The following is a 255577-nucleotide window of genomic DNA, read 5'->3' on the forward strand; positions in this document are numbered from 1 at the left end:
AAACTGAAGAAATGACACTCTTGCTTTGGTATACAAGGTTTCAGGAATATACATTGATTTTAAATCTTGTTTATATTTGTATTATTGCATGTATGCTTATTTGGCTTAGAATTTTCTAGAAATCTAGAAGTGGTAAGGACTTGAAGATAACACAGACTAGAGAAGAAGGAAAGTAGTAAAAAGTTCAAGCAAGCCCTGAGAGCAAATGAGATTCATCCAACAGTTTTGCAAAAGCAAATGGAGCTCTATTAAAAAATAAGTTACAGAGGCAGATGCTTAAAGTCTACACATATTTCTTATTATTATTCATTTTGGAATAAATGCTATATTCTTTGTAGATTCAAACTATTCTTAGTATCCCAAGGATGTTATGAGCCCTACAAGGACATAATTAAGCCTTTGTTGGTAGTAGAGAGATCTTTTTATTAACTAATTATAATAATCCATTGAGTTTTCAGCATTTTATATTTATAAATTATCATCACCCCCCAAAGTTAGTTATAATTGTCTATGGGTGATATTGTTTTAACCAATCAGAATAGAGTATAGAACTACCTGGATTTTTTTTTTTTTTTAAGTTTCCTATAAGGCCAAATTAGCAAAACAGGAAATTCAGCCTTTTTTTTTTTCCCTGTGGAAATGTTCAACACATTGTCCACAAGTGAAATGCTTAGGATCAATGAAACTTTTATGATTTTTGACACAAAAAAATTATATGATTTTAAAAGGAAAGTTTTTAAAATATTTATTGAGTACCTATATGAATAAGGCATAGCATTTAGAACAATAAAATTTTTAAATTTGAAAAGAGAATTTGCTTCCAAGGGACAGAAATTATTTTGGGGAGATAGGCACATAGACCTGAAAAATAACCAAGTTTAAGAGGCAATAGGAGCATTATAAATGCCAAATAAGTATGAAAGAACGAGTATCATACCAGTTCAGGTGAGAGAACAATAACAGATTGGAAGAAGACTGGCTGTGAATTTCATTTCTTGAAGGAAGTTAAAATTAATATGGACCTTAAAGTTAGAACAATATCTGGGAAAACAATCCAGCATGTCAGCCAGGTGAAATAGCTCAGAAGAAGACTCAGAGATAAAGTTCCACAGTTTGAAGTGTGAGAGTTGGGGAATCTGGTTGGGGACACTGCTTGGATGGATCTCAGTCACTACATGCCCTTTCTCCCCAAGCCACATTGAAATAACAGATTTTAAAATTCTACAAGATATAAACCACAAAGGAAAGGGGGTCAGCAATAGACCAAAATTTTTTGAGGGATTTCTGTAAATTGAAAGTAGATGGGATAAAACTGACAGAGAAAGCAAAAGAGAGAAACACAGTTTACAAGATCTTCTATTCCTCAACTGGCTTGTAAAAAGTTGGGTCCTGCTTTCATCTTTCACTCTGCTTTCTCTTTATAGCCAAGGATATTTTTCCATTGATGTTTAGAGAGAGTAGAAGGAAGGGAGGGAGGGAGAGAGAGAGAGAGAGAGAGAGAGAGAGAGAGAGAGAGAGAGAAGTGAGAAACACATTGATTGGTTGCCTCCTGCTCTCACCCAACCAGGCCTGGGGATGAACCTGCAACTGAGGTATATGCCCTTGACCAGGAATCAATGCCTCCCCCCACCCACTTTGGTCCTTGGGCTAATAACCACTGAGCAAAACTGGCTAGGGCTGCCTCCTCTTTCTAAGTTACCTAATTCAAATTTATGGCTTCAATTATCATTTATTCAATGATTCCAAAATACTATATATCTAACTCAGAACTCACCATTTTTTAGTATACAGTTTAGTATTATTAAGTACATGAATATTTTTGTGCAACCATCACTTCCATTCAACTTCACAACTATTTTCATCTTATAAAACTGAATCTCTATGCCCATTAAACAATAACTCCACATTCCCCCCTTACTCTTGCCCTGCCCCCACTTTTCTCTATGTTTTTGACTTCTTTAAATAACTCATATAAAATGGAGTCATACAGTATTTGTCTTTTTGTGATTGGGTTATTTCACTCAGCATAGTGTCCTCAAGTTACATGCATTTGGAGCATATGCCAGAATTTTCTTCCTTTTAGAAGTTTAATAATATTCCATTGTATGTATACACCACATTTTGCTTATCTACTCATCCACCAATGGACTCTTGGTTTGCTTCCATGTGTTAGCTATTCTGAATAACGTTGCAATAAACATGGGTATACAAATATCTCTTTGAGACCCTGCTTTCAATTATTTTGGATATATACCCAGATTGGTATTAGTAAATTATATAGTAATTCTAAGTTTCACTTTTTTAAAGAACTACCATTTTGTTTTCCACAGTGGCAACACCATTCTACATTCCCACCAAAAGTGCACAAGAGTTCCAATTTCTTCAAATCCTGGTTATCCATTATTATTTTTCGGGGGGGGGGGGAGTGTTGGTATGTGTTGTTTTTTTGTTTGCTTTTAATAATATCAAACCTAATGTGTGTGTGATGTGGTACTCATTGTAATTTATATTTGCATTTCCCTAATAATTAGTGATATTGAACATCTTTCCAAATGTTCATTGACCAATCTATGTATTCATGTTCTCTAGAGAAAAGTCTATTCAAGTCCTTTGCCCATTTTTTTAGTCAGGCTGTATTTTTTTTATTGCTGTTGAGTTTTAGAAGTTCTCTATATTCTGGATATTAACTTCTTATGAGACATAGATTTACAAATATTTCCTCCCATTTTGTAGGTTGCCTTTTTATTCTGTTGGAAGTGTTTTTGATGAACAAATATTTTTACTTTTTCATTAAATATTATTTGTATATATTTCTTTTGTTGACTGTGTCTTTGATGTCATATCCAAAAACCATTGCCAAATTCAATGCCATGAGTCATTTGTTCTATGTTTTCTTCTAAGAATTTTATAGTTTTGGGTCTTACATTTAGGTCTTTGATACATTTTGAGTTCATTTTTCTAGATGGTGTTAGGTAAAGGTTCTACCTCTCTAATATTTATTATTTCATTTCCTTTCTCTAGCTTTGGGTTTAATTTTTCTAGTTCCTTAAATTGTAAACATAGGTTACAATAAGCCAATTACAAGATTGAGATGTATCTTCTTTCCTAAGCATAGATAGCTATAATTTCCCCCTTAGTACTGTTTTCACAGTGTCCCAAGTGTTGATTTTTGGCAAGTTGGTGTTTTTGCTATGTTGTGTTGTTATTTTCATTCAACTCTAAGTATTTTCTAATTTCACTTGTGATAATTTTCTTTAGCATTGGGTGTTGAAGTATGTGCTGTTTAACTTATTTTTCAGTGTTCTGTGTTAATTTCTAACTTCATCCCATTTTGGTTGGAAAATATATTTTTTATGATAGCTTCTTAAATCAACTGAAACTTAATTTATGACCTATCCTGGAAAATGTCCCATGTGTACTTGAAAAGAATATGTTTTGTGTTGTTGTTAAGGAGTATGTTCTTTATATATCTGTTAGATCTAGTAGGTCTATTGTGTTGTCTGTTACCTTACTTAACATTGATCTGGTTGTTCTATTCATTATTGAGAGTGGAGTATTGAAGTCTACAACTACTATTTTGGAACTGTTTGTCAATTTTTACTTTATATATTTTGATGGCCTGTTATTAGGTACATAAATATTTGCAATTGTTATATCTTTTGCTGTATTAAATCTTCTATTATAAAAAAATCTTCTATTACATATAATGTCCTTCCTTGTCTCTTGTAAAATTCTTTTACATAAAGTATATTTTGTCTGATATTAATATAGCTACCCCAGCTCTTTTTTGGTTACTATTTACATGGAATATCTTTTTCTATATTTTCATGTTAACCTATTTGTATCTTTAGATCTAAGTAAATCTCTTATAGATAGCATATAGCTATATCATGTTTTTATTTTTTTAGTTCATTCTGCCAGTCATTTCATTAGACATTTAATCCATTTATATTTAAAGTAATTACTGATTAGGAGAGACTTCTGTCATTTTGTTTTCTATATGATTTACACCTTTTTTATCTCTCCGGTTCTGTATTAGTATCTTCTTTAGTATTATTTTTTGTAGTGAAATGCTTTAATCCCCTTCTCATTTTCTTTTCTGTTTGTACCTCTATGATCAGAAGCATCAACTAGCAATCAGAACATCGATTCCTGATATTTGGAGGACAGGGTCCTTATTGTCACTCTGGCTCCGGCAAACTGTGTGTAAACTGCTTCAGGAACATGTTCACAGTGGCCTGACATTTGGCTTGGGAGTGGGAATAAGTAGCTGAAAAGTGATGAAATTAACTTGAAGTTAATCACAATTTAATGCCCAAAGCTTACCCTGGTAGTATCAAGTCTTCAGTAAACTTCAGAGTTCCAAAATAGTTATATCACACAAATCCTGCCAGTGTAACTGTATCTGGGTGGAAAGCTGGATTTCTGGTGCTTCCTACTACACCATCTTCCCAGAATCCTTTCCTACCCAAATAAGCCCTTTTAAGGGTCATCAATAGTTTGCTGTACTTGCAATGAATATAATGGATCACTGGAGTGAGAATAAAATTTAAAAATTTTTCTAAATTGAAGATGAAATATGATGCTAGTACCATTTCCAACTGCTTTCTCAATACATTTGCACAATTTTGAGTCTTTTTTCCAGTGATTCCAAAATATACTCTAGTAGATATGTTGAAGACTTGGCATTGAAGATTTTTAATACTTTTCAGCATTCTTTCTTGTGTATTATTCTGCTTAGTGACTCTCTAACTCAAATATACAAGTGTGTTTCCCCTGTGGTTCCATGGAATACTTATTTACAGAAATGATTTTCCGCCTGGCAATATTGCCTGTAGTATCAAAAGTATTTGCTTTCAAAGTCCCAACTTAGACATTGGGGAAGAGCAATAAGTACAAAGCAAAAAGTAAATATCATTTGAGTTATCTTTTTTAAAAAAGGATATTTCCACATAACTTTTTTAAAGAACCATAATCTGTTAGATAAGAATAAAATCAGTGCAGAAAACTGCAATCCTATCTATTAAAGAGGGAATATACCAATTGACCCTCACGCCATCGCAAAGATGGCAGCACCCACAGCCAATAAGGAGGGAATATGCTAATTGACTGCCCCAGCCTCAAAGATGACAGCGCCCACAGCCAATAAGGAGGGAATATGCTAATTGACTGCCACGACCTCAAAGATCGTGGTGCCCACAGCCACAAGATGGTGGCGCCCAGTCCCCTAAGCTCGGCTGGGGCGGCAGGCTCATGGCAAGGCTGGGCCCACCCCCAGGCAGGCCTGGCCACTCCATGGGCCTGCCTCTGAGTCCCCCAGTCCCTTCAGACCCAGCCTCCCAAGGCCAGCCCGAGGGACAGGCAAGCCTCAGATGGCGGCTGCTCAGCCGCCCAGGGCCACCCAATGCTCAGGTAACCAGGGCTGGCTGAGGCTTGCACTGCCGGCAGTGGCAGCAGCAGGGGTGTGATGGGCGTTGCCTTCCCCTGATCGCCGGGTTGCCTCCCACCCCTGAGGGCTCCTGGACTGTGAGAGGGGGCAGGCCTGGCTGAGGGACCCTCCCCTCCAGTGCATGGATTTTCATGCACCAGGTCTCTAGTAAGATATAAATACAAATAAAAAGTTTCTGAAGTGACAGAATATAAAGTACAAAAATATAGAGAGAGACCTGATGAATTTTGTTCATTTATGATTATGAACAATGATGGGACTGAGATAGGGGATTCTCCTTTCCCCTGGAAAATCCCAATTTCTTCCCTCTTAGAACTGAAAGGGGCTAACTCCATGTTATGAGGCTACAGGGGAATTTCAGCTAACTCCTATGGGGAAAGAGATGGAAACAAGCATTCCTCAACAATCCTACTGATCAACCACGGGTTTCTCATAAGCATCTTTTGAATTCCCATAGGTCCCACTGAGGGAAAAGTGGGCAACATGAAATTGCCGTATTTAGTCATCCTTACTATACTGACTGCCACTAACTGTAATTCATAAAGGTTGGACCCACCATGGCATATATTAGAGGGTATAAAGCAATAAGAGGCCTTACTAGTCACCCTTACTTCCTAACAAGCTGGATTAGCTTAGCACCACTAGGGAGCAGGATACCTATGAAATCAGATAGCCATGAGAGTAAAAGTCAACCATTTCTTTGTTTGCCTTCTAAAATTACTCTCTATCATATTTTTTTTCCTATTTGACAGTTTTGCTGGTCATTTGAGTATATTTGTCTTTATAGGTACACTAGAGGCCTAAGCTGGCAGTCGGATATCCTTAGTGCTGCTGCGGAGGCAGGAGAGGCTCCCTCCACTATCGCTGCACTCACCAGCCATGAACCCGGCTTCTGGCTGAGTGCACTGACCACCACGGGCAGCTCCTGCATTGAGCGCATCTGCCCCCCTGGCAACCAGTGCACATCATAGTGACCAGTCATTCTGTCATTTGGCTATTTGCATATTAGCCTTTTATTATATAGGATATTTGAAAAATATTTTGTATTTTCTTAAATTTTTGTTTATTGATTTTAAAGAGAGGGAGAGGAAGGAAGAGGGGAGAGAGAGAGAGAGAGAGAGAGGAGAGAGAGAGAGAGAGAGAGAGAGAGAGAGAGAGAGAAGAGAGAGAGAGAGAGAGAGAGAGAGAGAGAGAGAGAGAGAGAGAAAAGCAAGAAGCATCGGTTTGTTGCTCCACTTATTTATTCACTCCTTAGTTTATTCTTTTATGTGCCCTAACTAGGGATCAAAACCACAACCTTAACATATTGGGATTACACTGTAACCGAGATACCCATCCAGGGCCAAAATTTTTAGACTTGAAAAATGTTTTGTCAGTGTATAAAATGGACTTTTCATGAATACAGCAAAAAAAAAAAAATTATATATATATATATATATATATATATATTGTTAAACTGTTAGTAACTAGAAATAAGAGTGGAATCTCCATTACTAGGTCTTCTGTTGTCATGATAGGAGAATATAATTTGACCTATAGCATAACTCAGAGTTAGAATTGTATTAAAGGATTTTGATTTATATATGTAAAACATATTGACTACAAAAATTTAAGAACTTAACATTTCTATTTCAAAATAATTCTAGGGAACTATACATGCAGATATACCAGCAGTAACGTAAACCATAACATTACATATAGAAGGCTGAAGTGATATGTGGCCATGTATAAAGCAAATGTCATCCAAAACCCTCACACATAGAGTCCCAAATAAGACTCATTCAAACCACAGTTTGAGTTTGATGCTCTAAATCCTAACCTACAAATTTCTTAGGGTTCACTTTTTTAGGTCTGTTGCTTCTACTCTAAATCCATGCAGCCTATTGGCCCAACATGAATCTAGACATGTCACTTTTCTCAGATCTTCGAACCTCACTCCCCATAAGCATTCCATGAGTCTAGGATCTTCAGTGGTCATGAGAAAAGCAACATTATCCATAGAGCAGCTGTATTGCATCTCCTGTTGCCTCTGCTTTGTTCCCATTTTAATCCCTCTCGTCTCTTAATTCTATCCTTTGCTCCCTTGTAAATCAACAACATTATCTCTACATCGCACAGGATTCCTGAACTCCAAGTGAGTCCAACACCATACCTGCAAAATCTTACCGCATCTAAGAACTTCTCATGGGCTTTCCAAATAAATTATGTTATCCATCTACTAAATAAATAAAAACTGCTCTATTTTATCATGCGTGTAATACATATGAGTGCAGAAGTCAATCTTGCATAATGGGGTCTGATATTTTACTCAGATCATGATATATTTGCTATATGCCATTATCTGTCATTACCTATCACTACCTATCACTCATCTTCATAGACTTTAACAAATCATCTTCAATCAAGAAATGAACGACATTGAGAAGGAAAACTTTTTCTTTCTCTTTCAAAGAAGAAAAGGGGAATGAGATGGGGAATCTGGAAAATAAACAAACTATATACTAGGTGACTATATGCTATTTGAGGCATATTTCAAATATTACTACATTCAATATCTTTTTATTTGAGACTTCACAGCAAATTAATAAAGGAAGTATTATAAACCCTCTTTGTTCAGATGAGAATCCTGAGGCTAAAGAGACTGTGTAACTTTCTCAAGGTCACAACTGCCATTAAGTAGGGCAGGTGAAGTCCATATTAAATGTTGAATTAAATATTAGAATAAATGGTTTTCTTTAACATCCCTTTGTTATAACTTTGACATCGCTATTCAATATAAATTCTTGCTCCTGTGTGCGCTAACTGACCACAAATTAAGCCAGGAACCTATGCCTTAGTAAGAATTTAGACTCATTACAGATCTATGGAAGAGAATTTCAGAAACCCAAGGCTTGGGACATCACCTGTTTCTACTAGAGATAGTAATAGAAAAAAGTTAAATTTTTACCTACCAAATCAGTCATAACTTCATTGGTTTATCTAAATAACTCCATCACTTTATTATAAAGTCAAGATAAAATTCAAAACTGAACTAGATCTGTACTCTAACAATGTCTGTGACCTTACCATATTTACCCAGACTTTTACCACTCATAGTCATCCCTCAGACAGAGGAAATGACTCATCTTTCTAAAAACTGGAAGTGTTAAATTTAAAATAAAAGGACTTCTTTAAATAAATTATAGGAAGTAATGTAATTGTGGTATTACATATTAATCTAATCCATTTGCAGGCCTTTAATTCTTGGCTAAGTCAAAGTTTCAGTAAAAGGAAGCCTATAATTGAAAAATAACAGGTAATCAGCAGAAAGAAGCATCTACTCTTGGATTTAATTATACTAGTAAGTTTCACATGAAAATTTAAAATTTTTTTATTTTAAAAAGTGCATTACTTTTTTAACAAATGTAAAAAAAATTCCCAAAATGAGACCATGAAGTACTTCCTTTAATTATAAATAATTTATGATGAATTGAAGATATGGATGTGCTAATTTTTCACATAAAGATTCGGCTATTCTAAAACTCAATTTTAAGAAGTCTATTGAAATTAAAAGGAAGACTGACCTCACTATGGAAATTCAGCAGGGAAAAGCCTATCTTCAGGGAAATGGTTGGTACCCAGTACAGAGCATATACATTTTTTACATGATAGAGCACAGGGTCTCAGAAGACAGAGAATAGCTTCAGATGAATGCCTCAAAGAGAAATTAAAAAGAAAAAGTTATCTATTTCAAAAGGAAGAAACAAGTTTGAGGTCTTGCTCAAAAAGAAGGTTTTTGCTTTAAACTACTCTAAAAAAGAAAAATGGCTGGCTGATATCCAATACTGAAGAAAACTTCGGGATTTCTAACCTTGGATACACGATACACACAAAAAAACCATATACTGCAAAATTCTATTACTAAGCCCCCATGAAAGAGCAAGGAATCACCCTATGAAAGAAAGAAAAAATACCTACACAAGACAACCTTCTACTAGATTTGCACTGGTGCCAGGATCTCAGACTCAAAGGCCAAAAGCTTAGCTGGACCTGGTATTCCAAAAATGCCCAGTGAAAGCAGTAAAATGAAGGCCAAAGAAATTCCTGAAGTTTAAGGTCAAGACCAAGGTTACAACCTAAGGTTAATGCCTGGCAGAAAAAAACAGTAACCTGAGCATGTTGTAGGTGAAGCAAAGCACTCATGCTTTCCAAATAAGGTTGTTTTTATGGCTCGTTTTTTTTTTTTTTGGCTATATAATAGAGAATGTTGGGTATGATCTTAAAGTAATGGGATCTTGGAAGATTATAGGTCTAAATAAACTTGGTTGGACATCCAGTAATATTAGATAAGACATTTTTATTTTTAGTTTTTATTTTCTTTTCCTCTGTTCTGGTTACTTTCCTGTAACTCCTACCATAATTAATGGCACCACCTCTCCCCTCTTTTGAGCAACTGGAAAGCAAGGGACTCATCCTGATTCTTCCTTCTGCTACTGCACTTAATATTTGTCTTTAAATAGACTCAGCATTTAAAAAACTTAAATAAGTTGTGTTTAAAAGAAAATTTTCATATTATTAATTAAACTGAAAAACCATTATCAGTTACTATAAAAGAAATATATTTTTTAAAAGTCAATGAAGCCGAAACCGGTTTGGCTCAGTGGATAGAGCGTCGGCTTGCGGACTGAAAGGTCCCAGGTTCGATTCCGGTCAAGGGCATGTACCTGGGTTGCGGGCACATCCCCAGTGGGAGGTGTGCAGGAGGCAGCTGATCGATGTTTCTCTCTCATCGGTGTTTCTGGCTCTCTATCTCTCTCCCTTCCTCTCTGAAAAATATCAATAAAATATATTTTTAAAAAAGTCAATGAAAATAAAGCAAAATCATTGAATTTTAGTAGAAACCCACTCATTCTTTGTTTGAAAGTCTGATTAACAAATACAATTTAAGACATAGATTAGTATCAATCTAAGACTTTCTCCTTAGAGAGATTAAAAGATAATTGGAAAGAAATTTATTTTTGCTTTGTGGGACTTGTGATTTAAAACTGTGTCCTCAAGGAAAATGTCATGTGTAGTTGAGTCCCATACTTTGGGAAGCACTAGACTCTCATCTAAGAAAGAAAATACAGACTCAATAGCCTGCTATGATCTTACTCCTCAACTTCATTTTCTGCCATAAAATTAAAGGAACCATAACCCCAAAGTGCAGTGAGACACACACAGCATGACCACATTATTTCAGAAAGCTGAAGAGTAGCCAGCCTGTTGAACTCAGACCTCATGGACCACAGTGCAGCTCCAACGATTTCATGCAGGAACTGTGAGCTGCTGTCAAACAGCCCCTGCAGGACTCTGCAAAACACAAGGTAGGGAGCAGCACATTTTTTTATATTGTTATCTCTTTTACTGAAGTTTATTTTGTTACTGTTATTAAAAGGGTTGGTGTCAGATATATTTTTCATACTTAAAGTTAATACACAATAATGGTTAGGATTAGCACACTACTAAAACTGTAAAACTAAAGGTGGGGCCTGTGTGAGTGTCCTTATTTTGTCAGTAACTTGTAAATGCTTCTTCCTACATGCAATTGCACTGACAGTAAACGATAAATGTAGAATCTTCACTGTGGGTAGATCTTTTGGCATATCAAGTCTTTGATTTTAATCACTACTTGCATCAATATCACTCCATTGCCTAAAACTTGGTTGTTTCATTCTCTGACCCACCCCCTCTCTGAGTAGATCTTATTGCAACCAGGCAATATCCACAGCCATTAAATGGAGCCTAGAATTAACCACGTGTCCTGGGCCCAGAATCCAAAGTGCCTGTGGAGTGTCCCACACATTCATGTACCCAGCAAACTGCAGCTACTGTCCCATCCAGCAATTCTGTCGCCCAGTGCTCATTGCTGGATGCCTGTCCGAGAAACATACACCACTCCCCAGGCTGCAAGTGGTGTCCTAAGCTAACCAACCACTGGTTTAACAGGTGTCCTGCCCCCTGACTAAAAGCTAGCCTAATACCTCATGCCCTGCCCCTTAGACACTGGTTGGAGCTCTACTTCCAACTGAATGAGCTCTTTCCTTTCCTAGCCTGGAGCTGAAACTATAGTACTGCCATGAATTCCTGTTGCTATGTCCTTCCGCACCAGATTCCAACCCCTTATAATAAATCATTCAAGGCCCAGAATGCTAGTCCCCCTTCCCTCAGATATTGTGATTGGAAATGCTGGTCACTCACCTACTTTACACACTTAGACCCCTTTTTCCTGCTTTCTCCTCTTTCCTTGACCCGAGGCTCAGCACATCTTACAGTAGGTGAGATGTGGAATAAGACTGTCAGTGTGCAAAAAGCACTCATCACATAAAGTAATCTTAAAAGCATCTTTTTCATTCAATGCAAACAATCACCACAATTAATCCGTTTGCTGGTTTCTTTTTTAGTGAAAAATAAACCTTTACATTTTCTCTAATGAAAAAACAGCATAGTTTCCTTTTGTTTTATTGTTCCAGAATTTGATACTCCATAGTAGGATCAAATTATTTTTTTTGAGATACCATAATATGTTAGCAATTAGAGAGCCCAGCTAGTTAAGTGGATTAAGTGGTTAACTTTGTGTTATGGGCCTAATTCTTTCTATAAAGCTCTCTGTACTATCTATATTTTGTGCAACTCAGTTTCCATGGCAACATGTTTGTTTCCATGGAGAAACAAAAAATGAACACCTAAACAGAGTTGAACTTGAAGATATAAAACTTCACTCAATGAATAATTTGCTCAGAGGCTCTTAAAGAACAAAATGACAAGACAAAAAAGCGGAAGTTATATATAGGTTTCAACTTTCAGTTCAGAGATAAGAAACTACTTCTGATCTCTTTTGATTTGGTGAGTAACAAAATCATTTTTGCTGTCCTTAATAACAACCTTAAACTGTTCTTTTCCCTAAGGCAGTTTTTCTTTTCACTACCTTGGCAACAGGCCTTTTTAATGGTGTTTTGATGGTTTGTTTAATTTTAGCAATTTGGTTCTCATAGTGGCAATTTACATATTTCAAGAATTATTGGAATTTTCATAAAGCTGTCTAAATTTAAGTCAACTTGGTTTGAAAAAAATAACTTATCCATTAAAATAATGAAACTGTCAGTAAATGAAAGTAAGATTATTTTTAAATAAAAATAGATTCTTTTTCTTTCTTTCTTTCTTCTTATAATGTCCAGACTTTTCCTAGCCTACCTATTGCCAGTTTGTGCCATTTGAATAGAGCTTGCAAACTGCAAATGGATGGAATTTCAGGTGCTTTGGCTGAATATGAAAGGAAGTCAGTAGCCTTAGTTAAGGCTCACACTACAATGACAAATTCCTAATACTTACTATAGCAGGACTTTGAATGTTACCAGTAAAATAATTCACACTCATTTGCAAGCTGTATTCAAGTGATATAACTCCACCTGTAAAAGACAGCCAGGCTCCCCTGTCTCTTTGCTCTGCAACCTCCCTCCCTTCTGCCTGCCTACTTCCCCTCACTTTATAATCTAGACACCTCCATTTCTATCCCACTTCTTTGTGTGGTGTTCTCCAGCCTTTGTGTTTTGTTTGCCCTTAAGTCTTGACTTCCTTTTCCCCATTTTGTTCTGATGTTCTTACTCTACATTTTCCTCACCGTTTCTCTGGCTTCACTCTTGTTTTTTATTCTTTCCTCTTCATTCTTTAGCTTGTTGTGCATTATCCTTATTTTCAGTGTCCCCCCTGCCTTTAGCTTATTTTTATTCTTGCCATCGTTTCTTCCTCTATTTGCACCCTCTCTTCTCCTGGATGTTTGTGCATTTTGCTCTTCTTATTATTATTATGTATTGCTTCTGGATGCATTCTTTTTCTCTGTCCTGCCATGCATTATTTTTCCTTGATTGTTTGAATCCTAGTCCATCTGACTGTGTGCAAAAGATTATGATTGGGCCAACTTAAAATATTTATTTAATATAATAAAAGTGAGAAGAAAAATTAGCATCAGAAAATAACATCTTAAACAGTAGACAGCCTTTTGACAAATCAGTCTCTTTGTTCCCCATGTTCACAGTGAATAGAATCAATGAGATTTGTCATTTTCTATATTTGTGTGGATCAGGCATTATTCACCCTGATCAAATAGTGAGGAGCAGGACTCTGAAATCAGTAAGTCCAGCATGCTGAGTTGTTGCCACTCAAGATAAAATAATTTTTGTACAACTGACAAGCAGCAGAAAAGAGATGTGTCCCAGGATTAATTGTAGTTTTTGAAGCAATAGTGACAAGGAAACAGGACACAAAGGTTTTTGTCCTCCTCATTTTTGTATGGTGTTGGGGTGGAAGTACTTTCATCATTTTATATTGTTTATTATATATTAGAGGCCTGATGCATAAAGATTCGTGCAAGAATGAGCCTTCCTTCCCCTGGCTGCTGGCACCATCTCTGCTCAGGCCGGAGCCGCCTTTCTGCCTTCCCATGCTGCCCAGAGGCCCGGAGCAGCTGGGGTGGTGCAGAACGCCTGTGTTGTCACCATGGCGATGATGCAAGCATCCCGCCTGGTCCCTGGTCGCTTGGCGCATGTATATGCAAATCAACCTGCCACCTTTGTTGGGTTAATTTGCATACTTGCTCCTGATTGGCTGATGGGTGTAGCAAAGGTACAGTCGATTTGCATCTTTCTCTTTTATTCGTGTAGATGGCAGCTACAACAGTAAAAATTTCTTGAATACAGATTTTTTTTCTGGCCCCATATCATCAAATGACATACATTTTGAGTTGCTCTTCTTCTCTCTTCTTTCTTCTTTTTCTTCTCCTTCTTCTTCTTCCTTCTTCCTCTTCTCCTTCTCCTCCTCCTCCTCCTTTTCCTCCTTCTCCTTCTTTTTCTTCTCTTTCTTCTTCCTCTTCTTCTCCTTCTTCACCTTCTTCTCCTTCTCCTTCTCCTTCTCCTTTCCTTCTCCTTCTCCTTCTTCTCCTTCTTCTCTTTCTTCTTCTTCTTTTTAGTTTTGGGAATTGGATGTTCATCTTTCTTTTCTATATTTTCACCTAATCTCCAAAAGTATACAATAGTGTAAAGATAAATAGTTCACTCAGGTTTAAATAAATTCTATTTAGATATATATCCTAATATCTGATTTATTCATGACCACATAGTTTTATAAATTATATGAGAAAGCTATATATAACTAAATCCGCTGGCATAGTGGCAGATTCTTTACTTATGTGTGGGTATACCTGAAATTAATCTTTAATGTAGATTATATTTATTAAGTAACTAAAAGTCAAGTTCATCCACTGACAAATTTCCAGTCTTTTAAGTCCATGAGAGAATATTGATACCACACAACATCTACTGGCTTTATAGCACTCAAAGACTTGGTTGCTCATTTTCACACACTTTTTTGTTTTCCTCAGTTTACTGCTTTTGCATATAACAGTTTTTATCTTGCTTAAAGACCCCAGGTTCTCAAAAAGACCATAATTTGGAAATTAAACCACTACTATATACAATTTTTTATTACAGAGGAATTTTCCATATCTTCTTTTCTTTACTTCTGATCTAACTGTAGAACCAACACATGTGGTCATGCAAGTTGAGCACTGCAAGGTTGTGGGGCCATTCTTGACCCATGTGTGGGGCCCTATATGGAGCTGGATTCATTTTGCAATGCTCACTGATTCTATGCCATGCACTTGCTCACCAGATGGAAAAAATTTTTACTATGATAAATGTTTGATTTATTATCAAAATATCCTGAAACATAACATTTTAGACTTGGGGAAAAAACTTGGAAATCATCTGGTTTCCCTCTCTCATGTTACAGCGAAGAAGTATGCTTCCACAGAAACAAAGTACAGGAATATCTCCTTATTACACTTTGCTTTATAGTGCTTCACAGGTACTGAATTTTATAAATTAAAGTCTAGTGGCAAGTCTATTGGCACAATTTTTCAACACTGTTTGCTCACTTCATTGCCTCTGTATCACATGTTGGTAATTCTCACAATATTTCAAACTTTTTCATTATATTTTTATAGTGATCTGTGACTAGTGGCCTTTGATATTATTATTGTAATTGTTTTGGGGTCCACAAACTAAACCCATACAAGATGGAGAACTTAATTGATAAATGTGGTATGTGTTCTGTCTGTTTCATCTACCGGCCATTCCTCCATTTCTCTCCCTCTTCTAATGCTTCCCAATACCCAGAGATACAATCATATTAAAATTAGACCAATAACCCTATAATGACTTCTAAGTCTGCAAGTGAAAGAAAGAAGTCACATGTCTCTCATTTTAAAATAAAAGTGCTACTCCGGTGAACAGAGTAATGATAAGAAAGCAAATAGCCTCATGGCTGATATGGACAACTGTTTAATGGTCTGTACAGATCAGGCACAACATTCCCTTAAGTCAACGCCTAACTCAGAGCAAGGCTCTAACTCTCTTCAATTCTATGAAGGCTGAGAGAAGTGAAGAAGCTACAGAAGAAAAGTTTGAAGCTAGCAGAAGTTGGCTGATGAAGGTTTAAAAAAAGGCAGACAGCTCCATAACTTAAAAGTACATGGTGAAGTGGCAAGTCCTAATGTAGAAGCTGCAGCAAGTTATCCAGCAGATCTAGCTAAGATAATTAATGACAGTAGCTATACTAAACAATAAATTTTCAATCTTCTATTGGAAAAAGATGTCACCTAGGACTTTCACAGCTAGTGAGAAGTCAATGCCTGGTTTCAAGGCTTCAAAGGACAAGATGACTCTCTTATTAAGGGCTAATGGAGCTGGTGACTAAGTTGAAGCCAATGCTCATTTACCACTCCCAAAACCTTAGGACCCATATGAATTATGCAAAATCTAATGTGCTTGTGCTCTATAAATGGAACAATGCCTGGATGACAGCATATCAGTTTACAATATTTTAAGCCCACTGCTGAAATCTGCTGCTCAGAAAAGAAAGAAAAAGAAAAGATTCCTTTCAACATATTACTGCTCATTGACAATGTGCCTGACCACCCAAGACATCTGATGGAGATGTTCAATGAGATTAGTGTATTTTCATTCCTGCTAATACAATATTATGCAGTCCATGGATCAAGGCATAATTTCAACTTTCAAGTTTTATTATTTAAGAAATAAATTACACAGGGCTATAATTGCCATAGATAGTGATTCCTTGATGGATCTAAGCAAAGAAAATGAAAAGCTTTTGGAAAGTGGTCACCATTCTAGATGCCAATAAGAACATTTGTGATTCATGAGATAAGGTCAAAATATCAACATTAACATGAGTTTGGAAGAAGTTGATTCCAACCCTCATAGGTGCCTTTGAGAGGTTCAAGACTTCAGTGGAGGAACTAACTGTAGATGTAGTGGAAATAGAAAGAGAACTATAATTTGAAGTGGAGCCTGTAAATGAGGCTGAATTGCTGCAATCTCATGACAAAATTTTAACAGATGAGGAGTTGCTTGTATGGATGAGCAAAGAAAGTGGTTTCTTGAGATGGAATCTGTTCCTGGTAAAGATGCTGTGAAGACTTGAAATGACGAAGAATTTAGAATATTATATAAACTTAGTTAATAAAACAGGGGCAGAGCTTGAGAGAACTGACTCAAATTTTGAAAGAAGTTCTAATGTGGGCAATGCTATCAAAGAGCATCTCATGCCACAAAGAATTCATTCATAAAGGGAAGAGCCGACTTAGCAACCACTACCAATCAGTCAGCAGTCATCAAAATCAAGACAAGACCCTCCACCAGCAAAAATATTGCAACTCTTTGAAGGTTCAGATGATGATTAGCATTTTTTAGCAATAAAGTATATTTTAATTAAGGCAAGTGCATTTTTTAGACATAATACTTTGCATACTCAATAGACTACAGTACATTGTAGACATAACTTTTATATGCACTAGGAAAACAAAAAAATTGTGTGACTTGCTTTATTGTAATATTCATTTTATTGCAGTAGTGTGACACTAAACTCACAATATCTCTAATATCCTGACCACAATTTTATCACCATGTATATATGAACAGAGCCAGGGTTAGAGCCAACTCTCCTGATTTCTAGCCACAGGAATATCATTTTTTAAGACATCCATGGTGACACAGGAAAATATTACATTTCTACCACATAAATCCCATAGGTATAATTTTCTAGACTTTTAGCCCATCTTTATTCCTAGACAACTTTATATTGTTAGAAAACGGACATAATTTCTGGCTAATTCTCCTTGTGCAGTTTGCTATGCAATCCAGAAGCATACTAAGGGGTTTTCTGAGAGAGGGCTAATGTAGTTGAGAATATTTAGATAAGGAATGTTCACTGCCACTCTTTCATCTATATGACTTCAGTATTGTTTTAGAATATTAAATATGTGATTGAAATAGAGTTTCTTAGGAATTAAAATGTTTACTTTTCAATAATGCATTGGGAAACTATCAGTCTATTTATTTTCTCTATGGAACTTTTCTTTATTAATATCAACCCACACTTTTCCTTGTCTTCTTTTTTATTATTCAACTAGAGGCCCAGCGCACGGTTAAATCATGTGCATGTAGGGTCCCCTAGGCCTCGCCTGCCATCAGGGCCATGTCCCACAACGCCTTGCACACTCTGCGGATGCTGCCAGCACCCCGCCCTGCCCACTGCGAGAGCCACTGCTTGTTTGGTCATGATGCCATTACGGCGTCACGACCACAGGCCTTTTATGATATAGATAATAATGTGTGGTTTTTGCTATAGTATTTTGCTTCTGTTTTCTTGTTGCATTTAAAAAGTTTGTTAACTCCATGCGTACTGAATTTATCTTGTAATTGTTTTCTCTCCTCCACAATCCTGGATATTCATTCAGTTGAGGTTACACATGGGCTTTTAAGTAGACAAGAATTGACCTAGAGAAACTTCATCACAGATTTAGTGATATCCAAACTTCATCCAAATTTAGTCTGTGCTGCCAAAAGTGTTGTCAAAAGGGTACATCACGAATCTAAATGCTAACAGAGGTAATCATTAAAGAAAAAAAATTAAAATTAAAATTACTATAAAGCAATAGCTAATAGTAATGTTTAAAATGTTTCTTCTTTTGGTAGACATTTATATTAATGAAGAGAACAAGCAGGGAGGGAAAACTAGTGCACAAAATCATGATGCTTTAAAAATTTTAAATAAATCTTTCCTCTCTTTTTTGTTTTTTAGAACTGCAAGAGATATATGATGGGTTTGATAACAAACTTTCATTTCAAGGAGCAATGAAAGAAGAAAAGAAAAAACATTAGTACTCCAAGAAGCCATAGCTTCTGGCAGATGTTGCAAGAATGAGTTAGATCTCTGACCTTCTTTTTTTCTGTGGCCTTGTGTCAACTTTGAGTGGAGTTTCCAATTGCACAATGAGCATCTGGACAGTTTTGACATTTTTATTACACTCTCAGTTCTTAAACTGCTACCATTTTGTTTAAAGATAATTTCTTTCAAGATTAAAACAATTATTTAACTGCCAAGGATAATTAATCCCAATCTCATGTCTCAATACCAAACAATTATCTTTCCAGATCGAGTTTTTGAACTTATAATCAGAATACCTGTTATTTAATCAAAGATTTGATTGTTTGATATTAACATTCAAATCCATTTCTTTCTAGGCCTAATTCTGTTTCTTGTATTTACTTTGTACTGAATTACTCTGATTTAAATAGCCCGTTTAACATTACTACTTTCAAACAAGATCATAAATTCTCACAAAAGCAAGCTAAGGAATTCATAATCATAGCTCTTGGCCGCCACCTAAAGGTTTCTTTCTTGTTGTATTTTACATAAGACCTACTGTGCATGCCTTTTATAATAAAATTGTTGGTTGTATGATCACATGTATCTACATAAGTATAGGGTAAAGAGATTTCTTTCAGTATGTCTTTTTCACTTTGTGTATTTACATTAACAACCTATATAATTAAATCCACTTCCCAATATATTCTGTATACAAAAGCAATTTAAAGTAGATCCTCTAAATGATCTGAAAATTTTCCATTCATTCAAGAAAAAGTGTGTCCTTATGATGTACCACCTACAATCCTAGGCCCATCTTGGAAATAGGAAAATATTTACGTGACAGTCTCTGACTCAAGAAGCATGCACCAGTTGCCAATGATGTAAGAAACTGACTTCTCTTTTGTCATAATCTGGATTAGAATTATCATTAATCAGATACCATGACATGAATCTAGATGTCTAAACAAAGAGAAATGTTTTTCATTTATAACTTTCCAAGGTAATTCAATCAAACTGATGTTTATAAAACCATTGCTGAATACAATGTATATGCTAAACTCTTCAAATTTTATAGATAACATTAATAACAGGTGTAACCTCATGATTATGCTTGAGGGTAAATGAGATAACAGAATGAATAATTCCACACTCCATATCCTAGTCTCTCACTCACTTTTCTCCTCCGCAGAAACACGTGATTTAATCAAGCACATTATCTCCAACCCCTACTTGGATTCTGACAAAGTCATGCTTCAAGAATTAAACTATTGCAAGCTATTATATCATAGTGAAAAGTTAGATATGATCTCTACAAACTTCTCATTTCAAAATCCATATCCATAGAGCATTTATGAATCACCAAAATAATTTTTGGATGTGTAGACATGTTTTATTAGCATGAGTACTTGCCATTATGAATTCCATTTATTTAGCCTTTATTTTACTTATAGATCACTATTCATTATTTATTAATTCAAAATATATGTTTTTAGGCAATTACTATGTGCCAGGTATCCATCATTGTCAGTGTTCTCTAAAACAGACTGGTCTTTGCCCTCATGGGGCTTGTAAAGGAATCAATCAATCAATCAATAAGAAAACTACAAGGAAACTTAACATATGTACTGTGATAAAAGGTAATGTTGAGGAGAAACAAACCTACACTATAGGTAGGGTAATCAGGAAAGGGTTCTTGATTATTATATCCTATATAATAAAAGGGTAATATGCAAATCTACCAAATGGTGGAACGACCTGTCGCTATGATGCGCACTGACCACCAGGGAGCAGACGCTCAATGCAGGAGTTGCCCCCTGGTGGTCAGTGCACTCTCACAGGAGGAAAGCCGCTCAGCCACAAACTGAGCTGATGGCTGGCGAGCATAGCAGCCAGCCTCCACAGCAGCGCTAAGGATGTCTGACTGTGGGGAGCGGGCCTAAGCCATCAGTCGGACATCCCCCAAGGACTTCTGTACTGTGAAAGGGCGCAGGCCAGGCTGAGGGACCATCTCCCCCACCCTCCACCGCCAAGTGCGTGAATGTGGTGCACCAGGCCTCTAGTAAAGAATAAGGAGTCAGCTCTGACAAGAATAGAAAGAGGCAGAGGGAATTGTCTGTGCAAAGGCCAAAATACTGAGGGAGGGATAAGAGCAGTTTCATGCCACAGTATTGGAGAAGTAAGAAGGAACCCAATTGTGTAGGTTCAGGACTTTGGGTTTTATTTGAAATAAAATGAAAAATAACCATAGCAAGAAGGTATTGGAGACAGTCAAGAGAAGATGGAGACAGAAGTCTAGAACATAAATGTGATGTGAGACCTGTGGTGACATGGACAAGGGTAGTGACAGCAGAGGCACAGAGAAGTGAATATATTTGAGATGAATTTTGGAACTATACTCAATAGGACTTGGTGGTAGGCCAGATGACCACTTAGTTCTGCCATTCTTTCTCAGATTGTTATCATTTGCTGATATAAATATAACTTTGAAATGCTGATATAGATTTCCATATTAGATTTAAATATATAAATTAGATTTTATATCACACCTAAGCTTTAAATTTAGCAAAAACAATAGTTTTATGTAATTAGAATGATCTATTTGTACACCAGTTAAAAAACACATTATCTAGCATCTTACGCAAATGAAGCAATCTACAAAAAATAATAATAATAATTTTAGTTTGTATTAAAAGCATCAAAGCTTATTTAATTTTAACCAGTTAAAGGGATTTTTTTTTCTAAAACTGTCAAATATTTCTCTCATCTCTTAAACAGAATATATTTAAAATAAACTTTTCAAAACTCAGGCTTACAATATTGAGAAATAGTTGTGTCTCTGTAAGATAGTGGTACCTTTAAATGTAATGAGAGAAAAAAGGGGGTTTCTTTACTCTGAAACACTTAAAGCTTATCTGCTTTGAAATAAATTTTTGTTGATGTTGCTGCTAGTTCTCATTGTGCCAGACTGTAGACTCCTGTGCCGAACTATAGCTCCCCATTCTAACTCGATGTTTTCCCTCTGCTCTAAAACTGGGAACCCTGCTATCAGATTTTCAGGCAAGTTAATAGTAGTAGACTCTAAGTAAAGTATGAGCTTTTGCATTCTATTTTGACTGGACAAAGGTTTTGGGTCTTTTTTTTTTTTTTACATGCTGTTTTCACAAGAATATTTTAGGTCATTGCTTGATCAGCAAAATTCAGATCAGGGAGATGCCCTATGCTAGCATTTTATTTCCCACATTTTTTAAGATGCTCCTTGAAAACAGAATTCATATTACCATATACATTACCCTTTTAAGTTTCTAAAAAGGATCTGTCCTAATGACTCAACTTCAGCTACATCATTATAAATGTTGGTTTTTCTTTTGATGCTTAAAATATAGTTTTCAAATGTAACATAAAATTTGACCATAAAACTAAACTAAAAAAAATCCCAAATTTCTTGACTTGTACTATAATGTTATCTCTTTCCCTTTTTCATTTTGACATGCATGGAATTGAAAACAAATCAAATGTCCACAAAACCCCAATCAGCAACACTACTTTCAAAGTGTCTTTTGACAAGTAACATGTGCATATTACAAATGCGAAGGCATGCTTGCAGCAGCTCTCTGAAAGCTACATTCCTCAAAGCTCTCTCTGTATTACCACCTTGTTTCACAGAAGAAAATGAATAAATATGTAATAGAAATGTGAAAATGTTAAAGCATCTGTATAAACAAAAAACAGTCTTAATGCGCGTAAGAATTATGTTCAGGACTTCGTGAAAAACCAGATACCAGATGCCTAAAGCTGATTTTCCAAGTGAGAATCTTTAAGAGATAGCTCCAGAAATTGTCATTTGAAACAAGTATTCCCCAGCTTATTGCTATAGGTGGTCCTTAGAAGAATCTTTAGATAGCACTGTCATAAGACTCCAGGTAAGCAATCCTAAATAATCTGCCTTTTCAACTTTGTGGCAGATTGCATTTTCCAAAGATGACTGTACAATACATACCTTAATGCTTTTCCTTTAAGGTGATATTGACATCTCTCCACCAAAAGAAGGGGTGCATGTTTCCTCTCCTTGAATCTGGACAGACTTTGACTACAGTGAAGTGATGTTATGTGACTTCCAAGACCAATGAATAAAATGCAACATAACTTCCGCCTGGTTCTCTTGGGAGACTTGCCGTTGGAATCCAGCCACCATGCTGTGAGAAAGCTAAGCAGACACAAGGAAAGGCCACGTGCAGGTCTTTCAGCTATAACTCCCAATGAAACCCCTATCGACAGCCAGCCATCAACCACCAGACATGTGAGTGAAGTCTTAGATGATTCAAGCCATCAACATTTGAGCAATCCAAGTAAAGAAAAACAAGTTATCTTACCTTGCTAAGGGCAAATTTCTGATTTGTGAATAAAACTAATGTTGTCACTGTTCTAAGCTACTAAGTTTGAAGTGTGGTGGTTTGTTTGTTGTTGTTTTTTCCACAGAGGAATAGATAATTAGAACAAATTCCAAATATTTCTATGGCTTCTTTGGATAAAACATAAAGCCCTAGATAAACCTTCATGCATTCCAGTGTGCATCTAAGGATATCTGATCTATCCAGCCAGATCCACCCTAGACTCCCTTGCTAGGTCTCATTTTAGTTTATTTCCTAGATCTATGGTTCTCAATCAGGAATGGTTTTGCTTCCCAGGGACATTTGGCAATTTCTGGAGACATTTAATGACTGTCACAACTGGGGAGAAAATGCAATTGACATCTAGTAAGTAGAAGCTAGGGATGCTGGGTAAACACCCTACAATGTACAGCATAGCTCCTCCCCCCAACAACAAAGAATTATGAAGCCTAAATAGTGCAGAGGTTGAGAAACTTGGACCCAGATCTGGTCCAGCAGGGAGGTACTCCATTCTCACCATCATGATTTTCTTCACCATCATAGGTCTAGAGTTCTCAACCAGGAATTGAGAAAATTGTGTATTTGGGGGAGTGGGCACAGAATTAGAATATCAGAATTATCTGTGAGGATTTTAAACCTATATAGGTGAACTTGTGGTGCTCAATCCTAGCTAAAAATTAGAAAAATTTGTCAAATTTTAATTTTTTTCTGAAATTCTTATTTTTACTGTAATATTTTGGTATTTTAAAGTACTAAGTCTATACCAGCTCAATCCCCAACTCTAGATTCTGATTCAAAAAATATTTGATGCCAGTAGTTTTTAAAAGCACCTAGGTGATTCTAATGTGTAACTAAACATGAGAACCAGAGATACTGGCCCCTTTTCCTGGAGCGTCTGACTCCTAACTTGGTGAGAAGTGTTGGTGGAATCTAGAGAGTGAAGTTGAAAAATCCTGGCAGGGAATTCTGTGGGCACCCCTCTCTTCCTTGCACCACTGAGAACCTTTGGTCTACATGCTCTCATGCACTTAGCCTATCATGTTCTGGCAAGAAAAGAATCTGGTGCCAGACTCTTACTTCATTCTTCTGCACTTATTTGGGATGGAAGCAAACCCTAAGGCTTATTAGTTCATTCTTGTTAAGTCAGGAAGCAGCACCATTTAGTAAATGCTAAACAGCCAATTCTTATATGATGGGCTCAGTCTTCTATGCACATTTCCACCAAATATCAGCTCTATTTACTAGATTTTCCATTCATTGCTTAAGGTGGATATAAAAACATCAGTGAATATTTATAGAATTTTACCACTGGAGTGTCAAGCTAAATTAGATCATTCATATCATTTATATAGTTCAAGATGTTGACTAAAGTTGTCGATAGGATGATCTCCTGTTGAGGTTAATCTTCTTCTAAATAATTTAGGACTTGCCTTGTCCCCTGCACTCCGAAAGACACGAGTGAGGCATATGCATTGCCATCTGCCTCCGATACTAAGCAGATAAATGTCTGCTTATTTCTTTCAAATGACTTGGATGGAGAAGGAAAAAATGTGAAATAGCCTATTATTTAAATAATTACCTTGGCAAAAATGTATTACATCATGACAGTAAGCTTCTCTGAACATGTTGTTATTACATTACATTTGTAGTTGAAAACAAAACAACTATACTTTTCAAAATGTATTTGTCAAAGGAAAACGCCAATTTAATAAATTAAATTTTTCAATAATTATCGAGTTGTAGCTTTTCTGTTTTTAACTCTTTCCCACTAAAGCCAAAACCAGAAAAACTCTTTAATGTTAAAATTATGCTTCCTCTCTATAAAAGGGAAACATGAATGTCTCTAATAATTTCAATGTTAATTGTTCAGTGTATGTGCTACATCTGCTAGAAAATGGTCATGATTAAGACCATTAGCCCTTTACTCAGATTGCCTAAGTTTAAATCCTAAGTCCACCATTTACAATGTGATCTTAGGCATACTATTTTATCTTGTTTGACTCAGTTTTATCTTTTCCAAAATGTTAATAATAGTACTGATGTAATAATTAGTTTTAAAGATTAAAAAATAACATAAGTAGAAAGTGTTTAGCATACTGCATGGCACATAGATGTACTTAATGAATGAAAATCAAATCTGTCAAAACCAAGTGATATTGCCTCTGTCACTAATTAGTTGAGCAACTTTAAGTCACTTTACCTCTCTAGTTTCAATTTTTCATGTGTATTATAAAAGCCTTGATTACTAGTATTTAATTTAAATTTTTTATATAATATTTCCTCTTAAACTGAAATCTAAAATATCAATTGCTTCTCCCAGGTAAGCTGCTGACAGGCTAGCCGTCTTATCAATATGACTTATATTGTGATCCCAAACAAAAGTTTCCATACTTATCTTCTAAAATATGAAATATGACAGTGTACATAAAGATTTTTTGAGAAATGTAGAACTCTCACCCTCTCAGGTGACTCTCTGACTTCTTTTCAGCATCTCAAAAGATGTCTCCAACTTGTTCATGTACTGTTCTCGGGCTTCTAACATGTCCTTCATGGAGGATGCTCTCCCCAGCAATAACAGTGACCTCCTGGATTCCAATCCAGTAGAGAACTGGAAGCCTTGTGGCAGTTGATTTTTCTGTAGCATTTGACCTTCTGAATAACTCCTTCCTTTTAGAAATGTTTCAGCACTTTTGGTTTCTATTAGTGAGCCTCTAGTATCATTGTTCTCTTGCTCCACTGACCGTCCTGTCTCAGCCTTCAATTGTTATGTTTCCCAGATTCCTCTTCTTGGCCCTATTCTATAATCCTCCTATATATTCCCCTATGGAATGCCCATGAGTTTATGTACCATCTTGCATATCTTTACTCCCAAGTCTATAGTAAGGTTTCTACTTCTCTTTTAGGCTTCAAACCTATACTTCCAACTACCTTCTGGATAGCTCTGGCTTAGGGATGGGCTTGGCCAATAGTATGTGTTGATAGGAAATCAGAAAAGTGGAAAAGAATGAAGTAGGGGTAGTTATTATTTTGTCCCTGCCCTGCAGTGTAGTGTTATCAACTATAGTCACCATTTTATACTTTAGATTCTCAGGTTTATTCATCTTATTAAAACTCTTAATTTTAGTCTTTAAACTTCACTCATACCTGCACTTTGCCCCCACATCTGCCACTCCTCCATTCTGGTACCAGCCTTAATCTTTCTGGCCCTGTTTACTCAGCTGCTCCGGGTTCTTTTAGGTCTCAGGATGAACAAGCCTTGAGGAAACTTCTTGTGTTCTACTTCAAAAGCTTTAATCACTCACTTAACCTAGCATGTCCTACCAAGAACTGTATCTCTATGAATGCTGCTTAGTCTTAAGGATTGGGTTCCTGGTTAGCAAAAATGATTTTCACCTTCCTCAAAACATAAATGTATGTGTCTTCTAATAGTTCCTTGACTCTTCTGTCTTAGGGCCTAAATATATAAGGAAAGAACAAGAAAGAGTAAGGTTTGGGGATGATTTTTCAAGCTCTGGTATCTTTCTAAAGGAAGGTCATGAGGCAATTGCCTCAAGTCAGTACTTCTCTCAATATATTTCTCTAGAAATATATTGTTGGATATCTGGGTAAAGTATTTAAGATGAACCTTTAAGTTCTTCAAACTTGTATTATATTTTATCCGTTAATACTTTAAAGAGTATTTATAAGTAGTTCCTTAAAGATGCTAGGCCTTATGTTATACTGAAAATTGCATGTAAATGATAAAATCTGATGTTGCTTAGTATCTTATACTGTCTTTGGTGTCCACAATAGACAGTTATATTATTATGTAGTTCCAGGACCACAAAACAACTGGTCAGGGTCTAGTTTCATAAAAATAAATTGTTTTAATGAGAGAGAAGCTATTATAATTCTAAATGACTTTCTGCAGGCAAAATAAAACACAGAGAGAAGAGGCACGATGGAAACTGGCGAGGGACAGGATACAGAGCAGGTAACAGGTAATTACTATTTGGTGAAGGAATTGTGAAAAGATTGTGTAATTTTACTTATGTCACATCCCATTAGCCATCATGTAGTTCCTACTGCTTTGATACTGAATGTTCAGTTGATCCCAAGGAAACAAAAAGAATCAGAGGCTGGGCACTGCCTGCTTTGTCCATGAGACAGACACTAGGAAGGGATCGCAAACTTAAATGTCTACAGGACTCAGGCACTTAACATATATGAACAAACCCAGCCTAGGTATATGAAAAGCAGTATCATACTCGCAGTGAGAAATGGAAACTAACTCAAATATACAGCTGAGTGTAGTGAGGATTATGGCAACTAGAGAGCCTGGGTTCCTTCTTATGTGGCAGCAGTCATGCAGTTCAGCTCACTGCCTTGCAGAAATGTAGGCCCAGCTGTGCCCAATATTGTGATTGTTCAAGAGAAGCTGAAAGTAGGCTTTTATGAAATCTTCTGATTTTAATAAAATTGGCAAAAATTTATCAATTTTTTGTTGTTAATCCTCACCCGAGGATATTTTTCCATTGATTTTTAGAGAAGGTAGAAGGGAAGGGGAGAGAAATAGAGAGAAACATCTAGGTGAGAGAGACACAGCAATTGGTTGCCTCCTGCACACACCCAGAACAGGACCAGGATTGAGCCTGTAACCAAGGTACATGCCCTTGACCAGAATAGAATCCTTCAGTCCACAGGCTGATGCTCTATACAATGAGCCAAACCAGCTAGGTCAGTGGTTCTCAACCTGTGAGTGGTGACCCCTCTGGCGGTCGAACGACCCTTTCATAGGGGTCACCTAAGACCATCCTGCATATCAGATATTTACATTACGATTCATAACAGTAGCAACATTACAGTTATGGGAAAGCAACAAAAATAATTTTATGGTTGGGTCACAACATGAGGAACTATATTTAAAGGGTCAGAAGGTTGAGAACTACTGAGCTAGGGCAAAGCCAACAATTTTTAAACGACTCTACAGGCAGATAGCAAGAGGGCCTAACAAAACTTATATGTTCATATTTCATTCTGAAACTTGGGTTTAACAGTTAGTCAAGAAGGTCCAGGAAATCCAAGCAAACGAGGGTATATTTGAGAGGCAAGGGACCTTGGCTAGCCACAATACAAACACTTATTAGGCAAAGGTGTGAAATTTAGAATAAGGAGCAATTATTATGTTTCTTTTGCTAATCTTGCCAAGATAGATTATGGCTATGTTAATAAAGCCAATCTCCTTTCTGTTGGCCATCTGATCGCTCTTAAAGTGAAATGTGTTAGATATTTTCCATTTGACCATCCATTTCCCTTCTCTACCCTTTGTGTCCCAAGATGCTGGCCAGTATAGATTGCATTAAGAGGTTACTTATCTCTGGCTTCCATTGGGATTGGCCCATCTGGGGCATTGGCAGGAGATAGGAGGATAGAAAGAAATTGACATCGGGACTTTTATTTGCCCTTCTCTTTCCCTGCTGGTTCACTGATTGGCTCCCTTCTTCCTATCTGGAGACTGTCTTTATACAGCTCCCCTGTGCCCTCTGTGCGTGTATTCCTTGCAATACTACCTCTTCTTGACCCTTCAAGCCAGGGGTGCTAACGACTTCCCACTGTTATATGCCCTATCACTTGTTCCCTTCCATAAAACCTTCCCTGTAGGTTTTAATTACCCAGCTTAACTACTTTCCATTTCCTGCTTGGAGCCTGCCTTAAGATGCCATTTCCAAGGACACAATCATTCCCCAGGGTTGGGATATTAACTAGGCAAAGTTTCTCATCAAGTCATGTAATCCTTATTTTTCTGGGTCCCTTAGAAAAGCAGATGTTTGGCAAGAAGTATCAGAAACTTTGAGAATGTATCAAATTTTAGATCCAGTAACTTCACCTTGGAAATAATTTTCCTAAGAAAAGAATCGTATTTGAGAATTTAAATACAGATTCATGCAAATATGTTTATTAATAAAATAGTCAAAACTATAAACAACCCACCTCCCATTCTAGGAACATGCCAGGTATATTTCATTTGTGCATCAGCTTCCCACTACTTTTTGCTTTCTTTATGCCTGACGGTCCAGCCTTTCTGGACTCCATCTATGGCTCTAAACCTTTGGCTTAGGGATGGGTTTGACCAATAGTGTGTCTTGATAGGAAATCAGAAAAGTGGAAAAGAATGAAGTAGGGGTAGTTTATTTCAGACTTGCTATGACTCTTGAACAAAGGTGACATAGCTTGTCAGGTGGTATTCACACACTCAATATCTCTGGGGTTCAGTAATGCACCCTTCTTTTGCCCTCTGAAGCTTAAGAATAGTGATATGTGTCCCCACAGTTTCTAACTCAAGGACACAGCACTATCACTAACACCCTGTCCTCATGTTTATAAACAGTCCCTTCATTAATTCTCCTCAAATTACCCAGTTTGAGTATGCCAAAAATCTGGGGGAATCAAGGAGAGTATTTAAGTAAACTGAACAACAAACTCACTAGGGGATGCTATATAATAAAATCCTAATATGCAAATTGCCTGAACAGCAGAATAACTGGTGGCTATGATGCGCACTGACCACCAGGAGGCAGATGCTCAATGCAGGATCTTCCCCCTGGTGGTGGGTGCACTCCCACAGGGGGAGCACCACTCAGCCAGAAGCTGGGCTCACGGCTGGCAAGCACAGCGGCGGTGGCAGGAGCCTCTCCTGCCTCGGCTGCAGGTGGACAGTAAGGAGCAAGGGGTCCTGGACTGCAAGAGACCCAGACTGCGAGAAGGTGCAGGCCAGGCTAAGGAACACCCCCCCCCCCAACCCCCCCGCCCAGTGCACGAATTTCTATGTTATGTGTTACTATATACATATATATGTATATGTGTTACTATATACATATATATACGTATATATATATATGTATATAGTAACACATAACATAGATACTCATGAAGAATTTATAGGGTGGGGCAAAGTAGATTTACAGTTGCTCATATGGCAAATAATATAAAAATTAATAAAGAATAACACAAGAATAAACTCTGTGTTTAGCATCCTCACAACTATAAACTTATGTTTGCCCCAATCTGCATATTAACAACAAAAATGGTGAATCCAGTATGAGCAAAACTCCATTTTTTAAAAAAACAAATAAAATTCACCATGAAAATGCAATATATGCTTCAAATTTACTATACTAAAAACACATTACTTTTTTAATAAAAACCTTTTTATTTCAGATTACTTAAAAGTGAAAGACACTGTAGTTATGCCTAGGCCCTAGAGGAATTCAGAAAGCTTTTATAGGCATGTCATTATAAATGATTCTTGACAATCAAACAGGACAAATGAGAAGGAAAGGGGGGAAAATCATGTCAGCTGAGATGAGGTTAAAGCCGATGAAAAGGCAAGGGAAAGTGCTTGTAGAAAATCATTTTCTGTTCTGTAGCACAGGGTAGATGGAGTTGGCCAGAGGAAAGGAAGATGTCGTGGAAAATAGTACTGGAAATAGGATGTGGGGCCAGAATATTTATGGTTTCATAGCTGATGCGAAGGGCCTGCAGAAAAATTGGGGAAAAGCATAAGATAAGCCATAGAAGGTTGTTGCTGTTTTCTTAAGGATATGGTTAGATTTGTGTCTCAGAAGAAAACTCTCCTGGCAATGTGGGGATGAGATGGCTGGGAGTTCAAAAGAAGGAAAAGTCTGAACTAAGGGAGCAGTAAAATATTTAAATAGAAAGGAAAAGACTAGAGACCTTTCACTGAGGTGGGTTTAATGTAATTTGTTAACTAATAAAAGACAGGGGTTAGGCAGCATACATCCCTAAGACAGAACAATAATACCCAGGACACACTGAAAAACTTAATAATCTCTGCTACTTTAACTTGAAAAGGTTTCGATTGATGGAAAATATCAATCACATTTTTATTGTGATTGCATATCATACTGAAATGTGCATCTTTATAAAAATTTTCTTATATTTATGAATTTTAGAGGACAAACTTCACAGACATAAGATTAGTGTTTCAAATACTTTAAAGATTTTATTACATGTTGCCAACTGATTGCAAGAAAGCCAATTTACCATTCCACTATAAATGAGTTCCTATTTCAATTCTCTATTGTTAGCATTAAGTATTGTCATTTTGAAGTTTGTTTAATGGGTACGTCTTTCATCTCAGTTTTAAAATTAATTATTTTTAAAAACTGGTGAAGCTGAACTTTTCCCAGGTTTTAAGTATTTGTAGTCCCTATCCTTGAATCATATGCTCATGCTCTTTGCCCATTTATCTACTGGAGATATCTTCTGATTTAGTTGTAGGAACATATTCTATAGTACATACTTTTATCTGCTTCTGAAATGTTTATAAACATCTAAGTTTTAAAGAAATCATCAAATTTGTTCATCTGTTCTTTAAAATTGGATAAATCATTTTCACATTTAGAAAAAGTTTTATTCGTAATAAAATATATATATATATAGTTTTATACTAAGTTTATACTTAGTTTTATACTAAGCCCTTTAATCCATCATGAATGTATTTTGGTATAAAGTAACTTTCTAAATTAATGTGTTTTATAAGTAGCTAATAATTGTCCCAACACCATTTATTAAATTATTTATTCCTTCTGCATTGATTTCAAAGCATATTTTGTGTAATGTTAAATTATTACTAATATTAGAATATATTTCTGAGCTATTCTATTTACCAACTTAGTCATCTATTTTTATTATTACATATTACTTCTAACTAAAATAATATCTTTGAGAAAAGACTGAGTTTTACTGATGCTTGTATTTTCCATAGGACCTATCACTTTACACATACTAAATGTTCAATAAATATTTACATATTTATTAAATGGATGTTTAAATTGAATATCCTATGCCTAATTTACAAAGAATTTCCTAACTATGTTAAAAGGTCACATTCTTCAAGGTGAAACATGAAGTAATTTTGAAATTGGAGAAGGGGGCTGAAAATGGAAGCATTCCAAGAATAAAAATACCATGTGAATTTGATTAGAATAATTTAAAATTTGTAGTGACTTCATTCTCCAGAGGCAATGTGATCATGAGAAAATGCTGAAAGGGGGAATGTTAGTAGTGGACTCACTGTGAGTTATTGAAGTTTGCAAAGACCTTTAACAGTATAATGATGTGCAAATCAGTCCACATACCACCATGGCTCAACAGATGAACTATGTCAATAGTGAAATGTTGTATTTATAATGTCTGCTGATACCTTTAGTTGAGAGAACTAGTCGTGGATCCTTAAAATTGCTACACATTCAGAGTACTGAGCAATAAAGTAATAATTTTTAAAACATATATATTTACTTAACCTCCTGACTACATATAAGTTTAAACATGTTAAATTGTAAATAAAAGGCAGTATTAAGTATGTCATCTCCATCATGTACAAATTAGTAAAGCTTTTATGTCAAACTGTACAAGGATGACTTCAGGCCAAAACGATTGTGGAACAATTTGCTTTGATTAAGGAGACATAAAACTAGACTGTCATAAAGAATACTAGGATTACAGGCTTCTATATAAAGACATGCTCATTACATCTATCAATGTGGGTAAAGAATTGTATAGTTACCAGAAAAGGAAAGTTATGTATAAAGCAAAGCAAAGATATTTGATGTTATTTTTATGACAATATGGAAGTCTTGAAATAAGCATTTATGCATTTTCAATGTTGTTTATATATGAAATTTAAATAATCTAAATTAGCATTGCAAAAACCCTTGAGAAAATATATGGTGAATTCTATAACGTTGCATTAATGACCTCCACTTTGATTCTCACAGTAATCTTATTTGGTAGTGTGTGTGTTTGTGTGTGTGTGCATGTGTGTGTATGTGTGTTTCATAGACTATTTTTTTAGAGTAGTTTTAGGTTCACAGCAAAATTGAATACAGAGTTCCCATATGCCTCCTACTCCTCCACACATATAGCCTCCTCCACTGTCAACATCCCATAAAAGCAGTATTGTAACAATGAATGAACCTACAATGACACATCATTATCACTCAAAGGCCATAGTTTACAGTAGAATTCAGTCTTGATGTTGTACATTCTATGGGTTTTGACAAATGCACAATGACATGTATCCACCACTGTAGTATTATAGAGTAGTTTCACTGCCCTAAAAATCCCGTACTCCATTGATTTATCCCTATCCCCCTTACTCTGGCAAACATCTTCACTATCTCTGTATTTTTGCCTTTTCCAGAATGTCATGTAATTAGAATCATATAGTATGTAGCCTTTTTCACATTGGGTTATATTCTTTAGCAATATGCATTTAAGTTCCTCCACGTTTTTTATGGCTTGATAACTCATTTCTTTCTGGTGCTCAATAACATTCCATTGTCTGGATGTACCACAGTTCATTATCCATTCGCCTATGAAAGGACATCTTGGTTGCTTCCAAGTTTGGGCCATTATGAATAAAGATTCTGTTTTCGTGTGGATATAAGTTTTCAACTCCTTTGGATAAACACCAAGGAGAGCAATTGATAGATTATATGGTAGGTGTTTAGTGTTATAACCACAAAAGTCTTCCTAAGTGGCTATACAATTTTGCATTCCCACTAGCAATGAATGAGAGTTTCTGTTTTTCCACATCCTCACCAGCATTTGGTGCTATTAATGTTTTGGATTTTGGCCATTCTAATAGAAGTGTAGTGCTATTTTGGTATTTTACTTTATTTTTTGTTAATCCTCACCTGAGGATATTTTTCCATTGATTTTTAGAGAGAATGGAAGGGAGAGGGAGGGAGATACAGAGAGAAATACCAATGTGAGAGAGACACATCAATTGGTTGCCTCTTGCCCACACCCCGACCAGGGCTGAGGAAACTGCAACACGGTACGTGTCCTTGACCGGAATCGAACTCAGGACCCTTCATTCCACTGGCTGATGCTCTAGCCTCTGAGCCAAACCAGCTAGGGAAGTATCTTGGTATTTAATTTTCGATTCTGGTAGTTATTTTAATTTCATCATTGTATAAATAAATAAACCGAGGCACAAGGAGTTAAATAATTTTCTCGTGGTTCTACAGCTAGTAAGTAGCAGGTTCAAAATTAATATTTTTCAGACTCCAAAGCCGTAGTGCTTTTTATTCTCTGGGTTGCCTTCTAGCTAGACAAGAATAAAATTCAAACTCACACATGGAGGACACCAGAGAGTAGTTTCCAGGCTCCTTAATTACTTGTCTTCATTAGGTTCCTCTAGATTCTAGAAGAAGACCCTGAAACAAGGAAATACCAGGAAGCAGTGGGGAAATGAGGGAGGGAAAGGCATCCAATAGAGGATGTGCTTGAATACAGTTATCACTGTGAGCGACTGCACTTACTCCTATAAGGAACCTGGGACAAAGGGGCTCAACTTTCCTCAAAATGTATTGTGTGATGGTACCAGTCCTTGAACTGTTTGAGACTGGTTCAGTATAAAGAATGTATAAAAAGTAAAAGTAAATATTTAGAAACTTTTATAACAATTTGATACTTTTATGACACTCATTTTTTTTAATAAAAACAATTCAACATGATTTATTGTCATCTGGTAGTAACATAAGGGTATTGTAAGCCAATATGAATAAATAGGTAAGAACTATTCTCCCAACAAAGGACACCTATAAAACTATATTGCTTTTCAATAATTTCTCGCTTCATTACATCACTTGTAGGAGGAGACACTTTGGAGCAGAGTAATATCTCCTTTTAGCATGATTCGACCTATTGTTTTCTTGACTTTGTTTTAGAATGAATCTCTTCTGCATCATCTAATACAAGGTTCATATACTCATCAAAAGCAATGATACAGCCTTCTATCCACAAATTCACTTGCTCATAAAGCCACACCTGAATCCGATATCTATTTTGCAAGTATCTGAAGATGACGTTTATGGGCTGCACTATCACCTTCTGCACCTTTTGGCCTTGGCCACGGTACGCCATGGTGAAAGCTAACAAAGACCACACTAAGCCGTGTGCCCCCTCAGAGCCACTTCTGGAATAAAGATGACAGCCATTTTTTTATAATTCATTTTTTAAAGTAACAATCCATGATGGACTGAAAATAAAACACTGGTCCGACAATAGTGTGAGATACACTGGTGTAGAACACAAGACCCAAGGTAGTTCCAAAGAAGGAGCCAGGGAGCTAGGGTACTTATACCCCACTTCCTGTCAGGCCGGTCCTTAGTTGAGAAGTGTTCATTCCCCTGCACTTCTAGCTGTGTGGAATGAAGCAGTGTGCGTGAAGGGACACGGGGAGGAGGGGGAGTGACGGGAGGTGGGAGGGGTCAACAAAGCATCTGTTGCAGACTTGGTCAATAAATAACGTAAATTAAAAAATTAGTTCAGATACCACATCTCTATAATCATTCTGATAATGAGTTAAAGGCTAAATAAGCATTAGTTTGCTGCATGCTATGGAAGGATAACACAAAGCTAGGATGAAACTATGCATAGATAAAATGTTTTATTCAAAAGTACCCATGAAGATAACTAGAACTGCTAACCAAAGCATGGGTTAGTGGGCAGGGTAGCTAAATTAAAGCTGCATCATTACCCAAAATCCAACCGTAATGAAAAGCTGTAGCATGTGGAAATTGGGATATGTGAGTAATGAGTGTTTGTCACTTTGCAAGGCTCCCTTCGTTAACCTAAGACAATTTTATGTCATGTTATTGGGAAACAGAATTAGATTGAGAAAGCCAAAGAGAAGAGCTCCTCTTCTTCACACTCCACCCCTAGTAAGCCAAGGGACTGATAAGTGACTAAGGTTCTGAAAATTAGACATTCCCAACCAGGATTGTGAAACTTGGAACCAGCTGTCCAAAAATGAAGGGATGATTAGAAAGCATTATCGCTACCTGGCCAATACTGTTATGGCTTATATCTCCTCCTTTGGTTTCTGGCCTTTTCAATCCTAGTCACTCAGCCTCCTGCTGATTCTAGAAATTCCCAATTTTCTTCCAATAATTTCCTTTTTTACTTAGGGCAGACGCAGTCTGACTCTGTTACTTGAAACCAAAAGTCATCATTGATATGAGATGGTAGAGAAGAAATCAGAGCTCTGATTCCTGCTGCTCAGTAATTCTCCTGAAGTGAGGTCAGTCTCCTCACCAATCTGGTTTTTAGTTTCCACATTTGTAAAGTAGGATTAAGTCCCACCACTGTACTTTATAGAAAACTAGCCTGTGAAATGTTCCCCGAATAAAGGGTTCTTCCTTTGAAGAATCCAATTGCATTCTGGCCTGTTTAAGTTTCTGGAAAATCCTCCAGTAAATGATTTCACTTACCTTTAACCCCGCATTTCCCGAACTTAATTATGTAAATTTTATAGCCTAAAACACTAACATCTCAGAGTTGATCATCCACAGAATAACCTGGGAAGAGAACTGGCTCTAGCAATTCATTTTTCTTTGACTTTGCACCTGATACTGAAGTTTGTCCATAATCACACAGGGGGCCTTTCAGGAATCTCTGTATTAATCCATTATGGGAGAGGTTCTTAAACCTCAGCGCATAAAGAACCATTTTAGAAACTCTTGATAATGCACACCAGATCTACAAAGCCAGAAACTCCTGAAATAGAACTAAGGAATCACTCTACAGATAGTTATGTTGGAGGCAGTGTTCAGTCCACAGTATGAAGAACAGTAACTTACGTAATATTTCAGTGAAAAGTAACTTTTACTGGCTTATATTCCTTATCATTGGAAGAAGCTTGAAGTCATAGTCACAATAACACATCTCAAAGGTTGGGCTGTTTCATCATCTCCTAAGAGCTATGGATGAAACAAGCTTATAGACAACTTGTGAATATCTGTTAAACCTATTAAATATCTCTGATACAAATTTCTGATACAGATGGTCCCAACTTACGATGAAGCAACTTACAATTTTTTTTTTATTTTACAACTTTGTGAGAGCAACATGAATTCAATAGAAACCATACTCCAAATTTTGAATTTTAATCTTTCCTTGGCTAGTGATATGCACAGTATGATACTCTCTTATGATGCTGGACAGTGGCAGCCAGCCATAGCTTGAACTCAGCCACACCATCACAAGGGTAAACAAATGATACTCCACAGTGTATTCATTGTGTTAGGTGATTTTGCCCAACTGGCTAATGTTAGTGTTCTGAGCATGCTTAAAATAGACTAGGCTGACCTATGATATTCAGTAGGTTAGGTGTATGAAATGCATTTTTGACATGGTATTTTCAACTTACGATGTTTTTATCAGGACATGCCCTTATCATAAATTGAGGCGCATCTGTAATATTAAAATGTGGATATGGTTTTAGCTGTAACTATGAGGTCAATAATTTGTACAAAATCTACTTAAAAGGCTGAATACACAGGAAAAGGGCAGTCTCCCAGCTGTTTCTCTCATTCCTGTGATTCCTCTATAGCTTATTCATTCTCACCATAAACTGAGTTAGTGAGAAATCAAGGTTAAAGTAGTAGGAAAGAAACTTAATTCATCTAATTTTATGACTTATTAACAACTAAAAGAATCTGATGATAGGAAGGCTGGAATGAATAGCTAAAATGTTACTACTTTTACACTATCTGTGAATTTCATTTGCTCTCATTATCACAAATGATGAAAAATTAGCTGTCAGAAATTTCAAAGCAAGACAGCAGAACATGATAAAGACAGGAATTAATCTGGAACATTTTTCTCTCTGTTAGAATTTTTCAGGTAATATGAGGAAGATAATATCACATTTCTTCACAATATTCTGTACATTTTCTTACAGGAAAAAGAATGAATTGTGGTGACCGATGGCATTTATTAAAAACAAGGAAACTTTTTGTTCTAGGCCACTAGTTATATTTACTGTAAGAAAACTCTACAGATTATTTGCAGGACTCGAGAGAATTCACTTTTAACGTTATAGCCCAAAATTTACAGATAACTTGTTTGTAAATAACTTACAAGGATCACAGCCTCACAACTGGGATATTCTGTTTTATTTTATTTTGATAGCCGGATTATAACCTCTTTGAAACTGGGAAGTGGTAATAAATGATGCTGTGCTTTTTCTCCAACAACTCCATAAAAGTGGCATCCTGACATATATTTGCCTGGGCTTCATAAAACAAAATGTGGAAGTCTTTCTTTATAATATAGAATGCACATCACATACACCCTTATAGGGATTATGGCTTTTTTTTTCTTTATTATAGCACTGCACTGTCTCAAGGGTGGCTGCATTCCTTTGGACTGTGAAATAATCTCTGGAAAATATACATGCTACCCCACTGAAGAGTACTAATTAGAGTTTGAATATGTTCATTTTGTGTTCAAATTTCAAGTCCTCTTCCCCATCCAGCCACTTCTCAGGCCTTTCCTTTAAGACCACGAAAAGCAAAACTAGAGTTGTTCAAAGTTGGAACTAAGGAAAGAGAATAATTAATGAAGCTGAGCTGGATGTCACTGTACGTGTTTAGAGTACATTGCCTATAGTGGAACTGTGCTTACAAGTACCAGTTTTTCAGGTTTGAATTATTCATTTGGGCTCTCAAAAAAAAAAAAAAAAAAAAACACAAAAAACCTGCTTTGTAGATCCAGGGCACTTGTAATTTTCCAACTGGGTTCCTGGTCTGCTTAGCTAATTCTGTGGGCTTCAATGTGCAGTCCACACCTGAAAAGGGGGAGTTTCAATGTTGTGGTTTATTAATCAGGTACTTTCCATTCACTCAGTTAACAAATAGAAAACAGAAAGAAAAAAGAGAGAACGCCTCCTACTTATTTTTTACTCCAAATATGGAGACAGAAACTATTAAGCAAGTGAAGAGGGAAACTCCGGCATATTTCACCTTGACCTGGCTGGACGGGTCTGATGCCGGTAAGGGGAGGCTGCTCTTTGAAAGAGGTTGGCAGGCAGCTAGTGGGAAACAAGAGGTCAGACTTTACCAGGGCGAACCACTCCTGCCCCTAGAGGTAAAAGGGAAGCATCACTCTGGGTCTGATTGGAAACAGTGCCTTGTTTTCAATCCGGAGGACTGTGTTTTCTCCCTCGGCCTAGCCTGTGACAGGACCCAGGGAGGCGCATGGCTTCCCCCACAGTTGCCCAGCAAAACACCCCTCCCTGCAGGCCCTAAATTTCTGATCTGCAAGGAGCAGAAATGCCATCCCACCTCCCTCCCTCGCTGCTTCTCTCCCCTGTTTCGCCGGCCTTTGTAACTTCTTTGTTCTGTTTATTGGGAAGTTGACTTTTAGGTCAAAAGACCCAAGGTAAACTAGCAAATGCCCAGAGCCACCACCAGACCCTGTAAAGAGCAGGGCTGCCCAGCCCAGGGTTGATGCTCCGAGTGGAGGAGCCACGAGAAAATTTCAGCCAGCAGCTGCTAGTGCAGCTCCTGCAGACTGGAAACTCCGGCATATTTCACCTTAACCTGGTTGGCCGGATCAACTCTCCAAGTGTTGGGGAGACGCGGGACAGTCTTGGGGTGGGGCAAAGGATGAGCTCCTGACTGTGCAAGCAAAGTAGGCAGCGCGCGCTCCCAGAACAGAGGGTGTTGGAGGTGGGGTGAGGCTCCGGGACTCCGCTCTGCAGGCGGCAGCTGCCGAACATTGAGTGTCTCCAAACAAAGGAGTGCGCAGAGCCCGGGGCGAGAGGCTGGGTTTTGCGCGCAGCTGCCGCTTGCGCTGAGCCAGCCTCTGCACCCGGTAGGCGAGCGTTACGGAGCAGGAACTCGGGGAGGAGAAGGAAAAGAACAGGGCGTGCGATTCCTGTTGTGCGGCTACACTTCAGGAGTTCTTGTGAACTATGGGAATGGCAACCATTAGAGTCAAGGGGGAGAGAAAGAGCTGGAGTGAGCAAAACAAAGAGCGAGTGTGGGCCGCGGTGACTTCATGCCTCACTAATGTCCCGCCCACGCTACTCCGAGCTTTTGCTGTTGCAGCGAGCTGCCTTCGAGCCTCTCGGCTGCCGGGGCCGGGCGCTCCATAGCGTGGGGCGGTTTCCTAGCAACTCAGGGCCCTGAGCGCGCCCAACTATCAGCACATAGGGAGTCACCCCTCTACCCCCCGGCACCCGCGGGCCCGGGTAGGGCCACACCTCTCCGCCCCCCACCAACTGGTCTCCCTCTCATCCTCACGGGGTGCACCCCTGAGCGCGCCAACAGCCTGGGCTCTGGACGGCCGGACATCTGAGCTGTACACTGAGGCCAAGAGAACGAGGGCACGAAGCTCCCGCCCCCCGAGGCCGGGCTTTAGCACCCCCGCAGCGGTGCGCTCCACTCCTACCCAAGCCGGGAGCTGCGATGCCTTGCTCTGAGTCCGCCAGCGCCGAGGGGGACTATTAGGGCGCTCCCGGAGCCGCTTCCCCTGGCTGCCGGCGCCCCAAGCTTCCTCCCGGCCAGCAAGGACGCTGCCACTTCGACTTTGTCCTCTGGTCAACTACCGAGGCTGCAAAGCTGCAACTAAGTGGAGTTGGCCTCCCTGCCCACCTGTGGAAGAAGCTCTCGCTGATTGATGCGACATTGACTTTTTTCCCCTCTGGCGTCCCCTCCCACAGATGCAGCATCACCCAGTGAATGTACATTAGGCTGGTTTTTCCCCCCAGCTTCGGGCTTTGTTTGGGTTTGATTGTGTTTGGCTCTTCGCTAAGCTGATTTATGCAGCAGAATTCCCGTCGGCTGGAGAGAAACAAAAGCTCTTTTCTTTGTCCCAGAGCTGGCTGCGGAGCCCCGCTCGCGTTGCCGCCCCGAGCCTTTGGCAGTCGGAGGAGGTGCTTCTCGCGGAGATTTCAGGGACCCACCGCGCCGAGCTGGGAGGGCCGCAGGGGCCCTGAGATGCCGAGCAGTGCCTGGGCCAGCGTACCTGCACCGCTTCTTCCGAGCCGCGGGGTCCGCCTGCCGGGCCTGCTGGAAACATCCTAGCAACACTTGGTCCGCGGGCCCCAAGGTGCGCCTGGGAGGCGCGAGCGCGCATCCAGAGAGCAGCCAAGCGGCGGGCGCTGTGTGGGCTGCTTTGCATTATGTGCTGCTCGGCCCTGGCTTTTCTTACTGCCGCATTTGTCTGCCTTCAAAACTGCCGGCCAGGTCCTACCCCATTCCTCCGGGCGGCCTGGGTGTTTTCAGTTGTTCTTGGACTGGGCCAAAGTGGTAAGTTGTGTGTGTGTGTGTGTGTGTGTGTGTGTGTGTGTGTGTGTGTGTTTTGTTTTCTTCTCTTCCTCAAAGGTCTTGCAAGGGTTGAGGAGCATCCCGGCCAGTTAAGTGGCCGGGTGTCAGTCTCCTTCCATCTGCCTGTAGAACTTCAGAAGGGTGGTGTGTGGCACTATCCCCCATCACATATGGCCTGAGGGAGGCCAGGTGTCAAGCATGAACGCCCTGGAGTGACATCAATCACTAATTATAAGTGGGGATACTGTGTGTTGCTCCTGGATGTTGGGAAAGCAGTAATAGAATGGACGTTTGGAAGTGTGGGCAGTGGTATTTACAGAAGCCAGTTTAGGGGTTCTGCCCCATCCTTGAAGGCATCCTTAAAGATGCTCCACATCTTTCTAGCATGTGGGTCTAATAACTAGCTTGTATCTGATTCAAGGCTGAGGATAAATGGGTGTAACAGGAGTGAGTCTTCTGTTTCTTGGGGACATGAAGGAAAAGGATGGCGGCATACAAGTTTCTTCTGTCACAGTGCTCAGCCCGAATGAATTAAAAGTGCAAAAGCGTTTTGGCACTTTTGAATTATATGCAAATGTTAGGTGACACTACTAGGTTACTAGTAAACACAGTATAAGTAATAGTAATAATCATCAATTTAGGATGCATTCTTACTGGTTTTATACATAAGCCAAACACTTATTTTTGCCAAGGCAATGATTATTGCTGCAGTTTATTTTTTAATTTACTTTATCTGTGTGTGGCCATCCAGTCCTTAAATTCTATTAGAGCCTTTCTCTGACCTCTCCTGTTGAAGGAGAATTATAATTGTTTTGTAGACCAAAATTTTCTCCAATGCTTTGAACCGGTGTGCCAAGTTTCTGCCTGAAGCTAATTAAAATGGTCAAGTCATAACCTTATAAATAAGGGTTTATAATGGAAACATCCAGCTAGCTTCACTTATTGGTTGCTTATATAGTTGTCTCATATGTGTTTCAAAAGGAATTTACCCACTTATGTGAAATGACAGCAATTAGAGTAAATTTTTATCTTGTGGTTATTTTTTGCCTTATATGTTGATTTAAAAATAAGTGAAACTTAAGGCAAAGGAAAGCATAACATTCACTATCAATTATCTCTTAAGTGGAACATGCATTTGTTACAGAAAATTTTCCACTGAGCATAATTCCATCCTGTATTAATAAGTGACAAAGTGTTTTTCTAGATTTAGTAAACAGATACACAATAGTAAAATGACCAAAATTGTGTCAACAGCATATATTATGTTCCCAATTTGTAGGCAAAGGAAAAAGTCCTACTTGCCTCTAGAATTTGTTAATAATAGTAATAATTTTTATTCATTGGGCTTGTGATGATTAGTCAAGTTCTCCTGTAATAGCATTGCATTTCCAGTCAGTAACTATAACTGACTTGAAGCAAAAATTATGAATGGGCTCCCTTGCACCTGCTGTTGTGAAAAGGGAATGCTTATCTGAAATCAGAACAAGGCATCTTTTTCCCAGCCTCTGTCAATATACAAAGGTTTCTCATGTATACTGGTTTGCATTGCAGTTAAAAACATGCAAAAAATTTAAATTATAGCCAGCACAACTCAGAAAATTAAAGATCAGCATAAACTGTTGTACTTTTGTGATATAGCTACAAGGCTCAAATTATATGTCTTCACAGTGCAAATTAGACGCTTAAAGCAGAATAGAAATTTAGGTATCAGTTACAAAGGAAATCTTGTTCCCTTGCTCAGTAGTTTACACCAAGGAATCGTTGAGGGCTTAAAGCCATACAAAAGAAACCATAAGCTGCACAACAACATACCTTTGGGTTTAGTTTTTGAAGTAGAATGTATAGGTCCCAAATTACATAGTGAACTTTTGTTAATGAATATATCACGAGTAAGAAGAATGCTACTAATAAAATCTGAATATTCTTCTGATCTAGGAAATTTATTGGACTTTGTTATTCAGTTTTCCCTGGTGGAAATTACTGACAATTCTTGTAACAATAACACTAAAGAGTGATTAATGAGTAACTGGAATATACTAAGGCAGGGGTCCTCAAACTTTTTAAACAGGGGGCCAGTTCACTGTCCCTCAGACCATTGGAGGGCCGGACTATAGTTTAAAAAAAAAACTATGAACAAATTCCTATGCACACTGCACATATCTTATTTTGAAGTAAAAAATACAAAACGGGAACAAATACAACATTTGTATTTGCATGTGGCCCGCTGGCCGTAGTTTGAGGACCCCCTGCACTAAAGAATACCTAGTGGTTACTATTTGAAGACTTAAGGTAGCAACACTGTTGTTTCTACATTTGCTACTTTTGAAAGGTTAGAAACTTTTTAAAAATATGTTTTTATTGATTTGAGGGAGAGGGAGAGAGAGAGAGATATGAGAGAAACATCAATCTGTTGCCTCCCATACAGAACCCGCAACCTGGGCATGTGCACTGACCAGGAATCGAACCTTATGTGATTTCACCTTCTGTGTATAATCAACTATTTATTCTTTTAAGTAATAACCAACTAGATTATCATTGTTTTTTAACTGTAGTATTACTTTACCTCAGAACATATTTTGTAACATAAGTGTTCTTAAGTTTTTTTATGGTTACCTAAAGTGAGAAAATGTTTAAGAGAACCAAGCCTTTGTTTAAGAGAACCAAGTATCAAATTATTTGTGCAACAGAAATCCAAATTAATTCTATCTTAAAGCAACTGAGACACCTTCTGAGTAAAAAATAAGTTTGTATTGTATATAAAAGCAAAATAACTGATAAGATTAGAAAAAGCCAAAAAAATTCCTGTGCCCCCAAATATTTACCTGTTACCAAATTATCTGAAATTTCACCATTTAATGGATTTATTTGGATTAAGCATGGTATTGACACTATGTTTCTTCTAATGTTTAGCTTTATATTATGGGAATTTTGAAACACATGCAGAAGAAGAGATAATGGTATAAGGAATTGCCATATACCCATCACCCAGCTTTAAAATGAACTATCAACTCAGAGCCAACTTTTTTTTTATCTCTCTCCCTACCCAGTTTATCTCTTTTCCCCAACTAGATTATTTTGAAGTAATTGCTTATATAATTTTATCCTAAATATTTCTGTAAATTAAAATACTACTGGAGAAGTAACACACTCATTAATCCCAGGGCATGAACTTTTTAGCTGAATTTTAGGGCCACAAGATTTTTCATTATCTTTCATGGGAGGAATGCAGAAGTGAGGGCCTGGAGCAAAGACAATTTTAACCACTTACTTTTCAATGGTTCTGTTATGGCTCCATTAAAAATATTTTTCTTAAAATATGCATATGTAACAGGCTTTTTGATATGCATGTATATGAAGAAGGAAAAAACATCAATACATCTACTTCCCCAACTAAATGCTAATTTCTTTAACCCAATGGAATCACAGAAAGTATACCTTGTTAGGGTTTGTTGGAAGGGTTGTTATCTTGAATCATCATTTTTTCTCCTCTCTACTGGATCACTTATAGCATATGCGTATCCATACACGCTGTAGTATCCCTCTGCTATTTCTCACTCTCTGCTATAGCCAAAATTCTTGAAAGAGTTGTCATACTTGCTGTCTCCAATTCTCCTCACCTGCCTGTTGAAACCTTTGCAATCAGGCTTTATTTATCACCTCTCCCAGTATCTATTCTGTTAAAATCACAGTGAGCTCCCTATTGCCAAATCCCAGGGCCAAGCCACAGTCTTCATCCTATTATCTGTCAGTAAGTTAACACTGTTGACCACTCCCTCCTTCAAAGCACTTCTTTCATGGACCCACATGCTCTTGGTTTACGCTCCTTCTCCATCTCTGGTGTCAGTTCTTCATGTCCCAACCTCCAAATGTAGGAGTGGCTCAGGACTCAGTCCTTGGACTGGACTTTTTCTTATAGCTATTTATTAAGTCCTCAGGTGGACTAACCCAGTTTTGGGTCTTAAGTACCATTTCTATGATGACAACTTTGGTCCTGACATCTTATCTGATCTTCAGATGGTATAGCAAACTTATTCAACATCTCCACTGTATGTCTAAAGGCAGAATTACCCTAACATATTCAAAAACATACCTCCAAATTTCTCCTTCAAGCTTGTACCTTTCATACTCTTCCTCATGTGAGTAGGTGGTAAATCAGTCTTCCTGTAGTTCAGGGTAACACTTTGGTGGCATCCTTGATCTATTTCTCTAATTCACACTAGAATTTGCACTTTAAGAACTATCCTTTCTAATAAAGAGTGAATATGCTAATTGACCCTCATACATCACAAAGATGGCGGCGCCCACAGCCAATAAGGAGGGAATATGCTAATCTACTGCCCCACCCTCAAAGATGGCAGCACCCACAGCCAATAAGGAGGGAATATGCTAATTGTCACACCCTCAAAGATGGCAGTGCCCACAGCCACAAGATGGCCGGCATGGAAGGGCAGTTAGGGGTGACCAAGCCTGCAGGGGAGGGCAGTTGGGGGTACCAGGCCTGCAGGGGAGGGAAGTTAGGGGTGACCGGGCTGGCAGGGGAGGGCAGTTAGGGGTGACTGGGCCAGCAGGGGAGGGCAGTTGGGGGTGACCGGGCCGGCAGGGGGCAGTTGGTGGCGATTGGGCTGGCAGGGGTGCAGTTAGGCGTCGATCAGGCTGGCAGGGGAGTGGTTAGGGGGTGATCAGGCTTGCAGGCAGAAGCGGTTAGGGGCAATCAGGCAGGCAGGCAGGCAAGCAGTTGGGAGCCAGTAGTCCCGGATTGTGAGGGGGATGTCTGACTGCTGGTTTAGGCCCGATCCCACAGGCAGTCGGACATCCCCCAAGGGGTCCCAGATTGGAGAGGGTGCAGGCTGGGCTGTGAGACACTCCCCCCCCCTCAGTGCACGAATTTCATGCACCAGGCCTCTAGTAGTTTCCTATAAAAGCAGGTTCTATTATAAATGGTTTAACACAATAATAAACTTGTTTTCTGCCTTCTCAGTCCACCCTAGAAAGCAGACTCTTGACCTTGTAGGCAAATCTTTAGCTAAGATCAAAATAAACACTTACTAATTTTTAATCTACTTTTTACAAATTTGTTTTCTTTCAAAATTTCTGATAATTATTTTAATTGAAAATTAATTATAAAAAGTAATCCTGACCTTTTACCTCAATACGTATTTTAAAACTGATTTATATTTGGGCTATATAAACTGGAATTTGTAGTCTTTTTAAAAATATTTTTTATTGATTTCAGAGAGGAAGGGGGAGAGAGAATCATTGATTGGCTGCCTCTCCTGCACACCCACCACCGGGGATCGAGCCTGCAACCTGGGCATGTGCCCTTGACTGGAATTGAACCCAAGACCCTTCAGTCCACAAGCTGACACTCTATCCATGGAGCCAAACTGGCTAGGTCTGTAGTCATTTTTAACCAAACACTAAGAAAGGTAACAAAAAGACAAACTATTCTAATCCATTTAAATAATTATTCATTCAAATTTTCTTAAACCACTTACATTCTTGTGCCAGGCACTGTTCTGGGTTCGACTATAGTTAATATTTGTGAAGTATTTGCTCTATGCCAGACACCTTCCTGGACATGCTGTATGAAAATAAATACTTTCATGCCCACAACCCTCTGAGGTATATACTCTGATTATTCCCCATTTTGTAGGCAAGTAAATTAATTAAAGAGACAATGAATAACTTCTTCAAGATCTCTTAACTATCAAGTAATGGAACCAGAATTCAGACCTCTGTGGGTTTGACTCTGCACTCTGAATCACTATTACAAACTATCTTTCAGGGGTAAAGGGATCCCTATCCTTTTCTGCCTCTCCCCACAGGCAAGGAATCCATGAGGCATACCTCTCCAGAGACTTCAAACCTCTTCTAGATCATTTCCAGAATTCTCTGCCCAAACAGTCCAAGACAACTTTCAGGGCCATACTGTGGTATCACTCTGCCACCCATAGGCCAAAACCCTAGGAAAGGGGAAGTATACAGAACTTGGCCATGCTGGCAGGAATGTCCATGCAGGTAAGTGATAGGCAACTTTTAATATAGGATAAAGCTAGAAGTGAGAAGAAGAGGGGCAGATCAAGGAATAGAGAGTAATCCTTTACACACTGCCCAGTTCTCAACCAGAAATCTGGAGTGTGAAATTCTAAATTCAGACCTAGCCTTCTAGGGCTTTATAAATGTATATTAGGAAAACAGAACTTATTTTACTTACTGGTTTCTTAGCCTGGATTGTAAATATTTAGTCTTGTTATGCCCACAACAATATGCATTCTTGTTTTGGCCTTAAAAAAGTTAGGCGCAGACTTCCTATTAATTTAAATATTATTGGGAGGTTGACAAGCAATGAAAGCACCAGAGATCATTGCATAAGGAGAACTACCTCATGTCAAGATAGTTCTAACTAAATGCCTTTTATTAAGCTCTAAGATGTATACTGATTACACTGAATTACAGTTTCTTGTAAATGGTGTTATAGTGAGTCTAGTATATGCATATTTTAGATTTAGTTTTATTTTTATAAACTCTTATTAACTTAAAACATGACACAGAAAAGAACATTTTATGGACACAAAGTAGCCAAATTTGGCTGAATCATTCAGCTGTCATATATTGACTATCTATAAGTACATGAATATGTAGGGGGGGAAAAACTACCATACTGCCTTCAGGGACTAAAAGAACTATTTTTCAATTTAAAAAAACCAATGTTAATGTGACCTCCTTTCTGTTTTCACAGTAAATTGCTGTGTGTAAAGGCAGCAATTTGTAAAGGCAGCAGTGTGTAAAGGATTTCTTTAATTTGCATACCAAAGAAAAATGTAATTAAAGTCAAAGTGGATTCTATTGGCATTTTATAATTTAATTAAAATAGTCTTATCTATCAACAAAACTAATAGGGTCAATTTTTGCTCAGAAACTACTAATATTAAACATAAGTTAAAATTATCTTTCCTGAAGTGAGCGAGCCATATAGATATTAGCAAGAAGAGTCCAGATAGAGGAAACAGCAGGCTCAAAGGTCCTGGGGCAGAAATGTGCCTAGAGTATTGGAAAAAGAGCAACAGGGCCAGTGTGACTAGAGCGGAGCAAGAGGGGTGAGTAGGTGAGGGAGGAGATCTGAGGGATTAAGAGCAGAGGGTTAGATCATATTGTGCTGGGTCCACGGAGAGTTCAGTGTGTCCATGAACTAGTTTTGGAAAGGGATTACAGTTGTATTTTCATATCTAACAAAAGATGCATTTGTCTTGCCAAAGACCACCCGATAGTTGAATGCAATTATTCAAGCTAAGCCACCCTAATGTTTTCCAAAAATAAACTTAAATGTGTTGCTTTTTAAAAGGTATTTTTATTATATACTGCATTAGTAAAGAAGTGCATATATTACTTTAAAAAATTATCTTTACTGAGTTACTTTAAAAGTTTCCCAACTAAAATTAATTTAAGAAGTCAGAGTAAGATAATTGAATTAAAATTGAAATGTTAAATTATGGTGGTCTTAATGGATATATACTCTTAAGATGCTTTTAAAAGATGCTTTTCTTTTGAGCGCTATTAGTCAAAGTACTAAAAGTTCACGTGTAAGATAGCATATAAGGTCTCAAAGACTGGCCTTTCATGCTGGCCTTTCTTTCCCAGGTATTTTTGTTGTTTTGTTTTCTTCAACAAATACTGTTATATTTGTCAAAGACAGTCTGTTGCCACTCCAGATCAGTATTGATGCAGTTTGATTAGTCTAGAGAATAGTCTCCAAAATTCACAGTCCCCAGGTAGTTCAGTGGCTGCCAAAGGCTAGTTCAAGCCAAGGTCCAAGGAAGAGACCTAATTTGCAAGTAGTGGAGGAAAAGACTAGTAATGAAAACAGGAGGATGAAGACTAGAAATATGTCTTATTAAGTATGTGAGGTGTGCAGTGGCTTTTTGCCAGGAATGTTTTAGTCTTTTGCATGGTTTTTGGATCCAAGTTCTTTTTACAACAAAAATACTTGAGATTTCAAGATATGCTGAAGGAAAAATGCAGCCAGAGTTGAGACATGCATACATATCAGGGTCCTTTCCTTGAAATTGAACCACATTTTCCCAGGTACAGAATTTTTTCTGATTTCAGTGAGGGCCAGATATTTAGTATAATTCCCTGGAAACTGTTACCAATACTGGGTAGGGAAAGGAGCCTAAGGGAAAGCTTCATCCTTAGGGAGTGAGGTATTACTACTATGCTTCAAAGGGACTTCAGAATATTATGAGGTCAAAACGGAGAAAATAATTACAAGTTCAAAATTCTACAAAATTAGGTTGTCAGGAAGTACCTTAAGGGGTGCCAAACTAGGGAATGTCGTTCCTAATTGGCTGCTTGAGTGGAGCTAGGAGGCCAGGCTGGCTACAACTAGTGTTGTAAAGGTATTCATTAACTGCAGGAGAACAAAGAATGCAGGAAAGTTTCGGGTGTGCTGGAATTGCTGTAGGACTGGCTGTTCTAGTTAGAAACAAAGAACTCATTGTGCAGAACTGTATTATTAGCAGAAAAATGATCTAGCCAGTTTCTTAGTAAAAGGAATACCTCCCAAGGTATTGCTCTATTGCAATGGTTCTCAACCTTCCTAATGCCTCGACTCTTTAATACAGTTCCTCATGTTGTGGTGACCCCCAACCATAAAATTATTTTCGTTGCTACTTCATAACTGCAATTTTGCTACTGTTTTGAATCGTCATGTAAATATCTGATATGCAGGATGTATTTTCATTGTTACAAATTGAACATAATTAAAGCATAGTGATTAATCACAAAAACAATATGTAATTATATATATGTTTTCCGATGGTCTTAGGCGACTCCTGTGAAAGGGTTGTTTGACCCCCAAAGGGGTCACAACTCACAGGTTGAGAACAGCTGCTCTATTGTCTTTTTGTGCATTTAGTTTGGATTTTTATGGAACTGAAGTCAAGTAGACCATAATTTGCAAAAGAAAACTTTCTGGAAATGATATCTGGGGCTCAAGTTCCAAGAAAATGTATCTGGAAGACACTAACACTATAAAACACACCCAAGAAGGGAGTCAGTTTCAGGCATCCTGAATTTTAGTTTAAAAGAAGACACAGAGCATGGAACAGACTGTTGCTCTCAGAGGGAAGGTGATGGGTGAGTGTGTGGGTGGGAAGAGATTGAAGAACTTCTATGGGTCTATGCATAATAGACAATAGTGTGGTAAGGCCTGGGGCAAGGGGAAGGTTCAGGCTAGAGGGGATCAATGGGGAGGTGATAAATGTTATACTTTAAACAATGAAGATTTTAAAAAAATAAAAGGTCTCTTTGGATAAATGTTTCAACCACAATCACATAGAACCAGAGCACTTAGGTGAGAGCCAATGTACAGAATCACAGTGCCTGACCTCTGAGATTGGTAATGGAAATATGAGGACTAAATCTTATTAGCAGGAGTCCTTAATTCAGAGGAGGTAGAATGCTTGATGCCTCTTAAAGGATCCCAGGCCACAGGATGCTGGTGACATCTGATGGAACTAAGATGAGGTGGGAACAGGGGAGGGAGTTCCTGAGCATGTACCTGTGTCCTACTGAGGGCAGCATAGAACAGCTGGAGAATAAAGCCCAGTGCTCCCTGTCAGGGTGCATACAGTGTTGATATACGTATCTAGGGCTGACCTTCAGCTACTTAGAGATCAGCACTGCTTTGATGCCAGAGGTCACTGCTCTCTGAGAATATGGTTGCAGACTAGATTACCGGGTGATAGACTTGTTAGAGTAGAAATTGATTTATAGGCATTATGAAAATTCAGATATCGGGGCTTTTTGGACAAATTACTGAATTACTTGGTAGTACAGAAATGTCTAATCAGAACTATCACTGGGTGTTATATGCCTCTTCCCTACAGTATCAACTTCTAAAATACTCCCCGATAGTATAGCTTTTTTTTTCCTGCTACACTGGGTACTTAATTTCTTTGAGCTTATTTTTTAAAACCAGAAACCCCACATATGGAACCAGGGTTGTCTTGACCCTTTGACTAAATTAGATGCTTCTAGCTCTGCGATAAAGAATTCGAGCTCCAACCAGAATTGGGCCTTCAAATTCTGTAGAGCTGCCATAGTGGCAATCTGTTAGGGGTCCAGAAAATGCCAAGAAATATGGAATTATACATACTTTGGAAGTCTACCTCTCCAGAATAGTGGCACTCCTATTTATATATGAAAGAATTTCGGTTCTCAAGAACTTTACCCATAATAGCACAAACTCACTTTTCCAGGGCTTTGAGGATGCTGTACAGTAAATGGCCTACAATGGTCCAAATGAGTTGGTTAAACAAGGCAGGCTGCTGGATGTGACCCCCTCCATCCAGAAGATCATAGGAGATATCCCATGAATACTGGGAGACTGGCAGGAAATTCCAGAATCTGATAGCATATTACCAATAACATATATATATATACACATACACACACATACCCATGGCATATTTGGGAAAAGTTCTTTCATTTATTCCCTTTCTAAACTTTTGGCATGCAAAGGTGAAGCGTGCTGGAAATCTGGGTGTTTTGGGGGTTGTTCAGGAGGTGAGGCCACAGGTGAGAGCACAGAAGGCTAGGAACAGTTTGGAGTCTGGTTGTCATTTGGGAAGAGAGCAGAGCCTTCCAGGCTAAAAGAAGTATATAAACTGGCCTATCTCAGCATGCTCAGTGGATCTATAACATAGGTCTGACAAGACAGAGTTTCTTTATAGCCTCAGTCACAGCGAGGGCATAGCTCCTTTTAACTCATTCAAATATAATCATACTTGATTGTACATATATATTTAAAGACAGCTTAGGAGTCTGCAGCAGAAGTGAAAAGGGAAGACAAAAGAGATCTGAGGTACAAAAGAAAGCTAAGTAGAAAACAGGGGTTCAGATAACAAAATTTAGACCTGGGGTACTGGATGCTGGGAGATGACTTCATTTCTCTGAGTGGATTGCTGATGTTTTGCCAGATTCACTGATCCAGCTAATCGGGCTAACTCTCAATAGCAACCTAACAATACTGCGTGATTTCTAACAGACAGCATTTGGGAGCCAGACAGAATAGAGAGGCAATCATGTAATAAAAAGACCTGGCAAATTCCTCAAGTTTTCACTGCCCCTCCCTGTCTCCCTTTGAGGTGACATCCTCTGTCATCTGTTGTCACGGCACCCTGCCTGGTCCTTTCTGTAGCATATTTGTTAAGGTTCTGTCATATGTCAATTATGCTGTTATTCCATAAGCTTCACAAGATAAGTACCCTATTTTTAATATACTGCATAATGGCCTGGTTATAGCAGGTATTAAATAACTACCAGATAATTCATGGATGGATGAATGCTATCCAAATCAATACAACTTCCAAATTCCTTAAGACATGGAATTTTCTGCTTTCTATTCCTAGATGATAATGTCTTTTCCTCTTTTGGCCAAATATTTGCCTATTCTCTTCATTGTAATCAAGAAATCTTGTAATAATACTAACAGAGCTGCCCATGAGAATGTGAAAAAGAGTTAAAGTAAAACCCTGGTTATTTAGAGTGCATGTAAAACGTAATATTTTAGTTAACTATATCCATGATCATTCATATTTTGACTCTTTTGAAAATCTCTTAAAGATGTATTTGTAAAATTTCCTGTCATGGTAAGAATTCAGCCTTTGAGATTTGAAGAAAGTCCACAGTTATCATTCAATCAATAACTCAAAAGGTATTTCTTAAGCACCTACTCAGTACATTTGGCTTGAACTAGAGGCAGTGGGAACAGAGGGGAAGTAAGATTTCACAGACTGGAAAGTTGAGCTTGGGGAACTGTGTGAATAAACAACACAAGAGAGTGATGTGAGGCTGATGTGGGTGGTCTGGACCATTAATGCCGCAGGGCTTTAGACTTCTTCTAATTCAGACAGGATATAGGTCAAATGTGTCCTGATGCCAAGAGAGAAACTTTAATTCTCTTTTAAATATTAATACTTAGTTATAATATCTCCTATCTTTAGCAGAGAATTATAGTGTAGAGCTTGACTTGCCCACTAGCACTTCTTACTCCCCATCAGAGTGTGTTTTTCTCTACAGAAGGTGCTAAACATACAGCAACTTCTAGCTTGCTATACATTCTATTTAGTCTATGGTCTGCCTTCTCCCATTAGAATGTGGTACCTGAGCCCAGTCCCTAAACCTGGAGGGAAATATGAACAGAACATCTACCTCAATGATATACCACTTTAAAGGCAGAGATTGGCACTTATATTATAATCTAATAGGTTATATAACATAACTAAAATCCAATAATTGCTAGTTATTTAACAAATAATTTTTCACCAATAACTGTGTGGAAAGCTCTGGTCTTTGTGTAAAAGACCTTAGGAAACAAAGGATAAAGAACCTCATCCTCATAAGTCTTATATCTTGGATGCAGAAGAAATAAAATAAAAAGTAAACATAATTACTTATAATTATGTAGTAGGTTAGAAAATGATATGTACTGTGGGAAATAGTAGAGCAGGATTAGGGGGATAGGCAGGAGTTGCCATTTTAAATGGATTAGACAGGATTGATCTGATTAAGAAAGGGGATGTTTGTGCAAAGTTTTGAAGGCAGTGACCAAGTTAGCCTTATGGATAACTGGAGAAGGGGTCAAGAAAAGAGGATATCACAGGATGTAAGTTGTGAAACAGGTGGGAGGATGGAAGGACTGGAAGTGGCAGATTGTTGGTGTCTAGATCCTAGAAGAAGTGAGTTAGATTAAAAGACAGGAGGTGATGGTCAGAGAGGGTAATATGGGAAATTGAGACTGTAGAGGGGTTGCAGTTACTGGTAATTACAAGGTCTAAATCTATGATCATGGAAGCAAGTGGGTAAATCAGAGTAGAAGATAATATAATTGGTGAAGAGAACAAGGAAGTGAGGCATCTAGATATTGCAAAGATGATCTGCATATGTACTTAAGTTGCCAAGAACTAACTAGGAGTACTGTTGGAGAGTGTGGTAACAGGCAAAGAGTAAAAGTTCTCTAGAAATGAGAAGGCATCATCCGGGGGCAGTAAATGCCTGCAATAATTCAGAGTTCTGGGCAATATGACCTGAGTACAAAGTGTGAAAGCTGGGAGGGTTTAGAGATGAGAGAGGCAGAAAACCCTGGAAGTGGCAGTGAGAGCTAAGGAGGGCAGCTACCTGCCTCCAGGCCCAGTGTCCTGAAGGCTTGGGGAGACACATCAGCCATTATTCATGAAGTCAGCAAGGGAAGCCCCGACCTCAGGGGAGAGCCAGGGTTCATCAGAGCAAGAAAGAATGGGAAAATTAATAGCAAATTAATACAGGAAATTCTTCTGGAAATGGACTATGAATTTTGGAGAGGACAAGGAGGAGATTCTAGGTTGTAAAGGAGTGCAGATGGGGGAAGAAGAGCCATCTAGGGATAGAGTATGTGGGGGAAATTAGGGCATCTGCAAGTCTCAGACTCCTTGAAGGGACTGGTGTAAACGTGTGGAAGAGAGATTAGTCTTTGTGGACTCACAGTAGACAGTGGTAGTGAGGCTCTGAGTGGTGAGGGGGAGGGGCAGGTTCTGGGGCTTGATCTGGATTCCTGTGGAAGGTAGGAGGTCTGAGGAAGCCTACTTTAGTTCTGGTTTGACAGGGTTCACTTTACCTGATCTGCTGATCTGCTGAGTGGGAGATGGGTTTCTTTGAATGCCTTGGGATCCCCGACTCCAGATGATGAAGCTGACTGCCTGCAGAAGTGCACAATGCCTGAGGATTATACCTGAAGGTGGCACAAACCAGCAATATTTTAGAAGTGAAAGGGTTTACCGAAGACTACCTAAAAACTACCTACCTCTTCCTGGGGGAATTTGCTTCTTGCTAAATATAGTTCCATATGTGTAATATGTAAATTATATACACATGTGCAAACACACAACTAAATAAACAAAACAAAATAATTAAGGAACATAATAAAAAATAACTATATTTCAATGTAGAATGTAAAGATCACAACACAAATTTTTAAAAAGTGGAGAGATCACCTACATCTGAAGGGAGCAGAAAGGAATTCATGGCCAAGATATGGAAGTGAGATAAGTATCTAAATTGCATGCTGGAGAACTGCAAGGACTGTAATACAGGGAAATGCCCCGAAAGCAGAGAGGAGGCACACATATTGTTCAGGACACAGGGCATCAGGGGAGAAGTGAAAGAGAACACAGAGTTAGATATAGGTAGATTTGTTTGAACTTTACTATTCAGGTGGCAGGAAATAAATCACCAAAGGCTTTTTATTGTTTAGTAGGGTAGTTATGTGATATATTAAGGACAGTGTATCAGCGAGCAAATCTGGCACTAATGCATATATTGAATCTTAGTGGTAGATGACCAAGGTAAAACACTGTGAGAAGTTGTTACAATAAACTAAGGGAGAGATGAATGTAAAGAGATCTAGATAAGAGTAAAGAAGTCTTGGTGATTCACAGGTTGTTGGGATTATGGTATAGGGAGGAGTCAAGGTTCACCACAAAGATTTAAAGCAGAATAACCAGAAAAATAACATAATTAGCAGAAATGTCAGTCAAGTCAGGAAGAGCTACAGATGTATAGGAAGATGGTTTTTACCTGAGACTTACAGATTTGGAAGTTCTAGTGAATCTAAGTGGAAATTCCAGCAGATTGAGAATTCAAGACAGCAACTTGCATGAGACTTTGGAACTACAGATATTAATTGGTGATCATGTGCAAGAAGGTGAGACATACTAGTAGTCATGTTAATTCATGAAGCCATCAAGATATAAGAAGATGATTAGTTATGAGGATGGAAGAAGTGATAGAATGTCTACTCACTGTTAAAAGATGGAGAATATTTAAACATTGCTAAATGCTAGCTGCTAAATAAAATTAGGAAATCATTGGTGGCCTTTGAGTGAGTGATTCACTAAACAGATAGAGGGAATGATATTGGCAAAAAGGAAAACTCTTTTCCCTCTGAAAAGAGAACAAAGACAATTTTAGTTTGTTGACAATTTTTAAAGTTATTTAGATACTAGAGGCCTGGTGCACAAAAATTTGTGCACTGGGGGGGGGGGCGGGGGGGAGGGGGTCCCTCAGCCTGGCCTGTGCCCTCTCGCAGTCTGGGACCCCTCGGGAGATAATGATCTGCTGGCTTAGGCCTGCTCCCGGGTGGCAGAGGGCAGGCCCAATCCCTAGGTGCAGCCCCTGGTCGGGCTCAGAGCAGGGCCGATTGGGGAGTTGAGGCACCACCCCCTGTCATGCACAGAGCAGGGCGGATTGGGACGCTCAGTCACGCTCAGGGTAGGGCCGATTAGGGGGTTGGGGCACCGCCCCCTGTCACACTCAAGGCAGGGTCGATGGGGAGGTTGCGGTGCCACCCCTGTCATGCACAGAGCAGGGACCATCAGGGGGGTTGGGGCTCCGTACCCTGTCACCCACAGAGCAGGGCTGATCAGGGGGTTGGGGAACTCCCCCCTGTCACTCACAGAGTAGGGCCGATAGGGGAGTTGGGGCACCACCCCCTGTCACACACAGAGCAGGGCGGATCAGGGGGTTGGGGCGCCACCCTCTATCACCCACAGAGCAGGGCCGATCAGGGGGTTGGGGCGCCACCACTGTCACACTCAGGGCAGGGCCGATGGGGAGGTTATGGCTCTACCCCATCACACACAGAGCAGGGCCCGTGGGTGGGGGTTGGGGCACCACACGCTGTCACACACAGAGCCGCAGGGTGATCAGGGGTTTGGGGAGCTCCACCCTATCAGGCACAGAGCAGGGCTGATCAGGGGGTTGGGGCACCTTCCTCTGTCACGAACAGAGTAGAGCAGATAGGGAGGTTGTGGTCCCGCCCCCTGTCACACACAGAGCCACAGGGCGATCAGGGGGTTGGGGAGCTCCCCCCTATCAGGCACAGAGCAGGGCCGATCAGGGGGCTGGGGTGCCGCCCCCTGTCACACACAGAGCAGGGCCGATAAGGGGTTGGGGCACTACACCCTGTCACACACAGAGCCGTAGGGCGATCAGGGGGTTGGGGAGCTCCCCCTTATCAGCACAGAGCAGGGCTGATCAGGGGGTTGGGGCGCCTTCCCCTGTCATGAACACAGCAGGGCCGATAGGGAGGTTGTGGCCCCGCCCCTTGTCACACACAGAGCCGCAGGGCGATCAGGGGGTTTGGGCGCTGCCCCCTGTTATGCTGATCCTGGTGCCAGGAGGCCTCGTGGCTCCGCTGATCCCGGTGCTGGGAGGCATATTACCCTTTTACTATGTAGGATAGAGGCCTGGTGCATTGGTGGGGGCCGGCTGGTTTGCCCTGAAGGGTGTCCTGGATCAGGGTGGGGGTCCCCACTGGGATGCCTGGCCAGCCTGGATGAGGGGATGATGGCTATTTGCAGCTGGTCACACACCCTTCAGGGTGGGGGTCCCCACTGGGGTGCCTGGCCAGTCTGGGTGAGGGTTGAGGGCTGTTTTCAGGCTGGCGGGTGACTGAAGCTCCCAACTGCTCCTTTTTTTCTTTTCTTTTTTTATTCTGGGCCAGCTTTAGCTCTGACTCCAGCTCTGAGGCTTCTGCTGCTGAAAGTAGGTATCTGGTTTGTTTAGGTTCTATAATCAAAACACTGTATCAACTCCAGCTCTGAGATCCCGGCTTGCTGAAAGCAGGTTTCTGGGGTTTTGTTTAGCTTCTATATTTTTAACTATGTTTCAAACTGCAAGCTCAGAGGCCGGCAAGGCAGGTGGGGAACGTTGGTTTCCTCCGTCACTGAAGCAAGCAAGCCTCATGTTAGTTTCAAGCTGCCTGGCTGCCGGCCGCCATCTTGGCTGGCAGTTAATTTGCATATCACCCTGATTAGCCAATGGGAAGGGTAGCGGTCGTACGCTAATTACCATGTTTCTCTTTTATTAGATAGGATTCTGGGTAATACAAAGGTATAATTAGGGCCATATCTTAAGTATTCAGACTTGGTAGAAGTGTTTGGGGATTTGAGGAGAAAGAATTAGAATAACTGAATGTGAGAAATGATGATGGGAAAGTCAATGAGATGAAGAAAAGGAAGGCCTCGGGTCTAAGTGAGGTAAGAAAGGAATTTGGAAGAGACACAATCCTTAATATGCCCATGACAGTACCCCATAAAGGCAGCTTCAGATGCTAAGATGTATGCTGTTGCATCACCCCATTTGTGTCTGATCTATTTCTGTTTATTCAACTTCATGTTTAGAATTATTGGGTCAGGAGCCATCCTTCTGTCCCATGCTGTGGCTCCTCTTGAATTTGTCGCTCATTCTGCTTTTCTTTGGCCTTTGGACCTAAGAACTCTTTCATGGTTTCATGATCCAGTGGCCCCTTTACCTCATGAGAATTCCCCACCACAGTCCTTCACCCCAAGAATTCCTAAGGTGAAGGTAGTATGAAGAGGGCATAATCTGGATGATCACATGGCATCTCGTGAGGCAGAAAACCCATCAGCAAAGTGATGAATACATTGTAAATTTTAGCAAAGTCTCTGGTGATAACAAAGATGGAAGAGCATGTTAAATATGAGCTTTGAACTTTAAAGAATAGAGGTTGATACTTTTGGGAGGTAGGGCATGAGGAATAACTCTACAAGCAGCCAGTGAGAACAAGGAGACTAAAGCATTGGTTGAAGATTTACCCAAACAATAATGAACTCTGACAAAGCTGAGTTTTGATGAAGGAGAAATAGGAGTTGGACTGTTTTGGGAAATATGAATAATATGGAACAAGAATTCTATAGTATAATATGGACTAAAGATTAGTTCATGATATAGTGTCAATAATAAATGTCCTGAATTAACCACTTCTATGGTGGTTTTGTAAGAGAATATCCTTGGTCTTAAGAAGTATACACTGAGGATGATGAAGTAAAGCATTGGAAATTTATATATTTGTATAAGCAAGTACCTAGTAAAATTCCAGCCAATGAAATTAAATGGGGCAATTATTATTAATAATTTAAAGTATTATAGAAGATTAAATTTCTATCTTATAAAATATTTAGGTGATAATCTTTTTATTATAATTCAGAATTTCCTTTGTCTGAGCACAAAAGTAAAATTTAAAATATTAATTTAAAACAAATTTGATATAATTTAAATCAATAAACTGCATCTACTTAAGGTATCAATCAATGAATTTTGATAGATGTGTGGATGGACCTAGAAACTACCACCGCAGTAGGCATACAGAACAATTTCATCCCCAAAAAAGTTTGCTTGTGTCTCTTTGCTGACAGTGTTAAAACATGAAACAGTAAATGAGTCTGCATTACTGGGCAGCTGTTATACCTAGCAGAGAGGGTTTTGATGGCCTTTTAAAACTATTTTTTAAAAATATGTTTTTATTGATTTCGGAGAGGAAGGGAGAAGGAGAGAAAGAGAGAAACATCAATGATGAAAGAGAATCATTGATTGGCTGTCTCCTGCATGCCCCCTGGGGATTAAGCCCACAACCTGGCCATGTGCCCTGACCAGGAATTGAACTGTGATCTCCTGGTTCATAGGTCGATGCTCAACCACTGAGCCATGCCGGCGGGTCTCACATTCTACTTTTTAAAATGTTTTTACAACTCAGTGGATGCATACAGTACATGAACAGGGGGAGCATTTTCCCTACCTCATCAGCAAGGAAACAGAACCTCAGCAAAGTTAAATTATGAAGCCAAGGTCAGAGGACAGGCAGAGAATAGAACAAGCTGCCTGCTGCCCTTTCCAGATTTGGCTTCCAGTGCAGAACTGGAAATTCACAAATGGAAACAGCAACTACAGACATCATTTCAAGTGCTTCTGCCTAATTAACATGCAGCCCAGAGCCATCCCCTGGCAAGAGGATGGGGAAACACAGTTGTAAATGGAGAAGTGCTCCCCCATACTGAGCAAGTGCCAACCAATCTAATTCAGGCAGTGGGTGAGATGTTCAGGTTGGGGCTTTGGTGTTAAAACTCAAAGTTTCCTTGTGCATGGAAACAAAATGAATTCGAAAAGGGCACTGAAGCATTTAGGGAGGTCTTTGGCACTGAAGATAGAAAATAATCCTACGGGGAGAATCTAACATCTTCATCTATAAAGTGGGACTGATGAGAGAAAAAATAACGACATGCTACTTGTGTGAAAGAATTATCTTGACCTAAATGAGAATTATTATTGAGTCATCACTTAAGAACTTATAATAGTACAATTAGCAAGGGTTTTAAATCACACTTTGGTATAATTATCTTTCTTTATGGTATTTCCTATTGCATATAGTTTTAAAGGGAAGAAAAAAAGGCTCTAGTCAGAAGTGGATTCAAACTTGGTCTCTGTACTTACCAGCTTTATGACTTTGGGATGATACTTCGCCTAAGCTTTAGTTCCCCATCTGTTAAATGAGCATAGTAATGCTTTCTTCATAGGATTTTCACAAAGTTTCAATGAGATAATACATATAAAGTGCTTAGAACAGGCCCCCAGAGTAATTACTTAGTAAATTATTCTTTTTTATTCTCTCTAATTTTAACCTATTGTATATATATATATTATTTTCAAATGGCAGAGAAAAATATTAATACCTTTCTGGTCTTTCAAATGTAATTACAGGAAAACCAAATGCTAAATGAACTAAAATTCACTTTAGGTTTTAATTTATTTATTTTACTTAGAACAAGTCTTTATGATATAGGGCATTCCTTTGCTGCTCTAATCAGTGCACACCTGTGATGCAACTTCAGCTTTAAAAAATATAATGTAGAAAATGCATTTTTACTATCCTGAGGCATTTCTTTTACCTCCTTAGCTATGGCATTTGTGGTTTTGACATGAATTGCGGTGTGATTTTTTTGGGGGGTGGGGTGGAGAAAGGACATTCATACCTGCCAAGAGTCGGAGAGGAAAATAGGAAGAGCCCCTGGAACTCTAGTATGTGAGATTAAAAACATGATTCAGAGCAACAGAGTGGGAAACCGGTGAACATTTTGGCTTTTATAAAAAGGGAGTGTGCCTCATAAACAGGACAGATGGAATGTATGGAAAAGTTCCAGTTAAAACAAGACACAGAGCACATGACTAATATTGCTTTTCCAAGTTAGACAAATGCAGTTTTAACCAGACCTTGCCTCAGGGGGGACTCCAGAGCCCTCCCTGAATCTTGAGATTTTGATCCCTTTTGAAGTTCCAAGTCCGAAGTTATACTGAGAGGTGCTGTGTTTTGACCCCCTTCTTTCTTCCTGAGTTTCTCCCACTTTCTCCCAAATTCCCACTAGGTGAGTGAGGGTCAGAAGACAAGCTGATGTGCTCAGGTAAAGGAGCAACTGCAAAACTAAACGTGACCCTCTTCAGGAATGGTTATTGTTGTATGTTGGATACCTGGTTGGCCCACCAAGAGAAACTACATTGTCTAGGAAATAATATAAACTGTAAAGTTATTTTCGTATGTAAATGACAAATATTCTTAATACTCTTTTATCTCTTCCTCACATCAATGAATATATATTAAGGTGTAGATAGCATGTAATCTAAAAACAAACAAATTTTAACCAGGTTTCAGCATGATACCTAGCCTTCAAAACCTGTCAGGCCCTCCTTAATATGAAGAGACTTCTTCATCACTAACTGGCATTCTCTTTCTCCTGTCACATTTCCTGTCACCTCAGTATGGAGGTGTACACCTGCTGTACAGTATAATTAATAGTTCCCCCTTTCAACTGTTCTCATGCAGAGCATGAGCTATATAGTCATCCAGTGTATGCTGCAGTTTATTAGATAGTATGTAAATGAATAACAATGAGCACCCTTCTTGGGATGGCCTGTTTGAACACAAACAAGTGTCATTAGTGGTTTCTCAGTGATTCTTATTGTAAATTCTGTCATGAACAGCGTTTTGATTTATGCCATCCCAGCCCACTTTAAGTTCTGATTCAAGTCAGGATTGCCCCAAACAGGGCAGGGCAGACGGATGGAATGTGCAGCAGTGCCCCAACATTTCTTAACCTGCCCAATATTAAAAGTGGCTTTTCCCCTCTTTACTTCCCAAAAACCTTTATGCCAAGCATAAAATCCTCCTGGACTCTCATGAATTTTTTGTTATGTAACAAGGGAGGTTGAAACTTGTCTCTGAAACATAAAGATCTATAATAATAAAAGCATAAAATGCTAATTAGACTGGACGACCTTCTGGATGAAGCCGGGACTGCGAGGGAAGCCCAGGTCCTAGGTGCCTGCTGGTGGCCAGAAGGAAGCCTGGGTCCTGGGTGCCAGAGAGAAGCCGGTGCTGGCAGCCAGGGGAAGGAAGGCCTACTCTTGCACGAATTTCGTGCATCAGGTCTCTAATTACATATAATAAAAGCCTAATAAACCTGGTAGTGAGAGGAAAGATGAAGTGCTATTTCTTAACATTGGTATCATATGGAAGTTCTCAGAAAGAAATTACTCAACCTTATGTGGGGGAGGGAGGGGTCAATTGAAATTTGATTTAGATCTGAGAAATAAGGGGAAAAAAGCAAATGCAATTATATTGCTTTGTTCAATAAATGGGTTTTGGAAATGAAGATTATTTTAAAATGTAAATAATCAAGAGTTATAAACCTAAGAAATTAAACTGCCAACTTGATCTCAACTTAGGATATCATTTATTCATCAGACATTTCTTGAGTGTGTTTCAGGCACTAGGCTCAGATTCTGGGCCTAAAGAATACACATAAGCACCTTTCCTCCAAGAACTGCCAGCCTAGTAGCCTTACGTTTCCAAGGAAAGAGAAAAAATGAAAAACAACAACAAAAAAACCCACCTCTTCAAAGTGTATGGTCTATTTCGTGTAAAGTAATGTTCTGCTTTAAATTTGTAAAAAAGCATTACGTTAATCCTGCTCAAGTCTTCCCCTCATTATCAAAACTTGGGTGAATTTTCCTTACATCAGAAACAGTTCTGAGACACAACCCAGAAAGGCGGCAGCAACTCCATGATGATGTGAGTGGCTCAGACTCCTTTACCTTTTGCCACCCTTGGCATTAGCTTCCAGGAGAAAGGACCTCTTGGGTCTGAAGATGGCTGTTGCTGGTCTAGACATCCTTCCAGACAGCTGGTGCACTATCCCCAGTTGCTCTGAGTTCTGGCCATTAATAGCCCAGAGCTGCCACCTTCTCTAAAGAATTGGCCTTCATCAAAGCAAGCCACATGGCTCAGGGATGTCTGGAGTTTAAGCCATCTTCACCTTCTAGCTCTCCTCCACCCCCTGATTGCTCCAACGTAGCACAACATTGTCATACCATTTGTGCTCCAAGTTCTGGGTGGAATCAGGCTGAGGCCCACTTCAACTGCAATTACATCTTTGCTTGGCACCTTGCCTAGTTCTGACTTTCTTACCTCACTTCCCTTTTCAATAAGTCACTTGTCAATAATCTCTATCTCAAGTTCTTCCTCTGGGGAGGTAAGACAATGAATGTTTCTTATGATATCCTCATTCCCTCATCTTTTCTTCTAAGTCCCTATATAAGAACTGAACATTATTATACCACCATCTATTCCTCCAAATACAGCTTTAGACTATCAAACCTAATCTCTAGAATAGCTAACAGAAAAGACAAGAAACAAATCCAAGCTGCTTTCCACTAAACATAAATATGGGTGTATGTTTTTCAAGAGCAAGTAGAGGCTAAATTATTTAGATAAACTGGTTTTCCCCATAAAGATACCATTTTCATTTTCATGAGCCGAATGCTTATTTGCTACAAGTTTGAAACAAACGATATGGTAGAAAAGAGGAATACTCCGCTGGGTGTTGCTAAGGAGTAGTACTTTTTGAATGTATAATTTTATAGCAAACTACAATAGTTAAAATGAATTTTTCAATTAATTGTATATGAGCATAGATGAAATATGCATTTGTTGCAAAAAATATTTTAGTAAGCTGAAGTTCTGCCACAAATACATTAATTTAGTTATATCTGCTTCTTTGTCTATTTCAATAGTAAAATTATATTTCATATATTCTGAATACTAGGTAAAATAGCAAATGAAAAATGCTAATAACTGAAGAATGCGGTTTTGTATTATGTTTATATGAAGTTCAAGGGAAAATAAGTAGGAGGAAGAGAGAAATACCAGAGTTATCCTATTTCCTTGTTCCCTGTGTTTTGAGATACTGCCTCGGGCTCTATCTTCCTCTTAATCCATCTGGAGATTTTCAGAGCTTTCCACCTTTCCTCCCAGGCCCCTTTCCTTAATCCTTATTAAAATTGAATGCCTTTGATTTTATTTCCTGTGCCTGCTTTTCCAAGAAGTATCCCTAACCACCCCTCCCCTCCCTATGTTTTTGTAGGGGCTTTTAGGAAACAGTTCCTCAATCAAAATGTGGAATAACTAGATAATGGCAAATTATCTATTTATTCGTTGTGATTTTTTAAATTAAATGATAGCATATATTAAATTTCTGTATACAAGAGAGCTTTTAATACTCAGGCAATATGTTTTAAAGGTTTCTGTAAAATGTACATGACCATGATACACATCAAGAGCCAGGAATACCCAAAGTTATACTTCAAACTTTATTCTATTTGTGGTCGATTTGCCTAGTTTTGAATGCTATCAAAGTATATTATGGACCCATTATAATAGTGCTTACTTTGTTGTTGTTTTCTCAAGGAAGTAGCTTTTATAATTACCCAAGTTTAATTTAATTTGTAGAGTAAATGTAATTAGGAAGAGAATACTTCCTGGGGAAAAGTGCATTTCTGCTTTTTTCACAAATCATTCTGTCTAGGGGTAACAAGAGAATTTTGAATGATTTATTCTTAATATCAAGGACTACAATATTTATCATTTTTAGTTGTTCCTTCTTCCAGTTAACTGTGGAGATCCTTTAAATTTTGCTGAAATTTTATGGCATCAATTTTAGAACCGAAAACCATTAAAAATGTTTCCTAAAACTTTCACTGATCTGATCACTTGATTTACAGAAAGATCCCAATCTAAACATTGAACCTTCTATTGTCTTTAAATTTTTTTGTCCATTTTCTTCCACCTTTCCCTTCTATGGATTAAACACTCTCAAAATAATATGAATAAGCCCATCATCTAAATTAAAGAGCATCCAAGAGAGTGTCATGAGTACACAGTTTCTCAATTTTTGTTTATTCTATCCTGTTAACAATGGGTATTTATTATACCTCATGAAATAAGTTAAAGAAGTCATCTCACATATGCCCTAAACATTTAATTCTGGGGAAAAACTCAAAAATTATTCAGATTAAGTCAATGTTCACTTTGCAAATTGTGAACAAAATGAAGGTGTTCTAAGACATTTTCAGAAATCAAATTATAGTCAATAGTCGTGCCAAAATTTTACCTGTGATAGACTGGACTGATGTGTGTATACCTGACTAAGTTAGATCTTAAGAATCATTTTTAAATAACTAAAATACAGTAACTTTTACCTTAATAACAATTTTTATATATTAGTTATATTTTTAAACCTTTGCCTTTATGACCCAAGTGACTTTATTTTAAAGATAGCCAATTACATTTACAACAAACTTAAAGACACATAATGCCTTCTTTTTTTCAAAAGCTAGAACTAAATACACATTTATATATGAATATATGTATATATCCAATTAACTCATATATTAATTATAATAACACTACAATAGTTCCATTACTGAGTGTCTACCATACCATAAGTGCTATTCTTGGCATGCCTATACTTACTTGCTCATTTCATTTCCTATTGGTATTTTTTATAAGTGGTTAGCCCAGTGATACTGTGGAGGAAATGGAGCCCCAGCGAATTTAGGTAACCAGCCTAGGGGCACATAGCTACTATGGAGCAGTGCTATGAAAATCTGGAACTTTGTTCCCAGTATTCATTTAGCAATACTATCTCATCACATTTGTTACCTCCAGTTGTAACAAAATGAGAGAAAAGCAAGACTCACAGCCCATGCTTATGAAGGAATAAAATTATTCAGAAAGTACAAACATACTGATGATATGATGTTAAATCCTCCACTGATTTCTGTCAAGGCAGCACATTTTTTAATGACATGTGATTTGTGAGGCACTTAGGACTTTAAAAAAAAGTATAAAAGAGGGTTCTGAGGCTATGTGGTTTAAAATATTATCCTTCTGCTTCCATTGGCTTAAGAATTTCCAGTACAATCCATTTTAAAACAACTATCCTTAATGAAAACACGGTGCTAGAACGTAAAGAACACGGTCTTTAATGCACAACACTGGACAAATACTGGACAAGAAGCTCCCACTGTCCTAGAGGGAAGAAGAACCACTCAGGCACACCCTCTAATGAAGTGTCAGCAATGACAGCTGCTAGAAACCAACTCTGGAAAGTTGCCTTCCTGTGATGTTGAATCAGGGATGGGGATGAACTGAGTAGACCCAGAGGCTGATGACAAACTGCCAGTGTCAGTAAACAGAAGTCATGTCATACATTGATGTGTGGGCAGTGTAAAGCTTTCTATTTGCACAGAAGTGTGTGTGAGAGAGACAGATACACACACACACAGATTCCTAACACGTAGTAACAAATAGCCCCATAATAGCATACCCATTTAGTGTAAAGAATTGCTATAATTAGTGTAACATTTTTGTGTTAGGTTTTTACTTAATTGCATGTTTTAAAGTTAAAAAAAAATTCCTTCAAATGCTATTTACCAAAGTATATCTGGCTTGTCTTCTGTAAATTCTAACCATGACACTCTACAGCAATAACATTCGACACGATTCCCCTGGAGTTCAATTTATGGCCTTCCTCTAGTTCTGCAGAACCGTAAGGCCTACCCACCTCCTCCATATCCATTTATGGGATCAATTTCTAGTAGTTCTGTAGACTCTGAGAAATGTCAGCTTTTAAACCTGGAAAGTATTTACAGAACCAAAGTCTCTATCCCTCGTAGTCATCATCCTCAGGTCTCTAAAGTTTCAGAACAGAGGTTGGCCTAGAGCTTTTTAAAGGACGAAGCCAGAAAGCAGAATACAAAGAAAACACATTTTTGTTCATATATTCATTATTTACCTCATGTGCTATGGAAGTGGGAGCCTAACTTGAACTTGAATTTGGGTTGACCTAGGACAGAGTGAGAAAACCATTACAAACATGAGGAGCAGAGCTGTAGGATCTGCTGCTTCCTTCCAGGAGATTGCAATCTTAACTGCCAGAGCAAAAGTCCTACTGAGTCAGTAAAAGGCTTGGTCAAGTATGATCTGCAATAACCTTAATTCCATGTTCCAATTGGGTTAAGTTTAAGAGTTGTAAAGAGTTGGTAAAGGTCAAGTTGGGTCTGCAAATGTGCTTGATTTCTGGACATAAATTGGTTTTCTTTCTGGAAACAAGTAAGAAGGTCACTCCCTCTTCTGACTACTTAAAAAATAAGCATCTTTTACAGTTTTGCGTTAAGCCAGTTGGGAGGATTTTAGGCTATTAGAGTCTTCCTAGTTACTAGTAGATGGCCACACTGGTAGTAAAGGGAGCCCAAAACAGTATTTATTTTTTGTCCTTGGAATTCCAGGCCAGTGCATCTATATTAGTGAAGAAGTTTTAGATAATGTATTTTAAAAGTTGATATAAAGCCAAGGACAAAGGGTGTAAGGGGATACAGAGAGGAGATAATAGAACAGCAGGGATATTAGGGAAGGATACTTGCAGCTTAACTCATTGCTATCTTGGGAGTTACAGAGCAGAGTACTCACTACCACCCCAGTTAGCACCTCTCTGCTACGATTACTCTCCTACAGTTCCTCTCTCTTCTCACTGCAAACACCTACACCATACCATCTCCAGGTCTGAACTGTTTTAGCCCTGTTTTCTAGAATGTTTGGGGCAAACTGAAAAAGGAGAAAAAGAGAAACCAACTGGATGGGGACGGCTAGAGACTTTGTGGGCTCTATTCTCTTTCAAACCATCATGTCCATGTGTGACTGTGCATGCACACAGAGTCTTCTTTCATGCCTATTACATTTTTAAAAGAAACAGGCACAGATTAGAAGAAACAAAGAGGGATGGCAAAGAGACATACTAGATATCACTGCCTCAGGGGAACCGTCCCTCTAAAGCAGTGATGGGGAAATAGGAGATATCTGTATACTATTAACAATAAAAAATATTTTTTAAAATAAAAATAAAGCAGAGTGAGCATCTCCTCACTATGTTCATAGTGCCCTGATGGTCTCTCCCTTGTGCTTATCACATTGTGTTTCACTGTCTGCTTAAAGAGTTCTCTTCTCACCTGGACTGTGAGGTACTTAACAGCCAGCATGTCAATGCTATTTACTGTGTGCCTGTGAGTGAGTTGGACAGTATGCTGTGGTTTCCAGTGTCCTTGGGATATTTCAGAGTAAACAGTAAAGGATAGAATGTAGGAAGCATGTAGGGATAATATAGAAAGGATGTGGCTCTGGCTGGTTTGGCTCAATGGATAGAGCATTGCCCTGTGGATTGAAAGGCCGCAGGTTCAATTCTGGTTAAGGGCACATGCACTGGTTGCAGGCTTGATCCCCAGTAGGTGGTGTGCAGGAGGCAGCCAATCAGTGATTCTCTCTCATCATTGATGTTTCTCTCTCTCTCTACCTTTCCCTTACTCTCCAACATCAATAAAAAATATATTTTTTAAAAAAGGATGTGATTATGCCAATAAAAACTCATAATAAAGTAATTTATTATTCATTATTATATTTTATGTGTTTAAGTCTATAATGTTGAGCCTCTTTCTAATGGTGTAAGTAGTTTGTGGCTAGAGGAACAAAGGTAAATATTTTCAAAGCACAATTATGTTATTAAAATGTCACAGCCAAGTGTGGGTATCTACGGAAAAGTGAATTGGTCATGAATTAAAGTGGTCCAGTCAGAGTAATTAAATGAACTAAAACAACTCATTCATTTTAACCATTTTACCTTTAAAATACTGAATCATATCTGATTCTGTTATCCTTCAAGTCAAAATAATCAATATTAACACAAATTAATTACAATATATGTCCTTCAAGATTATTTCTCAGGAACGTCATTCACTATGACTCATGTGGATTTTCCTGTTGAGATTGAGGTCTGTATTTGATTATTCTTACAGGAAAAATTCTAGATCCAAAAACACCTCATTGGTTCAGATAATATAAATACCGTGAAACTTCAACACATTAAACACTTTGGAGGGTCCTCCACTATTGGAGGAGAATTCAAGCCAAACCCCAAAACCTAGCTAAAATCGTATTTCTACCACTCTTATTTCCCCCAAATAATAAAACCAAATAACTATCCAGGAAATTAATAGCAATGAGCAGGTTAACTCCTCCCAAAAGAAGTTGTGCATTTTTTGATGTCGTGTACTTAAAACTATTGTCATCTTATTTCAGTTTTCAAAAAACATTTTGGTCTAGAACTGTATATACTTCCCAGTAGGAAAATAAGCCATAACCCCTCATTTTGTCTTCCATTTCAGAAAACAGCAGATGTGCATCTTCGAATGCAGCATCCTGCACCAAGTGCCTTGCGCTAGATCCAGAATGTGGATGGTGTGCTCAAGAGGTGTGCCTAATTTTTTTTCTTTCTTTGTTCTTATTTCTCTTTTCTGTTTTTCTCACAATTGCCCTTCTCTCTAGCATAATTTCATTGCCCTGAAACTACGTAACCTTGAAGGTGTATCAGGAAAACGATACTGATGAGCATCAGGAAAATTTTATTTGGTTTTATGCCTGGAAACAGCATATCTGGCTGAATATAAAGTATAACCTTTTTATTAGGAAAATTATGGTAATTTTGAAATGAAGTGCAAACCATTTTATGTTTTCCATCTGTTCTATAGAGAAAATTGGCAAACACAGCTAGTAACTTTTGCTTAGGTCAGAAGGCTTTGTGTGAAATTCTTGTTGCAGCTTGGGGCATTCGGTTATATATCCAAGTTGGATGGTTGTCTTGTACTTGCTTATTACAGAAAAGCAAGCTAATTTATTGGTCGGTTTCATTTGTTTTATTTGCAATACTTGGAGATAAGTGATTTACCCTATCATAACATTGTATATCAATTCTTTAGTATCTTATGGAAAATGGGGTGCTTTTCTTTTCACATGTGATAGTGTGTACATTTAAATTCTGTGGTATAGAAAATAATTAAGAAATGTTTATTGTTAAAAATTTGTTTTACATCCTAACAAGAGAAACATATCCCAATAACTTCTTAGTAAAATAATTATAACGTATTCCTTCTCTAAAGTAGTTTTGTGGGTGTTGTTGTTGGTAATCTCTAATTAGAACCACCTATTATATAAGTTGTAATGAAGAAGCCATCTGCTAATTTAGGGTGAGACTACGTAGGTAATTTTGTATTTATTTATGTAGCCCCTGAAAATTGGAACAGATAGATCTTTAATGGCCTTTTGCATGGGATGAAGAGAAACCTCTAGCTTTACTTCCTCTCATTTAGCTCAAAAACTGCACCTACCATCATCTTTCCACCCTCTCCTATTACTGCTTGCTCTTATGCATCCCCAAGGAGGAAAAAAGAAAGGTGAAAAGTAGCAAAAGATAGTGGATGTTATTTTCTTTCATGAAGCAAGGCAAGAAAGTGGTAGGGGAGGGGTTCATGGAACAGTAGCCATGTCTGAAAGTAAGTGCCCCTCCTACTGACACCCTCAAGGCTTCTGAATGTGGCCTGGGTTTTACCAGTGACAAAATCAGATGTCACTCCAAACTAGAGTTTCTCTGTCAAGAATGCGTCATAGCTTAATGTTTCCTGACCCTAACCCAATACTAAATTTTACATTTTTACTGTATCAATAAGGAAGATCCTTAGAGTCATGGAGTTTGGGCCAACTTGACATCAGTTGCTGAGAACTTTAGTGTATGTAGTTTAGAAGAACTTTCAAAAGATGGTTTGGAAACCCAGTTGTCAGCTAAATGCACCATGCCAGCCATATAGAAGGTCTAGTTCCAAAGGGTTCCTCTCCATCTCACACCTTTGCTGGCACAAAAAATCTGGAGAGTCACAGTTATGTGAGTTGCAATGTCAGTCCTGCCAGGGCAGGAGGGATTTTGTGTATTCAGAGGAATGACAGGTCAAATGGAAGGAGGTAAGCCAAGGGAAGAGGTGGGTGGCTGCCAGGGCAGAGAAGACAAAACCTGTTTATGCTCTTGATCAAATCCCCATAAAGGGATCTCAGAAAATATTTAGAAATGAATTGGCTGTTCATGTCCCAAAATATTCTATGTACTGAAGGGTAGTCTACGGTAATTTAGAGGTTGAAAAAGCAGGCTCTGAAATGAGATCACCTTGGATACCAATCCCAGTTCCATCAATTTCTAACCATAGTACCATATTAACATGTCCTCTGAACCTCAGTTTTCCCTAGCTTTAAAATGGAAATAATAACTGCACTTATGACACACTGTTGTGAAGATTAAGTGAAACTGTGTGGGAAGCATTTGGCAAACAGACATTGCTTAAGAAATGGGAGTTGTTATTATAGGAACTTCGGTGAAACTCTGGAGCAATTCATTCAGGCTTGGGAAAATCAGAATTGCCTGTGTTAAGAACACAACTCTAGGAGAAGCAACCAGTGTTAGGACTTGGCCACTAGCCACATCATTAACAGAAGGAGCTGTCCACTCCTACAGGCTGACCTGACATCACCAAGAGAAAGAATGCCGTGGTTGGTTTTGAAAGATCGCCCACCACTTAGGTATGCATGCAACTGATGTCTATTATTCCTCAATCAGCAGGGTAGAGGGACAGAGAAGGAAGATGTGGTTTTATCTGTTCTTAAGCCTGGCTTATATGATTTTCAAAGCTGGTCAAAGTAAAAGAAAAGCTGGAGGAATGCATTACCATCAAACCAAGAAATGTATTACAAGAAATGTTAAAGGGACTTCTTCAAAATGAAGAACAAAAAAATTTAAAAATATTTGAATAAGAAAATATTGCAAAGAAAACTCTCACTGACAAAGGCAAACACATAATAAAAGCAGTAGTTCAACCAACACTAAGCCAGTACAAAGGTTAAAAGGCAAAAGTAGGAAGATCGTATGTAATTACAATAGTAAATTAAGGGATACACACAAACACACAAAAGAAGGTAGAATAGATTGAAAGAAAAAACATAAACATGGAGGGAGTGAGTAAAAATGGTAGTGATTTTAGAATGTGTTTGAACTTAAGCTACTGTTAACTTAAAATAGACTGCTATAATCATAGCTTGGTATATATGAAGCACATTGAAACCACAAACCAGAAATTTACAAGAGATATACAAGAAATAAAGAGAAAGCAATCCAAACACAACACTGCAAAAAGTTATCAACATACAAGGGAAGAGAGCAAGAAACTAAGAAAATAAGAGAACTACAAAAACAATCAGAAAACTATTAATAAAATGGTAACAAGTACATACCTATCAATAATTACCTTAAATGTAAATGGATTAAATGGGCCAGTCAAAAGACAAATGGATAAAAAAGAAATGGTACCTACAGGGTGTCCCAAAAAATGTATATATACTTTAATAGCTGACTCAATTACATTTTGAAAATGAAATGTATTTTAAGAAACACTGCCTTTATAATTATTCAAAGTGTGTATACATTTTTGGGACACCCTGAATATACAATAGAATATTACTCAGTCATAAAAAGGATGAAATTGTACCACTTGGGACAACATGGATGGACCTAGAGGGTGTTGTCTTGGGTGAAATGAGTCATAGTGAAGGACAATTACCATATGAATTCACTTATATTTGGAACCTAAAAAGCAGAATAAACGAACAAAGCAGACACAAACTCATAGATACAGAAACAAACTGATGGAGTGGGTTTGAGGGGCTGGGTGAAGAAGGTGAAGGGATTAAGAAGTACAAATTGGCAGTTACAAAACAGTTATGGATGTAAAGTACAGCTTAGAACAGTGATGGCGAACCTTTTGAGCTCGGCGTGTCAGCATTATGAAAAACCCTAACTTAACTCTGGTGCTGTGTCACATATAGAAATTTTTTGATATTTGCAACCATAGTAAAACAAAGACTTTTATTTTTGATATTTATTTTATATATTTAAATGCCATTTAACAAAGAAAAATCAACCACAAAAATGAGTTCGCGTGTCACCTCTGACACGTGTGTCATAGGTTCGCCATCACTGGCTTAGAATATAGTCACTAATCAACACTAATAAAAGAGAAAAATGGTAATTGGCGTACGACGATACCCTTTTCATTGGCTAATCAGGGCTATATGCAAATTAACTGCCAACTATGATTGGCAGTTAACTGTCAACTAAGATTGGCAGTTAACTGCCAACAAGATGGCGGTTAATTTGCATATGTAGGCACAATGCAGGGAGGCGAAAGGGAAAGCAGGAAGAAGCCCCCTGCCACTGACAGTGATCAGAAACCCAGGGGGGAGCTAAGAGCTGGGGGGCAGGGCAAAGGCGGCCCTGGGGCCGCCTTTGCCCTGCCCCCCAGCCATGATCGGAGAATCAGGCGCCTTTGCCGCCCTGGCCAGTGATAGCAGGAAGTAGGGGTGGAGCCAGCGATGGGAGCTGGGCACGGTTGAAGCTGGCAGTCCCGGGAGCTAGGGGTCCCTTGCCTGGGCCTAAAGCGGAGCCCACGATCGCGGGGCCGCTGCAGCTGCGGGTCCCCGCTGCCCGAGCCGGACGCCTCAGCCAGAGGCGTTAGACCTGGGCAGGGGCGGAGCCTGCAACCGCGGGGAGCTGGGGGTCCCCTGCCCAGGCCTGACACCTCTGCCGGAGGCCTCAGGCCTGGTCAAGGGGCCGATCCAGTGATTGGTGATCGGAGGGTGATGAGGGTCAACTCCTCTGGCCGAGGCATCAGGCCTGGGCGGGGGGCTGAGCCGGGGATTGGGGGGATATGATGGTCCCCTTGCCCAGGCCTGAAGCCTGGGTCAGAGGTATCAGGCTTGGGCGGGGGGTGGAGCAAGCAATCAGAGGGAGATGGGGGTCCCCTGCCCAGGCATGGTTCCTGGGCCAGAGGCCTCAGGCCTGGGCGGGGGCCAGAGCCAGTGATCGGGGGGAGATGGGGGTCCCCTGTCCAAGCCTGACACCTCTGTCAGAAGAGTCAGGCCTGGGCAAGGGGCCGATCCTGCGATTGGAGGGTGATGGGGGTCAACGCCCGAGGGCTCCCAATATGTGAGAGGGGGCAGGCTGGGCTGAGGGACACTCCCCCCCACACACACCCAGTGCACGAATTTCGTGCACCGGGCCCCTATTATTATAATAACTATGTATGGTATCAGACTTATTAGGATGATCACTTCACAAGTTTTATAAATGTCTAATCAGTATGTTATACACCTGAAACTAATATAACACTGAATGTGAACTGTGATTGAAAAATAAAATTTAAAAAGTTTAAAGAAATTTAATTGGTATCTATTTTTCTTCAGTATTCATGCCCTGAAGCTAAATTAATTATCAGTTTGTTGTAAACACTTTAGCTAAGAGACTCTTAAGACCTGAATAAAATTAAACCTATGACCATATAGTAGATATACATATGTATATATGTATATATATGCCTAGTTATTTCACTAGTTATATATAGTGAAATAACTAGAACTAAGAATGACAACTGTACTATAAACAAAGCAATTAATAAAGAAAAACAAACAAAAAAAAACCCCTCTCTGTATATTCTCTCTCTCCCTGTTCTCTTTTTTCTTCCCCTCCCCCACCCATCTCTTTCTTTTTAATAACAAAAAATAAAAGATTTCTAGAAAATTTACACAGGATATATACTCAATTTGCTTACATTCTTGTGTAGCATGTAAATCTGCCATTATATATATACTAGGGGCCCGGTGCACGAAATTCGTGCACTGGGTGTGTGTGTGGGGGGGGGGGGAGTGTCCCTCAGCCCAGCCTGCCCCCTCTCACATACTGGGAAGCCCTCAGGCGTTGACCCCATCACCCTCCAATCGCAGGATCGGCCCCTTGCCCAGGCCTGAAGCCTCTGGCTGAGGCGTCCGGCCCGGGCAGCGGGGACCCACAGCTGCATCGGCCCCGTGATCGTGGGCTTCTCTTTAGGCCCAGGCAAGGGACCCCTAGCTCCCGGGACTGCCAGCTTCAACCGTGCCCAGCTCCCATCGCTGGCTCCACCCCTACTTCCTGCTATCACTGGCCAGGGTGGCAAAGGTGCCTGATTCTCCAATCATGGCTGGGGGGCAGGGCAAAGGCGGCCCCAGGGCCACCTTTGCCCTGCCCCCCAGCTCTTAGCTCCCCCCTGGGTTTCTGATCACTGTCAGTGGCAGGGGGCTTCTTCCTGCTTTCCCTTTCGCCTCCCTGCATTGTGCCTACATATGCAAATTAACCGCCATCTTGTTGGCAGTTAACTGCCAATCTTAGTTGGCAGTTAATTTGCATATAGCCCTGATTAGCCAATGAAAAGGGTATCGTTGTACGCCAATTACCATTTTTCTCTTTTATTAGTGTAGATTTTACCTTCTCTTTCCCTCCATGCTATAGAAAAGCAACTGAAAAATATTGAAGATAAACAGAACCTTATCAATATTACCTAGTTTGCCGCATGTTCATTTTTAACATATGTGAAGGACTTGACCAGTCTCTCTTCCTCTCCTGCCTGATATGTCACATACAGGTTGTGATTGCATAACCAGAAGTTTAGAGGGCAGCCGTGGAGCATAATTATATTAAAATATGATATAAACGGCATTCACTATCAAAAAGAAGATAGAATTCTTTCATTTTTGTGCAGATTGCCAAATCTGAAACTCAGGACTCAGAAATGAGGAGGATAAAACACTTTTCTTATGTATCTCCCCAGATTATTCCATTAAATGGGTGAAAGTAATAACTGAAGAAAAGCCAGCCAGGGTAACTTCAACATGGCCTTCTCATTCCAAATAGGTTTTATTATTTATTTATTTATTGAAAATATAAAGTAATATCTTTTAGAAAGAAAAAGAATACTGAAACACTTTAGAGAAGATTTTTATATGACATAATTTTTCCAGGACTGAAAAAAAAAATTTCCAGTACTGTAATATCAATTCAATTAATAACCCCAAAATAACTAAATTTATACTATAGAATTTGATGCCAAATTTAAAAACTCAACATTTGATTCTAGTTTTGCTGTTGTTGAGTTAATTGGAGTAACATCGGTTAACAAAACCATGCAGGGTTCAAGTGTATAACTAAACAAAACATCATCACCAAATAGGTTTTAGATGCAGACAGCTGAAGTCTGAGTTTGCTTGAGTGCTTCTTGTAGAAAAAGTAAAACATAAGAATTAGAAGAAATTAAAATGCCACAAAACACAAAAAATTAAACGGGTGTGGCTTCAAATTCTTTTCTTTTATACAAAGTGGAAAGTAGGCCACAGTGGATAGGGGCAGCATTCCATTCTTCATTTTGATGCCATGGTCTGTTCTTCCCTTTTCAACCCTAATTGTCAAATTGGCAATGTTTTTATGACTTAGTTGTGTGTGTGTGTGTTTTTCAATAGAAGTTAGCTACTTTATTCCTATTATTATTATTTCTGGCCTCTGAATTGGCCTTGCCTAAGCCAGACATAGTTCTTTCTGCATGGGCATTTACACACTATGCTTCCTCTTCGTGTATTTTCCTCCAGAAATTCCTGTAGTTCACTCTCTGATCCTTCACAGTTTTGTTCAAATGTCATCTGACCATGCTATTTAAAAATGCAAACAAGAGCCCATCTCCTTTTCACATCTTTTAAAAATTTTTTAAATGATAGCTGACATATATTATATTCATTTCAAGTGTACAACATTATTTTTACATTGGAGTAAAAACAACCAGGCTAATTTAGACATTGCAGAATAATTGAGACTATTTGGTCTATATCAGCAAACTTATTTGGCATTTAAAGGTCAAATGGCATAGCATGATCTATACTTGCAGTGAATCAACCACACTCACTTCTTTTCCATTTTGTATATACAAATAGCAAAACCCCTGGCTGAAAAAAAATCAGTTATTTGTACTTTATCCCTTTCCTGATTTGAAGGCTTGGGATTTTTACATCTGTAAAACACATGTGGCTCTTGGTCTGTGTCCTTTCATGTGAGGCATGAATGAGCACATATTCCCTAAGCTCTGGTACAGGTGGAATTCCCCACCCCCACCTAGCCAGAGGCTTTCTGACAAAAAGTTACACATACAATAGAAGTATATGCCACTTTCTCTGAGGAACTCCAAGTTGTTTATAAACCAAATCTCACATTCTTAGTACCTCTAAGTTTTATCAGTAGATAGGGTAAATTTGAATACACAAAATTAAGGCTTTGAACATTTTTAATTTCCGTCTAAAATCTAGGTGTATTGTCAATAGAAAAGCAAATTACATTTTTTCTATTTCCATGAAGTGATTTACCAAATGACATCTGAAAAAATTGACTAGAAATATTCTCTATTGTCTTTTCATTATATTTATATTACAGAGTGTGCTCTACCCTCTAATGATTAGTACTGTAAAGGGTCACATAGTAAAATTTTTTACATTTTGTGAGCTACATACTTTTTCTGTTGCATATTCTCCTTTTTATTGTACTATAGCATTTTAAAATCATTATAAAAAACATTTTTAGCATTAAAGCCATAGAAAAAAAGCCATGGGTTTTATTTGTCCCATTGTTCCTTACTAGTTTTCCAACCCTTGTTCTAAATTGAGATGGGAATTAAATTAAAATCCTTGTATGAATGTTTTTATATTGCCTACCACCATCCCATCTAATTACTCTCCACTGCCAGGGATGGCCCTGTCCATAATTAGTGAGTGATCTCATAAACAACTAATATTAAACTTAATAATCTCCATAACCCTAGGACAATCTGTGCTTCCCCTAAGTTTAATGGCCATGATTATTACATTTCCTTGCTTCATGGCTGAATTCACCGATGTTTTATTGACTCTTTGATGACAGGAACTATGTCTACCTTGTTCTATTCTCTATCCTCAGCATCTAAAATACTTCTGTCTCTGAGTAAGTATTCTTTGATTGAATGATTAATTGATAATAATCCAGTTCTCTGAATCAGCTGAACTAAAGGAGGAATAACTGAATGCCAGATGGAAATAGCCAGGAAGGCCCTAGCCAGTTTGGCTCACTGGATAGCATGTTGGCCTGAGGACTGAAGGGTCCCTGATTCAATTAAGGTCAAGGGCACATGCCTAGGTTGAGGCTTGAACCCCAGTGTGATGCAAGCAGGAGGCAGCCTATCAATGATTCTCTCTCATCATTGATGTTTCTCTCTCTCCCTCTCCCTTCCTCTCTGAAATCAATAAAAAGATATTTTTTTTAAAAAAAAACACACAAAATTGCCAGGAAGATCATTGAGCAAATAATGTGTAAGCAAATATCACATATAATTCAGGACAACATTATATATAATGTTTATATATAAACATATTTCTGTACTTTTCAATACATATCTTGTTCTTAGGAAAAAAAACCTGAATGATTACATGAAGAATAAAAATACCATTTTCTTCACAGTTAAGATAAATTTCAAGGTTGCTCCATTAATTCCAAGTTTATTGGATGGCTCTTGGATAAACATCAACTAGCCCATGCTGAATGATAATGAACATTTTAGATTCAGTTGCAAAATAAGGAGAATCTGAGCTGTCATTTTATCTCCCTGCCTCATTATGAGCATCAATCGTACTTGATTATTGAATTACTGTTGAGTGTATAAGAAGTTGGCAGATTTCACAGGCTAATAAATGAAGATTTCCAATTCATTCTCTTATGAATTTTCTGTACTTAATTAAGCATGTGACTTCTGAGGACTCGCTCTCGTATTCCAAACATAACAATATGTAATAAACATACCAGCTGAGTTCTTTGAGAACTAAGGCTTAAATTTGGAACCGCTGAATGGTCTATTTTGGATAAATTTTCTTCTGGAGCAGTCTCTCCAAAGTAAAATATTAAGTTGGTATAATTTTACAGTGATCAGTTAACAAAAGTACTTGGTTTAAATCTCCTCTTTAATATTCATTTTCTTCTTTTTAAATAAGATTTAGGAATTAAAGCTTACTTAAAACAAATTTGCCAGTACTCTTATTGGAAACAAGTGGCTCTTTAGGATAGTTGCATAAGTGGTGCAATATTAGAAGATGGCTTCTTTGCAAAATTTGTTATGTGGTTTTCTTTGGTTTTAATTGAGATGATATGCACTAAAAATGTCAGTGATTTTCCTTCTTTTAAACAGGATTTCATTTCAGGTGGATCAAGGAGTGAACGTTGTGATACTGTTTCCAATTTAATAAGCAAAGGATGTTTGATTGATTCAATAGAATACCCGTCTGTGAATGTAATACCAACTGAAAATGAAATTAATACCCAGGTGACACCAGGAGAAGTATTGGTCCAGCTGCGACCAGGTTTGATGATTTTCAAATAAATTGATGATGATTATTAATTTGAAATTTTTACTTGCTCATATTTAATAATTTGTGGCAGGCAGTATTGTTGTAGTGAAAATAACAGTGGGCTCAGAATCAGGAAATCACAATTCTAGCCTTTATTGTGCCTATAGCTAGCTAGCTGTGTGGCCTCAGACACTCCAGCAAACTTGACGGCACTATTTTATAATTATGTGTTTCCAGACTTGATCATGCTGTAGCGTAATTGTATTCTTGCTCTACTGCCAGCCCTGGAAGAAAGAGAACATATTTTATTCCACTCTGTTTCTCCAATGCTGGCATATAGTAAGCATTCTATAAGTATTTGTTGAATTTATTGGTTGAATAATTTATTAGTAAGAGATGTGAATTAAGCTGTCCTTAGAGCCTTTGTGACTTTTAGACATAAACTTTTAGACACAAACTACAATTCATAATTGTCATAATTAACTTGAACAGCTTTGTGATGGCCCCTGACACTAGTACATACTCTACCTCCTATATTTCCTCTGTACTTGCCCTTCCATCGCATTGTTCCACAGTTTGGCATAAGTAATAGGCCACTAGAAATTATTCCTTTTCTGCCAGTGCTAGAGAATCCCATTGTACAACCTCATATGGCGAGATAAATTCAGGTACACAGGTGTGCATCACTCAATTAAATGTTTAGTTTTAACTAATATGCAAGCCTTCATTATTTTATTCTGGGTGATCTTGTCCTGTCATTCAATTTTTAAATAACCATTATTGACACACAAGCTCCCTATTCCAAAACTGAACTATTTCTTCCACACTCTTGGATTACCAGAGAAACAAAGTCCATTGCTTTTTTGGCCATAAGCATATTCCAAGCTTCCAATGAAAACTGTGCTTGTCACCATATAAAACAATTATACAGCACAAAGTATGAGCAACAGTTGGAAAAGGATACACACAAAAATGAAAGTAAGATTGTGATGCTTGCCACCTTCTGTTGCTGCCATATACAAAGTGGCTTAGACAACAGGAATTTATTTTCTCATAGTTTGGAAGGCTAGGAAGTCCAAGATTAATGTGCTAGCTGGTTCAGTACCTGGAGAGGATGAGAGAGTCACAGAGAGAGAAAGATAGAGTGAAAGAGCTCCCTTGTGTCACTTCTTATAAGAACACTAACCCCCTCATAAGAGCCCCACCCTCACGACCTGATCTAAACCTAATTATCTCCCAAAGAGCCCATCTCCAAACACCATCTCATTGTGAGTTAGGACTTCAACATATAAATGGGAAGGGGCACAATTTAGTCCATAGCACTTGATAAATAAAATAATATTTTTAAAGGTCATGACATAATTTCAGAAGTAAATCAAATTTTAGACAAGAAAACTGATTTCCAAAAAGTGAAACTTTTTATAGGCCAATATCTCTGAGTACTGTACAATAAAATTTGAAATCACTATGAGAGGATGAACAAATATTAAATAACAGAGAAACTCATAAAAACTTCTAATTAAATTCTATCACCAAGTATAAATAACAACTGTAGTCATAGACTATTTAATAATAATAATAACAGCAAAAACCATCAAGATATATGGTGTGTGATTGAAACTGTTCTCAGGAAAATTCAAAATTTTAAATGCTTTTTTTATTAAAGAAGAATGAAAAAAATAACTAAGTATCCAAGTAAAGGTATAGGAACAACAAAAACAAAATCACCATAAGGAAAACAAGATAAAGGAATTCATAATTTAAGAATAAAACAAAATTAATGAAATGTAAAATAGAAATAAAAATGGAAAATGAACGTATAAATCCAAGAGCAAATTCTTTATAAAACCTAATCAAATAGATAAATTGTTGGCAAATCTAATTAAGAAAAAGAACAAAAAAGTAAATAACCTTACTATATAGACTATAACTAGAGAATCAAATAATGGGAAAAAAGACTTTAAGAAAATGTTAAACACAAAAATCCATGGTAAAATGTATAAATCTTGATAATATAATTTTGTAGAAAATGTGTGATTAAGAATTGACTCAAGAAACAAGGAAACCTTAAAAAACCTAATGAAGATATAAAAGTACACATGAAGTGTATATATAATTTACCTCTAATTAATATGACTATGTCCTTTAAAACTGTCTTTTTAAAAAATATTTGAAGATTTGAAATTACAAGGTGCATTTTTTTCTACTGGTTTGTTACATTTAAATTTATACACATCAATGACTTTAGCTTGGTCCCTTTTTTATATAAAATGGTGATTGAATCCTCCCAAGACTTTAAATTAATTAACAGTTCAAAAGTTGAAAAATAGTTTCACTGCTATTTCCACAATGGTAGTAATAATAATGATAATAATGGCATAATGGTATTGAGGCAGGAGAAAGATTGACAGACTTGGGAGATAATGGAGAGGTAGCATCCTCAGAGGTTTGTGATTGATGATGAGTGTGGTCACACGTGGGCTCAGGTTCAAGCATCTAGGTGAGAAGGAGAGGGTTGCCCTCTGTAGAGGGGGTGGTAATGAGTTCAAATTGGGACTACTTGGGTTGAGGTAGTGACTTATCTATATGAGGCTGAAGTTCAGGGGAAAGATACAGACTGAAGATAGAGACATGGGAGATGTCAGCATGAGATGATAAGTGAAGGCAGTATGCATGTGATCATTGGTAGTAGAAGAGTGAAAAGAGAAATGTTTTGATGTCTATGTCAGTTATTATGGGCTTGATTTTATTCACATTCCCTCTACTATTTGAATTTATGTTTGAAAATTAATAAAACCGTCTCGTGTGTAAGTCATCTTTCCAACATAGCTATGACATAACTACTTATAATAATAAAAGCATAATATGCTAATTAGACCAGACGTCCTTCTGGACAACCTTTTGGATGAAGCCAAGGCTGCGAGGGAAGCCCATGTCCCCGGTGCCAGAGGGAAGCCGGCGCCAGCAGCCGGGGGAAGGGGGAAGGAAGGCCTACTCTTACATGAATTTCATGCATCGGGCCTCTAGTATTTTATAATCTGCAAATATAGCAAAGAGTCATTAAATTAGGTTTATTAAGTTCATCTAAACCAGTGGTTCTCAACCTTCCTAATGCTGCGACCCTTTAATGCAGTTCCTCATGTTGTGGTGACCCCCAACCATAAAATTATTTTCATTGCTACTTCATAACTGTAATTTTGCTACTGTTATGAATTGTAATGTAAATATCTGATATATAGGATGTATTTTCATTGTTACAAATTGAACATAATTAAAGCATAGTGATTAATCATAAAAACAATATGTAATTATGTGTTTTCCGATGGTCTTAGGCGACCCCTGTGAAAGGGTCGTTCGACCCCCAAAGGGGTCGCGACCCACAGGTTGAGAACCGCTGATCTAAACAATGCATTGTGACATCAAAGACATCCCAGCTTTGGGGCAGAATATATAGAGCTACATTGTACCAACTCCAGACATATAGAAACATCACTTCTCATAATGTCGAAGTCCATTCCACCATTATACATATAAGAGTTGAGTGTTTGCCCTAATTGGTTTGGCTCAGTGGATAGAGCATCAGCCCAGGAAGGGTCACAGGTTCAAATCTGGTCAAGGGCATGCACCTTGGTTGCAGGATCAAACCCCAGCTCTGGTTTGGGTGTGTGTGGGAAGCAACCAATTGATATGTCTCTCTCAACATCAATGCTTCTCTCTCTGTCTCTCCCACTCCCTTCCACTCTCTCTAAAAATCAATGGGGAATATCCTTGGGTGAGAATTAATTTTTTAAAAAAAGAGTTGAGGGTTTGATACAATGCATACATAAGTGTAAACTGTATCTATTCCCTAATATTGTTGTGATTTATTTGGCTTGGTAATCATTTTATTGATAATCATTTTATTGCTTACTGTTAAAAAATTCATGACATTCAATATAACATCTATTAAGAATTTTAAAAATAAATTTATAAATATTTCTATAACACCACATACTTACTAAGTGTTTAAAAGAATGTTAGGACTATATAAAAATATGTATAATATATAATGAATATTTAAAATGAGCTTTTAAAATGACATTTTATTTTATTTTTCACTTCTTAAACTATACTCTTTTTTTCTTATTTTTACCTATCAATCCTATGGAAAAGTAATAACAGAAATAGGTCACTGATCCTAGTTGATGTTTCCTAAGAACACTGAAATGAAATCTTTAGGAAAATAGGAAAGAGAAGAAAATTCTCTAATTTTGGTTTAGAGTAATACAATCCTATATAAAAAAGGCTAATATGCAAATCGACCAAATGGCATAACAACCAGTTGCTATGATGTGCACTGACCACCAGGGGGCAGACGCTCAATGCAGAAGCTGCTCCCTGGTGGTCAGTGCACTCCCATAGGGGGAACACCGCTCAACCAGAAGCCAGGCTCATGGCTGGCAAGCGCAGTGGTGGTGGCAGGAGCCTCTCTTGCCTCCGTGGTAGCATTAAGGATGTTCGACTGACAGCTTAAGCCCGCTCCCTGTGGGGACATCCCCAAAGGGCTCGCGGGCAGCGAGAGGGTGCAGGCCAGGCTGAGGGACACCCTCCCCACCCCACCCCTGCCCTGAGTGCATGAATTTCGTGCACTGGGCCTCTAGAATATATGATAAGAATTAGTATAATCTATACTTCACCTATTTAAAAAATATTTCAAACTTGATTCATTTTAATATTATAAACAAAAAAGTTCTCTATTAGTGCAGCTTAATTTAAAATGTAAGATTTCTCAGGTATTCTTCCTAAATTCAATAATTTAAAAAAACACACATAAAAATGCAGAAATTATGCATTCCCCCCCACACACACACACCTGCATATATACCCCATTTTACCCGCCACAAAAATTCAGAATTGTGCTGGAGTCTGTGCTTTCTTATTTTAAACCAGTCTCATTCTTGGGCCTTCTCCTTCCCCTGCCCAAGTATAATTAATAGTAATTGGCTGCTCTTTCTTACTGCTACACTTTTGTATATTCTGTTATGGTTTTCAATTTCACCTTATGAAGATCATTTTAAAATTATCTTTTCTTAATGCCCAGTCATATTTGTTGTAGCCAGTACTTCAGAGATGCTCACTCCATTATTTGAGTAATTCAAAATCATGCTAAGAACTTTTAATTCTTTGGGCTATTCAAACCAATACTGGCAGTAACTCTAAGTAGGTCTCAACTTTCCTCCAAGTCCTCTTTCTCATTCTATTAAAGGATCTGAGCCTTTAGAATCTCAAAAGATATGAGAATGAAGCTTTCCTGGAGATAATAATAGACATGGTAGTAGCATAAACATATTGGGGCTATCCGTTTTCCTCTTAAAGAGAGAAACGATGGCACCCCTAAACTGTGGGAAAGAAATCATAGATATTAGCCTCTTACTGTGATAAATATGTGGGCTTTTTAAAAGGCTATATATAAACGTGCTTCAAATATTGTCCAGTTAAAGAACATTTATAAGTGGCTATGCATGTACAAAACCTAGAGGCTTCAGAGATGGATAGACAGTTCTTACCCTAAAGCTGCTCTAGTAATAGTAATGATAATAATTACTAACATCTAGTGAGACCATGATTTTTGTTTGCTGGGCTATGAGCAACTGGCATATGCTGAGGGCCCTTATGTGACTAGCATTTGCTTCGAGCTCCCTGAATAGGCCTCCAAGGACTGTGTTTTGCTGATGCTTCACAGACTCTGCCTGTTGGCTGAGATAACCAACAATATAACAACCTGCACAATACACTTAACTGGTTTATTTTGCAATGACTATAAAAAACAGACAGCCATTCATCTTTAGACAGAGCCACCATAAACTGCAATGATCCACCAAGATGAAAATAACATGTGGCCAGTGCCTAAGGCCTTCAGCCATATCTCCAAGTCAATGATTAAAAAGCAACTACTCAATTTGTAAAAATATAAAAATGAAAATGTTTCAATACTGACCCACACATTAAAGTTCAAAGTCCTCCTCATGAACCACACTCCCCAATTCTACTCCATTTCTGTTTTTCACCGATCCAGCCCTATCTGGCAAATTCTATCATTCTCCCGAATTAAAATGCTCTACCCAAATTGCAGATACTTCTACATGGTCAGGCTTTTACACCAGGTACCTGAAAGCTGAGCCCAGCTCTTAAATGTAAGGCAGCCCAGCTCCTAAATGTTAGGACAGAGAGTTGGCTGGGCTGGATGACACATGCCAAATTTCTCCCCCAAACTCTTGGGCCAAAAAATTAGGAGTGTTACAGTAAAGGGGTTTCATCCATATGTTGGCAAATTGGGAATGAGTGAATAGTCCTTTTCTCCCATAATTATTAGGTATCAGAAAAAAAAAACATTACTTTGAATGCATTCCTTAATCTGGCTGGAAAACTTCTGATTTGTGAAATAATTTAAGAGAAAATACTGCTACTGTTAAGCACATTAAGACTACAAATACCGGTATGACTGGCTAGATTAGGGGATACCTTTAATGGATAGATCAGACTACCAATTATGCATACAAATTGGTGTTTTTTAAAAATATTTCCATTCAAAATATTCTCCATGGACAAATAATTAATGACTTACAAAGCATTTGCTTTATTATTTAAAAAAGTAAAATTCACAAAGTATTTAAATTGATGTTTTCACCATTTACTTAAAAAAGAATACAGAGCTACCAACTCTGCAGGGCTGTCCCTGGGAGACTCCCACAGCTCTCCTTGTGGTCACCCTCTTCTCACCCAGTTCCCTTGCCTCCATGACCCCTCCGCACATGTTTATTGAGAAAGAACCCAGCATGGTCCTCACTGTGGCACTGCTGGCTACTGTTCTTTAGACTACTTTCTCATTCCTTCTCAAAACTAACTGCTGAGAAGAATCATATCAAGTAATTCTGATGATGTACTAATTGTTTTGAATTGCTTAATATACTGCTCAGTAACGGAGTTTCACATCTCACATATAAATATGCCTTAATCCGAAAGAATGAATTTATACCTGAAAGCAATCTTTACATGAACATAGCCACCTACTCTCTCTTGAGATGGAATGCTGCTTGTTGTCTTGTGCTGTGCTTTTCTAGATACTAGAACTATAGGTTCAGATGGTAATAAGTACATTCCCTACTGCATTTATATTGAGCTGGTCCATTTGATGGTATTATCTCTATCTGCCCTATAAAATTGTGAGAAATGCATTGTAAAAGTTGGAAACTCACACATTTGTGTGGTTTTCAAACTGCCTTAAAATTATTCCAGAATATTCCTGATTTCATAAATTACACACAAATTGGTTATTATTGTTCTATATCTAAAATGTGACTTATTGACAGTTTATCCTGAGATATTTAAAATAAATACATGATATTTGTCTTTCTTTGAACTAGGAGCTGAAGCTAATTTTATGCTGAAAATTCATCCTCTGAAGAAATATCCTGTGGATCTTTATTATCTGGTTGATGTCTCGGCATCAATGCACAATAATATTGAAAAACTAAATTCCATTGGAAATGATTTATCTAGAAAAATGGCATTTTTCTCCCATGACTTTCGTCTTGGATTTGGTTCATATGTTGATAAAACAGTTTCACCATACATTAGCATCCACCCAGAAAGGATTCACAATCAATGCAGGTATCTAGTGTTTGAGGTGGCTATCATAATGCTGAATGAAATTTTCTTCATATTAAATCTCACTGTTTTTATATAAAGAAATTACTAAATTTTATATTTTTGTTTTATTAGAGAAGTGAAAATATTTGGAGGGGAAGTATATTCCTATCTGAAAACTTCTGAGATTATCTGTTGCTTGGACTTTTTATTTTTTATTTTTTTCAAATATCATTCACTTTTTGTCACACATAAAACACAAATAATATGAGTAATTTTGGACAAACGTCCAATAATCAGGCTTCCATGTATGTAAATACCTCTTTAAATATTCTGTATTTCTCCTTTTTGATTGCTTCAAATTTGTTGAATTAAGGTTTGTTGAATTTATACTACTTATGTTATCAGTACTGCATCTATTTCCCCTTACTGTATTGTGACTATGGATTACGCTGTTACTTATGATGTGACTACTAAGCAAATTCAGCTAACACATGGAGGGTAGGTCATAAAATGAGAATTTGCATTCTAGAAAGAGCCCTTTTTCTTTTGAAAGTCCAATTCTAAATAGCATATGCCCCACTATAAAACAAAACCGACCTTAAGAATACAAGTTACTCACAGTAGTCTAATTAGCCTGTTGAGTTTTCAGAGAGAAATATAAATGTTTAGTGCCTCCTTAATAAAACATTTCATTTTAACATCTTATTTCCTACTTCCATAAATAGCCCAGGCCACTTTATAGTAAGTACACACATTTATTACCAAAACAGCACTGCCATAGTGCAGCCAGGACTGAAACACTGCAGGGGGGTTCCTGAGATTTCTCCCTGCAGGGATGCACCTGAGAAATGACGCCCACTTTTTGGAACACCATGAAATTCTCAAAACAATTTTTAAAAAATATTTTTATTGATTTTAGAGAGGAAAGGAGAGAGAGAGAGAGAGAGAGAGAGAGAGAGAGAGAGAGAGAGAGAGAGAAGCATCAATGATGAGAAGGAATCATTGATTGGCTGGCCTCCTGCACAACCCCTACTGGGGATCAAGGCCACAACTCAGGCATTGCCCTTGACCAAAATCGAACCCGGGACCCTTCAGTCTGCAGGCCAATGCTCTATCCACTGAACCAAACCAGCTAGGGCTCAAAACAATTTTAATGAACTTTGAATGTTAGTCAATAATTGCACGCCAAGCATCAATTTAACAAATAGGACAATATTTTTAAATAATCTAATAATAGTATAGTATTTTCACTAAAATCCTAAAAAACATTTCCTAAAAAGTGTTTTTCAGTTGTTCCATGGTCCAATGTGATAGGAAATCACTACAAATTTTTATCTCCTCTTCAAAATTAACACTGCATATTAGCATAATAAAGTCCCTTAAATGTCCTATCATCCTATCTAATAATAGACAAACATGGTAATTGACCGTACCTTCGTTACACCTCCCATTGGCTAATCAGCAAGATATGCAAATTAACCACCAACAAAGATGGTAGTTAATTTGCATACATAGGCGCGAAGCAGCAGAGCAAAGACTGAAGGTGGCTCCGGCCGGAGCAGTGAAGGCTTGAAGGCAGCTCCGGCCGGAGCAAAGACCTGGGTCCCGGGTGCCGGAGGATACCGGTGCCGGCAGCCAGGGGAAGGGAAGGCCTATTGCATGAATCTTTTCGTGCAACAGGCCTCTAGTATATAATAAAACCCTAATATGCAGAACAACCAGTTGCTATGAAGTGCACTGACCACCAGGGGACCAGCAGTTGGACATCCCCCAAGGTCGCAGGCTGGGCTGAGGGATTCCCCCCCCCCCCGTGCACGAATTTCATGCACTGGGCCTCTAGTCTATATATATATAAAAGGCTAATATACTAAGTGTCCAACCGTCCGACCGGTTGCTATGATGTTCACTGACCACCAGGGGGCAGACACTCAAAACAGGAGCTGCTGTGACGTGCACTGGCCATTTACAGAGAAACGGCAGAACTGGTGGACCTTGAAAATGATTCCAGGCTTTCTCACTGTGCACAAATAGTCAAACAATACTGCAGTTAAATACTGTACCCTTTGCTCTCCCTGCATGATCTACAATAATAATCTGCTTTGTGTTGATATTTACTGCTGTGTTGCTGATAATTACCTGAAAATGGAGTCGATGAAGTTGGAGTACTTCAATAGGCTGGAAAAAGTTTAGCTACATCAGAAAGCAGATCTAATTAAGCAAGTTTATTATACATATACTAGAAGCCCGGTGCACAAAAATTTGTGCACTCGAGGGCGGGAGGGGGTGTCCCTCAGCCCAGCCTGTGCCCTTTTGCAGTCTGGGACCCCTCGGGAGATAACAACCTGCTGGCCTCGGCCTGCTCCCTGGTGGCAGAGGGCAGGCCTAATCCCTAGGTGCAGTCCCTGGTCGGGCTCAGAGCAGAGCCGATTGGGGAGTTGGGGCGCCACACCCTGTCATGCACAGAGCAGGGCGGATCGGGAGGTTGCAATGTCACCCCTAGTCACGCTCAGGGTAGGGCCGATTGGAGGGTTGGGGCACCGCCCCCTGTCACACTCAAGGCAGGGTCGATGGGGAGGTTGCGGTGCCACCCCCTCTCACGCACAGAGCAGGGCCAATCATGGGGTTGGGGCGCTACCCCCTGTCACTCACAGAGCAGGGCCCATCAGGGGGGTTGGGGCTCCGTACCCTGTCACGCATAGAGCAGGGCCGATCAGGGGGTTGGGGAGCTCCCCCTGCTCACACACAGAGCTGCAGGGCAATCAGGGGGTTGGGGAGCTCCCCCCTGTCACACACAGAGCAGGGGCCATGGGGGGGTTGGGGCGCCGCACCCTGTCACACACAAAGCAGGGCCGATCAGGGGGTTGGGGAGCTCCCCCCTATCAGGAACAGAGCAGGGCCGATCAGGGGGTTGGGATGCCTTCCCCTGTCATGAACAGAGCAGGGCGGATAGGGAGGTTGTGGCCCCGCCCCCTGTTACACACAGAGCCGCAGGGCGATCAGGGGGTTTGGACGCTGCCCCCTGTCATGCTGCTCCAAGGGGCAGGAGGTCTATCGGCTCCGCTGATCCCAGTGCTGGGAGGCCTCACGGCTCCGCTTGACACCGGGGCAGTGAGGCCTGGCTGCTCCACTGATTCTGGTGCTAGGAGACCTGGCTGCTCTGCTGATCCCGGTGCTGGGAGGCCTCGTGGCTCTGCTGATCCCGGTGCTGGGAGGCATATTACCATTTTACTATATAGGATAGAGGCCTGGTGCACAGGTGGGGGCAGGCTGGTTTGCCCTGAAGGGTGTCCCGGTTCAGGGTGGGGGTCCCGCTTGGGTGCCTGGCCAGCCTGGATGAGGGGATGATGGCTGTTTGCAGCTGGTCACACCCCCTTCAAGTTGGGGGTCTCCACTGGGGTGCCTGGCCAGTCTGGATGAGGGGTGATGGCTGTTTGCAGCTGGTCACACACCCTTCAAGTTGGGGGTCCCCACTGGGGTGCCTGGCCAGACTGGATGAGGGGGTGATGGCTGTTTGCAGCTGGTCACACCCCCTTCAGGGTGGGGGTCCCCACTGGGGTGCCTGGCCAGTCTGGGTGAGGGGCTGAGGGCCGTTTTCAGGTTGGCGGGTGACTGAAGCTCCCAACCTCTCCTTTTTTTTTTTCTTTTTTTTTTATTCTGGGATTTAGTTACCTTCTATGGCTGTCACTGGAACTGAGAGCTGGCTTTAGCTCTGAAGCTCAGCTTCAGCTCTGAGACCTCAGCTGCTGATCTGGGTTTGTTTGGGTTCTATAATTGTAACACTGTTGTGGTCCTGCTCGCTCAGGCTCTGACGACTGAAAGCAGGTTTCTGGGGATGGTTTAGCTTCTATAATTGCAACATTGTTTCTTAGAGTTGCAGCTCAGAGGCTGGCAGCAGCAGGCGTGGAACCTTGGCTTCCTCCGTCACTGGAGCAAGCAAGCCTCCTGTTCGATTCAGCTGCCTGGCTGCCAGCCGCCATCTTGGTTGGCAGTTAATTTGCATGTCTCGCTGATTAGCCGATGGGAAGGGTAGCAAAGTTACGGTTAATTACCATGTTTCTCTATTATTAGATAGGATATATATATATATATGGCTAAGTTGACTCACGCATGCACAATACATATAAAGCTCTTGCTGGCGCCAATTGCACGTGTGTGTTTCAATCTGACAGTGTCAATAGTGAATTTGGTTGAACTTCTATTACAGAGAAAGGGCAAATCATGATATTAAAATACTTCTTCTAATTAATTTCCTTTCAATGTGCATGAATTTGTGCACTGGCCCACTAGTATTATATAAGAAACATGTTTAATATTCTTTATTTTTTTAACACCAAGTTATTATATTCCTATTTCCTACTTGCAAAGAAATACTGACCAATATTGAACTGTCCTTTGACTTTATAAAGTACAGATTTTATCTAATAAAATTTTCTTGGCAAAACAAATAAAAAAACAACTATTACCTTCTCACACCAACCACATAATTTTACTGTGAGTAATATTTTGGATCTTTGAAGGAAGCATAGCAAAATAGAATTTTCATTTCTTCTTTGCCCACACAGCGACTACAATTTAGACTGTATGCCTCCCCATGGATACATCCATGTACTATCTTTGACAGAGAACATCACTGAGTTTGAAAAAGCGGTACATAGACAGAAGATCTCTGGAAATATCGATACACCTGAAGGAGGTTTTGATGCTATGCTTCAGGCAGCTGTCTGTGAGGTAAGAAGTTTCACATCATTGAGTGTTTGTGCAAATGCAAAACTCCCCAAGAATTTAGGATTTTCATTTTCTTTTTGATTTATGGACTGAAAACATAGCATAGAAGAATACCTATATCTCTTATTCATCAGCAATGTTACTCATTTTGGTCTATGTTTAGGACTGAGGAGCTAAATTTGGAGTGGGTTATAAATAGGAAAAGATAAAAGGGAAAGACTAACTATGTACTTGGAAAATCCTTTCCAAAAGGGTTGCACTTTCCACTCACCCCCAGGAAGCGCCAGCTGTCCTACTCACATCACGTTGGGTGATCTGCACTTCTTATACCTGGCTTGTCTTCACTGGGGATCACAGAAATCTCTAGCCAAGAGCTATTATGGTCAAGTGGCTGAAATAAAATAGAGAATATGGAAATAAAAGTTAATTCTATTTATGAGACAGCATTGTATTTATGAACATCCTTCTAGCCTGACTTGATGTCTGTGCATGTGAACTTATTGTTTACTTAAGAGAAAGACCACAGTACAAATCTATATTATTGTACAAGGTCTAATTACATGTTTCTTTTAAGAGTCATATTGGATGGCGAAAAGAAGCTAAAAGATTGCTGCTGGTGATGACTGATCAGACATCTCATCTTGCTCTTGATAGCAAATTGGCAGGCATAGTGGTGCCAAACGATGGAAACTGCCATCTGAAAAACAACGTCTATGTCAGATCAACAAGCATGGTAATGTAGCTGTAGCCTCTTAGTAGTTATGACTATTGGTTGAAGCATAAGTTTAAGTGGGCAATTCAGCTATTTCTGTACCAAGAAATTACCTCAAGGAGCATCACACATAGTCAGGATAAGCCATGAGAGAGAAGTTCTGGAACAATGAAATCTATAAATGCTGGTCAATGAAATATGAAGCTAAAATACTTTGACAACATCTAGCAGCTGACTTTCTGATGTGCTACAAAGCACTATATTTATGAAAACAAAAGTGATAGAAGAGCTTACTTTTCATGCAATTGAAGGACCCTAAAATATATATATGTTACATGTATACCTTTGCTTTATATAAATAAACTAGTTCTTCGGGGTTAGTATCTAAAAACATATGAAGGATTGGTAAGAAAAGTATCTTTGGCCTGAAGAAGCCTCACAATATAACAGGTAGAGCTGGGGGCCAGGGAGGGAAGGGGAAGTAAAATAAGGCCAACTTTCAATATTCTGTATCTCACTCCTTCCCTATGAAGTTTATCTATATTTAGGGACTTATCTTTTTAATCAGCAAATATCTGGATTGCTTCCTGAGGGTGTTTTAGCTCTGAGTCACATATTTACATATACTCTCCTATTATCATATCTTTCCCAGCATTATTTATGCTACATGTAGAAAATTAACTGCATAAAGCATCATTTATTTCTGACATTGACACATATTTATACATTCATACAAATATTAGAACAGAAACTTCCAAACTTTCTCACATCTTTGTACTCTAGTGTCTCAGTAATTTTTACCCTGGTGCCATTAAGCCAAAACCAAACCAAACAAAAACCTGACCATTCTGTTTTTTAAGTAGTCAAGTCCAAAAATCTTAACTATTTATGTCCTAAAAACTTAGCAGTCAGTTAAAATATAATACACATTAGGAAACTCATATACATATATTTGTGTCATTCATAGTAAATCAGTTACTAATGGGAACTTCCAAGCCTTGGAATCAGATTGGACATGGCTGCCCTCATTTCCTGTTTCACACTGATTTTCATTCTGCCCAGCTTTGCAAAGACACAGTGTCTTCTAAAGGAACCAAGCCAAAGATAGTCTCAAAACTGTGAACTACATCCAGGTACCTGAGAGATGCCAAGTATCACTGTGTTTCCCTTAAAAATGTAAGACATTTCGAGGCACCCTGGTGAGTGTACTGCAGTACTCCAAGACACCTCCTGCTCAGTTTGGAAACTGCAATATTTAAAGCATATAAATTATGCTGGAAAGTGTGTGGTTCCCATGAGTAAAATTTAAATTGTTTAAATTTAGTTAATGTGGAACACCCTACCAGACTTATTGAAAGTCTAGAGGAGCAATTGTACTACGGCATAAAACAAGTTCAACTTTTGGTTGGTTTAGTCTCTTGAAGGCAGCCTCAAATTTTATTTTTTTTTAAATATATATTTTATTGATTTTTTATAGACAAGAAGGGAGAGGGATAGAGAGTTAGAAACATGGCTGAGAGAGAAACATCCATCAGCTGCTTCCTGCACACTCCCTACTGGGGATGTGCCCCCAACCAAGGTACATGCCCTTGACCGGAATCGAACCTGGGACCTTTGAGTCCGCAGGCCAACGGTCTATCCACTGAGCCAAACCAGTTAGGGCAGCAGCCTCAAATTTTAAAGATTTTAAAAGTTAACTAGAATTTGACTTTTAAAATGTAGGGTTTGGAGTTATTTCAGCTGTCTTTCCCTTTGGTAATTCTCTTCTACTCAGCCACATTTCACTTTGGTTGACCCATCCATTTCAATTTAGTCATTTCTTATCTTTCCTTTCTTCTAGTTAACCTCTTTTAATCTGAGATGGAATTTCAATTTATTTTCTTGGGAGTGGAAAAGACAAGAGGAATTATTCTATTGTGAAACAAGGAGAAGCTTTTCTTAAAAATAAAAACAATGATCACATTATTCTCAAATTGCCATGCATTATTCTTTTGAAGTCTTGCCAAGTCACTGAAGTCATCTCTCCATAATTGCATTTTAGAGGGTGCTGTTGCTCATCTAGGAAGGATTCCTTAAGGCAAAGAAATGCTCTCATAATTTTAGACATATGCCATGCCATATAACCTTGTGGAAATAAATTATAACTCTGGTGGAATTTTTCAAAGTATTAGGGCTTTTATGACAACAGGAATTTGTATAATCTATTTAGTCTCAGAATAATAAGAAGAACAGTATTTCTAATATGGCCAAACTAAAGTATATAATAAAAATGTTCACCTTACTTCATGATTCCTATTTTATTTATCTCTACTTAACATTGCATAAAAATGTAACTTCTTAAATTAATTAGATAAGATCAGTTTACAGTGTTAGCATTTTTGGGCATTATGAACATGAACAATCAGGAAAGTAAAGGAACTGTCCCCCGGGTAGAATGCCCCAAAAGAGTTTTACTAGTAAGTCCATGTGCAGTAGGCTTTTTTAAATATTGTTACAACTTTTAAAACTAACAACATGCCTGTTATCAGCTGATTGCTCTCTGAACTATCTGCTTTAAATTGTAAATGTCGTGAGAACAATAATGACTTCAGTAACTTCAGAACAGACCTAATTTTGAATGCTTCTCATACTTAGCAGTAAGTAACCAGGAAATGATCTCTGCAAACAATATCTAGTTTACTTTTTCTTTTAAATTGAAAGCAAAAGTTGCACACCGAATCAAATGGGCCAGGCTTACACTAGCACTGCTTTTATAATGGCTCTGGTAATGAGAAAAAAAATAATGGTTTGCCTGTGACACAATGAAAACAAAATTTGACGAAAATATTTATGAATTGCAGTGTTCCAATTAAATTATGTTTCAGTTCACATTTAAGCACAAACCATTTTATTACCCCTCTCATTGATTGACAAGCATACAAAAATTATTAGTCCATGTCCCTCACTTCAGTAACTAGGACATCATGATTACAATTGATACTGGGTCAGGCAGGAGCCACAAACTCAAACGCTTCAGGGGCCAGTTATCACGGGTACATAAATCAGACAAGTCAAACAAAGCATACCTAAGAGCCCAATATCTAGCCTTTAGTAATGGCATCAAAATGTGTTTCATTAAGTTTTTGAGTGAAGGCTGTTTTTTATTAGGCAGTCGTTGTGTGGTGTTTGTCCCTTACATTTACACACCACCACCCAACAACTCAGTGAGGTTCAGATATTGCTATCACCTCCATTTTATAAATAGGAAAATGGAAACAGTAAAAGGATCAGGAACTTGCGTGTGGTCAGACAGCCCAGCCCTAATCAGTATTGCCTATGGTAAATGCCAAGCAATGTGACATCAGGACATGAGCAGCTACTGACCGCTAATGCAAGCTTAATAATTAGAGAATGGTAAGTAAAAGCCTTTACACATGGTAACACGTTTAATTTCCATCATAACTCTGAGAAGTAGATATGAGTATTTATACCTCTTTTATACATAAGGAAACTGAATCACAGAGAGGTTAAGGCAGCTAGCCAGTGTTACATAGCTAGTAATTGCAGAAGCAGGAGTTGAGGTTCCAAATAGTCTGTTTTCAGAGATCCTGCTCATGGTATGGTTCTCAACTGGAGCAATTTTGTCCACCAGAGGACATCTCAATGTCCAGAGACATTTTGCCTGTTACAACTGGGAGAGGTGGTCGGAATTAGCATCTAGTAAATAGAGGCCACAGGTGTTGCTAAATCTCCTCCACCACACAGGACAGACCTCCAACCAAACACATCACCTGGCTCATGAATGTCAATAGTGTCACTGATGAGAAACCCTGGTCTATGAATTTTACTGTGTAGACATGTACATAGAAAATAGGCTGAAGACACATAATGTAAAGTCTTCATCTCCAAATAAATCTTTGTTGTAAGATTGCTTTCATGTTATTTGTCTTTCCTCCAAAAAGGTAAACTGTAAAAAATAGTCCAGATGATTGAGAACTTTAATGAAGGCATTGGGGTTTCGGGAGGGGAGGCTATCATGATATTCAATACTACAAATCCTATATTATTTTACAAAATTTTTTTATGATTCTCACTTTTATGAAGAGAATCTTAAACAGTTCTTTTTTTTTCTTTTTTTTTTTAATACTTTATTGATTTTTTACAGAGAGGAAGGGAGAAAGATAGAGAGCTAGAAACATCGATGGGAGAGAAACATCGATCAGCCGCCTCCTGCACACCTCCCACTGGGGATGTGCCCGCAACCCAGGTACATGCCCTTGACCGGAATCGAACCTGGGACCCCTCAGTCCGCAGGCGGACGCTCTATCCACTGAGCCAAACCGGTTTCGGCTCTTTTTCTTTTTTTGCCACTACACATGCACATATTAAAATCCTCCCATAGCCTGGCCAGCATGGCTCTGTGGCTGAGCATCAATCTATGAATCAGGAGGTCATGGTTCAATTTCCTGTCGGGGCACATGCCTGGGTTGTGGGCTCGATCCCTAGTAGGGGCTGGGCAGGAGGAGGCCTCTCATCATTGATGTTTCTGTCTCTCTCTCTCCCTCTTCTTTCCTCTCTGAAATCAATAAAAATATATTTAAGAAATTCTCCCATACATCACGACACAGTTATCTCTTTAACCAAAATTGCTTTCAACACATCTTTCTTACCCCCTCTTCCCTCTGACATTTTAAAGTCATTTCCCACAAGTCACAGTGAAGGTGTTGGTGAAGAAGAAAAATGTGAAAGAATCCTTTGGCCCTTAATTACATTGCAGCTGTCTTGGCACACTGCTTTCCCTTCTTCCAGGAATGCCTGTTATCACTATTAATTATTTTCAGAGTTTAGAGAAACAATGTGTGATGGGTTAGACAAAGGGGGAGTAGAAGAGGAGCAGTGACGTCACCACAACAGCTGGCTGAGAGGGAGTGTTCCTGCTAGTGAAATACTAGACATAAAAGATAAAATACTTAAAAGATAATGTGCTTCATGGAGGAAAGGGGAAGGGGTTTCAACGATGGCCATTAATCCACAACTCTCCTGTCAACAGTGGTTTATTTAAACATCTGTTAAACATTTGTAATTTTAACAAACCTGCATCAAGGTACTTGGAATTTTCTTTTAAGATAGATTTATTTTTAGGGTTCAAAATAAATGTGTTCTTTTAAGCTTAAAAGTCCAGCTGACTTTATTTTTAATGAGCTTTTGACCAAACTAGAACTTTCTAGATTTAAATTTTGTGTACTTTTGGTCAACGTAACTTCCTGTTTTTGGAAGGGGAAAGAGATTAAGAAGGCTTCAAAAGCTGCTTATATCTTGGACTGTGAGTTTAGTATAAGCTAGTTTAAAAACATATGGATTTAATTTTCCTTAAAATATGAATGGTTTTAAGAATTAAGAAGGGGGAATGCTTGGCAAATTGTTATTATTTTTTTTGTCAAAGCAAAAATATTTGAAAAGTAGTTGCTGCCATTTAGAAATACTCCCAATACAGCTAGACTTGCCTTTCCTTTACTTGTTCTCTTTAATTTACTAGCATTATGCAAACTGTCATGCATTTATTTTAAGAGTGTATATATTATTAGGAACAAGGAATAAGAATTTATCTGGTAGAATTTATATTTTTGGAAATTCTTATATTTATTATTATTATATTTATTATTATTATATTTTTTGGAAATCATTTTTCCATTACTTTCAATTTATATTTTACGAATTGCTCTGGGCAAAATTTTTCTTATGGAAATCCATGTGCTAATACTTTTTCAACTTCTTCATGAATTGGCTTCATATCACATTTAAATGCAGTTCATAAAAATTTGATTTGCTTCTACCACAGCAATTATAAATTATATACCCAAAAAAGCATATTTTTTCTGGTTATTATCTTAGTCCATTTGGACTGCTGTAACAAAAACCCATAAACTGTGGGGCTTACTAACAACATAAATGTTACAGTTCTGGGGAGTGGGTAGTCCAGAAACAAGGCACTGGCAGATTCAGAGTCTCAGTGAGAGCCTACTATCTGTTTCATAGGCGACACTTCCAGCTGTAACCTCACAAGGTGAAAAGGGCAAGGGAGCTTTTCCTACTGGCCCTCTTTTGTAAGGGAACTAATCCATTCCTGAGGGCTCCACCTTCATGACATAATCATATCCCAAAGGCCCTCCTCCTAATACCATCGCCTTGAGGTTTAGGATTTCAAGACATGAATTTGGGGAGGGAGACACAAATATTCAGATCATAGCAGTTACTCATGTTAGTGATAGTATTTTAAGCACAAGGCTATCTTCTATGTCTTTGTATATACATTTAATATATGGGTCAAAGAACTTAGTCTATAAGCAAAATTAATAAAATTAGTTTTTACTAAGTTCACTTATTTGCCAAAATACAGAAATGTTAACCAAGATGGTTTAACAAAAGTTTCTCTTAAACAAACACAATTAGAATTGGAGGCTAAAAGGGGGAATAAAAACTACATAGTAATTTGAACTTGAGCCACATGATACTAATTAGGCTCAGTCACATGATCTGTGGCTAATGTAACTAGGCACTGGGGACCACTGCAGGTAAAGTTTGACATCACCTCTCTGAGAGGTGTGTGGTATGAAGCTGTTATTTGAGATTATGAGTTTAATTTCTAGAAGAGCATTTACAGAAAGAAAAAATATCAACTACAATATCTAACAATATCACTAGATGTACCAATTTCCAAATTGTCAGATTTCTCATATATACTAAAATAAATTTTATTCCCCTTCTACTCATCCCAAGCTTTCTCACTACTACAAAGAATGTCACAGTTGGCTCTATGTAAGTTTTATTTATCAAAGTAAAACAGATTTATAATATATATATGACAAAAAGGTTAAGTAGAATAATACGTTGAGAGATCTGTAAACTACAGAGGGAAGTAAAATAATGATAATTGCTATTAGTTTGAGTACCTACTCTATGAAAGAAGCTGCACTAAATAGTTCACATACTATTGCTATCTTTTTCATCTCACCAGCAATAATGGAATCAGATACCATTCACATGTTAGAGAGGATGGACCTGAGATAGAACTTTTATCATAAAGTGACAACTTGGAATTTTACTCATACAGGGTTTTCTGCTTTTAAGCAGAGTTTGTACTATATCATATATATTAAATATATATATATATATACTAATATGTATGTGTATATAAATGTGTATGCATATGCACATACTTGCATTTAAACACTTTTTATTGAATTTTGCTTCAGAATGTGATTGTCACTAATATATCTGTCTGAATATTAAATTATCTTTCAGTTACATCACTTTGATCACAATGTTAATCTAAAGAGGCACTTAATACTTTGTGTACTATGTTAAATACATCCCCTTTCATTAGACAAATGCTATAAGCTTTCATGGAGCTTTTGTCTATAAAATATTCTTTAATACATTGATGTTGATTTTATTTCTTTAAACAATTTAAATGTCCCCAGTAAAACCATAACCCTTCCCAACAAAACACGTTTTTATGTCAGCCATGTGGTTTCCCTCCTAAGAAATGTTTGGATATGTGTGGGATCAAGCTACTAAAGTTCACTCCCTTCTTTATTTCATTGTCCATTAACAGGAACATCCCTCGCTAGGCCAACTCTCAGAAAAGTTAATAGACAACAACATTAATGTCATCTTTGCAGTTCAAGGAAAACAGTTCCATTGGTATAAGGTATGTTCATTCCCAAATACAAAAATTAAAATGTTTGCTTTGGTAATTGAAACTAGAATACTTCTTCAAACCCCAGATAAAAATTCTAGAGTTATTGTACTTTGTATAATCTAAATTGAATACTGTATTAACTAATGTATACGACACAGTGTCTTAAGTTAGCATGAAGTATAAATTTTCTCGATAGCAACTAGCATCAAGTGTGGGCACAGATACTTAATGTGGTACTGTGACAATAATGTAAAAATAGTTCACACTCCAACTACACCTTTTACATCTAGAGTCCTGCTTATGTGCTAGTTCTTTATAATAGACTAGAGGCCCAGTGCACGAATTCATGCACCAATGGGGTCCGTTGGCCTGGCCTGCGGGATCTGGCCAAAACCGGCTCTCCGACATCCCCTGAGGGGTCCCAGATTGCAAGAGGGCACAGGCTAGGCCAGCCGTGGGCAAACTACGGCCCACGCGCCAGATCTGGCCCGTTTGAAATGAATAAAACTAAAAAAAAAAAAAGACCGTACCCTTTTATATAATGATGTTTACTTTGAATTTATATTAGTTCACACAAACACTCCATCCATGCTTTTGTTCCAGCCCTCCGGTCCAGTTTAAGAACCCATTGTGGCCCTCAAGTCAAAAAGTTTGCCCACCCCTGGGCTAGGCCAACGGACCCACTGGTGCACGATCAGGGCCAGGGAGAGATGTGGGAGGTTGGCCAGCAAGGGAGGGACTGTGGGAGGGCTCCAGGGCATGTCTGGCCCATCTCACTCAGTCCCGATCTACTGGACCCCAGCAGCAAGCTAACCTACCAATCAGAGCATCTGCCCCCTGGTGGTCAGTGCACGTCATAGTGACTGGTCGACTGTCTGACCCCTGGTGGTCAGTGCACATCATAGTGAGCAGTTGAGCAGCCTTAGGATATCATTAGCATATTATACTTTGATTGGTTGAACAGACAACCGGACACTTAGCATACTGGGCTTTTATTATATAGGATTATGTTGGGGAATATCAGCTTGTCAATAGCAGCAGCTTACCTAGATTTGGTCAAGGTCATCCAAAAGAAAAAAAAAGAACAAGAGGAGCCATGGAAGTGGCTGACCAGCCAGAGCCTTCCCACATAAGAATAATCTTATGTCCAGAATCCTTCTGGCTAGGAGAGACCCACAAGCAGAATAGACATTTGGCAGATATGTCATTCTGGCAGCATCACGGGACCATCATCCCCCTCCACCAACACTATTCTTCTGTACCCTATTATAGCTTGCTTTTTGCAGTCTTAGTTTCTTTCTTCCAAGAAACCCTTTTTTTCTTCATTTCCATGATGCTGTTACACCCTAATTTTCATTGCACATGTCTGTTCTTGGATTTCCTTCATCTCCTTTGTCATCCTTGTGCTTCCTTACTCTTGATGCCTTTTACTTATTTTTTTAATACTTCAGATAAACTACATTTTAATTTGTCTTCAATATATACTTGAACCCATTTCCATTTGCATGAAGCTGGTGTTCCCTCCGTTAGCTTCCATAATACCTGGCTACTTATCATATTGACCATCTGAAAGCACTACTTTAATCATACTTTCTTTCCTTAGAAATCTATAGTGAAACTTCATTTAATTCACTATTTTCCCGAGTGTATATACCTAACCCACCTTTTAATGTAACAACCATTAACATCCACAGAAGTAGGACTCTTGCCCAAATCCAATGCCCAAACCACTTTATTAATGACAGTAACAGCTTCCACTTATTGAATACAGTGAGGCCTTGACTTACCAGTGTCCCGACTAACGAGTTTTTTGAGATACCAGCTGTCTCTCGGCTGATTTTCTGCATTGAGTTGACAGAGTAATTTGAGTTAATGAGCTCCTTAACGAGCTCGGTCTCTGAAGGAATTAAACTCGTAAGTCAAGGCCCCACTGTACTTATTATTGTCAGGCACCAAGTGTATTAATTCATTTAATATTCTTAACAACTCTTAATAATGAGGGTAATATAAATAATATGCCCAATTGTAAAGATGAGGGAACACATTTAGATTTATTTAAATCACAAGTGTGACCAAAGTGCTCCCCAAGGTAAAATATTCTCAGGATTCCCTCTGATATAAAGGAACAATTCTTTAATGTAGCATAACAGACCATCTGGTCCCTGCTTGCCTCTCTGGACTCATCCCCTACTATTTTTGTCTTACATCTGTCCCTCCAGCCATGCTTCTAATTTTCCTGTGCACACCATTCATCAAGCTCTATCATTTGTGCCAATGTTCTTACCTGGAAGCCCTTCTCCCTTGTTACTTGACTAAATCTTACTCATCCTTTAAGACACAGCTCATGTGTCACCTCCTCCAGGAAGCAGTCCCTGACAACCTTCAGCAACCCTCAAATGCTTCCTGTATATCCCTCCCATTAGGGTCTGTGCATTCCTTCTTTTGCTTCATGTGGACATGGTTTTGTGAAGTTGTTATTTATGTACCAGTGGGATCCTTAAGAATGGAAAGTAAGTGGCCTAGCAATTTAGCGTTTCCAAAGTGGTACACAATAGGTGCTCAACAAAGGTTTTACAAATGGATTTTAAAAATGTACAGGTAATACATTTTCCCTATTACCTACAATTCCAAGTTGTTAGTGTCTACGTAGTGGCTGGCATACAGCAGGAACTTAATACTTATGAATGACAAAAATGAGTGTATAAATGGATTTCAAGACTTTCCATAATCTGATTCCTTGTAGGTTAGTTATGCATCCTTCACTCTGATCAGACTGGTTTCTTCTCTGTTCTTATTTTATCTATAATTCAGATAAACCCTTAAGGCTTTGCTTTCTCACCAGGAATACGTAGAGTCTTCTCCATAATTATTCAGTAATTAAAAAGATCCATCAAGAACACCTACCACATGAAGCTTCCACTTGTAACTATTATTTTTTTCTCCAGTCTGGGCCAACACGTGATAAAGTTCATTCCATGAAACAGTCATTCTACAAAATGTTTATATATGTTACATAACAAAAGAATTTTGTAATTAAAGAAATGGTGGGAGCCCAGCTGGTGTGGCTCAGAGGTTGAATGTCAACCTATGAATCATGAGGTCACAGTTCGATTCCTGGTCAGGGCACATGCCCGGGTTGAGGGCTTGATCCCCTGAAGGGGGCATGTAAAGGCAGCTGATCAGTGATTTTTTTCTCATCATTGATATTTCTGTTTCTTTCTCTCCCTCTCAATTACTCTCTTAAATAAAAATATATATATATTTTAAAAGAAATGGTAGGAAATGCTGCACTAAATAATGCTAAATCATTTCTGAATTGCAGGACTTCTCTGAACCTTTAATTTGCAAATGTACATTTTGAGTCTCTAAGTGAAAGAAACCATGTGTAGAATTTGGCAAACTTACTTTCTCTTATGACCCTTTCATGTCTAAAATCTCTTGATACTATATTCCATGGAATATACTTTGAGAAATGCTGGCCTGTACTTTGATTGGATTTTAGGTCAGCATGTAATTTGCACATGCATACACACTCCTGCATATAAACATATACACACCATTTTCTTTTCTCATATTTTTTGACTCATGTAATGTCACTGCTCACTGGTAACTACAAGAATTTTTATACTTGTTGACTGCTAAACCATTGCTAAACCATTTATTAATTGCCATTAATAAATTTTATTGGTATATGTTCTAGGACCTTCTACCCCTCTTGCCTGGTACCATTGCTGGTGAAATAGAATCCAAGGCTGCAAACCTTAATAATTTGGTAGTAGAAGCCTATCAGGTATGTACATATATATTCCAAATAATTTTTAACCCCAGTTTCTATGACAAGGTACAAACTAGTGCCATATCATCTTGAAAGGCGTGGTAGGAAGAACATTACATTTAGAATTGAGAAGCTAATTCAGTCCTGGCTCTCCCACTGACAAGCCATGGAACCTTGGGGGAAAGTCACTTCAGCCTTATGTGCCTCAGTGTGTCTCACTGACAATAAATCCAGGTTGGGCTGCAGGAAATCTAAATTTCCTTCCAAATCAAACATTCAGTGAGTCAGCAAATCAGGACTATAGAATTCACTTTATTACCAAGATATTTCACAACTTCCTATATCATAAAGATAAAGTAAGAAATCCATACTGGTATTTAAAGTGGCAACCTGTCAGATAAAATGAAAACCTGGGATATAGAGATTACTAAGAGGGTTTCCTGGATCAATCACTTGATTGTCCAATCAGTTATTTTAGCAGTTTTATAAAACTAGTTTGAGCAAAAGAATCACCTTAGAAGATACTCTATTTTATTGACAGTTGTATGCTGTCCCCAGGCTGTGAAGAGTGGATGCCAAATGCCAAGATGTAAAGAAACATCTGCTCTTTCAACCTTTGTCATTCCTGAAAAGAATTTTCTGTTAGGATGTTGTTATAATAGTGACTGTTATTTTAATTCCACTAAGAACCAGTTACTTTTCACATGTGACCTCATTTAATCTGCACACCTGACATATAAGGCAGGGATGAGTATTCCCATGACGCATTTGTAGACCCCCAAAGAAGCTAAGCAAAGGTCAGACAACTAACAAGCAGAAGAAGCAGGAATAGAATCCAGGTCTTCCTTAACCCCAGACCCCAAGTGATGCCACCCATTTTGTTTTGTGTTCTTTTGTTTTAATTTTACATAGCATCCAAATACATGCTTTACTATACCTTAAATTCATGGACAATTAATAATGTCTCACTTCCCAAATTTCTCTGATTCCCTTTCTGACACAGTAGAGTTGAATAGCAGAAATAGTAGCCCAAGCATTGTGAGAAATCCCAGGCTTCTCTACTCATTTTCTCCATGCAACATCTGCCTTCAACTTGGGTACTGATGGGAAAGACAGAAAGTAGACACAGGATAGAAAATGAAGGACTTGTTTAAACTTCCTTTTTTTAAAAAAGAAAATTAATCTTTTGAAAAAAGTTTTTAAAGGAAAATAAATCCTGTGAGATTTTTTTTTTTACCAAAAAGCTGTTTGTATATCTGAAAATACACTGAATGAAGTAAGGAAGTATATTTTTAATTCTATTTCTTTCTCACTGTTACAAACGAACATTAGGACTGGCGGAGCTTCTTATCAAAAAAAATCAACTGTGTGTACAATTCATTCCCATCCATAGTTTGTTCTCAAGAATAATCAAAATAAGGAAGGAGTTCACAGTATTAGAAGCCACCCTAGTTTTTATAATATGAACCCACTTATTACCTCAAACAACTAATATAAATTGACAGACTTGCCTTGGTATCAGGCTGCACCAATGAAAAGGAAACAGCAGCATTTAGTTTTAGGTTTCTTATTTGCCTAGGGCAGGTATGTGAAGCCTTAAGCTAATTGCAGTTCTGATTAACCTTAAACAATGAAAAATACTAGTAAATCTAACAAAAACTTACTCTGGCTAAGTAATCTCCTTAAGTTGAAATTCTGTTATTATTTTATATATCTATATTTTCAAAATTCTTCTGAAATTTCATTTTGTTTTCACAGTCCAACAGAAACAACTCACAATTCATTGATGGAGAAAAGAATAAAAATATTTTCATTCTAACCTTTCACTTTTTGCACTTCATTTTTAAGAATTTTATAAAAGTACATACACATTTAGTACATGGTGAATGTACTAATTACATTTTATTTTTTTATCTTTTACATCAACACCATCAGTAGAATTAAAATGACATAAAAATCATAACTCTAAAAACAATAGTAATTTAGCTGAAATTAAGGGAAAATATATTGAATAAAACAATTATACATTACAAAAAACAGATTCTACCTCTGTACCTTTTAGTCATTAAAAGTGAAGCTTAAGCCTGTGTCTGGAGCTTAACTTCTAAATTCCAAAAGTGATCAACACTTTAGATATTTGTCTTCAACACCCTGCTTGAAACATTGGTATAACTAGTTCAAGGTTATAAGATACGCAGAATTTCAGCATATGAGGAATTTCCTTCTGACCTGTCAAATCATCACCATATCAACCCTATTTGTATACCATTAAAAGTTTTGGTTTGCCGAAATTGTTCAATTAAGTGATTATAATGAATGAGCTCTTTGGGAGATAAAAAATGTGGCTAATATAGTCTTACCTAACCCAAAATAAAATTTACTAATTTGAGGAAGTATCTTGTTTTAAAGAGTTACTACCATAATTCCATGATTAATTGTAATTAGCATACATGTTTTTATTGATTATACAATTGAAGAAAAATTACTCAAGTAAAAGAATTAGAAGACAGTAGAAATTATTTTATTTTCTTCATATCCATCCACTAACTCTTTCCTTAGGTCTATACATCATCTTTTTCCTTCCTTTTGTTTACAAGTATATGTTAAGGATTTTAGCATGTGTAGACTCTTAGTTTTATAAAGTGAAAATACATACAGATCTACAGTATATATTTAATGTAGTTAGAATTTTTGGAACTCAGAGATTGTAATGGAAGAAATTAGTGTGTGCTTGATACATTTACATAAATGGCATTACATAAATGATTTTTCAAAGTTTGCACAAATAAGTGGATGGTTTTCTGCTCAGTAAGGGGATCTAGTTCAGTATTAGGAATTGGAACAGATTTGATTGACACAAGCAAGCCTCAGGAACTTGGCAAAAATCCTAGGCCATTCATGGAGAACTTACTAATATAGGACCATATTGGGCAGGTAATTCTTTTGCCTATTGTATAGAAATTGCCTCCCAAAAATTTCTTTTCAATTTTGTATTAATAAGGCATTTTAGCCTTCATGATAATCTCAAGTATTTGAAACTGAAATGTTTCTTGAACAGTTGTAAAGGTCAGAAGCATGTTTCAGATTTTAAGCTGTCAAGATTTACCCTCTTTGATGGTATGTGTTCTCAATGTTTTATTTAAATTTTATTACATAATATAAATATTATTGGATTAAATGATTATTTTTGTAACAGACTGAGTAAGATTTATCTTTGAAGTTATCAAAATGAAAGAAATGCATGGAAACATACTTAAAATAGAGCAATTAAATGCAGATAGTTTAATCTTCAGTATTTCTTACATATTTCAAATATAGTTGGGTTGTTATGTGGAAATGATGTTTTTATTCATCCTTTAATAGAGACAGAATCTTAAGTTAAATCTAGAATGACAATAAAACTGTTAGTTGCTTACATTTGATAATGCTATAGTATAAAATTTAAAAATGATGTCTCTGCAGAAACTTATTTCAGAAGTGAAAGTTCAGGTGGAAAACCAGGTAAAAGGCATCTATTTAAACATTACCGCGATCTGTCCAGACGGGACCAGAAGGCGAGGCACAGAAGGATGCAGAAATGTAACGAGCAATGACGAAGTATGTGGGTGCGCGTTTTCCCTATTTCAAGTAAACTAAGCTGTTTGGTATGCTTCCTCACAGAAAATCAAAACATCCTGAAAACTTACTTGCCTCTGACACCAAGGATCTTATTTAGACTTCAAAGTAACTTTTATTGTCTCTTTGCAAAGTTCCTACTGGTTTTAACTTTATTGACTGTTCCCTCAAACTCTCAAGTTAAGTATATATTATATTAAATACTTATTCAATGACAATATCTTTACATCTAGGTGTCACAGCCATTAAATATTGGGAAATCACAGCTCCACACATAAGTAGTGTCTGCACTTATGATGATGACAATAATTTTTTTGGTTTCAAATCTGAAAATTCTCAGAGCAAATGTGAAACTGAAGGTGAATAAGCCACAGAAAAGAATGGGAGTTATGGAGCAGTTGATAAAGACTAAGAATTCCAAAATCTTTCACTTTGTTATTGTGATTATTTCATTTTGTGATATAATAATAAAAGGGAAATATGCTAATTAGACCAGACATTATTCTGATGTCCTTCCTGACAAAGCCAGGGCCAGGGGGAAGCCAGCCCGGGTCCCAGGTGCTGGAGGAAAGCCGGTGCCGGCAGCCAGGGGAAGGAAGGCCTACTCTTACACGAATTTTCATGCATCGGGCCTCTAGTACACTCATATGATCTAGGAGGAGGTAGGGAAATTTGTTAGAACAATAAAAAAGAAGTGTCATCATTTAACTAAGAAAGGATGAAATGTAGAAAAGAGAGGCCCAGATTAAGGTAGCATCAGGAAACAGGACCAGAGGAGATAGAGATTCTCTAGTGACCAGCACAATAGAGAGTAAACACACCAAACCATGCTTTTAAAGGGAATTATTCTTGGATGAAGTGATTTCCAGTGAGTCATTTACCTCTTGAGCCATCAGTTGCCTCATATTTAAATGAATAGCTTGGACTAGGAGATTTATAATTCCCTTTGCTTCCATTTCTAATGCTGTTTGATGTTATTAATTATTTTAATTCGTTCTCCTCACTTTCAGTAAACAATACAAACAGTTTGACACTTAGGAAGAGTTATATGACCTTTTTATTATATAAACCCTACATTTTGCTCTAATATTAATACCAGCAGTAACTATATTATTGTACATATCTATTAATCCTTAACATTCTTAAAGACAAAAAATTTGTCAAGTACAACACCAACTGCATTGACTTTAATGTTATGAGACTGATTCTGATTTCAATTCATCTATACTAATAAAAGAGAAAAATGGTAATTGGCGTACGACGATACCCTTTTCATTGGCTAATCAGGGCTATATGCAAATTAACTGCCAACTAAGATTGGCAGTTAACTACCAACAAGATGGCGGTTAATTTGCATATGTAGGCACAATGCAGGGAGGTGAAAGGGAAAGCAGGAAGAAGCCCCCTGCCACTGACAGTGATCAGAAACCCAGGGGGGAGCTAAGAGCTGGGGGGCAGGGCAAAGGCGGCCCTGGGGCCGCCTTTGCCCTGCCCCCCAGCCATGATTGGAGAATCAGGCGCCTTTTCCGCCCTGGCCAGTGATAGCAGGAAGTAGGGGTGGAGCCAGCGATGGGAGCTGGGCACGGTCGAAGCTGACAGTCCCAGGAGCTAGGGGTCCCTTGCCTGGGCCTAAAGTGAAGCCCACGATCGCAGGGCCGCTGCAGCTGCAGGTCCCCGCTGTCTGGGCCGGACACTTCAGCCAGAGGCTTCCTGCAGGGGCAGGGGCGGAGCCCGCGCGATCGCGGCACCCCCCGCTGCCACTGCAGGTCCCCGCTGCCTGGGCCGGATGCCTAGGCCAGAGGCGTCAGGCCTGGGCAAGGGGCCGATCCTGCGATTGGAGGGTGATGGGGGTCAACGCCTGAGGGCTTCCCAGTATGAGAGGGGGGGCAGGCTAGGCTGAGGGTCACTCCCCCCCGCCACACACCCAGTGCACGAATTTCGTGCACCGGGCCCCTAGTATATATATAATATATAAGCCTAAATTTAGATATTTCATAGTATCATATATATTTGTGCTAGGCTTTTTGTTTGGGATATATAGAAATATCGATAGATAGCTAGATACCCATCTACCTATATTTATATCTTTATACTAGGGGCCCAGTGCACGAAATTCATGCACTGGGTGGCGGGGGGGGGAGTGTCCCTCAGCCCAGCCTGCCCCCTCTCACATACTGGGAGCCCTCAGGCGTTGACCCCCATCACCCTCCAATTGCAGGATCGGCCCCTTGCCCAGGCCTGATGCCTCGGACAGAGGCGTAGACCGCCATCACACTCCGATCGCCTGATCAGCCCCTTGCCCAGGCCTGACGCCTCTGCCAGAGGTGTCAGGCTTGGACAGGGGACCCCCATCTCCCCCCGATCACTGGCTCTGGCCCCCGCCCAGGCCTGAGGCCTCTGGCCCAGGAATCATGCCTGGGCAGGGGACCCCCATCTCCCTCTGATCGCTTGCTCCACCCCCCGCCCAAGCCTGACTCCTCTGACCCAGGCTTCAGTCCTGAGCAAGGGGGCCATCATATCCCCCCAATCCCCGGCTCCGCCCCCCACCCAGGCCTGATGCCTCGGCCAGAGGAGTTGACCCTCATCACCCACCGATCACCAATCACCGGATCAGCCCCTTGACCAGGCCTGAGGCCTCCGGCAGAGGTGTCAGGTCTGGGCAGGGGATCCCCAGCTCCCCGCGGTTGCAGGCTCCGCCCCTGCCCAGGCCTAATGCCTCTGGCCTAGGCGTCCGGCCTGGGCAGCGGGGACCCGCAGCTGCAGCGGCCCCGCGATCGTGGGCTCCGCTTTAGGCCCAGGCAAGGGACCCCTAGCTCCTGGGACAGCCAGCTTCGACCGTGCCTAGCTCCCATCACTGACTCCACCCCTACTTCGTGCTATCACTGGCCAGGGTGGCAAAGGCGCCTGATTCTCCGATCATGGCTGGGGGGCAGGGCAAAGGCGGCCCCAGGGCCGCCTTTGCCCTTCCCCCCGGCTCTTAGCTCCCCCCTAGGTTTCCGATCACTGTCAGTGGCAGGGGGCTTCTTCCTGCTTTCCCTTTTGCCTCCCTGCATTGTGCCTACATATGCAAATTAACCGCCATCTTGTTGGCAGTTAATTTGCATATAGCCCTGATTAGCCAATGAAAAGGGTAGTGTCGTACGCCAATTACCATTTTTCTCTTTTATTAGTGTAGATATATTTATCTCTATTCCAAACAAAAAGTCTAGTACAGATTATTTTTAAATTATAACAGATTTCAGTCTAACATGGAAAAAACCATATAATCTTATTTGTCAAAATACCTTAGATCATAAGGTGGGTTAACAAATATAAATAGACACATAAAACCAATTGTGTTCAAAAAATAAAAATAGATAAAAAGGAAAAATTTGACAAGAGAAAGAAATTCTGTAGTTTCATAAGGGAACCAATATCTCCCAGCCCAGATTCTTCTTTATGGACTAAACCTCTCCACTAAGCATAGATAAACACCGGGAAATTGCTGCTTCCCACAACAATTGATAAATGCATCAAAAACACAAGCTGGACTCATCCAGAACTACAGGAGAGCTGGCTGAGTGTAAATTCTACAACTAGAAGGAAAGAAAAGCACACTGAGAGCCAGAGGAGCTGCAGAGGTGGAGTGCAGAGGTACGGGGGCTCGCGCGTGCGGAAAGGGTCTGGCACCTGAGGACTCGGCTGTCTTTTTGAATCCGGAGGGAGACACAAGCTCCCCACGGCTCTGAAATCCGGTTCTGGGAAGTCTCTGGGGACCCAGGACTCATACCGGGAGAAACTGGTCTCTCTGGCAGCGGGCGAGCTTGAGGGCAGCTTTCCCTCAGAGGTGCTTGCAGCCATTGCCGGGACAACTGGGACTCGCGACTCCTTAGGGCGGGGCTGAGGCTCCACCATAGCTGCTTCCTCCGCCCCACCCAGGCTGCAGCAGAGGCTTTTGCATATGAATGCCCCGGCCATTTGCAACCTGTAACTACCTAACCGCAGCTGGGCCAGATAGACCCAGAGCTTCCAAGAGAAGGCCCAAGGCCCCACAGCGGCTTGCATTGCTACACAGCTGAGCCTCATCAGGGCGCTTCCAAACTCCGAAAAAAGGAAGGGGAATCTGCAGTTCTCTTCATAGCCTGCTGTGTAACATCAGGCAGAGGCTAAATTAGCACATCCTTAGATCCAAGAGCCACTGTACCCAGTGGTCAGAGGGGGACCATCCAGATCACAACTCCTCAGATCCATAAGGGACACACTCAGGGTGCAGTCTCAGTGAGCACCAAAGCCCCACTGAAGCAAGTCTTGCCCCAGAAGGGTGCCTTCAGCACAGAAGTTCTCCCACCATAGACACAGCTGATTCTCACTGCCAATTGCCCTGGAGGTCAATTCCTCCCAGTGAGCCTACAACAACCAAGGCATAGCTACAACAAGACTGTGCACAAAGCCCACAAGGGGGTGCACCAAGAGTGTCCACCTCAGGTAACTGGGGAGGCTGAGCCACTGGGCCCTACAAGACACCTAGCACACAAAGCCATTCTATCAACACAGGGAAGCAGCCAAAATGCGGAGACAAAGAAACAGGTCACAAATGGCAGAAACGGAGGAAAGCAAACGACTGGATATAGAGTTCAAGGCCACATTTATAAGGTTTTTCAAGAATTTTATGGAAACCGCGGATAAATTTAATGAGTCCCTCAATAAGTATAGTGAGACCATGGAGGACATGAAAAAGGACCAACTAGAAATTAAGCATACACTGACTGAAATAAAGAATAATTTACAGAGATCCAACAGCAGACAAGAGGATCCCAAGAATCAAGTCAAAGATTTGAAATACAAAGAAACAAAAAATACCCAACTGAAAAAGAAAAAAGAAAAGAGATTCCAAAAATATGAAGATAGTGTAAGGAGCCTCTGGGACAACTTCAAGCGTACCAACATCAGAATTATAGGGGTACCAGAAGAAGAGAGAGGGCAAGATATTGAAAACCTATTTGAAGAAATAATGACAGAAAACTTCCCCCACCTGGTGAAAGAAATAGACTTACAAGTCCAGGAAGCACAGAGAACCCCAAACAAAAGGAATCCAAAGAGGACCACACCAAGACACATCATAATTAAAATGCCAAGAGCAAAAGACAAAGAGAGAATCTTAAAAGCAGCAAGAGAAAGACAGTCAGTTACCTACAAGGGAGTACCCATACGACTGTCAGCTGATTTCTCAACAGAAACCATGCAGGCCAGAAGAGAGTGGCAAGAAATATTCAAAGTGATGAATAGCAAGAACCTGCAACCAAGATTACTTTATCCAGCAAAGCTATCATTCAGAATAGAAGGTCAGATAAAGAGCTTCACGGATAAGAAAAAGCTAAAGGAGTTCATCACCACCAAACCAGCATTATATGAAATGCTGAAAGGTATTCTTTAAGAAGAGGAAGAAGAAAAAGGAACTCTTACCATTTGCCACAGCATGGATGGAACTGGAGAGCGGATAAATACCACATGATCTCACTCATTTGTGGAATATAATGAACAACATAAACTGATGAACAAGGACTGATCCAGAGACGGAGAGGCATTGATTGGACTGTTGGGCTTTGGAGGGAGGGTAGGGGAGGGTGGTGGAAAGGGGGAAAGATCAACCAAAGGACTTACATGCAGGCATATAGGCCTAACCAATGGACATGGACAACGGGGGGGGGGGTGAGGGCACGAGCGGGGGGGGGGGGTAGAGGGTAACGTGGGGACAAGGACACATATGTAATATCTTAATCAATAAAAATATATTTAAAAAAAAAAAAAAAACCTCTCCACTAAGACAAATGTATCACCTTGCATTGATATCTGAAGTACTGAGAGTAAGAGTCCTGGATATTTTTTCCTTGACTAAATCAGAGAAAGTAGCAATTAATGCATCCTTTAACTCTCTAGTTCATTAATTAGGAAACAAGTAAAATTAAAGAGGGATATTACATCTATGTATGAAAGAGTGCATGTGCAATTTATAAATATTAATTTCTGTAAGATGGAATGTTGATTCAAAATATCATTAACAGATATAATATTGGTAATAAAAATAATCAAAACATATATTTTTCTCTTGCCCTACCCCAAATTTAGGTTCTTTTCAATGTAACAGTTACAATGAAAAAATGTGATGTCACAGGAGGAAAAAGCTATGCAATAATCAAACCTATTGGTTTCAATGAAACCACTAAAATTCATATACACAGAAACTGTAGCTGTCAGTGTGATGAAATCAGAGGACCTAAAAGAAAGTGTGTAGATGAAACTTTACTAGACTCCAAGTGTTTCCAGTGTGATGAGAATAAATGTCATTTTGATGAAGATCAAGTCCCTTCTGAGAGCTGCAAGTCACACAAGGATCAACCTTTTTGCAGCGGTCGAGGAGTTTGTATTTGTGGGAAATGTTTGTGTCATAAAACTAAGCTTGGAAAAGTATATGGAAAATACTGTGAAAAGGATGATTTCTCTTGTCCATATCACCAAGGAAATCTGTGTGCTGGTGAGTATAAATATATAAATATACATGCAGTTTTCACTAGTCACTATTAAATTAGCATATAAGTTAAAGTATCTTTAAATCACAGCTTTATAATTACTAACCCTGAATCTGAATTTAATTTTTTAAAGTTTCAGAGTCTGTGAAATTAAGGCATGGCAACAAATTTATATCACATGATTCTGATATTTATATCTTAAATAATTGTATGCAGTAAGTAGTTAAAAATAAAAAAACAAAAATGAGTTGTTATTCTCAAGTATGACTTGCCCTTGTGAAGATATATGCCAGAAAAGGAAATTACAGATGATGTCTGAGAGGCTTTCTATAATCAGGGTATTCTTCTAGGAGGATCTGATTCATTCTTATAAGTGGTCACTCCCTCTAGATTGCTCAGAGTATAGTGAGCTATAAAAATACACTTTTCATTCATTGGAAAATGCTTAATGCATTATTATAGGTGATATTGAAAAGTTGTAGTTATTTAAAACTCTCCAGTTTATTTTTGGAACAATACCAGACACAAAATTGTCAAAAGACAGCATTCTTCAAGAAAATAGTGCTTTCATTTCATTAGTAATCTAGAAGAGTAGTCCCAGAGGCCCCTACAGACCAAATTTTAAAACAGAAACCTAAGTACTTTCTGGCTAATTCAGTTTACTGCCATCTAGAGGTTAGAGTCCAGAAAATCTGCAGCACTTAAAAATTAATACAAATCACTTGTTTTTCAATGAATTAATTTTTCTGTGACAGTGCACTAAATCCACTTATTGTTAAAATGCCTTTTTAGTATTTGCATTTTGGTAAACAAACATTAATTAAATTATTGATAAATATTTCATTGTCATAAGCATATGGAAAGTAAAAAAGCTATACAAATAAATTTTTTGGGTGTAAGTAAAATTTTGCCCTATATCACATAAATATGCAATGGCATATTGCCTTTTTATTCTATTACATACACAAAATATTTTATATTTTAAACATGTGTTCAGCTTAACCTGCTATCATAGGTAAAATGGATTATAGATGACTTTAGAACAAAGCAGTAATTATCTGCTAATTTCTTAGAGCTAATCCTGTTTGGGAGAGGGAAGAGAAAGAATCTGAGATCCTTTCCCACAGCTGTCGATATCTCAAAGTAGTTTGAAATGCATTGAAAATCCCAGCCTCTGTTTACAATAAAACTAGTGGCCTGGTGCACGAATTCATGCACATTGAAAGGAAATTAGAAGAAATATTTTAATATCACTATTCACCTTTTCTCTATAATAGAAGTGTCAACCAAATTTATGATTGACACTGGCAGACTGAAACACACGCAGGCTATCGGTGCCAGCAAGAGGTTTATATTTATCGCACATCATATCGCGAGTCAACTTAGCCATATATATATTTCTTAATTAGACCTGCTTTCTGATGTAACTAAACTTTTTCCAGCCCAGTGAAGCACCCCAACTTCTCTTTCAAGTAATTATCAGCAACACAGCAGTAAGTATCAACACCAAGCAGATTATTATTGTAGATCACACAGGGAGAACAAAGGGTAAAATATTTAACTGCAGTAGTGTTTGACTATATTCTGTACAGTGAGAAAACCTGAAGTCATTTTCAAGGTCCAGCAGTTCTTACTTCTTTTCAGTCAGGTCGAGTTTCTAAGCTTTCTAAACCTCTTATCTACTCCAGGACTTCTGTGAGGATCAAATGAGATGAGTCACTGGAAAACGCTTCACATACATTTGGTTAAAGTGTGAAATGTTTCAAACTGGCTATAAAATCTGGGCTGAAGGAACTTCAAGGAGGCTAGTTGTCACTAGGGAGAGGAAGCCAGGCATTGCTAAGTGACGTCATTACCTGGGCAGACACTTAGCATATTAGCCTTTTATATATATAGATACCAAAAATTAATTTACTGGCGCTCTTCTATATGACTATGATACTACTGACACACAGGCAGCTGAGAGTCTGCTTTGAATTATTTGTATATAAACTGTAAGTGCAAACTGTAGGCTGACAAGCATTTTCTTCACTAGTTTCCTTTGAGAATAAAAACACATGTTCATAGGTCGGCTGCCTAGGATCAGTGGTGCAGCCTGCTTACAGGGAACAGGGTCTGGCAGGCATTTGTTTGGTCTGAACCTCATTAGTTTTATGCCTAGCAAATTTAGCCAATCCAACAGTAAACTCTATGTAACAGTTACCTTGTTAAGTGCTCTGCAATAGAGGGAGGGAGGCAGGGAGGGAGGCAGAGAGGGGGGCAGGTAGGGAGGGAGAGATGAAGGGTGAAAGAGAGAGGTAGGGAGGAGCCTGTGGCTAAATAAGACCGAGAAACACTATGTAATTCTATAAAATGTATCCCCTCTTGAAGACTTCTAGTTCACATTAGCATATTAAATCTTGGATACTTCTGCAGTCTAAAATGCATTAACTACATATAACTAGTGTTTTTCCTTATTTGTTGGCATAAATGCCCCAACCCCAACAAACATACACATCTACCACCTTGCTTTCTTTCAATACCCCATAATAATAGTGCACAGCATACTTTTGATGGTCCCTGCCAACTGAACTCCTGAAGACGTGAAATGATTAGTTTGGCTTCTCTAGAAATCTTATCTTTAAACTTCCAGAACTGAAGCACTAGAAGGTTTGCCTCAGGCCCTTGGCAATAAGGAGAGACAAAGAGAATAAATTATGGAAGCTATTAATCAAATACCCCTGTTTTCAAGTCAGGCAATTAACATTACTTAAGTCTTGGTAGCTTAGTTATATTTGTGTTTTTAATTTAAAACTGAATATACAGTGACTTTCAAGTAGTTGGGCAGACTTCACAATTGTCAGCACAATAAAATAGCATCAGGAGATTACACTATAACAGCTTTGGAAGTAGACACTACATCCTGGCATTGTTTATGTCAGACAAGTAGAAAATGATGTTGTTTGCACTCACTTCACTGTCAGTGTGTTTCCATGGAAAAGGGAGGGGAATTCACATTTGGAAAAGCTTCACAAAGTCGGTGGCCCCAATAACTTAGGTCCTGTGGTGTCTGTTGCAGGGCACGGAGAATGTGAAGCAGGCAGATGCCAGTGCTTCAGCGGCTGGGAAGGAGATCGGTGCCAGTGCCCATCAACATCAGCCCAGCACTGCGTCAATCCAAAGGGCCAAGTGTGCAGTGGAAGAGGCACGTGTGTATGTGGCAGGTGCGAGTGCACTGATCCTAGAAGCTTCGGCCGCTTCTGTGAACACTGCCCCACGTGTCACACAGGCTGCAATGAAAACTGGTATGTGTTCTCTGACTCCAAACATGCATAAAGCAGTACTCCATTACAGCTATGCTTGTCCTTTTTAATTCTGCCTTTCATAACCCTAGAAGTGCTGCATCTTCTCCTCCAAATTAATTACCATCATGCTAAAAGAGAACTGAGTGGGGGATTTGGGAATTTTAAGACTTAGATTCCAATTTTTGGCCACTAGATAGCTGTGGAGTATAAGAATTTAACAAGGCATTCACTGCCTTCAACTTTGATAATAAGGTGGAGTTTTTTAAGAATAATATTCAGTATTTATAGCAGTTCATTGGTTTCCCTCCAACTTTTTAGATATATAATTGGCAAATAACCTTATGCAAGTTTAAGGTTTATAATGTGATGACTTAGGGGTTGCTTGCTTCCCAGCTTGCTATTAATTAGCTGTTTGATCTAGGGCAAGTTGTTGAAATTCTCTGTGAATTTTCTGAGGATAGTCTCTGTCAATATTCCTGATATCAGAAATGAGAATAATAATAATACCTTGCTATAGTTCTATGAAAGAATTAAATTAGATGATTCATATAAAAAATCTTTGTACTTATACACAGTTATCATAGAAAAATGTTAGATAGTATTATTGAATGATGGTGGTTATGAAGCACTAAATAAATAAATGATGGATAAATGAAAGGTGATATATTAAATAAAGATAGCATTATTATTTTGTGCCAATAATTAATTTCCCAATAACAGTTTGAGCCCTGTTCAAACAAAAGCCACTACTCTAAACATCACAGTGCCTTCCAATTTGTTTTATTCAAATTTTTATAACCTCCACTTTCTTGAATAGTACAAGTAAAATTTTTTAAAGAATGCATAGCAAATTATGTCTCTCTCTTAGAAATGCATTTCCTACACATAATGATGGAATTAATTCTAAAGAACTAAACAAAAATTTGAACTGTGTATTTATTGCTAAACTTTTCTATTAGTGTCTAATATTCATCTTCTAAAACATCTATGCTAGTTTGTGTGTGTGTGTGTGTGTGTGTGTGTGTGTTAAGAGTATTCATTTCCTATAGATTTTCTTCTCAAGATGGAAAAGTCATTTTATAAATATTTTTCAATTACAGTTTACATTTAATATTGTTTTGTATTGGTTTCAGGTCTACAACATAGTGGTTAGACAATCATATACTTTACAAAATGTTCCTCCCTGATATTTCCAGCACCTACCTGGCACCATACAGTTATTATAATATTATTAACTACAACCCTAGGCTGTATTTTATATCCCCATAACTGTTTTGTCATGACCAATTTGTACTTCTTAACCCCTTCATTTTTTTTTACCTAGTCCTGCAACTCCTCTCTGGCAACTATCAGTCTGTTCTCTGTATCCATGGGTCTGCTTCTACTTTGTTCATTTGTTTTGTTCTTTAGATCCCACATATAAGTAAAATCATATGGTATTTGTCTTTCTCTGACCAATTTATTTCACTTAGCATAATACCCTCTAGGTCAGAAATCTGTTGTATTTTTATACCAATAATGAACTGTCAGAAAGGGAAACTTAAAAAAGCTCCATTTACAATTGCATCAAAAAATAAAATAAAATACCTAGGGATAAATTTAACCAAGAAGATAAAAGACCTGTACTAAGAAAATTGTAAGGCACTCCAGAAAGAAACTGAAGAAGATACAAATAAATGGAAGCATATACCCTGCTCATGGATAGGAAGAATTAACATCATTAAAATGTCTGTATTACCCAAAGCAATCTACAGATGCAATGTGATTCCTATCAAAATACCAAAGTTCGTTTTTCACAGAACAAGAACAAATAATCTAAAAGTTTATATGAAACCACAAAAGATCCCAAGTTGCCACAGCAATCTTGAGAAAGAAGAACAAGTTTTGAGGTATCATGCTACCTGATATCAAACTATTATATAAGGCTATAGTAATCAAAACATCATGGTATTGACATAAAAACAGACACACAGAACAATGGAACAGAATAAAGAGCCCAAAAATAAACCCACACTTATATGGCCAATTAATATATGACAAAGGAGGCAAGAGCATACAATGAAGTAAATACAGTCTACTCAATAAATGGTGCTGGGAAAATTGGACAGATACATGCAAAAAAATGAAACTAGGCCACCTTCTCACACCATATACAAGAATAAGCACAAAATGGATTAAAGGCTTAAATGTAGGATTTGAAACCCTAAATATCCTAGAAGTAAAAATAGGCAGAAAAATCATTATTTTGATTTTATACATTAAACTATTTTAAGTGGTTAGAAAGTAACTTTGCCATGGTATTAAATTCAGCCAAAATTACAAATAAGTGTCATAGCTTTTTTTCCCAGTTTTACAAGACTGCTGTCCTAAAGCAGTATCTTAATTTATTTCTTGTAGAAAATACTACAGTCTACCACCTTTTAAAGATTATATGTTTCCATTTCTGTTTCCCCTTACAGGAATTGTGTGCAATGCCTTCACCCCCACAATCTGTCTCAAGCTATACTTGATCGGTGTAAATCCTCATGTGCTCTCATGCAACAGCATTATGTGGACCAAACATCAGGTAAGCCAAAGCTTAGTAAGCAAAGCACCAAGAAAGCATCGAATCATGTTCCCCAAAAGGGTCCATAGCAACCATCCTAAAGAATGGACTAACTGCTTCAATGTTTTCAATATCTCAGAGATGGTACTCAATAAAATTAGCTTAGTGTGTCTGCCACGGCTGGCTGAACTGTTAGATCCCCCTTCTTAACTACCCAGGTAAGTTCCCATGCTGTGCATCTTCATGGAAGTACACCGAACATATTTTCTAGAGAGGCCTCAGTGAACCAAGGAGTTTCCTATGTGGAGTCAATGTCACCCTTAGAGACAGTATCTATGGAGCCATAATTATTTTTCATAAGCCAAACTTGCTTCCAGTTATAACCTTCCTCGTGTCAAACTAACATTTGCATGTTTCTGGTGAAGCCAAAAAATTCAAAGTAAAAAAAAAAAAAAATTCAAAGTAGCAATGACCTGCTTTTGTAAAGTGCATAAGTTCAAAAGGGCTATTCCTTCCTGATACTTTTCATTATGATATAAATAAAAGTTAGCGTGAATGATTATAAAGGTGACACAATGGAAAGGGTATGGAACTTTTAGTCTGAAGACCTTGGCTTAAGCCATGTCCCTTGACATAGTAGTTAAGAAATATCAGTGTCTTACAATATTTCCCTATGCCTTAGTTTTTTTCATCTGTAAAATGGAGATAGTAATACCAATCTCAGAGTAGTGTAAGATTAAATGAGCTAGTGAACATGAAAGAATTATGTAAATTAAAAGATTACACATAATAAAATTATGACTTCACTGAAAACATTCTTAACTGCTACTATAATCTCTCTTAATCTGTAAGAATAATCGCAGCTCTTACAGAGAGCGTACAACATAATAAACTTTCTCGAGTTTTGCTTCTCTCCCATCCATACTGATTTTAGCCCATACTGAATTTGGCTCTGAAAAGAGTCCATGTGCTGCCAGCTGGGGCTGTAGCAATCACTCCCAAAAGCCAAGTGCCTTTTCTAATAAATGGAGCCCTTACTGTCAACATGTCATTTATTATGTTAAGTAAACAGACCTACTGTGACCTAAGTGTGGTTACAAAAAGTATTCCATTAAAGCTCCTTAGAAAAAGCCCTTACTTGACCTAAACTAAGATGATAGTCATGGCCATGGCTTAATGTTTGCTGATCCAAAATGACATTTAAAAAATGCACGCAGATTTGGGCCCTGAAAATGTCATGTATCCTAACCCATTATAAACATTTGTAAAATGTATGGGTAGCTAGGGGAATCCCCTCCCCTTCACAACTCTTGTGCAAGGAGAGAGAAAGGGCATGTGTTAGCCACCTCTATTATCTATTCATTCAATCACACTTAAAGAGTGTTCTTTGGTCTTTCTAGTTAAGCTTCTACTAGGCGAGAAGCCAGTAAGTGGGATCAAGCCACATGTCCCCTATAAGGATATTAGCTGATTGAGTAGCTCTGAGTCAGCTAGGGGAAATGACAGTCTGCCAGGATGGAAGGCATGCATGTCACAAACAGGTCACGGTGAAAAACTCCAAGGGCATCACTGTTGAATAGAGCATCCTGGATTCGCAGTGTGTGAAACAAAGGAAAATTTGCATTTTGTGTTTGGTGCTTCTATTCCAATTAGTAGTCCTCCAGCCTCTCTTTAACCTTTCTTTCAAGGAAATCTTATCATTGACCAAAAGAAAACTGCGCTCTGTCTTCCCATTTGGAGAGGAGCCCTTGCTCTTGTTACTGAGCTCTTGGCTTATTCAAGAGCACGCTTGGTCATCCTTGAGAATTCAGTCATAGATCACCCAATAGTGGGTGATCTCTTTTCTAAGTCTTGACAGGTCCCCTCCTGAAAGGCCCTCTCAGGGAGACCTTCAGACGTTTAGGTGAAGTCCCCAAAGTCTAAAGAAGAGGCAAAAACACATGGCTCTTTAGTCCAGGAGGTAATTTTTTGAGTCTGTGACAGCTGGTAAGTTCTGTGGAATACTGACATATTGTGCAACCATGTTCCTCTTAGATTTGGATAATACCTCTGGCAGCCACAGAGTCTTAGACTTTCCAACTAGAGTTTGCCAAAAGTCTAGTGCTAAAACAGAGACCTAGCATGCTCCTCCTCTGAATGAGGAATATCCTTTTCTAGCTAGTAATTACTTACTCTTAAAACACTACAAGTGGAATATTTAGATGCAAAACTTGATTAACAGACAAGTAAAAAAAGAAAGAAAAAGAAAAATTGAGGAAAGAGATTTTGTGTATTGTCCTGAACTGGACACTCTTATTTCCTGGAGAATCTATGTGTAATAATCATGAAAAGTGACACTGCAATTTCAAAGGAAATATTTATTCATCTGTTAGAGTAGTACTGATTTTAGCTTCTGCAGATGTTTACTTTATTTTCCATTACTGGTGTGCAACAAATGAAGAGGAGCAAAACAAAGGGAACATAAGCTAATGAGGGGTGCTGTTAAATAATTTTTTAAATCCCAGTTTCCACTTGTGATCAAGGGAACACATCACAAAACTGTCCCTCTCTCTATCATGGATACAATTACATTTGGTTATGGATTTGGGTATATTCTAGTTAATACTCCTAAGAATCAAACAAGCTGCAAATAAATACTTTTATTAACACTAGATTGCCCAAGGAAGTCATTTTGACTGCTTTTTAATTTCAATTAGAAAAACAATTATGTATATAAGGACACAATGTCTTAGAATTTTGTGACTTTTTGTACAACATATAAATGCGTTTATTAATAATTGTAGTTACCTCCCTCTCCTTCATTTCCGGTATATATATATATATATGTATATATATATATATATGTGTGTGTGTTATACCTATATTGCCCAAAAGCAGTCATTTTGACTGCTTGGGAAATTTTAAATAATCAAATGACTCTTATTATTGAATTGAGTAAATTTCTTATATGACCAGTTCGGCTCTGTATTGAAATAACAGTTTTCATTTTTTTTCGATTACCGTCACATGATAACATACAAGTACATGATAAATTGTCGATACTTGATAAGTTGCAGTTGCTCAATAGGCTAAACTAGTACTTGTTATTCGAATCTTTATGCAGTGATACTTGTTCTAATAAGTTGTTTATTTTATTTCTTTTGCGCCCTAAATTCATGAAAGAAATGTCAAATAGAAGTGAGTAATTGGAAAAGCTAAGGAACATAAGTGACGAGTGCTCCGATATTATTCTTTCACAATGCAGTCATTTTGACTGCTTTTGGGCAATATAGGTATATACTAAGTTTCAGTCTTTCTAGTGTTAAATACTTAATTGTGGCTATTCTACAAAGTAGTGTTTTATGTTGAAAATATTTTAATAAGTGTGTAATAAAAATTTGAGAGTCTTCTTTGAATCTACAGTAATGGCAGTCCTCTGTTTTCAAAATGTAAATTTGCAAATATCCCTGCTCCTATTCATTGAGATGCTAAACTCTGTTTACTTGTTGGAATCCTTTGACTTACTCATTCCCATTTTTAATCAATTTATTTGTTTGCTTCATTACAGAATGCTTCTCTAGTCCAAGCTATGTGAGGATATTTTTCATCATTTTCATAGTTACATTCTTGATTGGGTTGCTTAAAGTCCTTATCATTAGACAGGTGATATTACAATGGAATAGTAATAAAATGAAGTCCTCAGCAGATTACAGGGTGTCGGCCTCAAAAAAGGTCAGTGAATTCTAAAAAAAAGAATTACTATCAGTATGTCATTGTCTACTTCCAATATTTCGGTCCTTAATTAATGCTAATATTTCTTCTCCATTAAGGACAAGTCAATTCTGCAAAGTGTTTGCACAAGAGCAGTAACCTACCGACGTGAGAAGCCTGAAGAAATAAAAATGGATATCAGCAGATTAAATGCTCATGAAACTTTCAGGTGCAACTACTAAAAAGATTTTTTTAAAAGTACTTTATGGGAAACTGGATTTTTAATAATTGCTCCTAAAATTATAGTTTTAGAAGTCACAGGAGGAGACAAATTGTTCTAGATCATGCTAGTTTCTGGTTTTCACTGGAATGGAGACTGACAAGCTTCCTCATCATCATGTGACTCACATCGCTGCTGACTTTTTCAGAGAAAAAAAATGTGTCTTACTACTGTTTGAGACTAGTGTCATTGTAGCACTTTACTGTAATATATAACTTATTTAGATCAGCACAGAATGTGGATCATCTGAAGAGCACTGATTACACTTTACAGGTACCTGGCCGTTCCTAAGCTTCCCAGAGAAGCAATGGCATTGTGTCACTGCGAGGGTACAGTCATCCCTGCATGGAACATGCAAATGAAAAATAATAAGGCATTTATTCTAATGTTGCCAAACACTTCAACATTTGGCAGTGAATCTACAAGAATAGCTAGATGAGTAAATGATTAGTGTTTCACTCAAGAGGTGAACAGATAAAACATTAATCTTGGGGGTTATTGCTTTTGAAACTAGTTTTATGCATATGTGTGTTTGTTTTCTTCTTTTTACAAGATGGATGCTAATTCCAACATTCTCTCCTCTTTGCCTTTATGGTTTGGTTTTCTTTCTTACAGGATAAGTTTATATAAGTCACAGATGACTGGATTAAATAAGTGCTAAGTTACTACTGCCATAAAAACTTAATAATATAATGTCACTTTATTAGAATACTGGTTTTAAAAGCTGAATGTTTAATAAGGGACACTGTAAAGTAACATCAAAATTTGAACAGCTTAGTTGTTTGAAGATGTGGAGTCTTATATCTTCTTACCTGGTTAACTGGACAGACTATTTCACCATTTCATTTGTCTAATCATCAGGTTAAAATTCAGAAGATATTTAGAAACTCTGCCTTGTCAAGCAAAGTGCCATAATTTTGACTGAGCTTTCTCAGATATTTACTTTAAGTAGATATTAGCATTTTTAAATTAAAAGTTATATTAGGCTATATAAAATAGTATCTCCTCAACTCCACTGACTAGAATTTTAAAAGTATGCAATTGGCAGAAGATAAACAGTATCTAAGAAATAAGCTAATTCATCATTTTAGTTAGTCAGGGAATCAAGTTTAAGTGATATCTCAAAAACCATCCCAGTGATTAAGTGGCAGCATTTGAAGACAATTTCTATCTTACTGCCAGGCTAGTGTTCATTGCACAATATCATGCTACCTCTTGAGTCTTTAGAGTATCCAATTGGCAAGTGTTTTTAAATGTGATTTACTGAAGTCTTAAGTATATGAGCATGAGAAAATTGCAAAGCAAAGCTGAAAGAGTCATTCAGACTGAATTGGCCATGACTAGCTGCAATCTTTCCTGCCAATCAACTTCCAAGAGTTAACTACAGGTGTGAAATCCATTCATGCCTTAGCCTGTGTGAACAGCACCCCCTAAAATTGTGCGGTGCTCACCCCGAGATTGATACAGAGGCTATGAGCTTTTATCTTCCCCAATGGAAACTTCTTCACAATTACCACAGCCCTACAGATTTATTCTCATTTTACTGGCGAGAAGTCCAGTAGTCAGAGTTTTGCCTGTGAAAACAATGTCTTTTTATAATTAACATCCCAGATTTGCTGTCTTTCAGCACTTGAGTTAATCGAAGTGCTAGATATTTGCATTTCAATGAAGACTAAAGTCTGCACTCCACATTCTACCCAAAAGAGTATTTTAATACATAAGTTGCTCTGGGGTTAACAAATAGGGCAACTCCATTAGCTGTCCCCATAGCCAAGCAATTATGACTCTAAGTTGAACTGTATTTCCTTCCCCAAATGAGAGTTGGGGGCACTGACATAATTCAGTACTGTGACTCACTTGTTTAAGATACCCTTGACCACCAAGGATAACGTAAAAATCACATTTTTCAGTTTGTCTGTCACATGTAGCATCCTTTTTAAAAGGAAAATAAATTGATACCTGACAGTCCCAAAAGGAAAAAGTGGAAAAATTCCATTTATTAAAATGCTGACAATTTAAAAATGAACATTACGATGTTCATAAACTAATTTCCATGTGGAATGAATTATCCAAAAGAGCAAAATAAATTGAAACCCTGAAAGTCCACAGTTTATATTTTTACACTCTCACTAGTTTGCACTAATTTATAACGAACTGAACAGAAGCTGTTACCCTAGTGAGAGACAAACTTCCTGATAGGCTGTTCAAAGCTAGATGATGACTGTTATGTGCTTTCTCTTTTTTTTTCCACTTAATGATCTAATTCTTAAAGGTTTTAGAGCTTATATTTTACTTGAATAATTGGTATGTTCCTGTATAATTGTTTGTGAGAAGAGAATTAATATTTGACTAATTAGAATTAATTAAAAGGTAAGGGAAAACAGGGTATTCTTAGATTAAATAATATTTGTAAATAGAGCCTATTTTCAATATGACCACAGGAGCCTTTTAAGATTTACTGATATCAAACACAAGTAATGACATTTTTAATGGTTAACAAAGTTAGGAACTTGAACACTTTTGGTACGACAGCTTTTATGTGCCCTAAATGACTTACATTTAAATTACATGTGCCATGTAATGACTTAGCAATGTGCCAGACATAACACTACAATATAACTGTATGCATTTGATTTCTCTGGGGACATGTTTACACTGCAGTGTACATGGGTTTTTAAACATTTGATATCTTCTTCAAAATTTGTTAACTTTTAAGAAGTCATACATATTCTCTGCAAGACTGAGAAATTCACCAGAAATCTGATTATGTCCTAAATGTTCAAAGCAGCTTTAGTTAATAAAGATTTTAAAAATTAAAATAAACAAAATACATTTTTTGTCTTCAGGAAAATTTTAAAAAATCATTATTAAAATTACTACATGCATCAGATGTAATCCTTCACTAAAGAATAAATTCCAATATAATACATTAAACAATAAAGAACAATTTAAGTTAAAGAACAAGTAAAGAAAAAGAATAAATTCCAAATATGTCTTAATATTTCCTAATCTCCACTGAAGATATTCTTATGACATCCATAAGACATTGAAATATTCTTATGAGGGACTATGAAAATTTTTTTTCTATAGAATTATTTAGTCTGGGTACCTGATATAGCAAATTAGATTCAGTGGCTTTTACTTCCTTTCCTTACTCCTATTTTTTTTTCTACTCAGTTTTCTAAGGGATTGCCCTCAAACTCAGTAAGTCCAATTATTAAAAATAATCAAATGTAATGGAATAATGTTTATTTCCAAACACCTCTTAATAATTTTAAAACTCATTTGAATCTATGTACCTGAACAAAGACAGATCCATTGAAAATTAAGAATTTTAAGTTCTCACAACTGTTAAAGATTCGGTTTTAAAGGATTTGAGACCTTTATTTTAATAAAAGTTTCAAGAGAAATATAACTACTTGGGAGTTCAAGCATGTGCATAATGTATTCTGTTTTATTTGCTCTAAACATTTAATTTATGACTGTCCTTATCAATATATATTGACCTTAAAAACTCCATTTCATGCAATGCAAATTGAAATATATCACCTTTCAAAGAAATATAGAATTACCTTTCAGATCATTTCCCTTCTCTTTTATAATTCCCCTATGGAAAATTTACTATGGGTAACTGATTATACACATTCGTATTTCATTGATTCTGACACATCCGCTTTTTCAGTATAACATCTCTGAAATTGTGATGTATCTTGCAATTTTTGGCATGTTAAATGCAGTGTTGAAAGTTGTGCTTGAATAAATAGTACACTAATTAATTTTTAACTACATGTTCATGGGTATAGGGACATTGCTTTCTTACAAACATTTGAAAATTCACTTATGATGGCATACGAGCCAGTTTTCAGTACAACTGAATCACATACAACTAAGCATGGATCCTAACTGTCTGATTATAAGCTCACATCCTACAGACCTTTAGGTTATTAAAGCTTTTAACCTCCTCTTTATGCCAGTGGCTATGATTTCTGCAAACCCTGGTTTAACTGATAAGAATGAGTGGGTTTCTCCTAGTCTTGTTAATAATTTTTTATTCTTTCTGTCCTTTGTAATGAATACTTCTATATTATCATCTCTCTGTTAAACAAAATTAAGTGGGAGAATATTACATGTAAACATCATGATTACATTTTACAGCATCTTGCATATGTTACAGCAGTGACAGGAGAAAAATATGATACAACCAATCAGTGCTGTTGGGGGAAAAAAATAACTTTCTCTTTGAGTCCTTCTACATTTTTATTCTTAACATTTCCCTTCTTTTGAGTGACTTTTTTTCCTTTGGCTCTGATAAATTTACTTTCAAGCCCATGTAATGACTGTCATAAAAATGTTATTAAATTATTTTAATTATATGAAACAGTTGTTCAGCTATCTGGGCAGATGTTAATAAAATACCTGAGAGTAACAACACTACTCTTTTATCTACCTGAAATACTTTCCTACATAAAATGTATCTTTTAAGCTAACTCTTTTAATCAGGTTTGAACATCTACAATCTAATTTCAGTTTAAAATTATTTAACCCAACAATTACACACACACACACACACACTGCAGTTACCAAGGATGGAAACTGTGATTTGTCTAAAGAACTTTTATTAACTTTATATTATACCATAGATAAATATGATTTTGATAAGAATTCCACACAATGATAAATAGGGTAAATTTTATTAAGGATATTGAATATCAAATACTTTCATTCTAAATTATAGGAAAATACAAATTTGCACATATTAATATAAAAATTCATTTTTGGATATTTAACATAACTAGAACTATTTTACATTTAATAGCTACTTCATTTTTAAACCTCTGCAAAGAAAATTTAGAAATGTTTTTAAATTATCAATGATATAACCTTATTTGTTTCATTTAATTAATGTTGCCTTTGTAAAAAGTTTTTAACATAGAGTATATTTTTAAATTAAAATATTTAAATATAAAATAGGTGTAAGAAACATTCTCATTAAGCAAGTTTCTTATTATTTCTGGCTTTGAATGATACATAAAATTCAATCTCCTTAAAGGACACAGAAGATTGGGGAATATGACAATTTCATATAATATACTATGAAGCTGTTCATATAATTCTGATTGACTACTAACTGCTGTTTTATGTATTTATTAAAGAGCTGACACTGTAGTTGTAAAATGTCTATTTTTCTAACAGAGCTTATAATAGTTATGACAAGGCATTTAATTAATGCATCATTCTGTTTAAACGTAGATGTTAATTACTATAAAATTTTATGTTTTAAAATAAAAATCTAAAAATCTAAGAATTTTCTTTTATTTACCATTGTGTCATACATAACCCTCACAAATACCAGACCACATTGTCACAAAAGGAAATGTAATAACATTCATATGTTGTCATTGGTAGAGAACATTACATAATTCCAAAAACTACTACTTCTAGAAAAATGTAGGGCCAACGACATAGGGTGGAGACCATCCTAATTGCTCTACTTACCTTTTGATTGCTGCCCAATGATGGAAGCAGAATGACTATCCTAATTATAAAGAACTGAAAAAGTAGCACCTTAATATAAATATGCATGTTCACAAACTTCAATCGCACATTCTCTAGAGTCGTGTTTAAACTACTGAAATTTATAAAATGCCCCTACCAGACATCCCTGATAGGCAAACAATTTCTTTTTAGCTAAACCACTGCACTCAATGCTATATTTTAATTTCATGTAGAGAATGTAGTAAAGCAGATGAGGGGACACATTAAAAGCTAAAGAAGACATGTAGACAGAGTCCCTGTCCTTTATAAGTTTTAACACTTTGCAGGAAAAGGTATGTGTAGCAAATATATACATATATATATATATGACTGGGCTAGAGAGATCAAAGGGAAATTATCAGGAGGTCTCACAACTCAGAAGTGTGAGTTACAGTCTTTTGGGATCAGAATCCTGATTTCATTATGAATATTGTTTGGCCCCAACCTTCCCTTCCTTGTTTAGTAATGAGACCCACCTGCCTGAGTTTCAGTAGAGCACATAGCTGACTTAACTATTCAGACTCCTTCACAGCTAAATGTGATTACAGGACTAAATGTTAGTCAATAGGATGGGAGAGGAAATGATATGTGCAACCCCAGATCACAACAACTTTTTTTGTTGTCTGGATCAATTAAAGCAGCTACCTTAGCAAAGGAAGCCATGTGCTGAAATTATCAGAGCTTCCCCTTCAGTCATCAAATGTTCACCTCAAGACATCCCTGGTAGAAAACAATTTCTTTTTAGCTAAACCACTGCACTCAATGCTATATCAGATAATCTGTGTTATTCAAAAAATTGTCTCACTGAATCCTTAGCAATACTAAATTCTATTTTCCACAAATTTTCAAATAAGAAAAATAAGGCACAGAGAAGTTAGTGACCTTGTATAAATGCATGCAGCCGGCAAGTGACCAAGGGAAGATTCATACCCAGATCTGTTTTACTCTCCATAAATGAGTGATCCTATGTTATGAAATAATAGATTTTACTAGTTTAACTAGTTTTAGTAGTTTAACTATGTCCCTATTCCACGCCCCCAAAAATGTGTAATAAAGTTGAGCTAATATATGTGTACAAATACTACATAGGAAAAAGTAAACAGACCTTTAGAATATGAAAAACAAAAAGCTAAGCATACTCAGATGCTTGAGTTAGACTGCAGCAGGATCCATGAAGACAAATTTGACTTACAGGCTTTGGAAGAAAGGTGAGTGTGGACATGCTAAAATTCCATGTCAAGAATTTAAACAATCATTTTGCTAGGTGGATATATCCCAAACATGAATGTGCCATAACCATAGCTCTTAAATTCATTGAGAAAAAGAATGAGTAGGATATGATACCAAGTATAAAATATTGGTTAAGAACTTCAGCATTTAACAAGAGATGGTTAAATAAACTTTTCTGAATGGGAGAGAGTCACATATTTATAATGGAAAATGAACAAATGTAGACAGAAATGTTTATGTTAGGAAAGTTTGGATTGGTCTAAAGTATAATAGGGGAACATTTCAAATTGTGACAAAGAGGAGTCAATCAAACGAGCTTGGAGAATTTTCATGAAGTAAATATCTAGACAAAAGAACAAATAGAGGGAATATGAGCTACAGCTGCAAGAAGATGTGAGAGAATTTAGGGACTGGCTAGATATAGGTGATGAAGAAAGAAGTTAGTCAAAGGAAATTCTAATGCCAACTCTGAAAGTCACTATAGACATCTATCCAAATTGGATAAAATTCCCAATCTGGTCTCGCACACCACATTGTTCTTGCCAATCCATGACTATTAGACTAAATTCTAACTTCATCAAAACATTTGGCCAGACAAAACTAAAGCTGTAAATTTTTAAACTATGTCAATTACTATGCTTTCAATATTATGAAAATAAACCCATCTAAAAAGATATACAGTAACTTCTTTTTATCTATGAATATGCTATCTAATAAAGATTGGACATGCTAATTGACCCTCATACCATTGCAAAGATGGCAGTGCCCACAGCCAATAAGGAGGGAATATGCTAATTGATTGCCACGCCCTCAAAGATGGCGACATCCACAGCCACAAGATGACAGCGCCCAGTCCCCTCAGCCCCACTGAGGCAGCAGGCACACTCCTGCTTCCGGAGTTCCCCAGTCTCCTCAGCCTCCCAGCCGCCCAGGGCCAGCGTGAGGCACAAGCAAGCCTCAAATGGCAGCTGCCCAGACGCCCAGGGCCACCGGAGGCTCAGGTAACCAGGGCTGGCTGAGGCTTTTGCTGCAGAGGTGTGATGGGGGCGTCGCCTTCCCCTGATCGCAGGGTTGCCTCCCGCCCCTGAGGGCTCCTGGACTGCGAGAGGTTAGGCCAGGCTGAGGGAACCCCCCCTCCAGTGCATGAATTTTCATGCACCAGACATCTAGTTTTTATCATAATTAGCAGCAGTGGTGGGCTGATTGCAAAAAATAAGTGTAACCTTGGCTTTCAACTTGGTAATATTTTAGTATTCTTTTGGACTGGTATATTATTTAGTCCTTAGATCCTAATACTGTTTAGACTTCTTCCAATGAATTACCTTTAGGTCTAAAAGTATTTTCAGACTATAGTAATGAAAGGGGAATTCTTTCTTTATTGGGCTTTGTCATTCTTCATACTGTTTTAACATTGTTATGACTATAAAATATATTCTAACCATCACTAAAGTCATGAGAGATAATTAACCACTTAAGAAAATCTTAATTTACCATTACCAACAATTTTTATACATTTTCCCCTATTATATTTGAGATGTTATGGTTTTCAAAGAGTAGTTCCCAGAACAGAGGCATCAGTGTCACATGAAAATTTGGTAGAAATGTAGACTTTTGGTTTCTGCTCCAAATCTTCTGAATCAGAAACTCTGAGAATGGGGTCCAGTGACCTGTGTTTTAACAAACTCTCTAAGTAATTATAATATAGTTTGAGAGCCATTTCCATGAAGAGTGAAAATTAGCATCAGGAGACCATAGTTATAGATTATATTTACCAGTGCGCCTAGGCCAGTGATGGCAAACCTTTTAAGCTCGGCGTGTTAGCATTTTGAAAAACCCTAACTTAACTCTGGTGCCATGTCACATATAGAAATTGCTTTATATTTGCAACCATAGTAAAACAAAGACTTATATTTTTGATATTTATTTTATATATTTAAATGCCATTTAACAAGGAAAAATCAACCAAAAAAATGAGTTCGCGTGTCATAAGTTCGCCATCACTGACCTGGGCCAATACATGATACTCAATACCCAGTACTCAAATAAGTGTTGAGTCAGTCAAAGATGTTTTCTTTTCTATGAGCCCCTCAGACATGTCCCTGAGAAAATATTATGCTCAAAATGTTTATATTTTTATAGTTAAAATCAAAGTAATAAAATCATTCTCTGCATGTCATTTTAAAAAATAAGGTGGACTTCAATTACTTTTTATAACAAGACACATCTTACATTAAATATGCAGAGTCTTACATTAAATACCCTTATCATCCACAGCCAGGTCTCATTTTTCTGTCACAGAAACTCTCTCTAGTCTTAGCAAAGGCTAAATGCATACAGACTGTATGTGTATGAAACAGCTGGAGGATGTCCATTACTGCCCTAAATAATAGAGAAATTCCTAACATGGTTTGTGGAGTTCCATCTTAGAGGACTAAATCTTTCAATTTCTCATCTCCACCAAAGTATACAACTTCTCTTCTTCCTCCCTCAAAGACACTGAAAATTGTATAGGTCTGGCCCTGGTTAGGTGGCTCAGTTGGTTGGAGTGCAATCCCATACACCAAAAGTGTGGGTTTGATTCCCAATCAGGTTATATACCTAAGTTGCGGGTTCCATCCCCATGTACAGTTTGGTTTTTATGACGTTTCTCTCTCTCACTCTCTCTCCCTTCCTCTCTAAAATTAATAACAAAAACTGTCTGGGTCTGTTGGTTGTCTTCAGGGAACACAAATGAACAGTCACACCCAGAACAGCTGGACACAGCATCGCTTCCTTCCACTTCTTGGTCACTGTAGCAGAAAATCCTTCTGCTCTGTCACATTCTGAGGAATCACATTTGCTTACTCTTTTCCTCTCATATCTAAAACACTCCTTTCTCCCTTGCCCTAGATCCAGTTTTATCTCCTCTTGAAAAAAAAAATGTAGCTCTACGGGCATGCATCCAAATCTATCTCTAGTCCACTAAATTTTGCAAGTATTTCTGGGCTTGGAAAAAGGGGGAAAACCTTATGATACCAATAAATAGTAAAAGAGAAAGATAATATGTATGTATGCAAGGGTAAGGTAGACCCAAAGAATAAGAAATGGTACTGAGAACCTATTCTGGGACTCTGGATATAAAGAGACAGCAGGGATGGGAAGGAAAGAAGGTTAAATATTTTTTTCTTTGAGATATCTCTGCTTGAAGTCTCTACCACACCTTTCTTTAAGGATTGGGTAAGGAATATTCTCTAACCTCTAGCCTAATGGAGTTTCATGGGAACCACTAGGAGCTTTGAAATGTATTCCTGACCTCTGGGATAGAGAGAGAAGTCTGATGTCTGGCTCATGCCAGAAAAAGCTTTGTCACAGATTAGTGCTGATAACACATACGGCTATGGCCTGGATCCTAGCTCCTAGAAAAAACTAACGGGGATAAGTGGCCAGGACTAGGTGTGTCTATACTAATTTTAATTGTGTATTATTATTCTGTAGGTTAGAGTATAATTTGAAATAAAATTAAAAAATGCGATTTTTTCCTTTCAAATATCAAAATAATATCAGATTATATATCAGGTTATATCAAAATAATCATTCTCAAGAATGATTTTGATCTAACAACTCCCTCTCACCTGACCAGAGAATCTGAAAATAAAATGTATATATTGAAGAAATTTTCAATAATACTGTTTATTATATTCTTTAATTAATTGTTATACTATAGTGCATTTAAAGTTTATGAGATTACTTTGCATAAAAATATTCACCTTAATCTACAGATTGATTTTGCAAATATAGGTTACTTTTCACTTGGCAATTTCCTAGCTACCGTTTGTTTGATTAAGAGCTTTTATTTTAAAAAGGAAGGAAGGAAGGAAGGAAGGAAGGAAGGAAGGAAGGAAGGAAGGAAGGAAGGAAGGAAGGAAGGAAGGAAGACAAGATATTTTTCAACATTTATTTTTTAATACATTTTTTTATTGATTTTATTTATTTCAAAGAGGGAGCGGGAGGGAGAAATCGAAACATCAATATTGAGCCCTAGCTGGTTTGGCTCAGTCGATGGAGCATCAGCCTGGGGACCGAAGGGTCCTGGGTTCAATTCCAGTCGGAGGCCTGTGCCTTGGTTGCAGGCTCCTCCCCTGCCAGGCCCTGGTTGGGGCACATGCAGGAGGCAAGCAGTTGACATGTTTCTCTCACATCCATGTTTCTCTCTTTCCCTCTTCCACTCTCTCTGGCTATTGATAAAAGGGTATCCTTGGATGATGGTTAAAAATAATAATAATAAATAATAATAATAATAAAATAACAATAGCCCTAGCCAGTTTAGCTCAATGGATAGAGCATCAGCCTGCAGACTGAGGGTCCCAGGTTCAATTCTGGTCAAGGGCACATACCTAGGTTGCAGGCTCAGTAGGGGTCCATGGAGAAGGCAAACAATTGATGTGTCTCTCTCACATCGATGTTTCTCTCTCCCTCCCTTCCACTCTATCTAAAAGTCAATGGAAAAAATATCCTCAGGTAAGAATAAACAACAACAAAATATTTTTAAAATTAAAATAATAATAATAAAATAAAATAACCACATTAACATATAAAAGGTGCTCTCTTTTGCCCTTGGAAGAATTGTGAAAGACCGATTATTAAGCTTCAAGATTTCATTTCAATCTGATGACACTGAGTCTGAGTAAAAAATATGTCAAAATTGGATGACTAGAATGGTAACTATATATGTCATCTTTTAAACTGCCTTTATTAATAAAAAATAAGTATTCAATTTCAGTTTCTTCCTAGTTCCTTAGTCATTTAGTAAGAACAGCATATATCTTAACTCTCTATTCTAGTAATGGGTAGATAATTGCCTAGTCCATTGATCGGCAAACTGTGGCTCGCGAGCCACACGCGGCTCTTTGGCCCCTTGAGTGTGGCTCTTCCTAAGCCTTAAGAGTACCCTAACTAAGTTAATAACAATGTACCTACCTATATAGTTTAAGTTTAAAAAATTTGGCTCTCAAAAGAAATTTCAATCGTTGTACTGTTGATATTTGGCTCTGTTGACTAATGAGTTTGCCGACCACTGGCCTAGTCAGTAATCATTTGAAAATAAGAGAATAGATGAAGAAACTCATACACTTCCAAAGAATTAGGGAGAAAGTAATACATTCTTTAAAATGATGATGAGTAAAGGTGTCAGTGAGTCTTTATAATGTGTGTGGGTAGTTCAATAAAAAAAAAAAGGAGCCCTAGCCGGTTTGGCTCAGTAAATAGAGCATCAGCCTACAGACTGAAAGGTCCCAGGTTCAATTCCGATCGAGGGCATGTACCTTGGTTGCAGGCACATCCCCAGTAGGAGGTGTGCAGGAGGCAGCTGATCGATGTTTCTCTCTTATCGATGTTTCTAGGTCTCTATCCCTCTCCCTTCCTCTCTGTAAAAAATCAATAAAATATATATATATTTTTAAAAGAGACAATTGGGGAAGACAATGTCACAGCAGGGAAAATCTTCATCACTTATCTACCAGCCCTTACACACACACACACACACACACGCACACACACACACACAGAAACACACACACACACATACACACAGAAACACACACACACATATACTCTATGAGATAACACCTCATGACACAGCTGCCCCAGCACTTGTTTAGGATTTTTTCTTATGTGTAATTTACATACAATATAGTGCACAGATTTTAAGATTACAACTTGAGTTTTGATAAATGTACACACCTACATAATCACCACCCCAATTAAGATATCGAATATTTCTGTCACTTCAGAAGGTTCCTTATATCCCTTTCCAGTTAATAAATCCCCTCCTATGATGGTTAATTTTATGTGTCAACTTGACTGAGACACAGTGCCTAGATATTTGGTCAAACACCATTCTGGATATTTCTGTGAGGCATTTTAGGGTGAGATTTACATTTAAATCTGGACTTTGAGTAAAGCAGATTACCCTCCACAATGGGCTTAATCCAATCAGTTTCGGTTGAATCAGTTTGTTCTATTACTCAATAGAACAGCAGGCTGACCTCCCTTAAGCAAGAAAACATTTTCCAGGAGACTGCCTTTGGAGCAACATCAGCTCTTTGGACTTCATCTGAAACATCAGCTCTTTCTGCTTCTCCAGCAGACTGTCTTTGAACTCAAACTTCAACTCTTTCCTGAGTCTCTAGCCTCCCCCATCAGAACTTATCAAGCCTCCACAAGTACATGAGCCAGTTCCTTAAAAATAAATCTTTTTAGTTATACAGGCAAACATATACACACCCCCTTTTAGTTCTGTTCCTCTGGAAAACCTAGTATACCTCCTCTTCAATACAATCACTGATTTCGCTTACCATAACCAAACAGCTTTTTTTTTTTCAATTACAGTTCACATTCAATATTATTTGGGATTAGTTTCATATATACAGCAAAGTGACTAGACAATCATGTACTTTACAGAGTGCAACCTCCTTTCCACGGCTTCAAGTACTCTCCTAGCCCCATATATAGTTATCATGAAATATATATATATTTATATTCCCTATGTTCTCATCTACATCTGTGTGACTGCTCTGTAACTACTAATTTGTAAAGCTTAATCCCTTTATCTTTTTTACCCAGCTTCCCAACCATGCCCCCATCCCTCTGACAACTGTCAGTCTGTTGTCTCTTTCTATTTAAACAACTTTCTAACTTGTCATTTCCCTCAGAATAGCACTCACCTGACATTTACGCAAACCTACTCTTCTCATAACAATACTGAAGTATGAAAGCTAGCATAATATTTAAATACATTACATTTGCTTTATTAAAAGTCAGGTTTACTGTAGTATAATAGAAAACTACACTCTTTTCAGAAATATCTTGACAAATATACACATAAGTTGTATAACCACTACCACAATCAAGATACAGAACATTTCCACAATCTCCAAAACTTTCCAATGTTCCTATAGTCAATTCACTCTGCCTATCCTCAGCCCTTGGCAACCACTAATCTGATTTCTGTCTCAATAGCCTCCTTTTACTAGAGTGTCATAAAAATGGAATTATGCAATATATACCTTTTGTATATGGCTTCTTTCCCTTAGAATAATGCTTTTGAGATTCAGCTATGTTGGCATGTATAAGTAATTCCTTTTTATTGATGAATTGTAAGAGTCCAATTTAATGACCCACTCACTGGTTGAACAGCATCTGAACTATTTCCAGATTTTGGTTATTATGAGTAAAACTGCTATAGGCATTCTCATAAAATATTGCACAGTCCATACGTTTCATTTCTCCTTTAAATATCTAGGAGTAAAATTGCTAGGTTAAATGGTTAAGTGTATGGTTAACTTTATCAAATTGTTTTGCAAACTGGCTCTACCATTTCACATTCCCAGCTGCAATATATGAGTGTTCCCATTGCACTGCATCCTTGTTAAGACTTTGTAGTGTCAGGATTTTAAAAGCCATTCTAGTAGGTGTGTACTGCTCTATCTTTGTGGTTTTAATTTGCACTTCCCTGCTGACTAAAGATGTAAAACATATCAATGCTTCTTTGCTATCTGTAGTGGTCAGCACTCAAGATGCCCCCAAAATGATCCCTAAATACTGGTATTCGCACCTCTCTGTAGCTAACTCCTAAATTTAATAGGGCTGTGTAACAACTGGACTGTGGAAACAATAGTGTGTGACATCTAAGGCTAGGTCATAAAAGCCATTGCTGCTTTTTCCTTGATTTCTCTTGGCTCACTAACTTTGAGGAAAACCAGCCATGTAATAAGGACATTCAAAAAAACACCATGGAGAGAGCCACATGATGAAGAATTCCGGTCTCCTGACGGTAGCCAGCAGCAACTTGCCAGCAAGGCAAATAAGCCATCTTTTTTCTTTATTAAGATATTACATATGTGTCCTTATCCCCCCATTGCCCCCTCACTGCCCCCCCAATCATGCCCTCACCCTCACCCCCTGTTGTCTGTATCCATTGGTTATGCTTATATGCATGCATACAAGTCCTTTGGTTGATCTCTCCAATCCTTGATATCCTCACCCCCATCCTTCCCTACTTTCCCTCTGAGGTTTGAGCACCATTTGCAACAGCATGGATGGAGCTGGAGAGCATTATGCTAAGTGAAATAGTCAGTCAGAGAAAGATAAATATCACGTGCTATCAGTCATTTGTGGATTATAATGAACAACATAAACTGGTGAGTAAGCCATTTTGAAAGCAGATCCTCAAGTCCCAAGTTAAGGTTTTAGAAGACTGCTATAAAACCAGAGCAACCACTTAAGATGTTTCTGATTTCCTAACCTGCAAAAACTTATAAAATAAATGTTTTTTATTATTTTAAGCCAACATTTAGTAAATTATTACACAATAACAGGTAATTTTGGTAGAATGTCTGTTCAACTCTTCAGTCTATTTTTAAAATGGATTATTTGTCTTCTTATTAATAAGGAGTTCTTTATATACTTTGTGTATAAGTCCTTTATAGGATCGGTGTTCTTCAAGTACATTTCTCCCAGCTGTTGGCTTGTTTTTTCATTTTCTTAATAGAATTGTTCAAGAGGGAAAAATGTATTTTTATGCAGTTCAATTTGTCTACTAGTATTTTTTCTTTTATGGTTCATGCTTTTGGTGTCATAGCTTAAAATTCTTGGCCTAATGAAAGGTCAATGGATTTTTCCACCTACCTCCTTCTGGAAGTTTTATAAATTTAGATTTTATTTTTAGGTATATAATCCATTTTTGAGGTTTTAAAAAAACACTTTGAGTTCAATTTTTGAAAGTCTAATTGTTTCAAGCATGATTTCCCATTACATAAAATGGCACCTTTGTAAAAACAAACAAACAAAAAAACAGTTGACTGTGTGTGTATGGTTCTATTTCTAGATTCCATTCTATTCCATTGATCTGTTTATCTGTCCTTTTGCCAATATTGTATTGGCCTTATTACACTAATTATAGAGTATAAATCTTGAAATCAGTTACTATGAATTTTCCAGCTTTGTTTTTCATTGCCAAAATTTCTTTGATTATTCTAGATATTTTGCTTTCCTATATACATTTTAAAATGTTTCTATAAAAAAATCTTGCTGAGGTTTTGGTTAGGACTCTATTCTATATAGATCAATTTAGGGAGAATCAAAATCTTAATAATCTAAATTCCCCAGTTCATAAAAAGATATATTTCCATTTATTCAAATGTTCTTTGATTTCTCTCATTAATGATTTATAGCTTTCATCTATAAATATTGCCCATATTTTGTTAATATCTTCATGTATGTTATATTTAAATTTTCCATTCAGCATAGAGAATGCAATTAATTTTGTTTACTAACCTTTTATCTTGTCACTTTGCTACACTCATTTATTAGTTTTAGTAGCTTTATCATAGATTTTTTGGGATTTTGTATTTAGACAATTAGATCACCTGTAAATAAAATAATATTATTTCTTCCTTTCCAAACGGTATAGCATTTATTTCTTTACCCTACTGTACTGACTAGGACTTCCAGTACAATGTGAATAGGAATGATAAGAGCAGGCACTTTGCACTGCCTGCAACTCTCAGGTAAAGGCATTCAGTCTTTCACCATTAACTTATTAGCTATTGGCTTTTATATGTATGCCCTTTATGAAGTTGAGAAAATTACCTTCTATTCCTCATATGCTGAGTTATTTCATGATGGATGTTGAATTTTTCAAATGTATTTACTGCATCTATTGACATGTCATTTTTTAGCTTACTAATATGATTTACATTCATTGATTTTTTTAAATGTTGAATTAACCGAGCTGCCTTTTTTGCATTTATTTGTTTCTTATTTATTCATTTGCTTAATTTATTGGGTGATATCTATAATAATAAAAGCATAGTATGCTAATTAGACCGAACAGCCGAACAAACTTCCGGATGTCCTTCTGGACGAAGCCAGGGCTGGGAGAGCCATGGCAAGCTGCTGCAGCTGCGAGGGCCAAACTGCTTGCACGAATTTTGTGCATCAGGCCTCTAGTTGGTTAATAAAATTGTATAGGTTTCAGATGTACAATTCTATAATACATCATCTGAACATTGTTTTGTGTGTTCACCCCCCAAGTCAAGTCTCCTTCCATCATCATTTATCCCCCTGTATCCTCTTCTACCTTTCCCCAACCCCTTCCCCTCTGGTAATCACCATAACTCACCTGCTTTTAAAGACCCACCATAATTTCACTCTACATATTCAACCATATTTTGCACAAGGTACAATCACAAATCCTATCTATCTTGTTTGACTGATGCTCATCCTTTGCCCCACAATGTTCTTTTCCCTTCACTATCTGGATCCTTATCTCTCTTCAAGGTTTAATTTAATTCCACCTACTCCATGAACCTCTCTCCATTCTAAATTCCCTCTTCATGGGCCAATCTTTTGGACTTGAGCACTCTTCCAAACCATTTTTATTAGCAAGAAACCATGTTAAGAGGAGGAAGAAACTGCTGGGGATCAGTGGATAGAGATAAGAGTCAATGTGAGAAAGTACTGGGAAGGTAGAGAAGAATATTTGAGTATTACAACTGATTTTTTTTTCCTGGTACAATTACACAGGGAATTTCTTGTACTAGTTCTGGGGAGATTCCAGTAATGTTATGCTCGTAGACAATCCTCCTCCTACCCTTACTGCTCTTGGAACAATTCTGGAAGACTACTCAATTTTATTTTTTTATTTTTGATGGAACTGAAAAGATAAAGAGACTGTCCTGTTCTCTGAAAATCTTTTGTAAAAATATGGGTTAAAGAATAAGATAAAATGTTACACTTACTTACTCAATAAATTCTCAGAAGTACTTTGTGTGAAACACTGTCAAGCTTTGTGGAGATACAAAAATAAACCTGTTTGACATCTCTAAATTTAAATTACACATAACATCCTGTATATACTTATTCTTTCTTATTTTGAAATCCCTATTCCTTTGTAGTCTGCTGCCCCAGACACACACACTCAGCTACCTTCCAACCAGGAAAAAGTGCTATTCAATATACAAATACTAAAATACATGATTACATAAAAACATAATTAACTTGGTACTATTTTGTATAGTTTTACACAACCAGTTTCATTATCAATTATTAAATAATCTGTAAAAATCATGTTGAATATTTTCTCATCTTTGACTAGAAAACCCAGTTAAAATCTAGAAAACTGATTCTCATTAAAAATTAAAAATGAATTGGTGAAAGCCAGCTTTTCTAATTAAAACTGTATGGGATCTTGGAACAGTGCAGCTTCTGGTGCTGTCAGGATTTCCTGTGATAAAACTGGCACCTGTTTCCATGGAAGTATTTTGTCACCTAAGCTCTCAGACATTTTCAGTTTTGGCTTTCATAACTGTCTCCAGATGATTATTAAATTACCTGGGTAAGGAACTAAAAATTGTTTAATGACCCTTTTAAAAATTATTTTCCTTAGTGTGGCAGACATAGTACATGGTAACTGCCTGGGTAAACAGAAATTGCCAAATATTGGATTAGCACTACCTTCTGCCCTAACCCCTAGATCAGAATCTTAAAACACAGCAGTAAAAATTTGGTGATTTCCATGATCCAAGACGAAAAACAAAGAAGAAAGTCTTATACTGTAAATGATAGTGGGGATTTTTCTCCCTTGTATTAGTACCCAGTTAACTAAGTTCAGCTAGAATTTATAGCACTCAATGGTCAAAGTCAAATGTATACCTTGAACTACAAACAAACATTAATTGCAGTAGGAATTACAGATTAGAATAAATTATGAATGCCAGTTTTACGTGTTATCCACAATCAAATTCTACATGGAAGTTTTAATTCTACCTTGAATAATTTAGGAGCCATCTGCCTAAGAAAGTCTATGTATTCTCCTTTCTTCTATCCTCTGATACTCTGTTTTTTGGTATGTTTTTCCAGTTAAGCTTTTGTCATCCTAAAGTAAATAATGTATTAGTCCTAGTAAAGATGTGATGGGAGAAGAATAAACAGCATAACATAATTTATAAAAGGAATATTTTACAAGTTTACAGCTATGTAAAAAGTCTCCTTTTAAAAAATATATGTATTTTATTGATTTTTTTACAGAGAGGAAGGGAGAGGGATAGAGAGTTAGAATGATGAGAGAGAAACATCGATCAGCTGCCTCCTGCACACCCCCTACTGGGGATGTGCCTGCAACCAAGGTACACGCTCTTGACTGGAATCAGACCTGGGACCCTTCAGTCTGCAGGCCGACACTCTATCCACTGAGTCAAACCCATTAGGGCTAAAAAGTCTTCTTGAAGAAGACTTCTATAAATCATTCATGAGAACCAGTATAGAAAATCAAGAGTATGTGAGCTGAAAGGGAATGTAGGACGTACCCAGAAGAGGAGTACTGTACCTTGTTCACCCTTTGTCAGCTCATGCAGAGCCATACCACACTGAGAAACTTTTCCACAAACACACAGAAATCTTCCCTCAGTATATCCCCTGATCCCCTCCCTCTCTTCATATCCTCCCCTTTGTAAGGTGTGTTTGCCATGTTATTTGAGAATATTTAGTTTTCCTATCGAAGATAAGAGAACCAGATAGAATCAATGAAACTCATAAGAAACAATAAACACAGGTAACAAATATAAAAGTAGATTATGAGGCACAGGAGAAACCCTTAATTTGTGTTGTGCATAGGTAGTAAGTTAGTAACCCATGAGGTATGTTTCTTAGACATCCATAGAGTAAAAAGAGCAAAAATGATAAACATAGGTGAAGATGGAAAGACCAAAGGTACCAAATATTCATATGGCACATGAGAAACCAAAATTCATTTTCTATTTAAATATTTCTGAGTCAAAGAAATATCTGAGATATTCATGAGATCGTCAATATTTATGATATTTTTAAATGCCCCCCTTCCATTGATGATATTCATTCTGGCTCACAGGTCCTTTACTTGAGACATGCAGATAATATTTACAACTGCTCAGCAAGCTAATGGGCAAGCTACAGCTGTGGTTAGGCATCCCTGCCCCTGTGTCTGTCCTATAGCACACTCCAGGCACTTTCCATTGGCTGAGTTTTTAGCTTAATCTCAACTCTGGACCTTGTAATCACACTGATGATGGGATGGCTCATAAGGCAAAAAGATAGGACACAGAAACAACATTGTGTAACATAAAATTCCCATAGTGTGGTCCTTCTACACTAAGGTAACCCTCTATCCTTTCCTAAGTGCCAGCCTGAAAACGGCCCTCAGCCCCTCACCCAGGCTGGCCAGGCACTCCAGCGGGACCCCTACCCTGATCCAGGACACCCTTCAGGGCAAACCAGCCGGCCCCCAGCCATGCACCAGGCCTCTATCCTATATAATAAAAGGGTAATATGCAAACTGACCTTAACAGCAGAACACCTGGGAATGACTGGTCACTATGACACACACTGACCACCAAGGGACAGATGCTCAATGCAGGAGATGCCCCCTGGTGGTCAGTGCACTCCTACAGGGGGAGCTCTGCTCAGCCACAAGCCAGGCTGATGGCTTCCAGTACAGCAGTGGTGGTGGGAGCCTCTTCTGCCTCCTCAGCAGCACTAAGGATGTCCGAGTGTAGCTTAGGCCTGCTCCCCGCTGGCAAGTAGACATCTCCCGAGGGCTCCTGGGCTGCCAGAGGTATGTCTGGCTGCCAGCTTAGGCCCAATCCTCCAGGCAGCAGGCCTAAGCCAGCAGGCGGACATCCCCCGAGGGGTCCCAGACTGCGAGAGGGCACAGGCTGGGCTGAGGGACCCCCCCACGAGTGCACAAATTTTTGTGCACTGGGCCTCTAGTTTAATTATAAGCAGTTAAATACAAAACTCAGTGAATAAACATCAAGTCTTAATAATAAGTTAGAATATATTAGTTTTTGAGTAACGTGCAAAATGTTGATTAACTCAAAGTAAGTCAGAATTTTAATCTTGACTTCCTTTCAAAAAATCAAATTACCTATACAAGGAAGTTGATACTGAATCAAAATGAAAGGTGTGGTTTTTTTTTAACATTTTACAAAAAAAAGAAAATTGCCATATTCTATCACATAGTTAGCTAACAACTATTGTGCTGTCCTGGTAATTCCTTTCTTTGTAAAATGAAAATGAATGTTGGATAGTTGAAACTCGCAAAAATAAAAGAGCTCTTAAAAATTCATTTTGCTACCAGTCAGTGTGATAAATGCACAGCAATACCTTCACCCTGTAGTTGGACTCATTAAGCACAAACGACATTGTGTCCCAGAGTAACTTATGTAATTATAATTACACAAATAATCTAAAAATTGAAGTGCAATTATCAGATTTCCATCATCTTCTCTTTACAAGGCCACTCTCCTATAATATTTTGGTTCCCTTTGTTTAATAATGTGTTGTCTGGCCTTTGTGCCTGGTTACTGGGAGTTGATAGGAAGGAGAGTCTTTGCCATTCACGCTGGGCCTTTGGAGCCACACTTGAGTTTATATTAACAAGGTGACAAATGGTAGTCCCTTTGATTTTTTATGCTAAAAAGTGACTCAGGATGGGGGCTGGCCTTGCCAGAAAGACCAACCATATGATTAGAGGGTTAGGGCTTTGAGCCAAGTGATATCTGCTGAGGAGGAGAGAGAGACTGGAAATTGAGTTTAATCATGTGGCCAATGATTCCATCAATCCTACCTACAAAATAAAACCCCAATGAAAACTTGGGACACCAAAGCTGGGGTGAACTTCCCTGGTTGGCAATACGTATGCTGTCATACACTGGTGTACTGGGAAGGTAACACGTCCTGACTCCACGGAGAGGAGAGGGGACACCAACGCTTTGTGTTTGAAACCCTCCCAGACCCAGTTCTATGTATCTTCCCCTTGGGCTGGATGTGATTTTTATCCTTTGCTATAAAAAAAAACTCTATTCGTATCTCTTTCCTGGGTTCTGTGAGTCATTCTAGCTAATTGTCAAACCTCAGGGAGTAATGGGAATTCCTGAATTTGTTGCTAGCTTGTCAATTTGTTTCAATGGCCTGAAATCCCATTAGAGCTGGTATCTGAAATGAGGACAGTCTCATGGAGGACTGTGTTCCTAATCTATGAAGTTAGACCTAGTGAGTATCATAATCCATTGCAGTCCTTTTTTAATTGAAATCGTGTCACTTTCAGATGACATTCTTCTACAGTGATTTTCAACCTTTTTTATCTCATAGCACACATAAATTACTAAAATTCTGCAACCAAGAAATTTTGCTGATCTGACAAAAAAATAGATACAATTTTTATTCAGTCACATTGAATTGCTATGGTTGTGTTGGCTGTTGTTATATATATATATATATATATATATATATATATATATATATATATATATATATATATATATATAAAATTTAAGGGAAAAGAGGTCAGTGCTCCTGACTAAATAGTCGGGTATTACATGATTTTTTAAATTGAAGTTATTAGGGTAACACTGGTTAATAAAATTATACAGGTTTCAAATGCATAATTTCACAACACATCATCTGTACATTGTATTGTGTGTTCACCACCCCTAATCAAGTCTCCTTCCATCACCATTTATCCCCGCTACAACCTCCTTCATGCTGCCCTCCGCCCCAACCCCCCACCTCCCATTCACCGGCAGTCACCACACTGTTGTCTGTGTCCTTTTTTTGCTCAGGTCCTCAATTTTTAGATTATTTGTGTAATTATAAATATATAAGTTATTCCAGGGCACAAACGCCATTTGTGCTTAATGAGTCCACCAAGGGGTTGCTGGTTGATTCCTGGTCACGGCACATATCTGGGTTGTGGACTTGATCCCCAGTTCCGGGTGTACAGGAGGCAGCCCATCGATGTTCCGCTCTCACATCAATGTTTCTTTCTCTCTGTCCCTCTCCCTTCCTTTATCTCTAAAAATCAATAAAATGTGTTTGTTTGTTTAAAAAAAAAACAGCATATGCAAACTTTTGGCTGTAAGAAGTAATTTGCTGTTGATAAGAAATGCACTAGATTTAATGTTCTTTAGTTATATAATGGTTTCCCTTTTCAAGGGACGTAGTGCTCTCAAGGAAGACCTTAATTATGATAAAAAAAAAAAAGAGAGAGAGATCCTCAATACCAGATATCAAGTTGTATTACAAAGTCACTGTTCTCAAAACTGCCTGGTACTGGCACAAGAATAGGCATATAGATCAATGGAATAGAATAGAGAGCCCAGAAATCGGCCCAAACCAATATGCTCAATTAATATTTGACAAAGGAGGCAAGAACATACAATGGAGCCAAGATAGTCTCTTCAATAAATGGTGTTGGGAAAATTGGACAGATATATGCAAGAAAATGAAACTAGACCACCAACTTACACCATACACAAAAATAAACTCAAAATGGATAAAGGACTTAAATGTACGACAGGAAACCATAAAAATTCTAGAAGAATCCAAAGGCAAGAAAATCTCAGACATATGCCGAAGCAATTTCTTCACTGATACAGCTCCTAGGGCACTTGAAACTAAAGAAAAAATGAACAAATGGGACTACATCAAAATAAAAAGCTTCTGCACAGCAAAAGAAACCATCAACAAAACAACGAGAAAACCCACTGTGTGGGAAAACATATTTGCCAATGACATATCTGATAAGGGCCTAATCTCCAAAATTTATAGGGAACTCATACAACTTAACAAAAGGAAGATAAACAATCCAATCAAAAAATGGGCAAAGGACCTAAATAGACACCTTTCAAAAGAGGACATTCAGAAAGCCAAGAGACATATGAAAACATGCTCAAAGTCACTAATCATCCGAGAGATGCAAATCAAAACAGCAATGAGGTACCATCTCACACCTGTCAGACTGGCTATCATCAACAAATCAACAAACGGCAAGTGCTGGAGAGGATGTGGAGAAAAAGGAACACTTGTGCACTGCTGGTGGGAATGCAGACTGGTGCAGCCACTATGGAAGACAGTATGGAGTTTCCTTAAAAAACTGAAAATGGAACTCCCATTTGACCCTGTGATCCCACTTCTAGGAATATATCCCAAGAAACCAGAAACACCAATCAGAAAGGATATATGCACCCCTATGTTCATAGCAGCACAATTCACCATAGCTAAGATCTGGAAACAGCCTAAGTGCCCATCAGTAGATGAATGGATTAGAAAACTGTGGTACATCTACACGATGGAATACTATGCTGCTGTAAAAAGGAAGGAACTCTTACCATTTGCAACGTCATGGATGGAACTGGAGAGCATTATGCTAAGTGAAATAAGCCAGTCAATAAAGGAAAAATACCACATGATCTCATTCATTCATGGACAATAGAGACCATTCTAAACTTTTGAACAATAATAGATACAGAGGCAGAGCTGCCTCAAACAGATTGTCAAACTGCAGCGGGAAGGCCGGGGAGGGTTGGGGGGCAGGAGGTAGGGGGGTAAGAGATCAACTAAAGGACTTGTATGCATGCATATAAGCATAACCAATGGACATAAGACACTGGGTGATAGGGGAGGCTAGGGGACTGTCTAGGGCGGGGGGATAAAATGGATACATATGTAATACCCTTTGTAATACTTTAAGCAATAAAAAAAAAAAAGAGAGAGAGAGAGATCCTGGCATTTCCCCTACCATTGAAAAGGAAGCACATGTATCTAAATTTTTAGATGAAATTTCAAATAAGGAAGTAGGATCAAAAAATGTAAATGTCTTTTATATGGGCTCAAAAAGCAGTCTAACAGAAAAGCTTTGCTTTCTACTTGCTAAAAATGATGAACCTGTGCGATTCATGTGCATGAACTGAATGACTATATTAGTGAGTGTTTCTGCTACTTATTTCTCATGCCATTTTTGCATCTAGTAACTGGTTACAGCAAGGGTATAAAAAATGAGGAACTGAGAAGAAGAGTCATACCCACTTTGTAAAAGCAATTGAACATTGTACATTGCTTCATTTCTCAGGAGATATTTGGCTTGAAGTAGTGCAAAATTGAGACATCATGATAAAGGTTACTTAAGGTCAACTGTCTAAGAGAAGGATGATGTAGAAGGTTGATTGAATCATGGACCATCTGCCTCCTTACTTTTCTCATTTCATGGCTAGCTTTTCTTTTCTCCCAGCCTGCTTCTTAGGCAATAAATTTTAAGGAAAAGACAAGTGAACTTACTCCTCCTTTTTCTGCCCAGCTAACTTCTACTTCATACAGTCATAACTGTACCCTCATGGCAGAACACTGTAGAGAAAACAATCAAGATGCCCAACATTTGGGCCTATTGCCCTTTCATGCAAGAAATTTCAACATGCCCTAGGTAAACCTAACTCTCTGTGCTTAGTATTTACTTCATCTCCCAGGCTATATTTCTATGTTTTGGTCTATTTTCTCATTGACATCCTTCCTTATTCACCAAAGGAGTTGGGACACCTTAAAGTCAGAGTATGCCCAGTAATTATTATTATGTAATATTAATGAAAAGAGAGGATCTGGACATACAGGCATGCAAATAGACCACCCAGACCAAATCTATTAGTATGTAGATCATATAATCCACCATAACTTCTTTAGTTGGGTTTCTAAGTTTCTAGGTAAAGTAAAAGGGGAGTGTAATCACACAATTCTCATTTTGGAATTGCACATGAATCTTACAGGTTCATCATTTTTGGCAAGTAGAAAGCATAGATTTTCTGTGAGACTTCTTTTTGAGGCCATATAAAAGACATCTGCAGCCCTAACCGGTTTGGCTCAGTGGACAGAACGTCAGCCTGCAGACTTAAGGGTCCCAGGTTCGATTCTGGTCAAGGGCATGTACCTTGGTTGTGGGCACATCCCCAGTAGGGAGTGTGCAGGAGGCAGCTGATCGATGTTTCTAACTGTCTATCCCTTTCCCTTCCTCTCTGTAAAAAATCAAGAAAATATATTTTTTAAAAAGACATTTGCATTTTCTGATCCTATTTCCTTATTTGAAATTTCATCTAAAAAATCAGATACATGTACTTCCTTTTAAATGGTGGGGAATATTCTAGGATCTCATAAGTCAGGTTCTCTAGGAAGGAGATTTCTAGGCAGAGATTTATATTCAGGAAGATTACTAAGGAGGGCTCTTGGAATTAGTTCCTATGGGTTAGTGAGGGAAGTCTAATGGGTAGAGAGAAGCCAACAAACAAGGGCTCCCCAGTGGGAAGCACTGAAGCTGGGTGGCTGTGCAGGGTTGTCTCACTTGGATAACACAAGTCTTTATATCTCTTACCCAAATCCCCTCAAAATGGGCCATCATTGATTCAGACTGTTTCTGAAAAGTGGAATAATGTTGGGCCAGGTCACTCTCTTCAGCGGAAGAAAATTGGGGATGGGTGGGAAGGGTCTTAGCTGTCAATTCTCCCAGAACTTTGCTATGTGTGCTTCAATCCTGATAATAATCAATTTGGACTATACCCCTTACTGTTCACTTAGAAAAGAAAGAAAACAGATAACTCTCTCTGGGAAAGCGAAGTGATGCCAAAACAGGATGAAAAATATATTACTTTTCATTACTTGGTATATATAGAAAACTGAGTAATATGATGGAAAAAATTTTCATCAACAGCCCTACAGGAAACACAGTTAATAGATTTCATGGGGCTCTTGCTAATAGAATAACATTAAAAATGCCTCTCCAGGAAAGTGATTCTGTAAGTGGCTAACCACAAATAACCCTGGGACCTAGTCTTCTGGTGATCCAGCTTCATTAATGAATTTGTCCCTTTATTCAACAAATATTTACTGAGTGCCAGGCATTATGCTCTGCATAAGAAATATCATATGGGAAAGATCCCATAGATATTACAGATGTTAATCAAAACAATCACATGAACAAATGTGAAATCACATCTTTGATAATTGCACATAGACTCACTCTCCAATTTTATCAAAGTTTCTAATAATAGAAATTGACCTGGTTATGGAGGTACAAGATGCTTCGTTGAGTGATTATTTTTCCAAAGGCTAAGGGAAAAGTAGGAACTAGCCATAAAAGGGCAACACACCTGGTGTTAGAAAGACCCATAGGAAGCCAAGAAGGCAGGTGTGGCTGGAGTACAGACAGATGCTGGGAGTGAACTTGGAAGAAGATAAGAACATAGAATTAGGAGAACACAGCCCTAATAAATTACAGTAAGAAATGTGGTCTGCATCTATAAAAGAATAGGAAAATCATTCAAGCATTTAAAACAAAAGCACTGAGTGAGGGGCTACTGACAGTTCACAGTGGGTCATACTCAATTGAGTCAAACAATGAGGCTGAAAATATAGATCTGAACCTATGATGGACATATATTTGCCTGCACAATACCACCTCTCATCTTCAAATGGCTTTTCCATTTAATCTTCTTCAATCCACATGGTTTATATATAATTAATCACAGGTTTCAACAATCAAAGTATCTTCTCCCCCAAACATATATATACATATAGGATTGAGAACCAGCCAGGTCTGTTAGGGGCCTAAGAAATTGTTACCTCAGACAACAGGGGGGTGAGGGCATGAGTGGGGGTTATGGGGGATAATGTGGGTATAAGGACACATATGTAATAACTTAATAAAATTTTAAAAAAAGAAATTGTTACCTCTATGAGGGCAGAGACCAAAGTTGTTTTTTCATTGCATTATATAAAAGAATTAGCCCAACCCTAGCCGTTTGACTCAGTGGATAGAGTGTCAGCCTGCAGACCAAAGGATCCCAAGTTCAATTCTGGTGAAAGGCACATACCTTGGTTGTAGGCTCTTCCCAAGCCCGGGCCCTGGTCGGGGCTCGTGCAGGAGACAACCAATTGATGTGCTTCTCTCACATCGGTATTTCTCTCTGTCTTTCCCTCTCTCTCCCACTCCCCCTAAAAATCAATGGAAAATTTTCCTCAGGCAAGGATTAACCAACCAACCAATCAATCAATCAATAAACTAACTAACTAACTAACTAACTAACTAACTAACTAACTAACTAATTAACTAATTAAAATAAAAGAGTCTGCACAGCCCTAGCTGGTTGCTCAATGGATAGAATGGTGGCTGATGGACTGAAGGGTCCCAGGTTCAATTCCAGTGAAGGGCACATACCTCGGTCCAGGCTCTATCCCTGGTCCTGGTAGGGACATGTACAAGAGGCCACCAATTGATGTGTCTCTCTCAATCAATGTTTCTCTCTTTCTGTCTCTCCCCTCTCCTCCACCTTCTCTAAAAGTCAATGGAAAAATATCCTCCAGTGAGGGTTAACAACACCAACCAAAAAAAAAAAAAACAAAAAAAAAAACGCCCAGCACAGTTTCTGACAAAGTGAATACTCATAAAATATTTTCCAATTGCCTTATTCTGGGCTCTCCACAATCTAGCCCTGGATTAGTCAGTGCTCTTGTGATTTCAAATGACAAAAACTCATCTTAAACCAGTTTATGCTAAAGAATTTTGGGTTTAACAAAACATAACAGTCTAAAGTTACTCTGATTTCATAGAAATAGGTGGATTCAAATGTTCAAATATTATCAGATATCAAGTTTTCCTTCCTCCCTCCCTTCCTTCCTTACTATCCTTCCTTCCTTCTTTCCCTCTACTCTACTTCTTTTTCTACTTCAACTCTGATTTCTTCTGTATTTCTAGTAGAATTCTCTACATGGGAGATGTCCAGGGGCACCTCCAATATCTTCTATATGATCCTTAAATCTTAAATATCTATGAAAGAATCTTTTCCCCTGAAAGTGCCAACAAAATCCTACAGAGCAGTCTAAATGGTTTATTCCTGTAGGGAGATTATATATATGTGTGTGTGTGTTTGGGGGGATTACTTTATTGAAACCTGTGACTATTTCTATACAAACCATGTGAATTGAGGAAGATTAAATGGAAAACTAGGGGGCCAAGCCATTTCAAACTGGGAGGTGGTATTGTGCAGGCAAATGTCCATCATAGGCTCAAATCTATATTTTCAGCCTTACTGTTTGACTCAATGGAGTATGACTCACTCTGAACCAGTGGTTCTCAACATTCCTAATGCCACTTCCTAATACAGTTCCTCATGTTGTGGTGACCCCCAATTTCATTGTTACAAATTGAACATAATTAAAGCATAGTGAGTAATCACAAAAACAATATGTAATTATATATGTGTTTTCCGATGGTCTTAGGCGACCCCTGTGAAAGGGTCTTTTGAACTCCAAAGGGTTCAGGACCCACAGGTTGAGAACCGCTGCAACTAATTGCTGACCTGTGACTATTCTGCATCCTTTCATCTCTATCTATTTTCCCAAAATATTCTCTTGGCTTAAGATTCCCTAGAATTGTTCCTCATTCAAGTCAACTTATAATCATTCATTTTACTGTTCAATTAAAAATGATCTGTTTGCAGGTTTGTTTTTTAAGTTGTGGTAAAAATACATACCATGAACTTTAGCATTTTTATCATTTCTAGGCATACAGTTTAGTAATGATAAGTATATTCACATTGCTGTGAAATACTAATCTCTAAAAAATTTTTATCTTGAAAAACTGAAACTCTCTAGGATTTTGCTGGTATTATCAGGGAAAGAGACTCTCTCTTCTATTGATACTTAAGATTAAAGACCATGTAGAACTAGAGATGCCCCTGGACATCTTCTCTCATGTAGAGAATTTTACTGAAAATACAGAGGAAATCAGAGGTTGAAGTAGGAAAAAAAAAGAAAAGGGAAGGAAGGAAGGAAGGAAGGAAGGAAGGAAGGAAGGAAGGAAGGAAGGAAGGGAGGGAGGGAGGGAGGGAGGGAGGGAGGGAGGGAGGGAGGGAGGGAGGGAGGGAGGGAGGGAGGGAGGGAGGGAAGGTGGGAAGGTGAAGGAGGGAGAAACGAAAACTTGATACCTAATAATATTGTTTGAACATTTGAATCCACCTATATCTATGACATCAGAACAACTTTAGACTGTCATGTTTTGTTAAACCCAAAATTCCCTTCTTTAGCATAAACTGGCCTAAGATGAGTTTTTGTCATGTGAAATCACAAGAGCACTTACTAATCCAGGGCTAGATTGTGGAGATCCCAGAATAAGTCAATTGGAAAATATTTTATGAGTATTCACTTTGTCAGACACTGTGCTGAATCCTTTATATAATGCAATGAAAAAACAACTTAGGTCCCTAAATTCATGGAGGTAATAATTTCTTTGATTCCTAACAGAGACCTGGCTGGGTCTCATCACTGTGTGTGTGTGTGTGTGTGTGTGTGTGTGTGTGTGTGTGTGTGTAAAACAAGCACAGCCACCATATTTGGTAACAAATGATCCACTGATGTAGAAGGGCACATCCCCACTTTCCTAATGAAAACTTGGGTTGCATATTAAAACGAAGAAGAAGAAGGGAATAAAAGAGCATAAGCATCCCTCAAAGCTACCTAATTAGAATCCCTAAAGGTGGAACCTGAAAGTATTTTTATTTTTATTTTTTAAATTTATTGGGATGACATTGGTCAACATGAACATATAGGTTTCAGGTGTGGGTTTCTGTGTTACAAGATCTGAATATTGCTCCTTGTGCCCACCACCCAAAGTCAAATCTTCTCCTGTCACCATATATTAGTATCCCTTTCTTCCCCACCCCCTTCCATCTGGCAACTACCACACTACTATTTGTGTCCACGAATTTCAGATTTATATCCCACATATGAGTGAAATTATATGGCTCTTAGCTTTTTCTCACTGACTTATTTCACTTAGCATAATGTTCTCAAGGTCCATCCATGTTGTTAAAAGTTACACTATTTCATCCTTTCTTAAGGCTGAGAAGTATTTTTAAACTTTAGCTGTCCAAGGTGATTCTTATCACCAAGAAGTTTGGGGAATGCTGATCTTGCTATTTAATGTGGGTTCCTTGGATCACTGTCAATGACATCACCTGGGAACTTGTTAAAAACATAGCATCTCAACCCTTCCCAGACCCAGTAAATCAAGATCTTCCTATAATATTTTAATAAGAATAGCTTCTATTACATGGAAATTTTTTATCTGAAAATCAGCGGCAAGGGGAAAGAAATCTGAGAGCTTACTCAGATTCACTTTCCAACAAAATCCTTTTGTTTCAAAGTCAAGGTGACATCAAGTAAAAATTAGATATTCATATACACCATTCATGATGTGTGTATATGAATGGTGCCCTCAGAAACTGTCAAGCAACAACCCTGGATTCAGTGCAACTTAGAGATTCATTCAGAGTCAAGCTCTAAAAATGGAACCTGGTAACTGCTTTGAAGAGATAAGGAGACCCACTTCCATTTTTGATAACAAGATAATTAAAAGTGATGATGTGTAAACATAGGGACGTCTTTTCTCTTTGAGGAAAGTTTCTTCTAATCATTAACAGAGACATTGCAAAGTAGCAAATATACAACAATATAATACAAAATATGAAGATAAAATAGTTTCTGCTTTTAACTCATTCACTTGTTTTTACATTTAGTTTATCTTATGGACCTAGAACTTGCTTTCCCAGGCTCTCATAGTGACAATCCTATATAATAAAAGGCTAATATGCAAACTGTCCCCTCGACCGGGGGTTCAACCGGGAGTTTGACCAGGGGGCAGGGCCAGCCGGCCAATTGCCCGCAACCCCTCCCCCAGGACAGCCTGGCCCAATCAGCCCCGATCGGGGCATGCTGGCCAGACCCCACCCGTGCAGAATTCATGCACCAGGCCTCTAGTTTGCCATATTTATACATTTTCAGATGAAGGAAGTATCATCATATGGCAACTCTTAGGAACCCTTCAGCCTTATTTTGCAGGACTTTGAACAGCATAGGGCATTGATGGTGAACCTATGACACGCATGTCAGAGGTGACACATGAACTCATTTTTTTGGTTGATTTTTCTTTGTTAAATGGCATTTAAATATATAAAATAAATATCAAAATATAAGTCTTTGTGTTACTATGGTTGCAAAGATCAAAAAAGTTCTATATGTGACACGGCACCAGAGTTAAGTTAGGGTTTTTCTGACACGCCAAGCTCAAAAGGTTTGCCATCACTGGCATAGGGGCAGCGGGTACACATTTTACCTCTCAAGGTACCTATAAAGTCTCAGCTGCTATAAAGTCTTTCTTAATTAAGAGCCTGGATACTGGAGCCCATCTACCAGGTTTATATCTGACTCTCCCACTAACTAGCTATACAAACTCAAGCCAGTTACTTATCCTCTCTGTGTCTCTTTTTCATCTATATAATGGGTGATAGTAATGGAATTTTTGTCAAGACTATAGAGAGTCCTAGATTTTACCTTATTGAAGCTCACAAATAAACTTGCTGAGTTTCATGTATACTGACAGAGGACACAAGATTCCTCAATCAGAGACAAGATTTTATTACACACAGCAAAAGCAATAGTCACAGCAACAGCATTGCTGTGTCAATTCCCTGAACCAAGTTTCTCGCGGCACTGAAGGTTTGTCTAGACAAATGCCTACACACAGTGCATTGTATTGTAGAAGAGGAATACTGGGCTGGGGAAATTGCTGCTTTATGGCAGTCTCTTAGAAATCCTATTCTTTGTTCCAGAGCAAGATATTACCAAAGCTCCCAAGGTTGTCACTATATCAGCGCCTTGCATTCTTGACATTCCCAGCAAGATGAGTAGCAATGCAAGAGACACATGGAGGACAGTCTCCAACAGGTTGTTGGAAGGGTTGAATGAGTTAACATATGCAAGGGGATAGGAAGACTAATAACTCTGTATAAATATTAGTTATTAGTAGTAGTCAAAGCAGCAGCAATAGTAGTAGCAGTAGTATGTGGATGTTACCTGCCTATTAATTTAAAGTAGCCCCTCAATAATACATGGGTATATATACACAATATTCACATATATTAAATATTTGGTACATATATTATAGATATGCTATATATATAATAATTATTAGAAAAACTGTGAAATTAAAACTATTAAAATCATCATCAACTATCATCCACTCTTGTTTTATTTTATTTAATTTTTTTGATTTTCTATGCATATGTATATTTTTATATTTTTAAATTGATATCCAAATCCATACACCATTTTTATCTTTTCCACTTTTTATTTCATCAGGAACATTTTCCTTTTAGTAAATATTAGTCTAAAACTAATTAATTTTAATATATGCCATATATATACAGATATATATGTATCATAAATTATTTACTCATTCCCTTATTAGACATTTTGGCTGTTTCACTTTTTCTGCTAGATGCTGAACTTCGACCACAGATGATTACATACTTATAAATGGAATTCCAATAGAAAAACAACACAAAACATACAATTACATAAATCTAATTCCTGGACTTTCAGCTCTCATTCCTTAATTGGTAATGAGTTTGTCCTTTTTCCTTGAACCACATGAAGCAACATCTAATTTATCTCATCTTAACTACACACTTTTTGCATTAACAGAGATTTACTGTGACAGTGAGTACTGGCTAGGGCAGAGAACTAATATACTGTTATCATAAAAGCTTACATTATTTAGGAAGACCTGGTTTTTTAAGAAATTGTATTATTCCTTATGGAAATCTACCTCCTGTCTTTCGCCCATTTACCAACTGAAAAAGTTTTGATAGTTGTATATATATCCAAAATTTTATGTATAAACTGGTATATTTTACCCATACAAGAACCCTCAAAGTCAATTTACTTTTACTCTACATCTAATTACAAACAACTTCTCAGAAATTAAGATTTATTGAATCACTCAATGTACCAGGCACATTTGTTTAGACATGTTACACTGTCTCAATTTAGTCTCTGCAAATTGGGAAACATTTATAAATATTAAAGAGAAATCTAAGGAGAAAAAAAATCTATGAAAAATACACTTCAGTTCTAAAACCATTACCGTCTTGGCCCATTTAATGCAGCGGCCACTCTACCGGAGCACCTATAGAAAAACTTAGATTCATAATTATTCCCTCAAATTATAAAAAAAATTCACTGATGTTTATAATGTGAAAAAGATACATTTATTAAAAATACATTTAACAAATATTTTCTCTAATATTTTCTTCAAATTTTTAAAAATTTATCTGTAACCAATTATTTTTTACATATGTGGAACTTTTAGTCATTACTTTATTGAATGAGCCACATATAGTTATTCTTTCCTTCCATTTTGCTTTTATTTCATCTGATGATTTTTCCTTTTCTGTAATTTTTCCCATAATGGAAGGCATAACATAAGAATAATCAAATAAAATGTAAAGAATAACAAGGAAAAATGAAAACATAGATCACAATGATATTGTAACCAAAGGATACAAAAATGGGAAAAAAATGTGTGCTATGAAATGTGGACATATATTTCCTTTGTTTATAAGCCAAGTAGAATTGAGCTTAGCCTTCCAGAATTTTTGGAAAGTAAAACAAAATAATGGAATTTTGTTTATCTGGTTGGTGTCTTGCTTTGTGGTGCTTCCTCTTCAATCTTATCTCAATTTGTTTTGGTGCTTTGGTTCTGTAACAGTTCTGTTGACATAAGTTCCCTGCTGATGTAAAAAGCTAGTTAACTTTACTGCCATTCAAATTTGTTACGAAAAGAGAAGCTTAACCTTATTTAGGTTCTATTAAACTTCTGTTTATCTATTCTTCCTACAAGAGGCAATTAAAATCAAACAATTTTATAATGGGGTCAAAGCAGAATGGCAGCTGTGAAGGGTGAGACATTGAACAAACTGTGATGCAGAAGGTGAAGGGGCTTAAGTGAGGTCAGCAAAGTCAATATTCCTCCCAAAGAAGAGTAACTTTTCTTTCCTAAAGTAACTTTTCTTAAAACCATAGCAAGATGAGAAAGAGGACAGACAGTGAGTATGGTGAGTAGAGAATTAAGTCTCTACCTCACAGTTAAGAGAGGAAAGACAGGAAAAAGATGTTTTGGGGGATTAATCAATCAATTCTCCTGGTGAGCAGGCCCCAGAGCTCACCATCCCTATGGTAGATTCTGAAAGACTATGGAGAGAAGCCAAGGAACAGCAGCAATGACAGGCTCAGAATGGCCTCTAAAAACCACTTAACATATGATTTTTCCAATTAAAAGAAAATATTCATCATAAACACCAGTTTTCAAAAAGAAGGTATAAATACCAAGACATATATTCTTATCTGTTCTAATATAAAGAACCCTATACTGTGCCATTCCATAAGAGGGGGAAGTCACTCAACAGTAACATCAAAGTAGCCTAATTGATTGTTTCAACATTCCATTTTAATATTTAGCCAGAAAAAAACAAGTACCCTGAGAACTTCTGGTTTGGTTCCAATACATGACATTGAATCTGTTATTTTAATAAAATCACTCAATCATATCATTGCAAATATCACTAAAATTATTCAGAAATTGTAGAATCCTTAAGCGGAAAACAGGATGACTGAGCCCCAATGTGTCAGGAGGCACTTTTAAAGGCTATCTCATTTGATTCTCACAACAAATCAGAAAAATTTTTATCCCTTGTCCAAGTTTATAGAGCTTGCAGGGGGAGAAGCTAGCATCTGATTTTACATAGACTTTGTTTCATAGTACATGCTGTGTCCATTACACCATACCACCTTCTCTCATTTCCTTGTAAAGGAAGGTGAAGAAATGACCCTTCAATAGGTAAAGATATAAGCCATACATTACTTTCCCAGTTGAGCCAAAAATGCATTATCATGATACAGAGATATTAGGAAGTACTTTAAAGGAAGTGAGAAAAGGCCCTGTCCACAGAAAACTTTCTTGATATTCTAAATATTTCCAAAATACTGGGGATTCCTGTACCAGTCAGCAGGGACTAGACACCAAAGAACTGATTGTACGTATGACCGGGGATTCCTCAGCCATCACCTTTATTTTCCCCATTTCAGGATAAAGAATTATTACACCACAGAGGAAACACCTAACACCTCTCAATTATCCACCACCCAAACACCATCTTTAAAAAATGTATATGTAGAATATTTAAGACATATGAAATGCATGTAAAATAATGCAACATAGAACCAGGTACTCATTTCCGAACTTAAGAAATAACATATTGATCACATACTATTTTAGGACATAAATATGATTAGGGAAAATAAAATTTCAAAAGGAGAAAAGTTTCATTATAAGTTTTATTACATATATCTTTAACTCATTAAAAAGCCAAGATACATTTTTGTCCCAAACCACATTTAGAAATTTATATGAAACTAGGGGCCTGGTGCACGAAATTCGTGCACTGGGTGTGTGTGGGGTGGGGGAGTGTCCCTTAGCCCAGCCTGCCCCCTCTCACATACTGGGAGCCCTCAGGCGTTGACCCCCATCACCCTCCAATTGCAGGATCGGCCCCTTGCCCAGGCCTGACGCCTCTGACAGAGGCGTCAGGCCTGGGCAGGGGACCCTCATTTCCCCCATCACTGGTTCTGCCCCCAGCCCAGGCCTGATGCCTCGGCCAGAGGCGTAGACCCCCATCACCCTCCGATCGCCTGATCGGCCCTTTGCCCAGGCCTGACGCCTCCGCCAGAGGTGTCAGGCTTGGACAGGGGACCCCCATCTCCCTCTGATCGCTTGCTCCACCCCCCGCCCAAGCCTGACGCCTCTGACCCAGGCTTCAGGCCTGGGCAAGGGGATCATCATATCCCCCCAATCCCCGGCTCCACCCCCCACCCAGGCCTGATGCCTCGGCCAGAGGAGTTGACCCTCATCACCCTCCGATCACCAATCACCGGATTGGCCCCTTGACCAGGCCTGAGGCCTCTGGCAGAGGTGTCAGGCGTGGGCAGGGGAACCCCAGCTCCCTGCGGTTGCAGGCTCCGCTCCTGCCCAGGCCTAAGGCCTCTGGCCTAGGCGTCCGGCCCGGGCAGCGGGGACCCGCAGCTGCAGCAGCCCCGCGATCATGGGCTTCGCTTTAGGCCCAGGCAAGGGACCCCTAGCTCCCGGGACTGCCAGCTTCGACCGTGTCCAGCTCCCATCGCTGGCTCCACCCCTACTTCCTGCTATCACTGGCCAGGGCGGAAAAGGCACCTGATTCTCCGATCATGGCTGGGGGGCAGGGCAAAGGCGGCCCCCCAGCTCTTAGCTCCCCCCTGGGTTTCCGATCACTGTCAGTGGCAGGGGGCTTCTTCCTGCTTTCCCTTTCGCCTCCTTGCATTGTGCCTACATATGCAAATTAACCGCCATCTTGTTGGCAGTTAACTGCCAATCTTAGTTGGCAGTTAACTGCCAATCTTAGTTGGCAGTTAACTGCCAATCATAGTTGGCAGTTAATTTGCATATAGCCCTGATTAGCCAATGAAAAGGGTATCGTCGTACGCCAATTACCATTTTTCTCTTTTATTAGATAGGATGCTTAACATGTCTAAAAAATAAGTATGCATAATGGAAAATGCAAAGCAAAAGAAGTAAGAGGGAAGCTTCTGTGTAGAAACTCTGTGGTGTCAGAGGTATGACTTTGAAACTCAGGGCTGTGCACAGCAGGCACGATGACAAGTTAAATTACCCACATGATGTATAGCTTAATGAGCCCCCTTGTGTTGATCATACTTGGCATTAATCAAGAGCCATGAACAGATTCCCTTATTTTCTCAATGCTGCTCTGATAAACTACAATTTCATTTCACCTTGGACAGCAAATTTAATAGCTTCCATGGGACAACTGTTGATACCTTCCTGGGTATACAGTGATTAAACTGCAACCTAAGATGCATGTCATGATTTTTCTTCATTTGAAATTAGAATTTTTATTTTTAACAACTATGTACATAAAATATGCTGAAGACACCAAGATGTGTAGAAATTTACCTTTATCCAAAGTCAAGACTTGCCATGCTATGTTATAAAATATTAATTAATATCCTATTCATGAAAGCAAAAGAAATAGCACATTACCAAAACTTTGGAAGCCTCTGAGAACTAATACCTTATCACATGCCCCTCACACCCTCAGAGCATAACTGTTATTCTGAATTTGATTTTATATATCCTATATAATAAAAGCCTAATATGCTAAGTGTCCAACCAACCATTCAACCAGTAGCTATGATGCGCACTGACCACGAGGGGGAAGATGCTCTGACCAGTAGGTTGGCTTGCTGCTGGTGTCAGGCCAATTAGGACGGGGCAAGACAGGCTGGACATGCCCTGGAGCCCTCCCACAGTACCTTCCTGGCCCCGATTGTGCACCAGTGGGGTTCCTCGGCCTGGCCTGTGCCCTCTCGCAATCCGGGACCCCTCGGGGAATGTTGGAGAGCCGGTTTCGACCCGATCCCCGCAGGCCAAGTCAAGGGACCCCACCAGTGCACAAATCCATGCACCAGGACTCTTGTTTTTTTTTTTTTTTGGTGTGTGTGTGTGTGTGTGTGTGTGTGTATACATACATATATATATATATATATATATATATATATCCCCCACTCACCTCAGGATATGTTTCTGATGATTTTTGAGAGAGGAAGGGAGAAAGAAACATCAATGTGAGAGAGAAACATAGATTGGTTGCCTCCCGTACCCGCCACTACTGGGGATCAAACCTGCAACCTAGGTATGTGTCCTGAATGAGAATCAAACTGGCAACCTTTTTATGTACAGGAAGATGCTCCAACCAACTAAGTCACCCTACCGGGGCTATTTCCACCTATGTTTTACTAAAGGCCCAGTGCACAAAATTCATGCATGAGTAGGGTCCCTAGCGGCTGTCAGCTGCCAGCCAGGGCCTCCCTTCACATCCACCTTGGCCTGGTACCGCCTGCTCACCTGCTCCATCATCCCGCTGAGGTCCTGCTCTCATTGGGGCCCATTGGGGCCAGCAGCGCCTCCACTGCCGCCCACTGCCAGCACTGCATCACCAACGACCGCCATGTTCCATGCCAACCCCTGGTGGTCAGTGCACGTCTAACTCCTGGTCGGTCGAACTCTCACCCATGGGCACAATTTGCATATTAGCTTTTTATTATATAGGATAGGATACTTTTATGCCATTAGTATGCATTCCTGAATAACATATATCATAGTCTTTTCATGTTTCTAAAACTAAGTGTTTCAAATAATCTGACACTTTTGCAACTTTTTTCTTCTTTTTTTTTTATGATCACTGTTTGTGAGATTCACCCATCTTAATATAGAAGTATCTGTAATAACATTTCCACTGCATGATTCCATTGTACCAATATATAACCCATTTTTCTATTGACAAAAGGATTGCTGTGCCATTACAAATAATATTATTCTAATGTTTTTATACTTGTGTTCACATGAGAGATTCCCTAGGCCAGGGGTGGGCAAACTTTTTGACTCGAGGGCCACAATGGGTTCTTAAACTGGACCGGAGGGCCGGAACAAAAGCATGGATGGAGTGTTTGTGTGAACTAATATAAATTCAAAGTAAACATCATTACATAAAAGGGTACGGTCTTTTTTTTTGTTTTTTTTTTAGTTTTATTCATTTCAAACGGGCCGGATCTGGCCCGCGGGCCGTAGTTTGCCCACGGCTGCCCTAGGCTATACTTAGAAGTGAAATTTCTGGTTCAAAAGGTATGTGCATCTTCAACTACATTAGATATTAAAAAATTGTTTTAATAGAGGTCAAATTCACATCATTCTCAACCTTTTTAATATATAGTTTTATTGATTTCAGAGAGGAACAGAGTGGGAGAGAGAGATACAAACACCAATGATGAGAGAGAAACATTCATCAGCTGCTTCCTGCATGTCCCACACTGGGGATTGAACCTTCCAACCCGGGCATGTGCCCTGACCAGAAATGGAACCGTGACCTCGTAGGTTGCCGCCCAACCACTGAGCTTACCGGGCCAGGTCCTTCTCAACTTTTTTAACAGACATTACCAAACATAAATTTCAATTCCAATAATGCTTGATTCTAGGTGGATCCGCATTCCAGAAGACATTAAAAGAAGTTTGTTTTTTGTCCACAATTAATGTTTTATTCCATCAACCCAAGTAATTAGCTAAGGTAATCACACCAGAGTCAAAACTGATCAAATGTAGCTTTTCTTATCTTCAGTGTGCCCATCCTGAAAAGTACAGAGTTCTCAACTCTTCTTGAGAGCAAATTTGGAAAAATCTACCAAAAGCCTTAAAAATTGACTCATCTTTGATTCAGAGGTATCTAGAAATTTACTCTAAGGACATATTCAGAGGTATACATAAAAATTTATATATTAAGAAATTTGCCTTAATAAGTTAAATATGATGTCCACTGCAATACTGTTGGTGCAAACAAACAAAATATCAGGTGGGAACTAAATAAATGGTTGTATATTCACATAATTTTACACTAAGTGGAAATTTAAAAGAACGAGGTGGATGAAAATAAACTGATATATTATTGTTAATAATTGCTACAGAACAAACCATTCAAATGTGAAGAAATTATTCATTATTTCTCCAGATGCTGTACATTGACTGGAAGTAGTCTTTTACTCTATGTTTTGGCTGGGGCCACTCACAGTGCTGCATTCAGCTGCCAGGTAAACTGGGATGGGCACATCCAAAACGACCTCACTTACATATCTGCCATTAGGTATTGACTGTCACCTGAAACACTTTAGCTCCCTTCCATGAAGCTTCTCTCCACCTAGAAATATAGATCAGTTTCCTTAGAACATGATAGCTGGGTTCTAAGGAGTGAGCCAAAAGGACAAGCCCCACTGTGCACGTGCTCACCAAGCCTCTGCTTGTGTCAAGCTTACTAATGTCCCACTGGCCAAAGCAAGACATGTGGTCAAGCCCAGACACAATGTGAAAGACTAGTACACAAGGGTATGAATTATAGGAAGCACAATCTATCCAGAGTTACTAATGTAACAATTTACCACAACTATTAAGTGAAAAAGCCGAATTGTATATTAGGATAGCCATTGTCTTAAAAATGTTTGCAAAACTGTACCTGTAACAATATAAAACAAACAGTGTTTGAAACAGTGAAGTGAAATTTCCATGGGATGTGGTAGTGAAAAACAGATTTTTTAATAGATGTATGTGTGTTGCTTGAACTTTTTATAATCATATTATAAAAAGCCAATGACGGTAACACCATAATGCCGTAACGACCAAACGACCGGTCACCAAGAGGTGCAATAATGGATCTCGCAGCGCGGCGGGTCTCGGTCTCACGGTGCGGTGGTCTGGGGTCCCGTCAGCGCAGCAGGTCTGGGGTCGAAGGCTGGGAAAACTCAACGTCCTCGCTGCTTTCACAAGCTACTGGCAAGATTTGGGGCCTTCAAATGAACCTGGGGTTTACCTAAGGTTGGAAGATGCCCAGTCCCCACACAGAGTGACTCGGTGCCGGGGCAAAAGGGCCAGGAAATGGTAACAGCTTTGGCGCTAGCTTTTTTCAGGTCTATATCCACAGCACTCAGGTAAGAGTCAGAGCCTCGCATAGCGGGTCTGGGTCTCGTGTGATTTCACACACTCGGCCTCTAGTAATCACCCTATATAATAAGAGAGGAATATGCTAATTAGCCATTACACCCTGAGGTGTAACAACCAAGTGAGTCACAACCAGATCAGGGATCAGCAGGAGGGTGTGCCAGCAAGGTACAAGTGGGCTGCAGAGAGCTACAGGAGGAGGCAGGGCAGCAAGCTATGGGGGGGAGGGGGGTGAAGGAGGACAGGGGGAGCTATAGGAGGGCGGCAGCGGGTGGAGAGCTACGGGAGGGCAACAGTGACCTATTGGCTACAAGCAGGCGGCAGAGAGCTACAGGACGGGGCAGGGCAGCAAGCAAGCAGGAGGTGGAGAGCTACAGGAGAGGGCAGGGCAACAAGCTATGAGGGGGGGGGGGGTACAGGGGGAGCTACAGGAAGGCAGGGCAGTGGACAGAGAGCTACAGGAGGGCGGGGCAGTAGGCAGAGAGCTACAGGAGGGTGGCAGCGACCTATTGGTGCACGGATTCGTGCACAAGGCTACTAGTATATTTAATAATTTTAAAACCACTAAAGGAAATGAAGTTGTAAAAGAATAATTACATAAGTGAACATTCATACTATGTCAATTAAAAAAAATACTAATGGTGTTAATTTCTGGATGAAAACATTGTGAACAATTTATTTCCTCTTCATAATCCTGTATCTTCTACATTTTGTATGAGGAATACACACAAATTTTAAAATTAGAAAAAAAAACTAAAGAGGAAACCATTGGTCAAACCATTGGTCAAGTATTTCTTATTCTTTATGCAAATATTTCCAAATATTCTAACATTATTTTATCTCTTTATGTTACCAAAATACTCATATGTCTAGCAGCAACAAAATTTCTCAGTGGCTAAGTGAAAAATTTATGTGTGAATTTATTATGCTTCATGTTTTGCAATCTAATAAGATCATGAAGCAACTGTAACTGCTCCATGATGACGGGTTTTTCCAAATTTGCATTTTGGGTTTCCCAAACTCAAATCCCTATTTGCTAACTTCTGAGGCACTTTCTGATGAAGCACTTTCCCACTTGTGTGCAGCTGTCATCATGTCTTAGCCATGTTATTAGGTCTTGGACAGCTAGGCAAAGTGCATTTTCTTCCTTTACTCGTTTTTTAGGATAGAATTTTCCCTCTAACATTCAATTGCTTTTAAATACACAAATATGATATTGTGCATGATTCATTTATTTTAGAAAATGGCCATCCTTAATATTGTCTGGTCACATTAAACTAAATGTACAGTACTCTACTAGTATATGATGGAAAAATCAAGACCAGTCTGCTACTTTTAATGGAGAATTTTAAAAAATTAGACATTATGTTTTATATATTAATCAAATTCAAGAAAATCTAATTAGATTTAACCTTGTTTATTATTATTTATTTAAACTTTAAGACACAAAACAAACAATGGGATGGTGAGGGCCTGGGGTGGGGAAAATGGGAGCGGGCTGGAAGAGGTTAATGGGGGGGGAAAGGAGGACCTATATAATACTTTCAACAAAAAAGATTTTAAAAAATACAAAACAAATTTAGATACTGTTTATTAATACATTCCATACATAGTGAAAATAATAAACTGTTTGGGATTTATTATTTTTACTATGTATGTTATGGAGATGGAGGTTTCTTTAGCTGTATCCTATATAATAAAAGGCTAATATGCAAATAGACCAAACAGAAGAATGACTGGTCAGGCGCTCGATGCAGAAGCTGCTCCCTGGTAGTCAGTGCACTCCCACAGGGGGAGCGCCGCTCAGCCAGAAACCCTGAGCAGGGCTAAGGACTGGCGAGTGCAGCGACAGTGGCGGCAGCCTCTCCCACCTCCATGGCAACGCTAACGATGTCCCATGGGGAGCAGGCCTAAGCCATTAGTCAGACATCCCCTGAGGGCTCCTGCATTGCGAGAGGGTGAAGGCCAGGCTGAGGGACACCCCCACCCGCTGAGTGCATGAATTTTGTGCATGGGGCCTCTAGTCTATAATATTTTCATAAGAAAAAGAGGGCAAACTAAAAGAACTGTAAGATCTGGGTGACAGAAAAATAACCATCTGTTATATTATATTCTGTATGTTGAAGTACACTTGTAATTAAAACATTTTTAATTAGAAACATAAAAAGTAATTTCACTACAGCTGGTGCCATCATCAGGATTGCTAAGACAGCACAGCTAATGGGGTGACTCCTGAAATAAGCCAGGCCCAAAAAAGAATCAGATGCTCCACAACATAGTCATGCCTGGATTATTTTTTGGCCAAGAATTTGATCCAAAACTTGTATACAACAGGACTGCACTTTCTTAATATGTTGTCTCCAGGGCAAAAAGTAAGTCCCTGATTTTGGCAATGTGTGCTTGCTTTTTAGACTTTTGGTGGAAAATCAAACTCTCTCCTTTTGGGACTGGAGCCTGGGTAGAGGGAGCCTTAGAATCCAGACAAATCTCCAGGCCCTGGAATTTGCTCGGCAAAGACAAAGTATGAAGGGGTGGAAACTTTTCTTCCTGTGTCCACAGTTGGTTTTTCCCAAAGATGGGGAAAAGATACCAACTGGAGATTTGAAAGAGAGATCTGTAAGATCATGAAGTATGCAGGTTTTTCCGAATTTGCATTTTTGGTTTATAAGAGATTACATTTTAGTAAATATAGGAATATGCAATTTATATAACATCATAATTTCTGGAATTCCTATGCTGTATTAGACATAAGATTTCCCTGGCCTTCAGTGAAAGAAGGACACTTACCATGTGCATATATGGGGGAGGCAAGCAAGGCTTCCTTCTGGGAAAGTAATGGTAATTATATCCGAATTATGGTTCAGGGTGGGGACAGCCTTATAATTATACAGATAGAGGATCTCAAGGGGGGATTCACTCACCAAGCTCTATCGACTACCACAGAGAACATGGTCACCATCCTTCTAATCAAGTTCTCCAAATTCCCTATTAACTGACCTCTCTGTTAGACTGGTGTCCCAATCTGGTAGATGATTATGATTTCCAATAGCTTTTTTTTAATATAACAGGTTCTCTGCCTCCACACCGCCCCTCATGCCTAATACTCCCTTTTGAAACTTCAACAATATGGCTGTCGTTTGCAGGGGGTGGGGGGTGTTTATGCATGTGGTATGTGTGAGTGTGGTATATATGTGATGTGTGTGTGTGTGTGTGTGTGTGTGTGTGTGTGTGTGTGTATAAGCTCCCAAGTGGTTTTGTTACATTCTGTCCTTGGACCTTGGACTGGAAAAATACTTCACTTAGACTAAAAATTATTTATTACTGAAACATTTCAGAGATTTGCCTCCACAAGCATTCTTCATTACTAATGTAGCAAGAAACCATTTTCTATTGCTAGAGATGTGTCTGCACCTGAGCAAGCGAGCTGGGAAACTGTTATTAGGAAGATGGTAAGTAGTTTCTGCATTTTAGAGCAAAAATTGGTCTTGGTTCTTGGACTCTCTAACTTGTCTAGAAGGAATTACTGTGTTGAGCCTTTTAATTGTAAGAAAGTAAGTTCTGTGAGTACAGGGGATGTATTTGTTACTTTCCACTCTATCCCAAATACTTGGTAGAGTGTCTGGCACATAGAAAAACAATAAATATTCGTTCAACAAAGAAAGGAGAAAGAACCATAGAAGAAAATCCGTAGGAAAGAAGTATCCAGCTACAAATGTTTCAGACTAAATCCTTAATCCATCTTTGCCTTAATATAAAAAGGCAGCCTTCATTTGAGGCCTAATGGCTGAGGACAATTATGGGGTTGTTTGTTCTACTTTATTTGTTTGGCTATTTGTAGTGATACTTTCCTCCTTTGGATTAGTCTAAAGGCATAAAACTTTGGGGCTCTGATGTGGCCCAGAGAGGAAGGAAAAGAAGGGAAAAATCTAAAGAGGACTCTCCCTTTGGGGGAAGAGAAGCTGCCTGCCTGCCCCCCCCCCTACACACACACACACACACACACACACACACACACACACACAATCTGTAGGGCAGTGATGGCGAACCTTTTGAGCTCGGCGTGTCAGCATTTTGAAAAACCCTAACTTAACTCTGGTGCCGTGTCACATATAGAAATTTTTTGATATTTGCAACCATAGTAAAACAAAGACTTATATTTTTGATATTTATTTTATATATTTAAATGCCATTTAACAAAGAAAAATCAACCAAAAAAATGAGTTCGTGTGTCACCTCTGACGTGCATGTCATAGGTTCACCATCACTGCAGGACCTTAGGAGAAGCACAGCCAGTAGAGGTTGCTCTCTGAGGAAACCTGACCTAGACCAGTGACTACTAAGTGTTAAGTTCTCTTCTGCATTGTACTCCCCGGGATGTCCTTAAAGCCTTAATGAAAGGTATGTTTAAACCACAATTCAGTGTCAGTTGGGGAATTAAGATCTGAGAACGGGGAGTCACAGCAGCGTGGAAGGGCTCCTAGGAGGCAGCTGGATGCAAAGAGCAAAAGGGTCCAGAGCCATCGTCAGAAACGGCCCTGGCAAGCACAAATCTCAGTGGATTTGGAAAACAAGTAAGTACTTCCTGAAGTACTTAATGAACACTGGTAGAGAGAATGCAAAATAAGAGTTCTGAGCAGGATTTTGGAAAGAGGCCTTGGAATAAATATTTGGGGCCTTAAAGGTAAATGTGTTTTGCACAGACTGGAAAAGTTGTTTGGAGTGAACCTAGTATTTGATAAGAGGACCCAAACCTACTCTGCTTCTCAGATTGGAACTCTGAATTAGTATTTTACTTTCTAGCAGCAAAGTACTGTACTGGATGAAAAGAGATAAAGACATATGTACATATATATAAACACACATACATAAATGAAATAACAATAACATCATTTTATAGCTCTGATTCACCATCATTAATGGTTGTATGTTTTCTTATTCATTCAGCCATTTAATGAATAATTGTTGAATGCCTATAAATCAAGTAGATTTCATTCAGCTGTGAGGAACAGAAACTCTCATAGTGCAAGATTAGGATAGCTCAAAAGTGACTGGGAGCTCACTCTAGACAACAAAACATCTGAGACTGGAGCTCCCCTATCTCTCAGCAGGAGTGGGTTGCACCCACACAGGCCCTACACAGGACTCATGGCTTTCTCCATGAGATGGTTTCCTTAATCTCATGGACTTCAAGGCAGCTCTGTTCCCAGAAGCTCCTGGGTGACACCTGGCACCCTCAAAGCTAAGTATCCTGATTATTATCCTACTGACAAGTTTACACTCAATATTTGCACTTTCGGGAAAGGAAGAGTGCAGACCCATACTGCATGTTCTGGACATTGCCAGGCTCCTGCACGTTTCCAAGTGTGATAATGGGAAGGTGAGAACTGGTCCTTCTCATATCTTACCAAGATTGGGTATGTGGGATTGGCTACTAGCATTGGTTTAGTGGCTAGTCTACATCAGGGCCAATGTTTCTGTTATTTTCTTTGACTTTTTAAAAATGCTTATTGCCTTGTGATCAGAAGATATCTGCCATCTGCTATCTTGATCAGTAATTTTTAAAATGTAGCTATATGTTTCATGGACTCAAATTGCATTCTTGTTGTGGAGCCTGCAAAGATTAAGGGTGAGCCTGTTTGTCTCTATCCCTCCACTGAAATCACTAATCAATGCAACAAATCATTCCCACATTGCTAAATCAAAAAAGCTAGAGTCCTCATTTCCTCTGAACAGCAGCATTTGACACAGTTGACCTCTCTCCCTGCTTTCTGAGATACTTTTTCGCTTGGTTTCAGGATAAAACTCTTCCTTAAGCCTTCTCCTTCCTCACTGGCCACTTCTTCCCAATCTCATTTAGGGGGCCCTCCCAAGCTTCCCAGATTCTAAATTCTGGAGGGCCTAAAGACCAGTATTAAGAGCTTTTCTCATTCTTTGGGTGATCTTAATCGGTTTCATGGCTTGTTTCTCTGACAGTGTTAAATTTTTCCCTCCAGTTCTTGAACACCAGGTTTATTTATCCATCTGCCCTTAACTTCCCAGTTAATACTTTAATAAACATCTCAGATTTAATCTGACTAAAACCAAATTCTTTACTCTTTTACTCACACTATTCCTTCAAAGTCCTGCTCCTCCATAGACTTCCCCATCTCAGTACAACAGCCTTTGTTGGGTTTGCAAAGTTTACAATTCCAGAAGGGTTTCCTTCATTAAGTTTCTTTAGTTATCATTATTGCTATGAATCTAATGAGAGCATATTTAATGAGGTATATTTGCTTTATATATTAGCTAACTATACAGACATATAGCTATAAATATTATTATGTAATAGTATACATATACATTTAAATAACAGTATATAATATATAACATAAAATACATTATAATATATATACTACTGCATAAACACTTACTGACCTTGGGGACATAAAATTTATGTAGATAATTCGTATTTTGGACTATTGGTTATTGACTTAAAATCCATCAATTTTATTTCTCCTAAATATTTAGGAGAAACATGCCTATTTCCTCACTCAATGTAAAAACATAGTGTGACCAAACTAAGGTAGAAATTCTTCTGCAACTGGAAGTACAATTCTGTCTTTTTAATTCTGTGTGCACACTGTTCTTAATTTCTAAGCATTTTTAATGTTATTTGATTGTTAGAAGGCATAGCTTTGATCTAGAAACTACAACTAATCAATTTATTATTTTAGGCAGAGTTATTTACAAGTTCTTTATTAAACTAAAGGGAAAGAGAAGTGTAACACTAAAGTCCAATATATGCATTTACTAGGTATCTTATAAATAGCATCTCATTTAGTTCTTGGACTATTCTTAGAATAACTCAGTTATGTATTACTGTTCTCATCTTACCAAAGCCAAGTTTGTCTCACTCCAAAACCAGGCTGCTTCTACTATATCACACCCCCCTCCCCCCTAGTCCAAGTGATAAGTGCATAGTAGCAAACTCCAGGATCTCCAGAGAATTTTCTATCAAAAAAAAAATCCAACATTAAAATGCCCTATTAATTCTTTCGACACAAAATCTTACTCGTTTTTTTTTCTTTTCTCAGTTGCTTATGTCATAAAGATGAAAAATACCAGCCAAATCCCTAAATTCCTACTGTATATGGGAAATTCTTTCTTTTCTTTCCCACAGACCAAACGTTGATCCTAATATCTATTGATGCTTTATACCATTTAAGCTCATATTTTCCATTTTGCTGTTTATTTTCACCATATTTACACAGCTTTTAAATTAGGGGGCCATGCCTTTGACTTACTAATTAAATAATACTAACCAACACTTAATATATCTAACTAGAGGCCCGGTGCACAAAATTCATGCACTGGGGGCAGGGGTCCCCTTAGCCCAGCCTGTGCCTTCTCACAGTCCGGGACCCTTGAGGGATGTCCGACTGCCAGCTTAGGTCCACTCCTGGGGAACGGGCAGTTGGACATCCCTCTCACAGTCCAGGACCCCTCACTCCTTACCATCTGCCTGCTTGCTGCTCCTTACTGCTTGGCTCACTGTTCCTTAGCACTGCCGTGGAGGCAGGAGAGGCTCCCGCCACCGCCTCTATGCTCGCCATCTGTGAGCCCAGCTTCTGCCTAAGCGGCGCTCTCCCTGTGGGAGCGCACTGACTACCAGGGGGAAGCTCCTGCATTGAGCATCTGCCCCATGGTGGTCAGTGCATGTCATAGCGACCGATCATTCTGCCAGTCGTTCTACCAGTTGTTATGCCATTCAGTCAATTTGCATATTAGGCTTTTATTATATAGGATTCTAATTTCCACTCTTCTTTCATACTGCCTAGGAAGCATGGTTTCAGTGGTTTCCTACCCTAAAAGACCCTCCTCATTGACCTACTAGGATGCCACCATTTAGAAATTCAAATCTTTATTCCTTTTTTCATGTAACCCCTATTAAAGTTCTCATATCCCAAAGAGAAGTTCTACTAGCTAACACAACAGTAGGGCAATCTTTCAGATTCTTTCTAAACTATTAACTAGGCTCTTCTGAGCTAAAAATACATTTTAAAGTTGCTTTAAGGATTAGTGAGAGGGCACCAAAGACGAAGTTCCCTTACATCACAATTTTGCTTCACTTCCCCTTTAACTGCCCAATAGCCGAGGAAATGGTTCTCAATAGTGGTGTCATGTTTACCCTCTACCATTGCTTTATTCAGATAAAGAACAAATCAACTTCTTAAAAAGAAAAACTTGCAACCAGTTTCCCAATAGCATGTGATTCTGAATCATTTTCCCATATCTGACGCTGAAGTAATCTGGCATTACTGCTTTTTCTTAAAACTTTGCAATCAAGTCATTTAACCACAGGGCATTTACTACCCAACAACCACACTCTAGGCCCACATCCTAAAGAGCTTCAGGGGGATCCTGGGACTTCCCAAGAGGGGGCCACAGAGGTGGGTTGCCACCATGGTATCACAGAAAGATCACTGTCCTCATAGTCAAAAAAGCCTGAATTTGAATCACAGCTCTGCCATTTACCATCAATTGCTTCATCTAAAACCTGGACATAATATAATCCACCTCACAGAACTTTTTCCAAGAATGACATGTGAGAGCACTTAGCAGAAGGAACACTAACAAAGGGAAGGCACTCCATAAGTGTGTTTATTTTTAGTTGGACACAGTCTGTTTTTCCTCTCTGGTCATGGGATAAAGAAACTTGAATAATTTAGAGTAACTGCTTTCCCCTAAAAATATTTTAAGATTCTGGAGCCTGAACCCCAGATTTACATGTTACATGCCTGAGAGGATATAGTAAACACTGAATGCTTAACTTAAAGAGAACATAATTTTTACTTCTAAGACCACCTCCAATAACAACTCAAAGAAATTCTACAATTTAAAATTAATTTTTATCAATTATTTGGATGGTATTCATTTATAGTATAAATGCCCCTGATGGAAATAACACTTGAACCTTCTCAGTCATTCATTTCTCAGTAGAAATGACTTTATAAAGTAATATTTTATGAGACCAAATATGTACAAAAAGAAAAGCCATGCAAGTAAGGTGTCTGTATGGCTCCTACAAGAAAGCTAGGTAGGAAGGTAAGTTCGAGGCTCTGGGAGTCAACTACTGCTCTCTGATGTTTGCATTGCCCTCACGCTGTGTGGAGGGAGAGAGAACTCCTAAGCAGGAACAGGGCCCTAAACTCAGAGAATACCTTTCAGGACAGAAGAGCCTACCTCGTCCTATACAGTATATAGTTGTTTTTTAAAAATATATTTTATTGATTTCAGAGAGGAAGGGAGAGAGAGATAGGAACATCAATGATGAGAGAGAATCATTGATTGGCTGCCTCCAGCACACCCCACACTAGGGATCAAGCCCCCAATCTAGTCATATGCCCTGACTGGGAATCGAACCACAAACTCCTGGTTCATAGGTTGACATTCAACCACTGAGCCATGCCGACTGGGCCAGTATATAGTTTTTACACTAGGGTTGCCAGCTTTAGCAAATAAGAATACAGAATGCCCAGTGAAATTTGAATTTCAGATAGACAACCAATATTTTTTTCTTTAAATGAAACAGTTATATTTCGTAGTGAACCTATTTATTATTTTTATGAAGTTCAAACGTCACTGAATAGCCCCCTGTATTACCTCACACCCTTAATCCTCCCATCTGCCAGACTGGCTTCCTTACATGGCCATCTCAGGCAGTGTCCCATAGGCTAAAAGCAGGCGCTTCAAACTCAGAAGTTGCATAATGTCATTTCTGTCAAGGGCTTTATTTTTCTTCATAGTACTTAACATCTCTTGATGTGAGGTGAGGATGTACAATAGAGGACTTATTTCTGTCTCTCTCACTAGAATGCAACTTTGTGAGAGCAAGGACTTTGTCTTTTTACTTCAGTGTCTGGCACAGAATAAGAGTTCTATGAGTAATTACTGGATGAATATAAGGCTGTATCTTATTCCTTAGTCACCTGGCCCTGCCAATTCAGTATTCTAAGCAGCCAATTACCAAATTTCTGTCAACTCTCACAGAAATACTGCAATGGCCTCTAACCCATCTTCCTTGCTCAGGCTCCACCCCATCTTCAGTCTACCTTCCATGTAAATGTGAGGGTTGTTTTTGGATAAAGTCTCTTCTTTCCATTTTTCTGCTTCATAACTACAGTGGCTCCCTCATTGCTGACAATAGAATGATAATAGAGTCCAAACCCTTACCATGGAATTCTGAGCCTTTATGATATAATCTGAACCTTCTTTCTCATCCCCGTTTCTCATCAACTACTCCCACTAGTGCTTCCAATGTTCATTGACCTCTCTCCTATTTTCTCTTCTTGAGCGATCCAGGCTCTTTGATATAATTTGTCTCCCATCTTTTCTTGCTGACAAACACCTACTCATCTTCATCACCTCTCCAATGGAAACCTGCCTAACATCCCAATGACTCTGGGTTTCCGCCAAATTGTGAACTTAACTAAATAAATGGTTTCATTATAATCATTTCCTTATATGTCTCTCCTTCCCCCTAAATAAATCATTATATTCTTGTATCTTTTTCTTTTGTTTTTAAAAAATCTCTACAACACATTCTAAGTAGGGCTTTGCACAAAGTACATGTTAAATAAATTTTGATTGAATGACTAATCCCAAGATAGATTTGGGAGATATCAGTTTTAGAGTAGGATTAATGACAATGAAGCTCACACTGCTGTCCAACATCACACTGGACTCAGGCATTGTGAACAAAGAGAGCTGGAGAAAGAACGTACCCTGAGGCTTTTATCATTTGGTTCAAAATGTTAGGCTTCTGCTCTTCAGGCAGCCTCCTCAGAAGGCCAGTTCACATACTAATTACTAGAATATGATTTGCTATAAACCCATATGAATAAGCAATTGCAGGGAAATCTGAGAGGCTGTTGTTCTTACTCACTTCACAGGACATGGCAGGGTAATTAATGCCTAAAGGTGGAAACTTCAGTCAATGATTAATTGATCCAGTCTCTGTTCAATCTCACATTGTCTCTAGAACAGTTGGAAAAAAGAAACTCCTAGGATAAAAAGAAACAATTCTTCCACAGAAAATCTCTCTCTACTCAAGGACAATCAAATCCCTGAAGAAGCCATATATATACTAGAGGCCCGGTGCACAAAAATTTGTGCACTGGGGGGGGGGGGGGGTCCCTCAGCCCGGCCTGTGCCCTCTCGCAGTATGGGACCCCTCGGGAGATAACGCCCTGCTGGCTTAGGCCTGCTCCCGGGTGGCAGAGGGCAGGCCCAATCCCTAGGTGCAGCCCCTGGTCGGGCTCAGAGCAGGGCCGATTGGGGAGTTGGGGCGCCACCCCCTGTCATGCACAGAGCAGGGCGATCGGGAGGTTGTGATGCCACCCTCAGTCACGCTCAGGGTAGGGCCGATTGGGGGGTTGGGGCACCATCCCCTGTCACACTCAAGGTAGGGTCGATGGGGAGGTTGCGGCGCCACCCCCAGTCACTCACAGAGCAGGGCCCATCAGGGGGGTTGGGGCTCTGTACCCTGTCACGCACAGAGCAGGGCCAATCAGGGGGTTGGGGCGCTGCCCCCTGTCACGCACAGAGCAGGGCCCATCAGAGGGTTGGGGCACCGCCCTCTATCACCCACAGAGCAGGGTCAATCAGGGGGTTGGGGCGCCGCCACTCTCACACACAGGGCAGGGCCGATGGGGAGGTATGGCTCTACCCCGTCACACACAGAGCAGGGCCCGTGGGGGGTTGGGGGGGGGGGGGGTTGAGGCGCCGCTCCCTGTCACACACAGAGCAGGGCCGATCAGGGGGTTGGGGCACCGCAGCCTGTCACACACAGAGCCGCAGGGCGATCAGGGGGTTGGGGAGCTCCCCCCTATCAGGCACAGAGCAGGGCTGATCAGGGGGTTGGGGCGCCTTCCCCTGTCACGAACAAAGCAGGGCCGATAGGGAGGTTGTGGCCCCGAACCCTGTCACACACAGAGCCGCAGGGCGATCAGGGGGTTTGGGCGCTGCCCCCTGTCACACTGATCCCGGTGCCGGGAGGCCTATCAGCTCCGCTGATCCTGGTGCTGGGAGGCATATTACCCTTTTACTATATAGGGTAGAGGCCTGGTGGGTGCCGGCTGGTTTGCCCTGAAGGGTGTCCTGGATCAGGGTGGGGGTCCCCACTGGGGTGCCTGGCCAGCCTAGGTGAAGGGCTGAGGGCTGTTTTCAGGCTGGGGGTGACTGAAGCTCCCAAACGCTCCTTTTTTTTTCTTTTTTTTCTTTTTTTTATTCTGGGCCAGCTTTAGCTTTGAGGCTTGGCTCCAGGTCGTAGGCCTCCGCAGCTGAAAGTAGGTTTCTGGCCTTTGCTTACAATGTTACGATCCTGCTGGCTGAAGCCCAGCGGAGTAAAGCAGGTTTCTGGGGTTTTGTTTAGCTTCTATATTTGTTACATAGTTGCTTAGAGTTGCAGCTCAGAGGCCTGCAGCGGCAGGTGGGGAACGTTGGAGTCCTCTGTCACTGAGGCAAGCAAGCCTCATGTTAGTTTCAAGCTGCCTGGCTGCCGGCCGCCATCTTGGCTGGCAGTTAATTTGCATATTGCCCTGATTAGCCAATGGGAAGGGTAGCGGTTGTACGCTAATTATCATGTTTCTATTTTATTAGATAGGATATATATATATATATATATATATATATATATATATTTGCTTGATAATATACAAAAGCTTTATTCTTATACATTGATATTGAGAATGTTTTTTAAAAATTTAAGAACTAGTACTTACACTGTTTCAGTTTCACCACACAATAACTTTACATATAACCCCCACCATGACAATTTTAGTAGAGTGAGTCAAATATTCTGACCACCTACTCCCCAACATTTCCATCACAGAAATAGAAGCTTGTCCTATATAAGGTGCTTCAGCTGGTGGACCTCAAGAACGGCCCTCCTACTGGCAATATTCTATCATATCCCATACCTCAAAACCTTGTGTCAGCAGGAAATCTGAGTGCAGATCATTCTACCCTTGAAAGTGTTCCCTAGTCAAGGACAATCAGCTCCCAAGAGAGCAGTTTGTTTATTTTTGCTCAATGAAATGTTAAAACTTTTTTCTTGTGCACTAACGTTGAGAACTTTTGTAAGTACTGAGATCCTTTTTGGATCTTATTTCATCTCTGGAGTTATAAAAGAAGAAACATTCTAAATTTCTTTAACAAGCAAATAATTAAATGTGGTAAGTTAAATATGATTTGTTTTTCAAAATAAAATGTACTTAATCCGCATGTCTTTTGTCCATTACTAATCATTGTCATGAACATAAAAATGTTCATAATAATTCTGAGTGACAATAATGCCCTTTCTGCTCTAAAATTATATTACCTCTCCTCCTCCTGAGCTGACAATTCTGGTGACTAACAATACCATCATCATCTGGACACATGATATCGGGACACTGTTAATCTGTCCCCATTATTTGCCTGACATGGCAAATATGAGGCTTTTATATAGTCATCACCCCCTCTGAATTCATGGCCTCATAATAATCCATCTCACTATTCTTCCCCACTGACCCTAGATCAGACCAAAGAATCCTCTTCAACCAAATAATTTCAGTTCTCAGGACCTAGTAAACAGATCCAGCATGTGAGATTCTTAAAAATCAATTTAATTTTTTTCATTACTCTCAAATAGAGCAATCCCCCAAACCTAAATTAAGACTAGTTAAATTAAACATGAAGAATAACATCAGACATATTCAGGAGCCAACTCTGAAGTAAAATATACCTTGGTCAAAACAAAACAAATCAACCAACAATTAAAATATAAAAGCAGGTGGGCATAACCCCCTTGACACTGGTCTTAGCAATGAATTTTTTGGATTTGACACCAAAAGCAAAGAAAACAAAAGCTAAAATAAACAAGTGGGATTACATCAAACAGCAAAGGAAGCCATCAATGAAATAAAAAGGCAACCCACAGAATGGGAGAAAATATTTGCAAACCACATATCTGGCAAGGAGTTAATATCCAAAATATAAAAATAAATCATACAACTCAATAGCAAAAGAACAAATAACATAATTTAAAAATGAACAAAGGATCTGAATAGACATTTAAAAGAAATACAAGTGGCCAACAGGTACACAAAAAGATGCTCAACATTACTAGTTGTCAGGAAAATGCAAATTAAAACCACAATAAGATACTATCTCACAACTTCTAGGATGTCAATTATCAAAAAGATAGTGATAACAAATGCTGGCAAAGATGTGGGGAAAAGGGAATGCTTATACACTGTTGGTGAGAATATAAACTGGTATAGCCACTATGCAAAAAAAGTATGGAATTTCCTTAAGAAATTAAAAATAGAAGTACCACTGGATCCAGCAATCCCACTTTTGGAAATATATCCAAATAAAATTAAATAATTATCTCAAAGAGATAGTCATACACCCATAATAATTGCAGTACTATTCACAATAGCCAAGGCATGAAAACAATCTAAGTCTCTGTCAGCAGATGAATGAATAAAGCAAATGTGAGAGCTCTAGCTGGTTTGGCTCAGTGGATAAAGTGTCAGCCTGAGGACTGAAGGGTCCAGGTTCAATTCCGGTCAAGGGCATATGCTCAGGTTGCGGACTAAATCTCAGGTAAGGTGCATGCAGGAGGAAGTTAATCAATGATTCCCTAATCATTGATGTTTCTATCTCTCTCCCTCTCCCTTCCTCTCTTAAATCAATAAAAATACATTCTAAAAAAGAAAATGTACACACACACAGAGAGAGAAAGAGAATATATTATGTAGCCTTTAAAAATAAGGAAATCTTAGCATTTGCAATAATATGAATGAACCTGGAGGGCATTGTGCTAAGTGAAATACTAGTACATCAAAGAAAGACTAATACGGCATGCTATCACTTATATGTGGAATCTACAAAAAAAAGTCAAACTCAATAAAAACGGAGAGTATAATGGTGGTTGCCAGGGGCTAACGCTGGAGGTTGGGGAGAAGAGAAACAGATTAGTAAAGGGGTATAAACTTTCAGTTATAAGAAGAATAAGGTCTGAGGATTTAATGTATATCATAGTGACTATAGCTGATAACACTGTATTGGATAATTGAAATTTGCTGAAGAGTAAAACTTAAGTCTTCTCACAAAAAAAAAGGTAAATAAATATATTAGGTGACAGATGTGTCAATTAACTCTACAGTGGGAATCCTTTCACAATGTATACATGTCTCAAATCATCACATTGTACTCTTTAAATATATTATAATTTTGTCAATTATACCTCAATGAATTGAAATAAAACTGGTATAGGAGAAATAAGAAAAGCAGAAATAACAGGGCTTGAGTGGAGCCTCACCAAATTATTAATAAACCTGAAGGTAAACTGTCTAAATAGATGAGACAGATTAAAGAAATTAAAAACAAACTAAGAAATATAAATTTTGGCAATGATTATTCACCATGATCTATCAAAAAGAGACACTGAATCTAGGAACACAACTCTCTGTAGAGAGGCAATGAGTTCATTAGACTTTCCAAAACAAATAAAATGGTTAAATCATTCCTCTAAATTACCGAACCCCTGTAGTTTGATTATTGCTTCTCAGCTCTGATACCAGTAAGAGTGTTCCTTGGAAAGCCAACATTAAGAATGCCATTACATATCAGCATAAATTCTTAAGTAGAATATATTGGCCATAGCTTTAATATTTTCATAACAATCCAGTATCAGTCATCATTATGAGCATAAACTACTTTAGGAGCCATTGAGTTGTGAAAACTATTGAAGTGTATACGGAGATATGCTTTTAGGCCTAAAAATGAAACAAAAGTTGACCAAGCATTTTGTAGTTATTTAATTTAATCCCTACAACCACTCTACAAATTAGACTATATTACTTTCATCTTATACATGATAAAATGGACAGTGAGATTTAAATAGCTTGCCTAGGGTTATAGAGCTAATCAACAGGAGGCAGACAGAGATTTTGTACACAGCTCTGTCTCCAAAAGCCACATACTCTCTACAATGCTACCTCCTTGCCATTTGACATTAAATGATGTTTTAAACTTTACTTTTTAAATCTTTTCCCATCTTAAAGTCCTGTTTGTTGCTAACAATATATTTGTGTTTAGTAATACCTCTAGCCTTCCTTTTTTGATTTACTGCTTCTAACAAGCACTCAGCTAAAGAAAGCAATAAACAATTCTATTTAATGTGTTAAGAGAAAATATGCTCTGGCAAAAGACCTGGTGCATCTGCTGTATGAGCACAGGAAGTGTAACACATGGACTCTGTGAAGTCTCTTTTTTAAGCATAAGACCTGCATTTGCAAACTTCATGGTTTTCAGACAGGTTCTAAAGAGTGGAGTTTACTAGTAAAACAAATTCAGATAACTGAAATATTTCCTTCTATTTTTATATCTCTCGGCATCTGTCTGGAATATTTATTAATGTTTGTTGCTATTATTTAAAACAATAGGCTTAAAAATATGACAAAATGGATTAAAAAGATACTTTTAAAGACATGTTGAGGGTCAGTCAGTGACCAAATAGAATTTCTTTTATACTATTTGATTTTTTTTCTCTCATTACATGTTTCTTCAGTTAAATTAAAATTATTTTCTCATTGCTTTTCTACTCCTATTGTATCAGTAATTTTCATAAAATCTCTACTGAGCAAGCTAAAAGGAAAATGTTATTGCCTTTTATTGGACATAAAATATAGAAGTCTAATAAACTGGAAGATAAACTAACCAAATAGCTCAAGGGCAACATTCTATCATATTCTACCATATAGTAATCTGATTCTTTTGAAAATATTACTGAAACATAAAATACCTGGTCAGTGCCATAAACTATTATTTTTATCTGAAGGAAGTGACTGTTCTGTTTGTGATTTCCTTTTAGATCTTTTTCTTCCTCTCAGTTCTAAGTAATAACAATTATTTAAGTTTCAAATGTTGCATTATAGTAAGCAGAATAAAGTAATTATTTTTAACAATTTCAATTTTGCTCAAGCACTAAGCTAGGCTCTAAAGATCCAAAAATAAATTAAGAGATAGTTGTTTTCCTTCAGACAGAAGAAAATTAAGACAGAATAGCTTGATGGTTATATGGTCAAACACAACTAAAATGGGATTCTGACTCAAGCAGTTAATGGCAGAGTAATTTCAGACAAAACACTCCAAGTCTCAAGTGCCACGTCTGTAAAATGAAAACAACAAAGTTAGAACAGTAACAGTACCTCCCTGATGAAGAAGTGCTATTGCCTGCATCACATGCAATATGGCAGGAGAGGGGCAATGTGTCTGCATAAGTAAGTCTGTGAATGTTAGAATCTGATTGCAATGGTTCTCACCTTGGCTTTCCCACTCACTAACCCTTAAAAAATTATCTGATACTAAAACCCTTCAGTTGCAAATTAGAGATAATAATAATATGTATTCCATGGGTTACTATGAAGTAACAAAGAAAATGAATGTAAAATACTCAGCACAGTGATTGTCTGTATTAGTTTGCTAGGGCTGCCATAATAAAATTCCAGACTACCCAGTTACTGCCTTTTATTGAAAATAAAATATAGAAACCTAACAGACTGGGAGATAAACTAACCAAATAGCTCAAGGGTAATTGTTCTATCATATTCTACCATACAGTAGTCTGACCCTTGAACAACAGAAATTTATTTTCTGATAGTTCTAGAGCAGGGGTGGGCAAACTTTTTGACTCAAGGGCCACAATGGGTTCTTAGACTGGACCGGAGGGCCGGAACAAAAGCATGGATGGAGTGTAAGTGTGAACTAATATAAATTCAAAGTACACATCATTACATAAAAGAGTACGGTCTTTTTTTTTTTTTAGTTTTACTCATTTCAAACGGGCCGGATCCGGCCCTTGGGCCGTAGTTTGCCCACGGCTGTTCTAGAGGCTAGAAATCAAGGTGTTGGCAAAGCTGGTTCCTTCTGAGTTCTCTCGCTTTGGCTTGTAGACAGCTACCTTCTCCCTGTGTCTTCACGTGGTCTTCCTCTCTGTATCCTAATCTCTTAGGATACCAGTCATATTAGATTAGGGTTCACCCCAACTACTTCATTTAACTTTAATTACTTCTTTAAAGACTCTGTTTCAAATACAGGGACATGCTAAGGTACTGGAGGTTAGAACTTCAACATGAATTGTAGGTGGGGATAGAAAACAAAATTTAGCCATAAAACTGGTCTATAAGATACTCAATATATGTTAGCTATCATTGTTGCTGCGCTGTTATTATCACCATTATTATCGTAGGCTGTTTTCATATATTTTATTTCACAAATAGAGGAACTTTAATCCTAAGGATGTTTAAATAGTATCTGCCATATCATGTGGTTCAGGAGAATTCAAAGTGTAAGCTTCTGGTCGTTTTCATATTGGTTTTAGAACACTACTAGAGTCAATGTCAAAAGTTCATTCCATATTTAAGCCAATGGCTTCATTCTGTTCTTCAGTTGCAAAATGTACCCCAACCGTGGTCAGTCACATTATAAAAGTCATTATTTCATAATGGGAACAAGGCAGAGTGTGTGTCTGGATCAGCAGAAATTATTGGCATGACCAGAAAAACAACCCAGGGAGCATGCCCTTCCTCTAAATGAATAAATGATTTCTTATCAGATCTTTTTTACAGTGAAATGCAGAAATGCTTAAGAAATGACAATTGTTCCCCAATGAAGCAATGAAGGCAAAATGAGATTTTACTTGGGTTTTCCCTTTTAAAAGTACTTAAGCTAGTATAATGAAATTAGTGGCATCTATAGCAACATTTAATGGCAAACCACTTATTTTACTTCTCATTACTTTTATAATTTCCTTGTAAGATACTTAAACAGTATGCCCTGAGGGGACTAAGGGAAGAAAGGCTCAATTATATTTTCAGATATGTATACAGATACTTTATTTACTACAGATAGAACTGCTAAGAATCCAGCTCCACTTTGAAAATGATTTGCTACAAAGTAGACATAGAAGATAGACTTGTGTGTTTTCAATAGCCCACATTCAAAAATCTCAAATTATTATAATTTGCAATCACTGACATCTACATGGAATTTGGGATAATAAAAAATAAAATTAGCACTAGCCGGTTTGGCTCAGTGGATAGAGCGTTGACCTGTGGACCAAAGGGTCCCAGGTTCAATTCCAGTTAAAGGCATATATCTCAGTTGCAGGCTCCTCTCCGGCCTGGGCCCTGGTCCAGGCTCGTGCAGGAGGCAACCAGACGATGTGTTTCTCTCACATTGGTATTTCTCTGTCTTTCCCTCACTCTTCCAACTCTTCCACTCTCTCTAAAATTCAATGGAAAAAATATCCTCAGGTAAGGATAAAAAAATCGTAATAAAATAAAATTAATAAAATTAAAATGGAATAATTTCTTTCCATCAAATATAAACTGAATATTTGAACTCATCTCTTCTGTCCCTATACACTTTTTCATAAAGCCATATTAAATCAAAATAGAAATATCACCTGTAAAACATGCCCTAGTGGAATGTTTCTAACTTAAATCTGCCACTAACCAAAAACAACTGAGAAAAATTTGGCAGGCTACCGTTTTACTGGACAATATTATTTTATATTTTTATGCTTCTGACTTGCATTCAACACAGAAATCTCCAGTGATTTGGAGCATCACTCAGAATTTCTTGAGGTATGATTATCCCTCTCTAGCCAAAAAGAGTTTTACTAAAGTGGGGCACCAGGAAAATAACCCAGAGTCCTCTGGAACTCAAAATCTATTTGGACCACAAAGAAACAGTCACCAGACCTCACCCCCATAGTGAACAGTAACCTGATAGTTGGCTTCTAAATTATACAACTCTGCCATATATCTAGAACCAAATGGTCCTAGAATTTCCCCAACTGGAAATAATTAAAATATACAGTCATGTGTTGCTTAATGATGGGGATATGTTCTGAGAAATGTATCACTAGGTTACTTCTTCATTGTGAGAACATCATAGATTACATTAACACAAATCTCCATGGTTTAAACTACTATACATCTAGGCTATATGGTATAGCCTATTGCTCCTAGATTACAAACCTGTACAGCATGTTACTGTACTGGGTACTCTAAGAAATTATAATTAAATGGTATTAAATATAGAAAAAATACAGTAAAAAAACAATGTAAAAGAAAAAAATGGTACACCTATGTAGGGCACTTACCATGAATGGAGCTTAAAGCACTAGAAGTTGCTATGAGAGAGTCAGTGAGTGAGTGGTGAATGAATGTGAAAGCCTCAGGCATTACTGTACACTACTGTAGACTTTATAAACACTGCATGCTTAGGCTAAACTACATTTATTATAAAAATATTTTTCTTTCTTTAATAATAAATTACCCTTAGCTTATAGTAACCTTTTCACTTTATAAATGTTTTATTTTTTCAACTTTTTTACTGTCTTGTACTAACAATTAGCTTATTCTAAAGCTTATTTTCTTTTTAAAATTATTTTTTTTTACTTTTTTGTTAAAAGCTAAGATATAAATATACACACTAGCCTAGGCCTACACAAAGTAGAGATCATCAATATCCCTGTCTTCCAACTCCACATCGTTTTTTTTAAGTTTTTTTTTTTTTATTGATTTCAAAGATGAAGGGGGGGAGAGAGAGAGAGAGACATGGTGAGAGAGAATCATGGATCGGCTGTCTCCTGCACACCCCCCACTAGGGATCGAGCCCACAACCTGGGCATGTGCCTTGACCAGGATTCGAACCGTGACCTCCTGGTTCATAGGTCAATGCTCAACCACTGAGCCACGCCAGCCGGGCATCCACCTCCACATCTTGTCCCACTGAAAGGTCTTCAGGGGCAATACATGAATACATCAATCATCTCCTGTGATAACAAAGGCCTTCTTCTGGAATACCTTCTGAATGAACTGCCAGAGGCTTTTCTTGAAAGGGGACACTTTTTGAGAAATATGTCCATTGTGGTTTGCTTGATTTGTTTCATTTTTTAAAAATCATAGATTTGCCCTGGCCAGGTGGCTCAGTTGGTTAAAGTATCGTCCTTGTGCCAAGAGATTGCAGGTTTGATTCCCGGTGAGGGGGCAAGTACAAGAGGCAATTGGTTGATGTTTCTCTTACACTGATCTCTCTCTCTCTCTCTCTCTCTCTCTCTCTCTCTCTCTCTCTCTCTCCTTTCTTTCTCTCTAAAACCAGTGTTGGGGATGCAGGTTTTCAAACTTTTTAAGGGACTTGTTGAGGCCTGCAAAAGTAACCCCTTCATTGTGAATTTTATTGGGGGTTCTTTTCTTTTCTTGCTATTTCCTTTTCTCTTACTTCTTCTTCAGCTATGCATTCCTATTCTAGTTCCAACAACTCTTCATTAGTCAATTTCTCAGAACCACCTATAGGAGCTCCACAATGTCATCCTCATTCACACCCAGGTTAAAGTCATTTGCCTTCTCAATCATAGTTTTGTTGATTTTTGCAACCTCCTCACTCATGGCTAATCCTCTGAAGTCATGGACAAATCTCTTTAGTGTCTTCTTCTAGATGACCTGCATACACTCCTTGGTGACATCACCCAAGCCCACACAAGACTCTTGATGCAGTCACAATGTTTTAATCCTTCCAGAATTGCATTGGTGTCTTCTCAGTGTCTTCCTCAGTTGCAACAATAGTCTGCGCAAAGTAGTAGACCTTAAAAGCTGCTATAACTCCTGATCCCTTGGTTGGATCAAAAAGTAGTATTTGAAGGAAGAAACATCATTTTTATATTGGGATGAAGATTACCAAAAAAAGGGAGGTGTATGGGAGTACTGACCAAAGATATTGAATGGAAAACTCAGACTTCAACCCTCCAGAACCATGAGAAAATAAATATATGTTATTTAAGCCACTCACTCTATGGTAGATTATTATGGCAGTGTAAGCAGACTAATATAGATGCCAAAACCAAAGGACAGTCTCTTCAAAAACTGCTGCTGGGAAAACTGGATATCCACATGCAAAGAATGAAGTTGCACCTTTACATTACACCACACACAAAAATCAGCATAAACTAGATCAACGACCTAAACTTAAAACTATAAAACTCTTAGAAGAAGATACATATAGAAAAAAAAGCTTCAGGACATTGGATTTGTTAAGAAAGTCCTACATAAGGACACCAAAAGCACAGGAAACAAAAATAAAAACAAATAAATTGTACTATATCAAATTTATTTAAACTAAATAAATTGTACTTTAAAACTTCTGTTTATTAAAGGATACAACCAACAGAGTTAAAAGACAACCTTTAGAATGAGAGAAAATATGTTGAAATCATATATCTGATAAGGGGTTAATATCCAGAATATATAAATAACTCCTACAACTCAAAACAACAATAATAAAAAACCTGACTAAAAAATGGGCAAAGGATGTAAATAGACATTTCTCCAAAAATGATATCCAAATGGCCGACAAACATATGAAAAGATGTTTAACATACTAATCACTGGGAAAATGATTAGTTTGTTTTATAAAAATAAACAAACAAAAAAAGAAGAAAATAATAAGTGCTGGCAAGGCTGTTCAGAAATTGGAACCCTTGTGAGCTGTTGGTTGGAATGTAAAATGGTACAGCTACTATCAAAAGTATTATGTCAGTCCTCAGAAGTTAAAAATAGAATTACCATCTAATCCAGCAATTCCATTTCTAGGTATATATCCACAAGTATTGAAAGCAGAATCCCAAAGAGATATTTGCACATTTAAGTTCATAGCATTACTAATTATTATATCTAAGAGGTAAAAGCAAACCAAGTATCCACTGACAAATGAATGGATAAATAAGATGTGAGATAGATACACACACACACACACACACACACACACACACACACAATATAATGCAACCTTAAAAGGAAGGAAATTCTGACATGTTACAACATGCAGAACCTTTAGGACATTATGCTAAGTGAAATAAGCCAGTCACGAAAGACAAAATACTGTATAATTGCATTTAAATGAAGGATCAAGAGTAATCAAATTCATAGAGATAGAAAGTAGAGTGGTGATTACCAGGAGTTAGGGGAGAAGAACATGAAGAGTTTAATGGGCATAGAGTTTCAGTTTTACAAGCTGAAAAAGTTCTGGGGATGAATTGTATAACAATGTGAATATAGTTAACATTACTGAGCTGTACCACTTAGAAATGGTTAAGATAACAAATTTTATTATGCATTTTTACAATAAAAAATTTTACAAAATTCTTTTTTAAGTGCTCGCTTCAGCAGCACTTATACTAAAATTGGAACGATACAGAGAAGATTAGCATGGCCCTTGCGCAAGATTCTTTTTTAAGAACAAAGTTCACACCTGTCTCACTAGTGTTCCAGAAAAAGTACACTAAAAGAGAGAAAATCTCTATAAAAGAGGCCACTCCATGATGCAATGATCAGTGATTTATACTTGAGAGATGGATTACTCAGTCTCATATAACATAAGTTTAATATGCTGGGAAGCACTCCTTTGGCCTTGGTCAGAGGTGGGAAGAGTGAAAAAGAGAATTAGACAAAGGAAACAAAGCTTTATTCAATACTCAGAGGCAGCAAGTGTTGGCCTTTTTCTCTTTCTTTCTTTTTTCCCCTCCTAAAATAGTTAACAAAAGTGTGATGTCACACAGATCTTACTGAGCTGAATAACTATGGGGTCCCATGGTGACCTTAACATTTGAATTCACACTCCTACTCAATGAGGGGCTTTTTTAGAACAAAGGCTTTTTTACATATTTGTTACAAAGCACAGCAAGATTTCAGGGAAAGAATTATGTGACAGTTGAAGAGAATGCCTACGCAGAAAAATTATTAATATGGTAACTTGCAGATGAAACACACACACTGGCTGCACTGACTATGATATAATTCAAGTCTAGCTAATTTCCAAAGAACAACGTATTGCATATGATTTGCAAATACTGGGCTTTTGTTTCATAAAACTCCAAAAAAAATGTGTCACCATTTTGCATGTGAAGCTGGACATACTACATAATGATTATCTCTTAGTCTGAAGAAAGTTCTAGTAGGCTGAGGGAAAGGTTTGAAAACACGGTAAGATACACACAGCCAGCTATAACCTTGAAAAGGAGGAAGAGTAATACACTCTATTTCTTTTGTTTTTGTGGGGGTTTTTTGTGTTTTAAATAAGTTTTTATTTTACGAATGAAGAGTCATATTCTGCTTAAAAATCGAAAGGCATTTTTCCAAGATACAAACAAAAGAAAGAAAAAAGACAGATAAAAAGAGACCACCAGGAGCCTCAGAGATAACTTACAATTTCTTCTTAAAACACTATTAAAAATTATGGGTCATATGCATGTCAATACATACAAAAATGCTAGAATAAATTCAGTAAAATAAAAAGTGGTTTCCTTAAAAAATGAAGTCTATACTTTTTGTTTTTCAACTGTTTCTTAGTAGAAATGTATTATCACCATCATTTATAGACTTCAAAAGGAGGACTCTACTGGATTTTCTGAAAGCTTATCATGTGCTGGGACAAAGCATAACTCTAACATTCTGTCTGCCCACAATGTCCTCCAGAATTTGGCTCTCAGGAGTTTCTGATATCTAGGAAAGCAAACAGGAATGTGGATAACTGTAAAACTAAAGTGTTGCAAACCAGCCAGCCTGGCTCTAACAAATGTCAAGTTTTTTTGTTTGTTGGTGGATATTGTAAAACTCTAATATTTAAAGGTAAAAGGGGAAGCAAGCACTCCCAACCCCTGTGCCTTTCTTCCAAGGGGTCTTTTTCAATAAAAGAAATCTCAGGCCACCTTCTCCCAAATGAAAAAAACATTTATTAGCGAGCAGGTGTGACTTCTTTTAAACTACAGAGTTCCTCTGTCTGACTTAAAAAATAAGGAGCAGTCCCTTGCATGAAATGTCCTCTGCAAAGGGGATTCAAAAGAGGATTTTTGGAAAGTTGGATCCTATAGTCTGATCCCCATCTGTTGGGGCAAGGGGCCTATAGGTTCACCAGAATGAAAACCTGGTGTTCTGCTCCATTGACACATACTGCTGGCCAAGTGAGTATCTTCTATAAATTTGTTCAGACTATGGCGATAGGTCCTGTGTCACCATTCTAACCAGCCTTATAACCTAAATATCATTCATTTCAATTTCATCAATAACAATATTTTATTAACTAACTAATCCTAAGGCATGTATTTAGAATAAGAAACTCACCTACTAATTAACTCTCTTTAAGGTAATGACTATAAGTTAACTTGTACTTATCCTAGGTACTGTATTTAGGGTATAGGGGAGAAAAAAATCATCTGCCTTTCTAAGTTCTTTTGGCTAGTCTAATAAGTAAATTGACATAAACCAGATTAATCAGTAGAAAAACCAATTTAATTATATATGTGCAGGGCCCCATAGATATGGCACTTAAGGACCAGTCACACAATGATGCTTATATACTATCTTGAGCTAAGGAATGGTAGGGCCTGGGGCTTTAAAGGGGAAGAGAGTAACTCATAGCATGATAAGAAGAGCAAATATTTGATAACTAGATGTCTGTCCTGCCATACAGATAGGTCATTTAAATAAAAGTTATTTCTGGGCCAGGCTCCCTACCTAAATTCTTTAGGTAGTTAAAGGAGAGGTAAATTTTTTTCTGTTGAGTCTTTATTGTCTTAAGCTCAAAATCAACCATATGCCAAAGTGGCATATTTTGGGGTCATGTATTCTGCTCCCCCTCAAGGGTAAATTATCCCACAGACAGTATAACCAATAGAGGTAGCACTGGAGCAAAGGCTTAAATCCAAACTTAACTGAAGACCTCCTACTTGCTACATCCACAAGCTCTAAGATAAATAAGGAAAAAAAGAAGAGGGCAATGAAATGGACAAAAAAGAGAAAAGAAAAGCATGATTCTTGCCCTCCATGATTTCACCATCTCTTCATGAATGATAACCAGATGGCAGTTTTGTTTGGGTAGTTGAGAAGAGTGGGTACAAATGGAAAAATATTTCAAGCTAAGAACAACTACTTCTACAGAGGCCTTTATGTGGCTTCTTTGTTAGTAATCAATATACTTTGGGAGATTAAACAAGAATAACTGGAGAAACTAAGATGGCGGCATAGATAAACACCGGGAAATTGCTGCCTCCCACAACAATTGAAAAATACCACAAAAGGACAGAGCGGACATCATCCAGAACAACAGGAAGGCTGGCTGAGTGTAAATTCTACAACTAGAAGGAAAGAAAAGCACACTGAGAGCCAGAGGAGCTGCGGAGGTGAAGTGCAGAGGTACAGTGGCTCGCGCGCGCGGAAAGGGGGTGGCACCTGAGGATGCAGCTGTCTTTTTGAACCCGGAGGGAATCACAAGCTCCCGACTGCTCTGAACTCCGGTTCCGGGAAGTCTCTGGGGACCCAGGACTCATACGGGGAGAAACTGGTCTGTCGGGCAGCGGGCGAACTTGAGGGCGGCTGTCCCTCAGAGGTGCTTGCAGCAATTATTGGGTCACTGAGAAGCGCGACTCCTTAGGGCTGGCTGAGAATCAGCCATAGCTGCTTGCTCAGCCCTTTGATTCCCTGAGACCCCGCCCCACCCAGGCTGTGGCAGAGGCTTTTGCATGTGAATGTACCGGCCCTTTGCAAACTGATAATTACCTAACTGCAGCTGTGCCAGGCAGACCCAGAACTCCCAAGAGAAGGCCCAAGGCCCCGCAGCGGCTTGCATTGCTTCACAGCTGAGCCTCCTCGGGGCTCCTGCTGTGTGGCCTCAGGCAGAGGCTGAATTAGCACCTCCTTAGATCCAGGAGCCACTGTACCCAGTGGTCAGAGGGGGACCATCCAGATTGCAACTCCTCAGATCCATAAGTGACACACTCAGGGAGCAGACTCAGTGAGCACCAAAGCCCCACTGAAGCAAGTCTTGCCCCAGAAGGGTGTCTTCAGCACAGAAGTTCTCCCACTTCAGACACAGCTGATTCTCACAGCCAATTGGCCTGGAGGTCAATTCCTCCCAGTGATCCTACAACAACCAAGGCACCAAGAGTGCACCAAGAGTGTCCACCTCAGGTAACTGGGGAGGCTGAGCCACTGGGCCCTACAGGACACCTGGTGCGCAGGGCCACTCTATCAACACAGGGAAGCAGCCAAAATGCGGAGACAAAGAAATAGGTCACAAATTGCAGAAATGGAGGAAAGCAAACGACTGGATATAGAGTTCAAGGCCACGTTTATAAGGTTTTTCAAGAATTTTATGAAAACCACCAATAAACTTAATGAATCCCTCAATAAGTATAGTGAGACCATGGAGGACATGAAAAAGGACCAACTAGAAATTAAGCATACACTGACTGAAATAAAGAATAATTTACAGAGATCCAACAGCAGACAAGAGGATCCCAAGAATCAAGTTAAAGATTTGAAATACAAAGAAACAAAAAATACCCAACCGAAAAAGAAAAAAGAAAAGAGATTCCAAAAATATGAAGATAGTGTAAGGAGCCTCTGGGACAACTTCAAGCGTACCAACATCAGAATTATAGGGGTACCAGAAGGAGAGAGAGGGCAAGATATTGAAAACCTTTTTGAAGAAATAATGACAGAAAACTTCCCCTACCTGGAGAAAGAAATGGACTTACAAGTCCAGGAAATGCAGAGAACCCCAAACAAAAGGAATCCAAAGAGGACCACACCAAGACACATCATAATTAAAATGCCAAGAGCAAAAGATAAAGAGAGAATCTTAAAAGCAGCAAGAGAAAGACAGTCAGTTACCTACAAGGGAGTACACATACAACTGTCAGCTGATTTCTCAACAGAAACCATGCAGGCCAGAAGAGAGTGGCAAGAAATATTCAAAGTGATGAATAGCAAGAACCTGCAACCAAGATTACTTTATCCAGCAAAGCTATCATTCAGAATAGAAGGTCAGATAAAGAGCTTCACAGATAAGAAAAAACTAAAGGAGTTCATCACCACCAAACCAGCATTATATGAAATGCTGAAAGGTATTCTTTGAGAAGAGGAAGGAGAAAAAGGAACTCTTACCATTTGCCACAGCATGGATGGAACTGGAGAGCGGATAAATACCACAGGATCTCACTCATTTGTGGAATATAATGAACAACATAAACTGATGAACAAGGACTGATCCAGAGACGGAGAGGCATTGATTGGACTGCCGGGCCTTGGAGGGAAGGTAGGGGAGGATGGGGGTAAGGGGGAAAGATCAACCAAAGGACTTATATGCAAGCATATAGGCCTAACCAATGGACACGGACAACAGGGGGGTGAGGGCATGAGCGGGGGGGGGGGGGGTAGAGGGTAACGTGGGGACAAGGACACATATGTAATATCTTAATCAATAAAAAATATATTAAAAAAAAGAAAAAAAAGAATAACTGAAAATTTTTGGAAAACTTTTTTATTTTCCTTTCCTTCTTTCCTTTCCTACCTTTTTGTTTGCCCTTATTGTTAATCCTCACCAGAGGATATTTTTTCCATTTTCTGAGAGTGTAGAAAGGAGAGAGGGGAAGTGAGGGAGTGGGGAGAGAGAGAAATGTCCATGTGAGAGAGACACATTGATTGGTTGTCTCCCACACGCACCCTGCCCAGGGCCTTAAATCAAACCTGCAAACCTTTGGTGCTCAGGCTGATGCTCTAACCATTGAGCATGCTAGCCAAGATCTTCCTACCATTTTTAATTTAAAAAGCAACCATGGCACCCTAGCCAGTTTGGCTCAGTGGACAGAGCATCAGCCTGCAAGCTGAAGGGTCCTGGTTCAATTCCAGTCAAGGGCATGTACCTCGGTTGCAGGTTCCCCGGCTCTGGTCGGGTGCGTGTAGGAGGCAATCAATCGATGTGTCTCTCTCAGTCTCTTTCACATGGATATTTCTCTCTGTCTCTCCCTCTCCTTCCACTCTCTCTTTAAAAAATCAATGAAAAAATATCCTCAGGTGAGGATTAACCAAAAAAAAAAAAAAAGATAGGTAAAAAAGTAACCATGGCCATAAACACAGATGCTCAAGTAAAATCTGAGACTACAGAGCAGTAGAATCTTGGATTTATCCAAAGGAATCTGGTCTGTGACTCTATGTGGATGGGAATTTTTTTCTCATAGACTTTTTCTCTTCTATAACGTAGTCCGACCTAGTGCTCTTTCATCTCCCTTAAAATGTTCTCTAAAATTTGAGAGAAATCCTTCATTCAATAGGTATGACATTGAGATACAAATCAAAACATAATTAGGCAAATAAATTGATACAAAGTGAGATTTTCAGGAAGAAGCAGCTACTAACTGCCCCATAGGCCAACATGATTAGTGGGTCAGCTAGGGTCTCTTATCCTCATCCTCACACAATGTACAGGGTTTCTCAGGGTCCTGCATGCTTAGGCCCAGGGCTAGAGTCATAGGACTTAGAGAAATTCAAGTTTCCTCTTGTTTTCCAGTTGAGTCTTGGGAACACCAAGGGTCAGTGACTTTGTTTTGGTCATTTCCCAATGTTAACTTTCTTAAGTGTGACTAACACCTTCCAGAAAACGGAGTTGCTAATTTCTGTCTCAGAAGAGTTGAGTCAATCCCAAAATTGACAATATTCAACACCAGAAAGGAGGGTGGCATTAATCTAAGTAAGAAACAGACAATTTTCTGTTGGAGGCAGAACCTAGAACTTGGTGAAACATTATAGGCTGGTGACCATATATTTGCTAAATTTTTGTGTTGTGTCTGCCTTGAGCTCAAAGCAGATTCTTGATATTCAAACAGTGACAAGTGAAAATAGCAATGGGACACAACAAGCAAAGTTGATGTAATTATATCAAGGGATTTCTCATCTCCTCCCCAGCCCACATATTGGCAATGCTTAAAAACCATAAGAAGAAGAAAAAAGATATAACAAGAATGCTGCCGCAGCTAACATGCTGCTTGCAAAATACAGAAACAGATCTTTTTTAAAGTCAGGAGATGAAACTAACTACTTTAAAACCTGGCTGACAAGCAAATGGAAGTATACTTTTCCTTTTAATCCCCAAATAACTGACTCATTTCCAGAAGGGTATAGTGAAGTCAGTTTGTAACAGAGCTACCCACCATCAGAGAAATTACTAAGGAATAATGCAGAGGAAGTGAATTTACAGTTATGAGAGTAAGTCTAAACTTTCATTTCTAGCAGCATCAGATGCTCTGAACTACTCTCTAAACTTAATCAACTAAATGGTGAACAAATATATATGTATAGTTTAATTTTACATGTACTGCTGAGTTAAAAACCAAGAAACAAACAAAAGGTTTGGTGGAGCCCCCACATGGCTGCACAGGAAACTTGAAAGACAAGTGAGTGACAAAGGCATCTTTTCCCTCTGAGAGTTACTGCCCAACCCCTAGATACCTGAGTTTTCTCCAAGACTGCACAAGCAAGAGACCCATGATAATGATTAGCACTAGCTCAAAGTGGTAAATTAATAAGATTTCATATCAGTAATATAAAGGTGAAGAAGAAATCAAACCTGATATCCATAAGGGCATAGAAACAAAGCTCTCTGTCTCAAGCCTGGAGAAGATAAGGATTATGTGGGGGCTGGGAGGGAGGGGGAATCTCTCCTGATAAATCATAACTATAAAATCACCCTGGTGGATTTACAGTTGAATTTAGAACATCTCTGTTGTCTGAAAACCCTAGGTAGAGAATAGAATTTAATTAACTATCAGGGTGATTGAAAGAAAGAAATGAAAATCTAAGGAGAGAATTGGTAAACTGAAGGATAAATTCAATAAAATCATACAGAATGTAGTCAAGAAGAAGAAAACTATGGTAAATAAAATAAGAGTGCCAAAGGAAATAATAAAAGAAATTCAGATGAAATAATATTAAAAGAGATAAAAATCGCCAGGCTGATGTGGCTCAATGGTTGAGCATCAACCTATGAACCTGGAGGTCACAGTTCGATTCCCAGTCAGGGCACACATGCCTGGGATGCAGGCTTGATCCCCAGTGCGGGGCATGCAGGAGGCAGCCAATGAGTGATTCTCTCTCATCACTGGTGTTTGTATCTCTTTCTCCCTCTCCCTTCCTCTCTGAAATTAATAAAAATATATATTTAAAAATCTATAATAATAAAAGGGTAATATGCTAATTAGACTGGACATCTTTCCGATATCATTCCAGACATCCTTCCAGACGAAGCTAGGGCTGGAGGAAAGCCTGAGTCCTGGGTGCCTACCGGCGGCCTGAGGGAAGCCCAGGTCCCAGGTGCCAGAGGGAAGCTGGTGCCAGCAGCTGGGGGAAGGAAGGCCTACTCTTGCACAAATTTCATACATCAGGCCTCTAGTAAATAAATAAAAATAAAAGATATAAAAGCCAAGAATTTTCCAGAAATGTTGAAACACACTAATCATGAGAATGAAAAATGTAATTATGAATTCAAAATCCAGATGTAATTCCAACTGTCAACACCGTCAACAAAATACATACATAATCATCTACAGGTAAACGCGTCATGGGGAGAAAAGCATTTATTTTCTTTCCTCAAGAGTAAATATTGGAAAAATATATCATGTTTTGGAATTTATGATCATACTTTCTATCTTTAAAAAAATTATTTTAGGAATTATATTTGCACTTGTACTGGAGTAATACCTGATACATTTTTCTTGTTCCCCAAAGGTTTATAAGGACTTGGGCAAAGAATTAGAAAACTGAAAAATATTTCTCTAGATCAAAAAGCTGTTTTTGGAGAATGCCACAGCACAAACCAAGGTTTTGCGTCTTTGCTTGCTTGTTTGTTTGTTTTAAGTATAGGTGGAACTAAAGTTGCAGTTCTCATCTGTTTTGAGCCATTTCTACACTATGTGAAGAAGGTAAAAAAATTCTTAAATATGACACCAAGTCACCAGAAGTGCTTCCCTGCTTTAGTAGCCTAAGCCATCTTGGCTTCCTCTTTCTGCAAGCTCCCATTTACCTACTTAGCATTACTGACCCTCTGCCACCTTGCCCACTTCCTTCTCTGCCACCCTGACAGGACAGTTAACTCCCAGAGGTCAGAGGCTCTCTCTTGTTTAACATCCAGAATACTGGCTCAGAATGAAAGGCGCACTCAATAGATTTTTCCCAAGTATACTGGAAGGAAGAAGCCTGCTCTTTTTTTTTTTCTAAAATATTTTTTAATTGATTTCAGAGAGGAAAGGAGAGGGAGAGAAACATAGAAACATCAATGATGAGAGAGAATCTTTGATTGGCTGCCTCCTGCATGCCCCACACTGGGGATCGAGCCTGAAACCCGGGCATGTGCTCTGAAAGGGAATCCAATGGTGACCTCCTGGTTCATAGGTCGTTGCTCAAAACACTGAGCCATGCCGGGTGGGCAAGTTTCTCTTCTTGACCTGGTTTAGGAGAAACATCCTTTCTTTTAGCATTTTAAATTATGAAGAAACTAAGAGACCCAAGAGGAAAACAGTTTCTATAAAAAAATATAAGGAAGTCTTTGGATTTGGATTTTTTACTCTTTTTCTACTATTGAAAACAAAAGACCAAGGGGTAATATGAATGTTCTCGAATTGACCAGTGAGCCCCTGCCAAAACTGAAAAGGAATTGGGCTTAATTTTCAGCAAAGGGGACTAGTAGTGTTCACACTCTTAAGAAAGAACATCATATCCACTGTATCAGTGATTACATTGCCAAATCAAGGTTGTAAATAAGAGTGTCAATTTAGATAACTTTGGATTATGCTTGTCTAAGACAACAGTGGAACTAAATGACCCCATGATTTATGTTATCCTTAGAGAGTAAATTTGAAACCCAAAACTAAACATTGACAAATTACCACAACTTTGAACTGCAAGGCACATTTAAATTTAGATTATTTAATTGGACTTTATTAAAATCATGGTTCTGTTAAATAAAAGTGTTTCAAAATATCATTTGTAAAAAGGTTAGTAGAAAAAACTATGTAGGGGCACACTTAGCCCCAAGCTGCCTGTCCAAATTGTAATCATAGTGTAAAACTTGGCTTGTGATATGAAAAGCAAATGATTGCAAACAGAATTTGTCAGTAATTTTAGACATAATCTCCAAGATAAATAATTAAGTTCTTAAAAAACTTAATTCAACTCATTACTTCTATAAACCTACTAGAACATCTTATGCATACACCTTTGAATGTGCAAAATAGTTAATCATATTACATGATTAGTAAGCCTGTCCTAGCAGTAAAGGAGAGATTCTTCACATTGTGGCTCAGTGAAGGAATCTGCTGCTTCGTATCCTTTTGTTTTAGTCAGCATCTTCATTGTCCAGTAGCACATATGCCAGGGAACACTCAGGAAAAAGTTAAAAACAGTGAAACTCATATTCATTACATCTCACTTGTGATTTTTTGAATTTTTTTAAAAATTCCATATTTATAAATAAAACATTTGAAATTTAAAAGAAGTATTTTAAAAATATAAGGACTTAGACCCAAAAGAAACTTTTGAAATAGTGTTTTCTTTAAATAACAGTTTTTAAAAGGCTGCAAAATTAGCAGTTAGATATTTGTTTTCCTTATGATAATCCAGTCCTAATCATTTGCCAGAAATTTAAAAACACATCTATATCTTAGATTTCAAGGTAAGGTATCATCAAAGTCTCCAATTATTTACGTATTCATCTCTTCTACCAGACTATCTCTATATTTAGTGTTTGGCATATATAGCAGGTATTCAACAAAGGTTGGCAGAATAACTGAATGAATGATTAAACAAATTGTTTTACAAATGAAGGAGACCAGAGTACAAGTATTTTCAGCATAATTAACACTATTTCTTGAAATACCAAATGGATGGGATAAATAGAGTCTGTAATATGCTAAGAATTAGCCATTCAGATGCCTTACAGATAAGCTCAGAAGTGCAAGTTTTTAAGACTTTGTTCTTCCATCATTGTAGAAGGTCACAGAAAGCAAACGGTAACTAATGTAATCAAGATGTCCATATAGAGTTGTTGGATGAAATAAGAGATAGTAGTTAATAACTTAGGATAGATAGAATTGTAGAGAGAATTCACATAGTTCATACTTCAAAGAATGTTTATTTTTTGCACAATAAAGTGATATGAAATTTTGTTGTTGTAGGTGGCTACTTCTGTCCAGAAGGTAGACCATGATAAGGAATAAAAAAAGGAACAAGAAGACCATAGAAAATTACTGTATTAAGATATTGAGAAACTGACCCAATGAAATAGCAATGGGATAAAAATGCTGAAGCCAGGTTAATGGGACACTGTAGAATTATAATTGAAAAGACTTGTGGCAGGTTAGATATGGAGAGAGAGAATACAAGTATAAGTAGAAGAAACTAGACTTGCAAAACTGAGACTGAAAATATAAGAAGTTAATAGGTGTGGTGTTGGGAGAGATAGAAAAAAAGGCACTTGTAAATGTGGATATGGAGCCAAAGAGGAGACTTGGGAATGGGATTAATATATACACACACACACACACACACACACACATACATACACACACACACACATACACACAGTGGCGAGTCACTTAACGACAAGGATACATGTGAGCATCATAGAGTGAACTTCCACAACCTAGGTAATACAGCCTCCTACACACCTAGGCTAGAGGGTACAGCCTACTATTTCTAGGCTATAAGCAGTACAGCATGTTACTGTACAAAACAACGTAAGATAAAATCAAGCACAAGAGAAAATATGCAATCAAGAGACAAGGTAAATACAAGATGTATGAGGCTGCTGCCAGCCTAACAGAAAACATTTTTTTTCATAAGAGTACACTCTAAAATAATGATTAAAAAGTATGATATAGGGAGAACCAAGATGGCGGCATAGGTTAACGCCGGAGTTTGCTGCTTTGAACAACTACTTCAAAAGTGAAACTAAAACACGGAACGGACATCACCCAGAACCACAGGAACGCTGGCTGAGTGGAAGTCCTACAACTAGGAGGAAAGAGAAACGCACACGGACACTCAGAGGAGGCGCAGTGGTGAAGTCAAATTCTGAGGTGCGGAGTGCGCGGAGCGGGCTGGCGGCGGAGGGCGCGGTTGTTGTTTTCAATCGGGAGGGAGTCGCAGACTCTGAGCACCAGATCCAGGCGAGTCTTTAGGGACCCAGACTCAAACGGGAGAAGCGGGACTGTCTGGCTTCGGTCAGAGCGAGTGCAGCTTTCTCTCCGAGCTTTGCAGCGGGTGCTGGGACTCAGAGAGGCAGAGCCCCTGGGGACAGGACTGAGAGCCACCATAACTGCTCTCTCCGGCCCACCCTGTTGATCCTGTGCGACCCGCCCCGCCCAAGCCCTGCACAGAGGCATTTGCCGGATAGCCTCAGGCAAAGGCTAGATTAGCACCTCCCTAGAGGACAGAAGTTCTCTCACTGCTGACACAGCTGATTCTCATAGCCACTTGGCCTGGAGGTCAAACCCTCCCTGGAATTAGCTACAACAATCAAGATTTAACTATAAGACTTCGAACAAAGACCACTAGGGGGTGCACCAAGGAAGCATAACAAAATGCGGAGACAAAGAAACAGGACAAAATTGTCAATGGAAGATATAGAGTTCAGAACCACACTTTTAAGGTCTCTCAAGAACTGTTTAGAAGCTGTCGATAAACTTAATGAGATCTACACGAAAACTAATAAGACCCTCGATCTTATATTGGGGAACCAACGAGAAATTAAGCATACACGGACTGAAATAACGAATATTATACAGACGCCCGACAGCAGACCAGAGGAGCGCAAGAATCAAGTCAATGATTTGAAATGCGAGGAAGCAAAAAACATCCAACCGGAAAAGCAAAATGAAAAAAGAATCCAAAAATGCGAGGATAGTGTAAGGAGCCTCTGGGACAGCTTCAAGCGTACCAACATCAGAATTATAGGGGTGCCAGAAGATGAGAGAGAGCAAGATATTGAAAACCTATTTGAAGAAATAATGACAGAAAACTTCCCCCACCTGGTGAAAGAAATGGACTTACAGGTCCAAGAAGCGCGGAGAACCCCAAACAAAAGAAATCCAAAGAGGACCACACCAAGACACATCATAATTAAAATGCCAAGAGCAAAAGATAAAGAGAGAATCTTAAAAACAGCAAGAGAAAGAAACTCAGTTACCTACAAGGGAATACCCATACGACTGTCAGCTGATTTCTCAACAGAAACTTTGCAGGCCAGAAGGGAGTGGCAAGAAATATTCAAAGTGATGAATACCAAGAACCTACAACCAAGATTACTTTATCCAGCAAAGCTATCATTCAGAATTGAAGGTCAGATAAAGAGCTTCACAGATAAGGAAAAGCTAAAGGAGTTCATCACCACCAAACCAGGATTATATGAAATGCTGAAAGGTATCCTTTAAGAAGAGGAAGAGGAAGAAAAAGGTAAAGATACACATTATGAACAACAAATATGCATCTATCAACAAGTGAATCTAAGAATCAAGTGAATTAATAATCTGATGAACAGAATGAACTGTTGATTATAATAGAATCAGGGACATAGAAAGGGAATGGACTGACTATTCTTGGGGGGGAAAGGGGTGTGGGAGATGTGGGAAGAGACTGGACAAAAATCGTGCACCTATGGATGAGGACAGTGGGTGGGGAGTGAGGGCGGAGGGTGGGGCGGGAACTGGGAGGAGGGGAGTTATGGGGGGGAAAAAAAGAGGAACAAATGTAATAATCTGAACAATAAAGATTTAATTAAAAAAAAAGTATGATATAGTAAATATATAAACCAGTAGCATAGTTGTTTATTATCATTATCACTACTGTAGCTATAGTGGCTGCTTATGTTTTTCCTCTCTTTAAAGGGGTTGTTACCCTTTAAGATTCAACTCCTAGATTTGAAGCCAAAGACTAAATCTGTAATGATGGAATTCCAGTGTGGTTGGCTGAGATGAGAATTGGGGTTATTTTATCATATTACCACCCACTACTTTTGACTAAATGTATGGCCAATGGTCAGCATTGCTTTGCTTTATATTACTGCTGACTTTTTTAGTTTTTCTGATGTATTCTTTACCAGTGGTTCTCAATCTTTAGCATGCATCAAAATTTCCTGGAGGGCTTTTAAAACCTAGACTCCAACTCCATAGATTCTGACTCAGTAGTTCTGGGGTAAAGTCTATTAATATGTATTTCTAATAAAAGCACCCAGAATATATTGATGATGGTGGTATAAAGACAATGTTTTGAGTATCACTAGTCTACCAAGCAACTTGAAATACACAGGAGACGTGGAAAAAAAGTTTAATAAGATTCCAGCTGAAATAAAGATGTGACAAAATCTAATTCCATTTTCAATATGAACTTTCAAACAAAAACATTATTGTATCATATAATCCTACAGCTAGCAGAAAATTTAGTTATTATCAAACCTAGTATTATTATTATAAAGATGAAAAAACTAAGACCTGTATTTCACATCTAAGGAAAGAGTGAAATAAAATAAAGATGTAGTACAGAGTGTTTTCAAAGAGGACTACAACAGTATTTCCCAACCCTCTTTTGCAAAGGGACTTTATTATTAAACTCTCTAGTGGTAATATCTATTTACCTTCCCCTTGTATCTTGGCTGACCTTGAGAGTTGTTTTGACCAATAAAGTGCAGTGGAAATAAGGCTCTATAACTTTTAAGACAGAGATGCCTCAGCTTCTTCCATTATATCCTATTCAGCTGAAAACTAATACCAACTGCCAACCTTCATGTGAGTGAAGGTCTTTTGAATCTTCCATCTATTCCAGAAACCCAGCCAATAACAAACACATTGCCCATCAACCTGGTACAGTTGTAAGTAACTTGTTATTAATAATAGAAAAGGAACAAAGGGGAAGCCAGACATTATAGATAGGTCATTTGGTCAGCTTCACCAGGAAGCTACATTGCACACTCTTCAGGGAACCACTAGCCTATTCGTTGCAGATCACTAGGGGAAGAGGTCTAACAAAGGGGAGAAAGACGCATGCCCAGAGAAGTTGGGGTGACACAGGAAAGATACTTGCCTGTCAGTCAAACCTAGGAACAGAGATCATTGGCCAGAGTGGGTGGAGCCAATGCAAACCCACAAACACTTGGGAATACATAATCCCCTAAACAGCGGAGCTCCCATTCTTGGCTCTTGGCTCTCTTGACTCTCTGGTCCCTTTGGCTTTACTCCTGCCCATGTTCAACCACATAGCCATGTGGACTCCACACAAAATGGACTGATGGACTGCAGTGGCAAACACAAGCTAAGCTAGTCTGATGCTAGATTGGACTATGCCCTAGATGGAATGGAAACTAAGAGATTGGCTTTTATTGTAGCACTACTGAAGCCATGGCCACATTTCTTCCCTGGCCCTACAAAGGGAAATGGGGCAAGGGAAACTCAAGGGTGTAAATTCCACAGAAATAAGGTTTTCTGCAATACTTCATCCTCCCACGAAAGTCTCAGAAAATTCCTTTTCTAGGGATATCGCAAGAAGCCCACTCCCACTAGCAACAGGGGCGGGGGGGGGGTGATGAGGATCTCTCCCCACTGATAGCAAACACACAGAATTATAAGAAACAATTGATTGTTGTCTTAAGTCACTGAGGGGATTTGTTTTGCAGCAGTAAATAACTGCAGCAATGGGTCTCCTGACTCCTCATCCATTAGTCTCTATAGTTCTCTATGCTGTCCTCTTCACATTCTGTTTCCTCCTACTTCCACTTCTCAGTACAACCAACTCTTTTTTTAAACATCTACAATATTTAAAATATTCTAGATACAGTCAAACTTTGGTTCTCAAACGTCTCCTATCTCGAAAAATTCAGTTCTCAACCAAGTTGCTCACAGAAAAAATGTCTTGGTGTGGAACAAAACTTTGGTTTTTTACTTGACAACACTTTCATGCTGACAAAAAGCATCTCTCAGGAAACGAACAAAGAAGAGAATGCTTTTGTTGTTGGCTAAATCAAAGATTAGCACAATTTTAAGAAATAAAGAGACAATCAAGAGGGCTAATTTGCTAAGAGTGTGAAAGTGCTCACAAAACAACAATCACAAGCAATAGAAGGAGAACAATGTTTATTTGGATAAACAAAAAGCAGTTAGTCAGTGATAGCATTTCAGAGGCAGTGATATATGAAAAATTTGATTAAGGCTAGCAGAGGGTAGTTCAATAAATTTAAGAAAAAAAGTATTTATTTATAGATTAAACAGTGCATGAGATATGTACTGTATATAAGAAAGATTAAAACAGGGAATCATTTTGGGGGTCTGGAACAGATTAATTCAATTTACATTAATGTACTGAATTAATGAAAAAAAATGATTCGATTTTCAAACAAATAGCTTCTGGAACAGCCCCCTAGAACGAATTAAGTTCAAGAACCGAGCACAGTTCTAACCCTCATGATCAAGAATGTAAGATTCCTAAAAAAATAATTGTCACATATTTTTGGTCAAAGTGATATGGGAAAATTGGACTGGAATGCATGATGTTCCTCTGTGCAGGATGGTTCCCGGCTTCTTTGTCAGATGGAGTCGAAGAATGAAACCACAGGCGAAAGGTGGTATAGCAAAAGGTGGAAATTAATTGATAAACTAGAGGCTCGGTGCACGACATTCGTGCACTGGGGGGGGGGACCTCAGACCAACCTGCACCCTCTCCAATCTGGGAGCCCTCAGGGGAGCCCTCTCCAATCCTGGAGTTTCTGTCTGTCTTTGCAATCATATGAGCGAATCGTCTGAGACCCCAACTAAGTTTGGTTTGTTGCTCACAGAATAATAGAGGCTTTTTTTGTTCTTTGCTTCATTGGTGGAGATTTCCTGGAAGTTTTAAGATATCTTCCCTTTAATTTTTCCTAGACACCCTGATTTTACTTATGTCTCTCACCTTTGCTTTCCCTCCATCCCCCACCGCAACAGTAACTTGCTCCAGGCTCACTTTGCTCTAGTGTCTAGACCACTGATGGCAAACCTATGACACGTGTGTCAGAGGTGACACGCGAACTCATTTTTTTGGTTGATTTTTCTTTGTTAAATGGCATTTAAATATATAAAATTAATATCAAAAATATACATCTTTGTTTTACTATGGTTGCAAATATCAAAAAATGTCTATATGTGACATGGCACCAGAGTTAAGTTAGGGTTTTTCAAAATGCTGACACATCGAGCTCAAAAGGTTCGCCATCACTGGTCTAGACAGTGGTTCTCAACCTTCCTAATGCCGCGACCCTTTAATACAGTTCCTCATGTTGTGGTGACCCCCAACCATAAAATTATTTTCGTTGCTACTTCATAACTGTAATTTTGCTACTGTTATGAATCATAATGTAAATATCTGATATGCTATATGTGTTTTCCCATGGTCGCGACCCACAGGTTGTGAACCGTTGGTCTAGGAGATCCGTCTGCCACCAGAACTACGATTCCCATCATTCCTGGTGCTCCCCGCGCTCTGGGCTTCTGCTTCCGGTCCTGGGGCTGCCACAAAACTACTATTCCCAGAATTCCTGGTGCTTCCCGCGATCTTGGTTTTCCCTTCCTGCTCTGTCTCCATCCCATGGCCTCCCACTCTGCCAAGTCCTCCAAGCCACCAGCTCTCCCTCTCTGCTCTCCATCTGGCAGCTTGGGGAGCCAAGTTCTCCAAGCCTCTCCACTCTCCGCTGGCTCTCCCGCTCTGCATTCCATCCAGCACCTGTGTATGCAAATTAACCCACCATCTTTGTCCGGTTAATTTGCATACTCACTCCTGATTGACTGGTGAGTGTAGTGGAAGGATGGTCCAGTCAGGGCATATGCCCAGTGTGGGGCATGCAGGAAACAGCCAATCAATGATTCTCTCTCATCATTGATGTTTCTATCTCTCTCTCCCTCTCCCTCCCTTCCTGAAATCAATAAAAATATACTTTAAAAATAAAATAAATGCTTTGTATATATAACTAACACTTGAGGGTTATTTAATGCAAATCTAATAGTCTTTATGATTGAACTCTCTTGATAACCAGGCTGGTAAAATGATTTTCAACTCTTAACCAAGTTGTGGGGCCCTAAAGCCCAGTGGAGGAGTGAAATATAGCTCTGGGAACAGGAGCAAGCCCTAAGGGTAAGGTCATCTGGAAGTGGTAAGGGGCAAAGAGAGGCAGGGACACTAGCAGGAGAGAAACTTCTGAGTATTAAGAAGATGCTTTAGTGCAGTGTTTAAGGAACACACTACCAGTGGTTCTCAACCTTCCTAATGCCACAACCCTTTAATACAGTTCCTCATGTTGTGGTGACCCCAACCATAAAATTATTTTTGTTGCTCCTTCATAACTGTAATTTTGCTACTGTTATGAATCGTAATGTAAATATCTGATATGCTATACAAGTTTTCCGATGGTCGCGACCCACAGGTTGAGAACCGCTGTGACTAGACTGTGATACACAGAGGATCTCTGACACAAGCAAGTGTTGAGTGAGTTTTCCATTGCCTTTGTGTCATTTGTACTTCAATAAATAGACTAGGAGCACCATGAAAATAGGGGCTGTAATGCTTCTGTGGTCCACATCCTCGAGTCACAGTATATTCTACTGAGGTGGCCATTATCCTACTGGCACACAATATTATTGAGCAAATTTATTCCACTTCATCTTTAACATTCTGCCACAGTATTTGTTTTAAAATATAGATTGTTTATATTAATTCATCTTTATTATTGCATCACCATCCCCTGGATGGTTATATCTGGCATTCATCTGAAAGTGATACCTGGAAACAAATACAAGCACCCTGTCTCACACACAAACACACACACACACCAAAATATCCCTGTCAAACTCCAAGCCCAGGAAGGCAAATACAATTAAATATAAAATACTGCTAAAGGAAAATATTGGCCTGCTGACCAAAGGGTCACAAGTTCCATTCCCAGTCAAGGGCACATACCTTGGTTGGAGGCCCCTCCCCTGCACAGGCCCTGGTCAGGGCGTGTGCAGGAGGCAATCAATGGGTGTGTTTCTCTCAAATTGATATTTCTCTGTCTTTCCTTCTCTCTTTAAAAATCAATGGAAATAGCTCTACTTGGTTTGGCTCGGCCTGCAGACTGAGGGTCCCAGGTTCGATCCCAGTCAAGGGCACGCGCCCAGGTTGCGGGTTCGGTCCCCAGTGGGGGGCGTACAGGAGGCAGCCAATCAATGATTCTCTCTCATCATTGATGTTTCTGTCTCTCTCCCACTCTACCTTCCTCTCTGAAATCAATAAAAATATGTAAAGAAAAAAATCAATGGAAAAAATATCCTCCAGTGAGGATTAAAAATAAAATAAATACTGCTACTGGAGAATAGAAGGTAACTTGTTTTTAAAGTTAATCAGTCCTCTGTATTATATAGATAGGTATGTATATATTTAATGTTCTTTTTGCTTGTGATAATGATTTCAAATTGCTCAATCCTTTGCTTGTTTCTGAAAATATTCCTAATCGTTTGACCTAATGCAGTGGTCAGCAAACTGCGGCTCACGAGCCACATGTGGCTCTTTGGCCCCTTGAGTGTGGCTCTTCCACAAAATACCACACACATGTACAGTGCTATTGAAACTTTGAGGCCCATGCGCAGAAGTTGGTATTTTGTGGAAGAGCCACACTCTAGGGGCCAAAGAACCACATGTGGCTCGCGAGCCGCAGTTTGCCGACCACTGAATGGGATACATTCAGAAGTCTGCTCCTCAAAGGCTAACTAAGTATGGGCCAAATTATGTCTCCCCCAAAATCATAGGTTGAAGTCCTAACACTAGTACATCAGAATATGACTATATTTGGACATAGGATCTTTAAAGAGGTTTAATTAATTAATGTTAAATGAGGCAATTAGGGTGGGCCCTAATCTAATATAACTGGTGTCCTTATAAGAAGAGGAGATTAGGAAATTTAGATTGCATGATTTCACTTCCTCTATTTAATTTTTGAAACTTGTTTTTCTTAAATCAAGGTTACATGTTTATTAAACAAAATACAGAAGATATAAACAGCAATAAAAAACACAGGAAAGACCACGTGAATATATATGGAGAACACAGCCATCTACAAACTAATGAGAAAGGCCTCAGAAGAAAACCCTGCCAAAACATTGTTATCAGATGTCTAATCTCCAGAAGTGTGAGAAAATAAACCTCTGCTGCTTAAGCCATCCAGTTTGTGGTACTTCATGTGGCAGCCCTAGCAAACTAATATATATCCAGGTTAATTAAAATCCTATACCTCAGTATTTTCAAACACATTCCCTTCCAACTCCTGGGACAGTTCTGGTTTTCTCTAGAATGGAGTAAGATAATTTATTATGAACCAAGACAACCAGCCTATCCAAGGGACATTTTGTTGTTGTTTTGATTCAGAGATCACTCAGGATTATAAATGACTTGAAATAGGGGCCCATAGTTTCCCAGTTATGATAATTTTCCAGGCATCAATGCAGAAGCAGTCTTCTAGGGCAGGCTCTAAAATATAAGACAAAATTCCTGCGTAGAAAGCCTCTGAACCAATAGCTACCTTAATTGAGAAGGACTCCTCTGAGGAATTTGATTCCAGAGCAATACTTGGGGTATTGTGCACTTATTTCAGGTGTTTGTTTTTTACCTGCAGGATTTCTTAGGGCCTTTTATATATTTACTAGAGGCTCAGTGCACAAAAATTTGTGCACTCGGGAGGGTCCCTCAGCCCGGCCTGTGCCCTCTCGCAGTCTGGGACCCCTCAGGGTATGACCACCTGCTGGCTTAGGCCCGCTCCCCGGGGTATTGGGCCTAAGCTGGCAGTCAGACATCCCTCTGGCAGCCCTCAGGGGATGTCCACTTGCCAGCGGGAAGCAGGCCTAAGCTGCAGTCGGACATCCTTAGTGCTGCTGAGGAGGCGGGAGAAGCTCCCACCACCACCGCTGTACTGGCAGCTATCAGCATTGCTAGTGGCTGAGCAGAGCTCCCCCTGTGGGAGCACACTGACCACCAGGGGGCAGCTCCTGCACTGAGCATCTGCCCCCTGGAGGTCAGTGTGTGTCATAGTGACCAGTGATTCCCAATCGCTCTGCTGTTAGGGTCAATTTGCATATTACCCTTTTATTATATAGGATAGAGGCCTGGTGTATGGTTGGGGGCTGGCTGGTTTGCCCTGAAGGGTGTCCCGGATCAGGGTGGGGGTCCCACTGGGGTGCCTGGCCAGCCTGGGGGAGGGGATGAGGGCCGTTTTCAGATTGGCCACACCCCCTTCAGGGTGGGGGTCCCCGTTGGGGTGCCTGGCCAGTCTGGGTGAGTGGCTGAGGGCCGTTTTCAGGCTGGCCACCCCCCTTTCAGGGAGGGGGGTCCTGCTGGGGTGCCTGGCCAGCCTGGGTGAGGGTCTGATGGCTGTTTTCAGGCTGGCTACAGCCCCTTCAGGGGGTTCCCGTTTTGCTCCAGCTCTGTGGCTGCTGGCCGCCAGCTTGGTTTGAATTAATTTGCATATAGTCACTCTGATTGGCTGGTGGGCCTGGCTTGGGTGTAGCGAAGGTAAGGTCAATTAGCATCTTTGTCTTTTATTAGTGTAGATGTAATTTGTGAATCCGTAAATGTGTGATAGTACTGTATTTTTGAAATTATAAAATATATACTATGGACTTGTTTTAGGGACCTCACCAATTTTTAGGACTTTCCTTAGTTTAGGGGCTTTCTCAGGGAGCCCCTTATCTTTTGGGCAGAAAGCTCCAAAGCACAATTGGTAAACCACACTGTTCACTGTGAACGTTACTATGAAGACTGTTCACTATGAGCAGAGAAACAGGTAGAGTTAGGAAAATTAAAATTTACTAGTATTTCCCTTAAAAAGGGACAGAGTCTTATCACTATCCAAAAAGCATTAAAAAAAAAAAGTAAGTCTTGAATGGAACATATGTTCTTGCAGAACACAGCTGTGTTTCTCCAAGTGATCCTCAGTAGTTTCAGCAGATGTTCCTCATTATAAAGGATTCATGATCAAATGTATTTCAAAAACACCATACTCTCTATTACACAGTTAGGGACTCACAATTTACATAAATTATAAAAGCCCTGAGAAATCCTGCAGGTAAGAAGATAATAAAACAATTGTTTAATTTTATCAAACCCAGCATTTCTCAAATCAATCTGACCATGAAACGCATACTAGAATTATTAGCAAGCACCTGTGATATGCAGTTTGGGACTATAGTTTTGAACAGGGGAGTCATTTATATATATTTATATATATATAGACACACACACACACATACACACACACATACACATACATACACACACACACACACTAGTGGCCTGGTGCGCGAAATTTGTGCACATTAAAAGGGAATTAATTAGAGGAAATATTTTAATACTAGAGGCCCAGGGCACAAAAATTTGTGCACTCGGGGGGGGGGGGGAGTTCTCAGCCCAGCCTGTGCACTCTCGCAGTCTGGGACCCCTCAGGGGATGACCACTTGTTGGCTTAGGCCTGCTCCCAGGGGGATTGGGCCTAAGATGGCAATCAGACATCCCTCTGGCAGCCCGGCAGCCCTCGGGGTATGTCCACTTGCCAGCAGGGAGCAGACCTAAGCTGCAGTTGGACATCCTTAGTGCTTCTGAGGAGGCAGAAGAGGCTCCCACCACCACTGCTTTACTGGCAGCCATCAGCCTGGCTTGTGGCTGAGCAGAGCTCCCCCATGTGGGAGCGCACTGACCACCAGAGGGCAGCTCCTGCACTGAGCGTCTGCCCCCGGTGGTCAGTGTGTGTGTCATAGTGACCAGTCATTCCCAGGTGTTCTGCTGTTAAGGTCAGTTCTCATATTACCCTTTTACTATATAGCATAGAGGCCTGGTGCATGGGTGGAGGCCGGCTGGTTTGCCTTGAAAGGTGTCCCGAATCAGGGTGGAGGTTCCGCTTGGGTGCCTGGCCAGCCTGGGTGAGGGGCTGATGGGTGTTTTCAGGCTGGCCACACCCCCTTTAGGGTGGGGGTCCCCACTGGGGTGCTGGCCGTTTTCAGGCTGGCAGGCGACTGAAGCTCCCAGCCTCTCCTTTTTTACTTTTTTTTTTTCATTCTGGGATTTATTTACCTTTTATAATTGAAACATTGTTGCCGTCACTGGCGCTCCCAGCTCTGAGGCCGTGGCCGGCTGAAAGCAGGCATCTGGGGTTTGTTTAGCTTCTATAATTGAAACTTTGTTGCTTCCGGAGCTCAGAGCCAGGCCGCGGCAGGCGGGGAACCTTGGCTTCCTCCATCACTGGAGCAAGCAAGCCTCATGCTCCCTTCAGCTGCGTGGCTGCCAGCCGCCATATTTGTTGGCAGTTAATTTGCATATCTCGCTGATTAGCCAATGGGAAGCGTAGAGGAGGTACAGTTAATTACCCTTTTTGTCTTTTATTAGATAGGGTTGCTATTTGTCCTTTCTCGAAAATAGAAGTGTCAGAGATGAAAGAAAATTAGTAAAATGTATATGATAATCTCCCTCCTATCAGAGTCTGGGGCATGCCGAAGGACCCAGAGTCAAGTCCCTGCCCATCCATGCGTGCCTCAAAATCGCGCGAGACCCAGACCCTGCTGTTCCCACTCCCATCAAGCACCACAGGGCAGGGGGCGCAGCCTCAGGTCCCCCAGCCTGGCCTCAGGTCTCCTGGCCCCGGCATGAGGACACAAGAGCGTGAGAGTGTAACAACTATTTGCATATTAGCTCTTCATTATATAGGATATCAGAGAATTTAAAAGGAATTGAAATTCCCTATCCTTAATAATAACATTAGTTGTTTTGAGCAAAGCAATATATTTTGGTCACTCAAATATACCATTTCTCACTTCTTAAAGTATTTATTCTTTAACTGCATGCAGTACACTAAATGCTAAAGCACATGCAAAAACTCACAATTCAGCCTTATTGTTTATTTTCAAAGGATGTTTGGCATTTATTTGTAGTGGAGTAATGGCTCTTCTGAACTTTGTTAAGGGGCAGTCTAAAGAACAAAGAAGGAACGTTCTGTAAGCATGACCTGACTCCAATTACTCTCAACTGAGGAAGCTGAGTAATTCTTTATAGTATCTGTCAAAAATATGACTGGCGCAGAGAGGTTTGGCCCTTATTCCTTGGCAACCATTTCAGTTTTGTCATTTAGTTTATGCCAAATACAGTCAGCCAAACCATACACATTTCAGACAGAAGAAAATATATATACATCCAAAATGGTATAAAATCAAGTGAATAACTAACCTTTTCAAAAAAAATCGTACTTTGCCCTAGCTGGTTCGGCTCAGTGGATAGAGCGTCAACCTGCAGACCAAAAGGTCCTGGGTTCGATTCCAGTCAAGGGTACATGCCTGCGGTTGCAGCCAATCAATGATTCTCTCTCATCATTGATGTTTCTATCTCTCTCTCCCTCTCCCTTCATCTGTGAAATCAATAAAAATATATTTAAAAAATAAAAATAAATAGAGACTTTTACAGTTTTATAGAGAATAATTTCCTATCAGCCTTGATCTTGAAGGGTAGGAGAGCTAGTAAGATATGTTTGAGATGTGAAATTAACATTGAGTTGATTTTGTTTAATTTAAAAAATGTTCAGCCTGCATTTTTTAAAGAATTTGGCCTTTGGAGATTTAGTCATATTAGTCTGGAAAAAAACAGGTACTGTCAAAGCTGAAAAATTTACCCAGGGGGATTCATCACCAAAATACATGAAGCAAAATTGATAGCAATGAAGGGAGAAAATGATGATTCAACAATAATAGACAAAGGTTTCAATAACCCTCCATCAATACTGGATAAGACAAAAAATTAATAAGGAAAGAGGAGACTGGAATTAAATGATAAATTAACTAAACCTAACAGACATCTATAGAATAGTCAACACATCAACAACTGAATATATATTCTTCTCAAGTATACCTGGAACATTCTCCAAGATAGACCATATGCTGGGCAATAAAGCAAACCTCAATAAACATGAAAAGATAGAAACAATACAAAGTATGTTCTTTGACCACAATAAAATTAAATTAGAACTCAATAGAAGGAAATTATTGGGGAAATCACAAATACGTAAAAATCAAACAATATATTACTAAACAATGAGTCAAAGAATAAATCAAAAGGGAAATCAGAAAAATATATTGAGACTTTAAAAAAATGAAAACACAGCATACAAAAACTTGAGACAGACAACTAAATCGCCACTTTGAGGGAAATTTTTAACTGTAAATGCCTGTATTAGGAAATAAAGATTGCAAATCAATAACCTAGCTTTCCTCCTTAAGACACGGAAAAACAAAAGCAAATAAACCAAAAGCTAGCAGAAAGAAGAAAATAATAAAGATTAAAGCAGAAACAGTCCTGTGGCTGGCGTGGCTCAGTGGTTGAGCGTAGACCTATGAACCAGAAGGTCAGGTTGCAGGCTCAATCCCCAGTGTGGGGCATGCAGGAGGCATCCAATCAATGATTCTCTCTCATCGCTGATGTTTTTATCTCTCTCTCCCTCTCCTCTCCTCTCAGAAATCAATTAAAAATATTTTTAAAAAATATATTAAAGCAAAAATAAATGTAATAGAAAAAATTTTTTAAAAAGCAAATCAATTGGTATCAATTAAACCAAAAGCTGGTTCTTTGAAAAAAATCAATAAAATTGGCAAATGTGTAGCACTATAGATCTTGAAAAATAAAAACTATATATTTAAATTACTAGAATGACAGACGAGATATTACCGATAACATTACAGAAACAAAAAGATTATAAAGGAATAGTATAAACAACTGCATATCAACAAATTAGATAACTTAGAGAAAATTCCTAGGAAGACAAAAACTAACAAAACTGACTCAAGACAAATACTCTGAAAAGTGCAAAGTATTGTTAAAAGAAATGAAAGAGGATAAAAATAAATGAAATAACATCCATGTTATGGATCAGAAGACTTAACATTATTAAGATGGCAACACTATCCAACTGATCTACAGATTCAGTGACATCAGAACTCACTGAATTCTTTGTACAACTTGACAACCTAATTTTAAAATTCATATGAAATTGCAAGGAACCCAGAATAGCCAAAACAAACCAAAAGAGAAGAACAAAACAGAAGGACTCATACTTCCTGATTAAAAAATTAACTACAAAGCATTGGCACAAAATAGATATATAAATCAATGGAATATAATTGAAAGTCCTAAAATAAACCCATAATTTTTAGTCAACTAATTTTTGACAAAAATTCCAAAACCATTCAATGGAGATAGAATGGTCTTTTCATCAAATGGTGCTGGGACAATTGGATAGCTACATGCAAAAGAGTAAAATTGGATGCTTATCTCACAACATTCACAAAAATTAACTCAAATGGATCAAAGACTTAAATATAAGAGCTAACACTATAAAATTCTTATAAGGAAACATAGGGTAAACCTTCCTGACCTTGAATTTGGCACTGAATTCTTAGATTTGACATCAAAAGCATGAGTTTAAATATAAATAATTGGATTTGGCCAAAAGTAAAAACGTTTCTGCTTCAAAGAACACCATTAAGAAAGTAAAAAAATAAATACCCACAGAATAACAACTAGATATATATATATATTACTATATATGTGCAAATCATATATAAGAAACTTGTATCTATATTTTTAAATCTCTTATAACTCAATAAATAAAAACAAATAACCCAATTAAAACAATGAGCAAAGAATCTGAAAAGACATGTCTCAAAGAAAAATATAGAGATGGCCAATAACGATACTCAACATCATAAGTCATCAGAAAATGTAAATTAAAGAAACACAGTGAGATACCTCTTCATACCCACTAAAATGACTAAAATAAAAAAATCATATAATAGCAAGTGTTGGCAAAGAGATCAAGAAATTGGAATCCTCATGCACTGATGATAATGGAAAATGTTGAAACCATTCCGGTAAAGAGTCTCTGATATTTCCTCAAATGATTAAACATATAGTCACATATGACCAAGGGTTCATTTCTATAGAAGAAATGAAAACATATATCCACAAAAATGTTTTTTACATGAGTGTTTATATCAGCAATATTCATAATAGCTAAAAGAAACAACCCAAATGTTTATCAGTGGGCAAATACATAAACAAAATCTGGTAAATCCATACATTGGGATTTTATTATGCACTCATAAAAAGTAATGAATACTGATACATACAACGTGGATAAACCTTGAAAGCATTACTATTCAAATTACTAGGATGACAGAGGAGATATTACTGATATCTCTTCATCGCTAAGAGAAAAAAGTCAGTCACAGAAGTCCACATATTATATGAGTCCATTCATATGAAAGTCCAGAATAGGGATCCCACAGAAATAAAAAGGAAATTAGTGGCTGCTTAGGACAGGAGGGAGGATGGGGTATAGCCAAATGATAGCTAAAGAGTTTGAGGTTTCTTTTTTAGATTATGAAAATGTTCTACAAAATCAACAGTGGTGGTGATGCATGTATCTCTGAATATAATAAAAACCATTCGCTTGAACAATTTAAATGGGTGACTTGTATGGTATGTAAATTATATTTCAACAATGCTACTTTATAAATTGATAAAACAGGAAAAAGATTGATAATACAGCAAATGGATAATACATCAAAAAATTAGTACTAATGAAAGAATTAAACCATTTTATCAGCATAATGACAGATTTTTAACATCTCTTTCAACTATTGATAGATCAAGCAGATAGAAAATCAGCTTACTACAGAAAATTTCAACAGCATAACTAAATAATATTGAATGAGAAGATCCAGAGTATTAGAGTATATGATTTTCTCAAGTACATGTGGAACATTTACAAAATCAACATGTATAAGGCCATGAAACAACTCCTCAAAGTTGCAAATATGTGTCACACAAACCCCCATTTTGTAACTAGTATGCAATTAAGTTAGAAATAACAAAAATAAATTTTTAATTCCATGTATTTAGAAACTAACTCATTGGTCAAAGATTGAATCATAATAGAAATTTTATAAATATGTCCACATATTTTTAAGAAATCTGAAATGTTTTAAGAGTATAAATGCTACCTTAACATAATCAAATATTTCACAAATAAGGACATCAGAGATTTGTACTTTCTCAAGAATTATTAAGCTTATAAATATCAGTAGAAAACACTGGGGAAGAAGAAATTTCTACTTAATAGACAGGAAAGATTATGCAGCTATAAACAAAAAATTAGATATTGCTGAAAGCCTCATCTAAGAATGGCTCTGTGGGTAAAAAGCTAACAAAGTCAGATTTTTCTAAGCCCTTCTCCTGTAAATAGATAATTATGAGTATCCATTTCCATGGAAGAAGTATTGGAGAGTTCCAGATTTTTGTGATTACTCTCCCAGCAACACAATTATTCCAATCAAAAAGATATTCAGATATGGAGAGCCTGAATAAACAAGGTTTTATAAACAAGGATTTTTCCTAAGATTTTCCTTTTCCCACCTAAATTAGTCAAAGTTTAGCACACCTATTTTAATAGGCCTCCCAGAAACAACATCATAACTTCAATAGGCAAAAATGTAACCATATTTTTTATTTTCTGGAGCACTAGTTGATAAGATAATTAAATCAATACTGTAGATATTTTGCTGACACAACTTAAAATAGGCATTCTGTGGTAAAAATGGTGTGTTACACACTGCCATAACCAGTTTGGCTCAGTGGATAGAGCGTCGGCCTATGGACTGAAGGGTCCCGGGTTCGATTCCGGTCAAGGGCATGTACCTTGGTTGTGGGCACATCTCCAGTGGGAGGTGTGCGGGAGACAGCTGATGGATGTTTCTCTCTCATCGATATTTCTAACTCTCTATCCCGCTTCCTTCCTCTCTGTAAAAAATCAATAAAATATATTTTTAAAAAATGGTGTGTTACATACAGATGAATAATTTAAGAACAGGTAGTTAAGAATACTACTAAGACACTAGTTTGTTTGGCTTGGTGGAGAAAGCATCGGAATGCAGACTGAAGGGTCCTGGGTTCCATTCTGATCAAGGGCACATGCCGGGGTTGTGGGCTCGATCCCCAGAAGGGGGCATGCAGGAGGCAGCCAATCAATGATTCTCTCTCATCATTGATTTTCTATCTCTCTCTCCTGCTCCCTTCCTCTCTGAAATCAATAAAAATATTATTTTTTTAAAAATCATTAAAAAAAAGAATACAACCAAGTTGAAATACTCTTTTTTTAAAAAATTTATATAGGTAAACTTCCAAGTTTTTTTAGAATAAGAGTGATTGGCTAAAATTTAGCTACCAAACTAAAATTTCTGGATTCTAAACTGCCTATTGACATTTGCAACAAAACTTAAAAATCTAGATGCTAAAACTGTGGCTATGGGATGAGATATGCATGTATCAGAAATATGAAATATACAGAACAAAAATCTAAAAAAAGGTTCAACAATATTGTTATAATTTCAAAACTCTCAGTAGTGTTTCAAGACATAGGATGAAGGATAGAATCAATCATATTGGCTTCCTCTGGACAATACAATTCTCAAGGACAGGTATATCTCCCTACTCAGTGGTTTACCATCATATACACTAGAGCTGATTCTCTTAATATCATATATGCAATGAGCACCCTTCACTTCTATTTATGCTGTATAGTGAACATCACTAATAATCATGATGACATAAGTTACCATTAATTATTTTGTTTGTCCCATGCTCTTTCATGTACTAGTTGTTATTTTTATTTCATTTTAAAGATACATATAAAATCTGAACTCACAAAAGTTGAATGTACCCAGTAAACATTCAACCCCAAGTCTATAGTTTTCAAAAGTCCTCCCCTCATTTGTCTCTCCTTTTTGGTCCATTAGTTTTAAATCAAAATCCAAATAGGTATGTCTACACCTCAGAGTGTGAAAAATATATTATACACTTGACAGTCTTTCACACTCCAGAATAAAATGCAAGAATAGTATTGACCTTGAGCAAGAGGTTCTCTGTCCTGCTTTTGGCTGACTAGACCTACCTAGCAGGGACTGTCCACTCATTCCTCAGGCTTCCCATATGGAATTGGGACTGCTGATTTATTTTCAAATAGCTTCCCATTCTCAGGAACCAGTGTGTTACAGTTGGTTTTGAATAACTTTAAAGGTGAAATGGTACAAGTATCATTTTTCAATTCATGTTTTTGCTGTCTTCTATACCCCCTTGTAGAGCAGTTCTCAAATTTTAATTTACATGATAAAGAGCGCCATGGGACTTATCATTGCTATAGCCAAGGCCCTTCTCAAAGATTCTGTTTGCATGGGTCTGAAATAGGACTGGGGATTTCCAAATATAGGTGATTCTGATATAGGTGATATTCCAAAGACAATTTGAGAAAAATGATGGGATTTTATCCTTCTTCATGATAAACTGAATGTGATGATAATCATGTTTAAATAACAAAAGAGGCAAGGTAAACTGCAGGTCTGGATTAACACATTACGTCCTACTGCTGCTGCTTTCTAGCTCTGACCTAGGACAAATCTCTTAACCTCTCTGAATCCGTGTTGTGAGGATTTAATGAGATAAAATGTGAAAGCCCTTAACACAGTACTTATCATTTACCAAAGTTCTCAAAAACATTTGCTTCCTTTCACTTTCCCCTTTTAAAACTCAGATCTTTGTTATCCACATTCAGTTTTCTTTCTCTTCCACAACATTACTAAGAGCAAAGAGCAAAATGCTGCAGCTCAAAAATGCCTGTCTTCTTAAACTCCTATGCATTGAACCAAGGCTATTCATTTCCTTGATGATTAATCTTCTACTCGTCACTAGTTGAATTTTCCACTGGCACCAGTACTTTTTGGCATTTTAAGCCTTCTTTGGGCAATAACCCCATTTGTTTGGAGAAAATAAAGTAAGGCTAGAAATTTAACACTTAACAAAACAATTTATGATGCACTGTGTTCCGACAGCAGGAATTCACCTGAGCTTTGTTACAGAGACTTTTCTGGTTCCTTCTGAAATGGCTGTCAAGTAGCTTGAGTTATCTTGGCCTGTATAGGAAGTGCTGACCAGTTTTTACTCTGGCTTCAAATAGAAGTAAATTACTTTCTATTACTGGACGCACTACAGGAGACCTAAGTGCTTTTGGAGAGCTAAAAGAATATAATCTCCAAACTGGGTAATAGCAGTGCTATGGAAGAAGGCAGGAAAGAAATGTAAAAAGTTGGGCAACTTATATTTTAATCTTCATGGTTTCCTTGATACAGGTTAGGTTGGTGAATTACAGAAGGATATTCTCTCACTGATTAACTTCTTACAGCCTATGGGCTTTTCATCTTAAAGTGGCCCTCAATTTATAAAATGATTTCTAATGAAAAGCAAATGGTAGTAAACTTTAAGAAAGGACAGAATGGTATAGTCATTAAAGCATTATTGAAGGAATATGAAACACTTATTTGAAAGGACTACTGGCATAGCCAGAAAGCATCTTTAAGCTCTTAATACCTTTATAGCTCTGATTTGTTTCCAAATTTAGATTTCATCAGCACCAATAGAAAATATAAGCTTCGATACAGGTTTGGTATATATTTAGGATTTATTTTGCCATCTTTCACTTACAATGCTCTTATAGGCAAAAAAATAAATACTTGGAAACAAAAATGAGATAAAATGTATTTATCAGTACAACTTACTCTCAGGAATCTAATTTGCAATACTTATTTTATCCAGAACTAAGTCTGAATTCTAGCTCTGCTGCTCCTAAGTCTTGTGACATTGGTGATGTTACTTAACTTCCCTGGCCCTCCATTTTCTTATGTGTAATACAGGAATAACACTAATTCCCTTGCCGGGAGCCGGTCCATCCTTGCTGTTTCAAGGGACCTGGCATATATGGCATACTGTTCTTAATATGTTTGCTCACCTTCTTGGCACTATGTGTTTTAACCAAGGTCACCCCTTTGAGAAAGGTTGTTTCCCCAGGTAGGGAATTTCCCCTGAAGTTAGGGAGGGAATAAAACCCCTTAACTAAGTGCCAGGCGGGTAATTAATCACTGTAACTACGAACAATCATGCTTAAGCTACATAATCTTTACTCCCTGGAATGGATATAAGAAACGCCCTAACCTTTGGAATAGAGATTGATAGGATTGGAATCAACTGGTATAAATACAGATGTAACAAGACAACAGGACACAGAACTTAGGAGACAGAACCTAGGCACAGAACCTACACAGAACGTTCTCTAGAGACAGAAGAACTTCGCTGGAGAGAACATGGCAAAAGATCCTGGACAGAAACTGGCCCCAGAACCTAGAGACAGAACCTAGCGAGAGAACATGGCAAAAGATCCTGGACTGAACCTGGCTACAGAAATTGGCAAGAGAACCTGACTAGAACCTGGTGACTGAACCTGGCTGGAGAACCTGGACTGAACCTGGCTGGAGATCTCAGACAGAACCTGGCTGGAGAACCTAGCGAGGGAACATGGCTACAGAACCTGGCTGTAGAACCTGGAGATCCTGGCTGGAGATCCTGGCTAGGCTGCTGATCAACTGAACACTGTCTCCGTGTCCTTCCTTCTTCGCCGACTCCGTCTATGCCTTTGGGAACCCCTGGACCTGCTGGGGTTGGACCCCGGCATTCCCTAATAGAGTTATTACGAGATTTAAATAAAGCATCTAGGACTAATGCTGGCCCATAATGGTCACTCAACAAATAAGTAAATATTTTTATGTAAATAAAATAAAGATCAAACAGAGCTTCAAAGGAAGACAAGCAGGGCATTTTCACAGGATGTCTAGCTGTTTGAGGTACAGAATCATAAAAACTTAGTTGCCACAGGAAACCCAGAAAGTTTAAGTGATTGGATTTCTTTAGAACCAACTGTTTGAGCTTTTGCTGCTTTAGAGTTAAGATAATCACATTAATCTTTAGTTTTAATGAATTTATTAGTGTTTTTTACTATAACCATTGTCTGAGGCTTTCCCCCATGGATTTATCTATGGAAGAATGCAGAGTACCTACAACTTCATTGATGTGAAAGTCTTCAGATTTATTTGGAATATAGCCTACTGTAAAGTGATACTTAATATTTGGAAGTACATTTCTATAAGAATTTGTCACAATTATAATAAGTTAAAGATATCATTTTCAAAAATTTAATTGTATATAGGCAAAATTACAGAAGTCTTGAAATATGCAACAGCTTAGAGTTTAATTGCAACTGGAAAACTATCCTTTGGAAAGTGTATGTGGATGGAAATATTTATGAGTTGGCACAGAGAGCTGGCACAGTACATTTGCTATGGGATAATTTTAACTGTTACCTTGTTTTACAAGCTGAATTTTATCTGTTGCTTTTATAGAAGGATTGAACAAGTCTATACATTCATGCTACATGCTTGGGTTGATGTTTTAGTTTCAACACCAGATATGCTTGAGAAGATTTAATAAACTTCCTACAGAAAAATGATCAAATGAAATAAACTATGGAACATTTTCCAAATGAGGGCATCGTGATATTTCATATTCTCTATTGTTTCCTATATCATCTATTTTGCACCAGATTTTGACAAAGGAAAAGGTGTGCCTCAAGAAATTTTATTATTTTGGACCATAAAAAAAACAAAAATCCAAAAGTAAACAATGATCAAACCAAAGAAGAAAGCATAAAACAATAAAAATCAGAATCGTGACGTGGATATTAAATGGAAAAGGAAGCCGTATAATAAGTTTTCTGCTCATTCTGATTATAATCAAGGTTTGTCCAAACAGAGTGGTCTTTTCCCCAAAAGATTCGAAATTCCTAAGTTTACTCTTAAGTATTAAAATAGCTACACTTTAGAAATATTATTAATGTCATGTGTCCACCTCTGAATGCATACCTCAAAAATATTAAATTTTAGTAATGTCTTATGAAAATATCTATATATAAAGTTGTTCATGCAATATTATTAAAATAAAATAAATTAAAAATCTAAAATTGTCCAAAGTAAGCAACTGATTAATGAGATACATTCACAGTGGATTACTCTGTAGCTATTGAAAAATGATGTAGGAAAATATAATGACATGGGGAAATGGGCATTTGATTTCAAGTGAAAAAATAAATAAAGTGATCCTATTTTTGTTTAAAAATAGTGCTTATGCACTGGAAAAATGGTTTTAGTATTCACCAGTGGTTTTCTCTATGTGATACAGACTTATAGTAGTTTATTTGCTGAGAAATTAAATGTATATTGTAAAATTATAGCAATGAATATATATTTATCTTTGTGATAAGGAAGTACTTATTATAAAAAATGAAAAAAGGTATATAAGTAGTGACAACTGTCTTTTTACAAACAAGTAGACTACTTCTCTATTGACATTTTTGCTTCCAACTTCCTGTCAGAGTAGTGAGTTGTATCAAACCAAGACAAATCACCAGAAGAGCCAACTCACAAATCAAGGAAGAAAACTGAACAAAGGCCAAATGTAAGATAGGAACTAGGGAACCAGAACAAAGTCAGAACCCAGGGAACCCAGAGAACATTACACAGGTTATCCAGTGATCAGAGGGCCAGAAACTGAAACCCAAGGGGTGAAAGGCAATTGTTTCCATGCCCAGGTCCATCTTCCATGTTAAAGGTCTCTCAATCAGATTTTAACAGAGTTCTAGGTGAGCTGAAATTTTCCTGAAATTATTAGGAAAGGAAACTAAAAAAATAAATACTTTAAATTCTAGAGGAAACCAATGGCCTAAATTTAAATTCTAAACTCTAATGTGAAATTTTAGTCTCTGATTCCAGAGTAGTTTGCTGTGCATGTTAAGAGGAAAAGATAAGGCTGTACACAGCTTGGGAATGCCCCTGCTAATGTTCCCCCCAAACAATAAAGGGTTTTATAGGAAACTTTATTTTTATTTTATATATATATATATTTTTATTGATTTCAGAGAGAAAGGGAGAGGGAGAGAGAGATAGAAACATCAATGATGAGAGAGAATCACTGATTGGCTGTCTCCTGCACGCCCCCCACTGGGGATCGAGCCCGCAGCCTGGGCATATGCCCTGTCCGAGAACTGAACCGGTTCCTGGGTCGATGCTCAACCGCTGAGCTACACCCGGCTGGGCTATAGGAAACTTTAAAGGAAATCCTCTTCCAATATTGCTATAGCTATGGTGAGAGATAATCACTTAATTAATTTTAAATAATTATCTCCATATTAAAATAATCTAAATTCAGTTAAATTTTTTTCATAGGCTAGCAATGTTTTTTTAATTCACCTCTGAATTTCTCCAAGAAAGAAACATGGGACTCAAGAATATAAGTATTGCCCTGGCCAGTTTGGCTTAGTGGATAGAGCATCAGCCTGGTGACTGAAGGGTCCTGGGTTCTATTCCGGTCAACGGCACATGCCTGGGTTGCAGGCTCGATCCCTAGTAGGGGGTGTACATGAGGCAACCAATTAATCTCTCATCATTGATGTTCCTGCCTCTCTTTCCCTCTCCGTTCCTCTCTGAAATCAATAAAAGTATATTTTTTAAAAGAAAAGAAAGAATAACAGTATTACAAGAAAGACCAGAAGTACAGTTTCTTCAGGGACCAACCTTTAAGTTTCTAGAGGACACACCCTTGTGTTAATAGAAGACTATTACTTAAATTTAACCAAGGTCCAGCATGGATGGACCTGGAGAGCATTATGCTAAGTGAAAGTAAGCCAGGCAGAGAAAGACAAGTACCATAGGATTTCAGTTGTATGTGGAATCTAATGAACAAAATAAACTAACAAAATAAAAACAGACTCATAGAGGTGAGACTGAAAGCTGTGAGAGGGGAAGGGGTTGCATGGCTGGGTAAAAAAGGTGAGGGGAATAATAGAAAATATATCCAGAGTGTATTAAAGCTTTGCTTACAGAGGTAAAGATGGAACCCCCATTTTAAAAGAAGAAGAGAGAAATAAGGAGAGTGGGAAGAAATAGGGTTCCATACAGTATAACAGTGGCTACTCACAAGGACACAAGAGGGCACAGAATAGGAACTGTAGATTTCAACACCCAAAAAAGGGTTGGGGTAGTCAAGGGCAATGAAGCAGTCACAGAGATATGGGCAAGACTGAACCCTGAAGACGTGCACCCAGAAAGATATAAGAAAGGAACTCTTAGCACATAAAGTAGGACTTACAATGTAAGATCAGAGTACCAGTAATAGGTATTGTAGTTTATTTTAGAAATGAATCCACATTAAAGTGATGAATGGGAAAGCACTCAGAACCATATTGCTAAACACATAACCTATAAGATATCAAAACAACCAAAATATTACAATATTATTACAACTCTACATTTGACTTCAATATATTTTGCCATTGGCAATTACAAAGCATCTTGGATTCTGGAGCTTTCAATTGAAAAACAAATTGGTTCCTTTAAATTGCACTTAGTATAAACAAATGGACAGAATGACCAACGATGACTATATAATATCTAATTATAAACACAGTATAATTAAGAAAACTCATTAGCCTTATAAAAGGATTAGCCAAGTAGAGATTATTTTGCTTTGAAGAAGTTATTTCAGTCCTCTGTGCCTAATTTTGTCATTTATCTAATGCTCATTACTACCTCTCACTTTACTGGGCTTAATTCATAGCAGCTAACAACACAATGATTCTATTTTCCAATGTACAGTCTTACAGGATTTTTTTCCTAATTTATAGTCTTGAAAAGGTATAAAAAATTAAATATATTCATCAACACATGTAAGAGATTATTTTTATTGAAATGTATAAAATAAAACTAGGAAAAACTGATAGTTAATCACAGTTAATCTTATCTTCAAAGCCAGACAATTGATGCACAACTGCAACTGCACAGAAACTTCATTTTTTTTCTCCTTTCTTTCCTTTTGATTCTAATTCCAGTCATCAGGCATCCTGACTCACCTGCCTCCTCCTCCCTTGCAGGATCACTCACTTCCTTAATCATTAAGCCCTCAAAACAATGAAGTTCTGATCAACATCAAATAATCTTAGGAACAAAGCCTTGGGTCTATTGACCCCAGAAGCAGAGTTTCAGTTAAACTACAGATAACATCTAACCCTCAGTTGTTTTTCATCACTGGGCCCAGAAAAGCGTAAAACAATATGAAGGGACACCATGGCTGATATCAGGACCAGCTGCACTGAGCAACTACCCTCTACCCTAATGCTGACTAATCAAGAGAGACCAAAAACCTGACCACCACCTTAAGTCCCTTAGTCACCATTATTAATAATTTTTCCCCTATATCCCATCCCCTGGAAGCCATCAGGGAGCCAAGTCTTTGAGCATATCTCCAGGCATGGACCACTTTCTGAAATAAACCCTTACTTTCAATGCTGCAACTCCTATTCATGTCTTACTGGACTTTGATGCGTGCAGGCAAACAGACCCCTTTAGTCCCATAACAACTGACTAAAAATGTTTGATATCATTAGGGGCAAGACCCTAATTTAAATGCAAAGTTTTTATATTTAATTAGGGAAAAAAATCAAGATTATTGAGTTGTCATAAGAGTATAGCATGTTCATGGTGTTTCACTATTTCCTCCTTAAAATTAAAATTGTGTATGAAGGAAGAAACTAGAAATAAACAAAACCCTTACCTTTCCCCAGTGCAAAGTTGAAGAGGCAGCTCTCAGGGGATGCTTGTTTTCAGTCCTGACAGGAAGGAAGCACTCAGGGAATCCATTTCCTGTAGCTATTATCAGCAGTTTCCACAGCCATAATGGAAGTCTCTCACCCCTCCTAGCTTTCAGATGTCCTAAAAAGTCAGAGATATGCTTACTCATTATTTTATAATAGAAAAATAAAATACATGAATTAGAGAAGGGAGCATAGCTCTTTAGTGACTAGAAACATACATTTTTTTTTCTTAATTTGAAAGTATATTTTATATTTTTGTTCTGAAATAATTTAAAACTTACATAAATGCTGTAAGAAGTATACAAAATACTCTTATAGTCTTCATTCAGATTCATTAATTGTTAATTTTTTGCCAAATTTGCCTCATTTCTCTCTCATCCTCTATTTATATGTATGTGTATATACATGTAAAAACACTTTCCAGAACTGTTTGAGAGTAAATCATAGACATTGTACCTCATTACCCCTCTAATACTTCAGCGTGTATCTCTTGAGAAAAGGACATTCTCTTACGTAGCTACAATACTATGCAAAATACTAAGATATTTAACATTGATGCTGTTAATGCTAATCCATTGTCCATATTCAAACTTCAGCAATTATTCAGGGACATCAATTCTTAGCAAGCAGTTTTAACAAATAAACTAGACATTTTATTTTCTTAAAGAACAATGGACAACCAGAAGTTACAAAAAGCCAATTTCCCAGAATACACTAAGTGCAAACATATATATGTAACTAATTTGTTAAATGTAACACAGACTAGCTATCTACTAGAAATGGGTAACTAGAAATTAAGAGAATGTATACAAATAACAGATGGAATTAATTTTAATACTTTTTTTCTTATATAACATGGAAAAAGTGAAGATACTTTTATTTTATCTTGATACCTCACTGAATGAATTAAAATACATTTTGAGTCTGCAGGATCCTAGTCTAGTAAATTCATAAAGTTATTTCATCTATTGCCATTTTTCAATATTTAACAGTGTGACAATCTGCCAGTAGCATAGCAAACACTAAAGAACACGAGTTTTCTCAAAATTTGAAAACAGTACTTGGGGAAAAAGATTTCTTTTTCTTGACACTTTTTTTGGGTTTAACCTAAGATCTAGCCTTCATACCATGACAGTTGACAATGAAATCCCCAATGTGATTAACAATTCAGCTAATAAGGGACCTGCTACGAACAATCTATTTGGAAAACCACAATATTCTTTGCATGGTTGTACAGATTGTTCAGGAAACTTTGGAAGATGTCCCAAGAGATAAAAGTACTAATGTTAAGGCTGATTCCATGACAACTGTACAAAATGCAGACAACATGGCCATTTCTCTGAACAGAAGACTGGTGGAACAGGAAATTCCAGAAGCTTCCAGTAAAAGACAGTCAATATTTGACTTTGTAAAATGCATAAATATTACAATTGATAAATACTCTTAATAAAGTTACAGCATTCTAATCAAACAAAAATATTACTAAAGTTTAACCTACTGCACAATAGTACTGAGAGGTGAATAAGCCTGTAAGAACCAAAAATGAATGAAAACCTCAATTCTCTTCTTTGGTTAAAATCTTCCATTTCTAATTAAACTTTCAAATTTTCAATCATCAACATATCAAATTTCTTCATATTTGCCATGGAATCTCATCTATCTACACTAATAAAAGAGGAAAATGGTAATTGGCGTACGACGATACCCTTTTCATTGGCTAATCAGGGCTATATGCAAATTAACTGCCAACTAAGATTGGCAGTTAACTGTCAACAAGATGGCGGTTAATTTGCATATGTAGGCACAATGCAGGAAGGCGAAAGGGAAAGCAGGAAGAAGCCCCCTGCCACTGACAGTGATCAGAAACCCAGGGGGGAGCTAAGAGCTGGGGGGCAGGACAAAGGCGGCCCTGGGGCCGCCTTTGTCCTGCCCCCCAGCCATGATAGGAGAATCAGGCGCCTTTGCTGCCCTGGCCAGTGATAGGAGGAAGTAGGGGTGGAGCCAGCGATGGGAGCTGGACACGGTCAAAGCTGGCAGTCCCAGGAGCTAGGGGTCCCTTGCCTGGGCCTAAAGCGGAGCCCACAATCGCGGGGCCGCTGCAGCTGCGGGTCCCCGCTGCCCGGGCCGGACACCTAGGCCAGAGGCGTTAGGCCTGGGCAGGGGCGGAGCCTGCAACCGCGGGGAGCTGGGGGTCCCCTGCCCAGGCCTGACACCTCTGCCGGAGGCCTCAGGCCTGGTCAAGGGGCCGATCTGGTGATTGGTGATCGGAGTGTGATGAGGGTCAACTCCTCTGGCCGAGGCATCAGGCCTGGGCGGGGGGCTGAGCTGGGGATTGGGGGGATATGATGGTCCCCTTGCCCAGGCCTGAAGCCTGGGTCAGAGGCATCAGGCTTGGGCAGGGGGTGGAGCAAGCGATCAGAGGGAGATGGGGGTCCCCTGCCCAGGCATGATTTCTGGGCCAGAGGCCTCAGCCCTGGGCGGGGGCCAGAGCCAGTGATCAGGGGAAGATGGGGGTCCCCTGTCCAAGCCTGACACCTCTGGCGGAGGCGTCAGGCCTGGGCAAGGGGCCGATCAGGTGATCAGAGGGTGATGGGGTCTACGCCTCTGGCTGAGGCATCAGGCCTGGGCAAGGAGCAGAGCCAGCAATCAGAGGGATCTGGGGGTCCCCTGCCCAGGCCTGATGCCTGGGCCAGAGGCATCAGGCCTGGGCTGGGGGCAGAACCAGTGATGGGGGGAAATGAGGGTCCCCTGCCCAGGCCTGACACCTCTGTCAGAGGCGTCAGGCCTGGGCAAGGGGCCGATCCTGCGATTGGCGGGTGATGGGGGTCAACGCCTGAGGGCTCCCAGTATGTGAGAGGGGGCAGGCTGGGCTGAGGGACACTCCCCCCCCCCCACACACACACCCAGTGCACGAATTTCATGCACCAGGCCCCTGGTCTATATATATAAAAGCCTAAGTGACCAAACGACCAGTCAACTGGTCACTATGTTGCGCACTGACCACCAGGGGGCTGACGCTCAAGGCAGGAGCTGCCCCCCATGGCCAGTGTGCTCCCACAGCAAGAGAGCCACACAGCTGACCGACCTGTCCTGGCAGCCCTCCAGCCCAATGGCAGCCACTCATTCCCTCAGTAGTCCTGCAGGTCCAATCTCTGGCATGATTCCAACAGTGCTGCAGGCTTTCTGGAAGTCAGCCTTGGGCACCACAGCCACTTCCACTCCCGAGACACTCCACAAGCTCACAAGGAAGAAACAATATAAAAGCAGCAGCCAGTGGCTCCCTACAACCAGCGCAAATGTCAGTGGGATGGATCTGGATCCCAGGCCCCCAAGGGCATCCCACCACCTGCCTGGAGGGCTGATCGTGTCCCAGCCTCCCCCTGACCCTCCTTGGGACGAGCGGCAGACACAGGGCTCACAGCTGGTGAGTGCCACTGTGGCGGCATGAGTCTCGCCCAATCAGGACTGACTGGGCATGAGCCCATGGCAGGCACAGCGGGGCCAGGATGAGCAGGATTGGCAGGCAGGAGCAGCAGGCAATGTTGGACTGCGGATTTTGGCCCAGTCCCCGTATGCCACCCGAGGGACCCCACCTGTGCATGAATTCGTGCACCGGACCTTTAGTCTGTACTAATAAAATGGTAACATGCTAATTAGGCTGGACATTGTTCTGGACAAAGCCACAGTGGGGGGCCAAGACAAAGGCAGTTAGGGGTGATCAGGCAGGCAGGGGAGAGTGGCTAGGGGTGATGAAGCTAGCAGGGGAGAGTAGTTAGGGGAGATCAGGTTGACAGGGGAGAGCGGTTAGGGGCAATCAGGCAGGCAGGCAGAGGGGTTAGGAGCCTGCGGTCCCAGATTGCGAGAGGGATCAGGCCTAAATCAGCAGTTGGACATCCCCTGAAGGGTCCCGGATTGGAGAGGGTGCAGGCCATGCTGAGGGACGCCCTCCCATGCACGAATTTCATGCACCTCTAGTATAATATAAAAAAAAAAATAGAGTCTATACCTACTGGCTGCATCACAACTGTACAATTTGTCTGTGCTATAACTTAATATCCTCTTTGTACAATGAGCTCCCAAATATTTCCAAGAAAAAAATGATTACAGAATATATACCCAGTGAGTATTTATATCTATCTAAGGAGTTTTCACTGTAACTGCTACTGTACTTTAAAATTGTATACATATATTTTTAAACTTTTATTCAAATTCAAAGTTTAAATGTTTAATTTTTAAAGGTAGATATGTCATGTCCTCCACTAAAAGCCAGTTTCTTTTTTTACTTAATAAGAAAGGTCTTTCTTGTATATTTCTGGTTCTATTTACATGAGTACTTAGTTTTCCATTTAGAGACCACTTGTAAAAACTACTATTTGGGAATGATGCAAACAATATTTATTATCATTTCAATTCCCTATGTGGAGATATGTAAAGAAGCCTAAATTACTTTGTGTAATTACATTCTATTATTTTATTGAAAATATTTTATTTTTAACAAAGTACATTTAGCTAAGTTACAAATAAACATAAAGAGGCTTGGCAGATAATGAAATGATAATGTTCATCCTACAAAAGAAATTTTAAGTAAAGCAAGACAGCAAAATGTCCAAACCAAATCAAATGCTGATACCTCATTTGTGCATCATATTCACATGAATACTGTATAAGGATGAGAAATTTAAACACAACGCATAAACTTTAATGCTTAGTTCATTCTTAGCTTCATTTTAAAGAATAATTAGGCCAGGTTTTATTTTGAAAAATTCTTCTTTTAAAATATATTGTCTGTTGTTGCTGTTACCAACACTCTATTAAAATATTCCTGGAGCCATCCCATGTCCCAACAGCCCAACCTATATCCTCCCTGCCTAAGTCATCTAATAAATTCACATCTTTAAATTGTAATACTTAATCCCAAGTCAAAGTTTAAAAAAACAACAGTCAAATAGGAAAAAAAACTTCAAAACTCCTTGGAATAGAGTATGTGAAAAGATGTTAACAGCTGCTAGGCACAGATGAAGTCTTTTTGTTTTTTACCCAGAGCAGAAAACCATTAAAGTCTCCAAGAAGAGTCAGACAACCTCGATTTTCTGTGCTGTTTAAGTTTACTACATCTCCCAGGAAAGGAGCAGCTGCCTTTAACATTTATTTGGGGGCTACTTACTTGGAGCAGAAATTAAAGGTGCCTACTATGCAGAATGAACTAAAAGTGCTACATTCTCTAAATTTCATCTCTTCAGATTTTGAATCCTCACGACCTCCTTTTGCTTTTCAAACATGTATCAATATAAGAAGCACCTAGAGTAGGAGTCTTCACCCCAAGCTAGAGTGGCTTAGGAGCAAACAAGCTAAATAAACCAAGATGAATTCTCTGCTTACCAAGCTATTTAAGCTGCTCTGATCAATTCTCTTCTCCAAAATGTACCTGCCATTTTAAATAAACTAGGACAATTATTTGTTCTCTGGCTTATAAAATAAATTCCCTATCTAGATAATCACTGCTTTGCTGTGCATTTGTCTGGAGATTTATATTCTTTGTCATGGGGTCCTTTAGTGAGGGAAAAACCCAACAAAGACAGTTCTACTGCATTTGGACTCCAAAACAGACATAAGTTCGTATGAATTTCATCACAGTATTTATCAGCATCATGTGCTGGAATCTGACAACTTGATTTTGAATTCCAACTCTAATGAGGGAAAGATCCCAGAAGAACAAATGACTTAACATCTCCCTGTCCCTTTTACTTCATTCATATATAATATTTAGCTCAGAATGTTGTAAGGATGAAATTTAATATAATGTGTGTACCGTTTTTTACATATAATAGCACTCAACTTGCTTTTAGCTACATGTACCAGAATTCCTAAGTAACAGCATCTTGAACTCATACGTCAAACTGAAGATGGGCAGTTGCACTCATGAGCTCAGTAACTCAACACTATTAAGATAAAATCTTTATTAGTCTCTTGGCTTGTTTCCCATGTTTGTAAACTCATGGTTACAAGATGGCTTACATGGCTGTCCTCTAGTCAGCCCACACCCCACCCCCAGGTTTCATGAACTGGAAATGTCACATGCTTAGCTCCAAGAGAATCTAGAAAAATTAGTATTTAGCTTTTGCATATTCTATAATAAAAGTGCCCAAGGGAAAGAGGTGTGGGAATGGGTGTTGGAAAAAATAACCAAGAGTTTCTACCATATTTCCTTTGGAGAACTTTATACCAGTATGTTAGTAATGTTATTAAATTCTATAAAAAATATTTTGTTTTTACTCTAATAATGTACATTTATTTTTGTTGAGGTTATTACTTTATCAGTTCCCAGAAGCCTTCCTCACTCTAATCTCAGCAGCAAGTGATGGCATGTATTTTGTTTTTGTTTTGTTTTCCACAAAAGCTGATTAATCTGCCTTCTGTAAAACCTGTCAGTCATCAAAACAAGAGAAGGGGCATATCCCAGGATTATCCTAAGGAAGAAAAGCAAATTATTTTATTTAAAGCAATTTCTTAAAATTTTAATTTTGTAGTAATTTAATTATTAAGTTGAGTAATTTACATACAGTATGTCCTTTACTAGTAAATAACTACTCCATAAGTGATTGAGTGAGGTAAACTGTCCTGCCTGAGGCTATAAAATCTGACTCTATGTCTTGCACATTGCTTCTGCTTGCTCACACATGCTTAATCTTTATTGCCATCTTCTGGAGGGTTTGCTTTTATATGCAAATAGGTAATACAAGGCCAATACAGCTCCTCCCTTAAAGGGATCTAGAACCACACACCTTTTTGGTGTCTCAGATTAAAAAAAAAAAAAAAAATACAGGTCAAATATGCAGAAGTGGAATTGCTGGGTTATATCTTACTTCTCTTTTTAATTTTTTGAGGAACCTAAATAATGTTTCCCATTGTGGCTGTACTAATTTACAATCCCACCAATGGTTCCCTTTTCTTCAGATGCTCGCCAACACTTGTTTGTTGATTTATTTATGTTAACCATTCTGACAGGTGTGAGGTGATATCTTCTTGTGGTTTTGATTTGCATTTCACTGATGATTAGTGATGTTGAGCATCTTCTTATTTGTCTATAGGCCATCTGTATGTCCCCTTTGGAGAAATGTCTATTCTGGTACTCTGCCAATTTTTAAAAAATATTTTTAATTTTTAGAGTATTGGTTATAGAGTACTTAGATGTCCCCCCTTTTTTTCTTCCCCTTGCTCCACACTACCCGGTTCTCACCCACCCCAGGCCTTCACCACCCTATTCTGTATTCATGGACTGTAGTCATGGACTCTGCCCATTTTTTAATGGATTGTTCATTTTTGTGTGTGTGTGACAAGTTGTGTGAGTTCCTTATATATTTTATGTTTGTTTTGTTTAACAGATGCCAGTTTTTATTTATTTTAGTGTGATTTTTTTTCTTTTTCTTTTTTTGGAGTGAAGATACTTTTTTTTAATCTTTAATTTCTTTATTGGTTAAGGTATTACAAATGTGTCCTCATCCCCCCATTGACCTCCAACTCCCCCCACCCCGCCCCCACTCATGCTCTCATCCCCCTGTTGTCTGTGTCCATTGGTTTGGCTTATATGCATGCATACAAGTCCTTTAGTTGATCTCTTCCCCTTACTCCGACCCTCCCCTACTTTCCCTCTGGGGATTGATAGTCTGATCACTGTTTCTCTGTCTTTGGATCTGTCCTTGTTCATCAGTCTATGTTGTTCTCTATATTCCACAACTGAGTGAGATCATGTGGTATTTATCTTTCTCTGACTGGCTTATTTCACTTAGCATAATGCTCTCCAGGTCCATCCATGCTGTTGCAAATGGCAGGAGTTCCTTCTTTTTAAAGGAAATACAGGAAGAAAATATAGCAATGACCTAGTCATTCAACAAATTTTTTTTCAAGAAAAACAATTTTATATATAATATTACATGTAATAAACATTAATATTTCAAGAAAAAAAGATGTTAAATATGATTTTACCAAAACTATACTAACATAGTATAATATCACAAAAGTTGTAGGAAATATTAATAATCTGCAAACAACAGGATTACTTCTATTATATTCTAAAATATTTTTTTCCACTGGCTCTATTTTTGTTCATCAGTTTTTGTTGTTCATTATATTCCACAAATAAGTGAGATCATATGATATTTATCTTTCTCCGGCTGGCTTACTTCGCTTAGCATAATGCTCTCCAGGTCCATGCATGCTGTTGCAAATGGTAAGATTTACAGGGAACTCATACACCTTAACAAAAGGAAGATAAACAATCTAATCAAAAAATGGGCAAAGTACCTAAATAGACACTTTTCAAAAGAGTACATACAGAGGCCAAGAGACACATGAAAACATGCTCAAAGTCACTAATCATCAACAGTGGCGGCAGGTACAGCGTGCCAAGATGAGCACAAGAGCAGTGTGGCACCCACCGAGCTCGGGCTCCTCCCTGGCCGCCTGCTGTTTAGTGCACTGCTACATCCCTCAGGGGATGTCCAACTGCTGGTTTAGATCAGGCCTAAACTGGTAGTCGGACATCCCCCAAAGGGGTCCCGGATTGCGAGAGGGCGCAGGCCAGGCTGAGGGACCCTCCCCCTTGTGCATGAATCTATGCACCAGGCCTCTAGTTTTAAATAATAGAGGAATTAATCAAGAGGTGCACAAAAGCTAATGAAATCAGAGCTCATTGCATTTACCTAAAACAAATATTTACTGTAACTTTAGATTTTAAAAATCAGTGTCATCCTTTAATTTGTATTCTAATCATAGTTTTATCTTCACATATATTCTTCATTTACACACACCTGAAAAGTTTCATATTTTCTCTTTTGCAATTAAATCACTAATGCCTAAGGCAAAGCCTCATAAGCTATAAACACTGTTCTTGCCTCTTTCAGCTATCAAGTAAAAACTAAAATAGAGCCCTAACCAGTTTGGCTCAGTGGATAGAGCATCGGCCTGAAGACTGAAGGGTCCCAGGTTCAATTCTGATCAAGGGCATGTACCTTGGTTGTGGGTACATCCCCAGTTGGGGATGTGCAGGAGGCAGCTGATTGATGTTTCTCTCTCATTAATGTTTGATGTTTCTAACTCTCTATCCCTCTCCCTTCCTCTCTGTAAAAAATCAGTAAAGTATATATTTTTAAAAAGTAATAGAATGTGGTGGGCAGGGGGAGGAGGGAGAGATCAGCCAAAGGACTTGTATGCATGCATATTAGCATAACCAATGGATATGGACACTGGGGTGGTGGGGGCTTGTCCTGGGGAATGGGAGTGGCCAGGGAGCCGTCAGCCAGGGGAAAAGGAGACATATGTAATACTTTAAACAATAAAAACAAGTAATAGAATGCTTACTCTATAAGAACAATAAAAGGCAATCTGAAGTTGCACTTACTCAATATTTATGAAACAATATTAAGTTAAAAAGTACTTCTTTCTTGTGACTCATTTCACCGTTCTTTTCTCTACTTTTTATATTTTACAGATATTTTGAAACATGAAACAACTTCTACCGTGTTCATCCTAATTTTCTTTTTTTAAAATTTTTAAAGATATAATTTTATTGATTTCAGAGAGGAAGGGAGAGGAAGAGAGAGATAGAAACATCAATGATAAGAGAGAATCATTGAGCTGCTGCCTCCTGCGCATCCCACACTGGGGAGCGAGCCTGCAACCAAGTATGTGTCCTGACTGGGAATCGAACCATGACCTCCTGGTTCATAGGATGGTGCTCAACCACTGAACCACACCAGCCAGGCCATCCTAATTCTTTGAGATATTTCCCATTTACTAATGCAATTTTTAGATTTTCACTTGAAATTTTGGATTTTCAAGTCACAGGTAATGATATAAGAATTAAGGCTCTCCTCCATTCTATCTCAACCGCCACTTGATATTATGAATCTTCCTTAGATACATAAGATTGATGGTGATTATTCCATCTGAATGTGTAATAACTATGAAGCTCTTTGGCCCTAAGAACAGGGCCAAACTTATCTCCTAAGTGGTATATCATGACTCTTAGAGAACTTTCCAAACAATAACCTCATACATAAATTATACACATTCACAACAGTCATTCACTTGTAAACAAAAGAGAAAGAGAAAAAAAAGAGCAGAGTTTGTGTAGTATGGAAAATTGTAGTTTTCAATATCCATTTTTATCTTCATGAATAAAGCCTTAAATTCATTGGGGGAGAATGAATTTAACCACAAGCATTTGCTAATGTGGTTTATCCCCAACAGTTGCTTCAGATCAGATCATACAATCCTTCATTCACTTTGTGAAACCAATTATTCATAGTTACTCAATTTCTTTCTTATTGGACGCTAACAAAGGCATTCTCTAGGCCTATTGTTCCCAAAGGTTAAAATACTTCCATGAACCACTATATCACTGCAAAAGTATGCCCTGGTCATAGAAACAAAGTCAGCAACACAACCAAAGACTCCTGGGGAGAAAGTGGAGAGACCTTAATTTTAATGTGATCTCTACAACTAGATGAGAAAAATTCAGTCAATTATTCCATCTTGAGTTTCTGTCCCAGATATATTTTTAATAAAAGAGCAGCTGTCTAATGTAGCCGTTCCTAAGATGTGTGCTAAAGCACTAAATTGCTTCCCAAAAAGTTTGGGCAATCCTGAGACCTTTACACCCCTCTTGGAGATTCACAAGAAGCATTAACACAGTAAAGGTTCTAACAATTCCTGCAGTTCTACTTAACTTTGTTCAACCAACACAAAACATTTTACATATTTTTGTAACCTAATACCCTGAAACATCTGTGCAGCCTGCACTGAAAAATGCTGTACTGGTGATTTTCAAATTCTGCAAAATCCTCTTAGTGTTTACCAGGAAACTGTAGTGAGGGGAAGTAAGGAGGGAAAGAGGAAGCAGTCCACAGGTAGGACATTAAGTCCCACCCCCACTTCAATATTTTTACTTTGGGGCCTCCAAATACAGTATCACTTTAAATAAAGGAATCTATGACTTTAAAGACAAAAAAAAATCCACTTTCAGTTCTAAAAGTTTCTGACTTAGAAATAATTTATTTCTAGTCTGAATTGATACGTTGAGCTTATTATGGGATTGCCCAGTAAGGGGTCCACAGTATTTCCAAGGTAGGTCCCTGTGGTAGATTGAATTTACTGTTCATTATCACTCCCTCCTCACCTGTCATTCTCTCTCCACCCTCACATGCTTCCTTAGAGGCAGAGTTCACTTCTCTGCCCCACTGATTTGGGGCTGGGCCATGTAAACTGGAATGTGAGAGTCTAATGTACTTATGTGGATTTCTTGTGTTCCTCTTGACCTCTCCATGAGAAGAGCATGCCCCAGATAATAGCTGCTCACCAGCCAAAGCCCAGGAATTAGAAAACACATGAAGCCCAGCTACAGCCACCCCACAGCCCTCATGTAATACGAGCAAGAAATTAATGTTTATTGTTATATGCCTCTGAAATTTGGGGATTATTTTTTTGACATAGCAAAAGCTAAAAATAAAAATCTAAGCTGATTTGATTCTCAATCAAGCACCTACAATATTATACTATACTAGATAATCAGGTTTAAGATATGAATTGCTGAACTCACTAATAGTTTTGTAATTACTTTGTATAACTGTAAGAAAGTGGAATAATGCTATATTATATATATCTGCAATAATAAAAGGGTAATATGCTAATTAGACTGGACGTCTTCTGGACATCATTCCGGATGTCCTTCCTGACCAAGCCAGGGCCCGAGGGAAGCCAGCCCAAGTCCCAGGTGCCTCCAGGTGGCCCAAGGGAAGTCAGCCTGGGTCCCAGGTGCCAGAGGGAAGCTGGTGCCAGCAGCGTCGGAAGGAAGGCCTACTTTTGCACAAATTTTCATGCATCGGGCCTCTAATACACACACACACACACACACACATAACCCAATCCCAATCTTCATCCTCCAAGGGTAAATGCATTGCCCTCAAGGATTTTTAAGACAATCAATGGTTAACAATAATGCCAATAAAACTCACTGTATACAGTTTTCCACTAGGGGAATCAAAGAATTTTCCCTTTGTTCACAAAGCCAAATACTGCTTTGGAGTTGGAATTTAATAAGGAATATTCAAATATGCATCATCCATGCCTATAAGTGATTTCATGCAATGAATAATGAAAGATTTATGGAAGTAATCTGACTTATTGAGTTAAACTTGTACACAGAAGGGCCACACAATCAAAAGGAAAATTGTGTCAGCAGCAAGATTCAAAATTCCTAAGAAGTAAATGCTAATATGTGTGAAGATTAAGTTCATGATTCTTTTGAAAAGTAATGAGAGATTTATGATCTACTAAGGGAGAGGAACTTCTCTCTTACTTAAATAATTAAAAATAATGCCAACTACTATTTATGAAGCACGAACAATATGATATTAAGTAGTTGAATAAAATAGTAAAGTAGGGGACAGCGACCTGACATAGTACATTATATGCTTATTTTACAGATGAACAGGTAAAAACTACAATAGTTTAAGTAACATGTTCTCACAACTATTATAAAGTAGATTTTTTTTCTAAGATAAATTGAATTAATAAATACTTAGCCGGATTACCTAAGGAAGACAGAAGACTCAACTAAAATCAGAAATGAAAGAGGAGTCATTATAACTAATGCCAGAAACGTAAAATGATAATAAAGGACTATTATGAACAATTATACTCCAACAAAATGGACACTTACACAAAATGGAAAAATTCCTAGAAACATACAACCTAGCAAGACTAAATTATGAAGAAACAGAAAATATTAATAGATCTATAACCAGTAAGGAGAATGAATCAGTAATCAAAAACCACTCAACAAGGAAAAACCCAGAATCAGATGGTTTCATTGGTGAATTCTACCAGATATTTAAAGAATACCAATCCCTCTTAAATTTTTCCAAAAAAATAGAAGAGGGAACACTTCCAAATTCTGTAACACCTTGATAACCAAAGCCAGAAAACATACTGAAAAAAAACAACCTGATATCTCTGATTAATCTCGATGCATAAATCCTCAACAAAATACTACCAAACCAAATTCAACAGTGCATAAAAAGTATTATACATAATCATGACCAAGTAGATTTAGTCCTACAATGCAAAGATGGTTCAACATATAAAAATTAATTGACATAACACACTACATTAACAAAACAAAGTATAAAAACCACTTGATCTCAATCAATGCAGAAAAAGCATTTGACAAAATTCAACAACCATTCATGATTTTTTTTAAAAAACCACTCAACAAACTAAAAATAGAAGGAAACAACCTCAATATAATAAAGGCTATATATGAAAAGTTCCGCAGACTACTATTGAACTTTACACTTAAAAATGATAAAGTTGATGAATTTTATTGCCTTTTTTACCACAACTGTTAAAAAATGAAGAGAGAATTCAAATCCAGCTGTTCTTTTTTCCACAGATGTTTTCCTGCAACATGAACTTGGAGGAGAATGAAATGAACAAGTAGTGCAGTTGAAATAAAGGAAGTGATCAGATGAACAAATGACGACAGTTATGTGCTAAATGAGAGTAACATGATAGGAAACTAGAATTGTTGCATAAATACTAATATATGCAGAAGCCTGCAGTTCAAATGTCAGAACATGTACATTTATAAGAGTTTTAAATAACTCAATGCTTTTTATTCAAAGACTAGAGGCCCAGTGCACAAAAATGTGTGCACTCGGGGGGGGGGGGGGGGGGCGGGATCCCTCAGCCCGGCCTGTGCCCTCTCGCAGTCTGGGACCCCTCGAGGATGTCCACCTGCTGGCTTAGGCCTGTTCCCCAGGGAATCGGGCCTAAGCTGGCAGTCAGACATCCCTCTGGCAGCCCGGCAGCCCTCGGGGGATGTCCACTTGCTAGCGGGGAGCAGGCCTAAGCTGCAGTCAGACATCCTTAGTGCTGCTGAGGAGGCAGGAGAGGCTCCCACCACCACCTCTGTGCTGGCAGCCGTCAGCCTGGCTTGTGGCTGAGTAGAGCTCCCCCTGTGTGAGTGCACTGACCACCAGGGGTCATCTCCTACATTAAGCATCTGCCCCCTGGTGGTCAGTGTGTGTCATAGTGACCAGTCATTCCCAGGTGTTCTGCTGTTAGGGTCAATTTGCATATTACCCTTTTATTATATAGGATTTAGTACTTATTTCATTTTCACTATATTATTTTGCTAAGATGTCCATAACAAAATACCACAGACTAGGATTTTTCTCACGATTCTGGAGGCTGAAAGCCCAAGTTCAAGATGTGAGCAGGTTTGGTTTCTCCCAAGGTCTCTCACCTTGGCTTGTAGATGGCCTTTGCTCTGTGCCATACATCCCTGCTGTCTCTGACTGAATTAGGGCTCACCCTAATGGCCTCATTTAACCATAATTACCTCTTTAGAAGCCCTAGCTCCACATACAGTATCTGAGGTGGTAGGGTGTAGGAGCTCAACATATGAATTCAGGAGGAAAACAATTCAGTCCATAAACAATCACACACAGAGTTTAATTTCCTAATTAGTTGTAATGTGATTTTTGCTGAGAGAGAGAGGGAGAGGAGAGGAGAGGAGAGGAGAGGAGAGGAGAGGAGAGGAGAGGAGAGGAGAGGAGAGGAGAGGAGAGGAGAGGAGAACAATGGACAAATAGTTCAGGTCATATGTTATCAACCAGGAAAAATAAGAGAATATAATTATGCTTCAAACTATATTTTCTAAGGGGTTCACTATAAGCAATTTCACAAATTATACATTTCTATAGATCCAGCCTTTTTTGTTTGGTTGGTTGGTTGGTAGGGTAGCTGTTCTACGTTTTATGCAGTAGCAAGAAAAACAAAAAAAGCGGGCTGTCAGGGCCAAATGGAAGTCTTGAAGAACATCTCTGTAATTCTGCAAGTTTGTTCCTAAGAGATTTCACAACATCCTTGGGGAAATCTGAACACAAAACTTTTACTCAAAAGGTTTTAATATCCTGGCCTCCAGACTTACTCTGAAGTGGGAAGTCCCTAAGTATTTTAAAATGAAATTTAAAAACAATCTATAAATATTTCAAAAATTACTTTTTAACATTTTAAATAAAAATGCAATTTAATTGTGCCCCCAGGAACTGGATGTGTTTTCTTTTTTTTCCAGGTTCATTTTACAGTTATTTCTGTAATACATTAAACAGTCATTAATTTTCTTTCCTGATATAAATTCTTAAGAAAGTTATACTCTTGCACACAGATTACTTTTCTCAATTGTCACTGACATCAGTAAATATAAAAGACCAGCTGGGCCCAGACAGTGTTGTTCAGTGATTGAGTTTCAGTTTATGAACCAGGAGGTCACAGTTTTATTCCCAGTTGGGGAACATGCCCAGGCTGCAGGCTCAATCCCCAGTAACGGGGCATGCAGTAGGCAACTGATCAATGATTCTCTCTCTTCATTGATGTTTCCTTCCTGCTTTCCTTCTTTCCTCTCTGAAGTCAATTAAAATATATAAAAAATAAATAAAATAAATTAATTAATTAAAAAGGCAAGCTGGGAAAGCTGCTTTAAAAAGCAGCTTGGTGTTAGAAAGTAAAATATATACACACTAGAGACCTGGCACACAAAATTCGTGCTCTCGGGGGGGGGGGGGTGGGGGGGGGGCGTCCCTCAGCCTGGATTGGGAGAGGGCACAGGCCATGCTGAGGGACCCCATGGGTGCACAATCAGGGCCGGGGAGGGACATGGGAGATTGGCCAGCTGGGGAGGGACCACAGGAGGGCTCCAGCAAGCTAACCTACTGGTCAGAGCATCTGCCCTATGGTGGTCAATGCATGTCATAGCGAGTGGTTGAGTTGCCTTAGCATATCATTAGCATATTATGCTTAGATTGGTTGAGTGGCCAACTGGACACTAAGAATATTAGGCTTTTATTATATAGGATATATTCTTGACAAAATAAACTTCAGGAGCTGTTTTTAGGTCAAGGGCCTAATTGATGTGCTTAAATGTATATTGATGTGTGTGTATGTGTTTGTTTAGTATCTCTTAACAGAAATTCACAGAATTGAGGGAAACAATGAAATTCATAGTTTTCTATAATTTATGAAAAGCTATATACCAAATACATTCCCTTTTCAACATGAGGTCTGGCACATCTTTTCATCTGTAAAATTTAAAAATGTAGGATAATAATTTAGAACAGTTTCTAAATAGATAAGAAAATGAGATTGTTCACATTTAAATAATATTTGAGAACAGTTCTCCATGCTAATAAGAACATCTTTGTTTAGATAGATTTAATGTATCCAACTACTGTATTTTTTAAAATATAATCAAGTTCATAAATTTTACACCTAAATACTGTTTATAAAGTTTTTCTTCCTTGATTTTATCTTACAAATATTGATGTACATTAAACACTCTTTAAATAGTTACATATTTCTATGTGTAGGGTAAAAGTGCTGACTAAATATTTCATTTAATCTCTCTACTACATGAATAACATTCTTAAATACAGCTTTCTACATTTAAACAAATCACTTTAGTTCAATAGGAATATTAGCTAGAGAACTGAGTATCAATAATAGTCATACAATATTAAAATTAAGTGATCAGAACGTTCAATTTCAAATAGATTCATGTATCAAATTTTCCTCTACCAACCTGGAGATGCTGGCATGTAATATTTTCTACTTCCCTGAAAAGTCCAGAAAACAAATAAAGCACCCTCATGTTAGGAATTTAAAATTATACATCAACTTTGCTGAAGACACAGAACCATTTTATAACTGCCAGTTTAGACTGCACTCTCATGTCCAGTAAAACAGCATAAGTAGAGGAGAGAGTGAGATGGAGATAAATTGTATTTTAAAAAATATTTTTATTAATTTCAGAGAGGAAGGGGGAGAGAGAGAGAGAGAGAGAGAGAGAGAGAGAGAGAGAGAGAGAGAAGAAAGAAACAGCAATGATGAGAGAGAAGCATTGATTGGCTGTGTCCTGCATGCCCCACATTGGGAACTGATCCTGCAACTTGGGCATGTGCCCTGATCAGGAATCGAACTATGACCAAGATAAATTGTATTTCAATGTCAACTGCCACCTAACATTCTGAACATTGGTGCATTGTTAGTTGCTGGGGTCTTCCAAACAAAGTAAGCATGAGAGTACTAATATGAGAAAATATTCCTACCAGACATATTAAAATATAAGAAGAGAAGCCTAGAACAGCCATTAGAATAAACCCTCATTCTCTACATAAGCCTTACTCACACAGGCAAACATTTCATCTCCTAACTGCTCCTCTGCCACTCCAAAGCCTAATACAATGTAAATTAATTTTAGCATCATCTGTTTCTCAGATTAGGAAAAACACCAGGATCAAAATATGGAGTCACATGCAGTGCATAAGAGGGTAAAATAAAAATGCTGGTTTTTTATATGGTTTTGACTGATTTCTTTCTTGAATGCAAAAATGACTGCATTTTATAATTGACTAGAGGCCCAGTGCATGAAATTCATGCACGGGGAGTGGGGGATGTCCCTCAACCTGGCCTGCACCTTCTCCAATCTGGGACCTCTTGGGGGATGTCTGACTGCCAATCCAGGACCGCTGGCTCCTAACCACTCGCCTGCCTGATTGGCCCTAACCACTTCTGCCTGCCAGCCTGATTGCCTCCTGAACACTCTCCTGCTGGCCTGATTGACGCCTAACTGCTCCCCTGCCAGCCTGATCGCCCCCAACTGTCCTCCCCTGCTGGCCTGATCACCCACAACTGCCCTTCTCTGCCGCGACCCGCCTCCTCCCCTGGGACCTGCCTCCTCTGCGCGAGGCAGTGGAGACACTGGGACCGGCCTCCTCCATGCCGCGCAGAGCCATGGAACCCCCCGGGTCTCACTGCACAGAGCAGCCACCAGGCCCCGCCTCTGCTGTGCGCGTGGCCATCTTGTACCCGCCATCTTTGTGGCGGCATCTTGTGATGACGTCACGCGAGGGCGTCATGCGAGGGTGTGACACCACCTAGCTTTTATTATATAGGATTTCTTTGCTTCTATTTCCCCATAAAAACATTACCAAGTCATCAATGAGTCTGCCTTTGGTCAGAAAGCCTCTCTTGCCAACACGCCTATCTAATCCTATAATTTTAAAAAATGACATATTTATGTATAAAAGATGATGTTCTGCCTGCATTTAATCATTGGCAAGAACTAAAAAGGAAACACTATCCAACAACCACATTACCAAGAAAGCAGGATCCTTTCACAAAATTTATTCCTAATTCTTTTGGTGTTAGAAAGTAAAATGTGATTAAGAGGATTGCTTCTGACACCAATTATATACCACTAGCCTCTCTGCAAGCTCTCTCCTGTTATCTCAAGAATCACTTTTATGTCAATGACTCTAGTCCAATTCCTGCCCTACCTCCAGGCCTATATCTCAAGCTAATAGTTGACACTTCCACCTAGATGCTCAGATAATATATTTGCTCCAAAATGTGTTCTAAATGAAGCCTCTCATGTCTTTCCTCCATCTACCTCTCTTACCCATGTCTCAATAAATCTCCTTTTTCACTTTTCTATTTTCTATTTGCCACCATTATCTGTCACCCATCTTTGAAGTCATATGTGGGTTCTTCTTCCATTGCCTCCAACCTAGATTTTACATCAGCTTGTCTTTTCCAAGCTAAGCTCCTATTTTTGTGTCTACTATTGTCAAAGACTCCAGTCTCTCTTTAAATCTTCTGATTTAAGATAAGTCTATCAACAGCACAGTTGTCCCAAGATATCACTGGCCCATATCGAGCTTTTGTAAAAATCAGAAAAAATACTCCATCCTCAAGACACTTGCCTTCCATATATCAGGAAACCTGTCATAATGTAATATACTTATGATGACTGAAACATGCTCATAATAAATATATAAATATATAATTACCATGTGAATGACACCCTCGAAGATTTGCAGTGCAGAATCTGCACACAGCACCGAGCAGCCCTGTGATCTTGCTCTCCCTCAACTCCACACATTTTAGTGACCCCTCATCACCTGTGAAAATAAATGCACATCCATCAGCCTACTACAGAAGACTCATCATGCTTGGCTTCAGTCTGGATCTCCAGTATTATTTCCTATTTCTTACCTCCTCACAGGCTATACTCCACTCTTGCTGGCACACTTTCTCAGAACTGAGTCACACTTACCTACTGTCTTGCCTTCAATCATGCATCTGCCTAGTACAACCTCTCTCTTTTTTTCACCTGTAAATATCCCATCCATTTTTCAAATATCATTCCTTTCACAAAGTCCTATCTTTTCCTCACCCCAAATAGGAAATGAACATTCTCTCCTTTGAGCCCCACTATACTTTGTTTATACCTTGGTTACAAAATACTGCCTTCTATTAGAATTATTGGCTCATTTGATTGATCCTATACCAGACAGTAAACTTGGTGAAGTGACTATTTTGTCTCATTTTATGTCTTCTTCAGGGCCAAATCCAGAGTGTTATGCAGAATAACTTTTTTTTTTAACTTGCTTAACTGAACAATGTGAGTAGGTCTCACTCATAATAAAGCTGCATTACATTTTTGTAGTTAAAAGCTTTCCTTATTTCTAAAACAGACACGTAAACCAATGGATAAGAACTGAGAGCCCAGAAATAAACCCGCACATATATGGGCAACCAATTTTACAAAGGAGCCAATAATTTACAATGGAGAAAGGAAGGTCTCATCAAATATAATGCTGTGAAAACTGGACAGCCATATAAAAAAAAATGAAACTAGACTACTATCTTACATCATACACAAAAAGTAACTGAAAATAGAATAAAGACTTAAATGTAGGACCCTATACTCCACTCTAGCTGGCACACTTTCTCAGAACTGACTGACACTTGCCTATGGACCTTGGTCTCAGAGTAGTTTTTGTGAACTTGACCCCACAAGCAAGGGAACAAAAGCAAAAATAAATGAATGGAGGAAGGGGTCAATGGGGTGGGGGGAGGAGAAGAATGGATATCTATAATACTTTCAACAATAAAGATAAATTTTAAAAATAAAAAAAATGTTACTAGTCATGAGAAATTTTTTAGAGATTAAAAATTGATTAAAACTTATATCTTGTTGACAGAATTTATAGCTATAAGAGCAGAGCAAAAATAATTATATTTTATACAAATAAACATAAAGTTTATAATAGTTAAGCCTGTACATAATATTCTGTTTTTATAGTTCCAGACAATATTCTAAGAACTTTTTAAAAAGGTAACTTATTAGCCCTCTACATAGGATTAATCACAGAATTATCCTGTATAATAAAAGCCTAATATGCAAATTGTGCCCTTGGGCAGTCAGGAGACCAGGAGTTCAACCGCTCGCTATGACATGCTCTGACCACCAGAGGGTGGTGTGGAACATGGCAGGTGTCGGCAACACTGTGCTGGCAGCCGACCCCGATGGGCCCTGACAAGAGCGAGACTGCAGCGAGATGGCGGAGCAGGTGAGGGGGCAGTGCCAGGCCAAGGCAGGGTGCCAGGTGGAGCTGCAAGGCTGGGGGTGCGAGCTGGAGCCCTATCTCCACAGTCCACCCCATGGGACCTCACCCGTGCACGAATTTGTGCACCAGCCTCTAGTCATAGGATATTATAAAACATCCTATGAGTTGGATACTTTTATTATCCCTTTTAATAGATGAGAGCAGTGAAACACAGAGACAGTTAGGAAACAGGCCAAGTAACACAGCAGTGGCAGAAGCAGATTTGGAACCTATCAATCTAGTCCTTAAATTTGTTCTATGCACTGCTCCCCTTATAATAAATCTTTATTATTGACTAGAAAATTACAGAAGATTCACATCTCCCTAATGGAATTTATATCTCCAAAATTTTGACATAAGCAAATTGAGCTTGTTAGAAACAATAGCCACAAAAGAAAACTCACAATGCAAAAGCTAAAATTAATGCAATATGATATTGCAAAACAATTATGAATTAATAATTTCTAGGAATTTGAACAAAAAAATAGTTGATTGTGGCAAAATAATTTCTGAACAATAAAAAAGAAAAAACTATTTAAATGACAAAAGGATGCTATACAAAACAATTATCAAAGAGTGAAATAGATTTTATTGACTCTGCTCTTCTATACTTGCTGGGATGAGTTGAGCTAAGTAAAGCTGTAACAACAAATGACAACCACATTTCAATCATTTCAGTCATGTCAGTGGTTTAAAGCTGAAAAGTTTATTTTTCATTTATGCTATATCTATCACATTTTGGCAGGGGTTTCTGCAGCCAATGTTCTCTCTTAGGACTTGCACCATCTGAACTGTCATTGGTTGAGGTGACAAGTACCATTACTCTTGTTGTTTTTTGTTTTTTTTTAAATATATTTTATTGAGTTTTTACAGAGAGGAAGGGAGAGAGATAGAGAGTTAGAAACATTGATGAGAGAGAAACATCGACCAGCTGCCTCCTGCACACTCCCCACCGGGGATGCGCCCGCAACCCAGGTACATGCCCCTGACGGGAATCGAACCTGGGACCCCTCAGTCCGCAGGCCGACGCTCTATCCACTGAGCCAAACCGGTTTCGGCGATTACTCTTATTTTATTAACTCCAGCAAGTCATATGGTTATGACTACACTCAAGCAGGTGGGTAAGTGCTTCCCCCTATATGCTCAAAAATAGAGGGGAAACATTTAGTGAGCAGTTTTTCAATCTAGATTATCAGCAGCTGGCTTCCAGTGTTCAGATTACAAGGTAGATGGAGCACCAGGAAATGTCAATACTTTCTGCCACCATCAATGCTGAGAATAATAATAAACATAATAGTAGCCAACATTCCTTGAGAACTTATAAAATTCTGGACACTGCTTTGTATGCATTTTTATTTAATTCCAAAATCTCACAAGGAAAGTGCTGTCTATTTTACAGAAAAAAAGAAAACAAAAACAGAGAACTAAAATATCTTTCTGGGCCTTAGAGCTAGAAACTGTTGGAGCTAGGACAACAACCTAGAAAATCTAATAAATTCCCCCTGTTAGTACTGCTCCTCTATGCTATTCCCCCTGTTGTGCTTTATCTCCGGATATTGCAGACTTTGCAACTATATTCACCAGTGCTAAATAGAACTTGACCCTGGTGGTTTAGCTATAACTGGAAAAGACAACTTCCACAAAATTTTCTCATAAAGTCTGTTGCCAAGATTATTGAGAACAGCATGTGCTTTTCCAAATTACAGTGATAAGAAGGTCGATGTTGCTGAGAGCCACAAGTAAATCCTAAGGAAGCAGCACGTCTCCAGAAGAGGGATATTTCCGCCGGCCTCCACACAAGCTTGTGCATTGGTTTCTTGGGGAGAAGCTGGCAGAGACTACTGGTAAACCACATAGAAGAGATTGCCCTGAATCTACTAATTGGGCTTGCAGAGGGGTGCTATTGCAATAGTCTAGACATCACCCTGCTATCCATTAACTTAAAGAAAAAGACCCCTTCCATTCTAAAGGGAGAGTAACAGAAGGAAAAAGAGTCTCTGACTAAATAAGTTGTATTCAAATTACTCCCTCACATCTTGGAATTAACAGTCATACCCACCCACCCCCCAAAAAATGTAACTATGACAATATCTGGTGTCTACTGAGCTATGAATCTCTTCAACAGGTGCTTATTGTCATGAGCTGGCAGGTGCTGATGATAATGGCCTCTAGCAGTCATACATACACACACACATACATACACACACACACACACACACACACTATGCCTTCCTTTCTTGCCTCAGGTTCCTTCAAGTCCACTGGATCTCTCTCAGTAATTTGCACCCCCATTGGATCCTTTCTCTCACCTCTGGGGTACAAGGAACTCCAAGCTATTAGCTTAGGCTCTTTACCACGCCATGGCTGGTCTGTTTCAGCCCCATGATAACTATGAGGCTTCTAAAAGGCTTCCAGTCTCCTCTGGCTACACCTATGTACCCTAAGATATCATGTACCAATTCCCTTCTGTCTAGGAGATGGGAGGGAGAGAATTCAGGGCAGGATCTGAGTCTCTCCCAATAATTCTTACATAATCATTCTGATGATTTGGCCATAATTCCTATGCCTTATTACCTTCAGAACTTTGGATTCTGATGTCCAAAGCCAAGTTTTTGAACTTTAAAGCACCTATCTGTCTCAAGAACTTGGCTTTTAGGAATTTAAAAATTCTTAAAATTTGCTTCTGCTATGAGTTTCAAAACCCACTCATCAACCCCCTTTCTAAACTATACCCTCCCTTCCTCTATGGGTAGTGTATAGAGAAAATTATCTTGTGGGGAAAAGTAATTGGTTCCAAGTTGCCCAGTGGAGGAGAAGGAAAGTGGGGTCAGGATCTCTGTTGAATATGCTTTCTGGAATTCGGGGTGTTTCCACCTATTTTGAGGTTACTCTGATAACTGGTGATAGCATTTATGTAGTTTTACTATGTGCCAGCACCTTACATGACTTTATCTTCTAATCCTCACAAGACACTATGAGTTGGACCTTTTATCTCCTTTCACAGATAAGGAAAGGGAGTCTTGGATACATTTATTAACTTGGCTAAGTCCACACAGGTAGTAAGTAGACGGTGGAGCCAGGCACTAGGTTAGTTTCCAAGTGTACCAAGATGAATAACACAAAGATGAATAATACATCAAGGTGAATGCACCAACTGGTGTAAACATCATACACTTAAATGGATCCTGAAAGCCCAAGTGACTAGGACTGGTATTAGTATTTATACAAATAGGAGGGGCATTTGACCAAGGGTTACAAGTCTTCCTAAAGAGATTAATACCTGAGCTGATTCAAGAAGAATAAGCAGGAGAGTTAGACAAGTGAAAGGAATGGGATAGAAGAGAAAAGAAAGGGTATTTCAGACCCAAGAAATAGAATCAACAAAGCACAGAGGCAAGCTGAAATAGAATGGTTTGCTTCCTGTTTAGGACTGCTTTCCAATTATTTACTACCGTATAACAAGCCACCCAGAAACTTATACCAGCAGTAATTTTGCTGATGAATCTGCAATTTGGACAGAGCTTTGTGAGGACACCTCATCTCTGCTCTGCCTACCATCATCTGGGAGAGCTCAAAGGCTGAGGCTAGAACCAGCTGGAGGCTTACTCATATGTGAATTGATAACTGTGGTAGGCTGAGACCTTAGCTGGGTCCATGGGCTTATAAACCTACCCCTAGCCTGTCCCTGTGGGTTGAACTTCCTCACAACATAGTGGCTAGGTTGTGAGGGTGAGCATCCTGAGAAAGAGTAAACCAGATGAAAGCCTTATCACATTTTTTAACTGTCCTTGTAAGTCATGCAGTGTCACTTCCATCACATTCTCTTTGCCAAGATAACCACAAAATGCCACCCAACTCCAAAGAGAAGAAAAAAGATCTCAACCCTTGAGGGAGTATGGCAATGTTTTATAATGGGGAATTGGAAATATGACTGTGATCATTTTTTAAAAATACAACCTGACATAATGCTAAATATAAAATCTATACATATAAAAGGCTAAGTGTCCATCCATCTGACTGGTAGCTGTGACGTGCACTGACCAACACAGGAGCTGCCATGACACACACTGGCCATCCTATATAATAAAAGCCTAATATGCAAATTGTCCCCTCGACTGGGAGTTGGACAAGGAGTTCGACCACTCACTATGATGTGTGCTGACCACCAGGAGTGGCGCAAAACATGGCAGGTGTTGGTGATGTGGCGCTAGCAGTGGGTGGCAGTGGAGGCACTTCCAGCCCCAATGGGCCCTGATGAGAGTAGGACTGTGGCGGGATGGTAGAGCAGGTGAGCAGGTGGCACCAGGCCGAGGTATGTGCCAGTGGGGCCCAATCACCCTGCCAATTGCCCTGCAGATGGCAACCAGCAGTGCTGAGGGAGCCAGGCAGGGGCTGATGAGTTAGGCGGAGGGGGGTGCAAGGTGCTGCCCAGGGCCCAGAGGTCAGCTGAGACCTGCCCTTCCACACCAGACGCTCACACTTCAATCGCCAGCCAGGCCTAGGGACCACACCCATGCATGAATTTCATGCACCAGGCCTCTAGTTTAAAAATAAACAGCACCACAGACCTGGCGCCAACAAACCAACACTCGGCTTCCCCCAAGTGGGACACAGGCCCCGCCACCACCCCAGAGTAACACCCCACCAAATCACAGCCAATGCTGCCAAGACCCCAAAGCACAAAATATGGCCCACAGCCCAGCCCACAAACAGTCACTCTGGGTATTGACGTCATGTAACAACGCCTGGCTTCCTCTCCCTAGCAACTAGCCTCGTTGCAGTTTCTTCAGCCCAGGAACAAACACTTTATAGTTTTATACCCAGGTGCAAACACTTTATAGTTTAACCAAGTGTTTGTGAAGCGTTTCCTGAGGCTCATCTCATTTGATCCTCACAGAAGTCCTGGAGTAGGTAGATAGGAAACTCGGTAGAATCCTAATTTCTTTTCATTAGCCGGAAAACAGAGATTTAGAAAGTTTAGAAATTTGACCCAACTGAAAAGAAGTAAGACATGATGGAACTTGAAAATGACTTCAAGTTTTCCCACTGAGCAGAATATAGTCAAACACTGCTACAGTTAAATATTTTATCCTTTGTTCTCGCTGCGTGATCTACAATAATGATCTGCTTTTGTACTGATATTTACTGCTGTGTTGCTGACAATTACCTGAAAGAGAAGTCAGGGTGCTTCACTGGGCTGGAAAAGTTTAGCTAAATCAGAAAGCGGGTCTAATTAAGAAGTTTATCTGTATACATAAAAGGCTAAGTTGACTCGAGCATGCACGACACATATAAAGCTCTCGCTGGTGCCAAACACACGTGTGTGTTTCAATCTGTTATTGTCGATCGTGAATTTGGCTGACACTTCTATTATAGAGAAAGGGCAAATAGCGATATTAAAATATTTCTTCTAATTAATTTCCTTTCAATGTGCATGAATCTGTGCACTGGGACACTAATAACAATATAAAATGGTTTAGTCATCTTCCATAACTATGCTCTTTCCTGATATAATCACATTATCAGTTGCATGAGATCAGTGATTGACTCATTGTTTACTAGGAGGGGGTTACCAGCCTAAAGCCAAAAAAAAGAATGTGTCATTCACAAGGCATCAACATGACGTGCCCACACAGTAAGCTGGGCATAGGAAAATCCTGTCAATGCACAAAATACTTGTTATCTTGGCCACACTCATAAACTGTAAGACCACTGCAAGCTATTTGTCCCAGACTGCCATAGATGCCTCTATTTTTCTAGGCAGTCATCTATAAGTCTTGACCAAGAATCTCTAATGAATTTAGTCATTTCAGGAAAGGTCTTTATTGTTTGTGGAAATATCCTCAGAATGGCTTGGCCACTTTTAGCTTTATCTCACTTCCTGGGAACAACAATCATAGCCCCATGCCATTTATTTTTTAAAAAATATATTTTATTGATTTTTTACAGAGAGGAAGGGAGAGAGATAGAGTCAGAAACATCGATGAGAGAGAAACATCGATCAGCTGCCTCCTGCACATCTCCCACCGGGGATGTGCCCGCAACCCAGGTACATGCCCTTGACCGGAATCGAACCTGGGACCTTTCAGTCTGCAGGCCGACGCTCTATCCACCGAGCCAAACCGGTTCTGGCAGCCCCATGCCATTTAATGGTAACGGTCAGACTGTTAGTGTCTCTATGTCCTACAGGGCCCAGACTGCAGTGGCTCAGTACTGCACGACATGTTAATGAAATGTAAAGTTGTTTTTCTCAGGCAACGCAGAATGACGCCAAAAGGATTGGAATCCTCTTATCTAGAGGAATTTAACCCTGAACTTCCAGCTTCTTCACCACCTCACCACCACTCCCCGTGGGATCAACAGGAACAGAGTAGAGAAGCCTGGTTTTCACTGTCTCTCAAATGCAGACAGAGACCCTGTTACCAAGAAGTTTACATTGTAGTAAGAGAGACGGAGTTTAATCAAATAGCTGCACAAATATGGGGTGTAAGTAAGAAGGGATTAGATGCTAGGAAAGCATATCATAAAGAAGCTGACATAAGTGGGGAAAGCTTCCCAGAGGAAGTTAGAGTCGAACTGACGCTGAAGGATGAGTATGAGTTGAGTCAGGGAGTCAGGGGTGAGAGGGGGAAAGGGATGGAGGGGAGTTCCAGACAGAACAAAATGAACAGGGCACCTGTAGGACAGAACACGGTGGACTCGAGGAGGTAAAAGAAGGGCAGATGGCAGAGCACACGGGCATCCCGGGAAGTGTGGGACTAGGTGAGGCTGGGGGGCCTTGTCCTGAGAACAGTGAGAAGCCGTTCACGAGTTTGTTTGCTTGATTGCTTTTAAATATATTTTTATGGATTTCAGAAGGGAGAGGGAGAGAGAGAGAGAAACATCAATGACGGGAATCATTGATTGGCTGCCTCCTGCACGCCCCAGTCCAGCCCGCAAACCAGGCCTGTGCCCTGCCTGCCTGGACTCGAACCGAACCTCGACCTCCTGGTTCACAGGTCGAGGCTCAATCACTGAGCCACTCCGGGCGGGCCCATTCACAAGTTTTAAGCCTCTAGGTTTTTAAGTTCATTCCATTCAGAACCACGTAATATAACAACTAGAGACAACCCAATGAGAGACGTGGTCCTGGGGCGCTATGGCTCTCGTCCACTTTAACCACAGGTTGACACTCGTGGATGCGGGGGAGGGGGAGGGAGGGGGCGCCCACTGCCCACCCACGCAGTGAGGAACCCGCACAGCTTCCATCAGCCTCCGCCTCTGCCGACTGCCAACCAGGGGTGCAAAACCATGGGTTCGCCTTACCGTGAACCCCTCTCCGGGGTGTCTCCACCCTCCACTTCGGTGTGTGGGAGTCCAGGCCTTCCAGCGTCGGGGGGGGGGAAGCTGAGCCGCTGGAAACGCCCTCGCCGCCACCGGAAACGCCCTCGCTGCCGCCGGAAGCGCCTGCAGGCCTCCGGAGGACCCGGATCCGGAGGCCGGAAGCCTCCGTGTGAAGAACCTGCCTCCCGCGTTGCCGCGGGACCCCATGTGTGGCCCTGCGGGACATCGCGTCCTCGCCTTGTTGGTTCCTCCATGCTCCTGGGCCTTGGCAGCCCTTCGTGCCCTGCCCGTCTGCCTGATGCGGGGGTGGGCCCGCCCGGAGGCTGGGAGGCCGGGAAGCCGCGGGAGGCATGGCGTCCACCAGCTTCGACCCCAGCGACATCCCGCCGCCAGACCAGGGCAGACTCTGAATGTGGCTCAGGAAGTGCCACCTTCTCCACCCCGCCGGCAGGTCTGCCCTCACCTCAGGCACCGGAGGGGTCCCGAGAGTCCGGAAGGTTTGGGTGGTGGTGGTGGTGGTGGTCTTATTCTGTCAGAATTGGATTCGGTGGAGTCTGGGCAAAACGGAAAACGCCCCCGACACGGCCCGTCCCCCTGGATCACCACAGCGGGAATAGAGGAGCCATCGCTGGCAGATGTGCCCGCGCCGCCGGGGTGAAAGCATTTTTTTTGAAGGGGAGCTGACCGGCTGGACCACTGAGAGCGCAAATTCAGATTATTTTACTAGTAAAAGGGGGCAGCCAGGGGAAGGCGAGCCTCCGGGGACAAGACCCGAGCGGAGGCCGGTGTCCCTGCTCCACATGTGGACGAGCAGGTGCCAGCTTTATGCTGGAGAAGGGGTGGGTATCGCTGCTCTTTCCAGAACGCGATCTGGCAGGAGAGGGACATGGCAGATGACCAACAGACCAGTTTCTCAAAAACAGAAGGATGAACCATGCACACAGGGAAGAAAACGCAAGTCATGTTTACCAGGGAGCAGTGTAAGTCGTGATCCATGGTTGGTGCCTGACACCCGCCCCCCTACCCCTACCCCCACCCCCCCGTCCCCCCCCCCCCCACCCCCGGCTATGCCCCGTTCATCTTCCGACGGTGAAATGTTTGCCACGTGACTCTCCTGTTCACAATGTTAGAGGCAGATCCAGGCGGGAGGGTAAGTCCCAACGCTCCTCCGTGTTATTTCTGATTAAAGTCTTGTCTCCTCCGCAGCCGACCTCCACGCTTCGCTAAAGGCATCCTCCATCTCGTCCGGACTCTGTGTCTATGTCCATGCCCGTGCTTGTGCCCGTGTCCTTCCTCCTTGGAGTGACATGGCCCTCCTCCTACCGTAGCCAGGTCTTACGCGTCCATTGGAACATCACTCAATCCCCACACCAGTGGGACCTCCCACAGCCACTCCGGTTTACAATTATTTCTTTCTCTCTCTCGGACTTTAGAGCTCCTGTCACCTCTACCCTTCATATTTGCAACTAATCACACGTGAGTGCACACTCTTGCCATATTCTGCAACTACTTGTATTGGTTCGTCTTGTGTCTCGCCAGAAAAACGCAGGTTCCTTGTTAGGACCCATGTGTTGGATCTCTTTCCCATCTCGCATGGCTCCCGGCTGAAAGGTAAACTTCAGGCCAGAGGACAGGAAGCACCAGGCTGCACTTCAAAGCGGGTTCACCTGAGCCTGGGCAAGGCTATTTCAGGAGCAGCAGTGACATCTAGTGGTTGCAAAGTTGTATGCCTTCTGACTTTTTAATACTTGGAAAAGGCATTCACAAAGAGAAGGTTGTAGAATATTCAGTGAATCCACGTTATTCCCATAATTATGTTTGCTTTTGGAGGGATTTCAAATTTTAATTTATGTGCCTTGCCTTCCTCCCAACGCCTCCCTACCCCCTCCTGTGCTCCAACGGCCCGCAAACTGCTTGTTAGGGGTCCCCACATGTGCTCCTTATAAACCACAACTTCCCTTTCCCGTAGGAAGATCACCAGAAGCTTTCATGGCAACTATGCTCCGCTTCCTGTTAAGATGAAGTTTACGTGCATAAATATTTATTTTGGAAATAAAATATGTAA

General features: G+C 38.8%; 1 protein-coding gene, 1 long non-coding RNA gene, 1 other non-coding gene and 1 pseudogene across 7 annotated transcripts; 2 read left to right on the forward strand and 2 right to left on the reverse strand.

The window, feature by feature from the left end:
* Positions 1-14936: 14936 nt before the first annotated feature.
* Positions 14937-40467, reverse strand: LOC132243018 (uncharacterized). 3 transcript variants are annotated; one of them, XR_009454762.1, is made up of 4 exons: positions 40333-40467; positions 38636-38725; positions 22692-22898; positions 14937-16961 (listed from the first exon to the last, which is right to left on the reverse strand). It is a non-coding gene; the product is annotated as an uncharacterized LOC132243018 (long non-coding RNA). The 3 variants fall into 3 exon arrangements; XR_009454761.1 differs by lacking the exon at positions 40333-40467 and adding an exon at positions 39474-39687; XR_009454763.1 differs by lacking the exons at positions 14937-16961; positions 22692-22898; positions 40333-40467 and adding exons at positions 30014-30597; positions 39474-39686.
* On the reverse strand, positions 33544-35321 carry LOC132211503 (small nuclear ribonucleoprotein E-like; annotated as a pseudogene).
* On the forward strand, positions 39696-129325 carry ITGB8 (integrin subunit beta 8). 3 transcript variants are annotated; one of them, XM_059712506.1, is made up of 14 exons: positions 39696-41192; positions 69651-69736; positions 79419-79590; positions 86982-87228; positions 91770-91935; positions 92507-92665; positions 100239-100334; positions 104026-104115; positions 107563-107697; positions 113821-114226; positions 117280-117505; positions 119965-120071; positions 123598-123761; positions 123860-129325. In XM_059712506.1, the coding sequence occupies exons 1-14, from the start codon at positions 41066-41068 to the stop codon at positions 123980-123982; spliced, it is 2304 nt and encodes a 767-aa protein (XP_059568489.1). In that variant the 5' UTR covers positions 39696-41065; the 3' UTR covers positions 123983-129325. The 3 variants fall into 3 exon arrangements, with proteins under 3 accessions (XP_059568489.1, XP_059568490.1, XP_059568491.1); XM_059712507.1 differs by having other exon boundaries at positions 79432-79590; XM_059712508.1 differs by lacking the exon at positions 79419-79590.
* Positions 129326-188351: 59026 nt separating this feature from the next.
* LOC132211567 (U6 spliceosomal RNA) lies at positions 188352-188455 on the forward strand. Its single transcript, XR_009447482.1, has one exon. It is a non-coding gene; the product is annotated as a U6 spliceosomal RNA (small nuclear RNA).
* The last annotated feature ends 67122 nt before the right edge of the window (positions 188456-255577 follow it).

Source organism: Myotis daubentonii, chromosome 10 (genome assembly GCF_963259705.1).
Source record: "Myotis daubentonii chromosome 10, mMyoDau2.1, whole genome shotgun sequence".
Lineage (NCBI taxonomy): Eukaryota > Metazoa > Chordata > Mammalia > Chiroptera > Vespertilionidae > Myotis > Myotis daubentonii.

Coding starts and splice junctions, on each gene's coding strand:
- ITGB8 (XM_059712506.1), top strand. CDS start 41,066: ATGTGCTGCTCGGCCCTGGCTTTTCTTACTGCCGCATTTGTCTGCCTT. Junction 91,936..92,506: donor TTCAGGCAGCTGTCTGTGAG/GTAAGAAGTTTC, acceptor GTTTCTTTTAAG/AGTCATATTGGATGGCGAAA. Junction 114,227..117,279: donor CCAAGGAAATCTGTGTGCTG/GTGAGTATAAAT, acceptor TGTCTGTTGCAG/GGCACGGAGAATGTGAAGCA.